Source organism: Erpetoichthys calabaricus, chromosome 15 (assembly GCF_900747795.2).
Source record: "Erpetoichthys calabaricus chromosome 15, fErpCal1.3, whole genome shotgun sequence".
In the NCBI taxonomy this organism is placed as follows: domain Eukaryota; kingdom Metazoa; phylum Chordata; class Cladistia; order Polypteriformes; family Polypteridae; genus Erpetoichthys; species Erpetoichthys calabaricus.
This window is the reverse complement of record NC_041408.2, coordinates 83062185-83274880: the sequence shown is the minus strand read 5'-3', so window position 1 is coordinate 83274880 and position 212696 is coordinate 83062185. Positions and strand designations below refer to the sequence as shown.

Below are 212696 nucleotides of genomic sequence, written 5' to 3'. Positions count from 1 at the left end.
AGTGCCTCTGGATTGGCAGACCGGGGTGGTGGTCCCCCTCTTTAAGAAGGGGGATCGGAGGGTGTGTTCCAACTACAGAGGGATCACACTCCTCAGCCTCCCTGGAAAAGTCTATTCAGGGGTCCTGGAGAGGAGGGTCTGTCGGATAGTCGAGCCTCAGATTCAGGAGGAACAGTGTGGTTTTTGTCCTGGTCGCGGAACAGTGGACCAGCTCTATACCCATGGAGGGTGCATGGGAGTTTGCCCAACCAGTCTACATGTGTTTTGTGGACTTGGAAAAGGCATTCGACCGTGTCTCTCGGGGAATCCTGTGGGGGGTGCTCCGGGAGTATGGAGTACCGGACCCCCTGATAAGGGCTGTTCGGTCCCTGTACGATCGGTGCCAGAGCTTGGTCCGCATTGCCGGCAGTAAGTCGAACCCGTTTCCAGTGAGAGTTGGACTCCGCCAGGGCTGCCCTTTGTCACCGATTCTGTTCATAACTTTTATGGACAGACTTTCTAGGCGCAGCCAGGGCATTGAGGGGGTCCGGTTTGGTGGGCTCAGGATTGGGTCACTGCTTTTTGCAGATGATGTTGTCCTGTTTGCTTCATCAGGCCGTGATCTTCAGCTCTCTCTGGATCGGTTCGCAGCCGAGTGTGAAGGAGCTGGGATGAGAATCAGCACCTCCAAATCCGAGACCATGGACCTCAGCCGGAAAAGGGTGGAGTGCCCTCTTAGGGTTGGTAGCGAGATCCTGCCCCAAGTGGAGGAGTTCAAGTATCTCGGGGTCTTGTTCACGAGTGAGGGAAGAATGGAGCGTGAGATCGACAGGCGGATCGGTGCGGCATCCGCAGTAATGCAGGCTCTGCATCGGTCTGTCGTGGTGAAAAAGGAGCTGAGCCGCAAGGCGAAGCTCTCAATTTACCAGTTGATCTATGTTCCTACCCTCACCTATGGTCATGAGCTATGGGTAGTGACCGAAAGAACGAGATCGTGAATACAAGTGGCTGAAATGAGTTTCCTCCGCAGGGTGTCTGGGCTCTCCCTTAAAGATAGGGTGAGAAGCTCAGTCATGCGGGAGGGGCTCAGAGTAGAGCCGCTGCTCCTCCACATCGAGAGGAGTCAGATGAGGTGGCTCGGGCATCTGATCAGGATGCCTCCTGGACGCCTCCCTGGTGAGGTGTTCCAGGCACGTCTAACTGGGAGGAGGCCCCGGGGAAGACCCAGGACACGCTGGAGGGACTATGTCTCTCGGCTGGCCTGGGAACGCCTCGGGATTCACCCGGAAGAGCTAGAAGAAGTGGCCGGGGAGAGGGAAGTCTGGGCATCTCTGCTCAAGCTGCTGCCCCCGCGACCCGACCTCGGATAAGCGGGAGACAATGGATGGATGGATCATAGTGCTTTAAAAAAAGAAGAGAGAAAAAAATAAATAAATATACAAAAATAAAATTAGGCAATACTAATTAACAAAGAATAAAAGTAAGGTCTGATGGCCAAGAAAGACAGAAAAAAACAAACAAAAAAAAATCTCCAGACAGCTGGAGAAAAAAAAAACAAAATCTGCAGGGGTTCCAAGGCCACGAGACCACCTGGTCAGCCCCCACTGGGCATTCTACCTCACATACATGACTTCAATCAGTCCTCATGGTGTTCAGGCTTCACATGGAAGAATTAGAAGATGATGGTCATGTGGACCTCTGGCCTTCAATCCATCAATGGAGGGACTGCACGCTGCTTTGATTAGGTGGTGGTGGTGATGGCGCAGATCGGCAACACAGAAAACCGGAAAAAGAACAGCAGAGAAAGTAGGTGTTAGTATGGATTGAAAAAAAAAATTATCATATATACTAACGTATAAGTTGGGTCTTGAAACCTGAAAAATTGATCATAAAATCAGACCCCGACTTATACGCCCGTTCAAAAATGTGATAATTATTTTTTTTATTTATTTATTTTTTTACATCTTCTTGCCTCCTCCAATCTCACACCAGTTTCTCGAATTTTGTTGCAGCAGCTCTCTCAGGTGGGCGTTAGCAGATTGTAATCTCTTGGACCAATAGCGGGAGTTTCCTGCATTTGACTTATACGACCAACATTATAAAATACCAGAAATTATATGGTAAAATCAAACCTCGACTTATCCACGGTAGAACTTAAACGTGAGTACATACGGTATAATTAAATGATAAATAATATTATCATAAACACCTGAACTCACTCACCTGGAGGGGTGTCCACATACTTTTGGCCATACAGTGCATATTATTGACATTAATTTTAATACACAGTCAGGTCAGGTCAGTTTGGGAGCATGCACTATTACAGAGCATTGCTGCTCTCACCACATAACAAAACAGCTCGGGATCCCAGTTGGCAACCCCCAATCCCCCCAGGCAGACAAATGGTTCAATCCCACCCTCTCAAAATGACCATCTATGTGCCACAGCCAGGTGTTATGTGGGCATTCCCTTGGCCTGGTCCAGCTGCCCGGGTCCTCAACAATAAGCCCTCTGGTAATGGCGCCGCATGGCCGTAGTGCCATAACTTATGCTCCCTCACAATGTAAGTCATGTGCCTCATTTGGGACCCCGTGAGCAACACAAAGTCAAACCAGCGGTGCCCAAGGATTCTCTGAAGAGACACAGTACTGAAGGAGTCCAGTCTTCATCTCAGGTCATTGGATATACTTTGATACATTGTGCTGGGAAAAAGTATTTGCACCCTTCCTGATGCCATCCAAGTCTAGCATTAGATGAAGGGAACTTGAGTGAACAAATAAAATATTTTTAATGCATTTCATTTATCAAATGAACAAAAGTTATTCAGCACCAGCTGGCACTGTGTTCAAAAATAAATGCTCCCCTCGTTAAATCAAGCCAATTAAAGGATAATTAGAGTCAGCTGATTAAACACAGGCAGCCCTGTTCATTGTAAGTCTGTTATTTTGACCCTTTCCATCAGAGTCAAGTGGCCAGCATAAACACTGAACAAGCTCATCATGCTACGATCAAAGGAGAGTCCTGAAAGCATAAGAAAAATATCCATCCATCCATTTTCCAACCCGCTGAATCCGAACACAGGGTCACGGGGGTCTGCTGGAGCCAATCCCAGCCAACACAGGGCACAAGGCAGGAACCAATCCCGGGCAGGGTGCCAACCCACCGCAGGACACACACACACAAACACACCCACACACCAAGCACACACTAGGGCCAATTTAGAATTGCCAATCCACCTAACCTGCATGTCTTTGGACTGTGGGAGGAAACCGGAGCGCCCGGAGGAAACCCACGCAGACACGGGGAGAACATGCAAACTCCACGCAGGGAGGACCCGGGAAGCGAACCCGGGACCCCAGGTCTCCCAACTGCGAGGCAGCAGCGCTACCCACTGCGCCACCGTGCCACCCATAAGAAAAATATTAAGGTGGAAATGACTACAAAAAACTTTTTTGGGTTCCATAGTGAGATTCAAAACCACAAAAAAAATGGTAAACATTTATAGCAGAAGTAAATCCTCCCACACGTGGCTAAAATGATGCTAAGGTCCCAGAGTAAAATCACCCAGGATGCCACAAAGCATCCCAAAAAAGCAGTACAGACTTCTCTTATGTCTGCCAAGGGCAGTGTGATGTAGTGGTTAAAACTTTGGACTTCAAACCCTGAGATGGCTGTGGGTTCAAATCCTGCTACTGACACATTTATTTCTCTAGCATGTTTTCATACAAATGATGTAGCTCAAAGTGCTTTACAAGGTGAAGAAAGAAAAAAATATATAAAAATAAAATTAGGCAATACTAATTAACATAAAAGAAAAGTAAGGTCTGATGGCCAGAGAGGCCAGAAATAAAAAAAAAAAAACAACTCCAGAGGACTGGAGAAAAAAACAAAATCTGCAGGGGTTCCGAGGCCACGAGACCACCTGGCCAGCCCCCACTGGGCATTCCACCTGACATCAATGATCTCAATCTGTCCTCATGGTTTTCAGGCTTCACGTGGAAGAATTAGATGATAACGGTCATGTGGACCTCTGGCTCGGGTGGTGGGGGCGCAGATCGGCAGCACAGAAAACTGGAGAAAGAACAGCAGAGAAAGTAGGGGTTAGTACGGATTGTGGAGCCACGAAAAAACAATGATAATTCAATGCATATACAGAATATCAGGGGTACACTAAAATGAAGCTCTGAGAAAGCCATGTTACAGTAATGAGTGTTTAGCAGTTTTTTAAAGTGCTCCACTGTATTAGCCTGGCGAATTTCTATCGGTCAACTATTCCAGATTTTAGGTGCCTAACAGCAGAAGGCCGCCTCACCACTTCTTTTAAGTTTAGCTCTTGAAATTATAAGCAGACCCTCATTTGAAGATCTAAGGTTACGATTTGGAGTGCAATGCAAAAGACATTCTGAAATATAAGATGGAGTGAAATTATTGAAGGCTTTGTAAACTATAAGCAGTATTTTAAAGTCAATTCTACATGACACAGGTAACCAGTGTAGTGACGCTAAGGCTGGGGTGATGTGCACGGATTTTCTTTTCCTAGTTAAGATTCTAGCAGCTCCATTCTGCACTCGTTGCAATCGATTGATGTCTTTTTTTGGGTGGTCCTGAGAGGAGTGCGATACAGTAATCTAGCCGACTAAAAACAAAAGCGTGAACTCATTTTTCAGCATCTTGCAAAGTTATAAGGGGTCTAACTTTTTGCTATATTTCTTAAGTGAAAAAATGCTGTCCTAGTGATCTGATTAATATGTGATTTAAAATTCAGGTCCAAGTCAATAGTTACCCCTAAATTCTTTGCCTCCGTCTTGACTTTTAAGCCTAATGGATCAAGTTTATTTCTAATACCCTCATTATATCCATTTTTACTAATCACTAACGTTTCTGTTTTCTCCTTATTTAGTTTGAGGAAATTACTACTCCTCCATTCAGAAACATGAATAAGACATTGGGGTCAGTGAATCAAGAGAGTCGGGGTCATCAGGCGCTGTTAATAAATACAGTGTAGTGTGTCGTCAGCATAGCTGTGGTAGCTCACGTTATGCCTTGAGATAATCGGACCTCATGGAAGCATGGAGATTGAAAAGAGCAACAGACCCAGGACAGAGCCTTGTGGGACACCATATAGCAAGCAAGCCAGCCCCTTGACCTGCCTGGACTCCAATTGGAAAACCAAAAGAAAAGGAACCAATAAATGTTTTAAGTCACCTTCAGTGTATATTCAATGTTTTTCCACACTGATCAGTTTTTCTTGTCCTGTCAGTGTTTGTGTTTTTGGCTCCAGAATCTAGTTTTTTTTTTTTTTTCGTCCCAATCAGCAATTCTTTTAACAAAATTTTTAAAATAACATTTCTTTTGTAATACAATTTCTTGTGTACATCACTTAATGGATACGTACATTACCAACTCTACGCATCACTAAATTATATGTGACGTCACATCGCGACTCACTCGTGACTTTTGTCACGTCCTGTCAACGCCTGCGTTGCTGCATAGTACGCGCCGTCAATGTTTCACTTAGACGCCATTTTGTCGATGTTCGTCGTACTGGAAATTGTTTGATAATGAATGTTAGCATTCTAAGGTGTAATTGATTTTTGCTGCGTTATTTGATTACAATATGGCAGGATATGTGGCAGTAGTGTACTGCTATCCTATTTAATTAGACATTTTATATGTTTACCTTATTTAACGTGTCTGTTTTTTCGGTTTCATGATCAAGGTTTTTGCTGAAAGTTTAGGGTGGCAACACTGGTCGCCTTGGATAAAGGTGTCAGCCGAACAAGTGAATGTAAATGCAAGGACACTTTGGCCAGTAGGGCAGCAGCAAAGCGGAAACCTCCGCTGCCAGTAAGATCATAAATGTCTGCCTCTCTCATTTACCAGAAAGATCACCAAGCCGTTTTGGGAGAGTGTTCGGTGGATGATCTGGGTTCCATTCCACAGAAGTGCAGTCAAACACAGTGGTGGACATGTTAGGGTATGGAATGCTGTGCCGCCTCAAGAAATGAAAAACTTACCTTAGTTTTTAGGGACCATGAATTCTGCTCTGTGGTCATAAAAGATCCTTGGGCATCTTTTAGGAAGAAGAGGATGTTCCCCAATGTCCTGGCTAAATTGCCCACCACAGCTTGGTCATTCTGCCCCCCACTAATCATCCCCTGCCCTTTACTGGTTATCACTCCTTCACCACATAACAGCTATTGTGATGAAAAAATAGATAAACTTTATTAATCCCAAGGGGAAATTCACAAATAGCCACCATCACCTCATCCAGGTGGCACAGTGGTGCAGTAAGGAGACTGTGGAAGATTGTGAGTTCGCTTCCCGGTTCCTCCCTGTGTGGATAGCGCTTTGAGTACTGACAAAAGCGCTATATAAATGTAATGAATTATTATTATTATTATTATTATTATGGTACACTTTGGTGGTGGCCCAGTGGAGGCTGGGTGGTCTTTTGGCCTTGGAACCCCTGCAGATTTCTTTTATTTTATCCACCCTAACTAGAGTTTTGTTGTTTGTTTGTTTTTTCTGTTTTCCTGGTCATCAGACCTTTCCTGTTCTTTGTTACATACTGTATAATATTATTGCCCAATCTTTTCTGTTTATCTTTTGTTTTAACTTCCTTTTATTTCATTTCGTAAAGCACTTTGAGTTGCATTGTTGTATGAAAACACGCTATATGAATACATGTTGTTGTTGTTGAAGTGGCTCCCCACTGTCTTAAGTAAAAGGCTTTCAGCAGGTTAGGAAAGCGCTATACAGTATAATTGTAGTTAATTATTACTATTGTCCTGGGTGGGTACAGAATGCACAGTAACAGTTCTTTTCATAGTGCTACACTGCCAGCACAAGAATGGCAACTCATGGCTTTATTTATTTTTGAACCAATCCAAATCGTATTATGTAACATCATCTACTGTTGAATTCTGCTCTGTACTTGTAATGTTTCTATTGCTCTATTATATTGCATTGAGGATTTGTTCTGTTCTGTGTATTGTATTGACACCCACTACACGCCAAACCCTCCTGGAAAGGGGTCTCTCATTGAACTGCCTTTCCCAAGGTTTCTTCCATTTTTTTTCCTACTAGAGTTGTTTGTGAGTTTTTCACAAGCACTTCTTATGTGATTTTGGGTTATACAAAAATAAATTGTATTGAAATTATTTTAATTTATTCTCTTTTAGGGCAATTCTCTGGACCAGGGGGATGGCAGAAGTCCACCCAGCAAGGTAATTTACATCTCCGGGACATCTATGTATAGGATCTGCCTGGTCAGAGTAGCGGGGCTCAGGGGGACACCTTGCAAGGTCACAAGCCGCCGCCCGATGAGTGGCTCGACGGCGGTTGATCTCCTGCTCGCCATGCGGTTTTGAGGGCCTCAATTCACGTACCGCGTGCCCCATAGGGAGCGGCAGCAGTGCACAGAGGGACGTGTCGATAAACAACCCGTAAAGCAATGAATGTCGAGACTTTTTTAATCCAGAAGAATGTGACAAGGTTGGCTTAAAACTGAACGGCTGTTCAACTCGATAGGATAATGACAAGCGTAACGCGTGAGGGCACTTTTTAAAATTCCATGTTCAAGTCTGACCTCATAAAATATAAATTAAACTGTTCATACCAAAGGTTACCTGTTTCATTTCTGTATATTTGCCGGTTATGTGCATGTGGCAGAGGTTTATTATAAGGTGCAGCCACTCAGTTCAGGGCCATTTCCATTCGTTCATTCCCGTTTTACTTCTTTAAACGCTGCAGCTGTTTGTTATGTTGCGTTAGGAGCAACGGGACTGAAGCCAGGCGTTTACCCATTAACACTAAATGAGGCATTCCCACCCCCAAATATTTCCAACTCATTTAAAATATTGTTAATTACTGTATTACTCGCTGGAGGCTACGTAAGCACTTCTGGCCGTCTATTCATATACAAAGGTGATAACGAGAAGCGGTAAAGCACAGAGCGGTCTGGAGAGAGCATTAGCCATACAGAAGATCTACACTGCCATCTGCTGGCGGACCTGAAAACGACACTTTCTAGAACAACGACGCACAGTCTCCCAATGCGCAATATGTGGGATGAAACTGCGCTTTCACAGCATCATGCAAAGTTGTTCAATTTTATTTTTTATGTTATGTTTTGTTACATAAAAACTAAATGGGTAACCAAATAAATATGAAAGGCAGCTTCTAAAGGGTTGTACCTACCCTGTCACTCTGTTGCAAGGGTACTCAGTTACAACCCTGGAGGTCCATGGTGGCTGCAGGTTTCGGCCAGGTTTATACTTAACGCGTCGCACGCTCTAATAGACGCTCCTGCTGCGCGCGTACTTTACGTAAATCTGGAATAATCCAGCAGGTGGCAGTGCAAGATACTATCACGGTGAGATCAGGTTCGGCGTCGCAGTGTTGTGAATTGCCTGGAACATCCGTTAAATTCCGATGACACCTTACCGCAATATCTCTGAAAAAGATGTTTAATGATTCAATCCAGGGATGTGCCCATTACTGCTGGAATTGGGCACGAGGTAGAAACAATCCCTGGATGGGGCATCAGCTCATCGCAAGTTGAATACAAGCACTCATATACACTGGCGTCATTTTAGTGTCACCAAATCTGCATATTTTTGGAAGGAAACCGGAGCACACTGAGGAACCCCATCAGGAAAACATGCAAACTCCAAGCAGGGAATACCAGTGACGTGACTGAATCATCTGTAAAATGTAACATACATAGTTTAATTCATTTCATCATGAAAGTGATATCAAGTATAAATATAAGGATTCTAAATGTGCAGAGAGCTGGAATCACGTAAATGTAATATGGTGTGAACTATTCGATGTTTGCCGTTCCTGTTGGGTCAGGAGGAAGCCTCAGAAGTTCGATTAATAACTGGGATGATGTTTACGACGGTCTGCTTTAATGATAAAGTAAACTACTGAGTTAAAGAGGACATTTTGAGATTAAAGCCCACCGTGTCCTTAATTTGTTTTCTCTGTGGCTCAAATACAGCACTGTACATTATATTGCTGTTGTGAAGTTGCAAAAAAAAGACAGCACAAAGATGGTATGTGAGACTTTTAAAATTTATCGTGTCATTACGATGGGGAATATGCGACGCTTAAATATAAAAGCACCACGGATGCATTTGTATGTCGGCATTTTGCTTATCCGCATCAAACATCGAAGCGCGCACATCGATCTCGTACGATCCGCATAGCGGCTTTCTGTCACATGTAGATAGTAAACGGAGACTCTGACGTCACATTCCAACTTTTAGCACACTGCGCCCCCCCCCGACTTTTTGCTGGTACTGCAACTCGCGCACGTGTCCCGTGTTAATTTCTGAGGACTATGCGTGGCAGCCATGATGTGTAATGCGTTCTGAGCGTGAAGTAATAACGAGTACTGTATATAATTTTATGAAAGTATAAAAGCTTTTAACCAGTTTCTAACCTGTTTATTTACTAATTAAAGCAATATTTTGGGGGCTTAATTTTAGTTATTGTTTCTTATTATAGTTCAGAACCTTTACTTTTTCATTATAGTTCCAAACATTAAGATTTTTGATTGTTGCCTCTTGTATTAAGCCATCACTTGTCATTTGCAGTTCATCATTGACCGATTTCTAAAGACACGCCCACTCTTGGATATTCCTAGCAATGGGTATGGACAATAGAGCAGCCCTGACTAGAAGGGGGTGGGGCTTCTCAGGACATTGTGGGAGGGGCTCAGTTGCCCTCATTGGGTGCCTTCTTGAGTCTGTGGAGGGAAGGAAAGATGATTTTTTTTTTTGAAAAAATATACTTTATTTACATATACGTTTGGGTGATATACATAAAACACAATCCAGTACAATTACAATATATAACTGTCTACTAAAATAGAAATGACTGTATTCAGCTATAGTCTGATACAGTCTTACACTGCTCCATTCCTACTACACCATATTTACATATACATTGCTCAAATATATGAACAAAAAAAAAAAACAAAAAAAACCTTTACAATGTTACAAGCCGTGATAAGATTTGGTTTATAAATTGGATCACATTTAACACTACATTCAATATACTGTTCCACATTCTATTAGTTTTTACAAGTTATTGTAGTCTTGACTTGGTCCCCCTCCTTGAAGGTTTGTCCTCAAGGAGGGGGCTTTGCCAATGGCTGCAGTAAAGCAAAAGTCACATTAATGCACCTCTTGGAGGGAGAGGTGCCTTTGTATATCCTCAGTTCTTCAAGGAGTCCAGAATAGAATAGTCTCTGAGGAGGCTGCGGATATGTATCTGCAGCAGTCCTGGATTGTCATCCTTTCCCTCCTGAGGACGAGGCGGTTCCTGGCGACCCATAGAGCGTCCTTCACGCAGCACATGAGACGCCATGCCTCCTCGGTGGCGAGTGGGTACCCGGGAAAAGTCCATTGAGCACCGAATGGTGCGAAAGATTGTCTCTGGGTACCGACTCTTCCAGTTCCTCTTCTAGGGCGTCAAGGAGTGACTGTGCCACTGGGCATTCCCAGAAGAGGTGCAGTGCGTCTTCTTCCCGCAGGATGCACCACGGACAATGTCTGTACCTGCACAGATTCCTGGCGTGCATGAACGAGCGGAGGGGCAGTCCCCCCCACACGGCCATCCACGCCAGGTCCCTATGCCTGTTTGTCAGTTCCTTGGAGGCTATGTTCTCCCAGACCACCGTGGCTGTTGCGGATGGTAGGGTTCCGATAGCCTCCGTCGTGTCTTTGGCTCTGATGAGCTTGTAGATGGTCTTCGGCTTCCACAGGTCCGGCTTGACTCCCTGAAGTCCGTGATGATGCTGTTAGTGACGCCGCCCCCTCTCATCCCAAAGTGGTATTGCATACCTCAGTGAGCCCAGAATGTGATCCTCACACACTCATCAAAGTTGGTGTTTTGTTAACACTTTGGGTTGCAGATGAGATGAAAATACACGTGCTAACGGTATGAATTTAACTTATACTGAAACATACTTTTGTTTTTGAATTTTTTTTTTGCCAAGTGTGGCCACTAGATGGCGCTTCTGCCACGCAAACCCGACACAGACAGACGCAGGACACACACTTTTATTTTTTTTTTCTTTTTCCACATGAGAAATGCCTGCCCCCATTTTCTACCTGCACTGCACAGTCACAGCACAAACACAGCACTGTACGCTATCGTTTCTTCTTCTGCTTCTTCTTCCTCTCTTCACCTCCACTGCTCCTCCAGCAAGCTTTGTGCACCTCCTCCCGACTGTTGCTCCCGGAGTAGAGATACAGTAATCCCTCACTTATCGCGGGAGATAGGTTCCAAGGCCGACCGCGATAACTGAATTTCCGCGAAGTAGGGACACCATATTTATTTAATTATTGAACGTGTATTTGGACGTTTTTAAACCCTTCCTGTATTGTTTACAACCCACCATTTACTCTATTAATGACAGGGACAACTGCTAAGCAATATGAAATCGGTAGATAAGTTTACACTTACTGTATAGCGAAGTACACGTAGCAGCTTGTAGGCGGTCATGACGTCGTTGACCTTGTTGCAAAGATTCCTAAAGCAGATTCCATCCAGACTACTGCCTTATCACGTCCACTTGCAACTCGTTTTGCACCCTGGTTAAAGGACACTGCGGCCGTAGATCTTATATGCTTTTCCTCCTTTTTAAATAAAAAGAATCGTGGACTCATTGATGCTGTGATGGTGTCCTGCAGCGGTGTAGCTGTTCCCTTCCTTCAACATATCCAAAACTTTTACCTTTTCTGCAATCATTTGCATCTTCTGTTGGCGCTTGGACACGGCCCCTGAAGCAGTAGCAGTAGCACGTTAATGTTGAATGAGTGAGATGAGACTTCCTGGTTAATGCAGCACTCCGTCGCTGAGCCAATCAGCAGCACACAGGAACTTAACTGCGTACTCTGATTGGGTAGCTTCTCAGCCATCCGCCAATAGCATCTCTTGTATGAAATCAACTGGGCAAACCAACTGAGGAAGCAAGTAAAAAGACCCATTGTCCGCAGAAACCCGCGAAGCAGCGAAAAATCTGCGTTATATATTTAGATATGCTTACATATAAAATCCGCGAAGTCGTGAATCCGCGAAAAGTGAACCGCGAAGTAGCGACGGATTACTGTAGTTGGCTTCCTTTATAGGGAACCCAGAAGTGCCCCAGGTGCTTGATGACCTTCTACCAGCAGCACTTCCAAGTGTGGCAGAAGGGCTGCAACCAAAGACTCAACAATTCTCCAGGCGCCCCATGGCAGTGTCACAGGCCGCAATCCTGCTCCAAACCGGTGGCACCGCTGCAAGCCAGGGGGGGGGGGCTGCCCTCTAGCGTTCCGGAGGAGGTAATGCCCTGGATAAGCTCTCTCTCCCCTCGTCCTTCCAGTATAGAGGTGTCCCAGGCCGGGCAAGTGCCCCAGCCATATAACTAAGTTTCCCTTCAAACTCAATTTCATGTGAATCACTTTGCTCATTGATACACAAGAAGAACATGCAAGTTCCACCCAGATGGTTCAGGTTTTAAGATGGGTTCTTGCTGTGTTTAGATGCATTGTGCTGATGAGCTGAATGGCGAAAATAAATTGGGCCAGGCAGAGTGTGAGAGTTCAAAAACAAAAAGAAAAAGGAAAAATTTTCAAAAAAATATTTGAAAGGTTTTGGAATGTGTGTAGTCAGGTAGTGAAGCTTATCCCTGAATGACGCTTTATCTTGCTGCATTGTGATTGACAGACTACAATTTCTAAAGACACGCCCACTCTTGGATATTCCTAGCAATGGGACTAGAAGGGGGGAGCGGGGCTTCTCAGGACATTGTGGGAGGGGTTCAGTTGCCCTCATTGGGTGCCTTCTTGAGTCTGTGGAGGGAAGGGAAAGATGATGCTGTTAGTAATGGCGCCCCCTCTCATCCCAAAGTGGTATTGCATACCTCAGTGAGCCCAGAATGTGATCCTCGTACACTCATCAAAGTTGGTGTTTTGTTAACACTTTGGGTTGCAGATTAAAATACATGGCAGTGGTCACAGGCCCCAATCCTGCTCCCTCTAGCGTTCCGGAGGAGGTAATGTCCTGGATGAGCTCTCTCTCCCCTGGTCCTTCCAGTATAGAGGTGTCCCAGGCCGGGCAAGTGCCCCAGCCATATAACTCTAAGTTTCCCTTCAAACTCAATTTCACGTGAGTCACACTTTACACAAGAAGAACATGCAAACTCCACCCAGATGGTTCAAAGCCCTTGGTTCAGTTTCCAGATGGCTTCTTTCTGTCTTTAGATGTATTGTGCTGATAGGCTGAATGGTGAAAATAAATGGGCCTAGACAGAGCGTGGCTTCTGATGGACTGGCACCCATTTTCACGAAGCACGATGAGCCCACGTTGGAGAAAGTGAGATCTGAAGATCCTTTATTGCTACTTGCAGACGTGTTTATTGAAATGAAAGTGAGAACAAGTGAAGAAGATTTCAAAAGAGCATTTCAGGCAGACTCTCCTGGCCTTCAGTCGGGTTTTAGTTTGTCATCGCTGGAGTGAAACGTTGCCATGTCTTCACGGGATGAACTAATTGAAGGGCAGCGAATGTCTCTTAGTTGTTTTACTCTTTCGAAGTGCAAATCCGATAGAGACAGCTTGAGGATTTCTGTTTTTTTCATCTTTATGTCTGATATATTTTTCTGTGTTCTTCTTCGAACACAGACGTTTCTCGTTTTTTTTCCCCCTTTTTGTGACATGTGCAGTCCCTCATTGTGAAGGATAATTACATGTCGGAGGATCTAAATCCACAAATGTCATTCCGTGGCTGGTGCGAAATCATCACCACTCATTAAGGAGACTTTTCAACAGATGGTGCCTGAAGATTAGAATGCAATGGGGAAACAGCAATGAGATTTGTGTGACAGAGAAGAAAAAAAAATGTTCTTCGGGGTACTCGATTTTTCACACGATGACGAATACCCACCGTGGCATTAAGGCGGGTCCTGCCCTCGGATGGGTTTTCTGCAGAAAGCCTGGTCACTTTATTGTTTTAAATCTAAAATAATAGAAAAGCAGTGGGTGTAATTCGTCTCTTAATAAAGAAGATGCCGGCTTGGGCCATCAGTGACAGAGGGGCAGAAGATGAGCGTCATAAGCAATGGCATTTTTGGGGTTGAAATACTGGTGGGGGCTACAATGAACTGAGAGAGAGAGAGAGAGAGAGAGACCCCTGGTAAAGCCATGCAAAGGGAGTATATGTGAGAGGGAAAGAGAGAGGATCCAAATTCTTGTGGGGGGGGGCACAATGAACTAGGGGAGAGAGCGAGACTGACCCCGGTAAAGCCATTCAAAGAGGGTATATGTGTGAAAGGGAAGGAGAGATGATCCAAATTCTAGCGGGGGGCACAATGAACTGGGAGAGAGAGAGACCCCCCCGGTAATGCTATGCACTGGGTGTATATGTGAGAGGGAAGGAGAGATGATCCAAATTCTAGGGGGTGGGGCACAATGAACTGGGAGATGGAGAAAGAGAGAGACCCCCGGTAAAGCCATGCAAAGGGGGTATATGTGTGAGAGGGAAGGAGAGAGGATGCAAATTCTAGGGGGGGGGGCAATGAACTGGGAGAGGGAGAGAGAAAGAAAAAGACCCCCGGTAAAGCCATTCAATGGGTGTATATATGTGAATGGGAAGGAGAGATGATCCAAATTCTAGGGGGGGGCACAATGAACTGGGAGAGAAACCCCCCCGGTAAAGCTATGCACTGGGTGTATATGTGAGAGGGAAGGAGAGATGATCCAAATTCTAGGGGGGGGGCACAATGAACTGGGAGAGAGAGAGAGACCCCCAGTAAAGCCATTCAATGGGTGTATATGTGTGAAAGGGAAGGAGAGATGATCCAAATTCTAGGGGGGGGGGGCACAATGAACTGGGAGAGAACCCCCCCCCCAGTAAAGCTATGCACTGGGTGTATATGTGAGAGGGAAGGAGAGATGATCCAAATTCTAGGGGGGGGGCACAATGAACTGGGAGAGAGAGAGAGACCCCCAGTAAAGCCATTCAATGGGTGTATATGTGTGAAAGGGAAGGAGAGATGATCCAAATTCTTGGGGGGGGGGCACAATGAACTGGGAGAGGGAGAGAGAGAGAGAGAGACCCCCGGTAAAGCTATGCAAAGGGGGTATATGTGTGAGAGGGAAGGAGAGAGGATCCAAATTCTAGGGGGGGGCACAATGAACTGGGAGAGAAACCCCCCCGGTAAAGCTATGCACTGGGTGTATATGTGAGAGGGAAGGAGAGAGGATCCAAATTCTAGGGGGGGGGCATAATGAACTGGGAGAGAGAGAGAGACCCCCAGTAAAGCCATTCAATGGGTGTATATGTGTGAAAGGGAAAATAAATCGCCTGGGATTGAAAAAGCAGAACTTAGACTATCAAAGGCACTTTTATATCAGCCTGAGTGACACCGCCCCCCCCCCCCCCCCCCACCTTTTCGTTCATTTTTAATTAAGTCTTTTAAATATGTTACTTTTACTTTTGTTAATTATTTGCTCTATTCCTTATGCCAGTATTATGTTCTTTATGTTTTGTGGGTGGTTCCCCAGGAGGCGGGGCCACTTGCCCATCATCACAATACTTTTCCGAAATAACTTTTTTTTTCTTTTTTTTTTTTTTTTGAGTTAGGTGCTAGCACACTGACACCCCCACCCCCCCCCCCCCCCCCCCACCCCCGTCGTATTCTCTTGAGTGATGTGATTATTTTATAGAAAGTAGCCTTTCCGCTGTTTGCCATTCTAATTTTATTTTATTTTTTTGGCAGGGTGATAAGGGAGACCCTGGTCCTGTGGGACAGCCAGGAACAAAAGGAGACCAAGGCGATTCAGTATGGCTGGAATTCTCATTAATTTTTCCTCATGCATAATGTGACATTGTGATTGAGAATTGATCATTTTTGTATAAATATTTCTCTTTTTAGGGTCATCCAGGCGTAGACGGTACTATGGGGACGAAAGGAGAAAAGGTAATTAAGTGAAAATTTTGTAACATTTTTAAAGTGAGTTGTAGCCCACAGCCGTTGGCACAAATTTCACGTGCTTGTTGATTTTTTTTTTTTCTTGTTTTGCATACTCTCTTAAATATTGTCTTTTATTTACACCACATCTGGGGTCCCATTTGGAAACCAGGCAACTTTCTTAAACAGATGAAGTCCTTCCAGGCATAAGGGAGTGATGCGCGTCAGTAGAAGTGACCTTTATGAGACATGAGACAGGTACCTCAGGCAATGTCAGTCCAGGCAGACAAACCCAGAGTTAATCACAGATAGAGAAAAAAGTTCTAATGGCAGTAAAAATAAAGGCGAGTGAAGGAGGCTGCCATGTGTATTCCATTGGTGTGATAAAATACGAAAGATACGGAAAAACGGTAAAAAGGGAAAGCTCCATGTGATGAAAGACGACAAACTACAAAAAAAAAAAATAAGCCCATGTAGGTGCAGGTTCCACAAATGAATGCTGAATTCTGGTATTGGGGTGCTTTATATCCTATCCAGGGAGGAAGAGGCGGGGCTTTCAGTTTGTGGCCAAAGGAAATGACATAAGTAGTCTTGGGATGGTCCAGTCCTGGAGGTGAAAGAGGAGAAGTTCTTACTGACAGCACCCTCTCCTGCTGAAAGATGGTATCGCATTTCTAATACCTTTGTAGCTGCCTCCTACTCGTGTACATCTGACATTAGACAATGAAGTCTTTGGAGGGTCCAGTCCTGGAAGCAGAAGAGGAGAAGTTCTTACTGACAGCACCCTCTCCTGCTCAAAGGTGGTATTGCACTTCTCATACCCCTGTAGCTGCTCCCTACTCATCGTGTGTCTGACGTCGGACAATGAAGTCTTGGGAGGGTCCAGTCCTGAAAGCAGAAGAGGAGAAGTTCTTACTGACAGCACCCTCTCCTGCTCAAACATGGTATCACATTTCTAATACCTTTGTAGCTGCCTCCTACTCGTGCACATCTGACATTAGACAATGAGGTCTTTGGAGGGTCCAGTCCTGGAAGCAGAAGAGGAGAAGTTCTTACTGACAGCACCCTCTTCTGCTCAAAAGTGGTATTGCACTTCTCATACCCCTGTAGCTGCTCCCTACTCATCGTGTGTCCGACGTTGGACAATGAAGTCTTAGGAGGGTCCAGTCCTGGAAGCAGAAGAGGAGAAGTTCTTGCTGACAGCACCCTCTCCTGCTCAAAGGTGGTATTGCACTTCTCATACCCCTGTAGTTGCTCCCTACTCATCGTGTGTCCGACGCTGGACAATGAAGTCTTGGGAGGGTCCAATCCTGGAAGCAGAAGAGGCGAAGTTCTTACTGACAGCACCCTCTCCTGCTCAAACATGGTATCGCATTTCTAATACCTTTGTAGCTGCCTCCTACTCATGTACATCTGACATTGGACAATGAAGTCTTTGGAGGGTCCAGTCCTGGAAGCAGAAGAGGAGAAGTTCTTTCTGACAGCACCCTCTTCTGCTCAAAGGTGGTATTGCACTTCTCATACCCCTGTAGCTGCTCCCTACTCATCGTGTGTCCGACGTTGGACAATGAAGTCTTGGGAGGGTCCAGTCCTGGAAGCAGAAGAGGAGAAGTTCTTTCTGACAGCAATCTCCGTGTTCAAAGATGGTATTGCACTTCAGATACCTCTGTAGCTGCTCCCTACTTCAGTGTGTCTGAAATTTTGCTTCTTGGAACACTTTTGGGTGTATTTTATGGATTTTAACCCACTGCACATGGTGTTCAGAGGTCATTAAGAAGTCCAACAGAATATCAGGTTATATAGCGCCTTGATGTGTGGAGTACAAGTCACAGGAGGTTCTGCTCAAGCTTTATAACACACTGGTGAGGCCTCATCTGGAGTCCTGGGTGCAGTTTGGATCTCCAGGCTACAAAAAGAAGATTGCAGCACTAGAAAAGGTCCAGAGAAGAGCAACTAGGCTGATTAGAGGACTACAGGGGATGAGTTAGGAGGAAAGATTAAAAGAGCTGAGCCTTAAAGTGATGAAGAGGAGACCTGACTGAAGTGTGCAAAATTATGAAGGGAATTAGTCCAGTGGATCGAGACTGTGACTTTAAAATGAGCTCATCAAGAACATGGGGACACAGTTGGAAACTTGTTAAGGGGGAAATTTCACACAAACAATAGGAAGGTTTTTTTTTACACAAAGAATGATAGACACTTGGAATAAGCGACCAAGTAGTGTGGTAGACAGTAAAATGTTGGGGACTTTCAAAACTCGACTTGATGTTTTTTTGGAAGAAATAAGTGGACAGGACTGGCGAGCTTTGTTGGGCTGAATGGCCTGTTCTCGTCTAGAGTGTTCTAATGTTCATTACACTAAAAAGCAAAAAATAAATTTTTCTTTAACCACAATTTTCGTGCTTATATGTGACTAAATAAAATTTAGTGGGGCTCACATAAATTAATTAATTCAGTCAATTAGTAGAATATAAAAATATAAAAAAAACAACAACATTGTAATTCCCCAGCATGCTTGTCACTATAGCTTTTTCTGCTTTAAAACAATCGAGTTTCCTTCAGAAGAATAGCTGTTTAGTTCCCTTAACTGATTTGCTCGATACTGAGATGAAAGGTCAGCCTTTTATCAATGATTGTCCCGTAATATTAATAGCACCCCATCAAAACTGGCTTCAAATTTTTTTCGTCTCCATGCCTTCTGTGATTTGGTTGAAGGCTCCGCCCCACTCATGAATATTGATGAGTTACCATGGAGTGGCAAAACAAATATAAATTTTCATGATTTTGGATTAGATGGCAACAGAATACCGTATATCAGACCACACTCGGGCTTGACCGTGTTTACATAGAATTCTAAGCCCACAGAGACGCTCGGGGTTAACACTTTGGCCCCACTTTTATAACATGGCCTCCATAATGTCATAGATCACAAGGTGCACACACACACACACACACATCACTTGCCTGGCAAATGTGTGGCATCATAGCAAGTCAAAGTTCTAAAATGGCAGCATCTTTAAATAGAAAATGGTGGCACCTGTAAAAAGGTAAATGCACAAAATGGTGACTAAATCATGTTACCGAAATGTCAAGTCATTACTACAAATATAAAAAGAAACATGGAATATTGCCTGCACAATTATGACAGCTGTCACACGGCATCATGTTTGTTTTGTGTGCTTTGGTTGCCACTTTCTTGATGTTAGTGTATCAACTGCTCACTTATCCTGATGGACCTTCTTGCTTTGTCCTCTTGATATAGTTATGGCCTACTCAGTGTGTGCTGTTAATAGCTTAAAATCATCACAAAAACAGGAGTATCTTTTCGGTGTATCCAACAGCCAAGTTTATAGTAAGACCAACCTCAAAGGACAGAACTGGAGCTTGCATGGCCTTGGGAAAGTTCTAATTAGTAACACTGAAAAGTTCTTCATTTATGTTACCAAAGTCACAGGTTTATATTGCAGCCCCCTTGGATTCAGATCTATGACTATGACTCTGATAAATCCAAGTCCACAGAGACAAAGACTGCTGACCTGTAAGAAACATCTCCGAATCCCAAAACACTGCTACTGCTCCTGTTCAGACAAATATGAAAATGGATAGCATATGAATGAATGTATAAGTGAATACCTGTCTGTTTTGTGTTTTAGGGTGAAATAGGACCAAGAGGCCCCCCTGGACCTGTAAGTCAGATTTTCTTTTACATTCTTATGTTAAACAAGCTGTGCTACCAGTCTTCAATGAGCCGAAATCTAAGTAATCGATGTTTGCAGTGCACCATCTATTGGAATGTATTTTCTAATGAATGTGGTAATAAAATGCACTGCATTTGTCATTCCAACAGATGGCGAACAATATTCATTTCTAGTAATAAAATGCATTACTACAAATGTTTGTGATGTGCCATCTATTGGAATGACAATTGCAGTGTATATGTCTCTGTTATATGCTATTTTGGTAAGATATTTGCAAAAGCATTGTTAATATTTTTGATGCACCATTTGTTGAAATTACAGTTGCAGTACATTTTATTATGACAAATGATTATGATGCACCATCTGTTGGAATGATAGAGGCATAGCAACCAAATGGACACAAACTCACTTTTACTTTTATTATTTGTTAAATTCTGGGTTGCAATTTTTGTTTTTTTGGGGGTAGTGCTTCAGTCTCACAGATTTAGCATCCTGGGTTTGAATCTTAAATCTAATCATTGTCTATGAGGAGTTTGCACATTCTCCCCATGTCTACGTAGGCTTTCCCCCTTGCACTCCAGTTTTCCTCCCACATCCCCAAAGCTTTAGGCCAATGGGATAATTGGTAACTCCAAGCTGGCCCTATGGGTGAGGGTGGTGTACGTGAGCGGACCCTGTGATGGACTGGTGCCGTGTCCACAGCTCTTTCCTACACTGTGCCTAGTGTTGCCTGGGCAGACTCCACATCACCCTGACCCTCAATTAGATTCAACTTCAATTCAATTCAATTTATTTTTTATAGCTCTCTTCACTAAGTGCAGGCGCAGACTGCTGTAACAAATTCTCTGGTAAAATGCAAGTCTGGATTTTACAAATTACAAAATACAGATTTAGTACATACATTTTTTTAAAACACTCAGGTAGCAAGTAGAGGCTGTGTGGCAAAGGTGCTATGTAGGCGTCGACCCGACAGACTGACAATGGAGGCATATAGAAATGAAACAAAGGATGTATTTTTCTTTGTCTGTGGGCTATGTCTTCTCCGTGTCCCACAGGCCCTACACAGTCCCCAAAACACACACAAAAGAAAAACACCCAGAATCACTCTCTTCTTCCTCCAGTACTCCTAACAGACAGCTTTGTCCTCCTCCTCCCGACTCTGGCACCTCGAGTGGTGGCTGCAGGCTCCTCTTATAGCCCACCCAGAAGTGCTTCAGCTGATAACTAGCCTAATTCAGGCTGCACTTCCGGATGTGGCTCCATTCCAGCCCACAGGGGCTCGTTAAGCCATGCAGCTCCTCCTGGCGGTGGGCATGGAGCCCAACGGGTCTGAGCCCTGAATTCTTACGCCTGTGGCCCCAGTGTAATCCATGAGGGCTGCCATCACATATTCCGGGGGACGTAGTGTGCATCCCATGGCTGCTCCCCCAGACCCAGTGTCAAAGGGGCGTCCCACAGCTGAAAAACGTAAACAGAACCCAACAGCATCTGTGTGTTAATAATTGTTGAACTGTGCCCTGTTGACAACAGAGGAGAGGAAAGCAAAAACTCCAGACAGCAGCAACCCTGTAGAAAATAAACCTCTGGAGACTTGACGATCAGTTATAAGAGAGAAAGTCAACGACAAAGGTCCGACACAGTCACAGTCCTGGAGACCTCAGCCAACTGGCCACCCACACCATCCTGGTCATCCTACAGACAGTCGGTGCTTGGATGTCCAGATGACTTACAGAAGTTTTCCATCTAATGATTTCAATGCTCCCAGTGTCTCAGATGCTCTTTACAGTGGCAGGAGACTAGCTTGGCACTACATAAATGCCTCAAAAATAGACGCAGAGAAGAGAAACAGAATGGAGGAGAGTTAATCAACAGTTCATAATTATTGTATGACTTATATTTCTGTACAAACCAGCAAGCCCGCGATTCTCGAAAGAATCGCAAATCCAAGAATGGCAATCACTTTCTGTTCCATCCGATTTCGTTAGTTGAGCTCTTTCACTGTGGTGCCGTGACGTCTTTGCTTCTGGTGTGTCTGAAGCGTGTCATAGGAGCCTCTGTGTATTGTTTTTATCCATGCGGTCTTGTCTTTGTTGTTCTGTGGCTGTGTCGTTAGGTAGAAGTCGTTTACTGTTAGGAAGCATACTCCAACTTACACACATTGACTGCTGGCACAGTGGATTAGAGCAGGTGTAGTTTACAGGTTGTGGTGTTTGGGCGCCACGCACTGACTCTGGGAACTACGGGCTCGGGTTTGTATTACAAAACGTTGAGCTCTTTCCGTTATGTGATTCAAATATGCCACACAGACCGCTGGCACAGTGGATTAGAGCAGGTTTAGTTCACAGGTTGTGTTGTTTGGGCGCCACCTACTGACTCTGGGAAGCCGTTGGGTTTGACTCTGAGGCGTAGTGTGCATGCGGTGCGTCCGCCGTCCGTGCATGACTCTGGGAAGCCGCTGCGTTTGATTCTGGGGCGTGTGCCTCGGTTGGAAGCCGCTGCGTGATGAAATATCATGGAGGGTGGGTACATCCTGGGACAGTTCATTTCAACGTGCTTCTGTTATTGTCTTTCTTCATGCAGTCTCGTTTTTGTTTTTTTATGGCTGTGTCGTCGTATATGCAGTGGTGTGGGCGGTCGCATCCGGGCGGCTGTAGAACCTGGTGTGCACGCTTTACCTCAGGTTTAGTTCACAGGTCGTAGGCATGGTAAAGTCCGTTATCGGCTGGCACATACATACTACTGACTCTGGGAGGCCGCTGCGTTTGACTGTGGGTTGTGGTGTTTGGGCGCCACCTACTGACTCTGGGAAGCCGCTGTGTTTGACTCTGGGGCGCCGCGGTGTAGTGCGCATGCGTTTCAATGCGTCCGTGCATAAATTAAAACTGTGGTTTAGTAATATAGATGACTAACAAACAGAGATGCAGTATACACTGCTACTCAGCAGCTCTAGGCGGGGTATGCTGGACTGCAGTTGAGAGTTTTCAGCCTGATTTAAAAGCAGGCATGAGATGTGAAATGAGCCAAGAGATGACCAGCTAAACTGGAAGTCAAACTCCAGCTAATTTCACTCCAACCAGTTCCTTAATGAAAAGCCAATTCTTGCTGTTATTGAATATCAGGACTTGTCGCTGCTCTCGTTCCGCCACAGCAGACTGTTGATTTTCTGTTTTTTCTAAGACCACCGTCAAGATGTTTTGGTTTCCCGAGTAGACCAACATGACCGAGACCTTTACTTTTCTTTATTTTTCTGGTTAGCTGGTCATGTGGTGGCTTGTTTTGTGTCTCCTTAATGTTTGGTTACTCATTAAAGAAAAAAGAAAACAGCTAAGGGGTCTGAGTCACGTCTATTAAAATGAAAGCAAAACAAGTGAATCAGCAGCAGAAACGGCTCACTGATTAAGAAGAGGGTTAAATTGCAAACCTGCAGCCACTGTGGCCAACTGGGACCCGAGTTGGACACCCCTGATTTAGACCGTACCAGATAGGTGGACTTACTAAAACAGACAGCGCCTGTATAACAATAAGCAAGGATGTTAATTTAAATATTTAAATAAGCACCTGACCTCTGCTTACACACCCGTTCAACATGAAATCCACCGTCACTGCATCCCCTCCAGACGTCGACTGCAGAAGACGAGAGATTCGTTGGATTATTTGCTATCATGGTTGTTATTGGCTTGTTCTCGTGTTTCTAATTCCCTCCAGAAATTATGTAAATTATTAGCACGTTGTCATTTGTGTTGACCTCTTTTCAACCCTTCATCTATTCCGAGGCAGGCTTGCTAATTAAGAAGAGAAGTCATTTGTACATTTTTTTGCGAGTGCATCTGTTATTAGACACCGTATCTGAGATCAGTGCATGGGGAATTTGCCCAGCACAGTTGGCTTCGGCGGTCTTGCATGTATTAAGATAACGTTAGCACTGGTGTTGGCCTACGGTGTTGAAGCAGTTTAACTGTTCTTTTTATAATTGCTAATCTTGTAAGCACTTGGTGGTCTCTCTTTTTTTTTTTTTTTTTTTTTTCTTGTCTGATTGGCGTAAAGGATTGCCTGCTTGGCAAGGGATTGACAGGAGCAAATTTGGCACTATGGCAGGAGACAGCCATAGGAGGAGAAAAGCCAAACTCATATGCACACATTCTGGGACTGGTCGAAGGCCCATTCCTGCCTGTGTGAGCAGTGAGGGGCTTCTCCTACCAGGATGTGCTATGCCAGCAGTTCTCAAACTGTGGGGCGCGCGCCCCTGGAGTGGCACGAAGTAACAAAACAGGGGGCGCGAATATTGCCATATGTGGCATAATTTCGCTATTCGTAGGGAAATTTTAAACTTGTAGCGGTGTATCAGCAGCAAAAAATATAGGAATAAATTTTATTAGGGTTTCAAAAAAACATTAGGGGGCCGCGATTAAAACTGTTATGAAAAGTCGGGTCGCAAATACTTAAAGGTTGAGAAACGCTGTGCTATGCTATGTTTCTACAATTGGCAGATTAAAGGAATTTAAGACTAGTTAGCAAAGATGGAACATATAGGTTGTTTTATATAGCGTCTTAACCTCAAAGTACTTATTTTATTTGTTTGTTTGTTTGTTTGTAAATCATACATCATCATACAAATATAAATCATAAATCCTACATCATACAAAGAAAGAAAGAAATAAGAGAAAGAAAATATTCATCCTAATTATAGGCAGTCGTGTGTATACCAAAAAGGGTGCTCACTAACTTCATGTCTCATTTCTGTTTGGGTGCCATTTAAGGAAAAAAAATGAAGCAATTCTGATGACTGAATCTTAAAAAACAAGTAAAATGAAGAGAAAAGGATTTAATTGGCAGCAAAAATGGGTCACTAATTAATTAAAGGGTTAGAATAAAAATCTGTAGCCACTGTGGTCCTCCAGGACTGGAGTTGGAGACCCCTGGTCTGGAGATTGAACAGACTGGAGTGATGAACCCCAAACTATCAATGAAACGGCAGTTCTGCGGGTGAAAAAATGAAAGAGGTGAGTCAAGGATGCCAAACCCGTTCACACTAACAGAATAAGCTGGCACAAATTTTGAGGGCAAAAGGACATCTCCGAACACACAACACTCGTCGGACCCTGATGCAGATGGGTCATATTAGCTTAAAATCATATCGATTTCCTCTCCGTGTCAACTAAGAACAAAAGGATGAGACCACAGTTGGCACCAAAACTGAACTTGCTAAAGATTGGGAAATGATCGCCTAATCTGACAAATGGTCAAAATTTGGTGTAACAACATGAATCCATAGACCAGTCCTGTTTTTTTTTTTGTTAATGGTACAGGATGGTAGTGGTAGCATAATGGTGAGAGGAACCCTGACGCAGATGGGTCATATTTGCTTAAAATCATATTGATTTCCTCTCCGTGTCAACTAAGAACAAGAGGATGAGATTACAGTAGGTACCACAACTGAACTTACTGAATTTTGGGAGATGATCGGCTAATCTGCACTTTAAACACAACATCAAGGCTGACCAAAGTGCTGTACAATAAAATCCAACATATAAGACACACAATAACCAAAGGGTATAAGAAACAGAAGCACATAAGAGCTGAAGAAATTCATAATAAAAAAAGTACACAGATAGTCAACTAAGGTCCCAGTCAACATCTCACACTGGGTCAAAGGCCAGGGAGTAAAAGTGTGTTTTTAAATAAGATTTAAAGAGCGCAAGTGAAGGAGCCTGCCTAACGTGCAATGGAAAACCGGTCTAGAGTTTTGGAGCTGCAACTGAAAAAACCCGATCACTTCTAAGTTTGCTTAGAGCTCGTGCCTTAGGAACAAGTAAAAGCATCTGGTCTGCTGACCTGAGAGGGGTGAGACAGTACATACAGGGGCAGCCGTTCCAACAGATAAAATGGAGCACAAACCATTAAAGGATTTAAAAACAAATACAAGAATCTTAAAATGGATTCGAAAATGAGCTGGAAACCAGTGAAGGGAAGCCAGTATTGGGGTAATGTACTCATGCTTGCTTGTGTGGAAGCGTAAAATACACCAAAGATTCTCACCTTGAAAAGAAGGCTCTAGGAGTCAGAGGATAGGCAAACAGAGTAATTAGTTTATTGCAGTAAACAATAACGCGGACTCAACCCAATTAAGTCAAACTGAGCTGAGCCAAACAACTGCAATTTGTTTCACATGCAATTATGCAAAATTGCACCAAAATTCATTTCACATCCGATTTCAAAATTGTGAATCGCAAAACTCGCTCTGCTCTCAGTGCCGGATAAGGTCCTTACTAGGGTCGTCCTCAATAGTATCCGTGATCACTTACCAGCGACCGGAGCAGTCTAGTTTTACACCTAAGAAGCCTCCCATCGACCACATCCTAGCACTGAGGGTTCTCATCGGGCGCAAACACGAATATCGGCAGAGTTTCTTTGCAGCCTTTCTTGATTTTCGTAAAGCATTTGACTCAGTTGATTGAGCTGCCCTGTGGGATATCCTGAGACTTCGTTCAATCTCCTCAAGGTTGCAGGATATCATGGCCAACCTGTACACACCAAACTGGTGAAAAGTCCTACACAGTCACTGAGGTCATGTAGTCCTCTGGTGACACTGTGTTGTACTTGCCCAAAACAACCACATTGACAGCAAGAAGAGGAAAACCACAAGTCTAAAGTTGTCTATCAACAGTTGAACTTTTCCAGGTTGGTGGTAAGGCTGCCCTCCTAGCATTGCAAGCAATCTTTGCTTCCATTTGACAGATGGGCGCCATCCCAACTGACTGGAAAACGGGACTTGTCATCTCTATCTGGAAAGGGAAGGGTGATGGCCTGGATTGCAGCAACTACAGGGGGGATAACACTGCTCTCAGTGGTCCTTGCTAGGGTCGTCCTAAATAGTATCCGTGATCACTTGCTCACCTACCAGCGACCAGTGCAGTCTGGTTTTATTTCTAAGAAGTCTGCCATTGACTACATCCTGGCACTGAGGGGTTCTCATGGAGCACAAACGTGAATATCAGCAGAGTTACTTTGCAGCATTTTTCAATTTTTGTAAAGCGTTTGACTCAGTTGATCAAGTTCATCAGGTATCATGGCCAGCCTGTACACTGGTACGGTGAATGCCGTGCAGAGTAGAGGGAGAACCTCTGTGTTTTTCCCAGTTGATTCTGGGGTCCGTCAGTGGTCTGTTCTGCTCCTATTCTGTTCAATGCTTGCATGCACTGGGTGTTGGGCAAGGTCATGGGGTCCTGCTGCTGTGGGGCATCTGTTGGTGAATTGAGATTCAGTGATCTTGACTTTGCTGATGATGCTGTGATCTTCGCGGAGTCCATGGAGGCTCTGATTGCGGCTCTCATGAGACTGAGCAAGGAGTCTGAGTGTCTGGTCTTGCAAGGGTCCTGATAAAAACCAAAGAGCCAGGCCTGTAATGACCTCCTGGGCACAGCCATCAGCAGTGTGTCTGTCTGCGGAGAGAGTGTTGAGCTCATCAAGAGGTTTACTTACCTTGACGGTGACATTTGTGTCTCTGGTGACTCTTCCTGTAAAGTCAGTAGACTGGGAGAGCATGGGGGGTCGTGAGGTCGCTTAAAAGAGATGTGTGGTGCTCCTGATATCTCTACAAAAGGACAAAGGTCCAAGCCTTTAGAGTCCTGGTGCTCCCTGTTTGCGAGACGTGGACGCTATCCAGTGACCTAAGAACGAAGACTGGATTCCTTCAGTACTTTGACTCATCAAAGAATCCTTGGGTGCTGCTGGTTTGACTTTGTGTTGCTCATGGAGTCCTGAATGAGGCACATTACCTGCATTGTGAGGGATACCTACATGTGGCGCGATTCCCCAAGGGTGATCCTCCTTGTTAAGGACCTGAAAGGCTGGACCAGGCCAAAGGGACGCCCACATAACAGCTAGCTGTGGCAGACAGATGGTCATTTCCAGGGGGTGGGTTGCCAGCTAAGATCCCAAGCTGTTTCATCATGTGGGGGTTATGGCAACTCGCCGTACCAGTGTACCAACCTGACCTGACCTGGAAAGCCAGGAATATGTCTCACTAGGGTTTATTCCACAGCCAAAACCTCTTTAGCCTTCCTCTGCCACTGTCCCAACGTTGTCTAGATCTTCAATGAGTCCTTCACCCGAATTGTGGACATCCATTTCTCACGGTGGCCTGGTGTTTGTGGTCCAAATGCAAACCTAAATTTGGCTGAAATGAACCTTAGGAGATGCTGTAGACATTAATGTAAAGAGTCTAGTAAGCATTAGGAAGTCCATTTTCAAGAGGTTGCTTTGCAGGATTTGATTTAAGATCTAATCCTGTGTACGGATGAGGTATCTGCCTTTCTCCTCTTTGACACGATGTTCCAAAAATATAATAGAAGTGACATGCTAAATATTTTTAAGAATGTATTTCTAATTTATTGACCTGATGGCGTATTTATTGTAAGCAATTAAAGAGGCAGCCTCGTCAGTAAGAATCTGAACGTTAACGTCGTAAAATGTACTTTTAGTTTATGTGTTTCATTTTGGAAGGCAGATCGCTGGCAGCAGGATCTATGAGAGCCTCAAATGTGGCGTTAGGCAGTGGCTGACATGTGGGAATTTAAAATGAAAAGAGCTGCTTAAAAAAAGTGTGGAGTTAAGAGAGACAGAAAGCTAATTCATGTTGTCAGGAGCTTCAGTGGGTGAAGCAGAAAGGAAAAGAAAAGCAGCAGGACACCTGCCTACTGTGGACTTCACATGACAGGCACGTCTTTTCTTTATTTATTGAAACTAAATCAAGAAATTGATTAACACCGATGCGATAGATGAGACGAATGAAGTAAAAATAAATAAATAAATAAATATAAGTAACCCATTACAGTGCAGCACGTGCATTTGGCCTGCCTTGTTTCCTGGATTGTAGCCATCGCCACCGTGAATAGCTCCGCATCGCCGACAGTCGTCCTAATGGAAGATTGAGCTGGTGCCCTGGCAGCATGACTTGGCCGCTTTTGTTCTCCCGTCATCCTAGAAACAAATCTTAAGGTTCCTACACTCTGTGCTGTGCAGCTTAAATGATAAATTAAGGATTCAAATGTACAACACCCAATAAATACACTTAGTGGCTACTTCATTAGGTCCATCTTCATAGCAGCAGGCAGCCATTTCACCTTCAGATCATCCTGGATTCCCCCAGGCTTGGATTCAGCAAGGTGTACTGGTACTGATTGTTAAGAATAAGGGGGATGTGAAGAGCTGTAGTAACTACAGGGGAATAAAATTGATGAGCCACAGCATGAAGTTATGGGAAAGAGTAGTGGAAGCTCGGTTAAGAAGTGAGGTGATGATTAGTGAACAGCAGTTTGGTTTCATGCCAAGAAAGAGCACCACAGATGAGATGTTTGCTCTGAGGGTGTTGATGGAGAAGTAGAGAGAAGGCGAGAAGGAGCTGCATTGCATCTTTGTGGATTTGTAGAAAGCAGATGACAGGGTGCCTCGAGAGGAGTTGTGATATTGTATGAGAAAGTCGGGAGTGGCAGAGAAGTACGTAGCAGAATATGTACAAGGGAAGTGTGACAGTGGTGAGGTCTGCGGTAGGAGTGATGGATGCATTCAAGGCGGAGGTGGGATTACATCAGGGATCGGCTCTGAGCCCTTTCTTATTTGCAATGGTGATAGACAGGTTGACAGACGAGATTAGACAGGAGTCCCCGTGGACTGTGATGTTAGATGACATTGTGATCTGTAGCGATAGTAGGGAGCAGGTTGAGGAGACCCTGGAGAGGTGGCGATCTTCTCTAGAGAAGAGAGAAATGAAGGTCAGTAGGACCACCAAGACAGAATACATGTGTGTAAATGAGAGTGAGGTCAGTGGAATGGTGCGGATGCAGGGAGTAGAGTTGGCGAAGGTGGATGAGTTTAAATACTTGGGATCAACAGTACAGAGTAATGGGGATTGTGGAAAAGAAGTGAAGAAGAGAGTGCAGGCAGGGCGGAGTGGGTGAAGAAGAGTGTCCGGAGTGATTTGTGACAGACGGATATCAGCAAGAGTGAAAGGGAAGGTCTACAGGACGTTAGTGAGACCAGCTATGTTATATGGGCTGGAGACGGTGGCACTGACCAGAAAGCTGGAGATGACAGAGTTAAAGATGCTAAGATTTGCACTGAGTGTGACAAGGATGGACAGGATTAGAAATGAGGACATTAGAGGGTCAGCTCAAGTTGGATGGTTGGGAGACAAAGTCAGAGAGGCGAGATTGCATTGGAGACATGATGGGTATATTGGGAGAAGGATACTAAGGATAGAGCTGTCAGGGAAGGGGAACAGAAGAAGACCGAAGAGAAGGTTTATGGATGTGGTGGGAGAGGACAAGCAGGTGATGGGTGTAACAGAGCAAGATGACAAGGACATCTATCTATCTATTATATAGTGCCTTTCATATCTATCTATCTATCTATCTATCTATCTATCTATCTATCTATCTATCTATCTATCTATCTATCTATCTGTCTGTCTGTCTGTCTGATAGTGCCTATCTATCTATCTATCTATCTATCTATCTATCTATCTATCTATCTATCTATCTATCTATCTATTATATAGTGCCTTTCATATCTTTATCTATCTATTGTTATGACCTACTCTAGACTTTTGTTTTTATATTTTAATTTGGGTTTACCTTAATTGGGTCCTGCCCTAATTACCCACTTAAGTTGCTTATTAATTAACTCAGCTGGGTTATGGATGGGGTGTAGGTTTATAAATTAAGCTTATTTGGGGTTTAGGTCAGAGAGAGAGTGTGAATGTGAGAGGAGAAGAACAGAGCAAGGTATGGAGAGTTAGGGTTGGTTGCTTATTAAAGAAATAATTGTAAGATAGCCAGCTAAGTAATAAATGCAAATAGTTTGTATCTTGCTGTGAACTTTGAAGTTAGACAGCTATGTTAGTGTGGTCTCCTGCCTTGCTTGTTCTGTGTAATTTCTCCATATTTTGTGTATTGTGGTTTTTTTGACAATAAATGGAGCCTGTTTTTATTTTAGCTTTTTGTGTTTTGTCTCCCTCTCTCTCTCATTTGTGTACGGTCTGTTTATACAGTATATACCTAGACTTTTTGGTAGGCCGTAACATCTATCTATCTATCTATCTATCTATCTATCTATCTATCTATCTATCTATCTATCTATCTATCTATCTATCTATCTATCATCTTTTCTCACTACTTTGTGAGGTCGATGTGCCTGATCAACATTGTATGGAGCTCGGAGCTGAGTGAGGTAGAAAGGGACAAAGGTTATGTGGGGCTTTGAAGGTGAGAAACAGAATCTTGCATCTATTCCTTGATGGAACCAGTAAGCAGTGAAGTTGGTAGAGAGCAGGGGAGGATGTGAGCAGAACACTTTGTGTGAGTACAGAGTTCTGAATGTTCCGTAGCTTCTATGTAGATTTTGCTGGGAGGTTGATGAAGAGGGAATTACAGTAATGAATATGAGACATTATGAACCAGTAAACCAGAGTTTGAGCATCATTAAAGGACAGAAATGGACAGAGGGGGGGCAATGTTACGGAGATGATAGAATGAAATTTTGGAAAGAGACCAAAATGTGTAGCTCAAAGTTAAGTGATGAATTCAACAAAACACCAAGATTTCTGTCAACAGGAGCAGGTTTTACAAGTGCACCATCAGTAGAAACAGAGAAGTTAGATGCCTTAGAAAGTAGGGAGTTTGGGCCTACCAGTAACGCTTCACTTTTATTGATATTAAGTTATTTTTTTATTTTTGGACAATCTGAAGACAAGACAAACCAGCTTTACTTAGATAGGCAAAGAGAGAAGTGCAATAATCCAGCCGGGATGAGATGAAAACGTGGATAAGCATTTCCATCACAGCCCCAGTAACAGAGGTTGGATAAGTTTCTCTATTATAAAAAAAATCTTGGAAGGCTTGGAAGGAGACGATACGTCATTTTTTCGGAGACACTTTAACGTCCCACGAGACAAGGTAGTGAGACAAAAGGACAGCTGCTGTACAGGCTTTTAAATGATTGACGCGCAGTGCGACATGCAGATCACACAGCTCGGTAGCAGCTAGCAGCAAGCCAGCAGCTGATCCGACCGCTTCTCCTTAGCATGTGTTCAGCCCCCCCCCCCACTTCACAACGCAAGCAGCAGAGACGCAAAGTAGCTGGCGTGTGGGGGTGGGCGAGCGAAGTGGAAAAAAAACTAAAAGCAACAACCACTGAGACACCTGACATGTGCATCAAAACTCAGACATTTATCAGAAACCTAAATTATGGAGAGATGCATGAGGAGAGGTGGAGATAGCAGAAGGTGTTTGAGTAACTGCTGGGTGCAGATCAGAAGGGGCAAAGATTAAAACCTCAGTTTTCTGAGCTTTTAGCTTTACGTAGTTGGCTAGTAGGCAATTATTGACCTCTGTTCAGATGGCAACCTGTGTAGTTGTTTTGGCTTAAAAAGACAATAAAGCTGAACAGGAATTAGCCCAACGCTGATGCTGTGTAGCGTAGGGGTCTCACACTCCGGTCCTGGATGGCCGTAGTGGCTGCAGGTTTTCATTCTCACCCTTTTCTTAATTAGTGACCTGTTTTTGCTGCTAACTTCTTTTCAATTCATTTTAATGGACTTGTTTTTAAAGATTTGTTCCCCTGAATTTCTTCATCGTTCTTCTGAATCGCTTTATTTCTTTCCTTAAACAGAAGTGAAATATGAAGTGAGGGAGCCAACAGAAGATCAACTTAGTCAGGGCCTCAAACTCCAACCAGTTGCTTCATTAGGTGGCCAAGACTTGTTGTTAATTAACCCTGTTCTTTAATTTCATGGCTTGTCGCTGCTCTCATTGTGCAATAGCAAACATTTCCGAATTTGTTCTCTTTTCTGATCAAATGTTTCATGGACCTGAGCAGATCGACATTCCTGAGACCTTCACCTTTCTTTATTTACAGACGCAGTTTGCTGGTCGTGTTTTGGCTCATTTTGTATCTCATTAATTGTTTGCTTGCTGATTAAGGAAAAAGAAACAATTGAGGGGTCTGAGACTTCAAGAGCAAGTCCTCTATAATGAAAGGAAAAGGAGTTAATTAGCAGTAAAAACTGGGCACTAATTAAGAAAAGAGTTAGAATGAAAACCTGCAGCCACTGCGGCCCACCAGGACTGGAGTTTGAGGTCCTGACTTAGTTGATATTCTGTTCACATTTCATTTCTATTTTGGGTGCCATTTAAGGAAAGAAATGAAGAAATTCAGGGGAACAAATCTTAAACAAGTCAATTAAAATGAATTCAAAAGAAGTTAATTAGGAGCAAAAAGAGGTTACTAATTAAGAAAAGGGTGAGAATGAAAACCTGCAGCCACTGTGGCCCTCCAGGACCAGAGTCTGAGACCCCCGGTTTAGCGGATTAGTGCCATGTCTACTTTCTATGTGTTATATCAGTTCAGTTGGACCACCGGTGGCTTACATGACACACTCGAGGACACCCAGTGAGTCAGAGGTGTGTGAACTGACCCAGGACCTTGGAGTTCCCAGTTCCATCCCTTAATCACTTGGTCTTACTGCCCACAGGCTTGTGATATTCTGTTTTGCTCTCAGACTGCTTAAGGATTCAGGCCTGAATCCAATGTGGCAACAGTAATGTAACGCACTTATCGTTTTTTTTGGGCTGGAATTAACGTGAACATCTTTCACCAAAAGTTGTCCCAGCGGGTAAGGATGAGAGAACTGCCGCCATTGAGCTCTTCTGTCCCTTTCGATTCGATTACATTAAATTAGGATTTCTGTTGGCGGCACTTGCTTATAGTCTTTCCCTGAGAATGAGAATAAATAATTCATACGGCGATCGTGTGCGTCTTCGATGGAAGCCAAGCTTGGATTTGCTCCCCTCTGTAATGAGGAGATATCCTCCATTAAGTACACCTTACTGTTGTTTTTTATTTTTTCTTTCTTACTTTCTTCTTCCTGAAATTGTCAGTCTAGACAGGCTGCTCTGGTGCACTTGTGCGCCTTAAGGCTCTGTAGTTGAGCAACATCACACGGCGGCAAAGAAAGGACCTGCTGATTACTGCAGTGCCATCCACGCAGGTGTCTTTCCTGACTGTTGTTATAGGAGACGACTTGCAGTCCGACTCTTTGGGTATTTCATGTGGATCAGAGTGTGACACCGAGAATATGAAAGGGTCACTCGAACAATCAGCCGTCGCTCTGCTTCCGAAGAGCTTCGTCTCTGTTGTAAAGCTGGGATTTGATTGCGCTCAGAGGGCATTCTGAGATCCCACCTCATGATTGCTCACCGCAGTCAGAGCCCTCTCTCCGGGGGAGAGCGGTGCAGAGTGCTGTCTGCCGGGGGTAAACTCGGATAATTAGGAGCATTCCTTCTTCATCGACTCCAAGGCTCAGTGCTGCCAGAAGAAATGAAAGCTGCAGCTACGGGGTCTGTTTGTAGGCCCTGAGGGTACAGAATGAGCCAGATTCATTGAAGTCAGGAACTGCTTCCTGATTGTGCCCGACACTTAAAATATTTTCACCTTTAATTGATATCTTAACGTTGCGTATTTTTATACATCTAACTGGTTCAGAATCTTAACTGTGCAATTTCTATTATATATTAGACATGTTGCTTTGCTGGACACAACAAGCTGGCTCTGCTGCATTCAAATGTTAAAGCCTTTAAATGTAAACCTGTGGTACATCTGGGTGGGTCTCACCATCTTAGTGCCACCTACAAGTCTGTTAATGACAGCAGCAGCTCTTCAGTATCCGGGCCAGATGTTCATGTGTGTTTTGGAATTTCTTATTGCTTTATTATAATACAGTATTTATATGTGTGTGTGTGTGTGTATATATATATATATATATATATATATATATATAAAAAGAAAATCCTGGAATGGAAAGCAAATGCAAGGCTACGATACGTGATAATCTCGAAAGACATTTTAAAGACCCGTGAGACCAAGGAGACTTGCCACGGTGGGTCTCACGGGGACCGTAAACATGAGACTTGGTGCCAAGAGATTGTCCCACGGCCATAGCAAAAAGGACAGTGGCTGTACAGGCTTTAAAAAGATCGAAGGGCAGCGCGACAGCGTTATACATCCTGCAAGAAAGAATTCAGCCACGCCCGCGGCCAGAAATAAAAGACAGGTATTGCTTTTACAACGTCACGCGAGACCAGGCAGTGAGCCATCATTTAAAACAAGTCAACAGACCTCTAAGCTAGCAGTTGTTGGATTGCTTTTGGCAGGCAAGCATCATGTGCTCGGAGCTCTTAAAACAACGACAGGCAGAAGAGGCAGCTAGCAAGCAGCAAAAAGACAGCAAATGATCCAAAGGCATATCCTTAGTGTACGTTCAGCCACAACACCCTTCACAACACGAGCAGCATTATACGTCTGGGAAGAAAGAGATGTAACCAGGCACGGGGCAGGAAATAAAGAAACAAGTATTGTTTTTACAAAAGGTTTTAAAGTAAAAGTGAAAATAATGCATATGTAACAACTCACAAGAAAATAACAATCTCTTTAAATTGTAGATTGCCTGCCTAAGGTAAAGTCATCCCTGATGAATGGGGACGTGGGAATGAGGGGTCCTTTTATCGAATTAGCGCTATTTCAGATGTGGAATAGCAAAATGGGGGAGGCAGCTTGATGAATGAGGTCTCCAGGACTTAAAACAAATCTAAATCATATTATGTGATATCATCTAATGTGAAATTCTACTCCGTACTTCTAGAATTTTTATTTTTATACTGTATTGAGGATTTATTCTGTTATATGTATTGTACTGTACTGTATTGTATTGACCCCCCCTTCTCTTTTGGACACCCACTGCACGCCCAACCTACCTGGAAAGGGGTCTCTCTTTGAACTGCCTTTCCCTAGCTTTCTTCCATTTTTTTCCCTACAAGGGTTTTGTTTTGGGAGTTTTTTCTGGTCGTCTTAGAGGGTCAAGGCTGGGGGGCTGTCAAGAGGCAGGGCCTGTTAAAGCCCATTGCGGCACCTCTTGTATGATTTTGGGCTACACAAAAATTAATTGTATTGTATATCCGGTAAAACAAACACTGGGGTTGGCGAGCGAAGCGAGCAGGGGGCCCAGCCCCCTAGTGTGTACATATATATATATATATATATATATATATATATATATATATATATATATATATATATATAAAAATATATATAAAAATATATATTATTTATACTAGCAAAATACCCTCGCTTCGCAGCGGCAAAGTACTGCCTTAAAATTTTTATTAAGAAGAAAAGTAAACCTTTTTAAACTGAGGGAAAATCTATATATATAAAATCCCTATGTGCGTCCAGGTGTCCATGTGTGGGTGTCTTCTGGTGAAGTGCGATGCGCGATATTACTGTCAGAGAAAGTTACAGGCGTTTTACGGAAATACAAACCAGTATTACTGCGAGAGGAAATTAAAGGTACACAATACAGTGACGCATATTACAGCCACATACAAGCCAGTATTACTGTCAGAGGAGATTAAAGGCATATTACCGACGCGCACGCCTGTATTACCGCCAGAGAAAATTAAAGGTATATTACGGACATACAAGCCAGCAGATGTACAAGACGGTATAAGGGCGTGCACAAAAAAGGCGAGCCTCAAAAGGGCAACCTCAATTGGGCACAGCGAATAAAGGCGCGCGTAAATAAAGATCTGCACCTTTGTTGCTCTTCACATATTCCAGAGCCATTTGAACTAAATTATCTACGAACGCCTTTATTCGCCGCGCTCAATTGAGGTCGCCCTTTTGAAGCTCGCCTTTTTGTGCGAGCCCTTATTGAATAGAGCCATACAAGACAGTATTGCTGTCACAGAAAATTAAAGACACACAATACACAGCGGCAGCCCACGAAGAACGTTCAGCTCAGCAAGTAAACATCAACAAAAGAAAGGCTGAAAGAAAGAAAAATACGACCAACAAAAAGAATGAGGTCAAAGACCCTTGCCATTTAATATAGACTGTTCCTACTAATGTTTATGCACTATTGTTCTAGCGCCCGTTATTGTAACGGGCTAAATGACTAGTGTACCAATATTTATTTGTTAAGGATCTCTTTGTATAACCCGTTGTCAGTTCGGCCCTCCGGTTGTAATATGACCAAGCTGTGCGCTGAGCTTACTCTTGAGCATGCAACGTACAGTTGGCCATGTGAAAAGCAATCTTGCCTCAAATCAATGCCAACCTTTTGTAGGGTCTGTCCCTGAGACTTATTAATTGTCATTGCGAAGCAGAGCCTTACTGGAAATTGGAGGCATTTTTAATTGAAATGGGAGATTAGAGGGTATAACGGGGATGCGAGGAATAAAAACTCTCTCCCCTGAGCCACTGCCAGTAAAAATAGTTGCCTCAATTAGGTTCTTTTGCAGATATGTGACCTGAAGTCTCGTGCTGTTACAAAGTTTCAGTGGCTGTACGTTTCTCAGTAACATTATTGGTGCCCCAACCTTCAAAATTAGATTATGCTCAGGAGTGCCTGGAGGATTCAGAGTGTGGAGAAACTCTACCGGATAGTGCACCGCATCTTCCACTTCTACAACTGAATCCACAGACTGATATGTTTTCGGTTGTGAAGGTAGTTCTTGAAGTAAAATGTGGTTTATAGTCGTAGTCATGTCATTTATTAGTGTCAGGATAGCTCTCTCCCTCAACCATGACACGTCATTTTCGTGGAGATTTTGTAGATTGGGGTAAACATTTTGAAGAAGGCTTTGTAAGTGGCATTGGCGGTTGTCCAAAGGTGTAAAATATTTGGCCATTTCGGTACACTTGAAAGCAACAACTGAACAATTCAGCGGCAGCCATCAACTCGCATGCAGAACCATAGGTGAAGGGCTTAAGCATTTCACTCTTCTAGTGCTCCTGTGTAGTATAATTATCTTCTGTACCGTCATCAGTCCACACCTTGAACCTGTCCCAGTCATTCAGTACTTAAGACACAATGTTCCTCCGGATATCAAGAGTGAGCCTGATATGGCCGTGCAATATGTAACACAGAGAATGGAAAAGGCAGGCGCCATCTCCGGGTATGGAAACCACTCGGTAAGTGACAGTTCTTTGATCGATGGTGAGCACCTCGATAGACATGTTAATGGGGGTACGGTTGGAACGATAAAGGAAATGGGTATCTGAACAATGTAAACTAAGTCTAAAATACCTACACAATAACTATAATCGTAATAAACGAACAATAAAACAGCAGAGAAGCCGTGGATTGAATAAAAAGGCTGCAGTTATCAGCAGGGAGACGTGAATATCGTGGCAAAGCAAGGAAGGGAATGAAGAGACTGGAGCGATGGACGGCCTTATATAGGCAGGCAGCAAACTACGTGGGAGGCGTGGGGATGGGGGACCACACGGCGACTGAGCTACAGGCTATGGATGTATATATGTACGTAAGTAGGATTCAGTTAGCGTTGGGAACCCGCATACCAGATTTCTTGAAGATGGGCCCATAAGTAACAAAGACCATTGGAACGTTCAATATGGCGGCCGACAGTGGCGTCATACCACCGAAATAAGTATGTACATCGGTTTCAGTTAGTGAAGGGAAGCCACCTACCAAATTTCGTGAAGATGGGGCCATAAATAAGAAAGTTTAACATGGCGGACGTTGTCGACCGTTATGACCATTACACATAGAATTTCGAAATGAAACCTGCTTAACATTTGTAAGTAAGCTGTAAGGAATGAGCCTGCCAAATTTCAGCTACACGGGAAGTTGGAGAATTAATGATGAGTGAGTCAGTGAGTGAGGGCTAGATAGATAGATAGATAGATAGATAGATAGATAGATAGATAGATAGATAGATAGATAGATAGATAGATAGATAGATAGATAGATAGATAGATAGATAGATAGATAGATAGGTAAAAGGCACTATATAATAGATAGATACTTTATTAATCCCAAGGGGAAATTCACATACTCCTGCAGCAGCATACTGATACAAAAAAACAATATTAAATTAAAGAGTAATAAAAAATGCAGGTGAAACAGACAATAACTTTGAATAATGTTAACGTTTACCCCCCCGGGTGGAATTGAAGAGTCGCATAGTGTGGGGGAGGAATGATCTCCTCAGTCTGTCAGTGGAGCAGGACGGTGACAGCAGTCTGTCGCTGAAGCTGCTCGTCTGTCTGGAGATGATCCTGTTCAGTGGATGCAGTGGATTCTCCATGATTGACATGAGTCTGCTCAGCGCCCATCGCTCTGCCACGGATGTCAAACTGTCCAGCTCCATGCCTACAATAGAGCTTGCCTTCCTCACCAGTTTGTCCAGGCGTGAGGCGTCCTTCTTCTTTATGCTGCCTCCCCAGCACACCACTGCGTAGAAGAGGGCGCTCGCCACAACCGTCTGATAGAACATCTGCAGCATCTTATTGCAGATGTTGAAAGACACCAGTCTTCTAAGGAAGTATAGTCGGCTCTATCCTCTCTTGCACAGAGCATCAGTATTGGCAGTTCAGTTCAATTTATCATCCAGCTGCACTCCCAGGTATTTATAGGTCTGCACCCTCTGGACACAGTCACCTCTGATGATCACGAGGTCCATGAGGGGCCTGGTCCTCCTAAAATCCACCACCAGCTCCTTGATTTTGCTGGTGTTCAGGTGTAGGTGGTTTGAGTCACACCATTTAGCAAAGTCCTTGATGAGGTTCCTATACTCCTCCTCCTGCCCACTCCTGATGCAGCCCACGATAGCAGCATCCTCAGCAAACTTTTGCACGTGGCAGGACTCCGAGTTGTATTGGAAGTCTGATGTATATAGTCTGGACAGGACCGGAGAAAGTACAGTCCCCTGTGCTGCTGACCACAATGTCAGACCTGCAGTTCCTGAGACGCACATACTAAGGTCTGTCTGTAAGATAGTCCACAATCCATACCACCAGGTATGAATCTACTCCCATCTTTGTCAGCTTGTCCCTAAGGAGCAGAGGTTGGTTGGTGTTGAAGGTGCTAGAGAAGTCCAGAAACATAATTCTTACAGCACCACTGCTTCTGTCCAAGTGGGAGAGGGATCGGTGTAGCATGTAGATGATGGCATCCTCCGCTCCTAACTTCTCCTGGTATGCAAACTGCAGAGGTTTGAGAGCGTGACGGACCTGTGGCCTCAGGTGGTGAAGCAGCAGGCACTCCATGGTCTTCATCACATGTGACGTCAGAGCGACAGGCCTGAAGTCATTCAGCTCACTAGGACGTGTGATACCTTTGGGACTGGGGTGATGCAAGATGTTTTCCAAAGCCTCGGGACTCTCCTCTGTTTCAGGGTCAGGTTGAAGATGCGTTGTAGAGGACTCCCCAGCTCCAACGCACAGGCCTTCAGCAGTCGTGGCGATACTCCATCTGGACCCACTGCTTTGCTGGCATGAGGTCTCCTCAGCTCTCTGTCTACCTGGGCTGCTGTAATTATGGGTGGAGGGAAACTCTCTCCAATGCTGGTATCAGCAGAAGGATGGGTGGAGGGTGCAGTACTCCGAGGTGAGAGTGGGTTAGGGTGGTCAAACCTGTTAAAGAAGTTGTTCATCTGGTTTGCTCTCTCCATGTCTCTGTCGATGGTGGCACCCCGCTTCGAGCTGCAGCCAGTGATGATTTTCATCCCATCCCACACTTCCTTCATGCTGTTATTCTGCAACTTCTGCTCCAGCTTTCTCCTGTACTGCTCCTTCGCCGCCCTGAGCTGGACTCGGAGTTCCTTCTGCACACGCTTGAGTTCATGCTGATCACCGCCTTTAAAAGCCCTTTTCTTCTGGTTCAAAAGGCCCTTGATGCCACTTGTAATCCATGGCTTGTTGTTAGCATAGCAGCGTACTGTTCTTATTGGAACTACATATAACATATGTATAATATATATACTTGATATATCATGTGATGGACGGCCGGCAGCTCAACCCGGCCGGGATGCCCCTGGAATAGATGGATGGGGGAAGGCAGCAACTTGCCAACACTGCTTCCCCCAAGACGTTAGATGGCAGCTTCCATGGAGTGCAGTGGTACCCCGGATTCCCGCAGGGCACTATGGGACTTGGAGTTCGGAGACACCGCCCTGCTGGGTGTCGTGGGGGCCACCAGGAGGAGCTATCAAAAGACAAGGGGATTTCTGTTTCCAATATAGCCCGGAAGTACTCCCAAGTCATGGGGACGGAAGGACAGAAGTACTTCTGGGCTAAAGAAAAATGTGATCCTCCATCTGACCCGGAAGTGCTGACAAGTCACGTGAACAGAAGAGGAGAAGCACTTCAGGGTCAAGGACTATATAAAGGACTGGTGGAGACTCAGCAAGCGAGCCGGAGTTGGGAGGGAGTGTGACAGAGCTGCTGGGAGGAGAGGAGGAGAATTGTTGTGTTCAGTATTGTGTGATTATTATAGTTATTACCTGTTTATTGTGGTGGAGGTGCTTTGGGGCACTTTAAAGAAGAAAATGAAAATACTTCTTGGTGCTTTTAAACCTGTGTCTGCATCCGTCTGCTTGTACGTCTAAGCATTATCCTCTGATGAAGGCCTGGTAGGGGCTGAAAGCTCATGAATATAAAAAACTACTTTATGATACGTGATTCATTTTTCTCCCTTTGTGGATCTCCAGCTGCTAATAATCCATCGCCAATCCACCTAACCTGCATGTTTTTGGACTGTGGGAGGAAACCGGAGCGCCCGGAGGAAACCCACGCAGACACGGGGAGAACATGCAAACTCCACGCAGGGAGGACCCGGGAAGCGAACCCAGGTCCCCAGGTCTCCCAACTGTGAGGCAGCGGTGTTACCCACTGCGCCACTGTGCCACCCGCTGCTAATAATATATAATATATTTTTTTCATGAGCTTTTGTAAAGTGTTAATTTCCCCTTAAGGACCAATAATGTATATCCATCTATCTATTAAAACCGTTGTCATATTTAGTTCTTTGTCGCATATCTCAGCATGCAATGACTGCTTGAAGTCTGCGATTCACAGCTAGCAGCAGGTGCTGAGGATCTTCTCTGTTGATGCTAATGCAGCCATCTAAAGCTCCTGCTTGTTTCGGGGGCATGTCCCCTTCACTTTTCTCATCAGCATATGGAAGGCCTGCTCAGTTGGATTGAAATCAGGTGACTGGCTCGGCCATTCAAGAATTTTCCACCTTTTAGCTTTGACAAACTTTTGTGTAGTCTCAGCAGTACGTTTGGCTCATTATCTTGTTGTAAGATGAAGTGCCGTCAAATGAGTTTGGTGGCATTGACTGAAACTCGAGCAGATCAGATGTTTCTACACACCTCAGAATTCACTGTTCCACTGCCTTCAGCAGTTTCATCATCAACTGTGCCAGGACCTGTGGCAGTCATACATGCCCACCCCCTAACACCCCCAGCACCATTTTGAACAGATGAGGTGGTCTGCTTTGGATCTTGTTCAGTTCTTTCTCATCTCCACACTTTGCTCTCGCCATCACTCTGATGAGGTTTATCTTTGTCTCGTCTGTCCACAAGACCTTTTCCCAGAATTCTGCAGGCTCTTTGAAGTTCTTTTTCACAAACTGTAGTCTTGCATCCTGTTTGTGTGGTCTGCCTCTTGCAGTGTGCACTTTAATTACAATGTCTGAATTGTTTGATTTGTAATTTTAAACTGTGGAGCAGAGGGGGAAATCAAGGAGAAATGCATCGTTGTCCCAAACACATGACTTAAATAACTGCTTTGATGTTATTTTTAATATTTTAACACTTGACTACTTTAATTCTTTCACCTTCTGCTTTTTTGCCTCCTGTTTGGGACGAGACGGCCAGGACCTCCAAATTTTGCAGCCCCACATGCAGCAGGACAACACTAAAAGTTGACTTCTCCTTTCTGTTTTGCAGGCAGCAATCAGTCATGGACTTGGGCACCTCAGTGAATCTGTAAGTTTATCCTCCGCTTGTTTCATCCTGCTTAAAATTGTTTTAAAAGCTGCTGGTGGTGAGGAGTTTTCTGCACTGCTGATTCCACTGATGTTGCCATTGATGTTTTCAATTAAACTGATATTGTTATTATATAATAGTTGTGCTACCTGTCTAATCAATGTAGACCTCAGCGTTAACATTTGCAATGCATATGTCCCTGTTATATGCCATTTGGTATAGGATTCATAAAAGTAGTGTTAATGTTTGTGATATGCCGTCTGTTGGAATGACAAATGCAGTGCATTTTATTACCACAAATATTTGTGATGCTCCATCTTTTGAAATTACAGAGACATAGCGAAAGGATGGACACATATAAAGGTGGATGATCGAATGCTTTGTTACTTAACGGTTACCCTTGCTTGCATATGAACGGTTCTTTGGGTTTATACTGAAAAGGTGCCTTCCACTGAGTCAGCACCTTAACGTGGCAGAGTAGTTTGCATGATCATTGATCCCCTGAGTGATGCCATCAGGAGTCGTGTACCCCCTGGTAGGGCCACCCACAGTGGAGAGATCTGTCATGAGGTCCTGATTAAGGCTGACCCACCCCCGTCTTAGCAAAGTGGTGCAACTTCCTGCCATCTGGAGTCCTGACTGAGTGTGATTGAGGACTGTGCACTCTCACGACTCACGATATCAAAGACTCCTTTGTGCAGTGTCTTCATTCTGCCCATCTACCTCATCCTTTATCTTTTATCAGAGTCCTACGGTGAGGAGCAACAGACGGAAACTTGGAGACTCTCCTTTATACCTTTGTGGGTGAGGATCTCTAAATACCTACAGTACCACCTGTATGGTGCCAATGTGGAACAGCTGAACTAATTAAGCAATCAGCTCATCTCCACAATGCCATACTATGTAGCCACCCAACTCCACAACCATGCACACCCACAGAACCTGAGCCTTAGCACACTGGATTTAAAAAAAGAAAAAGGACCCTAAACACGCATCGTCAGATACATGAAATGTGTCGATACATTGTAAATAATATTGATCATATTATTTGTATACTGGGCATACCATCTGTCAAAGACAGGTAATAGAATCATTTAAAAATATTTTCTATTTCTGGCCCTACGTGTACCTTCAGCATGCGCCCTGAACTTCTCTAGATCGGCACTCCGTTCTCTCAATCGCATATCCGTTAAGCCTGCTTCTCAAACTCGATTGTTATTTTCAAGGTGATTTTCTCCTCTCCTGTCTGCTTTTATACTTCCTGTCTTTGAAGGCGACTCTCAGTGTGCGTCCTGCACCTGTTTCAGCTCCTTGTGTATTTCAATCGCCACACACCACAGCCAAACTGACCAGTCACACCAAAGCCAAACTGACCGATCAGATTGCTCTGATGGACTGGACACACACATTACATATAGTGGTTTGTTTTATTGTCTAGAGAAGCATAATAACATTTTTTGCTTCCCTTTGAATTTTCCATTGCCATCTTCCTCTGTTCTATAATTTAAGGTGACTACATAACCAAAGTCCCTTGAGAAATCAACACCGCCACCTCCATCTCTAAATATCCTGCATTGTTCTTTATGAGTTGACGTGTCTGACTTGCTCCTGCTCAATTATCCAGCCAATCTGACTAACGAGAGGAGACCTTGAGGAGACCATCAGGCTCTTTTCTTCAGCTCATATCTACACTGTCCCAATACCTCATCAGGCTTCTTCTTAAAGGTCATCAGGGTTCCTGCTTCAACTCCATGACTTGGTAGTTTGTTCCAAAGCCCCACAACTCTGTTAGCCCTAAATGCACTTCCCCTTATTTTCCACTGGTGTACTCACGTATGTGGTCTGCCATTTTGTCAAAAGAGTTCTGCTGAATCGACGTTATCGATCGGAATGGGTCCTCACACACCGTCCTCTGCTTCAGACTGATTCTCGCTTTCCGAATGCCATCAGTCAGTGTGGCATTGCAGCCATCAAGCTAAATGCATGAGCAGGCCATTCAGGGGTTAAATGCATGTGTTTTCCATTGTCTTATGCAGACTTGTTCACTAATGCACTTTCTGTTTGAGAAGGGGGACCCCGGAGAGAAAGGACAAAAGGGGGACAAAGGAGACACAGTAAGTATCAGAGGGCAGCCGTCTTCAATTCTTCAGTGTATTTGTCTGTCCACTTTTATTTATAGGTGCATTATTTGTGATTCAGGCCATTCAGGTCTCATCTCTGTACTCTCCATTTAGGAATAACTGGGGCTGGCATTGAGGATTTCGGAATGATTTAAATCCCTGTAGCTGACATCACAGAGCAGCCATTCCTGTGTTTTCAGTCTTCACACACTGCTTTTTTGGGGATTTTCAGTCACCAGTATCAATGTAGACCTCCTCTATTTAAGTAAAAAAAATCAGGAGTGCTCTCCCCTTGACTTTCTCGTATACTCAGATATGGGGATGGATATTTGAGGAGTAAACTGCAAGACAATGATTATATTTTTATATTATGTATGTTAAAAAATCATCAACAACAAATCAAACCAAATTAATAATATATTGAAAAATTATTATAATAATTCGAACAATGCAGCTGCATGAATAACAGGTAAAGTACCACTTCCGGTTAGCGGAAATAGCCAAAAAGTTGATAGAAATCTACGTTTTGTACCTAATACTTGTATGCAAAATTTGGTTGACCGAAGTGAAAGCGAACTCAAGTTATCGTGTTTACATACACAAACACACACACAGACATAATTTGTGAATTTCCCATTGGGATTAATTAAGTATCTATCTATCTATCTATCTATCTATCTATCTATCTATCTATCTATCTATCTATCTAATTCTAAAAATGGCAGGGAGGTCTAAGTCGTTGAGATTCATCAAAATGGAATCTTTGGACGATTCCAATACTTTCCCTACACTTCATGTATGAGAAAGTCAGGGAGGTCTAAAACATCGAGATTCATCAAAATCTCGACATCAAATCTTTGGACGGTTCCAATACTTTTCCTATACTTTGTATACGAGAAAGTCAGGGAGGTCTAAAACGTCGAGATTCATCAAAATCTCGACATCGAATTTTTGGACAATTCCAATACTTTCCCTATACTTTGTATACGAGAAAGTCAGGGAGGTCTAAAACGTCGAGATTCATCAAAATCTCAACATCAAATTTTTGGACAATTCCAATACTTTCCCTATACTTTGTATACGAGAAAGTCAGGGAGGTCTAAAACGTCGAGATTCATCAAAATCTCAACATCAAATTTTTGGAGGATTTCAATACTTCCCATATATTTCATGTACAAGAAAGTCTGGGAGGTCTAAAACGTTGAGATTCATCAGAATCTCGACATTAAATTTTTGGACAACTCCTATACTTTGTATACGAGAAAGTCAGGGTGGTCTAAAACGTCAAGATTCATCAAAGTCTCGACTTCGAATCTTTGGAATATTCCAAAACTTTCCCTATGCTTCATGTACGAGAAAATCAGGGAGGTCTAAAACATCGAGATTAATCAAAATCTCAACATCAAATCTTTGGATGATTCCAATATTTTCCCTACATTTCATGTACGAGAAAGTCAGGGAAGTCTAAAACGTTGAGATTCATCAAAATCTCGACATCGAATTTTTGAACGATTCCAATACTTTCCCTATACTTTGTAAACGAGAAAGTCAGGGAGGTCTAAAACGTCGAGATTCATCAAATCTTGACATCAAATCTTTGGACGATTCCAATACTTTTCCTATACTATGTAAACGAGAATGTCAGGGAGGTCTAAAACGTCGAGATTCTTCAAAATCTCAACATCAAATTTTTGGATGATTTCAATACTTCCCATATACTTCATGTACGAGAAAATCAGGGAGGTCTAAAACATCGAGATTAATCAAAATCTCAACATCGAATCTTTGGGCGATTCCAATATTTTTCCTACATTTCATGTACGAGAAAGTCAGGGAAGTCTAAAACTTCGAGATCGAATTTTTGAACGATTCCAATACTTTCCCTATACTTTGTATATGACAAAGTAAAAACAGCAGTAAACCAGGGGTCTTTTGTAGGGTGAAATGCTGCAGGGCGGTCTCCTTTGGGTGGCCATGGAGCCCCAAGGTCTTGCTTAGCTCGCTTATACCAGTAAAATGTCAAAGCTGTAATACAGTAAAAGTATTCCAAAAGTACTCAGACCCCTTCACTTTCTGCCCAGTTCATTGTGTTGCAGATTTCATTTTAAATGGACCGATTTGCCGTTTTTACCCATCAGTCTACGCTCAATAACCCATGATGACAAAGTGAAAACAGGTACTCAGAAAGGTTTGCCCATTCATTACAAATCAAAACCTGGAATCCCTCATTATCATATTCAGACCCTCAGCTGTGGCAGTCAGGTGACCCCTGTTGGGTTGGCTTTTTATTTTTTTTATTCTTGAGATGTTTTCTAGAACTTGATTGGAGTCCACCTGTGGCAAAGGGAATGGATTGGACGTCATTTAGAAAGGTCCATGTGTGCCTGTTGTGGCCACCTGGGGGGGTTTCCAGCTCCCCAAATCCAACACAGACAGACACCAGGCACAAGCCCAGCATTTTTAGTTACAAGGGAAAATGTTTCCCAAGCCCCTCGCCTGCACAGCGCAGTATTAAAGCACAGTACACAAAGTCCATAGCACTTTCTTTTCTTTTCTCCTTTTCTCTTTTTTTCCCTCCTCTTCCTCCTCCGGCAAGCATCATCCTCTTCCTCCCGATCTCTGGCTCCTGGAATGAAGGACGGTGGCTCCTTTTAAGCTGCTCCTGGGACTACTCCAGTTGGCCCGTGAGTGAGGTCTGGAATCACCCCCAGTTGTGGTGAAAGCCCAAAGTAGGGGTCTGTAAGTCTTCCTCGCGGCTCACCCAACCGGTGCCAGACTCCAGCTCCCATGGAGCCCTGCAGGAATCCAAACCCAGGGGGGCCGCCATCTAGTGTTCCAGTGGATACATGGTGTCCTGTGTATATCGGCTCCTTCCATTACAACAGCCTACCAGCTGGGAAAGGGTCCCAGCCGTGCATCACATTGTGTATGGAAGGTCCCACAATTCACACTGCATGTCAGGACAAAAAAAAAATAACAAGTCATGAACACCAAGGAACTCTCTATAGACCTCCAATTGTGGTGATGCATAGATCAGACCAAGGGGTATAACACCATTTCCAAAGTTCTGAGTGTTCCCAGGAGCACAGTGGCCTCAATAATTATGAAGTGGATGAAGTTTGGAATCACCAGGACTCTTCCGAGATTTGGTTGTCCTGCCAAACTGAATAGTCGATCAAGAAGAGAGTCGGTCAGGGAGGTGACAAGGAACCCAGTCGTCATTTTAAGAGAACGTCAGAAGAACAACCAACCATCTGAGCATCTCTCCATTTACCCGACATGTCTGGTAGAGTGGCTAGACGGAGACCACTCTTACCACATGGCATTTATCAGACTCAGGGAGCATACGAGAAAAGATCCTTTGGTCTGATGAAACAAAGATGGAGTGCTTTGGGCAGAACTCCAAGCATTATGCCTGGTGAAGTCCAGAGTACTGCTCATCACCTGCCCTAATACTATCCTTATGGGGGAGCATGGTGATTTTTTTTCCTTTTTTCTGCTTTTAATCCTTTATTAGGTTAGGTCAGTTTGGGGAGCATATACTGGTACAGGTACCAGTGGTACCCATCACACAACGAAACGGCTCGTGATCCTGGTTGGCAAAAGGGCAGAAACGTGGTCCAGTCCCACCCTCCAGAAATGACCCTTTATCTGCCGCAGCCAGATGTTACGTGGGCGTCCCCTTGCCCAACGCAATTAAGTGTGCAGAAAGTGAAGGGGTCCACTGTATCCCCCCGTTCTGCTTTCCCATTGTGGCTGCTTGTCACCATCCATCCATTCTCCTCTTGCCATTTTGTAACATTTGTCTTCCTCTTTTGTAGGGTGAATCCGGCATTCAGGGACCACCCGGCTTAAAGGTAAAGACCAACTACTCCGTTGCTGTCTCTTGTATATCTGTGTGTAATTCACTCCACTCATTTTGCTTTTATTTCCTAGGGTGATGCTGGGGACCCAGGCTTGCCAGGCCCTTCAGGGACACCCGGATCTGAGGTAAATGGTTTATGGTTTTAGTTAACTTTGGACATCCTGCTGGAATATCTTCTGGAATGCGGCCATGTTGAAAAGAATGAGCTGTCTCTAATAATTGTTTTGCTCCTGTTACATTGATCCATTCTTGTGAATATCGCTTTTCCTCCGCCTGCTGCCATGAACGACCTACTCATTTATTTGATGGAACGTGTTCATCGCAGAACATAAATGTGCAATAAACAACCAGCGGGTATCAATATGCCATCATTTTTAGTGTAGAATGCTTATCTGCAGAGCCATTGAAGCCATGGGGTTAAAGCAGACAGATGCCCTTCATCTGCAGCATGGAGTGTGTGCGATGGTGTTGGTGGCCTTTAACTCAAAGGTTTACATTTTGGTGGTCTATTAATTTGCAGTGGTAGCGCTGCTGCCTCGCAGTAAGGAGCCCTGGGTTCGCCGTGTCTGCGTGGGTTTCCTCCCACAGTCCAAAGACATGCAGGTTAGGTGCATTGGCGATCCTAAATTGTCCCTTGTGTGTGCTTGGTGTGTGTGTGCCCTGCAGTGGGCTGGCGTCCTGCCCGGAATTTGTTCCTGCCTTGCACCCTGTGCTGACTGGGATTGGCTCCAACAGACCTCCGTGACCCTGTGTTAGGATATAGTGGGTTGGACAATGACTGACTGACTGACTGACTGGTCTATTCATTTATTAATATAGGGTGGCGCAGGGAAACTGGAAATTTTGGACCTAGGTGTTGGCGATCCTGGGGCATCGGCAGTTGTTTGGGCCCAATGCGACCTTGTTTAGAACCCCTACCCATTAATTATAATGGAGCAGTGGAGGGGTGCACAATGAGTGTTCGCTGGGAAAGCCTTTTATAAGAATGGTGACAGTGTGACTGTTGCACAAAGGGAATTTCAGCGTCACTACCAGTTAGGACGTCATCATCGTGTCCCGTCTGCTCATGCGATTACAACATGGGTGCATAATTTCGATGAAACGGGTTCAGCCCCCAGGTGGAGCCACTTCACATACTGCCTGACAATCGATGGCAGCTATTCGACGATTGTTTGGTAGGCACGTCATTTCATGCAACGGTGACATTCCATGGCCTCCGAGATCCCCAGATCTCACAGTTTGTGATTTTTCTTCTGGGGGGACGTTTTAAAAGCCAAGTGTACCGCACACGTCCTGCAGCCACTGCTGAACTAAAAAGGAGGCCTGAAGAGGAAAGCGCTGGCATTCGTCTTGACATGTTACGTTGAGCAATGCAGAATTTCCACAACAGGCTGTCAGAATGTGGACGGAGAAATGGACAGGAGGTTTCCTTCAAAACATAAAATGAATATTGTTTACCATCATTAATTGCATATCCTGTACAATACATTTTATCATTAAATTTATTTTGTAATGTCTTTATTTCTGAAATGAACGTCAATTGAAAATGTCCCATTTCCCTGCGTCACCCTGTATAATAATCCTAACGTCACTCTCCGGTAGACTGGCAAGGACAACTTATCCTCTGCCGGGCAGCATCTAATGATCCTTGCCAGGGCATAAATTTTTTTTTTAGGCATGGGTAGCATTTGTATGGACTTTGTTTGGAAAAAAGGATTTGCTGGGATTGAATGCACCCCTTCATTTTATGGTGTTTTCAAGAGCCAGCGGAATCTTCCATTCATCCAATTTCTCAACATAGATAGATAGATAGATAGATAGATAGATAGATAGATAGATAGATAGATAGATAGATAGATAGATAGATAGATAGATAGATAGATAGATAGATAGATAGATAGATAGATAGATAGATAGATAGATAGATAGATAGATAGATAGATAGATAGATAGATAGATACTTTATTAATCCCAAGGGGAAATTCACTTACTCCTGCAGCACCTTACTGATACAAAAAACAATATTAAATTAAAGATTGATAATAATGCAGGTAAAAACAGACAATAACTTTATATAATTTTAACGTTTACGCCCCCGGGTGGAATTGAAGAGTCGCATAGTGTGGAGGAGGAACGATGTTCTCAGTCTGTCAGTGGAGCAGGACGGTGACAGCAGTCTGTCGCTGAAGCTGCTCCTCTGTCTAGAGATGATCCTGTTCAGTGGATGCAGTGGATTTTCCATGATTGATAGGAGTCTTCTCAGCGCCCGTCGCTCTGCCACAGAAGTTAAACTGTCCAGCTCCATGCCAACAATAGCGCCTGTCTTCCTCAGCAGTTTGTCCAGGCGTGAGGCGTCTTTCTTCTTAATGCTGCTTCCCCAGCACACCACCGCGTAGAAGAGGGTGCTCGCCACAACCATCTGATAGAACATCTGCAGATGTTGAAGGACGCCTAGCCTTCTAAGGAAGTATAACCGGCTCTGTCCTTTCTTACACAGAACATCAGTATTGGCAGTCCAGTCTAATTTATCATCCAGCTGCACTCCAAGGTATTTATAGGTCTGCACCATCTGCACACAGTCACCTCTGATGATCACGGGGTCCATGAGGGGTCTGGGCCTCCTAAAATCCACCACCAGCTCTTTGGTTTTGCTGGTGTTCAGGTGTAGGTGGTTTGAGTTGCACCATTTAACAAAGTCATTGATTAGGTCCCTATACTCCTTCTCCTGCCCACTCCTGATGCAGCCCACGATAGCAGTGTCATCAGCGAACTTTTGCATGTGGCAGGATTCCGAGTTGTGTTGGAAGTCCGATGTATATAAGCTGAACAGGACCGGAGAAAGTACAGTCCCTTGTGGCGCTCCTGTGTTGCTGACCACAATGTCAGACCTGCAGTTCCCAAGACGCACATACTGAGGTCTGTCTTTAAGATAGTCCACGATCCATGCCACCAGGTATGAATCTACGTCCCATCTTCTCATCTATGTTCTCCCATTACAAGTTTGGAGACTCCTGGAGCGTGTCTGGGGGCTTCATCGTTGTTTTATCGTGGAACGCTTCTCCTTAAACTCTCCTCGAAATATAAACTCCTTTTTAACAAAAGCACAGATTCTTTTCAACGGGGACCCTCAGTATGATGTCTGGTCCTCTTTTAACTCTTGTTATGTAGCTGCTGTAAAATAAGCAGAACAAACACAGCCAAAAAAAGGTTTGGGGTAGCCACCCCGTATACTTGGCAATCAGGTTAAATATGAGAAATCAATATAAGAGGCCTTTACAGAACAGAAGTGAAGTATAAAATGAAAACATGGCTGTTATAAGGTCAGGTGACCAGCAGAGGTGGGTACAGAGGGACTGGAAGTGGAAGCGACATCTTTAGGAGGCGGGGTTAACAAGACTGGAAGTGATGTCTCTAGGGGGCGGGCTCTTCTGTTGGTCCACAGAGGAAGAAAAGGAGAAAGATTTAGAGGACAGCGCCAACCCCTGGCCTGGTGGAGAAACACAATTATTCAAGCCCTTAAACCAGGGACACCTGATAATTTCTCTATAGGGTGGGATGCCCAAAGAATACAAGCAAAGGATGGCAGGGAGCAATTCACCTCCCACTTTAAATGGGAGCAGTGTCCCTCATATAGAGTCCCAGTTTGGACACTCGCAGGGGGCTGTATGGGAGTTGAAGTCCAGAGGAGCAGCCCTGTAGGGGTTACTGGTGGACAATTGCAGCAGGGGTTCCCAACTCCAGTGGCTGCAGGTTTTCATTCTAACCCTTTTCTTAATTAGTGACCTGTTTTTTCTGCTAATTAACTTCTTTTGAATTTATTTTAACTGATCCCTTAATTGTTTCTTTTTCCTTAAGTAGCAGTTAAACAATTAATGAGATACAAAATAAACCAAAATACGATCAGCAGACTGTGACCATCACACAATATCTGAAAATAAAGAAAGGTGAAGGTCTCAGGAATGCTGATCTGCTCAGGTCCACAAAACATTTTAACTGAGCTCTTAGAAAAGAGAAAATCAACAATTTCGGAAATTAGAACATTTGAACAATCTGGAACGAGAACAGACCATTCAGCCCAACAAAGTTCGCCAGTCCTATCCACTTATTTCCTCCCAAAAAAACATCAAGTCGAGTTTTGAAAGTCCCTAAAGTCTTACTGTCTACCAAACTACTTGGTCGCTTATTCCAAGTGTCTGTGGTTCTTTGTGTAAAGAAAATCTTCCTAATGTTTGTGTGAAATTTACCCTTCACAAGTTTCCAACTGTGTCCCCCGTGTTCTTGATGAACTGATTTTGAAGTCACCGTCTCGACCCACTGGACTAATTCCTTTTATAATTTTAAACACTTCAGTCAGGTCTCCTCTTCATCTCCTTAAGGCTCAGCTCTTTTAATCTTTCCTCATCACTCATCCCTTGTAGTCCTCTAATCAGCCTAGTCGCTCTTCTCTGGACCTTTTCTAGTGCTGCTATGTCCTTTTTGTAGCCTGGAGACCAAAACTGACAAATTATTGCAAAATGAGAGCAGCAACAAGCCATAGAATTAAAGAACGGGTTTAATTAACAACAAGACTTGGCGCCTAATTAAGCAACTGGTTGGAGTGAAATTGTTTGGAGTTTGAGGCCCTGACTTAGCTGGTCTGTTGTTGGCTCACTCACTTCACATTTCATTTCTGTTTGGGTGCCATTTAGGGAAAGAAATGAAGCAATTCAGAGGAACGATGAAGAAATTCAGGGAAACAAAGTCAATTAAAATGAAATAAAAAGAAGTTAATTAGCAGCAAAAACAGGTCACTAATTAAGAAAAGGGTTAGAATGAAAACCTGCAGCCACTGTGGCCCACCAGGACTGGAGTTGGGCACCCCTGCCTTAAACAGTCGCACATGCACACGTGTGTGACACCATTTAAATTCTTGTGTATTTTATGTTTTGTTTTTTTTGTTGGTTTGAAATTTTTTTTTTATTATTTGTATTCTACTTCTGTGGATTTTGTTTATTCAATGTCATGACGGATGGAGAGGCATCCCAACTAGAATGAAATCTGATTATTTACTCAGCTGTTAGGCCTTCATAGTCAGATGTGGATGGCCAGGCATCCAAACCAGGTTGTTTGCTGGTCCCTATAGGGACTTATCCATGGACCATCCTCCCATTTAGGGGTTCTTCCATCCAGAAATTCAAAGCTGCTGGAACTCCATGAACCATAACTGGAAAAAGAATTAGTTGGACGAATAGCTGGCTGACTGGATTAGCAATGCTGATTGTTTCAGAAGGTTCCAGGAGTTAATGTGGATGGATCATGCAGTAGCCAGGAGGCTAAATGTTTAAATTTAGACTGTGGATCAATCTGGGATTCACAGGTTAGAAGAACACCAGAAGAGAGGCCAGTGCTAAAATCATTTTGATTTATTATTAGTGCAGACAAAAATTGTTTGATTTATTACTCCTTTCACTGCTACTGTGAGATATTTTATCTATAGTTTGTGCTCATCCAGGGACCAGAAATGATAGATCACACTCTGTAGAGAAAGCATCACTTGGTTTGAGTAAAAATATGGAAAATGCATTACAAGATAGGGAGCCCCCGGTGGTGGAGAGAGGAACAGTGATTGTCCATCATGTGAAAGATTACAGTTTTGAGAGTGACACAAGTATTGGTTTTCACAAAGTCTGCTGCTTCGGTGTTTTTAAATCTTTTAATCAGATGTTTCTGTGGTGTACTGAAGTAGAATTACAAGCATTTCAGAAGTTTCAAAGGCTTTTATTGACAATGACATAAAGTTTATGCACAGAGTCAATATTTGCAGTGTTGGCCCTTCTTTCTTTTTCAAGATGTCTGCAATTCGCCCTGGCAGGCTGTCAATCAACTTCTGGGCCCAATACTGACTGATGGCAGCCCATAATCAATACTGTGAGTTTGTCAGAATTGGTGGGGTTTTGTTTGCCCACCCGCCTCTTGAGGATTGATGGACCCCAAATTTCGATATTTGTTCCCAGAGCCACTTAGTTCTCACTTTTGCCTTATGACCCGGTGCTCCATCATGCTGGACAAGGCATTGTTGGTCACCAAACTGTTCTTGGATGGGTGGGAGAAGTTGCTCTCAGAGGATGTTTTGGACCCATTCTTTATTCCTGGCTGTGTTCCTAGGCCAAATTGTGAGTGAGAAGCAACCCCACATGACATGAATGGTCTCAGGATGCTTTACTGTTGGCCCGACACAGGACCGATAGTAGTGCCACTCACTTTTTCTTCTTTCTGGACTCCCCAAACAATCAGAAAGGGGATTCGTCAGAGAAAATGATTTTCCCCCCAGCAGTCCAATCCCAGTACCTTTTACAGAATATCAGTCTGTCCCTGATGTTTTACTTGGCTTCTTTGCTGCCCTTCTTGACACCCACCAGGCTATCCTCCAAAGGTCTTCACCTCACTCACACCTCCCTGCTACCATTCCTGAGCCAGCTCTGCACTGGTGATACCCCGATCCCAAGCCATGAATCACCTTTAGGAGACGGTCCTGGCACTTGCTGGACTTTCTTGGGTGCCCAGAAGCCGTCTTCACCACAATTGGACCTCTCTATTCTAACTCAATCAGTGTGACAGAGTCCTCATCGACACTCTCACCTGTGTTAACGAGAGGATCACTGAAATGGTCCTTCTGTGGCACGGCTGAAATGCAGTGGAAATGGATGCTTTTGGGATTAACTTCATTTTCATGGCAAAGAGAGAGTTTGCAATTAATTGCAGTTCATCTAATCACTCTTCAGAACATTCTGGAGGATATGCAAAATGCCATCATAAAAACTGAGGCAGCAAACTTTGTGAAAAATTCAAATTTGTGTCATTCTCAAAACTTCTGGCCACGACTGTACAGCCCCTGCAGTGGCAAGACACGTCACAATATGATAATTCTATGCCCTTATATTCTATTGGGAATACAACTAAAGTTAGGGTTCGTGTTAGTTAGGGTTAGGGTCTACGAGAAAGCCATAATAAAATGAGTTTTTAGAAGCTTTTTAAAATGTTCCACAGAGTTAGCTTGGTGAATGTACAGCTAATATGTACAGCAGCTCTAGGCAGGGTAGGCCAGATGTGAGTCTTCAGCCTCATTTAAAAGCCTAGACAGAAGGCACATCTCTTACAAAGAATTCAGAACATATTCAGAGATCTTCACTTTCTACACACTTTACCGTGTTGTAGATTTAATTTGAAAGAGATAAATTTGCTATTTTCTTTCTCTATCAACCTACATTAAGTAACCCATCATGATAAAGTGAAAACATGTCTTCAGAAAGGTTTCCAAATTTATTAGTAATTAAAATAAATGAAATCTCTTCTTCAGACCCTTTACTGTTGGTCTCCAAAGTGTGATCAGATGCCCTGCACCCTGTTTGCGTGAATTCTCCTTGAGATGTGTCTCGGATGTGACTGAATTGCTTGGACCCCCATTTAGAAGGTCACTCTGGATTGGATTTTCTTCAAAGTCAAGGCAGGAGCTCAAAAACTAAGCAAGAATACAGAGAACCTTTCTTTCACAAAATTATTCACCAATGGAGATAACATATGGCTGCCAGTACTGACATTGAAACCCTGTGTCACACACATGCGTATGAGAGGCAGCTAAAGGGCAAAAGTAATACAATGCCAGACCAGGGGGAGGCGATGTGCATTGACCCCCTCTCCCACTTCTCTGCACACCAGTTACAGGAAATTCCGCCTGGCCCTCATGATGTCACCAGGTTCTGGCCCCATGGATGACATCACTTCCAGTTCCAGCCCCACAGATGATGTCACTTCCAGTTCTGGCCCCACAGATGACATCATTTCCAGTTCCAGCCCAAAAGATGATGTCACATCCGGTTCTGGCCTCACCAATGATGTCACTTCCAGTTCAGGCCCCACGGATGACATCACTTCCAGTTCCAGCCCCACAGATGATGTCACATCCATTTCTGGCCCCACACATGATGTCACATCCAGTTCTGGCTCCACAGATGATGTCACTTCCAGTTCCAGCCCCACGGATGACATCACTTCCAGTTCCAGCCTCAAGGATGATGTCACATCCTGTTCTGCCCCCACAGATGATGTCAATTCCAGTTCCGACTCCAATTACGTCATTTCCTCTGGTCTGCCTTAAAACCAACATCTTTTCCACAACTAATCAGTTCTGTTTTGGACTCGACCCTGTACACATCAGTGTGCTTACCAATTCAGTTGCAGTCAGGAGTAATATAAGGGTGGCTGCCCCAAACCTTTTTTTTGACTTCATGTCTTGTCGTTGACACTTGTCACATTAATAGCATCTCTGTCACATCACTCTTGGCAACCAGGACTACCATCTTGCCAAGGGGATTTACAAAATGGCTTCCAAACTTCAAAACAAGATGTTAAATAAAATAACATCCATGAAGGTATGAACCAACCCAAAATGTTCCTTGAAAACCCAGAGTTTAGTAAAAAAAAAAAAACAATCCAAGGAGAAGAAAAAAAATGTAATGAGCCCTAGGCATTGCTCGTGATGGTTCATCCCAAATGCCCCACAGAAGAACGTACCAGCCACTGCAACTCCTCTAAGTTTGAATGTTTTCGACAGGAGATGGTAAAGGACGCCAGCCCAGCTCTTCCTGGTGTAACCTCACCCAAGTCAGTTATGGTGCAGTCTCACTTCTTCTTGCTGGACTGCCTTGGCAGCCTCCCATTTCCTGCTTGTCCTCACAACAACCCCAACATTGGCCACCTTTGAGTCTGCTGACTGCTTCCCTGGTCTTCATCACTTTGAGCTCCTCTTCCAAAGATTTTGGTTGGAGTTTTGGAAGTCCCTAAAGTCCTCCTGTCTACCGCACTACTTGACCGCTTATTCCAAGTGTCTATAGTTCTTTGTGTAAAGGAAAACTTCTTAATGTTTGTGCAAAATGTAAACTTCACAGGTTTAAGGGTATGAGCACAAGTCTGATGTCACCATATGGTGCCACCTACTGGATCCTAAATTGATCTCTGGTCCCTGATGGTTTTATGGCAGCACGAACGTCTCCACTGTCCAGCAGGGTTCACCACAGCTAATGTTAAAGTGTTCCCATGATGCCATATCTTTAGGAAACAAGCTGCCCCTTTCATGGTGCCTTCTTGTTCTTCTCTTCTCTGTGTGACAAGCAGGATATTTTTCTGAGATGATGTGTAATTGCTGATGCTGAACTTTTTAACTTACAGGGAAAAGAAGGACCACCAGGACCAGAGGGCCCAAGAGGCTTCCCAGGAGAAAGGGTAAGAACATCCTTCCATCTCTCTACAAAATCCCTGTTAGTTTGCAAAGCGTTCCTCAGTCTGGTCTGATATTTTAACTTGCATGGACACCAAGTCAGTAGGATTGAGAGAGAATGAGTGGGGGTGGGGGGTCATGAGGTCACTGGAAAGGGGTGTGTGGCGCTCCTGATATCTCTACAAAGGGATAAAGGTCCAAGTCTTTAGAGTCCTGGTGCTTCCTGTTTGTGAGACATGGATACTATCCAGAGACGTGAGATGAAGACTGGACTCCTTCAGTTTTGTGTCTCTTCAGAGAATCCTTGGGTGCCGCTGGTGCTGCTCACGGAGTCCCAAATGAGGCACATGACCTGCATTGTGAGGGAGCATCATTTATGGCACTACGGCCATGTGGCGCCATTACCCGAGGGTGATCTGGCTCATTGTTGAGCACCCGAGTGGCTGGAACAGGCCAAGGGGACACCCAAGTAACACCTGGCTGCGGCAGATAGGTATCATTTCCGGAGGGTGGGACTGGACCGCATGTTTGCCTGGGGAGTGGGTCGCCAACCAGGATCCCGAGCTGTTTTGTCATATGGTGGGTGCAGGAACATGCTGTACCACTGCCTGCTCCCCAACCTGACCTGACCTGATGTCACTTTCTATCCTGCTTCATCCAGACCAGGGTCTTCCTGTCTTGCTCTATGGTTGTGAGATATGGACACTATCCAGTGACCTGAGATGAAGACTGGACTCCTTCAGTTTTGTGTCTCTTCGGAGAATCCTTGGGTACAGCTGGTTTGACTTTGTGTTGCTCATGGAATCCCGAGTGAGGCACATTACCTGCATTGGGAGGGAGTGTCAGTTGAGAGCACTACGGCCATGCAGCGCCATTACCGGAGGGTGATCCTCATTGTTGAGGACCCGAGCGGCTGGACCAGGCCAAGGGGTCGCCCACACAACACCTGGCTGCGGCAGATAGAGGGTCATTTCTGGGGGGTGGGACTGGACCTCATGTCTGCCTGGGGGGGATTGCCAACCAGAATGCCAAGCTGTTTCATCATGTGATGGGTGTGGCAATGTACTGTACCAGTGCCTGCTCCCCAACCTGACCTGACCTGCCCTGTAGCCAAGCTGAAGAGTTCAGTGCATATGGAAAATGAGAGGTGAGAGAATTGTGGGTTTTAAAATTATTACAGGCTGTTACTTTAAAATGAGTCAATCAAGAACACAGGGACACGACTGGAAACATGTTCAGGGTAAAATTTGCACAAAGATTATAAAGTTTCTCTTTGTGCAAAGAACACATGGAATAAGTAACCAAGGAGTGGCAGGCAGTAGAACTTCAGGGACCTTCAAAACTCGACTTGCTGTTATTTTGGAGGAATTGGGTGAACTGGGTTGCACAGCTTTCTTCGGCTGAATGGTCTGGTCTTGTCAAGATTTTTCTAATGTTCGATGATTGGGTTTTGGTGGACACCCACTGTGCCGTACAGACGAAAACTTGTATTTACAACACCAAAGAAGTCACGCATATTGTATTAATGTGAGATTCAATAGATCAGTAAAGCATACTCGTTACTGTAGAAACTGGAGGAGAAAGATTAGGGGGGCAGCCAGCTACTCAGGGAAAACCTGGAGAATGTCTGTTAGAGCAGTGATGATAGCTATAGAAGCCCCAACTATTCCATGTTATGAGCGTCCTGTTACCGGACTGGTCCTACGTGACCCAATGTCACACATCCATTTAAATGTAGTATAAGCACTTCCGGTCAGCTTAAGAGCTCACGTGTGCTTGATTGTTATTTTTTCTTCTGATCTTACAGGGATCAAGTGGTGAGCCTGGAGAACCTGGGAACAGCGGGATGAAAGGTGAAAAGGTAATTTATGTTTTCATTTATTTGCTTAGCAGACTTTTTTATCTAACGTGACTTACAAAAGGGGTCTGGAGGACTGTTTAGAAACAAGTGTGTCAGGACAAGGTGACAAAATCAGAACGAAATGCAAGCGAGTTACCCTTCCATACTTACAAGAACCTAACTGATAATAACTTGCAAAACATGAGGGTCTTCCAATGCTTTACGTGAGTCAACAGTTTGGATGGAGGTGGGCAGCCTGTTGCAGCAGGTTGGAGCAATACACGAAAAGAGCCTGGATTGAGATTTAACCCCATGCAGAGGTGACATTTTCACCAAACGGCATTCATCAGCAGACCTGAGTGGTCAAGAAGGACCTCATGAGCATCGCCATATGTACAGTATATACAGGTGATGGCACATTGACCAGCATCGAGAATGGAATGCTTCTTGTTCTACAGCGTCTGTCTGTCAGGAATCAATTAGGATTCCAGCCTGCCTATAATTTACTTAGTAAAATGTTGTGTTTGTCCCACTGTTTGGCTTGGTTTTGATTTTTGTGTGCCTTGTAATACAAACTGAGGAAAAATAACATTCAGTCTTTGGTGTACTTGACTAAGTTCACCTAGCCCAGGAGTTCATTATGGAGAAGCCAGGCATGCAGAACACAGGAGTCAACCCATGGATCTCATGGGGGAAGAGAGATTTGTGTTCATGTTGACGTTAAAGAGGTTTTTTTTAGTATAAAAGCAAACAAATCAGTTTGGTTCAATGTCTATTATATAGTGCCTTACATCTATCTATCTATCTATCTATCTATCTATCTATCTATCTATCTATCTATCTATCTATCTATCTATCTATCTATCTATCTAGTATATAGTGCCTTTTATCTATCTATCTATCTATCTATCTATCTATCTATCTATCTATCTATATAATATATAGTGCCTTTTATCTATCTATCTATCTATCTATCTATCTATCTATCTATCTATCTATCTATCTATCTAGTATATAGTGCCTTTTATCTATCTATCTATCTATCTATCTATCTATCTATCTATCTATCTATCTATCTATCTATCTATCTATCTATCTATATAATATATAGTGCCTTTTATCTATCTATCTATCTATCTATCTATCTATCTATCTATCTATCTATCTATCTATCTATCTATCTATCTATCTATCTATCTATCTATTTATATAATATATAGTGCCTTTTATCTATCTATCTATCTATCTATCTATCTATCTATCTATCTATCTATCTATATAATATATAGTGCCTTTTATCTATCTATCTATCTATCTATCTATCTATCTATCTATCTATCTATCTATCTATCTATCTATCTATATAATATATAGTGCCTTTTATCTATCTATCTATCTATCTATATAATATATAGTGCCTTTTATCTATCTATCTATCTATCTATCTATCTATCTATCTATCTATCTATCTATCTATCTATCTATCTATCTATCTATCTATCTATCTATCTATCTAGTATATAGTGCCTGTTACCTATCAGTTTTTTTAGGTGACTGTGCTTCTGATTTTTATAGCATTGTTGTGTTGTTTTTTTAGTTAAGCTCCAGTTGCTTCTATTTTTTGTAGCGGATGAATATTTTTCTCTTTGTATCCATTTTAATTTGAATTCTGACACAGTCATTAGTATTTTCCTAAATATCAGGGGCAGCCCCTGGTTTTCATGCCAGCTTCAGTTATAGCTGTAGCATAATTTGGCTTCATTCTTTATGAAGAGGCAGCTCTTGGTTCATTCCTAAAAATGGCTTACCTTCTTTTACTTCTTTATTGCGCTGATTTTATGTAACACACTGACTGCTAGTCAAATTGAAATCAAATACCCTCGGTCTCTAAAAATATTTTTTTGTCTTGATGGGATGCTGTATTGTGTGATTACATTGCCCCCTAGTGGGTAAGAAAAACGGAGAATTATTTTTGCTTTGAGACCGGGCTGGAAAAGAGAAAAGAAGGCAAAAAGAGCCCATTAGCAGATCTCAGATGTTTCATATTTGCATGTTAAATAGTAACTTAAAGGAGCCAAACTAAAAGCATTTTTTTTTTAATTATGAGAACATCTAAATCGTATAAAATTATATTTTTTTCCACCAGCACTGAATGAAGTACTTTGAAGCTGGGGCAGTTTGGACTGCAGTGATCAAGCAATTTGTTTAACTGGCCACTTATGAGTGTGTGTGTGTCTGTGCCTGTGTGTGTGTTCAGTGTTTCTGAGTGTGCTCTGTTTTAATTCACTAGAGTGTTATCCAGAAGTGGCTTATTTAACAACAGAGTTTGTGTAAGGCCGTGTCAGCATACGTCTGCAGAGGATAAAAATGTTAAAGGTTATTTCTACGCTAAGGTTAAAGACCCAACATTGTGGCTGTAGAGCCTTCATTAGACATGTAACTGAAATGGAAAGAGCAGGTGACATATATAGAAGGCGAGGAAGGGACCAAAGCCTGGGCAGTGACTGAAATGAGAAAAGATGAGAGTAGGTGAGGAAGATGATGGAGAAATTAAAGAGTCAGTCATTAAGACCAGGAGAGATGTGTGATCCCAGGCTGAGAGTGAGCTGAGCATCTTCTGATGTTCTTTGCAGAGTGTCTTTGAAGCCCTGTGAAAGAACACAAACAAGGAGATGCGTGTGGCTAAGGGCTGTGCGGTGCGAGCTCCCTGAAATGGTCTGCCAGCCACCTCCCTATGTAGATGGCTGGACACTTTCTAAAAGAAATGCAGTAAATAAGATTTTTAGACTGGCAAAAGGCATGCTGTTTAATAAAAAATTTGCCACGGGGACCAAACACAAGGGTATTGTTGGTGACATATTTGCAAGAGACTCAGCGTCTGCTGTTACATCATAAAGTGCCTGGCGAAGAACGTGTGAAGCGAGCTTGTGCAGTTTAGGTGGTCGACAGAAGGAGATCAAGGAAGGGTTAGGAAAAAAAAAGGCTCCTGTAAAACGGTGACATTCTGTTTGATGACATGTGGGGGAGACGCAGTGTTAGGGTGGAATGGGAGGGCCAGGGGGATGTGAGTTTTACTATTGGGGTTCCTCTTAGAGTGAATGTTGCTGTTGTGGACTAGAAGTCTCAGAGTCCAAGTCCCAAACTGTCCTATCCACTGTGGGGGAGTTGGATGCCATCAAAAACCCTGGCTGGACACTAAAGGGGCTTGTAGAATCTTTATCAAATAATAAAAAGGTTTATTGTTCTTAATGCAAATAAATGAAATGAAGCTCCATTGAGCGCAAGTCATAAAGGAACTGACTGAAGCAATAAGGCAGTCCAAAGCAAAATACTGTTCTAATAATAATAATAATATCCGCCATAGACATTGTTTAAGTTAACCAAGACTTCTGTTTCAATTCCAGAACATCCCCATATATATTAACAAATAATTTTTTAAGAAACTAGGGGGCTTTGCCCCCTGCTTGCTCTGCTCGCAAACCCCCAGGTGGGTTCTACATGCCAGCTTCTTCACGGATCTGCCGCTCACGTATGGGGATGCAGATGTACAATTTAAACAGATTGTTATTTTCATGGGAATTGTTACATATGCACAATAGAAGTAACTATTTTACATTACAGCGAGTAATTAACCATATTAAAAAATAGTAAAACGTAATAAATTGAAAGTAAATTATGTTTCATGTTGCGTAATACGATTTTTTTCTGTTTGGCTTTAAAATTAACATGCAAATACTTTTTAAACTTACACTTTTACTGTAAAACGTCGGTAAAAACATTTTTTAAATTAACTTTTCGTCAATATCGCATTGAATTTTGATTCTTTGTTTGGACTTTCATCGTGACAATGCAATGTATTACTGCCCGTGAGTGAATATCGTTTCTTTTTCTCTATTAAATAAAATGAATTTTTTACAAATGTTTGTCGCTGTGATTTGTTAATTGTCTTCGCAAAAGTTATTCTAATGGGAAACTGTAAACATTTTAATACGAATGGCATATCAAGATCTCCTTTGGTGTCTAATGTTATCCGCGGGAGATGTACTACATTACCTTTCTTGGATACGTCCTTCTTTCTACAGTAATTCGGCCGGTGGAAGACCAGACGGTGTTAACACCCGTAGATATTCTTTATTATATTATAAGTTGATGATTTCATCTTCTGCAACATCACCACCAACTCTTTCAGCAGAGTCTTTTGATACGCATTTAACCAATTTGCCGTTTAACCAATCATCATTTGTCTTCATCGTTTCTCTGTGCTAGGATTGCCCGTGTACTCATTTCTTCTGTTGATAACCCTTCAGGATGAAATTCTTCAATAAGATTTGGACATAATAAGTCTTTTTTTATTGGGAACTTAAAGTGAGGAAAACGTTAAAATTTATAAGAGCTGAGAGAGCAGGAAGTGTTTCTGACAAAAACATTCACACGAATGAGAGGTGAGAGGACCGCGGGCGTGGTTGAATATGGATGAGAGGAGGACGGGACTTGAAAACATCTCATGGCCAAAGTCTCATCTCGCGGGACTTGAAAAAAGTCGCATCTCGTCACAGGATTTTTTTATGTAATAATAATAATACATTTTATTTATATACAGAATCTGGAAACAACATTTTTTTTTAAATCCAGTAAACCTCAAAAGCACAAATGACAGCAAAAAACAAAAGAACTCACCAACTCCTGAGCGCATTCAGAATGAACCACCAGGGCCTATTGGAGACCCTCCAGATTTATAGGGCGGTGGGCAGTTCCTGGTTAAAAGTCACGACAGCTGTGTGGCGCCCACCTCATCGCTCTGACGCAGGGACATCCCGGCTTGTTCGAAGCTCCATATACTGAGGAGCACATTGTACGTTGTTTCATCCTAGCGAGAGTTATGACAGAATATTTGGTGCCTCTTTCGAGTGAATCCCCCTGTAGAAGGATCAGGACTAACGACATGTCGGTAGCTCTAACTAACCGTAGCTGGTGTCATAAAGACGAGACATACTCAGATAAAGGTTTTGGGGCAGCCCCCCCGTATAATCTGGTATCCTGGTTGCAAAAGTCGTTTTTATGTAGATAAACAGCACTAGTGTGCATACAATTGAGTCCAAGAAAAGACTGAGGAATTAAGACAAAGGGCAGGGTTTTAAAGGGGAAGACAGGAAGTGAGGTCATAAGGATCAGGGACGTGTTCATTCTCCATTGGTTCGGGCCCGGACGTGACGTCAGAGGGGCCGGAGCCAGTAAGGTCTCCTTCCATTGGCTCGGTCCCAGAAATGATGTCACGAGAGCCAGGTGGAATCTCCCAGGAATGGTCTGCAGGCAAGAGAGAAAAAGCTTTACTGAAAAATGTCCATGGGTACAACTGTCCATCAGGTTAATTTACACGTTGTCACAATAAGACACAGGCAACATCAAAGGTTAGGGGCAGCCACCCGTATAATATCCCTGGCTGCAAAATGGGAATTTTTTCATGAGTAGTGAATGGTACAACATCCAAAACAGAACTGATTTGATGGTGAGAACATGGCGGCTTTCAAGGTCAGTACAGGAAGTGACGTCTTCGAAACCGGAACTGCAAGTGATGTCATCGGGACCAGAAGTGACATCCTCAATTGTGCTGGACCCGGAAGTGACGTCTTCGGGACCAGACGTGATGTCTTTAATGGCTCCAGTACCGGAAATGATGTCATCCATGGCGCCGGTACCTAGCCGGATTTTTTCTGTGAATGATCTGCAGAAGATTGACAGAGAGAGAGAGTTATTGCAGCTCGCCACCCCCTGGTCTGGTGTGGTACTACTACTACTACTACTACTATTATTCAGGCCCTCTAGCTGCCTCCCAATCACACGTGTGTGACAACATATAGTCCAAGCACGCATGTCAATTAAACTAAACATACAGTCTGAGCACAAATACGACTGGCGACTCTATTGAGTAGTGTGAGTAGTCGCTTGACCACAATTTCTAAAAATCCCCGGCATTAAATGTCTCAGCTGGGAATTGGTGGGACTTTCAGTTAGAGGTGGATGTGATCTTCTGGTCGATGATCCTCAGAAATGAGGGCAAGGGATGGAGATGATGTGAGCAACAGTGTTATGTCGGGAAGCCAACAATATTTTTAAAGAGCAAACAAACCAGGAGAGACAGACATGAAAGAGAAAAGAGTCCAAACCTGGAGATCAAAAAAATTCCAAAAACTACGAAACGAGAACAAAACAAAAGTCGGGAACCCAGAAAGCAAGACATTTCCGTGATAAGTTGAGCAAAAAGGGTTGGAAACAAAAAAACACAGTGAAGTGGACGGCTATTGAAACTGCAATTACCAGCGGGAAATGAACCTGGAAGCCACACCCCCAATGACAGGAAAAGGTTACCCTGGCAACTGGAACAAGCTGTGATGCACTCAAGGCACATGACATGGCCGCCTGAAGAAATAAAATTCAAAATTATAACAAATGGCGTCATCCCAAGTACCGGGGTGGCATTACATCATTTGCATGTGCCCAGAAGATGTCCCCTACACAGTATACACTCACCGGCCACTTTATTAGGTACGCCTGTTCAACTCTTGTTAACGCAAATATCTAATCAGCCAATCACATGGCAGCAGCTTGATGCATTTCTGCCTGTAGACATTGTCAAGACCACCTGCTGAAGTGAGCATCAGAAAGGGGATTGAAGTGACTTTGAACGTGACAGGGGTGTTGGTGCCAATCGGGCTGCTCTGAGTATTTCAGCAACTGCTGATCTGCTGGGATTTTCACACACAACCATCTCCAGGGTTTACAGAGTATGGCCTGAAAAAAGGAAAATATCCAGCGAGTGGCAATGCCTTGTTGATGCCAGGGGTCAGAGGTGAATGGCCAGACTAGTCTGAGCCGACAGAAAGGCAACAGGAACTCAAATAAGAACTCGTTACAAGTGAGGTATGCAGACGAACATCTCTGAACACACAACATGGCGAACCTTGAAGCAGGTGGGCTACAGCAGCAGGAGACCCCACTCCTGTCAGCTAAGAACAGGCAACTGAGGGAACAATCCACACGGGCTCAGCAAAACTGGACAATGGAAGATTGGAGAAACATCACCAGGTCTGATGAGTCTCGGTTTCTTCTGCGACATTCAGATGGTAGGGTCAACAACTTGAAAGCAGGGATCCATCCTGCCTTCTATCAACGGTTCAGGCTGCTGGTGGTAGTGTGATGGTGTAGGGGGTATTTTCTTGGCCCACTTTGGGCCTCTTAGTACCAACTGAGCATCATTTAAATGCCACAGCCTACCTGAGTGTCGTTGATCCCTTTATGATCTTCTGATGGCCACTTCCAGCAGGATAGCACGCCATGTCACAAAGCTCACATCATCTCCAACTGGTTTCTTGAACATGACAAGGAGTTCGCTGGACTCAAATGGGCTTCACAGCCTCCAGATGTCCAGTAGAGAGCACCTTTGGGATGTGGTGGAATGGGAGATTTGCATCATGGATGTTCAACCGACTTCGTGATGCCATCATGTAAAGTATGGATGACCAAAATCCCTGAAGAATGTTTCCGGGACCTTGTTGAATCTGTGCCATGAAGAATTAGGCAAAAGGGGGGTCCAACCCGATACAAGCAAGGCGTACCTAATAAAGTGGCCAGTGTGTGTATATGATACGTGCAAACCCCTGGGGTGTGTTTGAGAAAAGTGCAAAGATTTATTTTACGCATACTTTCCAAACAATTAATCATGAACTCCATCACTATCTCTGTATTTTTATTTTATTTTTTTTTTTAGGGGGAGTCTGGAGGAGTGGTGGGACCCCCTGGACCTCCTGGTCTTAAAGGAGAGCCCGGAGAACCAGGACTGGGGCTTCCTGGCAAACCTGTAAGTTGAAATGCTTGTTCTTATTTCTCACATGACTGCACGCTATGCACGAGGTGGTCTCGAGATTGGCTTTGCTCCGTACTCCATTCTTGTGATTTTATTTATTTTTATCTTTTAGCACAGGTTAGCACGCTTGAACCACAAATCATTGTTCTTTTTCTTTTTCTTTTTAACCATTAACATCCAAACTGTATTTTATTAGCGCAAGCTTCGTGTAAACAGAGGTGTGAGGATGCATTTGAGGTGGGCCACAGGAGTCCTCCTGAGCGATTAAAAGTGCAGTAACAGCAGGGGGGGGGGGGGCTCTGCTTCGTCTGGTTGGTTATTTATAATGGCTGAATGCACAGAAGAAGGATTACCCACGGTCCATTGCATTTGTCTTAATGGCAACTTCCTCAACCTGTTTTTGATCCTCCTGAAGGCTGCGCACAGCAGGTACCACCTGATTACAGCCATGAATAGGGAAAGTCATTCTGTACGTGTTGAACCCACGGGGGGATTCTTCTAATTGTCTTAAGTAAAAGCAGTGGGTGTGAGAAAAACAAAAAAAAGCACACACCGTGATAAAGTTTGGTAATTTCAGATGACCTTGCCATGCGCTCAGGGGCTTCCTGGTAGACGGACCCCTGCAAACTATTTTACCGGGCTGCTCTCCATTCAGATGAACAATTGGACTTTTTTCTTTCTCTGACATTATGTTGAGCGGGTGGCTGTTTTGCTCTGCCTTAGATATTAATTTCGCATTCCTACCCCCCCGCGTTGCAGGAATGATGTTCGAGCTTTGAGGCTACAGCGATGTACATACATTAAAGGGCGCCTTTATCCATTTCCCTCTTCCTCCACAATTTATGCAGTGTTGTTCAGCGACGGGGCCACCTCTGCTGAGTGAGTGGCTTATCTGTTGCCGTTCTGCCCAACTCTGTTTATGGAGCCACATCTGTATAGAAAGTGCTCCAAAAAATAAAAACACATCAGATCTCAATGAGGAAAACAAAATCCTGCTGGATATCCATACTAATATGGACTGATATGGTGATGTGTTAGGAACGAAAGGATGGTGGCCACATCGTTTGATGGAAATAAGAATGATCAACCTACAGAGGGCTGAATTCAAAGACACCCCGAAAATCAAAGTGAAAAAATGACGTGGCAGGCAGGCGAGTCCATTAGGCCGAAACTCCAAATCGTACTCCCACCCCCATGCCTGACAACGTCCTAATGAGACGACGGATGGTGTCCTGGGGGATCTCCTCCCAGATCTGGACCAGGGCATCACTGAGCTCCTGGACAGTCTGAGGTGTCAGATGGACCCAAACATCATGTCCTACCCAGAAGTGCTCTATTGGATTGAGGTCAGGCGAGTAGAGCGGGGATGCCAGTCAGTGGGATCAATTCCTTCATCCTCTCGCCACATAAGGCCGGGCATTGTCATGCACCAGGAGGAACCCAGGAGCCACTCCACCAGCATGGGGTCTGACAATGGGTCCAAGGATTTCATCCTGATACCTAATGGCAGTCAAGGTGCCATTGTCTAGCCTGTAGAGGTCTGTCCGTCCCTCCATGAATATGCCTGCCAATTCTGGTATTCTATGGCAAATGCCAATCAAGCTCCAAGGGCAGTGAGCACAGGGCCCACTACAGGACGTCGGTCCCTCAGGCCACCCTCGTGAAGTCTGTTTCTGATTGTTTGGTCAGAGACATTCACACCAGTGGCCTGCCTGCCTGCTGCAGGTCATTTTGTAGGCTCTGGCAGTGCTCATCCTGTTCCTCCTTGCCCAAAGGAGCAGACGCCAGTCAGTCCTGCTGATGAGTTAAGGACCTTCTATGAAGGGCCCTGTCCAGCTCTCCTCGAGTAACTGCCTGTCTCCTGGAATCTCCTCCATGCGCATGAGACTGTGCTGGGAGACACAGCAAACCTTCTGGCAATGGGAGACACGTATTGATGTGCCTGCCATCCTGGAGAAGTTGGACTACCTGTGTCAGCTCTGTTGGATCCAGGTATCGCCTCATGCTACCAGTAGTGACACTGACCGTAGCCAAATGCAAAACGAGTGAAAAAACAGATGAGGAGGGAAAAATGTCAGTGGTCTACACCTGTTAAACCATTCATTCCTGTTTTGGGGGTCGTCTCATTGTTGACCCTCTAGTGCACATGTTGTTCATTTCATTAACACCAAAGCAGCTGAAACTGATGAACAACCCCCTCTGCTACCTAACTGAGCAGATCAACAGCCCACAAGGTTCATTGACTTGATGCTATACTCTTATTCAAAAGTGGTCCTTTAATTGTTGTGAGCAGTATATATATATAATATATATTACAGTTGATCAATCACAGAGATTGGTTTTGGTGCTGATTGGTTGTGTTAGATGGAGTTGTTCTAATGCTGAACTGTTGTGTTGAATGATTTCTTTGGGGGGGGGGGGGTTAGATGACTCATGGGCCTTTCATTTGGGTGGGGACCAGGGGCAAGCATAACACATAAAACAGATAGCTGTCCCACCGATTCCAGGGTACGCAGATAGGAAACACCAGGGGCAGTAGAACCTACCTTTGTAAGTGTGCCCAACAAGAGAATCCACAAGGAATATCCAAGATGGAAACGTGCAGCAGACCACTGAAATGGCCAAACTATGAATGTAAGGCCATGAAGGATTAGTGGGAGACAAGCCCACCTTCCCCAGACAGCTCCTAACTGGGAACAGGTGGGGGTGACGCTTTTCTGATGCTTTAAGGTAACGCAAGGCTTGGGGTTAAAGGAAAGCAGACACTGCTGTAGGCCACTCTAAACTAGTGGTCCTGTAGATAAACAGAAAGGTAAAAATGATAGATAGATAGATAAGAAAGGCACCATATGATAGATAGATAAGAAAGGCACCATATGATAGATAGATAGATAGATAGATAGATAGATAGATAGATAGATAGATAGATAGATAGATAGATAGATAGATAGATATGAAAGGCACCATATAATAGATAGATAGATAGATAAGAAAGGCACTATATAATAGATTGATAGATAGATAAGAAAGGCACTATATGATAGACAGATAGATAAAAGAGGCACTATATGATAGATAGATAGATAGATAGATAGATAGATAGATAGATAGATAGATAGATAGATAGATAGATAGATAGATAGATAGATAGATAGATAGATAGATAAGAAAGGCACTATATAATAGATTGATAGATAGATAAGAAAGGCACTATATGATAGATTGATAGATAGATAAGAAAGGCACTATATGATAGATAGATAGATAGATAGATAGATAGATAGATAGATAAGAAAGGCACCATATGATTGATTGATAGATAGATAGATAGATAGATAGATAGATAGATAGATAGATAGATAGATAGATAGATAGATAGATAGATAGATAGATATGAAAGGCACCATATAATAGATTGATAGATAGATAAGAAAGGCACTATATGATAGATTGATAGATAGATAAGAAAGGCACTATATGATAGATAGATATGAAAGGCACCATATAATAGATAGATAGATAGATAGATAGATAGATAGATAGATAGATAGATAGATAGATAGATAGATAGAAGGCACTATATTCTATAATAGATAGATAGATAGATAGATAGATAGATAGATAGATAGATAGATAGATAGATAGATAGATAGATAGATAGATAGATAGATAGATAAGAAAGGCACTATATAGTAGATTGATAGATAGATAAGAAAGGCACTATATAGTAGATAGATAAGAAAGGCACCATATAATAGATAGATAGATAGATATGAAAGGCACCATATAATAGATAGATAGATAGATAGATAGATAGATAGATAGATAGATAGATAGATAGATAGATAGATAGATAGATAGATATGAAAGGCACTATATAATAGATAGATAGATAGATAAGAAAGGCACTATATGATAGATAGATAAGAAAGGCACCATATAATAGATAGATAGATATGAAAGGCACCATATAATAGATAGATAGATATGAAAGGCACTATATAATAGATAGATGGATAGATAAGAAAGGCACTATGGGTTCGTTTCCCGGTTCCTCCCTGTGTGGATAGCGCTTTGAGTACTGAGAAAAGCGCTATATAAATGTAATGAATTATTATTATTATTATTATAGATAGATAGATATGAAAGGCACTATATAATAGATAGATGTGAAAGGCACTATTAGATAGATAGATAGATAGATAGATAGATAGATAGATAGATAGATAGATAGATAGATAGATAGATAGATAGATATGAAAGGCACTATATAATAGATAGATGTGAAAGGCACTATTAGATAGATAGATAGATAGATAGATAGATAGATAGATAGATAGATAGATAGATAGATATGAAAGGCACTATATAATAGATAGATGGATAAGGCACTATATAATGATAGATATTGATATGAAAGGCACTATATAATAGATAGATTGATAGATAGATAAGAAAGACACTATATAATAGATAGATAGATAAAAGGCACTATATGATAGATAGATATGAAAGGCGCTATAAGATAGATAGATAGATAGGCACTATATAATGGATAGATGTGAAAGGCACTATATGATAGATAGTTAGTCAGACAGACAGACAGATAGATGTGAAAGGCACTATATAATAGATACAGTATGTAGATTATGAAAGGCACTATATGATAGATAGATAGTTGCGGTACACTGTCAATGTTTTTGACTTTTACCTTTTTTTTTGTATCCAGGGAGAAGGTCCTCCTGGAGCAAGAGGATCGCGGGGTCCCAAGGTAAATAAAAATGAAGCCCAATCAGAATGTTCACTTGCTTTGTAAGGGTAAATCCAAAAGGGTCTCCAGAGCATTTAAAACTGATTGTGTAAAGAGCTGACTTGATGTTATTGTAGAAGACTGTAGTGGATTGGACTGGCAGGCTCTGTTGGGCTGTTCTCATTCTGATTGTTCTTGTGTTCTAAGGAAGGCTAACAAATTTTAAAGGGATGACCGGGTCAGGAAATGTAAGGTGAGCAAAGAACTGAAACTGTACCGAAAATGACCAAAGTTCTGCCGCTTCAGTTTGGGATTCTGGCAAAAGCTTGACACATTGAAATGATTCTACAGACAAAATATCTTTGTTTTAAAAACCTTAAAATTAAAAAATAAAAATTAAAAAAGTAAAAATTCAAAGTGAAACAGTTCACACAAAAATAGAGAAAAATTTGATATAGCAAAGAAAAGAAGAGCTCTTGTCTAAGTAGAGTTCTGTTTAAGGTTTATATGTCTGGTTTCCTTTCTTTAAGTTCTCTCATACAGCTGAATCATGTCTCAATGGTCAGAGGACTGTACGCTTATCCCATTTTCTTGCTGTAAACGGGTCTTTCGGTCCCTGCTATCGATGGTACCAATGTATTCTAAACAACAGCTGCCTTCAGTAACACACAGCATAACAGATATAGCTAAGAAGGTTTTATCTCATGTTAACTTACGAGGGGGGAAGGCTAAACCATAATCTATAGCTGTGAAAGAAAATTATAAGTCCTCAGTGAAGTCCTCATCCCCGGTGGGACGGGGGCCCAGTTTCGTTCCATGAAGTCCACAAAAAGGATGGTTTTCCACAACTACTAAAAGTGAATGTCAAGGGAAACAAGAGGTGTGTGTGTGTGTGGGTGTGGGGTCTCTCAAAGGTCTTCATGATGTGAGTTGTAAGTGCCACTGGTCTGCAGTCACTAGGTGATAAGTCGCCTGCCCTCTTTCTTTGGAGCAGAAACAATGCGGGGTGTTAGTCATTTGCCCCCCATCTCGGGCAACCAAGACAGGCTTTCTAAAATTACACTTCGCTTTCAGTAAATGAATGGATTATTTGCTTTTCACAACAGGTACGTCTTAATCTGATAAAGATAAATGACCATTTTGGATTGGTGCCCTGTCCAGGTATTGTCCCTGCCAAGTGCCCTATAATTGCTCCATCTGCCCCGCAGCCTTGCCCTGGATAAGCAGGTTAGGAAGATGGATGGATCATTTAGATGTTAGTGTTAAATCAGTGAACCTTTATGTCACCCACTACTGTGGGCCGCATAGCAGGAGAGTTTCCAGGCCAAATTGGTCCCTGACAGCGTCTCCCTGTAGGTGATTTTGATAAGTCACTCAGCATTGTGTTGTCCCACTCTGTGGCTGACACACTGAAAACGAGATCCTGCTGATGCAGCCATGACACCTTAATCCCATTAAGACCCCTTTGAATGAAATGGGACACCGCACAGAAAACACTAACAGAGTCCACCCCTGATGAACGGCGAAAATAAAAAGTGACGGGGTTTTGCACAAGGTGGCTGAAATGACAAGCAGGATGCATGGCTGCTTTCACTCATGCTGACGCAACGTTCTCCTCATCTGGGAAATGTGCAAATGAAACGTTAAACCAAAATCTATCCCAGCAGCACTGAGGGCAAAGCAGTAACCGGTTTTGTCAGAGGGCCCACTCTTGTGTACATTCGTGGGTTAAACTCAAGCAGGGCTACTTTGGAATCGGCGACCAACTTGAGAAGCACGTTGGTGAGGATGTGAGTGACAAACGGGAGTAACCAGAGATGCAAGACTACAAACTGTAGGAGATGGGGGACGTTGTGCTGAGACTCGAGGTGGCACATGCAGTGGATTTACAAAGCATTCAGACCCCCTTCACTTTTTGCACCCGTTATTGTGTTGTAGATTTAATTTTAAATAGATAAATTTGCCAGTTTTGCCCATCAATCTACACTCGGTAATCCAGCAGGACAGTGAAAAGATGTCTTCTGAAAGGTTAGCAAACTTATTAAAAATCAAAAACTGATATCTCTCATTTATATCAAGTACGCAGACCCTTAATTGAGTACTTTACAGAAGCCCCTTTGGCAGCAATTACAGCTTTGAGGCATTTTGGGGTAAATCTCTACAAGCTTTGTACACCTGGATTTGGGCAGTTTACCCCATAATCCCTGGCTGATCCTCTCAAGCTTTGTTAGATTGCATGGGACACATCTCTAAGCTTCCGTCTTCAGGTCTCTCAGCTGATGTTTTACGGGGTTTAAGTCTGAGCCACCCAAAGACTTGTCCCAGCGTTGTCTTGGCTGCATGTTTCTGGTCATCGTCATGTGGAAAGGTGAACCGTTGCCCCAGTCTGGTGGAGGAATTTCTTCAAGGAACTCCCGGGCTGCTTTCATCCTTCCCTCAGTTCTGACCTTTCTCCCTGTCCCTGAGAAGCCGTGTGTAGCCCTTTAAAACGCAAGTTACAGTGCATCCAGAAAGTATTCACAGCGCATCACTTTTTCCACATTTTGTTATGTCACAGCCTTATTCCAAAATGGATTAAATTCATTTTTTTCCTCAGAATTCTACACACAACACCCCATAATGACAACCTGAAAAAAGTTTACTTGAGGTTTTTGCAGATTTATTAAAAATAAAAAAACTGAGAAATCCCATGTACAGAAGTATTCACAGCCTTTGCTCAATACTTTGTCGATGCTCCTTTGGCAGCAATTCCAGCCTCAAGTCTTTTTGAATATGATGCCACAAGCTTGGCACACCTACCCTTGGCCAGTTTCGCCCATTCCTCTTTGCAGCACCTCTCAAGCTCCATCAGGTTGGATGGGAAGCGTCGGTGCACAGCCATTTTAAGATCTCTCCAGAGATGTTCAATCGGATTCAAGTCTGGGCTCTGGCTGGGCCACTCAAGGACATTCACAGAGTTGTCCTGAAGCCACTCCTTTGATATCTTGGCTGTGTGCTTAGAGTCGTTGTCCTGCTGAAAGATGAACCGTCGCCCCAGTCTGAGGAGCAGGTTTTCATCCAGGATGTCTCTGTACATTGCTGCAGTCATCTTTCCCTTTATCCTGACTAGTCTCCCAGTCCCTGCCACTGAAAAACATCCCCACAGCATGATGCTGCCACCACCATGCTTCACTGTAGGGATGGTATTGGCCTGGTGATGAGCGGTGCCTGGTTTCCTCCAAACGTGACGCCTGGCATTCACACCAAAGAGTTCAATCTTTGTCTCATCAGACCAGAGAATTTTCTTTCTCATGGTCTGAGAGTCCTTCAGGTGCCTTTTGGCAAACTCCAGGCGGGCTGCCATGTGCCTTTGACTAAGGAGTGGCTTCCGTCTGGCCACTCTACCATACAGGCCTGATTGGTGGATTGCTGCAGAGATGGTTGTCCTTCTGGAAGGTTCTGGAGGTTCTTGGTCACCTCCCTGACTAAGGCCCTTCTCCCCCGATCGCTCAGTTTAGATGGCCGGCCAGCTCTAGGAAGAGTCCTGGTGGTTTTGAACTTCTTCCACTTACAGATAATGGAGGCCACTGTGCTCATTGGGACCTTCAAAGCAGCAGAAATTTTTCTGTAACCTTCCCTAGATTTGTGCCTCGAGACAATCCTGTCTCAGAGGTCTACAGACAATTCCTTTGACTTCATGCTTGGTTTGTGCTCTGACATGAACTGTCAACTGTGGGACCTTATATAGACAGGTGTGTGCCTTTCTAAATCATGTCCAGTCAACTGAATTTACCACAGGTGGACTCCAATGAAGCTGCAGAAACATCTCCAGGATGATCAGGGGAAACAGGATGCACCTGAGCTCAATTGTGAGCTTCATGGCAAAGGCTGTGAATACTTATGTACATGTGCTTTCTCAGTTTTTTTATTTTTAATAAATTTGCAAAAACCTCAAGTAAACTTTTTTCACGTTGTCATTATGGGGTGTTGTGTGTAGAATTCTGAGGAAAAAAATGAATTTAATCCATTTTGGAATAATAATTTTTTTTTTTTTTTTTTAATTTTTTGCATTTATATAGCGCTTTTCTCACTACTCAAAGCGCTCAGCAATTGCAGGTTAAGGGCCTTGCTTAAGGGCCCAACAGAGCAGAGTCCCTATTGGCATTTACGGGATTCGAACCGGCAACCTTCCAATTGCCAGTGCAGATCTCTAGCCTCAGAGCCACCACTCCGCCATAATAAGAATAAGGCTGTAACATAACAAAATGTGGAAAAAGTGACGCGCTGTGAATACTTTCCAGATGCACTGTATGAGGTGGTAATAGCAATTGTGTAATATAAATTTGATTAATGTTAAAAAGTTATGTAATTATATTTCTAAGGTTTTAAATGTAAAAAGTAAATGCTGGTATTTATGTTAAATTATTTTATTGGTTTGGAAAGTAGCAAAGGGCAGGGGTCAGAGACGAGAAAGGAGGGGCGAAAAAAGAAGAGAGAGAACTTGGCTTTTGTGCTGTAAGCGAGGATTGAAATGCCATCCATGGTAAACTTCAGCGAGAAGTTTAAAAAGAGAAAAAAAAATAAAGAAGACCAGATTCCAGCACGAAATTAACAGTCGGGAGAGAACACACGAACATGTGTTGGTGGTTGGACGGACTGGTCGAGAATGCCAAACCGGTGAGCTAAGGAGGACTATCCATGAAAGGCTGAACACGGAAGACGTTGGAGGACATTGAAGTTCTTTTCCGATATCGGACATTGTCACAGCTGACCAGCTATAGCTGAAAAATGAATACTCGCTACGAAAGAAACAAAAGTGGACGCACTTTGGCTGGAAATGAGGAAACGAGACCCGTCTGCTCTATTACAGCATAAGAAGCCGTCACTGAGTAACGTCGCAATCACCTTCAAGTAACAGGCCTGCAACAATGATCTGTTTTACATTTTACCTGACTTTTGTTGGTTCCTTTTATTTACAGTTAGGTCCATAAATATTTGGACAGAGACACCTTTTTTCTAATTTTGGTTCTTTACCACAATGAATTTTAAATGAAACAACTCCGATGCAGTTGAAGTGCAGACTTTCAGCTTTAATTCAGTGGGGTGAACAAAACGATTGCATAAAAATGTGAGGCAACTAAAGCATTTTTTGAACACAATCCCTTCATTTCAGGGGCTCAAAAGTAATCGGACAATTGACTCAAAGGCTATTTCATGGGCAGGTGTGGACAAGTCCGTCGTTATGTCCTTATCAATTCAACAGATAAAAGGCCTGGAGTTGATTTGAGGTGTGGTGCTTGCATGTGGAAGATTTTGCTGTGAACAGACAACATGTGGTCAAAGGAGCTCTCCATGCAGGTGAAAGAAGCCATCCTTAAGCTGCGAAAACAGAAAAAACCCATCCGAGAAATTGCTACAATATTACGAGTGGCAAAATCTACAGTTTGGTACATCCTGAGAAAGAAAGCAAGCACTGGTGAACTCAGCAACGCAAAAAGATCTGGACGACCACGGAAGACAACAGTGGTGGATGATCGCAGAATCATTTCCATGGTGAAGAGAAACCCCTTCACAACAGCAAACAAGTGAACAACACTCTCCAGGGGGTAGGCGTATCGATATCCAAGTCTACCATAAAGAGAAGACTGCATGAAAGTAAATACAGAGAGTGCACTGCAAGGTGCAAGCCACTCATAAGCCTCAAGAATAGAAAGGCAAGTTTGGACTTTGCTAAAGAACATCTAAAAAAGCCAGCACAGTTCTGGACAAACATTCTTTGGACAGATGAAACCAAGATCAACCTCTACCAGAATGATGGCAAGAAAAAAGTATGGAGAACAGCTCATTATCCAAAGCATACGACATCATCTGTAAAACACGGTGGAGGGAGGCAGTGTGATGGCTTGGGCGTGCATGGCTGCCAGTGGCACTGGGACACTTGTGTTTATTGATGATGTGACACAGGACAGAAGCAGCCGAATGAATTCTGAGGTGTTCAGAGACATACTGTCTGCTCAAATGCAGCTAAATGCAGTCAAATTGATTCATGATACAGATGGACAATGACCCAAAACATACAGCCAAAGCAACCCAGGAGTTTATTAAAGCAAAGAAGTGGACAATTCTTGAATGGCCAAGTCAGTCACCTGATCTTAACCCAACTGAGCAGGCATTTCACTTGTTGAAGACTAAACTTCAGACAGAAAGGCCCACAAACAAACAGCAACTGAAAGCCGCTGCAGTAAAGGCCTGGCAGAGCATTAAAAAGGAGGAAACCCAACATCTGGTGATGTCCAGGAGTTCAAGACTTCAGGCTGTCACTGCCAGCAAAGCGTTTTCAACCAAGTATTAGAAATTAACATTTGATTTCCAGTTATTTCATTTGTCCAATTACTTTTGAGCCCCTGAAATGAAGGGATTGTGTTCAAAAAATGCTTTAGTTGCCTCACATTTTTATGCAATCGTTTTGTTCACCCCACTGAATTAAAGCTGAAAGTCTGCACTTCAACGGCATCGGAGTTGCTTCATTTCAAATTCATTGTGGTAATGTACAGAACCAAAATGAGAAAAAAGTGGTCTCTGTCCAAATATTTATGGACCTAACTGTAGTTTGCCGGCTTAGGTTTCATAAGGAGATTGTACTTGTTTATTGATATTTTGTGCATTTAAAGAAAGGACTGCTGTTTAACACTGAAATAGATTCTTGGAGTATTTAAGTTTATACTTTTGCGTGGATGTGTTAAATGTATATACAGTGGAACCTCTGATCACAACCGTAATTCATTCCAAAACTCTGGTCGTAACCCAAAGTAATAGGATTGTAGATAGATAGATAGATAGATAGATAGATAGATAGATAGATAGATAGATAGATAGATAGATAGATAGATAGATAGATACTTTATTAATCCCAATGGGAAATTCACATTCTTCAGCAGCAGCATACTGATACAATAAATAATATTAAATTAAAGAATGATAATAATGCAGGTGAAAAACAGACAATAACTTTGTATAATGTTAAATGTTAACGTTTACCCCCCAGGATGGAATTAAAGAGTCGCATAGTTTGGGGGAGGAACGATCTCCTCAATCTGTCAGTGGAGCAGGACGGTGACAGCAGTCTGTCGCTGAAGCTGCTCTTCTGTCTGGAGATGATACTATTTAGTGGATGCAGTGGATTCTCCATGATTGACAGGAGCCTGCTCAGTGCCCTTCGCTCTGCCACAGATGTTAAACTGTCCATCTCCATGCCAACAATAGAGCTTGCCTTCCTCACCAGTTTGTCCAGGCGTGAGGCGTCTTTCCTGTTAATGCTGCCTCCCCAGCACACCACTGCGTAGAAGAGGGCGCTCGCCACAACTGTCTGATAGAACATCTGCAGCATCTTATTGCAGATGTTGAAGGATGCCAGCCTTCTAAGGAAGTATAACCGGCTCTGTCCTTTCTTGCACAGCGCATCAGTATTGGCAGTCCAGTCTAATTTATCATCCAGCTACACTCCCAGATATTTATAGGTCTGAACCATCTGCACACAGTCACCTCTGATGATCACGGGGTCCATGAGGGGTCTGGGCCTCCTAAAATCCACCACCAGCTCGTTGGTTTTGCTGGTGTTCAGGTGTAGGTGGTTTGAGTTGCACCATTTAACAAAGTCATTGATTAGGTCCCTATACTCCTCCTCCTGCCCACTCCTGATGCAGCCCACGATAGCAGTGTCATCAGCGAACTTTTGCACATGGCAGGACTCCGAGTTGTATTGGAAGTCCGATGTATATAGGCTGAACAGGACCGGAGAAAGTACAGTCCCCTGTGGCGCTCCTGTGTTGCTGACCACAATCTATCTATCTATCTATCTATCAATGTCAGACGTGCAGTTCCCAAATACAATTAATCTGTTCCGGACCGTACAAACTGTATGTAAATATATATATTTTTTTAAGATTTTTAAGCACAAAAATAGTTAATTATACCATAGAATGCACTGTGTAATAGTAAACTGAATATAAAAACATTGAATAACACTGAGAAAACCTTGAACAGGGAAAACTAACATTGCAATTGTTCACACTATACAGCCTTATGAACTGCTCGCTGTAAACACTTTTTGTTTTAATGAGTTTTAAGCGCAGGGAAAAAAATGAACATTTGAAAAATCCGTAATTTATTCAAAAACTAACCATAAACAACCAAGAAAACTAACCTTGCATGAGTCGGGTTCTGGCATGAAGGAAGTGAGGAGGAACTGGGTGGAGAGGAGATTACAGTTTTGAGGTGAGGTCTGTGATGATGCGGGTTTGCTGCATGCTCCTGTCTCGCTTCCGGGAGCCCTTAAACCCGTCGCCGTCGGTAATGTTACCGATGAGCAGGACAGTGAGGTACTGCAATGGAGCAAGGGGATGGTGCAAAAAGTGCCAAGTGCTTTTATGAAAATCAACACAATAACAATCAAAAACAAAGTCCAAATTAAATAAAGTGCAGTGCTTTCAGAATCCTTCAATAAATAAATCCCATAAAAACTGAAGTGAAGTGGAGGTTAAAATCCAATAGAAAAAAGTCTTCATTAAATACAGAGGGCAGAGGGGTGCTACACATGTATTACCGATTAAATTTAAAATAACATTAAACCGAGCATTATTGTTTAAATGGGCATAAAAGCACGCCAGCATAAAGGAAGGGCGCTTACCGTTTGGGTGTTAAAGGCGCTGCCAGGGAACGTGGGGTCATCTCAGTGGGTGCGCGCTGTGAGGCTTGGGATTTCCCTTCACATGTGGAACGGTTTAATGGCCAGCACGAGCAAGAAGAGAAAGCCTTTGCAATTTAGATTGCATCAGATATGAGGATCCCATATTCTAAGTGAATAAAGTTTACTTACTGGAGTGTCGGCAACTGGTGTGCTTGAACTCAGCAAAGTTATTAGCCGTCTGTGGGACTTACACCGACTGCCAGGGGTCTGATTTTTAAGAAGAATCGGTGATAGGGAGGTACCGGACATACTTACTTACCTACCCAAGTATCTCTGACAAATGAAAGAGGCATTTTCTGAATAAACTAATGTCTTAACACCAAATGGCAACTGTGGCCCATGTCCGTGTCTACAGGAATGTTTGATATTGAAAATGCTGCCCAAAGAAGGTCAAGTCCCACAAAGCCATTGACTGCCTGTCTCACTTTGAGCTTCTACCAGCTACTGCCGCGTGTCAAGTCAGAGCAGATGCTAGTCCATATGGCATTTGGAAGAGTGAAGCTGCCAGTTTGGCATCAAAACAATGAACTATTCAACATTTCTATTGTCTAATTATATTTCTTTTAACCACAGGGGGAAAGGGGTGTTCCTGGTCTACCTGGCGATCCTGGAGAGAAAGGTCTCCCTGGAACTGGAATTCAAGTAAGTAAGACAAACTTTCACACTACTGAGTCAAAGTTATTTTTCATTTGGCATTGTAAGTGATTTTAGTTCAAATTAAACATTTCTCATTCTAATTAAAATGATCCATTTCCAAATTCCCCAAACTAATCGTTAGCATAGTCTGGATTATTGCATATGTGGATAATCCACTTTAATAAAAGGATAAGTGTCTATATAGCTTGTGTATCTGTGTGTCCATCTGGTTGCTATGTCTCAGTCATTCCAACAGTTGGGACATTGCACACATTTGTAGTAATAAAATGCATTGTATTTGTTACTCCAACAGTTGGTGCATCATAAACATTCAGATGCTTTTACAAACCTCATGCCAAATGGCATATAACAGAGGCATATGCATTGCATTTGTCATTTCAACAGATGGGTGCATAATGAACTTTTACAATGCTTTTATGAATCTCATACCAAACAGCATATACAGTGGTGTGAAAAACTATTTGCCCCCTTCCTGATTTCTTATTCTTTTGCATGTTTGTCACACAAAATGTTTCTGATCATCAAACACATTTAACCATTAGTCAAATATAACACAAGTAAACACAAAATGCAGTTTTTAAATGATGGTTTTTATTATTTAGGGAGAAAAAAAATCCAAACCTACATGGCCCTGTGTGAAAAAGTAATTGCCCCCTTGTTAAAAAATAACCTAACTGTGGTGTATCACACCTGAGTTCAATTTCCGTAGCCACCCCCAGGCCTGATTACTGCCACACCTGTTTCAATCAAGAAATCACTTAAATAGGAGCTGCCTGACACAGAGAAGTAGACCAAAAGCACCTCAAAAGCTAGACATCATGCCAAGATCCAAAGAAATTCAGGAACAAATGAGAACAGAAGTAATTGAGATCTATCAGTCTGGTAAAGGTTATAAAGCCATTTCTAAAGCTTTGGGACTCCAGCGAACCACAGTGAGAGCCATTATCCACAAATGGCAAAAACATGGAACAGTGGTGAACCTTCGCAGGAGTGGCCGGCCGACCAAAATTACCCCAAGAGCGCAGAGACGACTCATCCGAGAGGTCACAAAAGACCCCAGGACAACGTCTAAAGAACTGCAGGCCTCACTTGCCTCAATTAAGGTCAGTGTTCACAACTCCACCATAAGAAAGAGACTGGGCAAAAACGGCCTGCATGGCAGATTTCCAAGACGCAAACCACTGTTAAGCAAAAAGAACATTAGGGCTCGTCTCAATTTTGCTAAGAAACATCTCAATGATTGCCAAGACTTTTGGGAAAATACCTTGTGGACTGATGAGACAAAAGTTGAACTTTTTGGAAGGCAAATGTCCCGTTACATCTGGCGTAAAAGGAACACAGCATTTCAGAAAAAGAACATCATACCAACAGTAAAATATGGTGGTGGTAGTGTGATGGTCTGGGGTTGTTTTGCTGCTTCAGGACCTGGAAGGCTTGCTGTGATAGATGGAACCATGAATTCTACTGTCTACCAAAAAATCCTGAAGGAGAATGTCCGGCCATCTGTTCGTCAACTCAAGCTGAAGCGATCTTGGGTGCTGCAACAGGACAATGACCCAAAACACACCAGCAAATCCACCTCTGAATGGCTGAAGAAAAACAAAATGAAGACTTTGGAGTGGCCTAGTCAAAGTCCTGACCTGAATCCAATTGAGATGCTATGGCATGACCTTAAAAAGGCGGTTCATGCTAGAAAACCCTCAAATAAAGCTGAATTACAACAATTTTGCAAAGATGAGTGGGCCAAAATTCCTCCAGAGCGCTGTAAAAGACTCATTGCAAGTTATCGCAAACGCTTGATTGCAGTTATTGCTGCTAAGGGTGGCCCAACCAGTTATTAGGTTCAGGGGGCAATTACTTTTTCACACAGGGCCATGTAGGTTTGGATTTTTTTTTCTCCCTAAATAATAAAAACCACCATTTACAAACTGCATTTTGTGTTTACTTGTGTTATATTTGACTAACGGTTAAATGTGTTTGATGATCAGAAACATTTTGTGTGACAAACATGCAAAAGAATAAGAAATCAGGAAGGGGGCAAATAGTTTTTCACACCACTGTAACAGACATATGCATTGCATTTGTCATTCCAACAGATGGCACATCATAAACATTCACACTGCTTTTACAAATCTCATACCAAACAGCATATAACAGAGACATATGCATTGCATTTCTCATTACAGCAAATGGCACATTGCAAGCATTTGTAGCAGTAAAATGTATTGCATTAGTCATTCCAACGGATTAAATTAGAATAGATTAAATTTGATTAGATAAACGTTATTAATTCCATGGGGAAATTAAGATGCATACAGGAAGATGGCACATCTTAAACATCTACACTGCTTTTACGCATCTCATACCAAACGACATATAACAGAGACACATGTATTGCATTTGTCATTCCGACAGATAGTGTATCATACACTTTCACACTGCTTTTATGCATCTCATACCAAACAGTATATTACAGAGACATATGCATTGCATTTGACATTCCAACAGTTGGCACATCATAAACATTCAGATGCTTTTACAATTCATATCAAATGGCATATAACAGAGGCATATGCGTTGCATTTTTCATTTCAACAGATGGCGCATCGCAAGCAATTGTAGCAATAACATGCATTGCATTTGTCATTCTAACAATTGGCGCATTATAAACATTCAGGTGCTTTTACAAACCTTATGCCAAATGGTATATAACAGAGGCATATGCATTGCATGTGTCATTCCAACAGATGGCTCATCATAAACATTCACACTGCTTTTACAAAGCTCATACCAAACAGCATATAACAGAGACATATGCATTGCATTTCTCATTCCAACAGATGGCACATTGCACGTATTTGTAGCAGTAAAATGTATTGTATTTGACATTTCAATGGATTAAATTAGATTAAATGTTATTAATCTGATAGGGAAATTCAGATGCATACAGGAAGATGGCACATCTTAAACATTAACACTGCTTTTACGCATCTCATACCAAACGACATATAACAGAGACATATGTATTGCATTTGTCATTCCAACAGCGCATCATAAACTTTCACACTGCTTTTATGAATCTCATACCAAACAGTATATAACAGAGACGTGTGCATTGCATTTGACATTCCAACAGTTGGCGCATCATAAACATTGAAATGCTTTTTTCGAATCTCATACCAAACGGCATATACAGTAACAGAGTTATAGTGTATGCATTACATTTGTCATTTCAACAGATGGTACATTACAAACATTTATAGTAATGTCCCCTTGGCTCCTTAAAATAAAAAGAACATTGGAGATTAAGATTACAATTAGAGAAGCAAAAGCGTAAATAAACAAAATAGAGCTGACATAGAATATATGATTAGACAACTAAATAACAGTACACGTTAGTAATTACAGAACAAAAAATGACCACATACTGTATTTAATCTCTCCTTAACCCACTCTGTGATTAGAACATGCTTTAGGTCCACCATGTCCAACCTGTCTGAATGACTACCAGCTGGTTACACTGATACCTGCAGCGATGAAGGATTACATATGCTCATCCCTGCCCAAAGACCCAGATTCATTACACTTCACGTATCGCTCAAGTAGGTCCACGGATGATGCTGCACCTCGATGCTACATACAGTACAGGCCCACCTGCACAACAAGAAATGTTGCTGGATTTTGAACTTCTTGACAGATAGACCCCAGGTAGTTTGAGTCGGTGGCCACACCTCATCATTCCTCACCCTCCACACAAGGTCTCCACAGGGCTGTGTGCCGAGTCCTCTTCTGTACTCCTACTACACGTGTGACACAGCTGTGGTCGGCTTAATGTCAAGCAACAATGAAGTGGAGAGTTTGTCACACTGGTGTCAGACCAACAGTCCACTTCTGTATGTCAGCACAACAAAGGAGCTGATTGTGGACTTTGGGAGAAAACAGCCGGGGCACAAACACCGCCACCCCCTTCAGAATTAACAGCACTCAGGTGGAGGAGGTGGGCACTTTGAGATTCTTCCATGTCCATATTGCAAATGACCTGGCTCGGTCCAATCACATGGACACCTTGGTGAAAAGGCACAAAAATGTTTTTACTACCTCAGTCATCTTGGGGTACAAACCACCATAATCCCCCCATATACCAGATACTTAACAATGTCTACACATCTGCCATTGAAGCATCCAAATTGGAAGAATTCATGTCTGGTTTGGAAACAGCAAATCCCTGCAGAGTGTGGTGCGCTCAGGTGTGCAGTCTCCAAACTCCAGGACATTCCAATTCTGACCGATGTCAGACCACGATAAAGAAAATGATGAAATATATAAGCCAACCTAACAATGGCCTCTTCTCTGTGCTCCGGTCAGGGACACGTTATGGCTGCATTTCTGAAGACCGGTGCAGAGAAACTGAGGAGGAGCTTCTGTCAGCACTTCATCCATATCTTAAATGAGGACAGTGCTCAGACCTACAGGAAGCCCAATTATTAATTCTTTGTCTATTCATTATATACCAGTTGTGCTGTCTTTAGACGGGATGAAATCTAAGTAATCAACATAGGCCTCAGTGTTAACATGTACAGTACACCACCTACAGGAATGTACTTTGTTATGCATGTAATTATAAATTACATTATGTTTGTCATTCCAACTGATGGCGCATCCCAAACATTTCTAGTAATAAAATGCATTGCTGCATTGTGTGTAATGCACCATCTGTTGGAATGAAAGATATAATAGTTTTTGTTACTACAGATGTTTGTGATGCGCCATCTGAGACATAGCAACCAGACACACAGACACTTATCCTTTTATTAAGGTGGATTTGCATAATATTAATATAATGCACACTCCTGCGGCCATTGTTAATTTTTATTGATATGTAGAGAGTTCTGTTTATTGTTTATTGTCTGTTAATTCTTCTCTTAATGTACAGTCTTGAAGCTTAGCAAACTTAGCATTTCATTACATTTTGTACTGTGTGTACATTTGTATGTGACAAATAAAATTTGAAATTTGAAAAAGACAGTAAAATAAGTAAGTTAAGGAAGGGTCAATGGCTAAAACTAGCAGAGTCAGCATGGCTTTTCTCCAAGAGGTATTTGTCTCCTCGTGTGTCAGTGGGCTCTCCAATGGACTGATGTCCTGTCCAGAGGTGCTTCCTGTCTTGTACTCCATGTTGCCAAGAGAGACCCCCAACTGTGCGTGGAAGTGTTGTGTAAAAAGCTTTGTAAAAGAGGACAAAGACAAAAATAAAGAGATGGGGTGACGCAGGACTCCGTATATTATAAGGCAGCTTTATCAGCTAAAAACAAGAAAACGTTACTACAGATGCGAGTCTTAGATCAGACTGAATAAAAGTTGATGACGCTTCCGGTTAAGTACAGTACAGGACAGGCAGGAAGAGGTGGGTCCAGGGAGACGGACGCTGGAAGTGACATCACAGGCGGTCAGGTTGTCAATCATGCATTCTGTAGAGGGAGGAAGAGAAGAGGCGTTGGTGCACAGTGCCACCTTGTGGATCGGTGAAGAATTACAACCACCTGAGCCTTTAAGCCGTGCCCAAGGCACACATGTGTGACAATGTGTTAGGGAAGAGGGCGAGACTGGACTGCTAGTTAGACTCCATATTTAAAAAGATTCGGGAAGTTGCTTTCATTAAGAGGGGAAATGGATGGCTTACTTGTCTGCTGTCCTCTTTAGTAGGAGATTATAGTTATCATATTTTTTATGATTAAATCATCTTTAACGTTTTAAAATTTACTAATGAGTTATCTTTCTAGGGACCCCCAGGTTTAACTGGTGGACCAGGAATTCCGGTAAGACAACAGCAGAATTTCTTTTTCTATATTTTGTCTTAATATTAGTATTTTAATTTTAAAATAACGTTACCCACCTGTGAGGCCCAGTGGTGGCACTGCTGCCCCATAGTAAGTAAGAAGAGGTTGTGCCCTGGGATCGCCCTGCATGAAGTTTGCATGTTCTTCCCATGTCTGCGTAGGTTTCTTGTGCAAAGACCTGCCAGTTACATGAACTGGTGACACTAAACTGGCTAAAAGTGAGTGTTTGGGGTCTGCGATGGTCTGACGCCCTCTCCAGGGTTCATCCTTTTATGGCTATGGCTAGCTGAGGTGGGCCTCACCCGCAACCTTGGTCTGGATTAAGCGGGTTAGAAAATGACATGACGTTACCCGTCTCTGTTTCCTAAACTCGATAAACTCTAATGGCACAAAAGTGAAACTCTCACAAGCCTCGTTCAAATTCTGCACGTAAGAACGTTAAGCCAGCAGACACCGCAGAGCCATGCTTCATCATTAACACAGATGGCTGGTAGACCTGCAGCTTCAAAGAAATGGGAGAATTTCTTCTCAAGATCATTTCGATGTGATTATATGCCAGACGGAGACGGCGGAATGGCCGCTTTATATGATGTATAATACAGTGTGTGAAATCCCGGCTCGGCAGACTTCAAAATCCTCATGCGGACCTAATTAAAGCACAGCTGATGCTCTGTGCTCGCTTTTAGCTTGCTTCATGAGCTTTCAAACATCTTCTCACTTTTGATTGCTTCTTCTTCTTAACAGGGACCGAGAGGACCCCCAGGAGTCCCAGGACCGGTCGGACCCCCAGGCGCTGATGTAATTATGACATTTTATCCCAGATCTTCATACTGTGTCAATTTTCCATGTTTCATTAGCCACATTGTTACAAGAAGATCCGTGCCACCTTTAAGTTGAAAATGAACTCTAATATTATTAGCCCTGTTTCCCAGTGTTAGACGCGGTATGGGGCCATTGTCAAGGTTTTTAGAGCTGCGTATCGCAACTGGGGATAAAATTCTGGAGTACCCTAAATGTGGCTCTGCAGATAAGTAATCAATTATGAAGCATTGCCTCATTCAGGGTGCTATTGTTGCCATGAATAGATAATAAAATATGTACTCTGGCCAAAGATAAAATATTACAGTAAGTAATCAATGTGGGCCTCAGTGTTAACGTTTGCAGTGCACCATCTACAGGAATGTACTTTGCTGTGCATGTAATAATAAACTGCATTGTGTTTGTCATTCCAACAGATGGTGCATCCCAAACCATTCTAGTAATAAAATGCATTGCTGCAAATGTGTGTGATGTGCCATCCGTTGGAATGACGGATGCAATAGTTTTTGTTACTACAGATGTTTGTGATGCGCCATCTGTTGGAGTAACAGAGACAAAGCTACCAGACACACAGACACTTATGCAAATCCACCTTAATAAAAGGATAATATTGATATAATGCACACTCCTGAAGCCATTATTGATTTTTGTTGATATGTAGAGAGTTCTATTTATTGTTTGTCTTATATTTCTTCTTTTAATGTACAGTCTTAGAGGTTAGCAGTTTAGCATTTCATTACATTTTATGCTGTGTGTACATTTGTATGTGACAAATACAATTTGAAAATTGAAAAAAAACATTCAAATAACTTAAGGAAGGATCAATGGCCTGTGGTGGGCTGGCGCCCTGCCCGGGATTTGCTTCCTGCCTTGCACCCTGTGTTGGCTGGGATTGGCTCCAGCAGACCCCTGTGACCCTGTAGTTAGGATATAGCGGGTTGGATAACGGATGGATGGATGGATAAAATTAGCAGAGTCAGCATGGCTTCTCTCCAAGAGGTGTTTGTCTCCTCGAGTGTCAGTGGACCCTGCAATGGACTGATGTCCTGTCCAAAGGTGCTTCCTGTCTTGTACTCCATGTTGCCAAGAGAGACCCCCAACTGTGTGTGGAAGTGTTGTGGAGAAAGCTTTGTAAAAGAGGACAAAGACAAAGATAAAGAGTTGGGGTGACACAGGACTCCGTATATTATAAGGCAGCTAAAAAAAAAAAAGAAACAAAGGGAATGTTACTACAGATGCGAGTATTAAGTACAGGCTAGGCAGGAAGAGGCGGGTCCGGGGGGATGGACACTGGAAGTGACATCAGAGGTGGTCGGGTTGTCAATCATGCATTCTGTGGAGGGAGGAAGAGGCGTTTAGTGTACAGTGCCATCTTGTGTATCAGCAAAGAATTACAACCACCAGAGCCTTTAAGCCATCCCCAAGGCACACATGTGTGACAACGTGTTAAGGAAGACGGCGAAGTGTTGTGGAAAAAGTGTTGTGAAGGAGGACAAAGATAGAGAGTTGGGGTGACACGGGACTCCGTATATTATAAGGCAGCTAAAAAAAAAAAGAAACAAAGGAAACCTTACTACAGATGCGAGTCTAAGATCAGAGTGACTAAGAGGGGGACACTTCTGGTTAAATTACAGGCCAGGCAGGAAGAGGCGGGTCCAGGGGGATGGACACTGGAAGTGACATCAGAGGTGGTCGGGTTGTCAATCATGCATTCTGTGGAGGGAGGAAGAGGCGTTTAGTGTACAGTGCCATCTTGTGGATCGGCGAAGAATTACAACCACCAGAGCCTTTAAGTTGTCCCCAAATTATGCGCTCGGGCCAAAGATAAAATATTACAGTCGCACTTATAATGCTCCCCTCGTCTTCATTAGGTGGGATTGTCTTTTATGACCTGTGTGTCTACATCGCTATACCGATCTGTAGTGGTGAAGAAGGAGCTGAATCAGAATGCCAAGCCCTCCATTTACCAGTCAATCTACGTCTCTATCCCTAACCTCAGGGTCATAGGGTTTGGGTAATGACCGAAAGGACAAGGTCACGGGTGCAGTGACATTACTCCATGGGCTGGCTGTCCTCTCCCTTAGAAATAGCCCAGATAAGTTGTGAGAGGCTCAGATTAGAGCCACTGACCCCCCACATCGAGAAGAACCAATTGAGGAGGTTCAGACATCTGATATGGATGCCTCCTGGATGCCACCCTGTGGAGTTTTTGTGGGCGCAACTAACTGGAAGGAAACCCCGGGGAAGACCCAGGGCTTGCTGAGAGGATTATATCTACCAGTTGGCCTGGGAACGCAGTATGAGTTGGCAAGTGTGGCTGAAGAAAGGTCATAGGGGCCTCACTGCTAAAACTGTTGCTCTCCGCGACCCAGTTTTCAATAAGCAGTCAAAAATGAATGAATGACCCGTCTGAATGACATAACTAGAAGGGTGTCCTTTGGTTACTTTGTAATTGACCGATGCTCCTGTAGGTGATCACGATCATGAAGATGCAGTTCACTAGAAAAAGATACAATTCTAAGTTACTGTTTGATTAAACAAACTAACGTCATGCAGCTCGTAATCAATGAGGTTGATGAATTCACATTCCGCGACGGTCTCTTACCAAATGATGGCGACCTGGAAAGGGACATGAAATGTTGGATTGGTAAGGTGACTGATGTGTTCTGGCATTTACACCGCATGTGGTCGTCCTTGTCTGTTAGTACAGCATTAAAAATTCAACTGTACATCACAATTGTCATCTCAACTGCCATCTATGCCAGCGTAACCTGAAGGAACACGAAACGGATTGCTCGCAAACTCAGTGTCTTTCACCAGCAGTGCCTCCAAGAATACTTGGCATCTCATACAGAGAGAGAGAACGCTACCAATGATGAGGTGCTGAAGCGGAGTGGCCTGAGGCTACTGGAAGACATCAAGGAAGACGCATGATGTGCTTAGCCGGACAAATACTACGTCATCCCACTCAACACATTCCGAAAGCTCACCATGTGCTGGATACCACCAAAGGGGACACAAAAATCAGGCTGGCCGCGTACCACTTGGAGGTCACATTTTTGAGGAGACCCTAAAAACTGTTGACATACCACTGGATACCACCAAAGGAGACACAAAAACCAGGCTGGCCACATACCACTTGGAGGCCAGCTCTTTGGGTGGACCTGAAAACTGTTGACCCATTGCTGGATTAAACTGAACTTGCTGCAGCTGATCGAGTCCATTGGAGAACAGCTGCTGCCCGATGTGCCGATGACCGTGGGAGCACCTAACTAACAAACAAAGTGAAGTCTCTATTCTGCCTCTGCCTGTCCCTCCTCTTGCCAGATGTGCCAGACTACACAGTGCTTCTCCATTCTTGCTCCATAGCTGTGGAATGATCTCCCTGCACCCAGTTGTGTTTACTTGTGTTGTGTTTCGGAAACGTACCTTTTCCATAAATATTTTGGATCCACTTAGCATCTCTCCTAAAGGATTATGGGCCTCGCAAACAGTTCTGGATACTGATGTGTGTCTTTGTGTCTTGGTCTAGCTGAAGGTATCATCATGTCATAGTTCTTCTCCCTTTTGCTCCCTTTCTTATCTTGTTCTCTGTTGCTTTGATGGTTACACCTTCATTCTTGTATGTATTATAACTTGCTTTGTAAGTCGCCTTGGATAAGGGCATCTGCTAAATAAATAATTGAGTTTGTCAATCACATGGACATGTCAACATTTCTACATTTTTTTCTTCTTGTATCTTCTAGGGGATACCAGGAAGAGACGGTAAACCAGGCCTGCCAGGTCCACCAGGAGAACCAGTAAGACCTTAATCATCTTTTGTCATTTATAAAATAACAATAATGGACTGAATTAATAATGGAGGCGAGTCAGAGTACAGGAATGTTGTACAGGACTTTGTCTTGGAGTGCTGGGACAACAACTTGCAACTCAACATCAGTGAGACAAAAGAGCTGCTGGTGTACTTCCAGCATGTCAACTAGCCTCTGAGACCAGGAACCATCCAGGTGTAGGATGTGGAAGTGGTGCAGAGCTACAAGTACCTGGGGGTCCACATAAACAACAAACTGGACTGGTCTGACAGCACAACAAGGACCAGAGCTAGAAATCTTCTATCATTCCTTAGTAGCCAGTATGGTGTCCTACGCTGTAGTCACCTGGGGAAGCAACCTTAGCACAAAAGAAGCACACTGCTTGACCAAACTTCTCAGGAAAGCCTGCGTCATCACCAGGCCAACCCTGGACAACACTGGAAACTGATGTGGAAAAGAGGATGGGGGCAAAATTGGATGCCCTCATGAAGTACCTGGAGGTCCACATAAACAACAAACTGGACTGGTCTGACAACACAACAAGGACTAGAGCTAGAAATGTTCTACCATTCCTTAGTAGCCAGTATGGTGTCCTACGCTGTGGTCACCTGGGGAAGCAACATGAGCACAAAAGAAGCACAATGCTTGACCAAACTTCTCAGGAAAGCCTGCGTCATCACCAGGCGAACCTTGGACAACACTAGAAACTGATGTGGGAAAGAGGATGTGGTAAAATTGGATGCCCTCATGAAGTACCTGGGGGTCCACATAAACAACAAACTGGACTGGTCTGACAACACAAGGACCAGAGCTAGAAATGATCTACCATTCCTTAGTAGCCAGTGTGGTGTTCTACGCTGTGGTCACCTGGGGAAGCAACCTGAGCACAAATGAAGCACAATGCTTGACCAAACTTCTCAGGAAAGCCTGCATCATCACCAGGCCAACCCTGGACAACACTGGAAAGTGATGTGGAAAAGAGGATGGGGGCAAAATTGGATGCCCTCATGAAGTACCTGGAGGTCCACATAAACAACAAGTACCTGGGAGTCCACATAAACAATAAACTGGACTGGTCTGACAACACAAGAAGGACCAGAGCTAGAAATGATCTACCATTCCTTAGTAGCCAGTGTGGTGTGCTAAGTTGTGGTCACCTGGGGAAGCAACCTGAGCACAAAAGAAGCACAATGCTTGACCAAACTTCTCAGGAAAGCCTGCATCATCACCAGGCCAAACCTGGACAACACTGGAAACTGATGTGGAAAAGAGAATGGGGGCAAAATTGGATGCCCTCATGAAAACTCCCCTCCAGGAGGCACTCTCTCTAGGAGTCTTTTAGCCACAGGTTCATTCCACCACAGTGTACTAAGAAGAGTCTCTGGGGTCTTTCTTCCCATTGCTATCAGGCAATCCAACGCCTTCACCCAATGTACTCATTAAATTTATTTTTATTATTATTGATTGATTGGCTGTATTATCTGCCCTGTGGGTTTGTATTCTCATTGTTTACGTTTCTGCTGCTGTATGCATCTGAATTTCTCCTGGGAATAATGAAGTTTAACTAATCTAATCTACCACACCTAGCCCACCATGACAAAGCATCCCAGACAATAGCATATCATCTTAGAGTCATTCATAAATAGAGATGACTGTGGTCTGATGACTCCTTCTGCTTTTTCTCATTGCAGACTGCCCTACCAATTGTTCGAGACATGGGTGCCTTCTTAAAGGTAAAGTATCTTTTTAACGGCTATTTCTTTTAGAACTGCCCCCTGAGGGGTTCCAGTATAAAATGCTAAAGGGGATTTCATGTATACTGTAGAGAAGGGGGAACAGGAGAACCATAGCACTTACACTCATTTTTTGAATCTGGAGGGTATTTTCAGTATCACTCGTCTGCATAAAGCCTGTTTAAATTGTAGATGCTGAAGGTTCTAATTGATGATAAATGGCAAATTTTATTACATTTAAAATGTGGCCCAGATAAGACATCGGAGTGGATGACAAGAAGCCCCCCCCACCCCTTCTGCTCCCAGACTACACTAAATGACCAACACAAATGGAATGCATATGTGGAAAAGGAAAGACCACCAAGTGCAACTTCAAATCAATTTGCAGGGCATTAAGAGCTGCGGCTCCCTGGGCTTCGTTTGGAGCTTTTAGCACACAAGCCGCACACTCCACATCAATTCTGAACCATTTTCATTTTAAAAGTTTACTGTTAAACGGACCAGCAAAGCCAAAGCCACAGCCGTCATTTTTTGTAATTGCTGAGGACTGTACATATTTTTATTTTTATTTATTTTTTTTTTCCCCACAGTTACTTCCAGAATGTCCTCTATTTCCTGTGGTAGCCTGTCATATAAAGTAGGAACCTTCTGCATTGTCCACTCTGAGTAACAAATGTGGAAAAACAGCAGAAACTGGGACCCCTGGATTGTGATCAACACGGGGCATTTAGAAAATATTCACTTCCTGTGCATTTTATTGTGCTGTAGATTTAACATTAAAAGGGTCAAGTGGCCATTTACGCCCATCAATCCAAGCTTAACAGCCCATAATGACAAAGTGAAAACGCGTTAATGGGAAGTTTCACAAATGTATTTATTTATTTATAACTCAGTTAGGTCCTCCTTTGGCACATCAGGCAGCAGGTGCTCTTTAATGGACTCAATCAACTGTAGCGAGTTCAGCTTCATCCAGCAGTAGGTCGACAGTTTTTAGGCCAAAAAAAGTTGGCATAATGACAAAGTAAAAACACGTTTACAGGAAGTTTAACAAATTTATTTATTTATTTATCTTTATATATATACTAGTCATTTAGCCCGTTACAATAATGGGTGCTAGAACAGTAGTGCATAAACATTAGTAGGAACAGTCTATATTAAATGGCAAGGGACTTTGACCTCATTCTGTTTGTTGGTCGTATTTTTCTTTCTTTCAGCCTTTCTTTTGTTGATGTTTACTTGCTGAGCTGACCATTCTTCGTGGGCTGCCGCCGTGTATTGTGTGTCTTTAATTTTCTGTGACAGTAATTCTGTCTTGTACGGCTCTATTGTGAATTTCCCATTGGGATTAATAAAGTATCTATCTATCTATCTATCTATCTATCTATCTATCTATCTATCTATCTATCTATCTATCTATCTATCTATTCAATAAGGACGCGCACAAAAAGGCGAGCTTCAAAAGGGTGACCTCAATTGAGCGCGGCGAATAAAGGCGTTCGTAGATAATTTAGTTCAAATGGCTCTGGAATATGTGAAGAGCAACAAAGGTGCAGATCTTTATTTACGCGTGCCTTTATTCACTGTGCCCAATTGAGGTCGCCCTTTTGAGGCTCGCCTGTTTGTGCACGCCCTTATTGAAGGATACCGTCTTGTACGTCGGCTGGCTTGTACGTCCATAATATATACGTCCGTAATATACCTTTAATTTTCTCTGGCGGTAATACAGGCGTGCGCGTCAGTAATATGCCTTTAATCTCCTCTGACAGTAATACTGGCTTGTATGTGGCTGTAATATGCGTCACTGTATTGTGTACCTTTAATTTCCTCTCGTAGTAATACTGGTTTGTATTTCCATAAAACGCCTCTAACTTTCTCTGACAGTAATATCGCGCGTCGCACCGTGCCCCGCGCATGCGCACTTCACCAGAAGACACCCACACACGGACACCTGGACGCACATAGGGATTTTATATATATATATATAGATACGCTACCATGGCTGTCCGTTTGTCTGTCCAGGATTTTAAATCACCTGTAGCTTACAAACCGATTGACCTGAAATTTGGTACACATATACTACGTGACGTCTACTATCCGCTTTCAGGGTGATGATTGACCTCCAAGGTTATTCCTCTTTTTATTTTTATTTTATTTTATTGTAGAATAAACTCTTAGCAGCAGCCAGCAGGGCAGCGTGTGGCACATGTGTACGGGTGCCGTTCTCATTCCCTACCACCTTCGCTGTCACTTTTCCTACCTCTTCATATCTGAAATCATTCTTGAGGCAGATTGAAGACTTAAGTGCCAGCTTAAGTGAATAACGTAACTAAGTAATTGCAACACAAACACTGACTTAATCAGTTTTAACGCAAAAAGATGTCAACGAAAGAAGAGAAGTAGCGGGCCGTTAGGGTCGAGAAAAGAAGAGCTGCTCAGGAAGCACAAGAGCATCAACCTCCGAGCAAACAAATGCTAATCGTACAGAGAAAGAGGATGAAAACTAGGAATGCTCAAGTCAAGTGTATTCACTGCACGTTGTCGTTACAGCAGTGCACCCGTTACTGGTTTATTTAAAACTCTGTTAGTTAGGTCCTCCATTGGCTCATCGGGCAGCTGGTGCTCTTCAATGGACTCAATCAACTTCAGCTTCATCCAGCAGTAGGTGAACAGTTTTTAAAGTCCCCCCCAAAAAAGTTGACCTCCAAGTGGTACGTGGTCAGCCTGGTTTTCGTGTCCTCTTGGGTGGTATCCAGCACATGGTGGGCTTTGGAATGCGATGAGTGGGAAGACGACGTACGTGTCCGGCTAAGTGTATTCTGTGTTCTGTAACGATGTCTTCCAGTGACCTCGGGCCACTCCACTTCAACACCTCATCATTGTTAACATTCTCTCTGTTCGAGATGCCGAGTATTCGTCGGAGGCACTGCTGGTGAAAAGCATTGAGCTTGTGATAAGTCTAAAGACACTTTCAGTTACTCAAATACACATAATAATTAATAGAATAAATTTCAATATAATGTGGTCTGGTGCAGAAATGACAGGTCGGGCAACACTGAAAAGTTGAGAAACCAACTGGGTAATCCTGTTTAATGTTAATAAGTTCAAAGCAAAAATGACACCTCAGGGCCATTCAGGCACAATAAGAAACACAAGAATAAGCTCTTTTCGGCCTACTAAAGCAAGGGTCGTTCCTGGGAGCTCCATCTGATGGGTCGCTCTAAGTGGAAAGTGACGACGACTCCAAGGCCACCAAGCTTCTTATAGTGTGTCCTTCACTGGGCGGTTTCTCGTTGCTGCAAGGAGTGAAGGAGAATAGTAGCAACGGCGCCCACTCTTACCCAGGCAGGTTACCACATGCCTCAATCGAGCCCATGAGGAGACCCTCCGATGCACAGACGTGACAATAGTAACTGAAAAGTCTCCCTTAGAGTTTCCATTATACAGTGGAACCTCGGGTCATGACTGTAATTCGTTCCAAAACTCTGGTCGTAACCTGATTTGGTCGTGACCCGAAATAATTTCCCCCATAGGATTGTATGTAAATGCAATTAATACGTTCCAGACCATACAAACTGTATATAAATATAATTTTTTTTTAAGATTTTTAAGGCACAAATATAGTTAATTAAACCATAGAATGCACAGCATAATAGTAAACTAAATGTAAAAACATTGAATAACACTGAGAAAACCATGAACAACAAAGAAAACTTAACATTGCAAGAGTTTGCGCTATAGCGCTACGAACCACTCGCTAAAAAAACCTTTTTTTTTAATGAGTTTTAAGCACAGGGAAAAAAATGAACATTTGAAAAATCTGTAATTTAATAAACAACCAAAAAAAGTAACATTGCAACAATGCACGCTACGAACCGATCGCTGCAAACAGAAGTGAAGTGGAGGTTAAAATCCAATAGAAAAAATTCTTCATTAAATACAAGGAGGTTAAAACAATGCTGGAATCTGTCTCTTTAAAAACAAGCCCAGTGTATTCTTTAACTGCCTTCTCGGCCGTATGCGACCAGACCTCTCGCTCGCTCTCTCTCTCTCGCTCGCTGCACAGGGAGAGACTGAACACGTGCGGAAATCATCAGCACGTACAAACTGAAAGGGAAACTGGCTTGTTCGTATACCAAGTGTGTGGTCGTGAACAGATGCATAAGTTTGGCAAACTTTTTGGTCGTAACACGATTTGTACGTGTTCAGAGACGTTCGTGAACCGAGGTTCCACTGTACTCAGATACAGTGGAACCTCAGTTTGCGAGCATAATTCGTTCCAGAAACATGCTCGTAGTTCAAAGCACTCATATATCAAAGTGAATTTCCCCATAAGAAATAATGGAAACTCAGATGATTTGTTCCACAACCCATAACTATTCATATAAAAATGATTAATACAAAATATAAAATAAAAATACATAAAACAAATTAACCTGCACTTTACCTTTGAAAAGAATCATGGCTGGTGTGAGTGAGTTTCTAAACTCTTGTGGGATTCTACCCAACGGGACGACACGCGAATGAGTGTCCCAAAGCAATTGCAGTCTCCCAGCGCTGTAGCAGTTCGCCGTAAAAGCGAATCCAAAAAGATCGAGGGCATGCTACAAGCGCCTGCCGTCAATGGGTGATACAAGGAACAAGGGACATTATAAATGCGCAGGGCCCTGCCTGACTGCTGTGTCTGTTTCAAGCTGAATAAAGCTGGTGTTGCTAAAGTACTGAGACTCAGCTTTGTGTTTTAGTGTGCAAGACGAGGACTTGCACGTCACAGCACACATGCACGCGTGCGAGCACACACACAGAAGCGCGCGCACGCACACACAGTCACAATGCTAATGCTGTAGTAAACAGTATACGCTTGTACGGATGTTGACTATATGAGTGAGGAACGGCGACTCAGACGGAGAATAGGAGACGATTGCCCACAATCCCACAGCAAGAGAGAGAGAAGAACCATCAGCTCAGTTGTGATCGCATGACGCTTGGTAGACAAAGCGTATACATACTACTCGTATTGCAAGACCTCGCTCGTTTATCAAGTCAAAATTTATTAAAAATTTTTGCTCGTCTTGCAAAACACTCGTAAACCAAGTTACTCGCAAGCCGAGGTTCCACTGTATGGGGATGGATATTTGAGGAGTAAACCACAAGACAATGATTATATTTTTATATTATGTACATTAAAGAACTATCAATAACATCAAATTAATAATATATTGAACAATTATTATAAAAGTAAAGTTGAATAAATCAGACTCTTCAGCTGCAGGAATAAAAGGTAAAGTACCCCCTCCAGTTAGCGGAAATAGGCCTAAAGTTGATAGAAATCTATGTTTTGTACCTAATACTTGTATGCAAAATTTGGTTGACCGAAGTGAAAGCGTACTCAAGTCATTGTGTTTACATACATACACAGACATAATTCCAAAAATGGTATTTTTCGACTCTGGGAGGTCTACAAATGTCGAGATTCATGAAAATCTCGACATCGAATCTTTGGATGATTACAATACTTCGTAAACGAGAAAGTAAAAAGTGGTCAGAATAGAAATAGAAGACGGCAAATGTCACATTAAAGATAGACCAAGTTGCAACAAGAATCTTCTTTGCATTAACAAGACACGATAAGACTCCTGTTCATATTTTAAAGAGTGCCTTGGATCAGTCTTTTTAGAGCTTTTCTGCTCCATCGGGAGAACTAAAGATATAAAATTGGCTTTCGACTGTTACTTTCGATTTGGCTGGATCTGATTTCGGCTTTGTGCAAAGCGTTGTTTGATCCTGTATGAGTTTGGTTGGAACAAAAACCTGCAGCCACAGTGGGTCTCCAGGATCGAGTTTGGGAACCACTGGTCTAGGTGAAGCCAAGGTCAAATGAACATGGACTCTCTGCTGTGGGATTGCACCATTGATGAACAACACGCCATAGTGAGATTTCTTTGGGCAGAGTGAGTGAAATCTGATGAAGTTCAACGAAGGAAGTTGGTTTGTGCAGATCAGGAAGCTATTTGAATACTCGTCTCATACAAACTTGTAGCGGGACTACATAATAAGAGTTGTGTTCTGTGTTTGTACTGAGTGCGTTTTGTTTTCATCGTCCCGTCTACTGTCCGTTATGTGTGCGTCAGCGAATGTTGTCCCCATAAGTGCAGAGGGGAAGGATGATGGAGAGAGCCCCCGAGACGGAAATCACCTGTTTACTCACCAGATACATCCAGGACATTTTACATTTAAAAAAGAGGAGCGAAGGCAAAGGAGGGAGGCGAGAGGAAAAGACAATTTATAACCATTGTGGGGAACAGCCCGGACACAGACAGGTAGACATGTTGTTATCACCACACACAAGTTTATTATACATTATATACAAAGGTCACGTGCACAATCCCAGTGCCTCAGCACCAATCACCCCTTTAAGTCCTGGCCACAACACAATGCCTTAAATGTCTCTGATCCGCCTCCACTCCTCTTCACCAAGCTTCATCCGCTTCCACCCAAATCTTGCCCCTGACTGGAGGGAGGCGGCCCCTTTTATTCACCCCGGAAGGACTCCAGGTGTATCCTGAGGGCTTCTGTAGCCACACCCCTGTGTGGCGGAAGCTCTGTCGGCATATCCGGAAGTCCTCCGGGTGTCCCCAATACTGTTCCCCCCAGTATTTCCGGGTGTTGCGGAAGTACTGAGGTCCAGGGCTCCCAAGGCATCGGGGCGCCCCCTGGCGGTGACCATGGGCCCCTACAGGGTTGAGCTTCCAAGCTCTGTACCTGTGGTCCCCAAAGCAACCAGGGAGGACGCCCCCTTGTGTCCTGGAGGAGGCACAAGCCCTCCTCCGCTCCTCCTGGGCGTCCCGGCCGGGCGACAAACCCAGCCGGATGCCACAACATCCATCTACAAACTCATCCCTGCTATTTATTGCTTTATTCCACTGCCCGCTTCTTCAACTACCGATCCTACATCATGACAGCCAGACCCGAGAAACCCCGGGGTTCGAATTCATTCCAGCCATTGCCAGGACTTTTACGTTGAGGTCATTTTATTGTCGGGGGGGAAGCTCAATATCACTACAGCCAGTTTCAATACCGCTGGACTTTATTTTGGGACGCATTTATCACCACATTTTCAACTGCTGTGTTTATCCAATCCATGTTTGTATTTGTGTTGTGTGCTTTTGTTTATTGATTAGGGCAAGGGAGGGTTTAATGTAAATATTGGTATTCTTTAATATAGTAATTAGTCACTGGTGTTTTTGGGATAAGTGGTGGTTTGCGCACACATATGTATTTATTATTGAATTTTTGTCTGTCTTTCATTTTCCTATATATCAGTGTTTGATTTTACATATCTGTTTACTGTTTCTGGTTATTTCGTCATATCGGGAAAAATAAGACAACTTGTAAGGAGTATGGCTTGTTATAAGAGCAACAAACGTCAGGTAATCCAAGGAATAAGTCCTGGTAGTGTAGTGGCCGGTCTGGGTAAGGGGTCGGCCGTTACAAATTTTACGGTACCCCAAGTCATCCCACACTATGGCATGTGAAGATCCATCGCTGATAGCCAAATATGCAGCAACAGCGGACGACGTAATCCGTCGGTCTTCTCTGATGAAGGCATTCGCCGTGTCGATGTGGGCTTATATGTGCGTTGTTGATGGTCGACCAGATCGAGCCTCGTCTGTTACACTTGATCATCCTGCTTTAACCCTTCCTACCCATTCATAAACTTCTCATTGAGTCCTGCTGTCTTCACTTCCGCACTAAGCAAACATTATCCATCCATTTATTTTCCAACCCGCTGAATCCGAACACAGGGTCACGGGGGGTCTGCTGGAGCCAATCCCAGCAAACATTATAATAATATAAAATAAAAAAAATGAAATACATTGAACAATAATGAAAAAATGTAAAGATAAAAAGAATCAATTTAAACATAAGCCGGAGAGGAACCCTGGCTTGAACATAACAAGTACAAACTGACATTGCAGATGGACCGAAAATACAACCTGTGAAGAATTCTAAAAATGAAAACTGGACCATAATGCAATGCTTCTAAAGCTGGGTGGAGTGGTGGCTTTGAGGCTAGAGGTCGAATCCCATAAACACCAGAAGTGACTCGATGCCGTCGGGTCCCTGAGCTAGGCCCTCAACCTGCAAGTTGCTCCGTCCTGGGGATGACGTTAATCTGCATCCAGCCCTGCAGGCAGGTCCCCCAACTTGCAGGAAAAACTCAGGGGTTGGTGGCAGGATTGGCACTCCAGCCACTGTAAAAACCTCACACTGCTGATTGTGGTGCTGAGGTGTCACCCGCTGGACTTGGATCCCAATCCGGGTGGTTCACCGTGTGGAGGGTGCAGCAACACGCTTTAATCAACGCATTCTCCCAACCTCTCTCTCTCTCTCTCTCTTTGTAAAGCTTCCCCCTTGACCTTTGTGATGGACAGCCGGCGGTTCAGTCCGGCCGCGATGTCCCTGAAATTAAAGAATGGAAGAAGGCAGCCTTTACAGGACACTGCCTCACCCGGGACACTAGGTGGCAGCTCCCTTGGACGGCAACAGTTCTCCGGATTCCCGCAAAGCATCCTGGGACGTGAAGTCCGTTTCCTCAGCCCTGTTGGATGCCGTGGGTGCCGCCAGGGGAAGCTCAGAAAGAACCTGGGGGCTTCTACTGTTACGACAACTCAGAAGTACTTCGGAGTCACGAGAACAGAAGCCCACAGTACTTCCGGGCTACTTAAGGAAGGATGATGTGGCATTGAATCCAGGAGAAACACTTCCGGGTCGTGGACTATTTAAAGGACTGGGGGAAACCCAGCAAGCTGAGCCGGAGTTGGGTGGTAGAGTGACAGAGCTGCTGTGAGGAGTTTATTATTATTGTTATTGGAGAATTGTGGCAAGTGTGGTGCTTTGTGCACTGTAATTGAAGAAAATTATTAAAGAATTCTTCTTGGTGCTTTTACACATGTGTCCTGGACGTCTGTCTGATGGGTTTCACGGGGAAACAGCACCTCTAGCGTCCACACCTTACTATCAGATTCATTTAGAAATTCATACTGTACTTTATGAAACATTAAAAAAATACATTACTCCACAGAGCTGGTGAATCGTGAAAGGGCGTCTACAAAATTGTTAATATTCCATTTCTTGTTCTCTGTTATTAGAATGCGTGCAGCCTGTGCCAGTCAAAATCTCATGGGTTACCTGGACAGAAAGGCGAAAAAGGAAACCCTGGCTTAACAGGCCCGGAAGGACTAGAAGGTGAGAAGGTAAGGATGAGATCTCATTGGAAATATGCCGTTAAACACACTCTGTCTTCTAGAGTAATGATGATCAGCTCATGCTAACTCTTTTGTGAGACCGAGACGGGCTATTTCTTTTTTTGGAAAAATAATCTATTTTATTTTACTATTAGGGCAGCAGCATGGTTGTGCCACGGTAGCGCTGCTGCCTCATAGTAAAGAAGGCCAGACTTGACATCCTGGTGTTCTCCCCGTGTCTGCGTGGGTTTCCTCCCACAGTCCAAAGACTTGCAGGTTAGGTACATTGGCGGTCCTTAACTGGCGCCCTGCCCAGGGTTTGTTCCTCCTTGCCCTCTGTGCTGGCTGGGATTGGCTGCAGCAGACTGACTTATTGACTGACTATATGATAGATAGATAGATAGATAGATAGATAGATAGATAGATATGAAAGACACTATATAACAGATTGATAGATTGATTTCCCAAAGGGAAATTTTGCATCTTAGATCACTGTCAGGGCAGCATGGTGGCACAGTGGTCGTGCTACTGCCTAGCAGTAAGAAGACCAGGGTTCATCTTCCAGCTGCTTCCTACATGTAGTTTGCATGCTCTCCTTATGTCCGTGTGGGTTTCCTCCTCATAGTGCAAAGGTATGCAGGTTAAGCGGACTGCAGAAGGTCAATTGCCCCTGATATATGTGTTTGTGTGTGTGTGTTTGCCCTGTAATCGGTTGGCACAGCCCCCCAAGTGGTGTTCCTGTCTTGCGCCCTACGATTGCTTTGATAGGCTGCAGCTACCTCAGAACTCTGCCCTGGATAAGTGAGTTTCCTCCCACAGTCCAAAGACTTGCAGGTTAGGGGGACCGGTGACACTAAATTGGCCCTGATGTGTGTGTGTGTTCACCCTGCCATGTGCTGACGTCCCATCTAGGGTTTGTTCCTGCCGTTGCTCCCTATGCTTGCTGGGTAAGACTCCACTTAGGATTAAGGGGGCTTAGGAAATGGTATGGTGTGGTATTCTATTCTTACACATGAAGGGTCCTGGATTGTCACTGTCCTGGAGGCATGATGTGAAGAACATTCCACCAAAGAGTTGCCATAAGGATAGAAATCAAATTTTATTTGTCAATCCAGTTAATTAGTTGGGGAAAAAATAAACAGAGTTACTGGTCATTTTGTCTCATATTGTATTTCATTGTTTTATTTATCTGCATTTAGTGTTTTATGCAGATGGTATTTGCACCCCGTGCTGTATACGCCCTTTTGTTCTTTCTGAATTTCTGTGAAGCACTTTGAGCGTAGGAAATGTGCCTATAGAAATAAAATGTTTTATTTCAAGTATTATTATTATTTGTGGTAGTACTTGGGCATGTGCATAAGCCCCAGAAGAAGGGCTGCCATGGCTAATTCTTGCCACAAGGGGACACTACAGTGACATAATGGAGGGTTCACTTTGATAACCAAGGTGCTATACAGTAGAAGCCATCAATCCACTCACGGTGTGCATGTCTCTAAACCTTACATCTGTGCACAGATTGTCCTAATGAAGTATCCACAGTGTCCATCTGTCCGTTCATCATCATCATCATCATTGCCTCAACCTGCTTTGTGCATTACAGGCTGCCAGTTCTGGCAAGCATCACGTGAAAGAGAGGTACCAGTCGTGCATGGGATGCCAGAGGCTTCCATTATTGTTCACTGCTGTTGAGAGTGACAGTTCCTCATGTGACATGCAATATCTTCTCTACAACAAAAATTTTTAAAAAAAAGTGATCTTCGGAAAATTTTTCTTAGAGATGAAGCTCACGTCATATAAAGTGGAAACAGCCATTGCTTCACAATCACTCTGTAAAGGTTCATCTATTGGTTGATGTTTGAAATATGTCTGTCATGTTAAATTCTAATCTCAATGACTGTTTCTTTTTTTGTTTCTGTTTAAAGGGCGATCCAGGACTTAGAGGTCCTCCTGGAAACCCCGGCGTTGAGGGGCCAAAGGTGTGTATGGCGTTGCATGTGAAGCATCAGTCCATCTGACAATCGCACTGTTTCTTTGTTTGTTTTTGGTTTTTTTATTTTGCCTCATACAATTTCTTGTATTAGGAATTTGTTAGTTTTCACATACCCCTTGGGGTCAGAGCACAGGGTCAGCCATTGTACAGCACCCCTGAAGCAATTAGTGGTTAAGGGCCTTTGCTCAAGGACCTAGCAGAGTAGGATCTCTTTAAGTCTGTGACAACTCTAGGGGGCGTACCGGCCACCCAGCCCAACACAGACAGACACAAGAGGCGCTCTTGTAAAAGTACAAGCTTTTTGTTTTTTCTTTGCTTGTGGTCAACGCCTTCTACAAGTACAACACAGTCTCGAGCACAAAGACAATACAGTGCTATTCCTCTTCTTTATACTCTTTCCTATCTCTTCTCCTCCATTCCTCCTCAGCAAGCTTCGTCCACCTTCTGCCCGACTCTGGCTCGGCTCTGTGAGGTCTATCCAGTTCTTTTAAATTGGCTAACCCGGAAGTACTTCTACATTTCCGTTCACATGGCCTGCCCGTACTTCCGGGTTAGGGGAAAACCTCGTCTTCCACAGCACCTCCTGGCGGCACCCACTGCACCCAACAGGGCTGAGATACTGAACTCCAAGGCCCAGGATGCCCTGTGAGAATCCGGGGCACCGCTGCACTCCAGGAGAGCTGCCATCTAGCGTCTTGGGGGAAGCAGTGTCCAAAAAAAGCTTCCTTCCCCCATCCTTCCATATCAGATAGATAGATAGATAGACATATACTTTATTAATCCCCAAGGGGAAATTCACATACTCCAGCATCAGCATACTGATAAAAAACAATATTAATTAAAGAGTGATAAAAATGCAGGTATAACAGACAATAACTTTGTATAATGTTAACGTTTACCCTCCCTGGTGGAACTGAAGAATCGCATAGTGTAGGGGAGGAACGATCTCCTCAGTCTGTCAGTGGAGCAGGACGGTGACAGCAGTCTGTCGCTGAAGCTGCCCCTCTGTCTGGAGATGATCCTATTCAGTGGATGCAGTGGATTCTCCATAATTGACAGGAGTCTGCTCAGCGCCCGTCACTCTGCCACGGATGTCAAACTGTCCAGCTCCGTGCCTACAATAGAGCCTGTCTTCCTCACCAGTTTGTCCAGGCGTGAGGCGTCCTTCTTCTTTATGCTGCCTCCCCAGCACACCACTGTGTAGAAGAGAGTCTGTCTGTTTGTAGGCCCTGGGGGTACAGAATGAGACAGATTCATTGAAGTCAAGAACTGCTTCCTAATTGTGCCCGACACTTAAAATATTTTCACCTTTAATTGATATCTTAACATTGCCTATTTTTATACATCTAACTGATTCAGAATCTTAACTGTGCAATTTCTACAACATACTGATAAGGAAACAATATTAAATTAAAGAGTGATTAAAAAATGCAGGTAAAACAGACAGTAACTTTGTATAATGTTAACATTTACCCCCCCCCGGGTGGAACTGAAGAGTCGCATAGTATGGGGGAGGAACGATCTCCTCAGTCTGTCAGTGGAGCAGGACGGTGACAGCAGTCTGTTGCTGAAGCTGCTCCTCTGTCTGGAGATGATCCTGTTTAGTGGATGCAGTGGATTCTCCATTATTGACAGGAGCCTGCTCAGTGCCCGTCGCTCTGCTATGGATGTCAAACTGTCCAGCTCCATGCCAACAATAGAGCCTGCCTTCCTCACCAGTTTGTCCAGGCGTGAGGCTTCCCTCTTCTTTATGCTGCCTCCCCAGCACACCACCGCGTAAAAGAGGGCGCTCGCCACAACCGTCTGATAGAACATCTGCAGCATCTTATTGCAGATGTTGAAGGACGCCAGCCTTCTAAGGAAGTATAGTCGGCTCTGTCCTTTCTTACACAGAGCATCAGTATTGGCAGTCCAGTCTAATTTATCATCCACCTGCACTCCCAGATATTTATAGGTCTGTACCCTCTGCACACAGTCACCTCTGATAATCACGGGGTCCATGAGGGGTCTGGTCCTCCTAAAATCCACCACCAGCTCCTTGGTTTTGCTGGTGTTCAGTTGTAGGTGGTTTGAGTCACACCATTTAACAAAGTCCTTAATTAGGTTCCTATACTCCTCCTCCTGCCCACTCCTGATGTAGCCCACAATAGCAGTGTCATCAGCGAACTTTTGCATGAGGCAGGACTCCGAGTTGTATTGGAAGTCCGATGTATATAGGCTGGACAGGACCGGAGAAAGTACAGTCCACTGCGGCGCTCCTGTGCTGCTGACCACAATGTCAGACGTGCAGTTCCCGAGACGCACATACTGAGGTCTGTCTGTAAGATAGTCCACGATCCATGCCACTAGGGTTGTGCTGCCGGCCGTCTCTTACAAGCAGTAACGGGGATTCGAATCGGCAACCTTTCAGATACTAGTGCAGATCCTTACCTTCACATCCACCACTCTGCACACTTTTCTTAAAGGGTCATGAAATATGCCAATGCCTAAAAAATTAATGCCTTATCCATAGACGAATAGATGAACAGCGAAATAAGAAGGCTATGAGGCGAGGCCAGTTAGTCCTAAATGAAGTCTAAAAGGCTGTGAATACTTATGTACATGTGCTTTCTCAACGTTTTTATTTTTTAATAAATTTGCAAAAATCTCAAGTAAACTTTTTTCACATTGTCATTATGGGGTGTTATGTGTAGAATTCTGAGGAAATAAATGAATTTAATCCATTTTGGAATAAGGCTGTAACATAACAAAATGTGGAAAAAGTGATGCGCTGTGAATACTTTCCGGATGCACTGTATATGAATGTATGTATACAGTCTATGTACGTAGAGGCTATGGATGTACAGCATGTGTATAAATGTAAATGCACTACTTATATACTGTACTATACTAGCTGTCCCCCACGGATCCACCCACATAGTAGTAAAACAGGACATACTTTAAAAAAACAATAAAAAATTTTTTAAAAATGTAATTCTGGCTAAGCAGAAGGTAGGTAAGCTCCAGTATCAAACGTTGGCACTGTATCGGATTGTGTTCAGCTCTGACGGGAGAGCGTCCCCCGCGTGGGGAGAAAAGTAGGTGGCCGTGATATCTGTGGCAATCAACAGTACCCTCTAAAATACATGGAGCCCTGATCTCTCTCTGAAGAACGTCAAACGTTACTCCTTAACAATCTGTAGATGATAATGTCTGTTGAACAAACAGGAAACGGGTATCACTACCTAAGCAGAGGCAAGGTGTGCTCCAACACGTGGCGAGCGGAGGCTGGCGTGTGAGTGAGGAGGGCACCACCCTCTTCCCCTCAGGCCACAGCCGCTCTCTCAGATTCATGCAAATAAATCGGTGCCACAAGCGAACTATGATACTTAGTCACAAAATCAATCGGATAGTTCAAGCAAATTATAGAAATAAAACTCGATCTAAATCTGTTAAGTAGTCCTCTCGTGAAAAGCAGACAGACAGGCAGACATTGGATTTGATATTTATTTATTTATTTATATCTGCGTTGCGGGGATCTGCCCGGGATTGGTTCCTGCCTTGTGCCCTGTGTTGGCTGGGATTGGCTCCAGCAGACCACCGTGACCCTGTGTTCGGATTCAGCGGGTTGGAAAATGGATGGATGGATGGATTTTATTGGTTAAATAAATATGTCACAATTGAAAACTATTTGTTAGTAATCAGAGATATCCTCTGTCTTTTTTTTTTTTTTTTTTTTTTTTTTTTAGGGAATTAAAGGGGAACGTGGATTTCCGGGCCCTCTGGGGGAGAAAGGAGATCAGGTAGGAAACTGAAATAAAATTTATGCCTACAGATATTTTTGAATGTTAGTTCAGACATATTTTACTCTTCTCTGTGTTTTGTTGCATGCCGATTCATAGTTTACAGTAACTGTCATTCAGAGTCTTGGGTTCCAATCCCACTTCTATTACAATGTGTGGGTTTCCTCCAGGAGCTGTAGTGGGCTTCCCCATTCAAAAGACACTCATGTTACTTTAATTGGGAAGTCCCAACTTGTAAGAGTCAGTGTTCCTTGCAGTGTACTGGCATCCCACCATGAAGCCTGTAATAGAATACGTGCATGTAAAAAAAAAAGATAACTGAATTGTAACTAGGCCCACTGGCCACTTGATTAGATGCCCCAGTTCCTCCAAACTGTCAGTCGAGCAGCTGCTTTTCGGTCTCTGTAGGACACGGACACAGTCATGATGTTCAGTTGTCATTTAACTAAATATTAAAGTGACCCAAGACGTGTGATCTGAGGGACATTTGACTGCAGTATGGTTGTTGTGGTGGTTCTCAGGCCTCCAGCTGCTTTCCTGGGATTTCCACGCACTTTAGTTCTCTAAACAGGACAGAGAATGGGGGTGATGCACTTTGGTAATAACTGAGCGAGGTCAGAGGGGAACGAACACCCTCAAACCAGCAGAAAGACCCCCAGTACTCGAATAAGAGCTCTTCACAATACTGGCGTGCAGAAGGACGACACTGAACACAAAAAAACTTCAAACCTTAAGGAAATGAACTGTTATTCATCTGACGTGGCCATGGAAGTAAAATCTTTGGTAAGCCTGGAAGACTTTGTAGAATCACGTTAGATGCCGCCTAAGATAAGTCATAAATTCAAAAAAAGCAGAGACAAAATGGAATACAGTTATAAAAACAAAATGGAGTGATTTTTCAAATTTACTTTGACTTGTATTCGAACAAAAAGGCGAATACAAGGCGGAGTGGTGGCTCTGAGGCCAAGGATCTGCACTGGCAATCGTAAGCTCTGTTGGGCCCTTCAGCAAGGCCCTTAACCTGCAATTGCTGAGCGCTTTGAGTAGTGAGAAAAGCGCTATATAAATGCAAAGAATTATTATTATTAAAAACAGTACAAAGTCAAAGCAGTGCACGTTTTGCTTCATCAATGATAGCCACTTCACAGATCTGCCGCTCACGTATGGGGAAGTGGATGTACAATTTCAACAGATTATTTTCATGGGAATTGTTACATATGCATAATAGAACTAACTATTTTACATTACAGCGAGTAATTAACTATATTAAAAAACAGTAAAATGTAATAAATTGAAAGTAAATTATGTTTCATGTTGCGTTAGAGGTATTTGTTGCGTTATACGTTTTCATTCTTTTTGGCTTTGAAATTAACATGCAAATACTTTTTAGACTTACATTTACTGTAAAACAATTTTTTTAATTAATTTTTCGTCAATATCGCATTGAATTTTGATTCCGTGTTTGGGACTTGCATCGTGACAATGCAACGTATAACTGCTCTGTGAGTGAATTTCGTTTCTTTCTCTCTAATAAATAAACCGACTTTTTCAAATGTTTGTCCCTGTGATTTGTTAATTGTCTTTGCAAAAGCTATTCTCACGGGAAACTGTTAATGTTTTAATACGAATGGCATATCAAGATCTCCATTGGTGTCTGTTATCCCCTGAAGATGGACTATATTACCTTTCTTGTCGCCTGTTAAAATTTTACATGCCAGAATTGTTCAACCAATTTTGAATACAACTAATCTTGTCATATTGCATAGCCCATCACTCAGACATAAATTACACAATAACATTACGATGCATCTTTCTTTCAACATTAATTCGGCCGGTGTTAACGGTTGTAGATATTCTTCGTGATATTGTAAGTTGATGTTTTCATATTCCGCACCATCACCACCAACTGTTTCAGCAGAGTCTATTGATACGCATTTAACCAATTTGCCATGTAACCTATCGACAAATTTCACGTTAATTCGTTTCACTTCATCGTTTCTCGGTGCTAGGATTGCCCGTATACTCATTTCTTCTGTTGATAACCCTTTGTGATGAAATTCTTCAACTAGACTTGGACATAATACGTCTTCTTTTATTGGGAGCTTAAAGTGAGGAAAACGTTACAATTTATAAGAGCTGAGAGCGCAGGAACTGTGTCTGACAAAAGCATTCACACGAATGAGAGGTGAGAGGGCCGCGGGCGTGGGCCGTGAACCAGAAATGGTTGAGAGGAGGGCGGGACTTGAAAAAATCTCTTGGCAATAGTCTCGTCTCAAGATTTTCTTTTATAATAGAGAGATTTATGTCTATTCTGAAATTGATGCCAGCAACACGAGAAAGTTGGGACAAGGGTAGTTTAGGACTAATAACGATGTGACAAGTTGAAATAACAAGGTGACATTAAATAGGTCAAGCAATCATGTTCTACTGCAGTATATAAGAGAGAGGTTGGGAGCATGTGCTGATTACCGCACCCACCACACGGCGAACCACCCTGTTTGAGATCCAAGTGCAGCTATGCAGTGGGTGACACTTCAGCACCACACTCAACAGTGTGAGGTTTTTTTTTACAGTGTCTGAAGTGCCAATCCTGCCACCAACCCCCAGGTTTTCCCTGCAACTTGGAGGACCCACTTGCAGGGCTGGTCATACCCAGGACAGAGCAACTGCAGGTTAAGTGCCTTGCTCAGGTGCCCAACGGAGTAGAGTATATAAGGAGCCTCCAAAAAAAAAAAAACAACTAATCATTAAAGAGCAAGGATGGTTTGAGGATCACCAATTTGCCAACAAACGCATCTACAAATAAACCAGCACTCTTGAGAACAACATTCCCCAAAGTACGATTGGTAAGATTTTGGACATTTCAATCTCAACAGCAGAGTTTTAAGTTTTTTTTTTTTCCCTCATGACCCAATCTTACCCTTCTCAGTGTCTTCGAGACCCAGAATTGCCTCTGACAGTCATCCAATGTCCCCCATGGCTGAATCGTCACCACTGACATCCTTGGTCCCCATTCAAGATTCAGCAGAGCAATGTCGGTTGCATAAACTGCCCGTTGGCGACCCATAATGAGACAGTACACAAACTGCTCACGACCCTTTCCCATTAAATATAATGGTCAATCACGACTCTGCACGATCAAATAACGGGCAACCTACATTATGGGTCACGACTTATAGTTTAAGAAACCATGCTTCTCAGTGCATAATATAACTAAATGATTCGAGGAATCTGGTCAAACCTTTGTCATAAGGTGTATCAAATAAACAGACAAATGCCACAGAAAAGGTTTGAGGCAGCCACCCATATACTTGAAATCAGGCTGCAAAGTAGGCAATTAAATGTGAGTCGATTACAGAAACGAGTCCAAAACAGAATTAACTGGATGAAACAAATGGCGGTTTTATGGTTAGGCATAGGAGGTAAGGTCAGCAGAGTCGGAACTGGAAATGATGTCATCTGGTCCGAAAGCGGAAGTGAGGTCATCGGGAACCGGAAGTGAGGTGATTGGGCCCTGAACCGGAAGTGAGGTCATCGGGCCCTGAACTGGAAGTGATGTCATCGGGCCCTGAACCAGAAGTGTCGTCATCTGGGCCAGCCGAAATTTCCCGTTAACTGGTCTGCAGAGGAAACAGAGAAAGGGTTAGTGCACTCTGCCTCCCCCTGGTCTAGTGTGGAATTTACCTCAATTGAGCCCTTAGGCTGCCTCCCATGCGCACGTGTGTGACAAGTGCAGTGTTGAAAACCATTTCTGAATGTGTGTGATCTCCAGTCCCTTAAATGTTTAAAAAACCGTCACATGGATATCGTGACATGCGCTCAGAGTACTTCAGTCAGCTTTTGTCAGTCAGCACCATTCGCTGCTGCAGTCGCAGATGCAGGTTAAGGATTTACTATGCAAAAGCAGAAGCCACACATCAACACTGTCCAGATGTTCCACTGACTTCTCGGGGCTCAGTCTCATCTGAGACGGAACGCAGCACAGTGGAGTTACGTTTTGTGGTCCAGTAAGTCAATGTTTGAAGTAGTTTTGGGGGAAAAACACAGATGATGTGTTCTCCGTGCTAAAGAGGAAAAGGATCACCCTAGCTATTATTGGCATCACGTCCAAAAACCAGTGTCTGTCATGGTATTGGAGTGCATCAGTGCCCATGGCATGGGTAACTTACACATGTGTGAGGGCACCATTAATGCAGAAGAATAAGGATAAATTCTGGAGCTACATATGCTACCATCCAGACGGTGTCTTTTCCAGGGTCATCCCTGAATTTCCCAGCAGGACAACGCCAAGCCCCATTGTACCCAGACAGGGCCGGATTTTCCTATAGGCTAACTAGGCTTCAGCCTAGGGCCTCAAGATCAAGAGGGGCCTACATTCAAATTGTTAGCAAAATTTTATTATCTCTCATGTAATTTACAAACTTAAAAATGGAAGGTGAAAGGGCCTCATAAGTGGAATAGCCTAGGGCCTCTTTTCATATAAATCCGGCCCTGTACCCAGATTACTAGTGCATGAGAGTGCGGGTACGAGATTGGCCAGCCTGCAGTCCTAACCTGTCTCCTTTTGAGAATATGTGGTGCATTGTGAAGCGTAAAATACAGCAGTGAAGACCTGCATAATGTTAAACTTAACCAGCTTGTGTCTTTAGTGCCCAAGAGCTTCTTCTCTGTCTTCTTCTTCTTCTTTCAGCTGCTCCCGTGTGGGGGTCACCACAGCGTATCATCCGTTTCCATCCGTCCCTATCATGTTCTGCCACACCCACTGCCTTCACGTTCACCCTCACCACATCCGTAAACCTCCTCTTTGCCCTTTCTCTTTTCCTCTTGCCTGATGGTTCTTCTCTCGATGTACCCCTCATCTCTCCTCTGTACAGGACCAAATCTGGCCTCTGTCATTTGGTCACCAAACTGTCATACCCGTGTTGTCCCCTCTAATATCATCATTCCTAATCCTGTCTTATCCTTGTTACTCTGAGCGAAAACTCTTGACACTTCCAGCTTGGCCTCCTTTCTTTTCGTCAGTGCCACCGTCCCCAAACCATACAACACAGCTGGTCTCACCACCGTTTTCTAGACCTTCTCTTTCACTCTTCTATCACAAATCACTCCTGTCACTCTTCTCCACCCAGTCGGCACTCTCTTCTTCACCTCGCTTTTTTTCCAAGCACTTAATAAGAAATGGTGATGTGACACACTGGTGAACACTCAACTGTCCTAACTTTTTTGGAGCGTGTTGAAGTCATCAGATCTGACATGAGTGTTTATTGACAAGAAAAAATAATGAACTTCACAAGGTGAAACATCCATTAACGTGGTGGTGTAGTGTTTTCGAAATCGTACTTGGTGAAAAGATTTAACAAATCACTTTGCAATTGAGTTTGTATCAGCAGTCGACTGTCTGCTAATCAGAGTACATCCATGAAATGATATTAGATTTGAGTTACTTGAATGTTTTGCAAATCAAAGGCTATTCTCTGGCGAACAAGATGAAGCCTTTGTATTCGTTGTCTCATGGTGGCGATTGATGGCTTTGTTCTTCATGATGATCTAACAGAAATCTTTCTCCATGTCTCTGTTGTATTTATTGCGTGTATTAATTTCACTTAGGAAAAGGCTTAATTGGCTTATTTTTCCTCTGAACACGGATGCAGTTTGTGTGCAATTAGAAGTGCCGGAGGAACATTAAAAGCGAGCAAGCGGTAGCTTTGCATATTTAACGTTTTTGTTGGGCTCTCCCAGGGTTTTCATGTAATTAATTGTTCATTTATTTCTTAATATGGTTTTTCTGGCTACATTCCTTGAAGCTGCTGTAACTTCTCAGATCCTGGAAAAGTAATTTGGAAGACTTGTCCACATTTCGTAACACTGATTGGTCTAAATCCGTATTCTAGGGTACCCCGGGGGTTCCTGGATTCCCTGGCCCTATCGGTCGGACTGGAAATCCGGTAAGTGGCCCTAATTTAAATAAAAAAAAAGCTTCATGTTTCTGGTATTTTTCTAAAGCGATGTCATTGAACTCATTCTCTGTAGGGTTTAATGGGGAGACCTGGACAACCTGGGCAACCGGGGTCCAAAGGAGAAAGGGTATGGATCTCTTCTGAAACTGTTTAAACTGACTCCATGCTGTTTGCATTGGCTAAACCAGTGACTTTTTGTTTGTATGAACTGACTTTTTTTTTTAGGGAGGTGAAGGACCACCTGGAAGACCAGGGCTTCCTGGACCCCCAGTAAGTAATACACTGTGCATGCTGTCAGTTTTAAGGTTTTTATCAACATTAATTCACTCACAGGTTGGAGCTGGGCTATCGTATCCTGAACACAAGAAGAGAGTGCACTTGTAAAGCCCCATGACAGAACAGTTAAGAAGCAGAAGGCTGGCGGTGTTGTGTAATGCAGTCACAAAATACCGAAAAGGAGGCCATGCATCCAATATCGAGGCCCAGGCTTATTTTTGTGATCCATTTTGGATTGGATTTCAAAATTAGGACAAAGAGTAACAGAGCAAAGGAAAAATTTTCATATATAAATTTGGGAAAAAAAAAAATCCTGCCGGTGCCCACCCCAAGAGGTCATTAAAGGTCTGAATCTTGTTTTTTTTCCTAATGACCTCTTGGGTACAGACATGAGCAGTGTGTCTGTCTTGACATTTACTTACGTCAACAGTCACATTCACGTCTCTGGCGACTCTTCTATCCGTCACAACTACCTTGTAATTTTCAAACTGCCTTTACTTTTCGATTTACTCTCGTAATTAATAATAATCTTTATTCACATTTTACCTGTCCCCCCTGTCAGCTTGTCCAGATCATTAAAGAAGTGAAACTACATACTACTAACTGTGGATAATTAGCATCAGTGGCATAGCTAGCTTGCTGAAGGCCCCTGTGCAGCCCCCTGAGGTGGACCCCTGCAGTCTAGCATAACTGTTAGTAATTTATTCATAACTAGATCCTATGGGTCCAGCTGGGCAGTGGTGTCCAGGTCCGCGTCACTATCAGATCACACTCGGGTGACAAACAAACCGGCTCTCTAAATGGAATTTGTATTCACTTTTTTAATCGCTTCATAACAGGAGCTGTAAGTTAGCAAAAATAAAGTAAATCGTGACAATGAAATGTTGGAGGTGTGGGTAATAGTAGAACATAAAAATATGGAAGACGTGAACCCGCTTACTTTTCCAAGACCCCTTTTTGAAGGAAGATGATTAAAATGTGGGCAGCACGGTGGTGCAGTGGGTAGCGCTGCTGCCTCGCAGTTGGGAGACCTGGGGACCTGGGTTCGCTTCCCGGGTCCTCCCTGCGTGGAATTTGCATGTTCTCCCCGTGTCTGCGTGGGTTTCCTCCCACAGTCCAAAGACATGCAGGTTAGGTGGATTGGCGATTCTAAATTGGCCTTAGTGTGTGCTTGGTGTGTGGGTGTGTGTCCTGCGGTGGGTTGGCACCCTGCCCGGGATTGGTTCCTGCCTTGTGCCCTGTGTTGCTTGGATTGGCTCCAGCAGACCCCCATGACCCTGTAGTTAGGAATATAGCGGGTTGGAAAATGGATGGATGGATGATTAAAATGTAACATAAGCTAGAAAGTAGAAACTGTTCTGTGTTATAAATTGAAGCCATTTCAGTTTGTAACAAATGAAAACGACAAAAGCGGCTGACAGCTGCACAATCCACCTGTTTTACAGAAGTTCTGAGAAAATGGACATCATAAAGTGAGGCGTCACCGGTTCCAAAAAATATGCCTTGTCGGTAGGAGATTTCTTGGTCATACATATTGCTTGTTTCTCTTTAGTAGTTTCTCTATTTTTAATGGTTTCAGCAGATAACACCTGATCTGAAGCCGTTGTATCGCTACTTCCAGACTCAGTAGTGCCAACTGTTTCCCTCATTGCACTGTCTGCATAACCTGCTAGCGGCCATGGTGACAATTCACCAGTATCAGCAGTCTTAGTTACCACCGCTGGTCCTTGCTCAGTTTTGAGAAAGGTAGAAATCTTGGTAAGCTTAGCGATCTTCAAATCCCATTGCTGGCGTGCCTTACGTTGAGCAGCACCACTCTTATAATGTTTGCCGGATCTGCCGCTACTGGCCGACATGGTGTCGTTTGTCCAGACAATAAACAGAGTCAACTCTAATATTCAGTGTTTGCCGACTAACGGAGACCACAACTTAACAACAGAGTTGCTATGATTTACCGTTTACGAGTTTGAAACTGTTGACATCAAATCAAAGAACAAAAGTAACAATTATTTACGATAATAATGTATTTTTACACTATTCATGTGACGTCCTTCAAAACTTCTTCCATTCACGTCCGCTATGGCACGCCAAAGGTCGCCAAATTTGGGATTGTGCACTTTTCTGTAAGGCGGACTAGGACGTGTTGTGCCTCCAATTAGGCTCCGAGCCTCCAAACTCCTGAAATCTTAAGTTTGTGTAAAGTGTAGGCCTGCCAAATATGGAATATCATCATGGATTGGACTGGATTGGACTTGGCTGGTGATGATGCAAACACGCCACGGAAACTGTGAATTATTAACACAATGAACTGTGCAAGTGATTTAAGTTGTTCATTTTTTTTTTAATCTTTATGGCCCCGAGTGGGCCGCTCTAAGCTCGTAGGCCCTTCTGCACAATCCATCGCTACGCCACAGGCTAGCATTTCAGGGCCATGCTGCACCTGTCAGTGTCACCTTCACGTTAATGTATGGGGATTTTCATAATGCTGTCTGGGCACCTGCTGGTAATCGTCCAGTATCCTACCACAAGTCACAGATTTAATTTGTTTGTGTCTTTCAGGGCGCTCCATACATCGAGGGAAATGGCATGAGCAGCCTCTATAAGCTACAGGTAGAGTATCTGTTCCACTTCAGCGTGCAACAATTGGAAACAACATCTTCCATCGGCAGAAAGCCTTTGCAATTCTAAAGCTAAAATAGATGTTTCCATTATAAGCTAATGGGTTTGCCATACATATGTAAATTCTCCGAACAACACCGCGCTGCTTGACTAACTCCTCCCGATTGCCAACAAACCTTCTGTTGTAGTGAGTACGACATTACAGGATTGAAAAGCACTTAACATGGCAAGTTCTTCCACTTGCAAATTCATCTAAATTGCAAATGTGTGCATGTGGCGTAAGGGCACATCGTGGTAATGCTTCCAGGCGTTTACTTCAGAGAGCTCATCTGTCTTCTGGATCAATCTGTTTATGTTAACAATGTTATTTTTTTTCAAGAGTCGTTCAATGACTCTTCCTAACTAAAGCCCTATAATCTCCCAGAGAACCACTTGTGCGACACTGAAAATGTTTTGCAAGTTTCAAGCAAAGGGTTTTCCATATATTGACATAATTTCAGACTGTCACAATATGATACTGACACGCAGATCAGTTTAACACTTAGTCAGGTCCAGTGATACAATTTTTGTAATTTTGGCTCTGTGCGCCACCGCAGTGGATTTGAAACAAAGCAATCGAGATGTGATTGAGGTGTAGACTTTAATTCAAAGGGTTTAACAAGAACATTGTATGAGCCGGTTAGAAAAGACAGCCATTTTTTATACATGGCCTCCTCATTTTTAGGGACTCAAAAGTATTTAGACAAACTAACATACTCATGAATGTAATGATCATTGTCGATAGTTTGTTGAAAGTCCATTACAGTCAATGACTGCCTGAAGTCTGAGCCCACGGCCTTCTCCAAGTGCTGATAGCTTTGCCAGGCCTTTACTGCCGCTGCCTTCAGGTGCTGTTTGTTTGTTGGACTTTCTGCCATCAGCAAGTGAACTGCATGTCCAGTTGGGCTGAGGTCAGTTGATTGACTCGGCCATTGAAGAATATTTCATTTCTTTGTGTTGAAGAGCACTTGGTTTGCTGTCCCAGGAAGTTTTGGCTCATCGTTCGTCTATACTGTGAAATGTCGTCCTGTCAGTTTTGAATCTGAGCGGACAGTATAGCGTCCTGGACACTTCAGAATTCATCCTGCTACTTCTGCCAGCCATCACATCATCAATAAACACCAGCGACCAACTTTCATTGCCAGCCATGCATGATCAGGTCATAACACGACCTCCACCATGTCTCACAGGTGATGTGGTATTCTACACATCATGAGTCGTTCCTTCTCTTCTCTATCCATCATTCTGGCCCATATTGATCTTAGTTTCCTTTGTCCAAAGAAAATTGTTCCAGAACTGGACAGGCTTTTAAAAAATGTTTTCTGGCAAAGTCTAATCTGTCCTTCATATGCCTGAGGCTTACCAGTGGTTGGCACCTTGTGGTAAACTCTCTGTCTTCACTTTCATTAAGTCTTTTCTTGATTGTAGACTTTGGCATGAACCTCCCAGAGAGAGGGTTCTTGGTTTGGCTAAATGTTGTGAAGGGGTTACAGTTCTCCAAGGACAGAAGTCTGTAATCATCCAGAACAGTTGTCTTCCATGGTTGTCTAGACCTTCTGGCCTTGCTGAGCTCACCAGTGTGTACCTTCTTTTTAAGAATTGACCAAATGGTTGACTTGTCCACTCCTGGTGTGTCTGCCATCTCTCAGATGGCATTGTTTTCTTTTGTCAGCCAAATGATGGTCTGTTTTTACTTGCATGGACAGCTCTTTGTTAAAGAGTTCACAGAGACAGCTTCCAAATGTAAAAATCCACACTTGGAATCAACTCCAGACCTTCTACCTGTTTAATAGTTAATGAAATAATGAAGGACCTGCTCCCACCTGGCTATGGAACAGCTTCTCCGTAAACTGTCCAAATACTTTTGAGCCCCTGGAAGTGAGGGACCATCTATAAATATGGCTGTCATTCCTAAACGGCTCATGCGATATTTTTGGTAAGCCCCTTAAATGAAAGCTAAGTCTGCACTTCAATCACATACTGGTTGCTTTGTTTCAAATCCATTGTGGTGGTGCACAGAGCCAGAATTATGAAAATTACATCACTGTCCAAATACTTATGGACCTGACTGTACAGGTGCTGGTCATAAAATTAGAATATCATGACAAAGGTGATTTATTTCAGTAATTCCATTCAAAAAGTGAAACTTGTATATTAGATTCATTCATTACACACAGACTGATGTATTTCAAATGTTTATTTCTTTTAATGTTGATGATTATAACTGACAACTAATGAAAATCCCAAATTCAGTATCTTGGAAAATTAGAATATCAATTAAAACCAATGCAAAAAAAAAGGATTTTTAGAAATGTTGGCCAACTGAAAGGTATAAACATGAAAAGTATGAGCATGTACAGCACTCAATATTTAGTTGGGGCTCCTTTGGCCTGGATTACTGCAGCAATGCGGCGTGGCATGGAGTCGATCAGTCTGTGGCACTGCTCAGGTGTTATGAGAGCCCATGTTGCTCTGATAGTGGCCTTCAGCTCTTCTGAATTGTTGGATCTGGCGTATTGCATCTTCCTCTTCACAATACCCCATAGATTTTCTATGGGGTGAAGGTCAGGTGAGTTTGCTGGCCAATCAAGAACACTGTGTGCAGGTGCCAGGTCCCGTTGGAAAATGAAATCTGCATCTCCATAAAGTTCCTCAGCAGCAGGAAGCATTAAGTGCTCTAAAACTTCCTGGTAGACGGCTGCGTTGACCTTGGACCTCAGAAAACACAATGGACCAACACCAGCAGATGACATGGCACCCCAAACCATCACTGACTGTGGAAACTTTACACTGGACCTCACGCAACGTGGATTCTGTGCCTCTCCTCTCTTCCTCCAGACTCTGGGACCTTGATTTCCAAAGGAAATGCAAAATTGACTTTCATCAGAGAACATAACTTTGGACCACTTAGCAGCAGTCCAGTTCTTTTTGTCTTTAGCCCAGGCGAGACGCTTCTGACGCTGTCTCTTGTTCAAGAGTGGCTTGACATAAGAAATGCGACAGCTGAAACCCATGTCTTGCATACGTCTGTGTGTGGTGGTTCTTGAAGCACTGACTCCAGCTGCACTCCACTCTTTGTGAATCTCCCCCACATTTTTGAATGGGTTTTGTTTCACAATCCTCTCCAGGGTGCGGTTATCCCTATTGCTTGTACACTTTTTTCTACCACATCTTGTCCTTCCCTTCGCCTCTCTATTAATGTGCTTGGACACAGAGCTCTGTGAACAGCCAGCCTCTTTAGCAATGACCTTTTGTGTCTTGCCCTCCTTGTGCAAGGTGTCAATGGCCGTCTTTTGGACAACTGTCAAGTCAGCAGTCTTCCCCATGATCGTGTAGCCTACAGAACTCGACTGAGAGACCATTTAAAGACTTTTGCAGGTGTTTTGAGTTAATTAGCTGATTAGAGTGTGGCACCAGGTGTCTTCACTATTGAACCTTTTCACAATATTCTAATTTTCCAAGATACTGAATTTGGGCCTTTCATTAGTTGTCAGTTATAATCATCAACATTAAAAGAAATAAACATTTGAAATACATCAGTCTGTGTGTAATGAATGAATCTAATATACAAGTTTCACTTTTTGAATGGAATTACTGAAATAAATCAACTTTGTCATGATATTTTAATTTTATGACCAGCACCTGTATAAGGTTCATCCTTGTATAGTGGGACTGGCATCTTCCTGTCTGGCACTCCTTTGTTGTCAAGATGAACTCCAGGCCACCCATAACTGCAACTATTGAAGAATTACATGGAAAATTTGTGCAGGCTCAAAAGTTTTGGGCCAAAGCCCCTTTTAACCCTCTAAACTCCCTAATCATTAAACTCAAACTAGCTTTGGTTTAGACATTACCACAGAAATCATGGGCTTCTGTGGCATCACTAAAACATCTGACCAGTGATTAACGCCCACTACCGGTGTCATACCTATAATCTAAACCTTTGTGTTTTTACAGGGAGGATCTGGAGCTGTTGGTTATCCCGGACCGCCTGGCCCCCCAGTAAGCTTGTTTTTCTTTGCTTTTTCTCAAAATCTTTATAATGTGTCAGGTTGTATTCATTAGTATGTTACTGTATGGAGGTGGCTGACACAAGATGGTTTCAGGAATAGTGATGAGCGAACCCCACTGATTACACTTCAATTCGAGAAAACACGGAAATATTCAGGAATTTCAGCAAACCAAATAAAATGCATTTGAGTCAATGGAGAAGGAGAACCTGAACTGAGTGGATTATAATGGTGTAATGCTCTTTGAAGTGTTTCGGAGGGCTAGAGAAGCGCCTGCCAACTGTGCTGGACCAATTTCTTGTAGTCAAAGATATGACCTGAGCTGTGAGGCAGCTCCACCATGAGATATCCCTGAGATAAATTTTACACCGAGTCTACGAAACTGCCAGTCCACAATCTCTCTCAGCATCTCCTGAGCGCCTATCACCGCAACGTGAGCCTGTGATGCAAGGGACCAGCGTTACAGTCTCGAAATTACTCCAGCTACACTGTAAAATATCTCAGTGAATTTAACAGTAAAAATACTGTGAATGGTGAAAGTAAAATGCCTTTTCTGAAAAAACCAAAGTTACCTCATGTTCTACTGAAAATTACCTGTATAACTTAAACAGCATATTTCATTATTTTTTACAGCCAAGTTCTGTAAAATTGATATTTTTCTACCTTCAAAATATGCTACATACCATTTACATACCGTTTACTGATACATTACAGTTCACTGAAAAAAATCAATTTATTTTTGCAGTGTAAATCTGTTAAATAGCGAAGCTAAACAAGTGCAAAATGTAAAATGGTAAAGCGCTGTTTCAGTAACACTGTAGTTATGATATTTCCATAAGGACACGCCCCCTTTCACCATATTGTGCCTGGTGAGCCACATACCTTTGCACAATGGGATTGGGGGAGTTGAAACAAAGTTTGCTGATTTCATTTTCGTTCCCAGTGTTATTTGAGGTTATGGAAGCTGATCTATGGTGGGTTGTATTCGATAAGCTGGCACACCTGTAGGACACCACATACCACCACAAAAGCAAACTTTACTTCTCCACCAGACAATGTTCCATAATTTCTTTAACAACTGAAATCTTTTCAATGTGTATAATTAAACAATACTACCGTACATATTTGGTATTGGTTGTTGTTATTTTACTGATGCAGGCTGTATACTGGTATTTGATCCTGTCAACATGTTCTACTGGTTTAATGACTGGTGTATTTATTACAGTGCATGGATTTCAGGTTATGGTTAAATGTTTGTATTTAGGTAATTTAGTTAGCTGAAGGTTGTCGGCTTAGGTTGGATCGTTTGGAGACAAAGTCAGAGAGACGAGATTGCATTGGTTTGGACATGTGCAGAGGAGTGATGCTGGGTATATTGGGAGAAGGATACTAAGGAAAGAGCCGACAGGCAAAGGGAACAGAGGAAGACCGAAAAGAAGGTTTATGAATGTGGTGAGGGAGGACATGCAGGTGGTGGGGGTGACAGAGAAAGATGACGAGGACAGGAAGATATGGAAGAAGATGATCTGCTGTGGCGACCCCTAACGGGAGCAGCCAAAAGAAGAAGTTAGCTGAAGGTCGAGTTACGATGACCCATTGCTACCACTTTAGTTTTCACGTGATTTTTCATGTTATTTAAATGAGTCATTTTTTAAAGAATGTTTATAAGAAAGGGCGGCACGGTGGCGCAGTGGGTAGCGCTGCTGCCTCGCAGTTGGGAGATCTGGGGACCTGGGTTCGCTTCCCGGGTCCTCCCTGCGTGGAGTTTGCATGTTCTCCCCGTGTCTGTGTGGGTTTCCTCCGGGCGCTCCGGTTTCCTCCCACAGTCCAAAGACATGCAGGTTAGGTGGATTGGCGATTCTAAATTGGCCCTAGTGTGTGCTTGGTGTGTGGGTGTGTTTGTGTGTGTCCTGCGGTGGGTTGGCACCCTGCCCGGGATTGGTTCCTGCCTTGTGCCCTGTGTTGGCTGGGATTGGCTCCAGCAGACCCCCGTGACCCTGTGTTCGGATTCAGCGGGTTGGAAAATGGATGGATGGATGGAGGTTTATAAGAATGTCAGTTAAAATGAATGGCTCATTTATTTAGTCTCTTATCAATATTCATCGAGCCTAGTGGACCTCATTTCAACAGGAATACTCCAATCGGTAAGAGAGTAAATATTTTATTCTCATTTCATGATTTTTACTCCATTAAATAATAATTAATTTTTCTTTTACATATTTATAGAATGGGCGGCACGGTGGCGCAGTGGTAGCGCTGCTGCCTCGCAGTTAGGAGACCAGGGTTTGCTTCCCGGGTCCTCCCTGCGTGGAGTTTGCATGTTCTCCCCATGTCTGCATGGGTTTCCTCCGGGCGCTCTGGTTTCCTCCCACAGTCCAAAGACATGCAGGTTAGGTGGATTGACGATTCTAAATTGGCCCTAGTGTGCGCTTGGTGTGTGGGTGTGTTCAGTGGCATAGCTGGAGTTAGTGCCACTCGGGGTGGGGCTTCAATTTGCCGCCCTCCAATGTATCTGAATATGTTAACCTATTTAAATAGAAAATTAAAATGATGTATGGAGAAAAATTAAGATACATTTTGCATATATTTATTTATATATAGAGAAACAGCAATATTTTTTCACATATAATTATTTATAAGCATCAACTAGACAAGAATATAGTACAGACGCACTGATAAGCCGTGTTCTGATTATTAGTTTAATATAATTACACTGTGAAAACCAGAACCGGTGTACTGTACAAGCGATAGGTGGGGATGAGCAAGAACGCATTCGGATTGTTAACGAAACGAAATTATACATTGTGAATTAGTTGTTTATCTTCCATCCATCCATTTTCCAACCCGCTGAATCCGAACACAGGGTCACGGGGGTCTGCTGGAGCCAATCCCAGCCAACACAGGGCACAAGGCAGGAACCAATCCCGGGCAGGGTGCCAACCCACCGCAGTAGTTGTTTATCTTCCTAGAAATTATTATCGGTGTAATGTTTCTGTTTATTTTTGTTATTGCCTCATAAATATCAACTGCCGTGTCTGATGCCGTCACAGAAGGACCGTCTGAAATTGATTTTTGAAGCATTTGTGGATGAAAATCAGAGAATTTGACTTTTTTCATTCATGAGTGATATTTTTCCGAACCCTGCTGCTTACACGTGAAGTGTTCTGAGCCTTTCGGCCAATAATGCTGCCCCCAAAAATGTGCCGCCCCTTCCACCCGCCCCTAGCTACGCAACTGGGTGTGTTTGTGTGTGTGTCCTGTAGTGGGTTAGATAGATAGATAGATACTTTATTAATCCCAAGGGGAAATTCACATACTCCAGCAGCACCTTACTGAAACAAAAAACATTAAATTTAAAGATTGATAATAATGCAGGTGAAAAACAGACAATAACTTTGTATAATGTTAATGTTTACCCCCCCCCGGGTGGAATTGAAGAGTCACATAGTTTGGGGGAGGAACGATCTCCTCAGTCTGTCAGTAGAGCAGGACGGTGACAGCAGTCTGTCACTGATGCTGCTCCTCTGTCTGGAGATGACACTGTTTAGTGGATGCAGTGGTTTCTCCATAATTGATAGGAGCCTGCCTGCGGTGGGTTGGCGCCCTGCCCTGGATTGGTTCCTGCCTTGTGCCCTGTGTTGGCTGGGATTGGCTCCAGCAGACCCCCGTGACCCTGTGTTCGGATTCAGTGGGTTGGAAAATGGATGGATGGATGATAGGAGCCTGCTGAGCGCCTGTCGCTCTGCCACAGATGTTAAACTGTCCAGCTCCATGCCAACAATAGAGCCTGCCTTCCTCACCAGTTTGTCCAGACGTGAGGCATCTTTCTTCTTAATGCTGCCTCCCCAGCACACCACCGCGTAGAAGAGGGCACTCGCCACAACCGTCTGATAGAATTGGCACTCTGCCCAGGATTGATTCCTGCCTTGTGCCCCGTGTTGGCTGGGATTGGCTCCAGCAGACCCCCGTGACCCCGTGTTCAGATTCAGCGGGTTGGAAAATGGATGGATGGATGGATATTTATAGAATTTCGTGATTTAGACTCCAATAAATAATCATTTTTCTTTTGTACATTTACAGATTTTACTAATATTCTGGCCGCAACCAGGGGTTGGACGCCAAAGGTGCCAGGGGGGCTTTATATATATATATATATATATATATATATATATATATATATATATATATATATATATAGATATATATATATATATATATATATATATTAATGTATCAATATTGCAGGAAGGGGTCCAAAGGCACTTTAGGGTTGACCTGCTATCTTTGACTCAACTACACCACCATAAACGTGGTGAAGTACAACAAAAGGACGAAGCGCTATAAGATCGACGAGACCTGATCGTTTTCTTCTAACACTTTGGTTTCTTTCCACTACTAAATGACACGTAGACAAGGCTGATTGGTGTCTCTGCTTCCTGCTGTGGACTGGCACGTCATGAAGAGTCACGGCACGGTTAGGCTCCAGCTCTCTGTGTCAGAATCAGCAGGTGTCCAAAATCCAGTAACACATGAATGTCGTGTGCATTTTAGTATGCATGGCGTGATTTGTGCTAAATCTGGCAATGACTTCTGTTATCTTTGTGTTTTTTTCACCTTAGGGTCAGAAAGGCGACGAAGGTCTACCGGTAAGTACATTAAAAAGGGATTTGTGCTGATGAATGCCGCACCTTATAATGACAAGTAAAAGAATCGGCCCTGGCTGGGAGTTCCTTGTCGGTTAATAAAGTTTGCCTCCGTAATGCACTCTGCAGTCCAACTCTGCTTACACAGCCTCTTTCATGTCGTTATTCACCGCTTTATCACCGCACGGCAGCGCTAAATCTATGCTGGGCACGCTTGCGTGTCCCATTGTTACTTTGTAATATTGACACAAAGCAATCTATTGTACAATTAAAATTAATGAAATGGCTTGCCTGTCATATTGCAGGTGGAGCCAAGTCAGTGATTTTCATTTTCATCCCCACCGCCCTGAATGAAAATGGTTTCTTTCAAGGAGGCAATTGTGTTTCTGAAGACAAAAGAAAGGGACATCTGATAATTTTTGGCTGAGCGATGGTTATGAAAGAATGAGTTTAGTGAAAGGGGGAAAAAAAAGTACATTAATACAGAATTTCATACAGTAATTTCCACTCTTAGTTATTAAATATCGTCAGCTGTGCACCTTCACCAAGGTCTGATTTTCTGTTCTTTTGTGCACATCTCCGCTAGCGGGGCTTGGCGGTGGGTTCAAGGTGGTGGTGGGATATCAATCCAGAACATCAGGAAACACATTGCACTTTTTCAAAGGATCTTTTATGGACACAGAGAGTCAGGACCTCGGTCATCTGAACCATGCTGCCAATTTGTACACCATAGTGTCCCTGTCATTGCACCGGGTCATTGGGATCCACAGACAGACCACGGGAATCTTGTCAGAGTTGAAGGGACAGTAGATGGACACAAATGGCGCCCCCCTGCTGGCCTCACCAACACCTCTTCCACCAGCAACCCCCAAGCTTTTTATATAGTGGTGTGCAAAAGTATTCAATCCCCTTAAAAGTCATCATAATTTTCTGCGTGACGAAAGAATGGTACACCTTGTGATAAATCTTCTTAAATAAGAGTGTTCACAAAGCATAAAGGTTTGGGGACTGTCCCCGTATAATGTCCAAAGGATAAAGAAAGACAAAAAATCATGGGATCAAAAACAATAAGTACAGTGCATCCAGAAAGTATTCACAGCACATCACTTTTTCCACATTTTGTTATGTCACAGCCTTATTCCAAAATGGATTAAATTCATTTTTTTCCTCAGAATTTTACACACAACACCCCATAATGACAACGTGAAAAAAGTTTACTTGAGGTTTTTGCAAATTTATTAAAAATAAAAAAACTGAGAAATCCCATGTACATACAGTAAGTATTCACAGCCTTTGCTCAATACTTTGTCGTTGCACCTTTGGCAGCAATTCCAGCCTCAAGTCTTTTTGAATATGATGCCACCAGCTTGGCACACCTATCCTTGGCCAGTTTCGCCCGTTCCTCTTTGCAGCACCTCTCAAGCTCCATCAGGTTGGATGGGAAGCGTCGGTGCACAGCCATTTTAAGATCTCTCCAGAGATGTTCAATCGGATTCAAGTCTGGGCTCTGGTTGGGCCACTCAAGGACATTCACAGAGTTGTCCTGAAGCCACTCCTTTGATATCTTGGCTGTGTGCTTAGGGTCATTGTCCTGCTGAAAGATGAACCGTCGCCCCAGTCTGAGGTCAAGAGCGCTCTGGAGCAGGTTTTCATCCAGGATGTCTCTGTACATTGCTGCAGTCATCTTTCCCTTTATCCTGACTAGTCTCCCAGTTCCTGCCGCTGAAAAACACCCCCACAGCATGATGCTGCCACCACCATGCTTCACTGTAGGGATGTTATTGGCCTGGTGATGAGCGGTGCCTGGTTTCCTCCAAACGTGACGCCTGGCATTCACACCAAAGAGTTCAGTCTTTGTCTCATCAGACCAGAGAATTTTCTTTCTCATGGTCTGAGAGTCCTTCAGGTGCCTTTTGACAAACTCCAGGTGGGCTGCCATGTGCCTTTTACTAAGGAGTGGCTTCCGTCTGGCCACTCTACCATACAGGCCTGATTAGTGGATGGCTGCAGAGATGGTTGTCCTTCTGGAAGGTTCTCCTCTCTCCACAGAGGACCTCTGGAGCACTGACAGAGTGACCATCGGGTTCTTGGTCACCTCCCTGACTAAGTTCCTTCTCCCCCGATCGCTCAGTTTAGATGGCCGGCCAGCTGTAGGAAGAGACCTGGTGGTTTCAAACTTCTTCTACTTACGGATGATGGAGGCCACTGTGCTCATTGGGACCTTCAAAGCAGCAGAAATTTTTCTGTAACCTTCCCCAGATTTGTGCCTTGAGACAATCCTGTCTCGGAGGTCTACAGACAATTCCTTTGACTTCATGCTTGGTTTGTGCTCTGACATGAACTGTCAACTGTGGGACCTTATATAGACAGGTGTGTGCCTTTCCAAATCATGTCCAGTCAACTGAATTTACCACAGGTGGACTCCAATGAAGCTGCAGAAACATCTCAAGGATGATCAGGAGAAACAGGACGCACCTGAGCTCAACTTTGAGCTTCATGGCAAAGGCTGTGAATACTTATGTACATGTGCTTTCTCAATTTTTTTATTTTTAATAAATTTGCAAAAATCTCAAGTAAACTTTTTTCACGTTGTCATTATGGGGTGTTGTGTGTAGAATTCTGAGGAAAAAAATTAATTTAATCCATTTTGGAAAAAGGCTGTGACATAACAAAATGTGGAAAAAGTGATGCGCTGTGAATACTTTCCGGATGCACTGTATTTGACAATCGTTTTATGTCAAGATGGCATTTTTATACAGAGACAAAACAAAATGCAAAACAGGAAGTGAGTTGGCAGGAGATGACGTCAAAGCTGTGGGACGGAAGCGACGTCATCAATGATGGACCGGAAGTGATGTGGTATGGGGAGTGATGTCATCAGGAGGAGCCGGAAGATACGTCATCTGGGTTGGACGGATGTGACATTTTAGGCGGCCATCTTTAGAGTCCATCTGTGTATGTTTACACAGAGAGATAGAGAGAGAGGGGCATCGTTACCGTATATCCATCCCTTGTCTCGCGATGTTTCACTCACCTTTGAGCTTAGCGACTGTCTCCTATGCGCATGTGTGTGACAACCTATTTATCCATTTGGTATTTTGAATGTGAACTCTTCTGCTGTAACAACACAATTCCAAAGTCCAAATCAACCATTTTCTGAAGACATTTAACTGAAGAAGATAAACTCCAAAGTTTGTGTTTGCCCTATGCATTCATACTTTGTCAATGACCCTTTAGCCTTCATTCTGTTTGGCTATGTAAGTTATGTCCCAGTTTTGCACATTGTGATTCTTCGCCGTTCTTCTTAGCAGAATGACAGGGGAGAAGAGGAAGGCCTAAGAGAAGGTTTATGGATGTGGTGAGTGAGGACATGAAGGTAATGGGGGTGACGGAGCAAGATGACCCGCTGTAGCAACCCCTAAACGGGAGCAGCCAAAAGAAGAAGAAGATTGCAGGAGAACTTGTCCCAGCCTGCTATGACCCTACTGTGGCTTGGGAGAAGATTCACCTCTCAACATGTCAAGGACCCTCAGCATGAGGCCAAAGTGACACTGGAATGGCTTAGAAACAGACAGGTGAATGTTATTGGGGTGGCCGAGTCAAAGCCCTGATGCTAAACCTGTTGAGAAACTGCTGTCCAGAGGTGGCACCCCACCAATCTCGAGGGTCTCGATCAATTCTGCCAAGAAGAACGGCGAAGAATCACAATGTGCAAAACTGGGACATTCTCACACACCCAAAAGAATGCAGGCTGTTACTGCCACAAAAGGGTCCTCGACAAAGTAAGAATGTGTAGGCCTTGAATTGTTAGGCAAACACAAACTTTGGAGCTCATCTTCTTAACTTGAAATATCTACAGAAAATGGTTGATTTGGATTTTGGAAATGTATTGTTACAGCCAAAGAGTTCACATTAAAAATGCTGAATGCGTCGATTTGTGTACAAGTCTTTTGTCATGCAGAAAATTAGGATGACTATCAAGGGGATCGAATACTTTTGCCCACCACTGTAGATGGTCTCCCATCCCAGCACTGGCTTAGCTTCAGGTGGATGGCCTCCTCTGAAATGCAATCAGTTCAGAAAGTGATGTCTGGCAGTTACAATCATTTTAGTAGTCAGTGGTGAAATATCAGTCCGCCTTTACAGGGGGGCTTTACGAAACAAACAAGAAAAAGAGACAAAAGCGCAGAACTGGAGCCATCGCAGTATCTCTTTATCTGTTGAGCTCTTGCTATAAAAGAAGTGCCGGGGGACGGCAGGGAGGACCCGGGGGGTCTTCATGTCTTTCTCCAGCTTTATAGGTCGTCATTCTGAACGGTGAAACATTAATAAAATGTGAAGTGAACTGTTAATTTTAGATATAATGGTTTCAAAAATCTTTATAGATTTCATTTACGGCCTGATGACTAAAGCCTATTAATGGAGTATTAAAGCCGTAATGTCGAAAGCGCCGCTCTGTGACTGATTTCGCACTGATAGGTCAAACACATCATAGATCATGTCGTGAACGTCGTCTTTTTTTTCTCGCGGCTTTGACATTTGTGACGTGAGGTTAAGCTCTTGGTTTTTGGTGTATATCGGTATTTCTTTCTTGATTGATATTTTATCATTTAAATGTGAGGTTAGACTTTGTAGATTTACGCACTGAACATCTTGCCGTTTTGTTCTTTTAAACACGACTTCATTTTGACAATTCCTGTTTGGAAGTGGTGGCCCCCGTTTTAAATTGTACAATCTGAAAGTAAATGAACTGGGAGAAACGAAAAAAAAAATGGGACTTAAATTGCTCATTAAATTGCCATTTTCACTTCTATTCGAATGACAGAGGAACGCAATGGCAAGTAGTAAATGATGGCAATTTAACACTGAGCTTTAGGGGCGTCTTTACATTCAGCAGGGGTGTTCAGCTCAAGGCTGGGTCTGACCCATGGGCCTTTTTAAAGCTGCTCACGTCATCAAAATATGTCACATGTGGCCTGCAATGACTATTGCTTTTCTCAAAGTGCATTTTGTATGTAGAGGTTATACACCAGTCAGGCCCAACATTAATACCACCACCAGGTGAAGTAAATACATTTGATGATCTCGTTACAATGGTGTCCGTCAAGGGGTGGGATGGGATGTATTAGGCAGTAAGTGATGAGATGGGATTTATTAGGCAGTAAGTGAACAGTCAGTCCCTCAAGATGATGTGTTGGAAGCTTTAAGAATGGACAAGCGTAAGGATCTGAGCGACAGCTAGATGACTGGGTCAGAGCGTCTCCAAAGCAGCAGGTCTTGTGGGGTGTTCTCGGTACACAGAGGTGGTCCATGGAAGGACAAACGGAGAACCGGAGACACGCTCTCTGGAGGCCAAGGCTCAATTATGCAAAATATGTTTAGGCCGTCTTGGTCCGATCCCACAGAACAGCTAATGTGGCACAAAGTACTAAAAAACTTAAAGCTGGCCATGAGAGAAAGGCGTCAGGACAAACAGTGCATCGTAGACCTGTCAGAGTGCCCATGCTGACCCCGTCCACCACCTACAAGGGGCACATCAGTATCAGAACTCGACCGTGGAGCAGTGGAAGAAGGTGGCCTGGTCTGATGAATCACGTTTTGTTTTAGATCATGTGGTGCATGTGTGCCGTTTAACTGAGGAAGAGGAGGCAGTAGGATGCACGATGGGAAGAAGGAAAGGCTAGGCAGGGGGATGTTCTGGGCCATGGTCTGCTGGGACACCTTGGGAAATGGCATTCATGTGACTGTCATTTTGACACATGCCACCTACCTAAAAATTGTTGCTGAGTACCCATATCTATCTATTATATAGTGCCTTTCATAGCTATCTGTCTGTCTATCTATCATATAGTGCCTTTTATAATCTATTATATAGTGCCTTTCATATCTATCCAATAGTGCCTTTCATATCTATCTATTATATAATACCTTTCATATCTTTCTATCTATCTAATAGCACCTTTTATATCCATCAAATAGTGCCTTTCATATCTATCTATCTATCTATCTATCTATCTATCTATCTATCTATCTATCTATCTATCTATCTATCTATCTATCTATCTATCTATCTATCCTGCCTACTATACCAAAATTATCTAGTATATAGTGCCTATCTATCTATCTATGTATCTATCTATCTATCTATCTATCTATCTATCTATCTATCTATCTATCTATCTATCTATCTATCTATCTATCTATCTATTATATAGTGCCTATCTATCTATCTATCTAGTATATAGTGCCTATCTATCTATCTATCTATCTATCTATCTATCTATCTATCTATCTATCTATCTATCTATCTATCTATCCTGCCTACTATACCAAAATTACTATCTATCTATCTATCTATCTATCTATCTATCTATCTATCTATCTATCTATCTATCTATCTATCACTTATATCTGTCTATTGTGGTACCCGGCTGGGGTTCATGCCCAGCCGGGATGCCCAGGAAGACAGGAGGAGGGCTCATGCCTCCTCCAGACCACGAGGGGGCAGCCACCCTGGTTCTATTGGGGGCCACGGGTACAGTGCCTGGAAGCTCAACCCTGTAAGGGCCCGTGGTCACCGCCAGGGGGTGCCCCGATACCTTGGGAGCCCTGGACCTCAGCACTTCTACCACACCCAGAAGTGCTGGGGGGAAGAGGATTGGGGACACCCGGAGGACTTCCGGGTACACAGCCAGAGCTTCCGCCACACAGGGGTGTGTCAACGGAGGCTCCTCAGGAAGCACCTTGAGTCCATCCGGGGGTGTATAAAAGGTGCCGCCTCCCTCCATTCATTGGCAAGAGTCGGGTGGAAGTAGGACGGAGCTCAGAGGGGAGAGGAGTGGAGGCAGACCAGAGACTGAAGGCATTGTGGTGGCCAAGGACTGAAGGGGTGATTGGTGCTGTGGCACTGGGTTTGTGCTCTTGAACCTTGTAAATATTGTATAATAAACGTGTGTGTGGTGAAACCATCATGTCAACCTGTCTGTGTCCGGGCTGTACCCCACACTATCTATATCTGTCTATCTACTGTATCTATCTATCTATCTATCTATCTATCTATCTATCTATCTATCTATCTATCTATCTATCTATTATATAGTGCCATTATACTCCTATCTGTCTATTATATAGTACCTTTCATATCTTTCTATCTATCTGTCTAATAGCGCCTTTTATATCTACCTATTGTGGAGGCTGGCCCAGACACAGACAGGCGGACAGCGATGGTTCAACACCCAACACACGTTTATTCATATTTACAACAATAAAGTGAACACACAACCCCAAAACCTCCCCCAAAGTTCAGGCCTCACAATGCCTCTTCCTCTCTTCAGGCCACCACCTTTCCTCTCCTCCCAAGGTCCGTCCGTCACCACTCCCGACTCGAGCCATCGAACGGAGGGAGGCGGCCCCTTTTATATCCACTCGGATGTGCTCCAGGTGCCTCCCGATAATCTTCCACCGGCACTCCCCAGTGTGGCAGAAGTACCGGCTGCGCACCCGGAAGCACTCCGGGTGTCCCTGGTCGTTTTCCCCCCCAGCACTTCTGGGTGTGGTGGAAGTGCTGAGGCCCAGGGCTCTCCAGGCATTGGGGTGCCCCCTGGCGGTGACCATGGGCCCCTATAGGGTTGAGCTTCCAAGCTCAGTTCCTGTGGTCCCCAAAGCCACCAGGGTGGTCACCCCCTCGTGGTCTGGAGGAGGCATAATCCCTCCTCCGGTCCTTCCGGGCATCCCGGCTGGGTACCACCCCCAGTCGCTTGCCACACTATCTTATCATATAGTGCCTTTCATAATATCTATCTATCTATCTATCTATCTATCTATCTATCTATCTATCTCATGTGACTTTTTCAATACATCTGAAGAGGCCAACACTCGATCTTCATGCAAACAACATCTACTGATGAAGTTGATATACATGTCTGTGAATTTAGCAATACAGTCCTCAGCCTAAAACATTTTGACTACCAACCGATTAAAAATAATTATAACATCCAAATGAAAAGGAAATTACAAAATAGGTACAAAAATAGTCTCTGCACGATTAAAACCCCTAAGTTATAAGTTCTCCCTTTAAAGTCGGATAGAGTGGGTTCAGCCGCTGATTGAATGACATGCAGGAGCCTTTTGTCACTCTGATTCCAGGTTGGGTGACCCTTAGCGACACTCACTGCTACACTATAGTCTTCCCCCATCGTAGGTCGAAATGTCGACAGGGGTTGTTATTAAAGCGATACATAAAGCCGGATCAAGACAGTACTAAATCCATAACGTGCTCCGACATAATTGCTTTTATGCAATCTTGCCCCTGCATGCTGTGCTTTTAATTCCAATTCTATTAACTCATCAAGAACGTGACACAGCAGGTCAGTCCCAGTTCATTGTCCCTCACGTACTTAGCATCCTGCTGGGTGTGTTATCTGCGAGTGTGTAAGTTCCCAGAGCATCTCTTCTTTACTAAAGAATTAATTGAAGTTCACTCTGTGCACAGTCTAGTTGTCTTTTGCAAGACGCTCCTTCTTTTGTTTTTGCAGGGAGAGCCGGGACCGATGGGACTTCCAGGACTTGAAGGGCTTCCAGGAGCGAAGGTAGGTTGCCGAAATGTCTTTGTAGGGATGTCTTAATAGAGGCTGCCTTGAAAACGGACTCGGCGTGGAGATGTGTCTTTACACTTTGTTGATATGAACTGTCGGCTGGGTTTCTTTCTTTGTACAGATAAGGCTGGTAAGTCTAAATAAGTCGCATGTCGTTAATAACGTTGAAAGCAAACACTGGAGAACTTTAGTTGGGTGTATTAATCTCAGTTTGCTTCTGTATGGCCATACGCTGGCTATTTCTTTGATTTTAAATATTTAATGTTTTGTGAATTTCTAAAGTCTCTGGTCAGTTTGCAGTTATAGTTTTATCTTTAAATACATGAAGTGGTCTCTGTCGCAAGTCTACTCATATAAGGTGGTTTTCTACTTGCTATCGTTTGAGAGTAGAGGTGAAGGGAAGACATTAGTGCAGTATACATGATATCTGGGTTGGTGGGGGGGCTGACCATTTCTATCAGTAATCCCCTGATCTTTTTTGTCTACGCTATATGATTCAGCCCCTGATAATTCTGCAGAAGTGCAAAGGGCCCCCACATCCTCTTCAGTTTTATATGTTAGATAGACGCTGGTGAAAGTGTACAGGGGTCTCAGCCACTCTTTTTGTTCAAGTAAGGTTACGTGCTAAAATCACAGAGGGGGGCAAACGGGGCCGTCTTAACACATGGGCGCACTGGGCAGTTGCCCCGGGGCACAGGGGCTCCATGCTAATCTATGTATGTTGGGACTTGCTGAGTGGTGGTGTAGGTAGGGACCCCAGTGCACTGCTTTGCCAGGGGGCTTATAATCCTGTTAAGATGGCTGATTTGTACTTCCGTATCGAGCCAATGCAGTAGCTATGCAAGGAGGCTACGCTGTCGAAAGCAGTTTATATTTTTGTGTCACCTCGCACCACTGGCACATGGCTGAACACTAGCTGGCGCTGTTTGTAGGCTGCAAGAAAAGTGAAATATCCATTAAAATGCGGGCAGTTTTTGCATTCCGGGATCAACGCTTCTCTTTTCTTCAGTAGGCAAAACGTATTTGCTCCTCGTGTTTTTCCATTTTTTCTTTCATTCGTCAACTTCCAAACTGGAAGACGAGTGGAAACGTGACTCAGGAAATACGTAGTTACCAAAACTGGCCAATCAGAGTCTTAGGGGGGACTATGTGGGGTTCATGTCATCATGGCGCATAGCCACATTTTTAAGGAGGCTACACCAGAGGCGACATGTACAGAAGTCTAAATTATTCTTAAGACCCCGATTTTTGCAAGTCTTAATGATGCCCATGACATAGTATTTTAACAATGACGCGTTTTTTGGTCAGTACTTCATGGTTAATATAATAATGAAAATATTTCATTGCAATATGGTGCAGAATTGATCTCCAATACTTTCTTATATTGCAAACTTCACCAAAAACAATTCACAATTTGCTTCAGCGCTTTCTCATAACCCTAACCAGTATCCGCTTTCCATTCGCGTCTCATTAGCTAACAGAATTTCCCACTCCTCTGCGTTATGCTCCGTGTTGCTCTAAAAACCCTAATTACCGTCAGGAGTGGATCTGAGGTTAAGCTGTAATTTCACCTCAGGGCCCTGATGTTAAAATTTGAACCCCTCTTTTTTTTTAGAAATTTATACGCCCTGCCCTCGCCCCTACCTCTAATTTTAATAATCGTAGAACTGGGCCCTGAGGTTAAGCTGTAATCTAACCTCAGGGACCTGATGTTAAAGTAGGATTTGAACCCTTGTTTTTAAATATGATAGGTTTTGCCTTGCCCCCCAATCCTAATCTTATAGAAAAGCCCTTATCTTAAGAAACAGATACTGCCCTGATGTTAAACAATTAGACTCGGAGCGCTTATTTTAAAACCATTACAGTAAAAACCTTGGACTGCGAGTAACTTGGTCTGCGAGTGTTTTGCAAGATGAGCTAAAACTTTTAATAAATTTTAACTTGATAGACGAGCGAGGTCTTGCAATACGAGCAGTACGTATACGCTTTGTCGGCTGATTGTCACGTGATCACAACTGAGTCGATGGTTCTTTTCTCTCTCGCTGTGGGATTGTGGGTAATCGTCTCCCATTCTTGGGCTCAGTCGGCGTGCCTCACTCGTATAGTCAACATCCATACGAGCGTATACTGTTTACTATAGCATGGTGACCACGTGTGTGTGTGTGTGTGCTGTGACGTGTGAGTCGCTGTCACACACCCCATAACACGAAGCTGAGTCTCGGTACTTTAGCAACACCAGCTTTATTTAGCTTGAAACTGGAACAGCAGGGTTATTTATTGTAGCGGGATCTACTGCACCACTCTCCTATACACAGACACCGCAGTCAGGCAAAGTCATGGCCAGGTTAGTGGCCAAGTAATCGTGTGCCCTGCATTTATAATGTTCCTTGTATCACCCATCGACAGTGTGCGCTTGTAGCATGTCTGCGATCTTTTCAGATTTGCTTTTGCGGCGAACTGCTACAGCGCTGGGAGCCTGCGGTTGCTTCAGGATGCTCTTCCGCGTGTCGCCCCGTTGGGTGGAATCCCAAAAGAGTTTAGAAACCTTACAGTGCATAAAGAATTTTTTAAATTTAGTGTCTAAGTGTGGGGACTCTTCAGGCAAAAGCAACTGTCATTGGAGAGGTTTCCTTGTTAAAGTCGGACAAATTGAAGCTACAGGTTGCAGTGAATAAGTTTGTTAAGGAGAGAGACTTGGTTTCATTCACTCATTCCGGATACAGCTATCAAGTTAGCAGGCCGCACAATACAGAACCGGAGACTTCGGTAAGAAAAATGCAGGGAATCCTGGCTGTATATCAACAACAGCTGGTGTACTAACACTAAGACCGTACACAATGGGTGCCATTCATTTCACTACACGCACAGTTTGAACGAAGAAGCACCGTTCGAACTCCGGATCATATTTCTCTCAAATATAGCATTTGAACTCTGAAACGTTCAAAGTTAGAATCGTTTGAAGTACGAGGAACAACTGTACCCCTGGTCTCCGCTCCCCAATAACCCCTTGCTTTCTCTAGAGGTAGTCCTCCCATAATCTTTTACAGAGAATCTGGTCCCCCTACACTAGCTGTAATAGTTGAAAATAAAACTTACTAGTTTTTTTAACATTTTATTGAATTTATTTAAATCAAAAAATATTCCATACAAGCAATTCAAATTTTACAAAAATAGATTTGAATCAAATCTTCCCCCACCCATGCGAAAGAGGGCCACTCCAACAGAGTAAAACTAACTAAGCCTGCGTTCCTGCTTGTAGGTTTTGTTCTATTTTACCACCGGGAATTGAGAAAATGAGTCCTGTTCTCAGCTTTGTAAATTAGGAATGTAGGCATGGAGCTGGACAGTTTGACATCCGTGGCAGAGCGACGGGCGCTGAGCAGGCTCCTGTCAATCATGGAGAATCCACTGCATCCACTAAATAGTATCATCTTCAGACAGAGGAGCAGCTTCAGCGACAGACTGCTGTCACCGTCCTGCTCCACTGACAGACTGAGGAGATCGTTCCTCCCCCACACTATGCGACTCTTCAATTCCACCCGGGGGGGTAAACGTTAACATTATACCAAGTTATTGTCTGTCTGTATACCTGCATTGTTATCGGCATTGTTGTCAGTCTCCAATTTCATATTGTTCTTTATCAGTATGCTGCTGCTGGAGTATGTGAATTTCCCCTTGGGATTAATAAAGTATCTGTCTGTCTGTCTGTCTGTCTGTCTGTCTGTCTGTCTGTCTGTCTACTGTATCTATCATATAGCACCTGTCATTATCTATCTATCTATCTATCTATCTATCTATCTATCTATCTATCTATCTATCTATCTATCTATCTATCATATAGCACCTGTCATTATCTATCTATCTATCTAGGGTGAAGCTGGGAGTTTAGTCCTGGGTGTAGCTGTGAACTGCCTTTCCCAAGGTTTCTTCCATTTTTTCCCTACAAGGGTTTTTTTTGGGAATTTTTTCTTGTCTTCTTAGAGAGATGTCAAGGCTGGGGGGCTGTCAAGGGGCAGGGCCTGTTAAAGCCATTGCGGCACTTCTTGTGTGATTTTGGGCTATACAAAAATAAATTGTATTGTATTGTAATTGTATGTCCTTAAAGGTTGGTAAGTGTACGAATAGAGAAATGGGAGTCGCAACAGTAATGTGACATGTAACTGTAGTTGAGAGGGAAAGAATCTGTGCTTTTGATTAAAGGGGATTTAATGTTTTAAGGAAAGGTGTCCCACAATAAGACTGGCTCTATAACTTACAAATAATAATATAATGTTGTGACCATATACTGGTCTTGGGGAGGTTGATATAGCTTATGAAATCAAACATATCAACACATGCAGAAAGAGTAACAAAAACTTTAGTTCTAATTCTTACATATATTTAAATGTAAATACTGTATATACTCGTGTTTAAGATCTCCCGCTGATAAGTCGGACTTGATTTTACAGTATAATTTCTTGTATTTTATAATGTCGATTGTATAAGTCGAATTCGGAAAACTCCCACTATTGGTCCAAGAGATTACGATATGCTAACGCCCACCTGAGAGAGTAACCATTGAGAGCACACGGCCTTTTTTTTTTTTCTATTTATTGTGCCTACGAGACCACACGGTAATACCCAAACTATTGTGACGTTTGCACTGTTTTGTGTTTTTTTTTTGTATCCCACACCCCCATACACCTTTATCGTAAGAGCATCCCTTATCAATGATGGAGCATTTGATCAGTAGAAAATATGAAGTTGCTTTTAAATTAAAAGTCATTGAAGTGGTGAAAGAAATTGGTAACTGTGCTGCTGCAACAAAATTCGATGTGTCTGAGAAACTGGTATGAGGCTGGAGGAGGCAAGAAGATAATTATCGTATTTTTGAATGGGCGTATAAGTCAGGGTCTGATTTTATGATCGATTTTTCAGGTTTCAAGACTTGACTTATATGTGAGTAGATACGGTAATTACATAATTATTAAATTTTATGGAAGAAGATGATCCGCTGTGGCAACCCCTAACAGGAGCAGCCGAAAGTAGAAGATAATTATTAAATCTAAATAGACAGTTGTTTTTTAATTCTTAGAAACTTCTTTCATTCTTTTTTAAAATTTCTTAGCAGATCTTTTTTTTCTTTTATACTAGGGGGCTTTGCCCCCTGCTCACTGTGCTCGCCAACCCCCTGGCCAGCACTACGCACTAGCCTCATTGCAGTTCTGCCGCTCACGTATGGAGATATAGATGTACAATTTAAATGGATTTTAATTTTCATGTGAAGTGTTATATTTGTATCCACACGACGTAGAACTCCCTGTGATTGCATTTTTTTTCGAATGTTTGGCTCTGTGATTTGTTAATTGTCTTTGCAAAAGCTGTTCTTAATGGCTGCGGTGGGTTGGCACCCTGCCCAGGATTGTTTCCTGCCTTGTGCCCTGTGTTGGCTGGGATTGGCTCCAGCAGACCCCCGTGACCCTGTGTTCGGATTCAGCAGGTTGGAAAATGGATGGATGGATGGATGTTCTTAATGGGAAACTTAACATTTTAATACGAATGGCATATCAAGATCTCCTTTGTTGTCTAATGTTATCCCCTGAAGATGTACTACATTACCTTTCTTGGATACATCCTTCTTCTTACAGTAATTTTCTTTGTGATATTGTGACTTGGTGTTTTCATCTTCCACATGGTCACCACCAACTGTTTCGGCATAGTTTATTGATACGCATTTAACCAATTTGCTGTGTATCCGATAGACATTTTTGGTGTAAATTCGTTTGTCTTCCTCGTTTCTCAGTGCTAGGATTGGCTGTGTACTCATTTTTACTGTTGATAACCCTTCAAGATGAAATTCTTCAATAAGACTTGGACATAATACATCTTCTTTAACTGGGAACTTAAAATGAGGAAAACGTAAAAATGTATAAGAGCTGAGAGCGCAGGAAGTGTGTCTGACAAAAGCATTCACAAGACTGACAGGTGGGAGGACCGCGGGCGTGTTTGAAAATGGTTGCTAGGAGGGCGAGAATTTTTAAAGTATCGTGGCAATATTCTCGTCTCACGGGACTTGAAATAATCTTTTCCAAAAAGTCTCATCTCATCTCCTAAAAAGTCTCGTCGCTTCGAAAGATTTTTTTCTATAATAGAGAGATATGGAGAGTAACATGGATAACTTTTCCAAAAACTCGTTTTCACTTTGTCGTTCTGGGTTATTGAGTGTAGACTGATGGGTGAAAATGACAAATGTATCCATTTAAAATGAAATCTGTGACACAATGAATTGTGAAGACGGCGAAGGGGTCCGAATGCTTTCTGAATCCACCATATGTGTTTACTCCTCAGGTTTAAAACATAACACTGACAAATATTTATTATTTTAAACGAGTTATGCCGCTCTTCTGTAATTTTCTACCGCTTTTCCTGTATTGTGATCCAGGAATAAAATATATTTGTGTGTTTGTGTTTGTAGGGTGAACCAGGAATCACAGGTGCAACCGGAGTACCAGGAATTCCAGTAAGTCCGTGTTATGCAGTAATCTGCACAAACCCCCCTGCAAGTGAAGGGGAATTGCATGAGGGTGACATTTTTGAACTTCGGTGGTTGGGTCTACTCAAGTCCCCATGGCTTCATTAATCTGTCATTGATATTGAAATGGGTGGCTATAATGGTCTGGCTTGGCATACTTGTCACCACTGGCATCATCGATAACACGACCAGGCAAATGAGAGGATACACAGTCAAAAGTAAGGTGCTAGTACTTTCATTACACAAAAGTGTTTAAAAAGTGCAGTGCAACAATCCCCAGTAATGACTCCATAAAGACAGTCACTTCTGCGGAGGGTAAAATCAATCCTTAAATAGTCCTTAAAATGCAGTTAAAATCCCAGGCAGAATCTGTCCTTTCCAAAATCATCATGAGCTGTGGGGCTTCCTTCTTAAAACTGATGTCCACCAACAAGCACTGTCAGCCATTAATCCTGTCTCGGCCCCTCGCCACCAGTCCTTCGGTGTCTACAGGGCATCACTCCAAGTTTAACTTCACCATCTCCCTTATTATGCTCCCCGGTCTCCTCAGCGGGACCATCTCTGACCACACCATGAAGTTCCTTCACAATTCTTTCCATACTTTACTTTCAGATCCTTTCTCTTTCAACTATGGCTCATCACTCCTTACTTTCCTTTTCGTTTTTGTTTCTCTTTCACCCCTTTGCTTCCTGCTTGGGTCCCCCTTTCATCCTTCTTTGGGTGCAGCATCTTAATTACAACCCGTGGAGAATCAATAAGGTAACTGAAAGTCAATACACACTCATGTGCTAGTATGACCAGCCCCAGTCACCCCATTAACTATGTGGGGTCATACAGAGCCCGAGCCACACTGTTTGTATTTTAACACTCCTGCCGCCAAGGACCCCTCTCATCACAGTGGCATGGTGATACTTTAACTCCAAGATGGGCTGAATGTGGATTGGCGTAGCTCCTGGATCACCGTTATAAAGGTTGTCATCCATGCTTTCTCTGCTCTTCCTTTTCTGTGGTGACGCTCTGCGTCACCGCCAAAAGCTGACCAAAGCACCGTACCGTCCCTACATTGATGGATTGAAGGCCAGAGGTCTACATGACCATCATTGTCTAATTCTTCCATGTGAAGTCTGAAAACCATGAGGACTGATTGAGATCATTGAAGGCCTTGGAACCCCTGCAGATTTTGTTTTTTCCTTCCTGCTGGCCATCAGGCCTTACTTTATTCTTTGTTAATTAGTATTGCCTTATTTTATTTTTAAATTTTTCAACTTTCTTTTTTCTTCACCTTGTAAAGCACTTTGCGCTCCATCATTTGTATGAAAACATGTTCTAGAAATAAATGTTGTTGTCTTCTTACAGGGAATGCTACTCTTTTCTTATTTGGATATTTGTGTCCTTTAAACAGGGCTTAACAGGAACACCAGGGACGCAAGGATTGCCAGGGGAACCCGTAAGTTTAAGTTTCAATATGACTTTTTATTATTTATTGCCTCACAAATGTGACTAAAGGTCCTGCTTATTATTCTGAAGGGTGAAAGAGGACCGGTGGGTGAAACTGGATTTCCAGGACCAGAAGGACCTCCTGGCCCTACGGTAAGTTTCACATTTCACTAAAACTAAACTGCTAAGCTGTCCACTCATCTCATCCAGATTCTTCAACTCCATATTGTCTCCAGCAGGGGGCGCTCACCCCGAGATTGTGTTCTTCATAGAAATGTGAATTTTTTGGAGATTTGTATTAAATGCAGGACATACCTGAGCCTGTGTATATATACCCCTTTAGTAACCCATGGCGGAAATAATCAGATGAGAGAAATATGATACAAAATGAGATTACATTTATTTAACGAGCTTTACTAGGGTCTTGTACCGTGTTGGCCATTATGGATGTAATGAGACGTCAAGCAATATGACCCCTTTTATTGGCTAACTAAAAAGATTACAATATGCAGGCTTTCGAGGAAACTCGGGCCCCTTCTTCAAGCAAGATGTAATACAGAGACTGGAGTTCCCTGTGTTTATAAAGACACCAGGACAGATACAACATTGGAAAACCTTTACATGAGACATCTTAAATGAAAAAAATTAATGGAGCTCTCCAGGCTAAGAGAGGAGAACAATGGATGGTCAAGATCTTTAGATAAGATAACAGTCCAACAAAGTCTTTTGAAGTTTCTGATGAGTTTTTCCATACAATGTGGATCTGTGGTCAGGCTGTCAGTCTGAGAGATGCAAACAATCCTCATATCTGGTCATAAAACTCTCTCATAAAACTGTCTCTGTTTACACCATGTTGTAAAGCAGGGGTCCCCAGCTCCACTGCTGGAGGGCCGCAGTGGCTGCAGGTTTTCATTCTCACCCTTTTCTTAATGAGTGACCTGTTTTTGTTGCTAATTCACTTCTTTTGAACTAATTTTAATTGACTTGCTCTTGAAGACTCAGACGCCTTCATTGTTTCTATATTCCTTAATTAGCAGCCAAACAATTAATGAGATGCAAAATGAGCCAAAACAACTGGTGTCCATCACACAATATCTGAAAATAAAGAAAGGTGAAGGTCTCAGGAATGCTGATCTACTCTTAGAAAAGAGAAAATCCACAATTTTGGAAATGTCTGCTATTGCACAATGAGAGCAGCAACAAGCCATGGAATTAAAGAACGGGTTGAATTAACGACAAGAATCAGCACCTCATTGAGCAGCTGGTTGGAGTGAAAATGGTTGGAGTTTGAGGCCCTGACTTAGGTGGTCTTCTGTTGGCTCCCTCACTTCACATTTCATTTCTGTTTGGGTGCCATTTAGGGAAAGAAATGAAGCGATTCAGAGGAAGGATGAAGAAATTCAGGGAAATATTTCTTAAAAACCAAGTCAATTAAAATTAATTCAAAAGAAGTTAATTAGCAGCTGTGGTGAGCAGCTGGGGGCAGTACCCAGCTGGGACGCCCGGAAGGACTGAAGGAGGGATTACACCTCCTCCGGACCACGAGGGGGTTACCGCCCTGGTGGCTATGGGGACCACAGGAAAGGAGCATGGAAGCTCAACCCTATAGGGGCCCATGGTCACCGCCAGGGGGCGCCCAAATGCCTGGAGAGCCCTGGTCCTCAGCTCTTCCGCCACACCCGGAAGTGCTTGGGGGATGAAGACCAGGGACACTCGGAGTGCTTCCGGGTGCACAGCCGGCACTTCCGCCACACCAGGGAGTGCCAGCAGAAGTTCATCAGGAGGCACCTGGAGCACGTCCGGGTGGATATAAAAGAGGCCGCCTCCCTCCATTAGATGGCTGGAGTCGGGTGGAAGTGGACATAGCTCGGAGGAGAGGATTGGAGGCGGTCAGGAAGAGAGGCATCAAGGAAAGAGTCCTGGACTGAGGGTGTTGTGGTGCAGGAGCACTGGGTGTGTGTGATATTTGTACATAGTCTTGTAAATATGAATAAATGTGTGTTGGTGCTTGAACCATCAGTGCCTGCCTGTCTGTGTCTGGGCTGCTTACCACACAGCAAAAACAGATCACTAATTAAGAAAAGGGTTAGAATGAAAACCTGCAGCCACTGCGGCCCTCCAGGACTGGAGTTGGGCACCCCTGTTGTAAAGTGTTAAATGTTAGCATGCTTGCTGTGTTCTGAAGTTGCCCATAATTCTCATAGTGTCCATGGCTGCTGAAGTGATCTCCTACAGGGACATCTCTGTCACCAAGCTTAATGTGGAAGCCGTGTAAATGAATTGTTTGGCAGAGTGTTTGTCCAGTTTCTCCCATATAGAGGGCAGTGGCAGGACATTTCATACAGAGAATAAGGAGGACCACGTTAGATGATGTGCTGGAGAATGAGCCTTTGATGCGATGTTCTAGTCAGCAGTGTGGTATAACTCTGGTGACTCTTCCTATGAAGTCAGTAGACGGATTGGGAGAGCATGGGGGGGTCATGAGGTCAATGGAAAGGGGTGTGTGGTGCTCCTGATATCTCTGTAAAAGGACGAAGGTCCAAGTCTTGAGTCCTTGTGCTCCTTGTTTGTGAGACATGGACGCTATTCAGTGACCTGAAATGAAAACTGGACTCCTTCATGTGTCTCTTCGGAGAATCCTTGGGTACCGCTGGTTTGACTTTGTGTTGCTCATGGAGTCCCGAATGAGGCACATGACCTGCATTGTAAGGGAGTGTCAGTTACGGCACTACGGCCATGTGGTGTGATTACCCGAGGGTGATGCTGCTCATTGTTGAGGACCCAAGTTGCTGGACCAGGCCAGAGGGAGGCCATGTAACACCTGGCTCCAGCAGATAGTTTGTCTTTTCTGGAGGGTGGGAGTGACCACATGTCTGCCTTTGGGGGGGGTTCAATAAGGATCCCAAGCTGTTTCATTGTGTGGTGGGTGCATCAACACGCTGTACCAGTGCCTGCTCCCCAACCTGACCTGACCTGGAGTCAGCAATGTCACTGCTGCCACCACTGACCACTACATTATAATTTACAGAGGCAGACTTTGAAAAGTCCATTCTTAGATGGAGGTGCTGGGCTCCATGTTTTCTGTCCAAAGGTTGTGTTTTGCTTTGAAGTGATTTTTCCTGGAATGCGTGTTTGGTAGTAACATGATGATATAGGAGCAATCATGGGGCATCTGATGGGACAAATCCTGTCTGTTTTGAGAAGAATTGATATGACTACGGATTAAATGTAAAGTACCAGTGTATAACTAGAAAGACACCATATGCCAAAATGTGTGTGGTGCAAAGGCCAAATAAAGTGAACAACGACTGAAAAAGGGGACAGATGAACCTTCTAGAAGGATAAGTCGGAACACCTGAGACTGTCCTGGGAAATACAAGCCACCTGGTTACTCTACATGTAGACTTATCAAGACCATACCTGAGAAAAATGTGCCAGGACCACCCTTATCCTGCACTAACATGCAAGGTGCACTCTAACAGGATATGGGAACTCAGGATCAAAGGTTTTGTAGGAACCTAACCCAAGCATTCAAACATTTTAAAGAGACCAAGACATTAAACTAAGCCAATTCCTTTTAATGGAATGATAAAATGCACAGCTGTTCCCAGTGGGCACCAAAGAGACGTGTACTCGAGAGGGACCCCCTCTGTGCACCAATCCACTCAACCGCTTCTCTTACTCCGACATCCAAGGACAATGGAAATCTGAATTGCCGTGGACTGCCACCTCGAGCCATCTCAGTTCACAGGAGTGCACCACGCCACACAGCCACATGCACTAAACACCCCTTTTTAATGTCATTTGGTAATGTTAAATAGTTTTTTACTGCACAGTGGTGTTACTCGAATCATTTTTGCTTTTTTGGAACTGAATGAGCTTCTTCTTTCACAAACGTCCTTCTCTAAAAGTGAATCTTGAGGGGGCTGGGCGGTCTCATGGTCTGGTACCCCTGCTGATTTTATTTTTTCTCTCCAGCTGTCTGTAGTTTTTATTTGTTTTTTCTGTCCTTCCTGGCCATCGGACCTTACTCTTATTCTATGTTAATTAATTTCTTATTTTAATTCTTACTTTGTCTTTTATTTTTCTCTTTCTTCATCATGTAAAGCAGTTTGAGCTACATTATTTGTATGAAAATGTGCTATATAAATAAATGTTGTTGTTTAATAAGTCCTTTTCTCTAATGTCTGGGTTTTCTCTCTTTTAGGGAAGACCTGGAAAAGATGGGATCCCAGGATACGAGGTAAGATCAAAATAATGAAAAGCACCAAGAGCTTAACTGTTTGTTGGTGTACATCTTTGAATGGAGTCGCACTTCTGCATGAGGGGGTTGGACAGACAAATAACTCGTACCCTTGTGTGAAAAGCAGGAGAAAATGTAAGAACGTAAGAAATACTCAGGAGCCAAATGGAATCCTCAATTAATAGCCAAGGACAGCTAGAAACGAAATGATAGATAGATAGATATATAGGCACTATATACTAGATAGATAGATAGATAGATAGATAGATAGATAGATAGATAGATAGATAGATAGATAGATAGATAGATAGATAGATAGATAGATAGATAGATAGATAGATAGATAGATAGATAGATAGATAGATAGATAGGCACTATATACTAGATAGATAGATAGATAGATAGATAGATAGATAGATAGATAGATAGATAGATAGATAGATAGATAGATAGATAGATAGATAGGCACTATATACTAGATAGATAGATAGATAGATAGATAGATAGATAGATAGATAGATAGATAGATAGATAGATAGATAGGCACTATATACTAGATAGATAGATAGATAGATAGATAGATAGATAGATAGATAGATAGATAGATAGATAGATAGATAGATAGATAGATAGATAGATAGGCACTATATACTAGATAGATAGATAGATAGATAGATAGATAGATAGATAGATAGATAGATAGATAGATAGATAGATAGATAGATAGATAGATAGATAGATAGATAGGCACTATATACTAGATAGATAGATAGATAGATAGATAGATAGATAGATAGATAGATAGATAGATAGATAGATAGATAGATAGATAGATAGATAGATAGGCACTATATACTAGATAGATAGGCACTATATACTAGATAGATAGATAGATAGATAGATAGATAGATAGATAGATAGATAGATAGATAGATAGATAGATAGATAGATAGATAGATAGATAGATAGATAGATAGATAGATAGATAGATAGGCACTATATACTAGATAGATAGATAGATAGATAGATAGATAGATAGATAGATAGATAGATAGATAGATAGATAGATAGATAGATAGATAGGCACTATATACTAGATAGATAGATAGATAGATAGATAGATAGATAGATAGATAGATAGATAGATAGATAGATAGATAGATAGATAGATAGGCACTATATACTAGATAGATAGATAGATAGATAGATAGATAGATAGATAGATAGATAGATAGATAGATAGATAGATAGATAGATAGATAGGCACTATATACTAGATAGATAGATAGATAGATAGATAGATAGATAGATAGATAGATAGATAGATAGATAGATAGATAGATAGATAGATAGATAGATAGATAGATAGGCACTATATACTAGATAGATAGATAGATAGATAGATAGATAGATAGATAGATAGATAGATAGATAGATAGATAGATAGATAGATAGATAGATAGATAGATAGGCACTATATACTAGATAGATAGATAGATAGATAGATAGATAGATAGATAGATAGATAGATAGATAGATAGATAGATAGATAGATAGATAGATAGGCACTATATACTAGATAGATAGATAGATAGATAGATAGATAGATAGATAGATAGATAGATAGATAGATAGATAGAAAAGGCACTATATACTATAGATAGTTTGATAAATAGAAAAGGCACTATATACTAGAAAGTTTGATAGATAGAAAAGGCACTATATACTAGGGCAGCACAGTGGCACAGTGGTAGCTCTGCTACCTCACAGTAAGGAGACCTGGGTTTGCTTCCCGGGTCCTCCCTGCATGGAGTTTGCATGTTCTCCCCGTTTCTGCGTGGGTTTCCTCCGGGTGCTCCCCGGGTGTTCCTCCCATAGTCCAAAGACATATAAGTTGGGTGCATTGGCTGTCCTAAATTGTCCCTAGTATGTGGGTGGGTGTGTGTGTGTGCCCTGCAGTGGGCTGGCACCCTGCCCAGGGTTTGTTCCTGCCTTGCGCTCTGTGCTGGCTGGGATTGGCCCCAGCTGACCCCCGTGACCCTGTGTTAGGATATAATGGATATATACGTTAGGATATATATGATTGACTATATACTAGATAGATAGATAGATAGATAGATAGATAGATAGATAGATATAGAAATCTCTATATAACTGATAGATAGATAGATAGATAATAATAATTCTTTTCATTTATATAGCGCTTTTCTCACTACTCAAAGCGCCCAGCAATTGCAGGTTAAGGGCCTTGCTCAAGGGCCCAACAGAGCAGAGTCCCTATTGGCATTTACAGGATTCAAACCGGCAACCTTCTGATTGCCAGTGCAGATCCCTAGCATCAAAGCCACTACTCTAGATAGATAGATAGATAGATAGATAGATAGATAGATAGATAGATAGATAGATAGATAGATAGATAGATAGATAGATAGATATGAAAGACACTAAATAATAGATTGATAGACAGATACTTTGTTTGCCCCAAAGGGAAATTTTGCATCTTAGATCACTGTCAGGGCAGCATGGTGGCACAGTGGTCGTGCTACTGCCTTGCAGTAAGGAGACCAGGGTTCATGTTCCGGCTGCTTCCTACATGTAGTTTGCATGCTCTCCTTATGTCCGTGTGGGTTTCCTCCTCATAGTGCAAAGGTATGCAGGTTAAGCGGACTGCAGAAGGTCAATTGCCCCTGATATATATGTATGTGTGTGTGTGTTTGCCCTGTAATGGGTTGGCACAGCCCCCCAGGTGGTGTTCCTGTCTTGCGCCCTATGATTGCTTTGATAGGCTGCAGCTACCTCAGAACTCTGCCCTGGATAAGTGGTTGGAAAGATGGTAGGATGGCTCACTATCAAACACCTCCAATTATTATTTAGTATATATGGTGGTCCCTAGCAGTGATGGAACAGGGTGGTCCTGCATCTTGGGGTTCCACACCCAAAACACAGGGAACATAGTGACATTTAAAAAAAAGGTACATACGTATTATTAAACAAAGCAAAAACAATTCTGCAATAAATATATCTTGTAAATATTAACTGGACATAAGACAGATAAAAGATGTTTAAGTATAAGCCCTTGGATGGGTCCTGGATAAAGCATAACAGCTGGACTTTCGTCCCCAGGACTGGGCCACTTTTCAGTAACCCTAAGCATGTCATCTTAGCAGTCAGTGTGACAGGTACAAAGCATACACTCACTGGACGAGTTATTAAGACCACCTGCTTCTATCGATGCAATGATCTAATCAGCCAATCATGTGGCAGCAGCACAATGCAGATACAGGTCAGGAGCTTCAGTTCACGATCGCATCAAACACCTGAATGGGGATAAAATGGGCCCTCAGAGATTTCGACTGGCTGCTCTGAGAACTGCCAATCTCCTGGGATATTCACACACAACACGACAGTCTCTGGAGTTTACCGAGAATGATTCTGCAGATGGAATCACCTTGTGGATGGGAGAAGACGGAGGAGAATGGCCAGACTTGTTTGAGCTGACAGAAAGGCCACAGTAATTCAAATAACCACTCTTTACGTCTGTGGAGAGCAGAAAACATCTCAGGATGCACAACGCTTCAAACCTATAAGCAGATGGGCAATGACAGCAAAAGACCACGTCAGGTTCCACTCCTGTCAGCACGGACCACAAAAACCAGACAGTTGAATTCTGGAAAAACGCATGAATCTCGAGGCACACAGATAGTAGGATCAGAATTTGGTGCCAACAAAATGAATCCATGCAACCAACCTGCCTTGTGTCAACAGTCCAGGCTGCTAGTGGTGGTGTAATAATAATAATAATAATTCATTACATTTATATAGCGCTTTTCTCAGTACTCAAAGCGCTATCCACACAGGGAGGAACCGGGAAGCGAACCCACAATCTTCCACAGTCTCCTGGCATGGGGAATGCCATCTTGGCACACATTTGCCCTGTTAATACCAATCACTCATTGCTTGAATACCACAGCAAATCTGGGTATTGTTGCTGACCATGTGCATCCCTTCATGGCCATAAGCGACCCATCATCTAATGGCTACTTCCAGCATGGTAATGCACCATGTCACAAAGGGCAAGTCATCTCAAACTGGTTTCATGAACCCGACGATTAATTCAGTGTTCCTCATTGTCCTTCCCAATTACCGGATCTCAATCCAGAAGAACTCCTTTGAGGTGTGGTAGAACTGCCCTTGACAAACCTGCAGACATTGCGTGATGTAGTCAGGTCAGCACGGACCAGGAGCTCAAAGGAATTTTTCCATGCCATGAAGAACTGATGTTGTTTTGAGAGCTAAAGGAGACCCCAGCCAGTATGAGTTTAGTGGTCCTGCTAATTTGCTCATTGAGTGTATGTAAGCCCTGCCTTGCACTATAGCCGTATACTGGTGAGGTGCTATAGGGCAGCGTCCACTATAATAAGATACTTTATAAAATAAAGGTTTCTGCATATTGCGTCTTTGAGAAAAATAAATGTAATAGCCTGTTCTGTCAGCTGCTGAGTTTTCCGACGTGCTGCCGGCCATTTCTTCCGTGTGTCTGTGCTGATGCGGGTGAAGCCTTTGCCGTCGTTGTCAGGGCGGCTCATCCAGCCGCAGTACCACAGCGCCATCTAGCAGGCCCAGCTTTGTAATTGCCTGCAGATGCACAGAAAAGAAAAAGAAATCCTGTCATAAGGAGTTAAGTTAAAATAAATAAATGACAGCTACAGGAGCAGCTGAACTACACAGAGACATCTAAAAGGTAACAAAAGAAAAAAAAATAAAATCTGATGTGTGTTTTTTTTGCTGTTGGTACGTGTGGAATTGGAATAAAGCAGTAGACCGCAATGCAAATGGGAGTTTGAGACCTTAAAATCATCTGCTCTGTCTTCCTAGAACGTTTCACCTACACCAGTCACCTCTGTTGTCGGGGGGCGGCTATGAAGGAGTGGGCGAGGGGCCGAAAACAAATCAGTTGAATATTAAAATGAAGTCGTGGAGGGAGATTTTTTTTTTTTTTTTGATATATCATTTTCCTCCCCTATCAGGCACTCGCGTTGCGGGGGTGGCAGTATGTCTTCCCTGAAGGAGCAATGATGGACACGCTGCTCGGCTGATTGCATTAGCCTTTCGCGACCACATCATTTCAATGGCACAATTAAAATTACAAGCTTCTGGCGACGCGAGCCTGCCGATTTCATCCTTGTTCCTGAGACGAGCGCTTGAAAGATTTGGGAAGAGTAAGGTGTCTGGCCACAGGGGGCAATTAACTGGTGGAGTGACGTTCTGCCCAAGTGACAGACCCTGCCGCGGGGCCTTTTTTTTTCCTGCTTGGCTGTCTACAGTCCACCCACATGGTGTTGATCTAAAGCTTTGGGGTGCCAGCCGGTACTGGCAAGGTGGAGGCAAGTCGTATTAAGCAGTGCATTCGATTCTAACTTTCGATGTGTTCTTTACTTTCTTGTTTTCCTTTGCAGGGTGCTACAGGTAGACCGGGAGAGAGGGGCTCAAAAGGGGAGCGTGTAAGTTATATTTACTTATTCTAAATTATAGTGTTTTTGGTAAGAGGGGTGGCTATAGGACCTGGTAATGGATAAAGACAGGCCAGCGTGGACTCCAGGTGAGGACACGCATAATGGCATCGGAAGGCTTACTTGTTTCACGCTTATATTTCCAAAGCCTCTGTGACCCTCATCGACTGTGGGAGTCTTTTCAGAGGTGATTTCCTCACCTCACACGCATGCGCAAGTGCACATGGGGCTCAGTGGATGTCCACGCGGGCGGCACGGTGGCGCAGTGGGTAGCGCTGCTGCCTCTCAGTTAGGATACCCGGGTCCTCCCTGCGTGGAGTTTGCATGTTCTCCCCATGTCTGCGTGGGTTTCCTCCCACAGTCCAAAGACATGCAGGTCAGGTACATTGGGGATCCTAAAACTGTCCCTAGTGTGTGTGCCCTGCCTGGGGTTTGTTCCTGCCTTGCGCCCTGTGCTGGCTGGGATTGCGCAGTGGTAGTGCAGTAAGGAGACTGTGGGTTCGCATCCTGGGTCCTACCTGTGTGGAGAGTGCTTTGAGTAGTGAGAAAGCGCTATATAAATGTAAAGAATTATTATTATTGGCTCCAGCAGACCCCCGGGACCCTGAGTTAGGATATAGCGGGTTGGATGATGGATGGATGGATGGATGGATGGATGGATGGATGGATGGATGGATGGATGGATGGATGGTCCATGCTCAGCACTTCCATTGGCCTCATTTGAGTAACTGGGATTTTAGTGCAAGTACAGTGAGGAACATAAGTATTTGAACACCCTGTGATTTTGCAAGTTCTCCCACTTAGAAATCATGGAGGGGTCTGAAATTCACATTGTAGGTGCAGTCCCACTGTGAGAGACAGAATGTAAAAGAAAATTCAGGAAATCCCATTGTATGATTTGTACTGAATTTCTTTGTATTGCACTGCTGCACATACTGTAAGTATTTGAACACCTGAGAAAATCAGTGTTAATATTTGGTACAGAAGCCTTTGTTTGCAATTACAGAGGTCAAACATTCACCGTAGTTCTTGACCAGGTTTGCACACACTGCAACAGGGATTTTGGCCCACTCCTCCACACAGATCTCCTCTAGATCTGTCAGGTTCCGGGGCTGGCGCTGAGCAACACGGAGTTTCAGCTCCCTCCAAAGACTTTCGATTGGATGTAGGTCTGGAGACTGGCTAGGCCACTCCAGAACCTTGATATGCTTCTTAAGGAGCCACTCCTTGGTTATCCTGGCTGTGTGCTTCGGGTCATTGTCATGTTGGAAGACCCAGCCACGACCCATCTTCAGTGCTCTGACTGAGGGAAGGAGGTTGTTGCTCCTCAAAATCTCACAATACATGGCCCCATTCATCCTCTCCTTTAATACAGTGCAGTCGTCCTGTCCCCTTCGCAGAAAAGCACCCCCAAAGCATGATGTTTCCACCTCCATGCTTCACAGTAGAGATGGTGTTCTTGGGATGCAACTCCTCCTCCTTTTTCCTCCAAACACGGCGAGTGAAGTTCAGACCAAAAAGTTCTACAGTAATCCCTCCTCCATCACGGGGGTTGCGTTCCAGAACCCCCCGCGAAAGGTGAAAATCCACGAAGTAGAAACCATATGTTCATATGGTTATTTTTATATATTTTAAGCCCTTATAAACTCTCCCACACTATTATAAACATTTCCCGCACAATTATACAGCATAAACCCTTTGTATTCTCTTAGATATTAGGTAAGATTCGTTGAAATTATGTATGTAAACACAGTTTATATACAGTAAAACCTAAATATTATTTTAAAGATATCGAGCGTCTCCGATATCACATATGTTACAGCCATTACGACAGACAGGCCACCATCAATAAATATGTACAATGCAAGAAAAATTGTATACAGTAAAATGTGTGTACAGTGACACTAAACTATGTACATGTAATAAGTACTGTACGTAGATAATTAATTATGGTTACTCACCAACAATGACACGATGACGCGTCCGATAACGATGAGTTTAATTTTACTGCACAACAAAGGAGAGCGTTACAGCTCTTCTAAACGAACCTCTTCAGGCGACTGTGTAGCACAGCCATTGTTGTTCTTCTTCCAGCACTCTTCAATCCAAATCCCTAAAGCAGATTCCATCCAGTCTACTGCCTTATCACGTCCACTTGCAACTCGTTTTGCACCCTGGTTAAAGGACACTGCGGCCGTAGATCTTATATGCTTTTCCTCCTTTTTAAATAAAAAGAATCGTGGACTCGTTCTGTAATGGTGTCCTGCAGCGGTGTAGCTGTTCCCTTTCTTCAACATATCCAAAACTTTTACCTTTTCTGCAATCATTTGCATCTTCTGTTGGCGCTTGGACACGGCCCCTGAAGCAGTAGCAGTAGCACGTTAATGCTGAATGAGTGAGATGAGACTTCCTGGTTAATGCAGCACTCCGTCGCTGAGCCAATCAGCAGCACACAGAAACTTTAACTGTGTGCTCTGATTGGGTAGCTTCTCAGCCATCCGCCAATAGCGTCCCTTATATGAAATCAACTGGGCAGACCAACTGAGGAAGCATGTACCAGAAGTAAAAAGACCCATTGTCCACAGAAACCCGCGAAGCAGCGGAAAATCCGCGTTATATATTTAGATATGCTTACATATAAAATCCGTGATAGAGTGAAGCCGCGAAAGTCGAAGCACGATATAGCAAGGGATTACTGTATTTTGGTCTCATCTGACCACGTGACATTTTCCCATGCCTCCTCTGGATCATCCAGATGGTCATTGGCAAACTTCAGACGGGCCTGGACATGTGATGACTTGAGTAGGGGAACCTTCCGTGCAATGCGTGATTTGAAACCATGGCGGCGTAGTGTTCTACCGACAGTGACCTTTGAAACTGTGGTCCCAGCTCTCTTCATGTCATTGACCAGCTCCTCCCGTGTAGTTCTGGGCTGATTCCTCACCTTTCTTATCATCTGTGATACCCCACGAGGTGAGATCTTGCATGGAGCCCCAGTCCGAGGGAGACTGACAGTCGTCTTTAGCCTCTTCCATTTTCTGACAATTGCTCCAACAGTTGATCTATTTTCACCAAGCTGCTTGGCAATTGCCCCGTAGCCCTTTCCAGCCTTGTGGAGGTCCACAATTTTGTCTCTGGTGTCTTTTGACAGCTCTGTGGTCTTGCCCATGGTAGTAGTTGGAGTCTGACTGACTGTGGGGTGGACAGGTGTCTTTAAAGAGCTCAGACGGGTGCTACTAATTAAGATTACTAAGTGGAGTAGAGGTGGACTTCTTAAAGGCAGAGTAACAGGTCTTTGAGAGCCAGAATTCTTGCTGATTGCCAGGTGTTCAAATACTTATGTGCAGCAGTGCAATACAAATAAATTCTGTACAAATCATACAATGGGATTTCCTGAATTTTTTTTTTACATTCTGTCTCTCACAGTGGGACTGCACCTACAATGTGAATTTCAGACCCCTCCATGATTTCTAAGTGGGAGAACTTGCAAAATCGCAGGTTGTTCAAATACTTATGTTCCTCACTGTAGGTGATTAAAGCAGCGCTGATAAAATGGCTGCTTCTGGTCTCATACTCATGCCCACCTCTAGAAGAGAATAACTGTTCTTGTAATGTTTAAAAAGAAGACCTTTCCAAAGGGAGCGTATTTAACAAAGAAGCTTTATTCTTTTCTGTTCTGAAACACATTGACGTGCGGTGAGGTTATAAATATATGAACCCCAAAGAGTAGCTTATTGACTATTCAACTGGCAGCCTGCACATTGACTGCTGGTTATGTTTCGTATCTCATCAGCATTTCTTTACACACATACAGCAGGTAAGGTTCATATCTGGCTAAGAAAGAACGTTACATTTATAGAGGCGAGAGCGCCTTTGCTCCTCACCCTCCATGCCATTGCAATTCCACAATTCATACTCCTTCAACTGCGGTGGGCTGGCGCCCTGCCCGGGGTTTGTTTCCTGCCTTGCACCCTGTGCTGGCTGGGATTGGCTCCAGCAGACCCCCGTGACCCTGTAGTTAGCATATGTCGGGTTGGATAATGGATGGATGGATAGAAATATTTAGTTTTTGAAAGCTTTTAATTCGGATGCTTTAATCAGTTTTAATACAGACCGTTCAACAAGAGGATAACAAGAAAAACAAAAGAATATTTTGCTTACTGTAAGGTCAAAGTTTAGTTTTTAAATATTGCATTGTTTATTTTCTTAGTCTGATCCTATTTGTTTATAAAATTGAAAACCGTTTATGGTCTTACCTTTATTTGTAAATGAAGTCCATGCGCCTGTCCTTCTCCACGAAAATCTCTCTTTCTTGTAAAAATCCTCCTTATTTTCCTTTAGTTTTAAAAATCTTAATCTTCCATTTTGGCAGTCATTTAGAATAGAAAATAAAAATAAACGGCCCACTGCACTGCACTTGACTTTCTGATGTCGCTAACTTATTGGCACCTCTGTGTAGAAGAACAGCAGCGATGAGCACCTGTTGGGCTCACATGCGCCCCCTTCAGGGCGGCACAGTACTGTGTGCCTCACCGTGTGCCTTTTCACTGTGGTTTTATGTCTGATCAGCAGGACTAAATATGTCACACACCTTCATTAAAGATATTAGCCAGACTGTGGAAAGTCAGGTGGTATAATAAACGTGTCTGCAAACATTATATTGGTGACATACAGAGAGACCGCAACATGCACACGCCAATTGCCTGCATCAGCCCAGAGTATATATGTTGTGTCCGGGGTTTCGGTTCACAGCTGAGTGTGAAGCGGCTGGGATGAGAATCAGCACCTCCAAATCTGAGACCATGGTCCTCAGCCAGAAAAGGGTGGAGTGCCCTCTCAGGGTTGGGAGTGAGATCCTGCCCCAAGTGGAGGAGTTCAAGTATCTCGGGGTCTTGTTCACGAGTGAAGAAAGAATGGAGCGTGAGATCGACGGGCAGATCAGTGCGGTGTCCGCAGTGATGCAGGCTCTGCATCGGTCTGTCATGGCGAAAAAGGAGCTGAGCCGTAAGGCAAAGCTCTCAATTTACCAGTATATCTACGTTCCTATCCTCACCTATGGTCATGAGCTGTGGGTAGTGACCGAAAGAATGAGATTGCGAATACAAGCGGCTGAAATTAGTTTCCTCCGCAGGGTGTTTGGGCTTTCCCTTAAAGATAGGGTGAGAAGCTCAGTCATCCAGGAGGAGCTCAGAGTAGAGCCGCTGCTCCTCCGCATCGAGAGGAGTCAGATGAGGTGGCTCGGGCATCTGATCAGGATGCCTCCTGGACGCCTCCCTGGTGAGGTGTTCTGGGCACATCTAACCGGGAGGAGGCCCCGGGGAAGACCCAGGACACGCTGGAGGGACTATGTCTCTCAGCTGGCCTGGGAACGCCTCAGGATTCCCCCGGAAGAGCTAGAAGAATTGGCCAGGGAGAGGGATGTCTGGACATTTCTGCTCAAGCTGCTGCCCCCGCAACCCGATCTCACATAAACAGAAGAGGATGGATGGATGGTTGGGGTTTGGGGTGCTGTAAATGTTTTTCCCTTGTTTCCCACCTTATACAGCACAGTACAATAAACACCATTACAAGTTGTCTTCTTCTCTCTCTTCTGTCTCTTGTCCACCTCCACTCCTCCTCCCGTAAGCTTGTCATTCACCTCCCGACTTTGGCTTCCTGAATGGAGTGAGGTGGACCCTTTTATAGAGCACCCGGATGTGCTCCAGATGCTCCACAATCTCCTTCCACCTGCACTTCTGGGTGTGGCGGCAGCCCTGCAGAGGAGGACTCGGCCATTCTCCAGCCATCCCCTTTTGGTGGCCACGGACCTCAGCAGGGTTGAGCTTCTGTGCTCTAAAACCATGGCACTGTAGCAAGCCAGGGGGGGCTGCCCACTGCTGTCCCAGGGGAGGTATTGCCCCATGAAAACTCCTTCCCCCAGTCATTCCATTACTCAGGAATCCAGGCTGTCTGTTACTATAGATAAATATATATAGATATATAGAGATACAGATAGATAGATGGATATATATATATATATACACAGTGGAACCTCGGGTCACGACCGTAATTCGTTCCAAAACTCTGGTCGCAACCCGATTTGGTCGTGACCCGAAGTAATTTCCCCCATAGGATTGTATGTAGATACAGTTAATCCGTTCCGGACCGTATGAGCTGTATGTAAATATATATACGCTCGCTCGCGCTCTCTCTCTCTCACTCGCTGCACAGGGAGAGACTGAACACGTGCAGAAATCATCGGCACGTACGAACCAGAAGGGAAACTGGCTTGTTCGTCACCCGAGTGTGCGGTCGTGAACAGATGCAAAAGTTTGGCAAACTTTTTGGTCGTAACCCGATTTGTACGTGGTCCGAGACATTCGTGACCTGAGGTTCTACTCTGTGTGTGTGTGTGTGTGTGTGTGTGTGTGTGTGTGTGTGTGTGTGTGTGTGTGTGTGTATATATATATATATATATATATATATATATATACAGTGGTGTGAAAAACTATTTGCCCCCTTCCTGATTTCTTATTCTTTTGCATGTTTGTCACACAAAATGTTTCTGATCATCAAACACATTTAACCATTAGTCAAATATAACACAAGTAAACACAAAATGCAGTTTTTAAATGATGGTTTTTATTATTTAGGGAGAAAAAAAATCCAAACCTACATGGCCCTGTGTGAAAAAGTAATTGCCCCCTTGTTAAAAAATAACCTAACTGTGGTGTATCACACCTGAGTTCAATTTCCGTAGCCACCCCCAGGCCTGATTACTGCCACACCTGTTTCAATCAAGAAATCACTTAAATAGGAGCTGCCTGACACAGAGAAGTAGACCAAAAGCACCTCAAAAGCTAGACATCATGCCAAGATCCAAAGAAATTCAGGAACAAATGAGAACAGAAGTAATTGAGATCTATCAGTCTGGTAAAGGTTATAAAGCCATTTCTAAAGCTTTGGGACTCCAGCGAACCACAGTGAGAGCCATTATCCACAAATGGCAAAAACATGGAACAGTGGTGAACCTTCCCAGGAGTGGCCGGCCGACCAAAATTACCCCAAGAGCACAGAGACGATTCATCCGAGAGGTCACAAAAGACCCCAGGACAACGTCTAAAGAACTGCAGGCCTCACTTGCCTCAATTAAGGTCAGTGTTCACGACTCCACCATAAGAAAGAGACTGGGCAAAAACGGCCTGCATTGCAGATTTCCAAGACGCAAACCATTGTTAAGCAAAAAGAACATTAGGGCTCGTCTCAATTTTGCTAAGAAACATCTCAATGATTGCCAAGACTTTTGGGAAAATACCTTGTGGACTGATGAGACAAAAGTTGAACTTTTTGGAAGGCAAATGTCCCGTTACATCTGGCGTAAAAGGAACACAGCATTTCAGAAAAAGAACATCATACCAACAGTAAAATATGGTGGTGGTAGTGTGATGGTCTGGGGTTGTTTTGCTGCTTCAGGACCTGGAAGGCTTGCTGTGATAGATGGAACCATGAATTCTACTGTCTACCAAAAATCCTGAAGGAGAATGTCCGGCCATCTGTTCGTCAACTCAAGCTGAAGCGATCTTGGGTGCTGCAACAGGACAATGACCCAAAACACACCAGCAAAAATCCACCTCTGAATGGCTGAAGAAAAACAAAATGAAGACTTTGGAGTGGCCTAGTCAAAGTCCTGACCTGAATCCAATTGAGATGCTATGGCATGACCTTAAAAAGGCGGTTCATGCTAGAAAACCCTCAAATAAAGCTGAATTACAACAATTTTGCAAAGATGAGTGGGCCAAAATTCCTCCAGAGCGTTGTAAAAGACTCATTGCAAGTTATCGCAAACGCTTGATTGCAGTTATTGCTGCTAAGGGTGGCCCAACCAGTTATTAGGTTCAGGGGGCAATTACTTTTTCACACAGGGCCATGTAGGTTTGGATTTTTTTTTCTCTCTAAATAATAAAAACCACCATTTACAAACTGCATTTTGTGTTTACTTGTGTTATATTTGACTAATGGTTAAATGTGTTTGATGATCAGAAACATTTTGTGTGACAAACATGCAAAAGAATAAGGAATCAGGAAGGGGGCAAATAGTTTTTCACACCACTGTATATTGTGATGGTCGGTCGGCTACAGACTCCGGTCGCCACCCCCAGGCCACCAGGAGGAGCCCTCCAGACAGCATGATCGTGCCCCGAGTTCCAGCAGGGCCTCATGGACTTTGTAGTTTGTATACACAACCCTGCTGGATACCTTGGGGACCACCGGGAGTCGCTGTAGGGGGGCTAGTGGGCTCTTATGTGCCCTATAACCCGGGAGTGCGTCATCATCACGTGACAGGAAGGAACGACGTGCTCCCAGGCTGAAGAAAAGGACTGTTTACCCTGACCTGGAGGGAATAAGGACTTGTGGGTTTGGCCGGGAACCACTTCCGGGTCAGGGGATATAAAAGGACTGTGGGAAAGCCCAGACACTGAGCTGAGCTGGGAGGTAGGGTGGCGAAGTGTCTGGGTGAGGAGGATTGGTATTTGAGAAAGAGTTTATTGTGTTTATATGAGTGTGGAGTGAAGGGTGCTTTGTGCACATCATTGTGACAAAAATAAAGAGACTTGGACTTTTATCCAGTGTCTGGAGTGGTACCTGAGGGTGTTAGAGGTGGCTCCACGCCTCTACTGCTACAATATATATATATATATATATATATATATATATATATATATATATATATATTGGGTCGTGACTCCGACTATGAATGCAATTTATATATATATATTGTGGAGACCAGCCTCACACAGACAGGCAGACACCAATGGTCCAAAACACCACCACACGTTTATTTACAATATTTACAATAAATAATGTCCCGCACACAATCCAGTGCCCCTGCACCACACGCCCTCAGTCCAGGCCTCTCAAATCCTGTCCTCTCTTCACCGCCTCCACTCCTCTCTTCCAAGCTTCGTCCTCTTCCACCCGACTCCAGCTGACCACTAGAAGGAGGAGGAGGAGGCCCCTTTTATGTCCACCCAGATGTGCTCCAGGTGCCCTCTGATGAGCTTCCTGCGGCACTTCCTGGTGTGGCGTAAGTGCCGCATGAGTACCCGGAAGCACTCTGCTGACGACCAGGGCTTCACTGTCTTCCAGGTGCCCCCTGGTGGTGACCACGGGCCCCTATAGCGTTGAGCTTCCAAGCTCAGTTCCCGTGGCTGCCCTCTCATGGTCCTGGGGAGGCATAGTTCCTCTCCCGGTCCATCTCAGCTGGGCACAGCCGCCTGCCACAATATATATAGATATATATATAGAGATAGATAGATATAGATGTCTTAATACAATTCTGCTCGATTTTTTAGTGTCTGTAATCCTTGCTAAATGAAAAAATCAAAATGGCGGGGCAGTGATCCAAAACAAAGTACAAAATGGCGGGACAGTGTTGTCCTGAAAATAACAGTAAATGTATATCAACATTTTGAAAAAAAAAACTATTAAATGAACAAAATTTAAATAGATGGAAAATCATGGGGGGCTCAGACTAATATTCACAATTCAAGTGGTGTCCCCAGGTAAACCTCCAGGATGTTGCAGACTTCGAGGGTCTGTCCAGGGCGCATGTTGGTTACCTCTAATCCTTGTACTTGGTGAGCTACGCACTCTTATTTGCAGGCTTGCATTGGTTTTAGTTAACGGCATGTAATGAAAATTTACTGCAAGATGTCTGCAGCAGACGTCATGGAGCATCAAATATTCATTACATTCGTAGATGGAGCATCAGGATGGCAGGCTGAGTCCTTTCAACTTGTAATCTACTAACTGGGACAGCAGTCAGGCCAGCAGGGGGTTTCTGTTTAACCAGGCAGGAAAAATCTCAAGCCAAGTTGTACCTAAAGCTGATAGAACTCCGAGGTGTCTTACGCTTTCTTTGCCGTTGTCAGCCACCCTTGAGAGTTTCTTTTACATACCCTTGAACTTGGTTAGCATGTCTGTTCTTTTACTGGATAAGCCACTGGGAAATATCTGCTCGTTTCTAAGAATGGCAATGTGTTGAGTTAGCGGAGTGCTCCATCATCAGGCACCTTATTCACCGAGTATAATTGACTTTGATGTGGGGAGAAATTGGGTCTAGGCCAGTAAATCTGATCAAACGACAGTGTGTCCTAATTCCACAGTAATCGGCCTGGGACAGACTTCAGGGCTTCTCAGAAGTGGGTGACGCCAACTAACACACTGAAGTTCAGCCTGTTTTCATAATTCAATCTAGGGGGATCCTGGGATTCCTGGAGAAAGAGGTCTTCAAGGAGAAAGGGGCAGACATGGAGAGAAAGGGGACCATGGGCCTGAGGGACCATTAGGCCCCCCTGGAGACAGAGGAAATCCAGGACCACCTGGGCCATTTGGTTCTCCTGGTCCTCCAGGCCCTCAGGTGAGTTCCTAGCTTTTTTCAATTGCTTTTATCTGCACCTCCTCACATCCACATGGTGTCCTTATGCTAGTACTCCTTTATTCTGAAAAAAAGTGAAATAAAATTGACCATAATATTAACATTTATGTACCTCACTACTTAAAAAGTGGGGTGGTAATAAATTCTCAAAGTCTGAAAGAATGTCACCTGCCTAATACACCCCTTACACCGCTTCCTGGCCCACCAACAGTGAGGACTTTCAACCAACAAATCATTCAGCTGAAGTATGACAAGAAACGAGGGGGGCTTCCTCATACCAACATTTCTTGAGCTTCTGTAAAACCTGAATGTCCCCTTAGGACAAACAAAGTGCTCTCCATCTATCTGTCTATTATATAGTGCCTTTCACATCTATCTATCTATCTATCTATCTATCTATCTATCTATCTATTATATAGTGCCTTTCATATATATCTATATATTTATCATATAGTGCCTTTCATATCTATCTATCTATCTATCTATCTATCTATCTATCTATCTGTTATATAGTGCCTTTCATATCTATCTGTCTGTTATATACTGCCTTTCATATCTATCTTTGTATTTGTCTATCTATCTATTATATAGTGCCTTTAATCTATCTATCTATCTATCTATCTATCTATCTATCTATCTATCTATCTATCTATCTATCTATCTGTTATATAGTGCCTTTCATATCTATCAATCTATCTGTTATATAGTGACTTTCATATCTATCTATTATATAGTGCCTTTCATATATATCTGTATATTTATCATATAGTGCCTTTCATATCTATCTATCTATCTATCTATCTATCTATCTATCTGTTATATAGTGCCTTTCACTCAATCTATCTATCTTATATAGTGCCTTTCATATCTATCTATCAATCTGTTATATAGTGCCTTTCATATCTATCTATCTGTCTGTTATATACTGCCTTTCATATCTATCTTTCTATTTGTCTATCTATCTATTATATAGTGCCTTTAATTATCTATCTATCTATCTATCTATCTATCTATCTATCTGTTATATAGTGCCTTTCATATCTATCTATCTGTCTGTTATATACTGCCTTTCATATCTATCTTTCTATTTGTCTATCTATCTATTATATAGTGCTTTTCATATCTATCTATCTATCTGTTATATAGTGACTTTCATATCTATCTATGTATTGTATAGTGCCTTTCATATATATCTGTATATTTATCATATAGTGCCTTTCATATCTATCTATCTATCTATCTATCTATCTATCTATCTATGTATCCATTGTATAGTGCCTTTCATATCTATCTATCTACAGTATATCTCGTACACCCATATCTGAGTATACGAGAAGTCGAGGGGAGACCATTCCCGATTTTTAAAATATGGCTCTTGTTTCTCTTTAACCCTGAAGGCTGACACCATATCATTTGAGGAAATCAAGAGATTCATTCGAGAAGAAGTGCTGCGTGTTTTTACCGGTAAGGCCTGACACTTTTTTTTGCTAGCCTGCATTTTCCATATGTGTGTTAAATTAATTAAAAAGGGTCACCTTAGTTCAGCTCTCCTACAATGAGGAACTTCCAGGTCAAATTAAAAATATGGATTACGGGGAATCGAATTAGACTTGAATAAGGTATAAAGTCCATTCACATGACTGCACCTGTAGACGTGGCTGAGATGTTTAAGTGTTGTTCGACCAAACGCTTAATCAAAATGGCATGACTGTTGGTGCCAGATGGCATGATTGTTGGGGTCTCCCCTATGCGTCTGAAGCAGCTGCCCGTTGTGATTGTCACACATTGCACTCTCTAAACTCTACAGAGAAGAACGAGATGAACAAAGATCTCCACTGAGTAGAAGCTCAGTGGGCCAAAACATCTTGTCAGTGAGGTGAGAGGTCAGACGAGAAAGGCCACATTCATTCAAACCAGCAGAAAGGTTAACACTTAAAAGGTGTCTCTTTCTAGTGGGGTGCCAAAGGGGCATTTCTGAACACACAGTGCCATGGACGTTGAAGAAGGTGGGCCCAAGCAGCAGAAGACCACACCAGGTTCCACTGATAATAAGAAAGTGAGGATGTGATCAAAAAGCTGGATGAGTGAAATTTCAGTCTCATTTTCTTGCTATGACATGCAGTAAGTTGGGTAAGCATTTGGTGTGAACATCATAAATGCTTGGATGTTTTCTGGACATGCATCCGTCCTCTTAATGCCACTGTAGGCACACAAAATGTGCCAGAGGATAGTTCTGAGAATGAAAAAAGAACCAGGCGATGGTCAAAAAAGACAGAGACGTAGTCGGGCAACGCAAAGCGTGAGATCCAAAACTGGAAATGGCCACACAGACGTCGGGGCACAAACAAAGTCATAGGGGATGCCACCAAGATTGGGTTTCCTTATTCTCAGGGGGTGTGTGTTTGTGCACACTGTAGATAGATAGATACTTTATTAATCCCAAAGGGAAATTCACATACTCCAGCAGCAGCATACTGATAAAGAAAATATTAAATTAAAGAGTGATAACAATGCAGGTATACAGACAGACAATAACTTTATATAATGTTAACGTTTACCCTCCGGTGGAATTGAAGAGTCGCATAGTGTGATGAATGAACGATCTCCTCAATCTGTCAGTGGAGCAGGACGGTGACAGCAGTCTGTCGCTGAAGCTGCTCGTCTGTCTGGAGATGATCCTGTTCAGTGGATGCAGTGGATTCTCCATGATTGACAGGAGTCTGCTCAGCGCCCGTCACTCTGCCACAGATGTCAAACTGTCCAGCTCCGTGCCTACAATAGAGCCTGCCTTCCTCACCAGTTTGACCAGGCGTGAGGCGTCCTTCTTCTTTATGCTGCTTCCCCAGCACACCACCGCGTGGAAGAGGGCGCTCGCCACAACCGTCTGATAGAACATCTGCAGCATCTTATTGCAGATGTTGAAGGACGCCAGTCTTCTAAGGAAGTATAGTCGGCTCTGTCCTCTCTTGCACAGAGCATCAGTATCGGCAGTCCAGTCCAGTTTATCACCCAGCTGCACTCCCAGGTATTTATAGGTCTGCACCCTCTGCACACAGTCACCTCTGATGATCACGGGGTCCGTGAGGGGCCTGGGCCTCCTAAAATCCACCACCAGCTCCTTGGTTTTGCTGGTGTTCAGGTGTAGGTGGTTTGAGTCACACCATTTAAACAAAGATGTAAGAGGCACTGCCTTCAAAATATTGAACCCAGGACATGTGTTTGAGTATTTGTATCAAGGGTTTGGAGTTCTGAGACGCTCCCTAGCAGCCACCACAACATACAAACAAATATATATATATATATATATATATGATATACATATTATATAAATGAACTCTTTGTCATGTCCCTCAAGCCATCTTTTGCAGTATGGCAGGATGCATTATGCTGATGAACTGCCATCAGGGAATAAAGGGGTATATGAGGCAGGTGGCACACCTCAAAGTAACCTCCCCATGAATGCCATGGACCAAGGTTTCCTGGAAGAGCATTGCTCATGGAATAAATGAACATGTAGTGTGTGACCAAGTTGTGGCCAAATGTTTTGAGCAGATGGAAAGAGTACGTTTGAGAGGCTGATGAATGAAGAGAATGAAAAGGTTGGATGAAATGGCTTTAGTGAATCAGGAATGTGCTTAGCAAGGAGGAAGTAAGGACAGCTATGAAGAGATGAAGAATGGAAAGGAGGTTGGTCCAGATGATAGTTTAGGAGCACGCACTGATACACAGTGCATTGCCACACCCACCACTTGACAAACCACCTCAGGATCCCAGATTAGGACCCCAAGTGTAGCCATGCAACGGGTGACACCTCGGCACCACACGAGTTCAAATGGAATGGATCAGTGTGAGGTTTTTTATGGTGGCTGGAGTGCCAATCCTGCTACCAACCCCCTGTTATTTCCCTGCAGGTTGGAGGGCCTACTTGCAGGGCTGGATGCAGATTAGTGTCATACTCAGGATGGAGCAATTGCAGGTCAAGGGCCCAACGAAGTAGAGTCACTTTTGGCGTTTACGGGATTTGAACCAGCAACCTTCCGATTACCAGTGCAGATTCCTAGCCTCAGAGCCAACACTCTGCCCTTAGGAGACTGGAGTTTTTAATCAGATTGTTTAACAGAATCTTGGATAATGAGAGGATGCCTGAGGAGTGAAGTAGAAGTTTACTGGTACTGATTTTTAAGAATAAGGGGGATGTGCAGAGTTGTAGTAACTACAGGGGGATAAAACTGATGTGCCACAGCATGAAGTTCTGGGAAAGGGTAGTGGCAACTCGTTTAAGATGAGAGGTGATGATAAGTGAGCAACAGTATGATTTCATGCCAAGAAAGAGCACCACAGATGTGATGTTTGCTCTGAGGATGTTGATGGAGAAGTTTAGAAAAAGCCAGAAGGAGTTGCATTGCGTCTTTGTGGACCTGGAAAAAGAATATGACAGGGTTCCTTGAGAGGAGCTGTGATATTGTATGAGGAAGTCGGGAGTGGCAGAGAAGTACGTAGCAGTTGTACAGGATATGTACGAGGGAAGTGTGACAGTGGTGAGGGCTGCAGTAGGAGCGACAGATGCATTCAAGGTGGAGGTGGGATTACATCAGGAATCGGCTCTGAGCCCTTTCTAATTTGCAGTGGTGATGGACAGGTTGACAGACGAGATTAGACAGGAGTCCCCATGGACTATGATATTTGCTGATGACATTGTGATCTGTAGCGAGAGTAGGGAGCAGGTTGAGGAGACCCTGGAGAGGTGGAGATATGCTCTAGCGAGGAGAGGAATGAAGGTCAGTAGGAACAAAACAGAACACGTGTGTAAATGAGAGAAAGGTCAGTGGAATGGTGAGGATGCAGGGAGTAGAGTTGGCGAAGGTGGAAGAGCTCAGATACTTGGGATCAACAGTACAGAGTAATGGGGATTGTGGAAGAGAAGTGAAGAAGAGAGTGCAGGCAGGGTGGAGTGGGTGGAGAAGAGTATTAGGAGTGATTTGTGAAAGACGGGTATCAGCAAGAGTGAAAGAGAAGGTCTATAGGATGGTAGTGAGACCAGCTGTGTTATATGGGTTGGAGATGGTGGCACAGGAGACAGAGCTGGAGATGGCAGAGTTAAAGATGTTGAGATTTGCATTGGGTGTGACGAGGATGGACAGGATTAGAAATGAGAACATTAGAGGGTCAACTCAGGTTGTACGGTTGGGAGACAAAGTCAGTGAGACGAGATTGCGTTGGTTTGGACATGTGCAGAGGAGAGATGCTGAGTATATTGGGAGAAGGGTTCTAAGGATAGAGCTGCCAGGCAAGGGGAACAGTGGAAGACCGAAGAGAAGGTTTATTGATGTGGTGAGAGAGGACATGCAGGTGAGGGGGGTAACAGAGCAAGATGACGAGGACAGGAAGATATGGAAAAAGATGATCCACTGTGGAAACCCCTAATGGGAGTAACCAAAAGAAGATGAAGTGATCTGGAGGCTTTTGTGAAGCTCCGCGCTGCTCTCACGTCATCCCAATCAGATACGAGCACTCGGAGGAATCACTGCCTTGCGCCTTCAGCATGGGAAAGATGCTATAATAAAAAAAATATATTATTATTATTAAGATGGAGCTCTTACTTGGTGCGAATGAAGAGACCAAGCCATTGCCATGGCCCCTCAAAGCTTACAACGGTGTTGAGTTGTGTGTGCCGCTTGCATTTGTGTTAAGAGGGGATCTCGTAATAGGATCAGACTGGTCGGTGGTCCTCCTTGCACATAAAGATCACGTTTCCAATATGTTTGTATCATTTGCAGCAGTTTACTTAAACAGTCTGCCTTTCTTTCCTGAATGAGTGCAGTTATCCGTTTACATTTTCATCTCATGAAAAGACGATTGTCTTATGTGAAATGTCGGTGTTTTTTTATTTTTTAGTTTGTTTCTTACCTCCATTCTGTCATTGCTGGTTGCTTTTGCTGAATATTTTTTTTCTTTCCATGTAGAGAGAATGTCCAACTATGCATACCAGATGAAATCTCCAGCAGCGATCCTTTCTTCCCATGGTAGACCTGGACCACCTGGCCTTCCGGGCAACGACGGATTACCTGGTGAAACCGGTCCACCTGGGCCTCAAGGTGAGTAGTAACGCTAAGAAATCCATAAAACGCAGTCAGGATCTATAGTGTAATGCCATCTACTGTACATGTATGTGCACCTGCACCATAAAAACTGGATGTAGCAAGTCGTAGATCGGTTAAATGTTTCCAGCACAGTGGGCATGACGAAGTGAAGCTTGGCTGAGATATTCCATTCCTGTCAGCCAGTTCCTTGAGAAGTGAGAGCAAGTGGCCAATAGAAAGTGACGGGCAACCAAAACAAGTTCTTCATTGCAAATACGCAGCATTGGTCCTCTTAAAAAGGAAATAAAACACAGTCTGCGAGTTATGTTAATCACTTCTGAGCTTTAACATGTTTGTCACATCAATGCACGTTATAAAAACGGCTTGGTGGTGGGATTTATTACGCATGCAAATCGTCATTGAGTGGGCTTGCAGTATTTCTCGACTTGATTGAGGGTGACGTCACTTTCCAGTTTCTCTGAAATGTTGCGTACACATGGTTCAGAGCTGTCATAAATATACGCTGGTTCTCCCATTTTATCTTTTAAACCCCAACGTTTGTGCAGGAAGTTCCATGGGCATACTTTATAAATGAGACCCCAGGTCCCTCATTTTAATTCCTTTCTCATACATACATACTGAGAATTTGTGGAATCCCTCAAAGTTGTTGGATATCATGGCCGGCCTGTACACTGGTACTGTGCGTGCTGTGCAGAGCTGATTCTGGGGTTCGTCAGGGGTCTGTTCTGCTCCTACTCTGTTCTGTGCTTCCATGGACTGGCAACATTGTGGGGTCCAGTGGCTGTTGGTGCATCTGTTGGTGAAGAAAGATTCACTGATTGTTGACTTTACTGACAATGCTGTGATCTTCGTGGAGTCAATGGAGGCTCAGATCAGGGCTCTTGAGAGACTGAGTGAGGGGTCTGAGTGTCCAGGCTTGTGAGGGTCCTGATAAAAACCAAGAGCCAGGCCTTTAATGACCTCTTAGGCACATCAGCAGTTTGTCTGTCTGTGGAGTGAGTGTCAACCTCGTCGAGAGGTTTACTTACCTTGGCAGTGACATTCATGTCTCTGGTGACTCTTCCTATGAAGTCAGCAGATGGATTGGGAGAGCATGGGGGGGTCATGAGGTTGCTAGAAAAGGGGTGTGTGGCGCTTCTGATATCTCTGTATAAGGACCAAGGTCCAAGTCTTTAGAGTCCTGGTGCTCCCTGTTTGTGAGACATGGACGCTATCCAGTGACCTGAGACAAAGACTGGACTCCTTCAGTACTCTGTCTCTTTGGAGAATCCTTGGGTACCGTTGGTTTGACTTTGTGTTGATCATGGAGTCCCAAATGAGTCACATTCCCTGCATTGTGAGGGACCGTCAGTTACGGCACTACGGCCATGTGCTACGATTACCCGAGGGTGATCTGGCTCACAGAATCCTCATTGTTGAGGACCTGATCGGGTGGAGCCCAAGAGCGCCAACATAACACCAGGTTGTGAGATCTTAATGTGCGCTCAGGTTTGTAAGTCATGATAAGTTCAGACAAGTAAGCCGGACCTTAGCCATTTAATGCTTTATATGTTAAAAGGAGGATTTTGAAAACTCCAGATGGGAATGCCAGTCCATTGCAAGGCACACTGAGACTCAACTCATACGGCGCCAGTTTAGAGCTGCCAACCAGCCTAACAAACTCATCTTTGGGATGTAGGAGGGAAACTGGAGGAATGAAAGAAGTCCCACTTGGACACAAACAGAAGAGACGCAGGGTGCGGAGGCACTATGAGGTGGGGGGGTCTATATGGCTGAGTCTCCATAAAAAATAAAAAAGATTTCATTTAATGCTGAAAACTGAGTATAAAAACACTGATAAAAGAGAATTTCTACAATGACAGCCTTAGTAATGTCTGTCCTTGTCATTTTAAGCTCTCATTTCGCTGTTCCTCTTACATCCTGTTCACTTGTGTCTTTTACGCCCACAGTCCCTTCAACGGTATGTCACCAAAAAATGAAATCATAAGACAATCGGTGAAAACAAAACCAATTGTTTTCTTATAATTAACAAGCCTTCCAAATCTCTGCAGTTCTATTATCAGCGTTAGACGGCAAGTCCTAATTAAATCGGCCGCAGCCTTGTAATCTTAAACCATTCGAGGCTTCATTCATGCCGGAGCACAATGACACAGAAAGGCGGGGTGAGCTTCAAATAATTAGTTTGCAGCAATATGGAGAATAACTTGTCATCGGACAATTAGCACTCTTTGTTTTAAAATCATTTTTCAGTCTTGTGGGTGACGCGTTTTTATTTCTTGAGGCCGTCCGTCACGCTTCCTGACGCTCTCAACTTTGTGGTTCACTTCTGAAAATAAAAGAAGTTTCAAAAAGTTCATGTGTACACTGATCAGCCATAGAATTAAAGCCACCTGTCTAATATTGTCCCATTCGTGGTGACCCATTGAGGCACAGACTCCACAAGACTTCTGAAGGTGCCCTGTGGTATCTGCACTAAGACGTTAGCAGCAGATCCTGCAAGTCCTGTAAGTTGTGAGGTAGGGCCTTCATGGATCGGGCTTGTCCCACCACAGATGTTCAATCGGATTGGGACCGGGGGAATTCGGAGGCCAAGTCAACACCTTGAACTCTTTATCATGTCCCTCAAACCATCTTTTGCAGTATGGCAAGGGTGCATTATCCTGACGAATGATGCCACTGCCATCAGGGGATAAAGGGGTATATGAGGCAGGTGGCACACCTCATAGTAACATCCCCATAAATGCCATGAACCAAGGTTTCCTGGAAGAGCATTGCTCATGGAGTAAATGACTATGTACTGTGTGACCAAGTCATGGCCAAATGTTTTGAGAAGTATTAGTTTTCACAAACTTTGCTGCTTCAGTGTTTTTAGATCTTTTTGTCAGATGTTTCTGTGGTGTACAGAAGTAGAATGACAAGCATTTCAGAAGTTTCAAAGGCTTTTATTGACAATGACATTAAGTTTATGCACAGAGTCAATATGTGCAGTGTTGGCCCTTCTTTCTTCTTCAAGACCTCTGCAATTCGCCCTGGCAGGCTGTCAGTCAACTTCTGGGCCCAATCCTGACTGATGGCAGCCCATAATCAATGCTTGGAGTTAGTCACAGTTGGTGGGTTTTTATTTATCCACCCGCCTCTTGAGGATTGACCACAAGTTTTCATTGGGGAGTTTCCTGACCATGGACCCCAAATGTTGATATTTTGTTCCCCTTATGGCCCAATGCTCCATCATGCTGGAAAAGGCATTGTGGGTCACCAAACTGTTCTTGGATGGGTGGGAGAAGTTGCTCTCAGAGGATGTTTTGGTCCCATTCTTTATTCCTGGTTGTGTTCTTAGGCCAAATTGTGAGTGAGAAGCAACCCCACGTGACATGAATGGTCTTGGGATGCTTAACTGTTGGCATGACACAGGACTGATGGTAGCGCCACTCACCTTTTCTTTTTTCCGGATGTCCCAAACAATCGGAAAGGAGATTCATTAAAGAAAATGACTTCACCCCAGTAGTCCTCAGCAGTCTAATCCCTGTATCTTCTGCAGAATATCAATCTGTCCCTGATGTGTTTCTTGGCTTCTTTGCTGCCCTTCTTGACACCCACCAGGCCATCCTCCAAAAGTCTTCGCCTCACTCACACCTGCCTGCTGCCATTCCTGAGCTAGCCCTGCCCTGGTGGTGCCCGCAGTTGAATCAACTTTAGGAGACGGTCCTGGTGCCCTGAAGCCTTCTTCCCAATAATTGGACCTCTCTGTTCTAACTCAGTCAGCATGCCAGAGTGATCTCTGGCCTTGTCCTCGTCGACACTCTCACCTGTGTTAATGAGAGGATCACTGAAATGACATCAGCAGGTCCTACTGTGGCAGGGCAGACATGCAGTGGAAGTGAGGTTTTGGAGAGAGACTTTGCAATTAATTGCAATTCATCTGATCACTCTTCAGAACATTCTGGAGATTATGCAAATTGTCATATAAAAACCAAGGTAGCAAACTTTGCAAAAAATTAAATTTGTATCATTCTCAAAACTTTTGGCCACGGCTGTACAGCTCATGCAGTAGTGAGACACGTCACAATGTGATAATTCCATGCCCATATATTCTATTGGGTATACAGTGGAACCTCGGGGTCACGAACGTCTCGGAACACGTACAAATCGGGTTACGACCAAAAAAGTTTGCCAAACTTTTGCATCTGTTCACGACCACACACTCGGGTGACGAACAAGCCAGTTTCTCTTCCAGTTCGTACACACCGATGATTTCCACACGTGTTCAGTCTCTCCCTGTACAGTACATTGTTCTCGGTCAGACGTGCATCGCACAGAGGAACTTTACCTTAAAATTGTAATCTCCTCTCCACCCAGCTTCCTGCTCACTTCCTTCATGCCAGAACTCGACTCATGCAAGGTTAGTTTTCTTGGTTGTTTATGTATAAATTACAGATTTTTGAAATGTTCATTTTTTTCCCTGTGCTTAAAACTCGTTAAAAAGAAGTGTTTACCGTGTGTGGTTCATAAGGCTGTAGCGTGAACTCTTGCAGTGTTAGTTTTCTCTGTTCAACGTTTTCTCAGTGTTATTCAATGTTTTTACATTTAGTTTACTATTACGATGTGCATTCTATGGTATGATTAACTATTTTTGTGCTTAACAATCTTTAAAAAAATATATATTTATATACAGTTTGTACGGTCTAGAACGGATTAATTGTATTTACATACAATCCTATAGGGGAAATTACTTCAGGTCACGACCAAATCAGGTTGCAACCAGAGTTTTGGAACGAATTACGGTCGTGACCCAAGGTTCCACTGTACAACTAAAATTTATCTACGAGAAAGCCATAATAAAATAATGAGTTTTTAGCAGCTTTTTAAAATGTTCCACAGAGTTAGCTTGGTGAATGTATATCTAATATGTACAGCAGCTCTATGCAGGGTAGGCCAGACGTGAGTCTTCAGCCTCATTTAAAAGCCAAGACAGAAGGCACAGCTCTTACAAAGAATTCAGAACATATTCAGAGATCTTCACTTTCTACACACTTTACCATGTTGTAGATTTAATTTGAAAGAGATAAATTTGCCATGTTATTTTTCTTTGTCTGAGGCAGCAAACTTTGTGAAATTAATATTTGGGTCATTCTCAAAACGTTTGGCTACGACTGTACTCACGTACAATAGAAACACCTTGTAACTGCCATTTTGTTTTTTTCCAAATTGAGTTTTTTTTTTAGTTTTTGGACTTATGGGGTCTTTCCAGATATTATAAGGTAGTGGTGATGGCCAAATATGTCTTCATTCCAGTCAAAACACAATGGAAGAAGCACGTATGTGCACAGTATTCTACATGCTGCCAGACAAAAACCGAGCAACTCCACTGACCAATGAGGAAAGACCGCCTACCAGTGAAAACGTCGATTACGATCACATGATTTAAATGCTGCAACTGGGTGATTTAAATGGCAGGTGTTTTTGATTCGTGAAAAAAAACAAAATTGTGTACGTGAAGCTCAGGATAAATGAAATATGCAGATCATTAATTATAGGGGTGACTTCATTTTTTCAATTTGCCGAAAACTTGAAAGATGTGACATCCTAGGTTTTTCCATAGTTGGTGAGAGTCGGACTTTAGGGGTCCTTCAAATCTCGACTTGATGTTATTTTGGAGAAATTAGGTGGATACAAAGGGTGAGCTCGTGAAAGACAACTATCCATTCTCATTGCGATTGTTTTAATGTTCTAATTTCCATAACATGTGATTTCAAATATGTCTTACATGCAGGCTACCGAGGGCAAAAAGGAGAACGTGGACAGCCTGGAATCGGCCTTCCCGGTGACAAAGGTGCAGCTGGAGCCCCAGGTAGGCAGATTATTATTAAAGTTTGGAATACTTTTCACACGTAGTTTGTCTCTAAAAGTTCTTATATCCCCTGATCAGCCATAACATTAAAACCACCTGCCTAATACTGTGCAGGTCCCATTCGCACTGACCCATGCTGAGGCTCGTACTCCATAGGACCTCTGAAGATGTCTTGTGGTATACAACTGATTTTGCCCATCTACGTCCACTGCTGACAGCAACACTAAGTACTGTATGTCCAGACTGTGATTGTGATGATCCAACAGACAGGGACATCGGCTCCTGTACACCTTCAGCCCATAAGCCGTAAGCCGCCCTGATTAGTGGTGTCCATGACAAAAGTAACATTCTACTTCAAGGAGGTAGGAGTATGTAATAAACAAGAATAATTGTGTCAGATATTTGAAAGAATAAAATGTGTGCATCAGTCTAAATATTCTCGATTAGAATAGAAAGTTGTCATTCTTCACCCTCTGATGGAGGTCCATAGTGGGCTAGGAAAGGATCAAAACTCAAAAATAACAACATCTTCATAATCACCGGCCTTGAAATAGTTTAAAACAATACCCCACATGCTTATGTTTGAAATTTGTTATTTGTAACCTTCTTAGAGAGCTTGGACCACCGATAAAGGATCAAATATCAAAAATGTAATCATATTTGCGATCAGCAACCTCAAAGGAGCATAAAACGAAAACGATACTCTACACATCTATTTTACCAATCCTCATTATTTCAAAGTTTTGTGAAAAGGAGAACCTTTGACTCCTTGTATCCAATTAGGGGGTGAACCCCTGGTGTCGGTTGATGTGTTCTGCAGAACTTTTCATCGTTTTTGCTGAATACACCTATTGGCTTACTCTTTATCATACAGGTGTACATTCCTGCACAAAATACTCTTCAAAATAGGCCTAAAATGGGGGCTTTATGGATCAAAAGTGGGATCAAAAATAGGAGTGAACCCTAAATAACTCAACCTCTTGTATAACTGGACATCAAGACGAGTCAAACAGTATATCATATTTGGGGGCTCTCTCGTACTGGAGAGTCAGGAGACAACGGACAGTAAAGACAGAAATCATTAAAAAAATAGTTTGATAAATATCAAAGGCACTTTGTCATTGATAGACAGACATTAAAGGCACTATATAAGAGATAGCTAGATATGTAAGGCACTATATAATAGATAGATCTATTATATAGTGCCTTACATATCATCTATCTATCTATCTATCTATCTATCTATCTATCTATCTATCTATTTATCTATCTATCTATCTATGTATCTATCATATAGTGCCTTTCATAATCTATCTATCTATCTATGTATCTATCATATAGTGCCTTTCATAATCTATCTATCTATCTATCTATCTATCTATCTATCTATCTATCTATCTATCTATCTATCTATCTATCTATCTATCATATAGCACCTTTCATAATCTATCTATCTATCTATCTATCTATCTATCTATCTATCTATCATATAGCACCTTTCATAATCTATCTATCTATCTATCTATCTATCTATCTATCTATCTATCTATCTATCTATCTATCTATCTATCTATCTATCTATCTATCATATAGCACCTGTCATCCATCTGTCTATCTATCTATCTATCTATCTATCTATCTATCTATCTATCTATCTATCTATCTATCTATCTATCTATCTATCTATCTATCTATCTATCTATCCTTGTAGGAGTGCAGTACCTCTTAATCCACTCCCTGGATAGTGACTGGACATAGAGGGTCTTTGGTGTGCCGTTCCTTGATTTTGCTGATTCTGAGTTACAGGCAATGCTCAAGGTTGTCCACCTCTCCTCTGTCTCATCCCCCTTATCAATATACCCCATAAGTGCAGAGTCATCAGAGAATTTGTGCAGGTGACATGACCAGCTGTTATATTTATAGTCCAAGGTATACTGAGTGAAGACAAAGGGAGACAGGACTGCTCCTAATTGTGTTTTAGTGGGTGAATCTGACGTGATGTGAGTCAGACCCTAAAGTATATAATTACTCCTCTGTAATACTGTTTATTCATTTTAATACACATACTTACTGGAGACCAGCGTAGGCCAGGGGCTGGTCAGAGCCAATTCCAGCAGCATCAGGCAGAATGTGCTGTAGGAAGCAACGCTGGAAGAGGGTGCCAGCCCATCATTGGACCCATAACAAAAGATTTATTGTGTGCAATGATCCTAAAAGCATTTTAGCTCAAGAGCACCTACCACCTGGTGCAGCCGTGCTCCAGCCTTCTTATCTGTAACTTTAACTTGTCCAGGATAGCCATCAATCAGACTTTTGGAGCATGAGGGTCACTGTGGCTGCTGTGAGGCTGCCTTCAGTATATCTGGGAAAATTAGCAAAACATAGATTTCCCACAAAGCATGACAGTTCACTAATGAGCTGTCCAGTAAGCCATTTCCTCTCTTAATTGATGTCATTATGTGCCTAGCAGAGAGGGGGGCTGGCAGATCCCTGCATTTGTGTGCAGTCTGGCTTTTGTGTTGTGTCACCGCGGCGAAGTACCCAGTGATGAATGGAGCTGGGAGGTGATTTGCATGTGAAAATACTTGGAATGTGCACCACTGCAAGACCTCAGAAAAGCAGCCATTAAAACGTCTCAATTTGTAGGGTGTGCCTTTCCTATCTATCTATCTATCTATCTATCTATCTATCTATCTATCTATCTATCTATCTATCTATCTATCTATCTATCTATCTATCTATCTATCTATTATATAGTGCCTTACATATCTATCTATTGTATAGTTCCATACATATCTATCTATCTATCTATCTATCTATCTATCTATCTATCTATCTATCTATCTATCTATCTATCTATCATATAGTGCCTTACATATCTATCTATTGTATAGTTCCTTACATATCTATCTATCTATCTATCTATCTATCTATCTATCTATCTATCTATCTATCTATCTATCTATCTATCTATCTATCTATCTATCTATCTATTATATAGTGCCTTACATATCTATCTATTGTATAGTTCCTTACATATCTATCTATCTATCTATCTATCTATCTATCTATCTATCTATCTATCTATCTATCTATCTATCTATTATATAGTGCCTTACATATCTATCTATTGTATAGTTCCTTACATATCTATCTATCTATCTATCTATCTATCTATCTATCTATCTATCTATCTATCTATCTATTACATAGTGCCTTACATATCTATCTATTGTATAGTTCCATATCTATCTATCTATCTATCTATCTATCTATCTATCTATCTATCTATCTATCTATCTATCTATCTACCTATCTATCTATTATATAGTGCCTTACATATCTATCTATTGTATAGTTCCTTACATATCTATCTATCTATCTATCTATCTATCTATCTATCTATTATATAGTGCCTTACATATCTATCTATTGTATAGTTCCTTACATATCTATCTATCTATCTATCTATCTATCTATCTATCTATCTATCTATCTATCTATCTATCTATCTATCTATTATATAGTGCCTTACATATCTATCTATTGTATAGTTCCTTACATATCTATCTATCTATCTATCTATCTATCTATCTATCTATCTATCTATCTATCTATCTATCTATCTATCTATCTATTATATAGTGCCTTACATATCTATCTATTGTATAGTTCCATACATATCTATCTATCTATCTATCTATCTATCTATCTATCTATCTATCTATCTATCTATCTATCTATCTATCTATTATATAGTGCCTTACATATCTATCTATTGTATAGTTCCTTACATATCTATCTATCTATCTATCTATCTATCTATCTATCTATCTATCTATCTATCTATTATATAGTGCCTTACATATCTATCTATTGTATAGTTCCTTACATATCTATCTATCTATCTATCTATCTATCTATCTATCTATCTATCTATCTATCTATCTATCTATCTATCTATCTATTATATAGTGCCTTACATATCTATCTATTGTATAGTTCCTTACATATCTATCTATCTATCTATCTATCTATCTATCTATCTATCTATCTATCTATCTATCTATCTATCTATCTATCTATCTATCTATTACATAGTGCCTTACATATCTATCTATTGTATAGTTCCTTACATATCTATCTATCTATCTATCTATCTATCTATCTATCTATCTATCTATCTATCTATCTATCTATCTATTATATAGTGCCTTACATATCTATCTATTGTATAGTTCCTTACATATCTATCTATCTATCTATCTATCTATTATATAGTGCCTTACATATCTATCTATTGTATAGTTCCTTACATATCTATCTATCTATCTATCTATCTATCTATCTATCTATCTATCTATCTATCTATCTATCTATCTATTATATAGTGCCTTACATATCTATCTATTGTATAGTTCCTTACATATCTATCTATCTATCTATCTATCTATCTATCTATCTATCTATCTATCTATTATATAGTGCCTTACATATCTATCTATTGTATAGTTCCATACATATCTATCTATCTATCTATCTATCTATCTATCTATCTATCTATCTATCTATCTATCTATCTATCTATTATATAGTGCCTTACATATCTATCTATTGTATAGTTCCTTACATATCTATCTATCTATCTATCTATCTATCTATCTATCTATCTATCTATCTATCTATTTATCTATTATATAGTGCCTTACATATCTATCTATTGTATAGTTCCTTACATATCTATCTATCTATCTATCTATCTATCTATCTATCTATCTATCTATCTATCTATCTATTATATAGTGCCTTACATATCTATCTATTGTATAGTTCCTTACATATCTATCTATCTATCTATCTATCTATCTATCTATCTATCTATCTATCTATCTATCTATCTATCTATCTATCTATCTATCTATCTATTATATAGTGCCTTACATATCTATCTATTGTATAGTTCCATACATATCTATCTATCTATCTATCTATCTATCTATCTATCTATCTATCTATCTATCTATCTATCTATATATCTATCTATCTATATATCTATCTAACTATCTATTATATAGTGCCTTACATATCTATCTATTGTATAGTTCCTTACATATCTATCTATCTATCTATCTATCTATCTATCTATCTATCTATCTATCTATCTATCTATTATATAGTGCCTTACATATCATTCTATTTTATAGTGCCTTACATATCTAACTATAGTATCTATTATATAGTGCCTTACATATCTATCTATCTATCTATCTATCTATCTATCTATCTATCTATCTATCTATCTATCTATCTATCTATCATATAGTGCCTTTAATAACTTTCTATCTATGTACAGTGCCTATTAAAACTGTTCACACCCTTTGAATCTCATTGAATTTTTCTTGACACTGGTCAATAGAAAAAAGACCCTCTAATGTCAGCGCAAAAGCAGAGTTCTGCAAAGTTGTCTAAATTAATTACAAATGAAAAGCACAATAAGTCTGAAATAGCGTAAGCTGCTTGTCATGTCTCAGCCCGGGGGGTTCAAATTCACATTTTGTGCATCTCTTGTTCATTTTTGATTCTTTTATTTATGTTGATTATGTCCATCCTTCACTATTTTTTAGTTTATGTATATAAGCTGCCTTTCTTATGTTCCATGTATTTTGTGGTCTGGGCCAATCACAGGCAGGAACTGCCGTCCGCCCTATAACTCTGAAGGGTCTGCCACAGTTCCTGTTGTTTCATTTTAAATTCATTTGGGAGTTTGGTGAGTGTTTCTTAGTTTAGCTCTGTGCTTTTTTGTGATTAATTGGACTTTTGATCGTTTTTCTCGGTTTTTTGACTTTGCTGTTGGATTGTGTACTGGGATTTGTTCCACTTGGATTGCCCTTACTGACCACTCCATTTTGCATTGTGTGCTCTATGGAGCTTCATGTATTCACAGATCATTCTGTGAAAGAAATCTTTCTATTTTATGAAGATTTGGCTCTTGCCAAAGTTGCTGGACATCATGGCCGGCCTGTACACTGGTACTGTGAGTGCTGTGCAGAGTGGAGTCAAAACCTCTGCATTCTGGGTTTCATCAGGGGTCCAGCATGGACTGGGTGTTGGGCAGGGTCATGGGGTCCAGCAGCTGTGGGTTATCTGTTGGTGAGGAGATATTCCCTGATCTTGACTTGGCTGATGATGCTGTGATCTTCATGGAGTCAATGGAGGCTCTGATCGGGGCTCTCGAGAGACTGGTTTAGAAGTTCAGAAATGGGAGAAACCCCAAAAATCTTGGCATCTTGCTTAACCGGACATGAAGACGAGTTGAACGATATATCATATGAGGGGGTTTTCTCATACCAGTGAATCAGGAGGCACCAGACAAAAAATAAAAACTGAAGTGACCAAAGGAACTCTCATGAACACAACATAATTGATCTCGTAAGTCTTCACCCCCTTTAATGTGACTCCCATAAATTGTCACTGTGCAGCCGGTTGGTCTTAGAGATCATAGAATTAGTCCAAGGGAGGTCACCGGCCTGAGCTGTCAGCTGATTGTCCTATACTGTAAATGCCCTGTGAGGTGTTAGGGGGGTTTTGTGTTTCAAACCCAATGGGTTCCCTCTTTAGATCTACATGAAAAATGACATTAATTTTTAAAAACATAAATACATATTTTGTGATTTTTTTGGGGGGTAAATAAAACCGTGTTTGGCGTGACATTATCAATTGCTCTGTGCTCATGAGCGAGGGTCCCGAGGACTGAAGAACGCTGGCCTGTGTGCGCTTCACGTTCTGAACAGGGCGAGGTGACCGACTGGCAGCTGACCACATCCTTTATATCAGGAGGGTTCAAGAATGAGGGTGAATACTTTATAATGAAATGAATAAATGGGAGCCCCCCCAGCCATTCCCCCCAAAACCCCACTGGCAGTCACTTATTGCTGTATTTAGTCAGTCAATCTGTAACCCGCTTAGTCCTGAACAGGTCGCAGGAGTCTGCTGGAGTCTAACCCAGCTAGCATTGGGTGCAATGCAGGAACAAACCCTGGGCAGGATGCCAGTCTATCGCAGGGCAAACACACACACACATGCACACACACACCAGGGCCAGTATAATATCACCAATCCACCTAACCTGCATGTCTGTGGACTGTGGGAGGAATCCCATGCAGACACGGGGAGAACATGCCAACCCCATGCAGAGATGTGAACTCTGGTTTCCTGCTGGTCACCACCGTGCCCACTTGTATTGAGTCAGTGTGGTGGTCCAGTGCTCCTACTAATTTTACTTTGACTGTGCTTTTGTTTCATTTCTGTGTTTTTAAGGACGGGTGAATTCCCCTTGAACATCTAAGGATTAGAGCAGGGTGAGATCACATGGAGGGGCAGAGTGGCTGTTCCAACGTATCACTCATTATCACCAATTTCAATGTGCTCTACCAGGCTGAAACCAAACCCCAGAAACCCCACAAAAGCGACACACATGCTTTGTTAATTGACTTGTAAAGGAATGCCATAGCCGGACCTAAGCTTATTATCCCATTAAGAACGCTTAATGAGGTGTTTTGACGGAAACCATCAGCCCGAGATGGTCTGCCCAGTCCTGTTAGCAGCACCTGCGCCAGCTCAGCTATTGCACTGGGTGACCCTTCTCAAACTCCTCTGACCTCTGGTTTATGATCTCCAGCCGGAGATCATCATCATGATCTCAGTGGTATTACGGAATGCCGGCTCCTTCTGGGTAGTGTTGTGTCCAGGGCCTCCATTGGGAATTAGTGATCTGAGCCCCCTAATCCACACAGATTGGGCGTGTTGTACAGTTGTGTGAATAGCAGAACACCTCGCCTTGACAGTTTTTCTCGTTCCTCTCAGTAGACCTGGCCTACAAATACGAGACTAAGTCCATAATTATCTGTAATCATTCTGTTTGGGTTGACTTTACAGCTTTCTCTGTGCATGTGTGGACACCTGTGATGTTTCTGTGGTCACAGTGGTCAAGTTTCGACATTCGATCAGTGAGTTTTGCTTGTCGTTTTCTAGGGCTCCTCCATTCTCCGTTGGCAACAAAAAGCAGCAGCAAGCAGTGATCTTCATTTTGTGGGCTGAAGGCGTACCGAGGGGCAAAATCCTCATCGGTTCATCACAATCATGGCTCAGACTTGCTCAGTGTTGGTGGGCGCCTAACATGTTCTTAGTTGAACTTTTCAATCCATTTGTAACAACACTCTGCCATGGTAAAGCACCATCTCGAAATTGTGCAGAAAGCTGATCATCGCTCACTGTCCTCCTTTGGCGTAAATGGAGAGCAGAGCGGCCAGGTTTACTCCTAGAAAACAGCAAGAGAAACTGACTGATCAGTCGGCGCTTGACCACTGTGACCACAGACACTCCACAAAAAAGATATTTACGGCCAGGTGGTATAGCGGGTCTGCGGCTGAGAAAAAGAGGGCCGTTTTAGTAACTAAATAATTAATTGGCCGGCTCGATCTCCGTGGGTGTGCGTGCTCACGCAGATGCAGGGGTGTTGGTGGAGTAATTGGGGTGAGACGCACCTTCACGTGAGGGTGTGGTGTTGTTTCAATTGTTTCATTGGCTTCCTGTGGTGCACGTTTGAGACGTGGTGCCCACAGATGCATATAAGAGAGCTGGCACAAGAAAAGAAAGAAAAGGGGAGAGAAAAGGCAGGCGCGAGAGAGAGACGGAGAGAGTGAACGAGAAAGAGAGAAGGCAGACAGCCAGGAGGAAGTCCCTTGAGGGAGCGTGCGGCCAACACTCGGGGGCTGATGGTCACCCCAGCTGAGCGACCTGTTAAGCTGGAGTGACGTAAGTGCTGCTCGCCAGGGATAGGCTCAGTGAGGCGTCCTGCCCGATGGGGGTCTCCATGGACCACAGGGACACAAGCCTGGTTGGGGAATGGTGCCCAGAGATGGCTACAGGGGTCCGAGCCTAGGAGCAGCGCAGAAGGTGGGCAGAACTGCCAAAATCTGGCGCATCCTTAGCTGCAAGGACCCATTAAGGTTAAACTAAGGAGACATCAGCTTATAAATGAGAGCGCCAGGGGCTCATGTTTTTTAAGGACAGTTTCCTAGCATGTTTTAACCTCGTTTTAAAGGATTATTTATTGGATTGATTTTAACGTCCACCGATTCACTTCTCATTGGGTTTTTTATTTATCGATCGTGTGGATGCACTGCACTTATTGTTTGAATTTTTGGTTTGTTTTTAATAAAAGCACTGGAGCCTTTTTGCACCTACCCCTTGCTTTGTGCAAGTGTTCTCATCTCACCTCTGGCACATTATCAGCAGTAGTGGGTTCAAGAGGCTCCCTGGTAGTGTGGGGCTGACCTGCACCATCACAGGCCAACCCAAACAAAGTAAACCTCTATAGACTAGAAAAATAACTAACTAGTTCATAATCGGAAACAGAAAAATCGTAATAAGCAATGCACACCAACACAGGAATCTTAATATCGGATACTGCAGAATGAAATGTAGCCGGTCTTTACGTCGGGGCTCCGAATGACGTGGGACGTTGCAGACTCCCGAGCAATTCTGGGAAAGATGATTGTGGTGATAGCTGCCACAACCCACAAAAAATGGGAACGCTCTTTATGTTATCGTGAAGTTAGTGAGTCTTGCCAGGAACATTTTTTATTGGGTTCATATTCTCTCACATTTGAAGATTAACACACACACACACAACAGTCCTAGCCAGACAAAGTCTCGAGTGGTGCCAAATGCCAGTCACTCCGCAATAATCCGTATAGGCTTCTCTACATAGGGACTCACTGTCACCAACTCTGACAAACATCACGGTGACATCACGACACACACAAAAGTGCAACTCCTTTGGTTATTTGACACTTACTAACCAAACCGTGTCTGACTTTAACCTGCAGTTGTTCTAATTATTGAGAAGCAACCTCAATAACTGTGAATAAGAAAGTAGCAATTTTGCCCACACTTGATGCCCGCTTGTTATTTCAGTCAAAGTATAGGAAATATAAAAGCAACATGGTATTTATTAACATACAACAATACCAAATAGTAGAAAATATATTAGAAAATAAAACAGACAGCAACATCTGGATATAAACAGCCTGAGAAAAGCTTACTGAAAATCAGAAATGTCAAGGAGTGAATGTTGTCCTGGGCGGCTTTTGATTTAGTGATCCGTATTATTCAAGAGTTATGGAAGAAGATGATCCGCTGTGCTGACCCCTAACGGGAGCAGCCGAAAGAAGAAGAAGATGATTATTCATAGGTTACGTTTTCTGACATTCACATGAAAAGACCCCAATCTCTGACGTCGCTTCCTCTGTCACAGTTCTGTCGTCGTCCTCTTGGGCACCCCGGACGAGGGATATTTATGTTAAAATACACGTGGGGTTTCGGAACAGGTACTCTTTATTTGGTTGACTTTATCAGGACACCTCAAGCCCCATAGACTTACCTCTGTTTATAAGGCTTTGTATTTTAGTACTTTTACTTATAAAATAATAATAATAAGGATGCATGGTACATGTGAATATTGGCAAACCATACAACCTGATAAATACTGATATGTCATTTCAGGTGGCACACAGACTTGCAGTCACTCAGATGTCTCTGGTCATGTTGGGCCCGTGTGCCTGTCTCAATATGGCTGCCGAGTTGTGCTCCTCATTGTGTTCTCTTCATGGCCATGGTGTGTGTGTGAGAGAGAGAGGAGTAAAGCGACCAGCTTTATACATTCCTGTCCAAATCTTTTCGCCAGTAGGGCTTTGTGGTACAGAATGGCATCTGATTCAAAACCAGTCCCAAACAGCCAGACTTCAGACCAGTGGGGTGGCACACCCTGCCTTTCCACACCTGTCCTCAAGTAGTGAATAGGCTTATACAATGCCCCCCACCCCATTTATTTAGCTGAAGCTTGCCAGCTAGGCAGTTTTACGGCCTTTTACAGAATGTCCTACACTGCATCCCCCTTGCCAAACAGATTTGAGGCACTCCCTCTACCCACACCAACCCTGTAATAAATTTCACCTCCTGAGTCCGTCCTAAAGAGTCGGGACTGGTTACTTAGATGTGAACATACACAAAGCCTAATAAAAACACTTACCGTATATACTCACGTCTTGAAACCTGAAAAATCGATCATAAAATCAGACCCCCGACTTATACGCCCATTCAAAAACACAACGCTTAATTTTTTTTTTTTTACATCTTCTTGCCTCTTCCAATCTCACATCAGTTTCTCAGACGCATCGAATTTTGTTGCAGCAGCGCAGTTACCAATTTCTTTTGCTACTTCAACGACGTTTAATTTAAATCCAGCTTCATATTTTCTTCTGATCGAACGCTCCATCATAGATAAGGGATGATCTTACGATAAAGGTTTACGAGGGTGTGAGATAAAAAACACAAAACAGTGTAAACATCGCTTCGGAATAGTGCGGGTATTACCGTGTGGTCACGTAGGCACAATATAGAGAGAGAGAGGGGTTAGGAGGACACGCTGATACAGCGCATTGCCACACCCACATAGAATAAAAAGGCCGTGTGCTCCATGGTTACTCTCTGAGTTGGGCGTTAGCATTTCATAATCTCTTCTACCAATTCCGCATTCGACTTATACGACCGACATTATAAAATACCAGAAATCATACGGTAAAATCAGGTCCCGACTTATCCGCAGGAGAACTTATCCACGAGTATATGCGGTATATAACAATTGGTGCGTCTAGCTTACAAATAAAGACGTGTAAAATATTTATCACCTTATATACAAAATATCCCTCCACTACACAAAGGATGCACAAGTGTCGTTTCAAACAAATAAGAAAGATGGGATATACAGTACGTACAGGTAATTAAGTTATAAACTGGCCCACTCTGGTCAATTCTTGGACTCCGCGTTACAGCACGAAATTGTTATCGGTAAGCACATTGTTCAAACTTTGAGATGAAGAAATTACCATAACTTACTTCCAGAAAGCAGTTTCTTTCTTAATTTACAGATTATTGAATATTATTCTGCGTTACACTCGGCCGACTTTGACGTTATTTACTCACCATCTCCTGTCACCTAGTCCTTTGTCCTGATTCATCATTTCTTTCTAATTTCCTCCTTAGGTCTTCCTGGGTTTGGACACCCTGGGCCGCCTGGTCCACCGGGACCACAAGGTCCTCATGGCAAGTGTAACCCAGCCGACTGCGTGCATCCTGCCTCTAATGCCAGGAGGAGCGGATAGGAGCGAGCAACCAGTGACGTCTCCATTGTCACGTCCAATTCCTGGAGGGATGACGTGCTTCACTGCGGTCTGTAGACCATTGCCAAAAGACATTTTTCCCATAATGCCTCACACTCTGAGTTTTTTGTTTTTCTTTTTTCTTTTCCTAAATCTGGGGAAACAGTTTACAAGTGTGTATAATATTATTTAAAAAATGTAAAATCTTTTTTTTTTCTTCTTCTTTCTCATACTGTAATATACAATCACAAAACTTTGGTTCACCAGGCAGCATTCCATACTCCGGTTTGTAGAATGTGTTCTTATTTTGTGAGGTCTACAGAAAAAATTTTGCTTGTCATGTAAATTTTGTTTTTTTTTTTCTTCATTTCATTATTTACTGGCACCTTTAGATTGTTTACCAGTGTGCCAAATTGCCTAACGTTCTTTTTTTTTTTCAAGCAGGCAAAAATATTTTGGTTTTTTTTTTACTTTTCGCTGGCACTTGAATTGCACTGGTTATCTAATAGTAGTGAGAACATTCATACGATTTACCGGATTTTTTAAAATAATCAAAGAGGGAAAATAAAAACCGCAGTAATGTATGCCTTAAACCAGGGGTTGCCAACTCCAGTCCTGGAGGACCACCATGGCTGCAGGTTTTCATTCTGACCCTTTTCTTATTATGAGTGACCTGTTTTTTGTTGCTAATTAACGTCTTTTGAACTAATTTTAATTGACTTGTTCTTGAAGACTCAGACCCCTTAATTGTTTCTTTTTCCTTAATTAGCTGCTAAACAATAATGAGATACAAAATTAACCAAAACAACTGGTGTCCATCATACAATATCTGAAAATAAAGAAAGCTGAAGGTCTCAGGAATGTCGATCTGCTCAGGTCCACACAACATCTATCTTACTAAACCACAGTTAATTTATGCACGGCGGACGCACCGAGGCGCATGCGCACTGCGGCCTTTGCGCCCGCTCCAGAGTCCAGAGTCAAACGCAGTGGCTTCCCAGAGTCAGTAGGTGGCGCCCAAATAACACAACGTGCTGCACCGTGGCGCCCGCCCCAGAGTCAAACGCAGCGGCTTCCCAAAACGCGGCAGCTTCCCAGAGTCAGTAGGTGGCGCCCAGACAACACAACCTGTACAGTCATGGATACAAACAATGAACGAAGGCGCCCACACAAAGAAACCGCTTTAGTTCAAATAGCATTATTGAATTAAATGGAAACTTTGCCATGCCTACGACCTGTGAACTACACCTGAGGTAAAGCGTGCACACCAGGTTGTACAGCCGCCCGGATGAAACCGCCCACACCACCGCATATACCCTCCATGATATGTCATCACGCAGCGGCTTCCCACCGAGCCACATATTGCTCCGTGGCGCACGCCCCAGAGTCAAACGCAGCGGCTTCCCAGAGTCAGTAGGTGGCGCCCAAACAACACAACCTGTTCACTACACTTGCTCTAATCCACTGTGACAGTAATATAGATCGCATAACGGTCACAGACTCAAATCCAGCAGCTTCCCCGACTCAGTGGCTGGCACACGAACACCACAACCTGTACACTACACGTGCTGTGCTCCACTGTGCCAGCAGTCGGTGTCAGCAAAGGCAACAGAATCACGTCTCCACAAAACGAAACCGCTTTAGTACAGATATGCTTATTCAATTAAATGACATTTCCCCAGATGCACCCACCCTCCATGATATGTCATCCATCCAAATATCGGACGGAACAAAAACTGATTGCCATTCTTGGATTTCCGATTCGCTAGCGAATCACGGGCTTACTTGTTTGAACAGAAAAGATAAAATCCACAGTTTCGGAAATGTCTGCTATTGCACCACGAGAGCAGCAACAAGACACAGAATTAAAGAACGGGTTTAATGAACGACAAGACTCGGCGCCTTATTAAGCAGCTGGTTGGTGTTTGAAGCCCTGACTCAGCTGGTCTTCTGTTGACTCCCTCACTTCACGTTTCATTTCTGTTTGGGTGCCATTTAAGGAAAGAAATGAAGCAAAAGAGAGGAACGACGAAGGAATTCAGGGAAACAAATCTTAAGAAAGCAAGTCAATTAAAATAAATTCAGCAAGAAGTTAATTAGCAGCACAAACAGGGCACTCGTTAATAAAAGGGTGACAATGAAAACTTGCAGCCACGGTGGTCCACCAGGACCGGACTTTGCGACCCCTGCCTTAAACTACCCGTTGGAGACGCAGGTCGTCCTCTTTTCGCCGTCACCTGTAAATACGTGGATGCTGTGAACGATGAAGACGACGGCCTGCGGAAGTGGCGCACTGTAAGCGTCACCCTGCTCCACACTTTCCGTTTGTTCCTTTTGCTTCCTTAACTCCGAGGTCGATTTGCTGTTGTTTTTTTTTTTTTGTCCATATCTGTTTTACCGGACATTTTGGATGGAGATGCTTACGCCATTCGTTTAACTCGGAGAAAACTGTGCTTCGGAAACGTTGCAGAAACGGCTTTTCAGTCTGCATGCTCCCTCTATCGATTTTATTTTATTTTTTGTACTCTTACTTCTGATTTCTGTAAGAATTGTACATACTGTTGTTTGAAAGGTGCTATGTGTATATTTTGAGTTTTACCACAATGAGATATTTAAACAATGAAGATGAGGATGTCTGATCCATCATTGTGATTATTCATTTCATTCATTTTATTTGATGTATCAATTTACTTGAATTGCATTGTTATATTTTTGTGTAAAAAGAACATTAGCTGGGTCACCATATCAAGCTATGGTAATGGAAGAAAAAAAAATGCTCATCGATGACTTAGCAACTGCATTAGTAGACATTTTCTGTGCCTGTCTGGGTTGGCATCCCCTCCAACGACAGCTCCTGCCCTGCGCCCATTGTCTCCACTCCTGTGTGCGTCACAAAAGGAACAGCAGTATCGGAGCTTCGTCGCACCGTTAGGGTGGGCTCTGTCGAGAAGGCTGAGGAGCATTTCAGATTTGCTTCAGCCCACGTTGTGACATTTTCATCACGTATTGCAAGTGTACCTGCAGCGTGTCACTTCACTTCCAGCTTCACTTCGCTTTCCACCTCAGGCCCCACTTCAGAGTGAACAATGGAGCAGCTTAGCCTGTCGAGCAACTGGTGCTCTTGTTTAGTGCATGGTGGGCTCATAACTATGACGTCCCTGTACGAGGATCACTCCTTCCCTCTCACACCCCAAACCCTGTAAGTGGCTCAACATGTCAACTCTTATAACTCTGCACCTGTGAAAGGCTCACTACTCAACTATTACACCACCAGGCCTGTAGGGGGCTCACTCCTCAACTCTTAAGCCCATAGTTCCTGGGGCTCATTCCTTACCTCGTATACCCATAATGCTAAAAGAGGCTCACTTCTCAAATCTAGCAACCACATGGAAGACTCACTCCTCATCTCTCACACCTTCATGCTTATAAGAGCATCCATCACTCCTCAACCCTTACATCCATAGCCCTCAACGAGACTCACTCCTCAACTCACACACCCAAACCCTATATAGGAGACTTGCTCCTCAATTTTCATACTTCCACACCTGCAGGACGCTCCCTCCTCAATCCCTAACCCTGAAGGATTCTACCTAATAAAACTCTCATGTCCCTGTCCCCATTGGAGTCTCGTATCTGAGCATTCACACCCCAATCCCATTGGAAACTCCATCCTTATACCCCTACCCCTGTATTAAGCTCACTCCTCAACTCTTACATCCATGATCCTTAGTGAGGCACAATCCTCAACTCTTGAGCCCCCGCCCCCCGCCAATCCCATGTAGAAGACTCCCTTCTCAACTCTTACATCTATAACCCTACAAGAGACTCACTTCTCAACTCTCACACGCCCTAACCCCATTGGAGTCTCACTCCCCAACTTCCCTACCTTTCATACCTCCTCAACCCCTAACCCTAAAGGAGGCTTACTCAACATCCATCATGTCCCTCACCCCTGTAGGAGACTCAATCCTCAATTTTCACCACCAACCCCATAACCTTAACTTTAATACCCCCCACACCTCTATAAGGCTCATTCTAAAACTCTTATACCCATAATCCATAATGAGCCTCCCTCCTCAACTCTCCTCAACCCATAGCCCCATAGGAAGCTCCCTCATCAACTCTTACACCCCCATGCCCGTAGGGGGCTCCCTCCTCAACTATTACACCCCTATGCTCATAGGGGGCTCCCTCCTCAACTCTTACACCCCCATGCCCGTAGCGGGGACCCTCCTCAACTCTTACACCCCCATGCCCGTAGCGGGGACCCTCCTCAACTCTTACACCCCCATGCCCGTAGGGGGCTCCCTTCTCAACTCTTACACCCCCATGCCCATAGGGGGCTCCCTTCTCAACTATTACACCCCATGCCCATAGGGGGGGGCCCTCCTCAACTCTTACACCCCCATGCCCGTAGGGGGCTCCCTCCTCAACTATTACACCCCATGCCTGTAGGGGGCTCCCTCCTCAACTCTTACACCCCCATGACTGTAGGGGGCTCCCTCCTCAACTATTACACCCCCATGCCCATGGTGGGGGGGCCCTCCTCAACTCTTACACCCCCATGCCCGTAGCGGGGACCCTCCTCAACTCTTACACCCCCATGCCTGTAGGGGGGGCCCTCCTCAACTCTTACACCCCCATGCCCATAGGGGGCTCCCTCAAATCTTACACCCCCATGCCCGTAGCGGGGACCCTCCTCAACTCTTACACCCCCATGCCCATAGCAGGGGGGCCCTCCTCAACTCTTACACCCCCATGCCTGTAGGGGGCTCCCACCTCAACTTTTACACCCTCATGCCATGCCTGTAGGGGCTCCCTCCTCCACTCTGACACCCATACCCAATAGGAAGCGCACTGCTCAGCACTTTGGTCTCCTGCCACCCTTATAGTTGCCCATCTCTAACACCAGTGTGACACTTTCGTGCCAAGTCTGCTGCATATCAGTTACCCTCCTATACTCAAACTTGACAAGCTCCTGCAAAACAAAAAAATGGAAAGTAAAAATATAATCTACTGCACAATAAAGATTAATGAAGTGTGTTTGAAATGGAGATTTATGTTTCTTTACTAAAGGAAGTCTTGGCGCCGGAGTATTTAGTGTCACCGTAGCTGAATCCCAGTTTCAGACCATCCATGTTGAGCGCCAATCTACCTGCACCAATGTCAGCAGGGCCTCTTCTACAGCTAGCGAGCCGAGCCAATAGGTGACCCTGAACTGACCCATGTGACTCCCCCATCCCTTTAAAGGTGGCCCACTGATGGACTGACAGCTGGCTCCCATCTGCACAGGCACAAGCAGCTTCTGAAAGGATAAGCTGGCTGGACCCATGGCTGAAAGCAAACTACGGTGCTAAGAGATGCTGTTTTGTGCTGTAATGAATCAAAAGTAACAACGGTAGAATTTGCTCATAATTCAGAAAAACCACCAGGCTTAAACAAGTGCAGCACGAATTTGAGGTGTTTTTGGTCCATGGGTGCTGGGGTCATTTCTCCATTCTTTAAAGAGCAAAGACTGTCACCCAGGGCATACCAAGGCTGACCCCAACATCCACAGTGACATCGGCGGTCCTCAAGCTCAGACCTGTGGACCCCATGCCTGCTCCCCTTTAGCGTGTGTGCTGGTGGTCCGTGTTTGTATGCCATTAACGGAGATAACTCCACAGAAAAGGTGAATTAAAAAGAAAATGAAAAAATAATTTTACGCTTAAGTAAACACTGTAAATAACATTTTTTTTCTAAAAACTATTATATCAGTGAGCTTTTCTCAATGCAAAATTAGAGAAGATTAAAAAGCAAGATAATGAAGCAATTCAATCCATTAGACAGGGTGAGTGACTCACTGGTTTGTCAAAATGGTTGGAATAACAGATGTGCCAGCCACAGGAGTGCCACTGGGACTGAGGTGCTCAAGGCTTAGCCTTCCAGTGCCAGGCTTGTAGGCGGCCATGGAGTGAGGTGCGTTCCTGCTGTTCATTCGGTGTTTGAAACGTAATGCAGATCTGTGATCCACATTCACACTTTACGGTATTCCCTTGCCCGGCTGTTACAAAGTTGAAAAGCGGGCTCGGTGAGAAGTTACACAAATGTCACCCACCATTCCTGTTTCCTTATAGAAGTATAGGAGTCGGTCAGTTTCATTCCAGCTCTCCATTTTCGTCTTCAGTCCTTCCTTACTGCTTCATTTTATTTTCCCTGGTGACCCGGTGTCGTGTCGGGTTCTCTTGAAACTCTACATGTGTAGAGCTACGCTCGATAGCCTCGCTCAGTGCAGAACTTTGTTAAAATTTCTTCGGTCTCATACCTCACGTCCCCCACCAAGGAAGTCTGCATAACCGATTTATTTTGTGCTGTTGATAGACGTACGCATTTTTGAGATTTACATTCCCAGGCAGTTAAGGGGTGAAATATACTGTACATAATAAACATATGCTTAATAAGCGTCTCAATTCTTTTAAAACGAATTCCACCCTACTCTAATCTAGCCTAGTGGATAAGAACTGAAATCACAAGGCTGTGTTTGTGACCCCCAAAGATGTCACCTGAGCTGCCAGGACTCTCATCATATTACAATGTAATTTTGTAAATGGTGAAGTGTAAGGGTTTCAGCTCACCAGCAGGCGAATTGACAAACGATAATATCGTACATCGGTCGTTTTCGCCGCACTTAACTGATCAAGCCAGTCCGCTGTTGTCTTTAACTCTTTGAGGGCTGAATATTTTTTCCAAAAAAGGATGGTTTCACACACAAACCAGCGTAAAACGTCTGTTGCTGCATGCTATTTCCCATTGGGATTAATAAAGTATCTATCTATCTATCTATCTATCTATCTATCTATCTATCTATCTATCTATCTATCTATCTATCTATCTATCTATCTATCTATCTATCTATCTATCTATCTATCTATCTATCTGTCTATGTCTTCACATGGCTGGGACAGCAGCAGCGGCAGTAGTCACGGTCGCAGTGCATTACAATCTGGTTTCTATCTCTTATCATTGTTAAGTGGCAGTCCACCCTGGCGAACATTGTCAGTACCACAGCTAGCTGAAGCTGAAACCTCACATTCATTTTCGATCACTTGTATCAAAATCGGAGTCCGACGAGTCATAGTCCAGTTCAGAGATAATGGACAAGACGTTGTATTTTTTGCTTTTCGCATTTGCTTTGATTTCTCGCCAGATGTCAGTGCCATTTTTGCCGTTGTTTGCGCCATGCTACTCACGTGAGCGCAGGGAATCTCGGTCAAATCTAACTTTCCTTCTAGCAACAAGAGTCCAATGTAACGGTTGGTTTTGTCACAGTTTACAGTTGGTTACCATTGTCAACTCCTCCTTTTGACAAAAGTCGACATCAGCCCTAAAAGAGTTTTAAATTCCTTTTTGTAATAAATCCCTGCCCAGCTCAGGAGCAGGCAAAACCAAAAAATGCCACTTAACTTGTTGTTAATTTGTATAAAGAAGAACAACCATTGGGCAAGGTTGGTGGTGCAGTGGCGCCATCGATAAACTGGAAAATCACACCCAAAGAGTGGAAAAAAATAGCAAATAACAAGATATGGATCAGGAGGAAAGACGTAGTTGAGAAGTAAGCAAGGATCGTAACCAGGGGACAACAATTTGATTGACAAAACTTCTAACCGAAAATCGAAGTCAGAAAGGCATGCCAAAAAAATCGTCAAAAAGCCCAAAAAAATACTACAGTAATCCCTCACTTATCGCGGGAGATAGGTTCCAAGGCCGACCGCGATAACTAAATTTCCGCGAAGTAGGGACACCATATTTATTTAATTATTTAACGTGTATTTGGACGTTTTTAAACCCTCCCTGTATTGTTTACAACCCACCCTTTACTCTATTAATAACAGGGACAACTGCTAAGCAATATGAAATCGGTAGATAAGTTTACACTTACTGTATAGCGAAGTACACGTAGCTATATATGACGTGATGAATATGCTGCGCAGTAAAAATGATGACGATGAAGGTGATAATCCCCTGAATGCAGTAGCAAGAGCACGTTAATGCTGAATGAGTGAGATGAGACTTCCTGGTTAATGCAGCACTCCGTCGCTGAGCCAATCAGCAGCACACAGGAACTTAACTGCGTGCTCTGATTGGGTAGCTTCTCAGCCATCCGCCAATAGCATCTCTTGTATGAAATCAACTGGGCAAACCAACTGAGGAAGCAAACACCAGAAGTAAAAAGACCCATTGTCCGCAGAAACCCGCGAAGCAGCGAAAAATCCGCGTTATATATTTAGATATGCTTACATATAAAATCCGCGAAGTCGTGAATCCGCAAAAAGTGAACTGCGAAGTAGCGAGGGATTACTGTATTAAGAATTGCTGGCGTAAGTGGTGTTATCCGCTATCTCGGATAAAGATGAGACCAAAGGGATGACCACCTATCCCGATGTACTTACTGTCTGTTATGACTGGTTTGAGAGTGAGCAAGAAGACCAAAGCCAAAAAGGCTCAATACCGGGAAATCAAAAAGCATGAGTGTCAAAGCCAAAACGAGAGACAAAAATCGCAGTCAAAAAACAAAAGCAAAGAAGTCGCTAGCTTACAAGAGTTGAAAGATCGATTACAATTGGTTGTTTGAATCCAGAGCTTGGATGGGGAAGTGGATCTGCGGGAGGACCTTTTAACCTGTCGCGTCATGTCATAACCTCTGAGGACACATTGCTAAAAACTTGTCCGAACGAAGAGCGTGAAAACCAAAATGGCAGACAAAACAGGCAAAAAAATTACTAACCATCAAAATGAAGGAGAATCGCCACAATTGAATGTCGGAATCAAACTCAGTGACTCAAGAAACTTCCGGAATAAGTGTCTGATTACCAGAATTGATACAGAAAAAGGAACTCCTTTTCTCCTAACACCAGTTGCCCTGATGACGTCACACACCATGCAAACCTGGGTTGTCACTAATTAAGCATTTAAACAAATGGCGGTGGTCGTCAGTAAATTAAAATCGAGTCCGTCGTTACTGGGCTAAACTTCTCATGTGTTTCGTTTTCATTTCTTTTTCACTGGTTGTGTTAGCATGAGGCTAACTAACGGGAATCTTTATGTTTGGAAGATCAAAAAGTTCAGACATGAGGAAGTGTGCACCGCCATCTCTGTATTGTGTGTCCTGCATCTAGCAATGAGTGTCATAACAACACAACGTGTCACAATAATGAAACAATAAAAATGAATAACAATAATATGTAAACGATAAACAAGCTGCAAAAGGGAACTGCGAGAAATCAGGATGTTTCAAAAAAACAGAATCAATATGAATCATGGCCGCCCTCCATCTTCAAAACCCGTTAAGCTAACACAAGGAACAACCTTCTGTTTGTCATGATCTGGTGTTAATTTTTAAAGGTTTACAGTTTCTCCTTGGCCTCTAAAAATAATTGAAACTTTATTTTGGATGACTTTTCGAGATCAAGGAATCCGGTCGTCACCTTAGGTTTTGAAACTTACACGTTTTTGATGCCTTTTAACAGCAAACACATTTCTCCACAGCACCATCTTGTTTTCGTTATGGGTGCCGGTATCTTGAGCACACGTAATTAGAAACGAATTCCTGGGTGGCTGGGCGATGTCTCTCCTAGAGGTTGAACCGAGTGACGATTCTTAACCTGGCGTTCATCGTCCAGGTTTGTGGATACTACCGAATGCCTAGTGTTTTTGTTCAAGCGTTTAAAACAATCTCTGGTTTTGAACTCTCTTCTATCCCTCGACTAATATTTACGTCCATTAGTTTGGCTTTGAAACTTACACGTTTTTGATGCCTTTTAACATTAAACACATTTCTCTATAGCACTATCTCATTTTCGTTATGGGTGTCGATATCTTGAGCACACATAATTAGAAACGAATTCCCGGGTGTCTGGGCGATGTCTCTCCTAGAGGTTGTACCGAGTGACGACTCTTAATGTGGCGTTCATCGTCCAGGTTTGTGGATACTACCGAATGCCTAGTGTTTTTGTTCAAGCGTTTAAAACAATCTCTGGTTTTGAACTCTCTTCTATCCCTTGACTAATATTTACATCCATCAGTTTGGCTTTGAAACGTACACGTTTTTGATGCCTTTTAACAGTAAAAACATTTCTCCACAGCACCATCTTGTTTTCGTTATGGGTGCCGGTATCTTGAGCACACGTAATTAGGAACGAATTCCTGAGTGGCTGGGCAATGTCTCTTCTAGAGGTTGTACCGAGTGATGACTCTTAACCTGGCGTTCATCGTCCAGGTTTGTGGATACTACCGAATGCCTAGCGTTTTTGTTCAAGCGTTTAAAACAATCTCTGGTTTTGAGCTCTCTTCTATCCCTCGACTAATATTTACGTCCATCATTTTGGCTTTGAAACTTACACGTTTTTGATGCTTTTTAACAGTAAACACATTTCTCCACAGCACCATCTTGTTTTCGTTATGGGTGCCAGTATCTTGAGCACACGTAATTAGAAACAAATTCCCGGGTGTCTGGGCGATGTCTCTCCTAGAGGTTGTACCGAGTGACGACTCTTAAGCTGGCATTCATCGTCCAGGTTTGTGGATACTACCGAATGCCTAGCGTTTTTGTTTAAGCGTTTTAAAGAATCTCTGGTTTTGAACTACCTTCTATCCCTTGACTAAGATTTACGTCTATCGTTTTGGCTTTGGATCTATTCACTGTTTATGGTTTCTAACTTTCTTGCTACAGTTCTCTACTTCTCGTCCTGATCTCACGTCCTGGATGGTGTTGTCTCCCTGGTTTTGACCTTGTCCAGTCAATTTTTTTACAATCCATCACCTGATTCCAACTCTGTTCAAAATGGCAGCTGCTCTGTGGCGTCAGTATATTATTTTTGACATAGCTGATGATATAAATAATTAGTAAAACTCAACATTGAACTTTTCTGTGCTTCTTACAAATATAAAACATGTACAAACTGCAGGGAGGTAAATTCAATGCTAAAATATAGAAGGAGTTTGTCTGAAGGGCGACCGTAACCTCTGCTTGAGGTGTGTCGGAGTTAAATCAGCCAGCTAAGTGAAGCGTAAAACACTAATCGGGTTGTCTCATTTGGCTTTGATCTGTGGGCAGTTGTGGGCTGATCCCACCCAGACTGAGACTCTGGCTGCGCCTCTTTTGGGGAGATGAGACATCTACCCCATTACCTGCGGAGGGTCATATTGATACAAAGTTTTTACCTCAGAAAATGATGTGAAGTGCAGGAGATTTTAAAGTAGGCCTTGACATTATTCCTGAATGTGATAAAAAGCTCAGGTGAGTGGTCACTGAGGGGCATTGGAGTGTCGGTGTAGCGCCATCTGTCTGCTTTGACTTTTTGATAGATTTGCTGCCTGGGGTCGTAGATGGTTTTTAATGATTTTCACGACTTCTTTAATATTTTTGGAATTTCCATTTATTTGCTATTGTTTTTTTTTTTACTATTTTATTCATTTTTTTCTGCACTTTAACCTCATTTCATTGCATTTTTATACTAATATGATTTTTTTGTGTAATTCACTTACCACTTGTGGCGAGCTGAGGGTTTGAGGAGCTCTTCCAGTAAGCCGAGCAGCTGCAGACAGCACCGCTCTGTAATGGGTTCATCGTAATTAGGTCTGCACGTGCACTTTGCTTATTATTATACAGATTTCACCACCCTCATTTTTCTCTGTTTTTGTTTTTAAAATCTGGTCTTTCATAAGTCGGAAAAAAAAACACTTTTTACTCCGCGTGCCTTTCATGAAATAATTTAACAAAGGTGCACTGAAGGTCAAGCAGATGACATTTTCCTTACATCTGTTCATACAAAGTGAGCGCTGATGTGGCGCATTTTGAGACGCGGCCGGGAAATCGCATCGCTGGTTGACGTGCTGAGATTGCCACCTTGTGGGAATGCGGTAGTAGGCTGCGGCTGAGGCTTTAATTCTGAAACTTATTCTGGAAAAGAGAAATTTAGGGTGAGAGGATGTGGAAAGTGAAAGATATGAGAACAGAAAAAAGTACAACGGCTGCAGCTGGAAACTTTACAACTTCATTGGGGTCAATGGTGGTAATTACAGCTTTATAAATTACAATACTTAATTGGAAATAATAAAAATCGAAGCGCTCGCTGCTGAATAATTAGTGTTGCCATAGCAGCGCCGATGGACCCTGAGACTTTCTGTGAAGGAGCCTTTTCATTATCTGTGGCCTCCCAACTCTTGATTCGTTTTTCGGATGCTCGTTTTCTCTTTGTTTTCCTGTTTTGTTGAATTTTCACACCCATGGATGAACGTTTTAATGCACGTCAGGAGTTTTCGTTGATGATCAAATCTAATTTTGAATCGATTTTCTATTTTAACTCACTTAAGCCTCTGGTGCTCACTAACGGTTTGGCTACTCTTCTTGTATTTTGTTATATTTTAGTTATCATTTTTATTATTTGGATACAAATATGTTACACTGTAGTCTGGAGGTGACGTCCTCAGCACTGCTACTGTTTGACCGATGACCTGCCGCTTCTAGTCAGCAAAACCTGCAGTACCTTACCAACTTTAGAAAGTTGAGGTGATTAAATAGATATGAAAGGCACTATATAATAGATAGCTAGATAGATATGAAAGTCACTATATGATAGATAGATAGATAGATAGATAGATAGATAGATAGATAGATAGATAGATAGATAGATAGATGATGGATAGATAGATAGATAGATGGATGATACTTTGCCGCATAGGTTAAATTAAAACTTTACAGAAACTCAGGAAAAAATATCAAAATGATAACAGACCACAACCCCTCCAACCAGTGACCCATGGCACATTGGTGCAACTTTTTTGTTCTTTATTTCGCTTTAAACAATATCTTGTATTAGGAATTTCTTACTTTCCGCACACCCCTTGGGGTCAGAGTGCAGGGTCAGCCATTATACAGCGCCCCTGGAGCGATTGCCAGTTAAGGGCCTTTGTTCAAGGGCCCAGCAGAGTAGGATTTCTTTTGGTGGTAATAGGGATTTGAATCGGCAACCTTCCGGATACTGGCGCAGATCCTTAGCCTCAGCTACCTTGGTGTGGCATGGAAATAACAGTGTAGCGCACCTGGGTCTGAACCATAGAGGGGTGACCACCTCAGGTGGCTGAGACCAGTCTGAGGAGGACAGGACTACCTGGATAAGCTGACATCAAAGTATCTGTGAGATGGCTGTGTTGCAGTCACAGCACTTTGGACAGGTCTCCTGACTTCTAGAATTCATTCATCTGCCTGGGTAAGCAGTTACCAGCGAGTATCACAGGAACAGTGGGTAGTGGGTATACGAGTTGCCCCTGAGGCAGAGAGGGGCAGGGAAAGGGATGAAGCAACTGAGAGATGCCACCAAAGGTGCTCACTGAAGTGTGAACGCTGATCTCGGAGCTGCTTTGTTACCAGCTTCTCTGGTAGTCCTGCACCTTTGGACAGTTGGACATGTGTCTGACATTTAATGGGTTTGAGGCTAATAAAGTAGTGGTATGACTTGGGATGTTTGTGGTTACAAAAAGAGTGCCACCGCAGAGAAAAGGTTGAGAAACACTGCAACAAACACACAAGAACTTCTGGCTTGGAAGATAAGAGAGGTGCTGCCATCTGGTAACATTCTTGTAGGTGGTAGTGAGATGTGGTCAGATCTGCCCGGTTGTACCACAGATTTATATCTGAAGGTATTAAAGACTTGGATAAAGCAGGTCCAGCTTGTCGAGTCCACAAATGGAATATGCTGATTGAAGTTGGAGTCACCAGCATTCTAGGGTCAGAATGATTCATCATTAGAGTGTTGCTAACAGATTCAAGCATTTCTGTTGCTGAGTTAATAAATATTCATCAGGGTGTTGTGACTTATCTTCCTAGGCAGTAGATAAATCTGGTTAACATTTCAATGCTTGGATTGCACATTTCAGTTCTAAGTATAATGTACTCACCTTTTCCCAACGATTTCCTGTCCCCCTCCTACTTTTTCAATTCTGTGTGATCATATCAGGTGAAACTCGTCCAGTAATTTAAAATTACAACTAAAATAAGATACAGGTTAGGTGCATTGGCGATTCTAAATTGTCCCTAGTGTGTGGGTGTGTGTGTGTGCGCCCTGCGGTGAGCTGGTGCCCTTTCCGGGGTTTGTTTCCTGCCTTGCTCCCTGTGTTGGCTGGGATTGGCTCCAGCAGACCCCCATGACCCTGTAGTGAGGATATAGCGGGTTGGATAATGGATGGATGGATAAGATGTTTAAGCTGGTTCTCCACATCACCCAAAATGCTACGGTACCTGAGCTCGCCACGACTCGCCATGAGATGTGACAGTACATTCAACTTGCTTAAAAGTAATCGTACATTCTTCAATGTAGGCAGGCCAAGTTCTGAAAACTTTCCACCTAACTTTCATTTTCGCTTTTCATCTTTGGACGATAAGGTGTAGCAGAGCTCCTTGGACATCAGTGATTGCACTGCTATCAGCCGAGTGTGGGAATATTTATTATACTCCATGTTCTCAGAGTCTCTTATATTCTCAGGTGTTGTCGACATAAAGTAGCCGTCAGATCTTCTGTCCTCACCCTGTGCCATACCCGAAAGTCAGTTGACATGAGCCGACACTCAGGTCTGCGATGACAGCCTCATATCTTTAATTTAAAAATGTATAGCAACAAGCCAGAGGGAAAATGTTAACATTAAAAATAATAATTGTAAACAAAATTTATCAAAAAACTAAACAACAAGGTGCCGCGTGCACTTTTTGAGCACCATGGGATCCTTCAAACTTGACTTTTAGGCTTGAAATGCCTGCAAAGTGTTTGGGGAAGCCAAAGTGTCGATTCACAGATTAAACTTACGCTTACGGTTTATCTCGGTAGGTAGATAGATAGATAGATAGATGATAGATACTTTATTAATCCCAAGGGGAAATCGGTAGAGTCATTTTAGATTCCCAGGATTCTCAGTAACGTTTACCCTTCACAAAAGCAAGCAATCAGAAGTCGAAATAAACAGCCACAGGGATAAATACATACACACAAAACTCAACAGTGCTAGAAAAGACCGAATACGATAAAGAACACCACGTACAAAATTCAAAGCTCTTTTGGAGTGCTTGAGAAGTCGGCTCATTGGAGATCCTGAAAATCCGGAATTAGTCGATGCTGATTATGAAGAGTGAGTGTCGCTACCTGTCAGCCAAGACGACACGCCACCCAAACCCCACCAGGAGTGTGGAAGATGAATGTTCTCTTCGTTCCCTTGTACTAATCCTTGTCTAAGGAGTTAAGCAGAAGTAAGTTTTAAAAACATGCTTTGCTGAGCAAACAGAAAAAATATTTGTCAAAAGGACTCAAGGTCTAAGCATTCCACACTGATACTGCCTTATCACGTTTTCCTTTAGTTTACATCTGAACGCCATAACAAAGGAGCCAAGGAATCAAGTTGCACAAGCAGCATTGAAGGGGCTCAAGGATTGTGTATAATAAAGTGTTCACTGTTGCATTTTCATAATGAATATTAAATCACGCATTCTAGGGGTATAAAAACTTTGCCCCACCCAACAAACAGTTGTTCAGAAGAGCCCTGACGCTGTCAAGTAATATTGATTGCCTGTTTTTCTGAAACCTGCTCACTGTGACGATGAGAAAATAAAGCTGCTATATGACCACACCTGCTGTCTTGTCTGGTGTCTTCGTCCACAGCAGCACCTCCTCCGGTATCATAGTCAGATTTCCGATTTTTGAGTTTGCATGAGTTTAACACCTGATTGTGAATTTATTTTTAATGACAACTTCCACAACTAAAAATATTTGTTACGCAACCAGACTGTTTTTCATTATTTTGCACATCCTTTTGCAAATTGAAAAAAGAAAATGAGTGTTAGGAGAAGAAAGAGACAAAAACAGAAAAATTGAACCCAGTCTTAGAAAGTGGGGATTTCTTTTAAGCTTCGAATTTGGAAACCCTGACCTCCACGTCCAGACCTACTTCATTTATTAACCCTTGAAGCCAAAATTTCTTCATCAATGTATCCTCAGCAGGTTCTTCAGGTGATGAAGTTTAAAGACGGGTCAGGAAATGAGGTCTGTAGAGTCTCCTGATTGGATGAGCACATCTAAAGACCCACTTTGCTCTCCATTGGTGCCCAAGGCTTGGTAATCGTGGTCAACGCAGGTACATGTCTGTTTGTCCACAACGAACAAAAAAAGCACTACAAGGCACAAAATATCGACATCTTAGATGAGAAGATTTTCATGTTTGTTATTTACAGGGAGTCCTCAGGTTATGACACAGTTCCGTTCCTACAACAGTGATATAACCCGAATTTTGGTGTAAGTTGAAACACACCCTAGCCTAAGTCACTTACCTATCCTAACACATTTGCAAAGTCATAATCTAGAACATAAAAACGCAAGTAAGCCACAGAAAAAGGAAAAGGACATAAATATACTGTACTGTACACTGTACTGCAAAAATTCCTTACCTTTTATTCCTTCTGATCTCTTTACAATGTCTAATTTCACTTCCGTTGTGATGGCTTTCCTCTTCTTTGAAGCACTGCCATCTGAAGACTCTGACTTTCGTTTAGGGCCACACAAACAGAACACTTCCTCCGCGTGCAACGAAACGAGTTCGCCAACTCCCTCACTCAGGTGCTGCGTTACTGCGTATTTTTCCACTGCGCGCAACCAAACTAGTTTGCCCACATAGTCTGTAAGTACAACGCTAATGGCGTACGCCGAAACATTCATGTCTCAATTTTTTAAAAGTTTTTATGGGAGTGAGCGTTGTAAACTCGAAACGTTGTATGTCAAGACGTTGTAACACGAGGACTCCCAGTATTTTGGTTTTCTAACAAGCATCTGAACAAACTCATCTTGTTAAAATTAACAATATGGGTCTGGGCAGTCAATTGACTTAGGCTGCTTGATTTTCATTTTGTTTTATTTTTTTTTGTCAAGGGTCCCCTTGGACCCCAAAATGTTCAGATGAAGTTTTATTTCCTCTTCTCCATTGCCTGTTGGCCTTAGCGCTGTTAGGAACCGTAAACACCAAGACAATGGTGAGGACATCAGAAGTGTTGCGTCAGTATTGATATATTCATAGTAGTGATTATAAAACCAGGCCAGTTTTATTTCACCTAGAGTTGCGAGACACTGACGGTAAAATACAGTACATTTCACAGTTGATTTCGCAATTGTGAAAATTCACTAAAAAGAGTTTTCTTGAAGTTTTAAATGTTTTTGGAGGTGTAATATTTTCCCCCTAAATCCTCTTTCACACATACCTGTGTCCTTCTTTGCATCTGTGAAACATATCCGTTAACCTCGAGCAAAATCTATTCAATATATGCCTCTCGTTCAGCGTTTTTTTTAACATGACATGCTACATATTTTTCCCCATGAGGACACCGTTGTGCACACTGCTGGGTTTTTTCACGTGAAAATCTCATCACACTTGAAAAGGATTTCGATTCCTGAGGACTTACGCTCTGGAGCTTCAAGTTTCTCTTCTGTCTCCAGTGCATCTTTAGGATTACACTCGCCAAGGTTATCGTGATAAGTGGCAAAGCTGGGTATCATACTACCAAAACGCATCAAAAACGTCAAAATGAGTCCAGGGATTTTTTTTTCTTCTTCACTAGGGAGCTTTTATTAAAGTAGTAAACGATAGGCAGGCCGAGGCCTTCAGAATTAACAGCTCTAGACAGGACAAAATGTGTGAAGCACTTGAAGCACACAATTTGTTTTTCGGTTTTTCTGTTGCGAAGTGGAACGCTGAGTTTCGCTGTATTTTTCATTTTTTTCACAAATCGTTTCGTTCGTCACTAATCCACCATATGTATGCTTGCACCTCACCAGATCTTTTCAGCGGACAGCAACCACCTGGATGGCCAAGGCCCAAGGTCGATGTTCAGTGAGTACAGTAGGTGGCAAGTACTTCGTAACTCTTGGGATTGCCTTCGCTCTCCTTCCAGATTCATCAGACCGACCAGCCGAGCTCAGTGCTGCCTATGATATGTGGTGACGTGGCTAACTATAATGTCAGGGTGGTGTCAAGGCCAGTCCACAACCGCAACTCAAACTGATCTTGAGCCCACTAATTAACCATCATGTGGTCTGTAAGAGGACACAGCTGTTTGTACTTGACGTGACCACACTGGTCACAAGGGTGAAGTCAAAATGCAGAGACATGATTTGGTCACGCTGGGATTCCGCCTGAGTTTTTCCTATGTTAAAATGGAGAATTTCGACGAGGGCCTAGTGGCAGAAATAAGGCGAAAATAGGCATCTGTATAATTCCCGTCTCTCCGAGACCACAAGGATAACAAATTTATGGAAGGGATCTGCAGATAGCACAAAGTGGTATGTGAGAAGATATGGAAAAATTTAAGGGCCACAAAGGCTCGAAGCTACAAAAAAAGAAAACGAATGGGCAAAAATGGAGTTGCGGGGTGTGAGAAGAATATCCCCACGTCTTCTACATGAGTTGGGCTGGGTATCCACTTTCATTAGAGCCAGTAATAACAGGCGCAACTCTTGTTCCATCAGTAGAGTCTCCTCAAGTGTGGCCATCTTTCAATGAACCAACAATTCCTTTCGCCTGCGGTGAAATTGTTACATTGTGTGCAACATCGACCATGCTGACTAGAATATTACTGACATGCCATCACAAGTATAAATACACTTTGGATGCCGAGATTGCACACACTTTGCATCACAGGAAAGCTTAACGTAGTAAATATAAATGAGGCTTCACATAACGTCTTCTCGTATACTGCCAAGTGTACAACAAGAATAACCTGGCAGCTCCTTTTGCCCATTTTACCTTTATGTATCCAAGTTACTGAAGAAGGTTCGACCCAGTTTTGTCCAAAGCAATGTAGAAAAAAAAGCCGAAAAGAAGTTCAGCAGTTCTTAAATGATTGACAGGCAAGAATCAGAGGTGCGCCTTGCAAACGGCCGTAGCCGCCTTGAGGACGTTGCCTGAATATAAAGGGTGGTACTTGTGTTCATCATGCGCAATTGTGCCAAATTAAGTGTGGCCTAGATTTTCAGGATGAGAGCTGTAGAGCATGAGACTTCAGATTTGCTTGCAAATTCTCCTATACTGTATGAGCTCAGATTATGCTCTGACAGTATCACTCTGGGCCAGCATTTATTGTAAAAAGGACTCACAGAAGTATAGTCGGCAGGATCCGGGGCTGTAAATGTGGAGGTATAGTCAGCAGGATCCAGAGCTGTAAGTGTGGCGGTATAGTCGGCAGGATCCAGGGCTGTAATTGTGGCGGTATAGTCGGCAGGATCCAGGGCTGTAATTGTGGAGGTATAGTCGGCAGGATCCAGGGCTGTAATTGTGGAGGTATAGTCGGCAGGATCCAGGGCTGTAATTGTGGCGGTATAGTCGGCAGGATCCAGGGCTATAAGTGTCGGCGGTATAGTCGGCAGGATCCAGGGCTGTAAGTGTGGAGGTATAGTCGGCAGGATCCAGGGCTGTAATTGTGGCGGTATAGTCGGCAGGATCCAGGGCTGTAAGTGTGGCGGTATAGTCGGCAGGATCCAGGGCTGTAAGTGTGGCGGTATAGTCGGCAGGATCCGGGGCTGTAAGTTTGGAGGTATAGTCGGCAGGATCCGGGGCTGTAAGTGTGGCGGTATAGTCAGCAGGATCCAGGGCTATAAGTGTCGGCGGGATCCAGAGCTGTAAGTGTGGCAGTATAGTCGGCAGGATCCAGGGCTGTAAGTGTGGAGGTATAGTCGGCAGGGTCCCTGGTGTTTCCTCCTCCACACTTACAGCCCTGAAGTGGTGTTTAGGCTCTTCCACTTGTACTCTACCTCTAAAGTGCCATGGGATAGTGTTCACTAGAGAAAGATGCTATATAGGCCAAGTTTGTCCTTACAGCATATAAAATGAGTTGACTGATCGAGTGACTAAATCACAGACTATGCCTGTAACGTACCTCGCGTGTCTAACATTTGTTTTGTAGCTGCCAAAGTTGTTTAATTACAAATGAATACAAAATGGTGAAACTGAAACCTCTGAAGGCATTGGCATACAGAAACGGCAGGGCCGAATTTGAAAAATGTTGTCGATGCAATTGATATTTGTCTTTTTTTTTTTGTTCTTTTTTGATTGCTTGACTTTACTGACAGTATTTTATTATTACTTATTTCCTTACGTGTCCCACTTTGGAGCCGACTGTTGTTGTGAAAGGGGTGCCAAAATGGGAAGAGGTCGCCAGGGACGGGGTCAACAGGGAAGGAAGGGGGGGGGGGTTAGTACCCCAGTACAGATCACCAGCAGGAAGTTCACTCTGTGTAGAGGTGCCCTGCAGCGGCCAGGTGGTCCTCCTCAGTCTCACTCTCAATTAAAAATGGCCTCCTCCAACCCTGCCAACTGGCATTCTGGGAGATTTTACCCATTTACACCCAGAGGGCTGCTCTCTGAAATTCTTGTCCAGTAGACATAAGAGTAACCAGATGAATAGTCAAAAAAACGGGCAGAGGTTTTAAAACCAAAGAGACAAAAGATCGAGTCACCAAACACAAAGCATGAGCCAAAAATCGAAGTCAAAAAAGTCACGTCAAACTTCGAAAATCAACGCACGAGCTCCACGAGTCATCATATTCGAAAGCCTGGATGCTAACTGCACTGTGGCGCCATGTTTCATGCACGTGGCACAATGACAGCCCGCACGGTGTAATCCAAGTCATGTGCCCGACAACCACTGTGGCCGTTTAAAACAAAAAAATAATAATAATAATAAAACAGGGACGTCTGGAGAAAACAAAACGATAATGAAATGAGTTTACAGGTGTCCAGAAAAAAGTCCTAAATGGATCACAACAAACAGGCTTGATGCAGGCCCGTCTCATGCCGCCTCATACCAACTTGGCACCCTTTCACGTCGTGTTTTATGGCACATTGTATTCATAATGAATAAAAAAATGTTTGTTTTGGTGCTCATTGAGAAAGAAAGTGAGCAGAAAAGAAACGTCGTAAGGTTCTCCCTGAGCGGTGGATGCCATCTCCTAACCGAGAGTTCCGCTCCCGCCGCCAGTGGGCATCTCATCTCTGCAGAACTCACTTTGAACTCTTTCTTCGTTTCTGAAAAACAAGCCTTTGTGATTTGATTTATTTACGAGGTGAATTGTTGTGTGCCTCACAACCAAAGTTAGGACATTTGTTACTTCAGTCCAATGTCTTCATTTTCAAATATAAATGAGTAGGTTATTTTTTTTTATATGTATGCCTAGCTTTGCTTGTATGCTGTTAATGATATTATTTTATGAACTGAAAAAAATAAATAAATAAAGTGCCCATGTCTAATAATGTGTCGTGGTGTTGCTGTTGAGTGCAGTGTTAATAGGCACATCAAACCAATAATCCTGTCCTTTCTCAAACTGGTAAAGGGGGACAAGTCGTGTCTTCTAATGGTGAAAAGTGACCCCTGTAACTGCAGTTAGCCGAAGCCACAGAAAGCTGGGAACATCAGAGGAAGTGCTGACATGTTCTGCTGCATCTTTTAGGAAACGTCAAGTTCTAACGGACACACGCATAAAAAAGCAAAGCTCTCGAGCCACTGAATACTTCTACTTCTTAAACGTGTACGTGTGTGGTCTGCCAAAATGACAGTGGACAGAGATGAGCCCGGGGTGTTCACCCTGACCATGACCACCTTTAAACATGCAGCTTCAAGCAGAACAGGAGGCAGCAGCAGAAACGGAGGAGCAACACGGCCACCAAGAACACCCACGTCGTGGTACGATGTCACTGGAGCAGCCACGTACGTAATCTAAAGGGCCCGACGTTGTCTATGGCAGCTGCTAAAGCATTCAGGCTGTATGGCGGTTTATCAAATCCATTTGCTTTGTTTCTCCTTCTGGCACATTAAGAAAGTTAAAGAGAACAAATAAAGTCATCCACACCTTAGCTGGCACGGGGGCTCCAGCTTGCTGTCTAAGGTCTCAAAATAGGTGACAAGGAGGACAGGGAGCCACTATAGCAGTCGACTGTGGGTGAAACCAGACTGGAGTCAACAGAGGTAAGTCGTCTTCTTCCCAGCCAGGAAAACACAGGGATATGAAGACAAGAATTTGGGATGGACAACATAATAAAGTTAGGATAGGGTCACCCCAAAATCCTTCCAGGAGGAAACAGCAGGCTAACTGCTTTTACTAGATTTCATACAGGGAGTTGAGAAGTAACTGTCACGTAACGGCAGAAGAAAATCCTGGAAACAAAACTACCTACAAATGATCTCATGGGGAGCTACCACCTGTTCAGGAGAGATCTTCCACTGCAAGACTCAGACTTCCCATAATTCCTACAGCAGATTAACTCAGCAGAATTTGTAAAAGTTTATCGCGCTAGTTATCATTCTGTAGCCCAAAATGCAGTAGTTTAATTTCACTTACTTCATATTACATAGAGAGATAGATAGAGGTGAAAGGCACTATATAATAGAGATAGATACATGTGAAAGGCACTATATAATAGAGGTGAAAGGCACTATATAATATATAGAGTTGAAAGGCACTATATGATAGATAGATAAGATAGATGTGAAAGGCACTATATCATAGATAGATATGAAAGGCACTATATAATAGAGGTGAAAGGCACTATTTAATAGAGTTGAATGGCACTATATAATATAGAGTTGAAAGGCACAATATAATAGATAGATATGAAAGGCACTATATAATAGAGGTGAAAGGCACTATTTAATAGATAGTTGAAAGGCACTATATAATAGATATAGAGTTGAAAGGCACTATATGATAGATAAGATAGATGTGAAAGGCACTATATAATAGAGTTGAAAGGCACTATATAATAGATAGATGTGAAAGGCATTATATCATAGATAGATAGATATGAAAGGCACTATTTAATAGTTGAATGGCACTATATGATAGATAGATAGATGTGAAAGGCATTATATAATAGATAGATGTGAAAGACACTATATGATAGATATGAAAGGCACTATATAATAGAGGTGAAAGGCACTATATGATAGATAGATGTGAAAGGCACTATATAATAGAAAGATAGAGGTGAATGGCACCATATAATAGATAGACAGATATAGATGTGAAAGGCACTATATATGAGTTAGATGTGAAAGGACACTATATAATAGATGTGAAAGGCACTATATAATAGAGAGATAGAGGTGAATGGCACTATATAATAGATAGACAGATATAGATGTGAAAGGCACTATATATGAGTTAGATAGATGTGAAAGGACACTATATAATAGATGTGAAAGGCACTATATATCAGTTAGATAGATGTGAAAGGCACTATATAATAGATTCTTTATTTGTTTCCTAGAGGGAATTAAAACTTTACAGATACAAATATTAAGGTTCATTAATGTGTGATTTCTCTTAACCCCCATTGCTAATGTTTTAAAAAATCTTTTGAGATTTCTAGTACTTCTTTCTATTTTGTTCCAAATATCAGTTGTTTCATTTTGGACCCAATGCTGATTTTCATGATGGCCTACTAACCTGGGACTTTTCTGTCCATTTTGTTTGGTCACCAGCAAGACTTCACTTAGGGCGCAGCCTTTCTACACTTCACGTGCTGACATGGAGAGGCTGGCCACAAATCCTGGTCTTCAGTGTCCGTGCGTGGCAGCATATCCAGCTGTGCTAAAGGAGAACTCCTATGGTGCCGTGCTGGAGACTGACATTCTGTAATCCAAAGGTCCCAAGTTCAAGTCGCTGTTGCCATCTCAGGGTGAGTTGCTGACAGGTCTGTGGCAGGACTACATTTTGTTTAAATGTTATTTGTATGATCCTCTGTGGAGTTTTATGGACTGTACATGTAGGGATTGCCTCTTTAAATGTGTTTCCACTCAAGATGGAGAGGAGTGAAGGTGGTTGCTATACAGACAGGACGTCATTCCTTATTGATGTTTAAAGGGAATCTGGGAACTAATCCAAGTATATACAGTATCTCTGCAGGCCGGTGCCTCCACCCTGGAGCTCCAAGTAGGTGAAGCTGACTGAGAGATTTCTCACCAGTGTAACGTGTCACTGACCATTGGGAGGATTTTGGGGGGCTTGATGAGAATGCATTCTCTATCTAGGTTTCAAAGTAGTTCTTCAGAGCATCACCATTTTGGGTTCCCAAAAGGACCATCAACACAATGGACCCCTAAAGAACCTTTACTTCTTTAGATTCATGGTGGGTTTGATAATTAACCATGAACAGGTGACAGCAGATTTGTGAAGTTCTAAGTGACTTGCTACAAACAATGACAGAGATGACGTTCAGGTGTTCTTGCTCTGTCAGTATCCTGCTAGGCCAGGGGTGTCCAGCCCCAGTCCTGATGGGCCACAGCGGATGCAGGTTTTCATTCTAACCCTTTTCTCAATTAGGGACCACTTTTTGCTGCTAATTAACTTTGTTTGCCTTAACTTTAATCGACTTGACTCCGACACCTGAAGCGTTTCTTTTTTTCCGTAATTAGCAGCCAAACAATAACGAGACACAAAACGAGCCGAAACATGACGCTACACTGCGTCCATCACACCGTATCTGAACATAAAGGAAGGTGAAGGTCTCAGTAAGGCTGGTCTCTCAGGTCACCAACACATCTTGACGGTGTTCTTAGAAAAAAACAGAAAATCAACACTTTTAGAAATGTCTGCTGTGGCAGAATGAGAGCAGCAACAGACCAAGGCATTAAATAACGGGGTTAATTAACAACACAAGTCGGCTTCTCATTAAGAGACTGGTTGGAGTTTGACGTTCCAGTTTAGCTGGTCATCTGTCGGCTTGTTTCACATCTCATTTCTCTTTGGCTGCCATTTAATGAAGAAAAGAATCAAATCAGAGGACCGAATCCTTAAAAAGAGGGCTATGAAAATGAAGGAGAAAGGAGTTATTTAGCAGTTGTGGCGGATGGCCGGGACCCTTGCCTGGCCAGAACGCCCAAACTATGGAGGAACCCAGGGAAAAAGGATTGCTGGGACAGTTTCTTGCCCGGGCTGATAGTGGGCAGCCCCCTAGGTTTTCAGCAGTGGCCACGGGTTATGAGCATGGAGGCTCAACCCTGTTGGAACCCGTGGCCACCGCCAGGGAGTGCATGGACCTTTCCAGGGCCTTATTTGGTCACACTACCACCACACCCGGACATGTGGCCGGAATAACCTCGTTAGTCCATCCAGGTGCCTTATCAAAAGGAGCCGCCTCACTCCATGGGGTGCCAGAGTCAGGCCTGAAGAGGAGTGGAGGGAAAAGGACTGGCAAGAAGGGACTGAATGGTGTTGGCGCGGGGCTGTGCCTACCGATGTGTAGGTGGAAGCTGTAAATAAACGTGTGGTGTGTGGCAAACTTGTCTCCTGCCCGTCAGTGTCTGGGTTGTGGTGGCAGAGCGCCCCCTAGTGGCCACACAGTGAAAACTGCTCACTGATTAGGAAATTAGGGTTAGCATGAAAACCTGCAGCCACTGCGGCCCACCAGGCCCGGAGCTGGACACCCC

At 43.1% G+C, this 212696-nt stretch overlaps 1 protein-coding gene and 1 long non-coding RNA gene across 5 annotated transcripts; one reads left to right on the top strand and one right to left on the bottom strand.

The window, feature by feature from the left end:
* Positions 1-37971: 37971 nt before the first annotated feature.
* LOC114665758 (collagen alpha-1(XIX) chain-like) lies at positions 37972-188133 on the top strand. Its single transcript, XM_051919254.1, has 34 exons — positions 37972-38010; positions 42457-42495; positions 44565-44609; positions 48437-48472; positions 48552-48605; positions 57685-57738; positions 59541-59594; positions 67339-67428; positions 72164-72205; positions 81483-81551; positions 87347-87382; positions 88148-88201; positions 91969-92022; positions 93726-93767; positions 102917-103021; positions 104935-104988; positions 108731-108784; positions 114676-114729; positions 114815-114868; positions 114967-115011; positions 117577-117627; positions 121633-121677; positions 126305-126331; positions 134863-134916; positions 141377-141421; positions 142836-142880; positions 142961-143023; positions 147078-147113; positions 152570-152614; positions 162861-163022; positions 164438-164504; positions 169004-169135; positions 174912-174989; positions 187095-188133. Exons 1-34 carry the CDS (start codon positions 37972-37974, stop codon positions 187211-187213), a joined length of 2043 nt encoding a protein of 680 aa, XP_051775214.1. The 3' UTR covers positions 187214-188133.
* Positions 188134-189883: 1750 nt separating this feature from the next.
* Positions 189884-192143, bottom strand: LOC127525908 (uncharacterized). 4 transcript variants are annotated; one of them, XR_007933531.1, is made up of 4 exons: positions 191957-192143; positions 191653-191683; positions 190708-191381; positions 189884-190625 (listed from the first exon to the last, which is right to left on the bottom strand). It is a non-coding gene; the product is annotated as an uncharacterized LOC127525908 (long non-coding RNA). The 4 variants fall into 4 exon arrangements; XR_007933529.1 differs by lacking the exon at positions 191957-192143 and having other exon boundaries at positions 189884-190439; positions 190479-190625; positions 191653-191940; XR_007933530.1 differs by lacking the exon at positions 191957-192143 and adding an exon at positions 191802-191940.
* Between the last annotated feature and the right edge of the window lie 20553 nt (positions 192144-212696).

Coding starts and splice junctions, on each gene's coding strand:
- LOC114665758 (XM_051919254.1), top strand. CDS start 37,972: ATGGGGGACCACACGGCGACTGAGCTACAGGCTATGGAT. Junction 141,422..142,835: donor CCGGAGTACCAGGAATTCCA/GTAAGTCCGTGT, acceptor TCCTTTAAACAG/GGCTTAACAGGAACACCAGG. Junction 169,136..174,911: donor CGGTCCACCTGGGCCTCAAG/GTGAGTAGTAAC, acceptor TCTTACATGCAG/GCTACCGAGGGCAAAAAGGA.